Source organism: Plectrocnemia conspersa, unplaced genomic scaffold, assembly GCF_051122295.1.
Source record: "Plectrocnemia conspersa isolate PC_06_02 unplaced genomic scaffold, ASM5112229v1 ptg000013l, whole genome shotgun sequence".
NCBI classification, from domain to species: domain Eukaryota; kingdom Metazoa; phylum Arthropoda; class Insecta; order Trichoptera; family Polycentropodidae; genus Plectrocnemia; species Plectrocnemia conspersa.
Genome location: NW_028277177.1, coordinates 3,363,430 through 3,586,155, shown reverse-complemented (window position 1 = coordinate 3,586,155; position 222,726 = coordinate 3,363,430). Strand labels below are relative to the sequence as shown.

General features: G+C 29.2%; 10 protein-coding genes, 2 long non-coding RNA genes and 1 pseudogene across 17 annotated transcripts; 8 read left to right on the top strand and 5 right to left on the bottom strand.

The window, feature by feature from the left end:
* The first annotated feature begins 269 nt into the window (after window positions 1–269).
* Window positions 270–6,482, top strand: LOC148227051 (transient receptor potential cation channel protein painless-like; annotated as a pseudogene). The gene is made up of 4 exons (XR_015812009.1): window positions 270–368; window positions 790–1,007; window positions 2,259–2,478; window positions 4,394–6,482. The product of XR_015812009.1 is annotated as a transient receptor potential cation channel protein painless-like (transcript).
* Window positions 6,483–15,260: 8,778 nt separating this feature from the next.
* On the top strand, window positions 15,261–25,735 carry Sce (E3 ubiquitin-protein ligase Sce). Its single transcript, XM_088202348.1, has 5 exons — window positions 15,261–15,400; window positions 20,486–23,484; window positions 24,290–24,468; window positions 25,079–25,251; window positions 25,319–25,735. Exons 2-5 carry the CDS (start codon window positions 22,766–22,768, stop codon window positions 25,361–25,363), a joined length of 1,116 nt encoding a protein of 371 aa, XP_088058474.1. The 5' UTR covers window positions 15,261–15,400; window positions 20,486–22,765; the 3' UTR covers window positions 25,364–25,735.
* Window positions 25,736–27,584: 1,849 nt separating this feature from the next.
* Atox1 (Antioxidant 1 copper chaperone) lies at window positions 27,585–28,408 on the top strand. Its single transcript, XM_088202286.1, has 2 exons — window positions 27,585–27,689; window positions 28,050–28,408. The coding sequence occupies exons 1-2, from the start codon at window positions 27,681–27,683 to the stop codon at window positions 28,260–28,262; spliced, it is 222 nt and encodes a 73-aa protein (XP_088058412.1). The 5' UTR covers window positions 27,585–27,680; the 3' UTR covers window positions 28,263–28,408.
* A 1,534-nt stretch (window positions 28,409–29,942) lies between these two features.
* Window positions 29,943–31,495, top strand: mdlc (RING finger protein mdlc). Its single transcript, XM_088201610.1, has 7 exons — window positions 29,943–30,052; window positions 30,168–30,313; window positions 30,385–30,546; window positions 30,616–30,743; window positions 30,812–30,873; window positions 31,026–31,206; window positions 31,273–31,495. The coding sequence occupies exons 1-7, from the start codon at window positions 29,956–29,958 to the stop codon at window positions 31,439–31,441; spliced, it is 945 nt and encodes a 314-aa protein (XP_088057736.1). The 5' UTR covers window positions 29,943–29,955; the 3' UTR covers window positions 31,442–31,495.
* Window positions 31,496–33,146: 1,651 nt separating this feature from the next.
* LOC148227047 (uncharacterized) lies at window positions 33,147–49,045 on the bottom strand. 3 transcript variants are annotated; one of them, XR_015812042.1, is made up of 4 exons: window positions 48,918–49,045; window positions 48,599–48,700; window positions 34,427–34,716; window positions 33,147–34,341 (listed from the first exon to the last, which is right to left on the bottom strand). It is a non-coding gene; the product is annotated as an uncharacterized LOC148227047 (long non-coding RNA). The 3 variants fall into 3 exon arrangements; XR_015812041.1 differs by having other exon boundaries at window positions 48,770–48,918; XR_015812043.1 differs by lacking the exons at window positions 33,147–34,341; window positions 34,427–34,716 and adding an exon at window positions 47,019–47,347.
* LOC148227046 (uncharacterized) lies at window positions 49,046–115,969 on the top strand. Its single transcript, XM_088202593.1, has 2 exons — window positions 49,046–49,377; window positions 114,634–115,969. The coding sequence occupies exons 1-2, from the start codon at window positions 49,352–49,354 to the stop codon at window positions 115,328–115,330; spliced, it is 723 nt and encodes a 240-aa protein (XP_088058719.1). The 5' UTR covers window positions 49,046–49,351; the 3' UTR covers window positions 115,331–115,969.
* Window positions 115,970–130,160: 14,191 nt separating this feature from the next.
* Window positions 130,161–158,419, top strand: Agps (alkyldihydroxyacetonephosphate synthase). 2 transcript variants are annotated; one of them, XM_088202752.1, is made up of 6 exons: window positions 130,161–130,384; window positions 133,622–133,723; window positions 151,722–152,913; window positions 156,211–156,493; window positions 157,443–157,598; window positions 158,246–158,419. In XM_088202752.1, the coding sequence occupies exons 1-6, from the start codon at window positions 130,302–130,304 to the stop codon at window positions 158,269–158,271; spliced, it is 1,842 nt and encodes a 613-aa protein (XP_088058878.1). In that variant the 5' UTR covers window positions 130,161–130,301; the 3' UTR covers window positions 158,272–158,419. The 2 variants fall into 2 exon arrangements, with proteins under 2 accessions (XP_088058878.1, XP_088058879.1); XM_088202753.1 differs by lacking the exon at window positions 158,246–158,419 and having other exon boundaries at window positions 157,443–157,741.
* An 828-nt stretch (window positions 158,420–159,247) lies between these two features.
* On the bottom strand, window positions 159,248–167,949 carry LOC148227044 (alkylglycerone-phosphate synthase-like). The gene is made up of 5 exons (XM_088202751.1): window positions 167,680–167,949; window positions 167,517–167,603; window positions 162,101–163,301; window positions 161,563–161,845; window positions 159,248–159,560 (listed from the first exon to the last, which is right to left on the bottom strand). The coding sequence occupies exons 1-5, from the start codon at window positions 167,847–167,849 to the stop codon at window positions 159,385–159,387; spliced, it is 1,917 nt and encodes a 638-aa protein (XP_088058877.1). The 5' UTR covers window positions 167,850–167,949; the 3' UTR covers window positions 159,248–159,384.
* LOC148227043 (uncharacterized) lies at window positions 164,246–177,263 on the top strand. Its single transcript, XR_015812083.1, has 2 exons — window positions 164,246–164,381; window positions 177,051–177,263. It is a non-coding gene; the product is annotated as an uncharacterized LOC148227043 (long non-coding RNA).
* A 1,069-nt stretch (window positions 177,264–178,332) lies between these two features.
* LOC148227042 (uncharacterized) lies at window positions 178,333–189,925 on the top strand. Its single transcript, XM_088201910.1, has 20 exons — window positions 178,333–178,387; window positions 178,467–178,646; window positions 178,727–178,948; window positions 180,537–180,700; window positions 180,764–180,907; window positions 180,972–181,177; window positions 181,542–181,731; window positions 181,790–182,008; window positions 182,071–182,171; window positions 182,234–182,402; window positions 182,696–182,860; window positions 186,916–187,144; window positions 187,351–187,514; window positions 187,585–187,728; window positions 187,793–187,998; window positions 188,346–188,535; window positions 188,596–188,814; window positions 188,877–188,977; window positions 189,239–189,407; window positions 189,699–189,925. Exons 3-20 carry the CDS (start codon window positions 178,734–178,736, stop codon window positions 189,863–189,865), a joined length of 3,162 nt encoding a protein of 1,053 aa, XP_088058036.1. The 5' UTR covers window positions 178,333–178,387; window positions 178,467–178,646; window positions 178,727–178,733; the 3' UTR covers window positions 189,866–189,925.
* pyd3 (beta-ureidopropionase pyd3) lies at window positions 189,913–193,734 on the bottom strand. Its single transcript, XM_088202788.1, has 6 exons — window positions 193,530–193,734; window positions 193,197–193,459; window positions 191,118–191,212; window positions 190,741–191,058; window positions 190,433–190,639; window positions 189,913–190,200 (listed from the first exon to the last, which is right to left on the bottom strand). Exons 1-6 carry the CDS (start codon window positions 193,634–193,636, stop codon window positions 190,021–190,023), a joined length of 1,170 nt encoding a protein of 389 aa, XP_088058914.1. The 5' UTR covers window positions 193,637–193,734; the 3' UTR covers window positions 189,913–190,020.
* A 3,384-nt stretch (window positions 193,735–197,118) lies between these two features.
* LOC148227040 (cytochrome P450 9e2-like) lies at window positions 197,119–200,581 on the bottom strand. Of its 2 annotated transcripts, XM_088202764.1 has the most exons (11): window positions 200,510–200,581; window positions 199,953–200,057; window positions 199,665–199,888; window positions 199,443–199,606; window positions 199,250–199,384; window positions 198,983–199,188; window positions 198,678–198,909; window positions 198,091–198,312; window positions 197,925–198,025; window positions 197,697–197,865; window positions 197,119–197,624 (listed from the first exon to the last, which is right to left on the bottom strand). In XM_088202764.1, the coding sequence occupies exons 3-11, from the start codon at window positions 199,883–199,885 to the stop codon at window positions 197,455–197,457; spliced, it is 1,620 nt and encodes a 539-aa protein (XP_088058890.1). In that variant the 5' UTR covers window positions 199,886–199,888; window positions 199,953–200,057; window positions 200,510–200,581; the 3' UTR covers window positions 197,119–197,454. The 2 variants fall into 2 exon arrangements, with proteins under 2 accessions (XP_088058890.1, XP_088058891.1); XM_088202765.1 differs by lacking the exon at window positions 200,510–200,581 and having other exon boundaries at window positions 199,953–200,060.
* A 3,103-nt stretch (window positions 200,582–203,684) lies between these two features.
* LOC148227039 (uncharacterized) lies at window positions 203,685–220,224 on the bottom strand. Its single transcript, XM_088201908.1, has 30 exons — window positions 220,150–220,224; window positions 219,958–220,067; window positions 218,937–219,160; window positions 218,706–218,869; window positions 218,398–218,532; window positions 217,607–217,812; window positions 217,292–217,523; window positions 217,003–217,224; window positions 216,835–216,935; window positions 216,603–216,771; window positions 216,361–216,526; window positions 213,310–213,316; window positions 211,469–211,686; window positions 211,241–211,407; window positions 211,049–211,183; window positions 210,784–210,989; window positions 210,488–210,719; window positions 210,111–210,332; window positions 209,940–210,040; window positions 209,702–209,870; window positions 209,463–209,628; window positions 205,747–205,980; window positions 205,525–205,688; window positions 205,327–205,461; window positions 205,060–205,265; window positions 204,760–204,991; window positions 204,472–204,693; window positions 204,306–204,406; window positions 204,078–204,246; window positions 203,685–204,005 (listed from the first exon to the last, which is right to left on the bottom strand). Exons 3-30 carry the CDS (start codon window positions 219,155–219,157, stop codon window positions 203,836–203,838), a joined length of 4,872 nt encoding a protein of 1,623 aa, XP_088058034.1. The 5' UTR covers window positions 219,158–219,160; window positions 219,958–220,067; window positions 220,150–220,224; the 3' UTR covers window positions 203,685–203,835.
* Between the last annotated feature and the right edge of the window lie 2,502 nt (window positions 220,225–222,726).

Sequence of the window (222,726 nt, the reverse complement as noted above, 5' to 3'; positions counted from 1 at the left end):
AATGATAAAAAAGCACTTAAAGATTTTCATATTATGTGTATAAGAAAATTGTCTCTATTTGTCATTTCTTTTAATCACATACGTATATCTCATTATTAATGTTGAAGATGTTTCAACGAAAGCATAAATTAAAAAATATTGTAATAATTATTAATTCAAAACATATATGAGAAATTCAATAGCAATACAAGTAACAAAAATACATTATTGTTACTTCTTATCGAATTATTTATATATTAGTCGATGGGAAATTGCGGTATTTGTGGTTTCTGATAAGGCGTTAAAACTTATATATTATTTTTTTTCTTTTGCATTAACTCTCATAACTTTGATACAGCTGGAGCTCAAGGGAGATCACACCAGTACAGGTTAGCAAACGCCAATCGTTTCTTTGACTATTAGCAAAAAAAAAAAATATCATACTGTAAAAATAGTAATATATTTCATATTTTTTAACCGAAAATTTCACTTTATGCACATTAAAATCTTTATTTATATTTATTGACTATATTTTAGTGCCAATAACTTATATCTGCTATATAATACAAATAAAACTTGAATATTTGTATGTATTATATTAAACTACAAATTACCAAAAGTAATACCTTGAAGCAAAGAAGAAGCGTATTTTTTTAATATAATTTATTACAATCGTTTGCATTTGCCCTTAATTTTTATTTTGTCATGCAACTTTGTTGTTCTAGCTTTCTAGAAGGCCATTGTTGTTTGAATGCTCACGGTTTCGTTGTTTTATGTATTTATTTTATTAAGACATTATTTTTTTCCCAGGATTTTTAGGATTTGACAAAGCTTTACAACAGCGGAAAGTAAGCAAAATCAGAGTGAGTTGTTGAATACAGAATCGGTTCTCGTCAATAACCGTACCGAAGATATTAAGCTACCTTTCCATCGACCAGTTACCAATTTGGGAAGGCCAAAAATCCTTCAATGGACAACGAGAGCGAACAGGATGAAGAGATCAAACTAAACATTGATGTAGAGGGAGGGTAAATATATTATTTTTTAATGTACGATATACATACATTCATTTTAGTAAAAATATATGTATGTATATCGTACGTATGGGGATGGGGAGCCATACTGGAGTATGTACGTAATAATTAATAAATAATAATGTTTTCATTGAGTAATCATTTTAATCGTCATTACGCTCTGGCACATAAAATACTAATTTTACCGCCTATATCTCGTGAATTTTAATTCTTTGTAAATTACTCACAATTTACTTATATTTTATATATCTAATTCCTAAAATATTCATTACTTGATATTCTCCAAGTATTTTTGCGCTCTTATGACGTGCGCTCTTTTTTAAGCGCTTATAATGCAGCGCTCATTTGACGCACACTCTTTTGACCGGCTGCCGCACAGAATATATATTAACCCTTTTTTACATTTTATTCAGTCTATTTTTTTACATTTTAAACGTAAAAAATATTATTGTATTTTTTACTTGTATTGTTATCGAATTTCTTATATATTTATTGAATTAATAATTACTACAATATTTTTTAATTTATGCTTTCGTTGAATCGTTTTCAACATTAATAATGAGATATATGTATTATGTGATTATAAGAAATTACACATAGAGACAATTTTTTTTATAAACGTAATATGAAAATTTTTTTATCATTCGAAAAAGAGGTTATCTAAAATTAACCTTCGCCTAGTGATATCATTAAGTTGATGTATATTAATGCGGTATTTATGGTTTCTGATAAGAGGCGCTAAAACTTATTTATTAAATTTTTTTCCTACTTTTGCATTAACTCCCATAACTTCGATACAGCAGGAGCTCAAAGGAGATCACACCAGTACAGGCTAGCAAACACCAACCGTTTCTTTGACTATTAGCAAAAATAAAAAATATCATACTGTAAATATAGTAATATATTATATTTCATATTTTTGAACCGAAAATTTCACTTTATGCACATTAAAATCCTTATTTATATTTATTGACTAGATTTTAGTACCAATAACTTACATCTGCTACATGTTTCAAATAAAACTTGTATATTTGGATGTATAATATTTAGCTACAAATTACCAAAAGCAAAAAAAAGTATATTTTTTGTAATATAATTTATTACAATCGTTTGCATTTGCCTTTACTTTTTATTTTGCCATGCAACTTTGTTGTTCTAGCTTTCTAGAAGGCCAATGTTGTTTGAATTCTCACGGTTTCATTGTTTTATGTATTTATTTTATTAGGACATTCTTTTTTTTTCCAGGATTTTTAGGATTTGACAAAGCTTTACAACAGCGGAAAGTGAGCAAAATCAGAGTGAGTTGTTGAAGACAGAGTCGGTTCTCGTCAATAACCGCACCAAAGATATTATAAGCTACCTTTCCATCGACCAGTTACCAATTTGGGAAGGCCAAAAATCCTTCAATGGACAACGACAGCGAACAGGATGAAGAGATCAAACTAAACATTGATGTAGAGGGAGGGTAAATATATTATTTTTTAATGTATGCTACTGTCTGCGCATGTATAAATGCGTTCGTCTAAACAGATGTTTTTTAATGAGATGGAAAAACTAGAGGGAGATTTTCTAATATTATTTTTTTGTAGAATTTATTTTTAAATAATAAATGCGGTATTTAAATAAATTTTAATTAAATCAAATTTGCGGAACACGTAAAATACGTTTTTTGTTGACTGGTGGTGGACGTCGGGTAACGTATTTGTACGGGTTATTTTTACGACGGACTTCGCTGCTCTTCATTATATCACAGTTCACACTACACAAGACACTTCTATATTTTTTTATATATGATTAATTCTAATAAAAATCAATATAGTTTCAGTTATACAGTTTTTAGTCAAATAGTGAATTATTATTTTATTTCACATAGTCAAAACCTTGAAACAGATCGTGTTTATGCTAGATTTTCAATGGGCTGTTTTTGTATTGCATCTTTGTTCAAAACTTTTTTATATCTGGTAGGGATGGTTCATTGACATGGGGTTGGCGGAAGGGATTTTTTTTGTCTTACTTGTCGCATTGTGATTTATTTATTATATTATCAATGGTTCTTCAATGGACCTTAGTTTTAAAACTTAGTATATGGTGAGTTTAGAATTAAAATTTTTATTGAATTATGTTAGATACTTTATAAGTTATCACGATTTTTTTGCGGGCAAATAATTCTGCGCGAGACCTCGAGTTTCGCCTACGCTAGGCGAGATATGGCATGGAATTATACCGGCAAACAATGTGTTGATTAATTAATTTTTAGATTTTATTTTAAATTTCTTTACAAAATCACTCATCAATATGCGCACGAAATTGATATATTTTGCAAGTTTGAATACGCGGATGACAACCTCGAGTGCGTTAAGATAAAACGAAGAAAAATAAGTTTCCAGAATTTTATTTTATTACATATCTTAGTGTAAGAATTAATTAAAATCCAAGGTAGATTAATCACTTAAAAATTATTTTAATAAAATATAAATCACAATAACACGAGTTATAAAAAAAGACATACATAGTATATTATTAATACAAAAATTGCAGACAAAATAATCTATCCATCAAAAGAATCTTCTGAACTAGAGTCCGAATCTGCGTTAACACTAAATTTATATTATCCATATTATCATCCGTGGCAACATCGTTAATTTCATATTTTTTTCACTTTTTATTGCATTTCGGCAGACATTACTCCATTCGTTGGCAGTCATGCTATTTATTTCTTCCTTAACTAGTTTTTTGACTGAATTTATTCTCATCTCGACGTTTCTAGAGCCCACATAGCCTTTAATAGAAGACCAAATTTTTTATATGCGGTTCAGATCGGGGTGATATGGTGGCAGCCTTAATACATCGTGGCTAAATTCGTGAAAAATGGCATCTATTGCAATTTTTTTAAATTTGCACCTATGAATAGTTACCAATTGACCCTCAACATATTTTGTGAAAAGGGCATACCTTTTCTGAAAAACCACTCCGTCATTTCAGCCTTTTTTGAGTTTGATATCGAAGACGGATTTATCTGCTTATTGTGATATGACACAATATCAATTATCACCACCGATCTGGACTCTTGCACATTTTTGTGGAGCTGAAACTATTTATGTGTAATGTCGCACATCTTTACACTGCTAATTCATTTAAAATTCGATTTAAATCAATAAAGTAATGAAAATTTATCATATTACTTAGATTATATCTATAGGAAGTAAATTCTAATGCGGTGCACAATTTTTAATAGTTTATGCTGTAGTTATTTTATTTACTTTTAATCACCCTTTAGTGATGTAAACTGTCTTCGGTGATGTTATAATTTACGTGACTTTATTGCTGCATAAAATAAAATATATGTACAATTAATTACCTTTTTTTAATTTTTGTTCCAGATTAAAAACAACACAAAAGATAATAAATAATCAGAAAAAACTTAAAGATGCCTTAAATAGTAAAAAAATGACAGAGTTTAAAAAACTGTTAACATCGTCTTCTAAAGACGATATAAACAATGACTACAGTGGTTCGGGTAACAAAACATGTCTCGACATTGCCTGCTCTATGCCCGGAATGTTTGAATATGTTAAGCTATTATTGGATAAAGAAGCTGATATCAACAAGTTCAACTCAAAGCATTTCAAAGCTCCGATACACTTTGCCGCCGAGACTGGTGATGTAGAAACAGTCAAAGTGATGGTTGGCAATGAAAATTTAAAAATAAATGTTTTAAGCGAAGACAACACCGCTTTACTTCTAGCGATCAAAAAAATAAAACAAAATGATACAAATAAAAATTACGAAGATGTTGTTAAATTATTAGTAGAGGCTGGAACGAATGTAAACTTACCTGATAATTCAGGTATGACGCCCATATGTATAGCAGTTAAGCGTGACTTAATAAAAGTCATAAATACTATACTATCGGTGAAAAATGTAGATTTAGACTCCTTCCCATTTTATAAGCACAAGACGGCAAGAACGATGCTTAAAGAAAAGTTCCCTGATTTAATTCCGGCTCGATTGGCAAAAGTTAATTGTAATCCTGATATGGATCTATACACTAAGCTACGAATGCGTATATCAGCCGGTAGAGAAGATGATATTGTTAGCGATTTGAAAGATATAAAAAAAAATGAATTACGCGAAGTAATGGCCGAAAATAATACTTCGATAACGCTTTTTCAGCGGGCTTGCAAGGCTGGTTTAGATAAAGCTGTTGATGCGTTTTTAGAAAAAGGCGTACTACCACATATAACATCTTCTGTTGACAAAATGAAGCCTGTTGAATACGCGTGTCGCGGGGGATATTATAAGATTTTAGAAAGTTTCAAAAATAAAGGTGTACTCGATAGCGATTACGCCAGTGGCATGTCACTATTGCAGTTCGCGATCATTGGTGAAATGAAGGTCGGAGACAACTCAAACGTCGACTATAAAAAGTGCATTAAGACTATCTTAGAATATGGTAAATCTAAGATAAATTACCAAGATTATAGGGGCAATACAGCTATAAATTATGCAATTAAAAACAGCGATCAAGACGTCGTAATGGATTTGCTGAAGAATGGAGCTTATCTTGGAGTAAAAAATACATACGGAGTGCTACCTTTGGCGAACATATCACCTAAAACGCTTAATTCGTATCTGAATTCGTGTGTTAATACTAATGGTGCCAGTCCAAACAGTGACGACTACAAAATACATTTGGACTACAGTTTTTTCAAACTGCCCACCAATGGAGTCGACGAAGAGTCAACGACTGTGTCTGGCACTTGGATGTCAGAAATTCAAGTTCTTTTATACATGTCGGAGCACCCTGAATTAAAAGGTTTATTAAAACATCCAATCATAACCAGCTTTCTTTACATTAAATGGACAGAAATCAGTTGGATATTTCTTATCAATCTTTTATGCTACGTTTTGTTTTGCATATCCTTAATTTTTTTCATATTGTTTTACCCCAAAGAATATGAAATAACTATAGTTTTAACGGGAATTGGGGTAGTATTATTGACCATAAGAGAAATTATTCAGATTATAATAATGGGAAAAAAATACTGGGTAAGCGTAGAGAATTGGTTAGAATTGATATTGATATTCACTTGTTGCATTTTATTATTTACCAATTACTGCTTGAAGCAATTTTCCGCAATAGCAATATTGCTATCTTTGACAGAATTGCTTTTACTCATCGGTAAACATCCATCATTTTCTACAAATATAATCATGCTAAAAACAGTATCGTGGACCTTTTTCAAATTCTTAATATGGTATTGCATGTTGATAATTGCTTTTGCACTGAGTTTCCACACATTGTTCAAAACAGATGAATTAGACCCCATGAAAACGTCTGATACGAAAGATGAAAAAAACCTATTTTTATATCCAGGAATGTCGTTATTCAAAACAATGATAATGACGACTGGCGAATTAGAAGCTTCGGAAATTGATTTCAATCAGTCGACATTAAACTATTTAATATTTATAATATTTGTCTTTATGATTCCGATTGTGTTAATTAATCTCCTGAATGGCTTAGCAGTCAGCGACACGCAAACCATCAGAAACAACGCAGAATTACACAACATTATATCTCAGATAAATTTTATATTAAACTTCAAATATGTTTCGCAAAGTCTGTCAGTTCTGTGTAAGATATGCAATAGGCTACTGCAGCATTCACCTTTAAAACAGTTAACCGATTGGATAGTTTCGCCAATTTGGTTAGTTTTGTGTACAATATGCTATTGGCTATTGCATCATTTACGATTACAACTGTTAATCAATATGATTGTCCCTTCCCCGAAGCTAGAACCGTATTTTAAATTGAGCATTAAAGTTAATCAACAGTCGAAAGTTTATGTACCCAACAGCAAGACTATTCAAACGGATTCAAACAGAGTTTCAAAAGAAGCAAAATGCTTCCCAAAGAGTTATTTTCACTTTAAAATGGATCATCAAATCATAAATTCAGCTGAAGATGTAATCAGATACAAAGCCAATGATAATGAAAATAATATTGACGGTTTGCACATTAAGTTGGAGTTACTCACGAAAGAGGTCCGTAATTTGACTGAAAAAATAAATAATGATTAAAAAAAATACACACACAAATTTGAGGATATCTTCGATTAGTTTTATTAATCAAACGTTTGATATATTTTAATAATTATTAAAAATAATTTTAATTAAATGGCCGCCTCTGGACTTTTTGTAGGAGCCGATCCTTTTGACGACTTTATCGTACATTTTGGGTTGTATTTATATATTATTAAATATTTATTTCTACTCATGTTAAAAGAAATAATAATTAAATTTGAGATATAAATGTTGATGTAAATATTATAGAATAAAAAATATGTAAATACTGAATGATCTTTTTTTTGCCTAACATATGCGAGAACTAATCAATACTATCCGACAGATTCTCCCTCGTATTCATAAAAAGAATGCCAATGCACTATTGCAGTAGGATTTTTTCATCAATCAGTTAACAGCAAACTGTCTTTGGATTCGGTAAACTCACAATTTTTCAAAGTGACTTTTTAAAAATTGAAAATAAACTACTAATCTTATCCTTTTACATCATTAAAAAGTGATTGTATTGTTGGAGCGAAACCAAAGAAAACTGCCCAAAGGAGGTTTGTTTGACATTATGTAATTATAGTTTATTTGGATTATTTTCTTCGTATTAGCTAAAACTTGTTTTTTTATTTATTTTAAAATATAATTCCGCTTTTATAAAATATGAATTTACCAATATCATACGTGATGGAATATTCATGCCCAAATACGTCATTTGTCATCGAATGTTCGCAAATAATTAGACGAAACATTCATTATTTAAAAAACACCTGTTAGCAGTTCATCCTGGATTGGCAAACGAAGACGCCGATTTTTTTAAGCAACATGAATCTATTTCAATTAGGAATAATTTAAATATTAGTGAATCCGGTATGATTAAACTAGCATATATCTTTCGAACAGAATTACTAAATGCCAGGTATCATACCGAAATGGATTAGATTTAGTAAAACCCTCAATTTTAGACGCTGTCGATGTAAAATTTTCTTGTCTTGCCCTTTCCGCTTCTACAGTTTCACGGCGCGTTAAAACTCTTTCATTTGCCATTGAAAGTCAATTAATCGATAGATTAAAAGCAAGTTGATTATTTTCCGTCCAAATTATGCATTAGTTATTAACGATAAAATAATGCATCTGACAATGTGAAAAAGATATTGATTGCTTCTGTACAAAATAAAATTAATTGTGTAGCGACTCCTATACACCAGACACGAATCTGAGGTCCCGCTTTGGTCATTGATTCTGATGATTTTTGGTGTTCCTAATTTTTTTTGCTGTTTGATTTTTGACGATTGTTAAATTAAAGTTGTGGTTGGAGTGGATTGGAGGTAATGGGTGTAATAATTCATCAACTAACGCAATCGAAAACATCGAAGCTACTACCCTCGACCAGAACGCTTCAATTGTATGTTCAATATTTTTTGTATAATTAAAAAAACAGTAATTTTTACTTCCAACTTAACCGTAATTTTATTTTGAATTTTTTAAATGTAATTAATTGTATTTTAAAATATGTATATTTATCACCACCTACACCGTGCTCTTGTCACGAAGTAAATACAGCCTTAGTCAATTAAAAAATACATCTTTGAAATAAAGCGCTGGCGCGAAATCTCAAATTTACTAATTTTGCAGTTCCGTGGGATTTCAAGTATTAAATCAGCGATTGTGCAGTCAAAACTTTAAATTATGTAAAGTTCGGGACAAACAAGAAGGTGAAACGTGTTAGTGTTAGTGAATCTGTGAGCATATCCGTACTAGTCCTTCTTGATTGGTTTGTATACATGTATTTGCAACGAAAATAATGATTTATTGTCGTAAAATGCATTGTATTGGTTGACGGGTTGTCCTTTGGGCGAAGACAGTTGAAACTTGACTTAGGGCCCATACGCACTGTCGGCTAGCCGCCGGCGACTAGGGACCGCCGGCTCAAAAACGCAGGTAGCTAGGCTAGGCGGCTAAGCCGAGCGACTCGAGGTCGGGCAGTACATTCGCGAAGAAATTGCAATATTAATTTTAAAGAGAAAAAAATATTATTTTATTTTCAATATAATATTGAATTTCCCTGTATGAAACGCTTTTTGTTTCCCAAATGCAATTATAAATGTATCTGTATTATGTTAATAAAATTAATTTAAATTGAGAAGCACGAAATAATATAAAATAATTTTACATATTATTTCACAATATTTTTTTTTCGTTATCAATATTCATATAAAATTATTGTAAACGATTCGGGATTCAATTTCTACGATGAGCGTTTCTGTGTCGAAGCAATTTTTTGTGAATGATGTATAAGTCGCCTCGAAAGTCGCTCCTCGTGCGAATGCACTCATCTAAACCCATGCTTTTATAGGTTGCCGCGACAGGCAAGTCGCCTGTGCATCACCTCTGCGCAGGATCGCGCCTGACGCTCCGGCGACTCGGCGCCTGCGTGCGTATGCACCCATTTAAAACCATATAAAGTACAGTCGCCGGGCGGCTAGCCGACAGTGCGTATGGGCCCTTATACATCATTCACACAAAATGGCTTCGACACAGAAAAGCTCATCGTAGAAATTGAATCTCGAATCGTTTACAATAATTTTATATGAATATTGATAACGAAAAAAAAATATTGTGAAATAATATGTATAATTATATTATATTATTTCTTGCTTCTCGATTTAAATTAATTTTATTAACATAATACATATACATTTATAATTGCATTTGGGAAACAAAAAGCGTTTCATACGTGGAAATTGAATATTATATTGAAATTAAAATTATATTTTTTTCTCTTTAAAATTAATATTGCAATTTCTTCGCGAATGTACTACCCGACCTCGAGTCGCTCGGCTTAGCCGCCTAGCCTAGCTACCTGCGTTTTTGAACCGACGGTCCCTAGTCGCCGGCGGCTAGCCGACAGTGCGTATGGGCCCTTAGGACGAGGCGGTCAATTGTTTTGTAAAGAAAATACAGAGTGTTTATAAAGTATGTAGATATGTCGGAATACAATAAGATGCATATTTTTAGGTAGTGCCTAAAATACGCATAACAGTTATGCAGCAGGTAGTCGCAGTGACAAAACTAGGTATCAACGCAGCTTACAAAATTGTTCAGAATTACAAAACTAACGAAAAACAAATATATTTAATAAATCAGTGATAAGAAGATGTATTCACAATTAATAAAAGAATTTAAATTAAAAAATAACATAAATAAAAATTAACATAAATATTTAAATTTTCAATGAAAAGCGAAATATCTTTTTTTATATTCTAATTTTTAAGTTTATTTTACGATTTTGTAAAAACAAAAATAGTCTAAAATTATTTATTAGACGTTTTTCTCTAAATATTAGTAGGTAAAAAATAATATAAAATAAATTAATAAAAAACTCGATATACACCCTGTGACTAATACAGACGCATTTCACCTTCTTGTTTGTCCCGGACTATACCTATCTCACTCATTCAAGATATAGATATAATTTAATATGCTTTTTTTTTATTAAAATTCTATGAGCATCTGACCCCAACTAACCCCAACTAGGTACTTTTTTGAAAGAGAATTATTGAGTAGTCTTTTCATACGCACTTCGCATCAGAATATCAAATAAAATTAAGTTTTTTATTTTTGTCATCGTAAATTGATAATTCGACCTTATGTAGGGTGGAAGGATAATTTTAGTAGTCTGTGCTTATTCCTAACGAATTATTATGTGAATATGTTATAGTATATGTAAAGAAACGCATTCTGTTTCAGATGTTCCCCTGTTTAGTGAACGAACAATTTTGTGCCTAAAAGTAAGCAAGTTCGAATTATTAATGAAGAAGTACTAGGTAAACTACATGGACAATTGTATACCTATAATTCGATAGATAGCAAGTTAATGAAAATGGTGATTTAGATTTTGACGAACGAGTGAATTATCCAGTAAAAGATTTAAATAGTAATAGTAGCTGTGAAGCCAGCGAGTGTGCGAATACCGGACCCCCAACTTTTTGGGTTTTAAATAATATTTTTACTTCGTTCTGATTTTTTTTGATCTATTTTTAAATTTAATGGTTGAAATTTAATATTAAAATCATTGTTTAGCTGTGAGATTTACAATATAAATGGGAAAAGATCTGATGAGAATATTTAAGATTTTGTAACTATTGGTCAAAATGATTCAATCTATAAAAAACTACTTAACATTTTCAATTCATTTGAAAATAGGTTTACAACTTGGCTGAATATTTCCAGAAGAAAACATTTTATAATATTTTAAGTTAGATTTGAAACTTAGATATTTAATGATAAAACTAAATATTGTACATATATCATTTAAGATTAGGTTTAAAACTTATCTAGATAGTAATAAAGCTAAACATTGTATTACGTTTAAAATATTAAATTTTAAAATATTATTAAAACAAATAAGAAAAAAAAAAAGATTTGCAAAATTAAAAATAATAATAAAACGTAAGTTCTATGTGTTGAAGCGTTGCTACGTCCACGGCTGCGTCCAAGGGTCGGTCGGATGAGAGGTGGTCGCCGACATGGTGAGTTCACTTAACGGATTTTTATATTTTCAATTGGTTTTCTTTTTACTTTACTACTGTTTTTAAATTTGCAAATCTTAAAATATATTGTGCGGTATCTGTGCGTGATAATATATAGTTCATAAAAGAATATAAGTTAACAGTTAAAAACGCCCATACAATTTGTGCAATAATGAATGCTATAAAACAGATACGTACTATATTGTTTGTAAACTTTAAGTCGTCTCGAATATAGGGTTGAACTCTTAAATATTTAAAGTGATTGCTTGGCTGGATCAGATCGAACGATCGAAGCAAAAGCTGCTGCTTTTGTCTGACTTCGAAGGTTGTCGTTTGTATCTATTCGGAGATGCTTCGTTTGCGATCAGTAGAGGCTGAACAGATGCAGAACAGATGCCCGCCAATATTGCCCAAAAAAGGGGCGTTTTATTTATTTGGTATTTATGAAAACTGATTCGACTATTATAAACAAAAAACAAAAACACAAAAGGGCGAAATGGTGCAGCAATGCACTTCTACTACGAATCTTTTCGTTTAAATAATTTGTTTATGAAAATATCAAAAATGTTATATTAAAAATATGAACGAATACTTCTTAGGAACCGTTTCCGTTAGGCCGTTAGGGCACGGACAACGTACAGACGGCGGACAGACAAATCTGTGTTTTCTCACCACACACGATCGGATTGGTCCCCCAGGCACCCGCCACGGACAGAGCGTGTATGGGCAGCTCAAATCAGAATCAGATCATGAACCTTGGTGAAGACAGCAAAAAAACACTCCACCGTTTTCGTATTGAGATCCATTACGTTCTAATAATAAGTTAGTAAATGGTCTCGTTTCCTTGCTCCTTTATGTAGAGGGCGCAATAAACACAATTGATCACAAGAAGCCAATAAAAATCTGAAAATATAAAGATTTTTTATTATATTAAAATAAATATTATGCTTTACGTGATTGTTAATAACTGTTGCCTTAGTGCGTAATTTATTCACAAAATAATATTTTTGAAAATGCGTCAAAGATTATATTTATGTATGTAGTATGTACATTGCATAAACAAGAAAAAAAATACTATCTAAACAAAAGTATTAGTGATGATATCCAGATAACATCTGCTATAAACAAATGATTCATGACGATAACGTGTGCACGCCAAACCGCTTGTCGAAACCAGATAAATATTAACCGAAAATATATAAATTATATATATATATATATATATATATATATATATATATATATATATATATATATATATATATATATATATATATATCATATATATATATAGTTAATATTTCTAGGAGTCGGATTACTCCGCGTACTTTTTTGATTCCGTTTGGAATCATGGTCCCTACGTTTCGGCCGGATCTGAACAACCACATGCTGGGCTTTGCCCACACCGGATGTTCATATTCTCAATTTTCCCCTGAGGATGGCCGGGCGAATCTGGCCGAAACGTAGGGACCATGATTCCACACGGAATCAAAAAAGTATGCGGAGTAATCCGACTCCTAGAAATATTAACCAAATATTTCTCCGCGAAAACGCATTCAACCACATATATATATATATATATATATATATATATATATATATATATATATATATATATATATATATATATATATATATATATATATATATATATATATATATATATATATATATATATATATATATATATATATATATATATATATATATATATATATATATATATATGTGCTATTCGCTGGCATCCAGTGACTGGCAACTTCGACTGGCACCGTGTAAATTAGCCTTAAGAACGCGACACAGCACAGCCAAACCGATTAGAACGAGTTAAAGCAATGAAGTCATGTCGTCACTGTCGCAGTGGAAACGCCCGGTTATCTAGTGTTCACATTTAAAGACTTTTTATAACAGTATTATATACATTAAAAATTAAAAACATCTAAACCGAATTTTGACTAATAGGAGAGCGAAAAAACAATTATCACTTCTCAGAAGTCAAAAAATCACGTCAAAAGCAATAAAATCGTGCTGTCGCCGTTGCAGTGGGAACGCTCATTACCGAGCATTCCCACTGCAAGGGCAGACAGTTAACAGAAGCCCATCTTCATAGTGAGTACTTTGTAGAGAGAACGAACATATTGCGCAAAACTGTCAGCAATATTTTGTGAATCGTCCAATGTTTTAATCGTCGAATTTCATCACTTTCAGCGTCGACTGAGTAGCACGTTTAGTGTTAATAAATTTTCAGAACGCTTTAGGCTCATTAATTATTTGTTTTTGGCAACTTTTGTAATAATTGCGATGACAGGAAATTATCAAATACTTGACTCGCGCTCTTAATGAACGAAATTCCTCGAGAGCAGACGGATGTCCGATCTCTTCCAGACGGATTTCCCGATCTATTCCACTAGGTTCCAATATCCTGGTCTAATTAGAGTTATGGGAAGCGTAAATGCAGAAAGAGTGATTCAGATTATAAAAGAAAGGCTCAGCGAGTATGATATTTCATTGGATAATGATGTGGTAGCTTCAACCACTGATGGTGCAAGTATAATGTTCAAGTATGGCCGTTATACTAGCCCATTCCATATTGTTTGCATTGCACATGCTATTTATTTGGTAGCTTGTGATGTTCCGTATAAAAGTTCAGACATTAGATCAGAAGACAGACAGACTGACCAAGAAAATGAGCAGAATGAAGAATGTGACTCTGACTATGAATATAAAAATGAGGATTCTGTTGATGAACCCACCGAGTACAATAACAACCAAAGAATATTTATTCCTGAGCTTCAGAAGATTGTTGTAAATGTCAAGAAATGATCAAAATGTTCCGAAAGCACAATGTTGGTAATGATACAAATCTGCAACCACTGACTTTGGTAGAAAGAAGAATCATTTGCTGGACTGTAAAACCCGATGGAATATGTGATGCGCTTACTCCCCTTGAAGTCGCAGTGCAATATTTATGTAAGGAAGATGCCGATCTTACTCTCTCTGAAAAAGTATTATAATTTACAGTGAATAAGAGAAGAAATTGAGTTGTTTCGTGCAACAAAATGCCGACCTGAAATGCTAGATAGACTTTTCAGGTCATTAACAACGATTCGACCAACTTCAGTGGAAGCAGAACGAGAATTTTTTGTAATGGGTCTCTATGCTAATTAACTCAAAAGCCGGCTTAATGATGATACGTTAAGTGCAATGATGGTTGTAAGGCAGTTTTATAAAAAATGAGATATTTGTACCACTTTAATTTATGTTATACATATACATATGTATATGTTAATTAACAATAAAATTTATTTACTGTTATTTTTTATATTTGAAATTCTGAAATAAATTAAATGCTTCTAATAAACTATTTATTATTTTAGTTCTTTGCTATTGATCCCCTGGAACCAACCAAGTAAACCCGGGAAAACCCGGGTTTAAAATTAAAAACCCGAAACCCGGGTTTTAAAAAAAAAAAATTTAGCTGCTGCTTGGATTTTAAGCAGGCCTTTTAGTGATTGCTGTTCCGCAATCATTTTTGCTTGTGCACAATATTTTTTGTGATAATTTTAGTCGACATCCGACAATGACGAGCGATTAAAGCAAAAACGGATATCCCAGATGATATCTGTTTCCGATCCCTTTCTATCGTTCCTCCACTCGGCTCTGGGTTACTAACAATCACGTAAATAAGCTGGGTTCGTTGTATATATTCTGACGCCTTCCAGATACGTTCTCATTATTAATCGCAGTCTTGCACACATACACCTAGCTCGAGATTATTTAAAAGTGAGTTTGAAATACTATACAACGTTTGAGCACGGTATTGTTTTTTTATTACACTTTTCTGATAAATTTTATGATATAAAAATACTGGGATTGGATAAATCGCTAAATATAATATAAATCGCTTTTCTTAGTTTCCATGTCTTATTTAAAGCAAAACATGTCAATAGGGAAAAATAATGATTCCAGGTCTCTAGATCTATTTCTTAACATCTTAATATAATTTCTTCAGCTATGGTCAATTGAAAGTTAACATATATACAGTTGACGGGTCGAAACGGGTTAAACGTCCAACTACTAAACCAGTATAATATTAAAGAACGCTAAAACCCTATAATACCACGTTTTAATAATATAATTATGGCTGTTTCTATAGCTTAACAATATACGGAAGTTTTTTTCAAAATAACATTTTTATATTTGAAGCAAAAATTAAATTTTAATTTCCTATAGACATACTATGTGCTAAAATAGATGTTGTATATCAATATTTCATTTTATATTACTAATTATAAAAGTACAGCTTATTTAAAAGTTTTATTATCTATATTAACATACTTCGTTAATTCAACAATTAATAATAATACATTAATGTTTATTGATTCTGATCCAATTTAAAGTTGCATTTTTTCATAACATTTTTTTTACTTCAAAGATTAAATTTCACATTTTCGATATTAGACATAATATAGTTGTATTTCCTTTCCTTCCACATAAACATTTCTTCATATTAGTTATACAATATTTTTTTGGATAATTTGTTAGTTTTGCAAACGATAGTTGACCATCAGACAATTTAATTAAACAATTGTATTGAGTATATATATATATATATATATATATATATATATATATATATATATATATATATATATATATATATATATATATATATATATATATATATATATATATATATATATATATATATATATATATATATATATATATATATATATATATATATATATATATATATATATATATATATATATATATATATATATATATATATATATATATATATATATATATATATATATATATATATATATATATATATATATATATATATATATATATATATATATATATATATATATATATATATATATATATATATATATATATATATATATATATATATATATATATATATATATATATATATATATATATATATATATATATATATATATATATATATATATATATATATATATATATATATATATATATATATATATATATATATATATATATATATATATATATATATATATATATATATATATATATATATATATATATATATATATATATATATATATATATATATATATATATATATATATATATATATATATATATATATATATATATATATATATATATATATATATATATATATATATATATATATATATATATATATATATATATTTAAGTTATTCATAATACAGTGTAGCGTGAACTTTATTATTATTCATATTATTATATAAAATTACCACTATTATTTAATCGTTAATTATTAATACTAGTGATTATTATAATGCAAATAGGCATTGATTTTAAACTTTTTTATAACAAGCTCTTTAGTTTAGCAAAATACATTTAATTAGGTTAACATTGAAAAAATTATATTTTTAATATTTTAATTCGAATATTTATTTTTATTTCAATTATACTTTTTATAAATTTTAATTTTTATAATGCGAATTATTTTTCTATATAGTAACGATCGATGCGAATATTTATTTACTGCGAAAATCGTAATATTCGTAATAATAAACATTCTCTCTGCTGTTTTGAGAGATATGTAAGCTTCTTCTTTTGCTTTAAATAAAATAGATGTTTTTATTTTTGCTATTTCGAGACATATGTATATAAGCATTTATTTTTTTGCTTTTAAATAGAATAGATCAAAAATTATTTAACTGTACTGTTTCTCAGAATCTGACAGCAAATTTAATTTGTGATTGGTTTCCCTCCAGTAGTGGCGCACGTACTGCTGATTCCTCTCCCTGAGTCGTGAGCATCACGGTCATACTTATTTTTTATGACGAAATGGTAGCGAACTTCATATGTCCGTCCCTTAATATTGGTGACGACCTGTACGGATCGTCCCTTAATATATTCATTGCTACATCGAATCGCATGGTTCCATGAGCGATCTATTCTTTCGTTGTTCTTTTTTTATATTAATATCATCATTATAGTTATATTTTATTACGAATATCGATTCTTTACGATATTTTTGAAAATTAAATGATTCCGTTAAATAAAACCAAATCTTGCTCAAAATTGTTAATTATATATTATTTTTATAAATATTTTATTATTATTTTCCATTATTTTTCAAAAACTATATCGTTACGTAAATGCTCATATTTTTTTCAAAAAAATATTACTTGAAATTTATCAACAAGTTATGAATAGAAATATATAATCTATTATTTTATTTAATATTTATTTATACTATTTTTAAGATTACGTAATTATTACTTGAATTAATATTTTAATACGTTACTTTTTAATTATTATTTTGATGTAGAGATTTTTATCATGGATTCTAACGTAATATTTTTAGATAATTATTTTGAGTTTAAGAACAATTACATATAATCATATTTTTAGATCAAATAATTATTTAATGAAAATATTTTTTTATATCAATTTGTAAGATGTTAAGAATTTATACTTTGTAAAATGAATTTCACGTAAGAAATATTCATATATAAATATTTTTAAAGAGCATTAGTTGTTTAAGTGTTGTCTGATAATCAAAATGAATCGTTTGTACTCAATGTACTCACGGTATTTATCTGTCAGACAACTGATAGTATGGGTTAAGTTATTTGTCGGAAAGCTGACGAACAAAGGAGATTCCTCATATTTATATAATTATGCTAATTAGCAGTTACAGCATCCAAAAATAGGTATGCTTGATCAAAACTCGTACGAAGGGCGTTGATCTTACAAACAAAGAATATAATATATAAAATTTGGATTTACGATTGAACAGGGCACTAGCGCACGATTGCGCACGTACGAATGCGCCGAAGATTGCCAGTCGAGAGAAAATCCGTCACGCCAGTGTTACCAGAGTTTCGCCAAGCTTTGGCCATAATGAAGTATAAATAAAAATATATAAATACAAATAGGCCCCCTGCATCGCCATATACTGGTTTTAACATGTCATGAGTTTCATTGGCACTTTTTCACAACTTAAAACAAAACTTAATGTTAATGCGTTGTTCGCAACCCATGACACATGCCGGCTGACAAGTCACAACTTGTTCAAACTTGCCACTGACTATCTCAACGGATCAGGCTATTGGACTTATTACTTCAAATGAATGTAACGTCAGCAGTTAATAAATATATATATATATATATATATATATATATATATATATATATATATATATATATATATATATATATATATATATATATATATATATCAGTGGCGTACGGTGGGTGTTAATATTGGGTGTGCTATAAAAAATAAAAAAAAGTACATTTTTTCATTTTTATTAGCCGAGGTTTTGACATGCCTAAGCTGCCTTACAGCTTTTTCCCATATATAAATAAATAAATAAACATCAAACCTAATCTAAAATATTATTATATAAAAATATCAAATTTCCAATAAACATAAACTTATAATTATTTATATATAAAATCTAATCTTCTTTCTTTAATCATAAATTTTTCTATCACGCTGTCATAAAAAGTGCTCTTCTTTTTAATATCCATAAGGATCCCTTTTTCTATTGAAATCAAGCTAAGGCCACATAGCCTTTCTTGGCCTTGGGTACTTCGATAACAATTATTAATTCGTTTCAGAGCAGAAAATTAACGTTCTGCTGAAGCAGTACTGCATGGAAGAGTTAATATTAGTTTGCTAATATTAACTTAGTTCTATTTCCTGAGTACCTGACTTAAGATTATTTGTGTTCATAAATTGTACAAGCTCATGAACAGATTTCTCTGCAAATTTAGGTAAATGATAAAGAACAGCAAGCTCATTTTTTAAACTTATATAATCAAATAATGCTCCATAGAATTGTTGCAGTTTGGTAAGTAATTCATTTGGAAATTTTTCTTTATATTGCTCATATTTTTCTTTCTCCAGAAGGTGAAAATATTCCAATTTGGACATTGAAGAAAAACGGTTTTTAATTTGCTTACATATATTATCAACTATTGTATTAAATAGTTGGCTAAACGCGTGCTTTTCTTCAACAAGCAAATCATTACTCAGTCTTGGATAATTTTCTTCCGTTACATAAGAATCCCATAATGTTTCATAATTATTTTCCTGTTCATGTCTGAGTTGTTGCAAAATTTCGGTAACTTTCTTACAGCAATATAATATGTCAAAAGATTTGGATTGTAAAATGTTGTATAACACATCAGTTTTTCCAAAAAGGTTTGAAAATATGTGGAGAAGTTTTCTTGTTTCAAAATCTTCCAAAAAGCTAAGAAAACCTCGTGCTTTTATTACAGTGTCGGGGTCCCATAGTTCACAATTTTTCACGACGTCTCGAAAAAAGTCCGTAAATTCATTTCTGTATTTTTGCACTATATATATATATATATATATATATATATATATATATATATATATATATATATATATATATATATATATATATATATATATATATATACATATACATATACATATACATATACATATACATATACATATACATATACATATACATATACATATACATATACATATACATATACATATACATATACATATACATATACATATACATATACATATACATATACATATACATATACATATACATATACATATACATATACATATACATATACATATAATTAACAAAAATATTTTGTTAATTTTTGAAATGTTTTTAATTGCATTTTTTAAATAATATTTCATACGTGTAAAAATGTTTTCGATCTTTTTTAAACTCTCCAAATTATGCCAATACGCTGCAGTTTCCCGTTAATCAATCTCAACGCGTGTACCAATTGTTGATGTTAGATTTGTATTTTCTTTTTTAATGTGTTATTAAAGTATTGTTTTATATTTTCTAGTTCACAAGATGTCCGATTCTTCATCAAGCGGTAAGGCTTTGAAGACCTTTGACGAAATTTTAAACTATGAAAAAGGTCAATACATTTACCTAGAGTTTTTGTATATAAAAAGAGACGACATGTTGAAATTAGATAATTACATTAAGTCCTGCGATATGCTTGCTGAAATCGAGACGCAAACTGATGACCAATTAGAAAAAAAATCTGAAACAGTTAAGGAATTAGTAGACTATGCCGAACTCGACATTGGATCAGTTAATTTAGAAGAAATAACAAATCGTGCGGAACAAAATAATGCTTTGGAATTAGTGAAGAATAAATTGTTGTGTGATTTAAGAGTACGTGAAAAGGAGTTTATGATATTTTATGATAAGTTTCAAAAAAAAAAATAAAAAAAAAAAATCACAATCAATGTCACATTGAATAATAATATTTTGAAGTATAAATTGTTGCCTATATAAGAACAATGTCAAGAAGATTTCACGCAATACCTTTATAAATTTCGTTGTTTTATAATTTGTAATCTCACCTTGAACAAAATTTCTTCTGATTAATATTTTTTGTGTTTTTTTTTTCTTATAAATTGTCATCTTCCTGTTTCTTATTCCGTACTCATTACATATATAAATCCACAGCATATATCTCAGTTTATAAACATAAAGTATGTGTTTTGCAACATGCAACTTTTATGACTAGAGATACGGTGACCACACGTCCTCCTCTAAGAAGGATTGGTTTTAAAAAAATTGTCCTCGTTTATCTTCCTCGACCAAAAAAAATAAGTTTTAGGGTTATGCAAGTAATTCAACGTTGAAGCTACCAACAACATAATATTTCACAATGCATGGTATCTAATTTTTTAAACGTAAACATCAAAGCAGCAACAGATGTCATTAAGTTTATAGAATCAATCAATATTCTCTTCATACATCAAATTCATTATTTTGTCATTAATAACTAGTTCGTCAATCCTAGGCATATAAATGCTGCAATTCGAAGAGGTGTCTCTGATTGAATTCGATTTCTATGTTTAGTTTTTATTGGCACCATTTACGAGAATGTTTGCTCACAAAGACAGTTTGCTTGGAATGGGAGCAATCTTTTAACTGTCCCTCAACTTAATCCTGAATATTTCTCACTATCACCTATTTTGATCAAAAAAAATCCAATAATTCATTCTCAAATATTTTTAAATCGCACAATAATTCAATCAATGCATTTTCCTGAGATAACATGAGTGAGTAAATAAACGGATCTACCACTAACAAATATTCTATACGCGGATCATTTTCAGAAGGAAAGTGTTTAATAAAATAATTAAAATGTATGTTTAAATGCTTTACAATTATTTGAATACGATTAAATATTTTATTATTTAAATTATTCGTGGTTGCAAATAAAAAAATACAGAAAACACTCATTTTTCTATTTTTCTCTTCCAGAACATATTTTTGTAAATGCCTCAATATTTTCTGCTACACTATAATAATTTAGTAATGGACCTTGAAGCTGTAATTTCAATTTATTTACCTCGTTAAATATGTCAACGATATATGCCAACTTCAAAGTCCATTTCTCGTTGTTAAATTATTTAGATAATTCCACACGTTTATCTTTAAGAAAAGAATGAATTTCTTCCTTTAATTCAAAAACACGTGATAATATTTCCCCCCAAGATAGCCATCTTATTTTAGTGTAATACAAAATATTGCTGTGTTTGGAGCCCATAATATTACATTTATGCTAAAATAACCTACAATAGTAGTTTTTTCTAGGAGTTTGGGAAGCATTACTTTCGACGCCGGCACTTGGCGATGATACACAGTGATTGGTTACTAAATCAACATTCGCAACTGCCCAAATCTTTAAGGTTACTTCAGAATGTACTACTGTCATTGCTGGGAGACCTTATAGCCCACGTTCAATCTAAACTGTGTTTTATAAAATATTCGTTTATGATTCGAAATATTTCTAAGCTGGTTACACTTTTTGGTGAATTCCAAGCATTTAAAATTTACCATCATATATATAGTTGACAAACCCTATTACACAGCACTATTAGATATATTAAGTGACTCGTCGATATAAAAAAGAAAACTAACTATTAAGGAAATTATTATTGAAATGCTGTCACTGCTTTTGATTTTATTCAACGTAAATATAAAAGGAAAAATTGAATTAATTAAAGTAATGTGTACGTTGTTCGGTATTACCCCTTTGTCGGGTATGTAATGTGTTTAATGATTGGCAACACCGCACTGACAGTTGACAAGCTTCGCCATGGCGGGGAGCGATCAAGTGCCGAGTAAGTCATGGGAGTTATCTCTGTACGAGCTCCACCGTACGCCGCAAGAAGCAGTAACCGACGGCACGGAGATCGTCGTTTCGCCGCGGAGCCTCCACAACGAACTCATGTGCCCCATTTGCCTGGATATGCTGAAAAAGACCATGACGACCAAAGAGTGTTTACACCGATTCTGTTCCGACTGCATCATCACCGCGCTGCGCTCCGGGAACAAGGAGTGTCCCACCTGCCGCAAGAAGCTCGTCTCGAAGCGGTCGCTGCGGCCCGACCCCAACTTCGATTTGCTCATCTCCAAGATATATCCCAGCAGGGACGAATTCGAGGCGCACCAGGAGAGGGTCTTGGCCAAGCTGAACAAGTCGCACTCGCAAGCGGCTCTAGTGAATTCTATCACCGAAGGCATCAAACTCCAGTCGCAGAACAGGTTGCAAAGGTCGAGGAAGACGCAGGAGGAGAACCCGGCGCAACCGGCGGAAGCTAACCAGCCCGACCGCTCGGGGACGACCGCTCCGCCCAAGGAGCCCACCTCCGGGAATCAGTCGGCGTCGAATCCGCCGTCGGTCAGGAGTACGCCTTCTCCGGTGCCGTCCAACGTCAGTTCGGCTTCCAAGACGACGGCTACTTCCAAGAGGGCCAAGTCTGTTCTCACGTCGGAAAGGAGCGAAGAGAGCGAATCTAGCGAAGCCGACGGAAGGTTGTACAATGTTCGTTTACTCGCTCCACTTAACCCTTGGCGATCGTTATGTAAACAAACGGTTACTTTTTTCATTTTGGTTCAATTTTTCTTTGTATCACTGTAACACTGACACTTACGCCTGTAAACCTGCGTTACAACGGGGTAAATCTGTACCAACTGAGTAAGTCAATCAGATATAATGAATACCTACAAGTGAGTATTACAAGTCTGGGAATCGGTGACATCTATATTAATACAGTAATACCACCAAGTTACGCACAAATTTGCTTATACATACGAGTTTTGTTTAATTGGGACCAGAGACTAACAAAAACAGTGGTTTTTATAGGAAAATATTTAATAAAATTGCAGTTATATGAAAAAGTTATTTCAATGCTTTCATAAAATTTAACAAATTCATCTTTTCTCGCAGCATGCTAATATTTTTTCATTCCTTGCTTTGTGCTTGTAATTCACTCTTCGCTAGGGTCTATGCTTTCTAAGATTTTTAAACCATTTTCAATAGAGAAACATCAAAAAAAAGAAAAAATATAAGAAAAAAAACACTGTCTGAGTATTCAAATACCCAAAAAGCTCTATGGAACTTGCTATTGTTTTTACTGTTGTCTTATAAGCAATAAAGATTAGTATAGTTTATTCATTTAATTTTACTATCTTGTTTTTACTTTTACTTAAAATATTATTTTTATTTTTCTTCTCTTCTAACCTTCCAGTAAACTGAACTCGACACCAATATCTACCAAATAAGTTGATAACAAAAATAATAAAATGTCATATTAACATAAATTATTACTTATTTTAGAACCGAGGGCGGCGATTCGATGGACACAGACGCCGAAGCTGGCTCCGATACTCTCACATCCAACGAAATCGAACTGGTGTTTAAACCTCATCCTACTGAGATGACAGCAGATAATCAACTCATCAAAGCGCTGAAAGAAAACTCCGTTCGATATATTAAAACTACAGCTAATGCGACCGGTGAATATTTTTTCTTAATCAAGATGTATTCAGTAAAACTGCAACGATAATACACTTAGATGAAAATCACTCGATTTAAATTTAAAATTACATGCTATCATTATTTTCTCGTTATATAAGATATCGTTATCAATCGTAACGTTTTAAAATGTAATTTTACGTCTCAGTTGAGTTGGCCATTTTTAGAACGTTGCAAGTGCAATGCTCATTTTAAACTGCACAACCTTTTGTATACTCTTTAAACTGTTGCTTATTTGCAGTATATTAAAGCAAAGTTTTAAATATTTATCGCACTTCTAGTTTACATTTACAATAAAAAATGACAAATTTAAGCGATGATTAAAAAATTTTAATATTGAAATTTAAAAATTAATTATACAAAAAATACAATAATTTTGCTTTACCAATGAAAAAGTTGAGTGGCACTAAAGTTGATAATGATAATATTAACTAAGTTTACTAACTTGATAATAATTTCAAGGCATTGCTATAAATTATAAAATAAAATTAATACACATGCTACTTTTAAAACAGTTTATTTTGAGAAATAATATTACAGGGAAAAACTAATGATAGCTTAATAAAGATATCTTTTCTATTCCAATTACAGTTGATCACCTCAGCAAGTATTTGGCGATGAGGTTGACTTTGGATTTGGACACTGATCTTCCAGACACGGATAAGCTTTTAAATTTTTGCATTTACGTAGCTCCACAGCCTTGCCAGTTGATTGCTCTATCGGGAAATCAAACTTTGCGGCAAATCAACGATAAATTTTGGAAGGTTATATTTTTTTTATTTATATCTTCTGCTAATATGGAACATTTTAATTAAATTTGCCATTTTTTAGGTCAACAAACCATTGGAAATATATTATTCTTGGAAGAAAACTTAATTTTGTTTCCATCTCCGTGAGTTTTAGTGCAAAATTGAACTAAAAATGAGTAAATACATAAACAATAAATCAGTTTTGTGATAAAACACCAGTGGTCTATATAAATTATTATAGAAATAATATGTGAATATTTTTAGTTTGAATTATAGCGAATAATATGTGAATATTTTAGTTTTAATTATATAAACGAAAGCTTTGAAATTATTGTGAACATTATGTTAATTCGACATAATATGTTTTTTTGTATTATAATGGGTGAGTTTATACTATATACATTAGAATTTAATAATTTTAATGATTTTTATAAAATATATTAATTAACGATTTAATATAAAATTTAAATTGTGTGTAATAAAGAAAGTATTTTAGATTTTTTGCTCTGTTTTATTTGATCGACCTATGAGTGTATTGTAAGGGGAGGGCAGATACAGTTGGCAACTCTGGAGCTATTCGAGAAATACCGAGGCGGAGCGGCAGCAAAGGAAATTATTTGCTTTGCAATGCAGCGGTAGAGCGTCTTTTGGTTGCTCCGTAATCAACTTTCACCAAGTAACTACGATTAATCACAAACAACTCACATGTGTTTCATTTCCAGCCTGTCACCACACATTCGCTAAAGTATTATATTGAAAACATATTTTTTTATAAAACTAAATGATTTATTAAAAACAGACATGTAAAAATATATATATTCTTACAAACAATCTAAGAATAAATTTTAATCACAAGGGAAAATTACTTTATTTCTAAATCAATTGAAGGATTAAAATAAAATCAGTTCCATTATTTATTCTTTTCAAAATATATAGCACGTTGGTGTAAATTAATGTTTATTAATTACTGAAGAAGATTTAAATAAGCAATATATAATATACTTGTTCCATAAAACGAATTGTTTGTGCATTACTGTTGGACAGATTAAATACGAGCGAGTATTGGTCATTATGCAACAAATTTTTTTCCGAAGATTTACCTTACAATATTGCACAAACAATTCGTTTTATAGAACAAAGTATTTATTTAAATGCACATATCTTTTAAAATAATTCCCTGTTAAATAGCACCCTTAATAAATTTCTATTGAATTTGGAAATGCTTTTTATTATTCTTATTTCAGTTGATCATCAGATTTTCCTAACTCTTAGTTTTGGGACGTGATCGTAGCGAGATAGCCGCAAGAACTTGCAAAAATCAATTGCTTTGGACTTTCTCAGTTTCTCTCTCCACTGCTCAAATAAATAACACAGGCCATAAAATGTGTATTTTTTATTCATCGTACGCAGATAGTCTAACTATATATTTATTGGAAAACAAATAATCTGGTTATACCCTAAATCATTACATTAGCCAGATGAACGAGAAACGAAAGGGGTGTGAATTGCTATTAATTCGCAATTACGCTGTGAGGAATATTGGCTTTCATTGTACTATTTATAAGGTTTTAAGGTCTGAGAACCCTAGGGGTGTGGCTCCGTAGCCAGTAAGACTCATCTCGGCTAAGTTCGTTGGTCAGCTTGGTCCATTATATTTAATTAAAATGACGGCCGTCACCAAAAGTAAAAAATATATAATTAAATGATTTTTTTATTTTAAAAAATCGAGAATCTCAATTACGTTATGTTATAGTAAGGGCTTATGTATTTATTTTATTATGGCCAAAATTTACCGGCACTATGGTAGCACTGATGTAAAGGCGGCATATTTTTTTGGTGGACTTCAACGGATATACAAAGACGGTAGTGCCTCGTCCACCATTCACATTCATAAATAACATGTAAATTAAACTATATCCTAATAAAATACTACTGTAGCAGCTCAATCTGTCTTATTGTCACCCGTCAAACAAATTATGAAATATATTTAGCAATTGTAATATATATAAACCCACTTGAATATTGCTGATTTTCTCTTTTTGAATAATAGTGTAATCATATGAGATGAATAATTAAATATTTAATTATGTAAAGAGTAGAGAAAAGGGGGGAGGGGGTAAAACAAAATTGTGTTTTTAGCAAATAACTACAAGGTTATGAAAAATATATTTTGGAAAAATCCAATTGGGTTTAAATTATTAATTTGACACGCAAAGCGTTTTGCACACTTTAACTGTATTATATTTTTAAATAATATTAATTTTTTTGTATAAAATCTATTTATGGCATTTATAATGCAATTGCATTAAGCGATCATAATGTTAATATTAATGTTTAGAACATTTTATATTTTGTTCACTGGCAGCACTAGTATCAATTCATTGAAGCTGTCAAATTCTAAAGCATTTCTTGCTTGATTTTCTTTGGATAAAAATCCGCAAACAATGTCTCAGGTTTGTATTTTTTCATTTTAAATGTATAAAATAAAAAATATAATATAATATAAGTTCAAAAATGGAATTTAATACCATTTGTAGATTACTTCTTAATGCTTTATTTAGTTATGCTAGTACATTATAAAAATTCATTTGTTATAACCAAAGATCAATTATATTATAAATAAGTTGTATACCTTGCAATTATATAAATAGTAAAATAATATGTTTAAAAGGCTTGAGACTTAAAATACTAGTGTATTTGTGACCTTTGAATTGGTACTGATAATTTGTCATATCAAATTGTGTTAGAATGACAAACTGCTGTGTGATTTATTAACGATAACGATTATTAGTGAAGTTTTTTATACTGTTTAGGTACATATTTTCACCGTTGCGATGACATGCGAAGGATGCTCGAACGCCGTCAACAGGGTATTGACTAAACTATCAACTTCTGGTGGAGTAGACTCATTTGATATTAATCTTCAGGAGAAAAAGGTCACAATTACATCTTCCCTCGGTTCAGAGAAGTTGCATGAAACTTTAAAGAAGACCGGAAAGGACGTTACCTATGTTGGGACATTGTGAATATTTTTAATATACCTTATGAAAATTGCAGCTCAATTTTATTAATTAAATAAATTTTATGTAATATGTAATTGTTTAAATACTTTTATACCTACTGGATTTTATTTGTTTTAAATATTATAAATAAATAATATGTGATACAAAAACGTTCAATTTTATTAATCATTAATGATGTATGAGTGGTAAGTAAGTTAAGTCCTGCGACAGCCTTCTGGCTTATCGAAGAAACAAATTTCCTGTCTAACATCTTCTCTGCTTCTTCGACCAATCATGGATTGTTTGCTGAGTCTCCATTCTTATCTTATAATATTGTTATAATTCTTGGTGGTATTCTTTATTGTTTCTTTTTGCGCAACAGTAAAAGCAAGTGTAAAGTAGTAAATACTCGCTCTAAAAGCATCAATTGCGCCATATAAGAAATGTTAGTGTCATAACAAAAAAAAATGTGCATAAGGGGTCCATTCACTTATGACTATTAACGTCTAATTCTGCTGTCGAATATTGTATAATCTAATTGTGTAAATCTATCATAATTATAACGCCATGATTCAAGGTAAATGCTACATAAAAAAATCACCAACGTTTCTTGGATTATTTAGCAAACTTTTATCTCATAAAGATGTATTTAAACAATAACGCTTTCTATATATTTTTTATCAGAAATAAGCAATAGGATTTGGCAAAAATTTATACAATAATCTCGCAAACTGTAATAGTTCACCATCTTCACCGAGACTTGTAAGAGTTTTCCTATGATTTCACATTATATTGCAAGTTATGGTATTTATGTAAAACTAAGCGTCACATGCTTTAAATCGACTTCAAAATATTAGTTTCATGGATATATTTACTTTTTAGTGTAGTTAAGCCCGCAAGCACGATTGTAAAATATGCAAACAAAATCTTTAAGAATATCAGCAATTTATAAGTATAATGTTCAAATACTTCCGAATGCAAATTCTGCACTATTTTTAAAAGAAAATAACATTTTTAGCTTTATATTGTTGTATTTAATACACGGCTAACGGCCGGGATGAAGTAGCAGCGCCTCGTGCATCAAAGTTGTCATCCGATAGATCGTAGAGCTGCAATTCCGCTCGATGGAATATATTGGAAACTATCCACGTGTGTGAATAAACGCGTTAAAATGTATACGCTGATTTTCACTGGTATATCAAAGCCCTTCCCAAAAGAATTAAGGTTGCAAGTGAAAATTAAGAACGATAACTTTCCGCGAGGAGAGAAGTTAAAAGAGTGCCTCATAATATAAAATTTAGTCATTTTCGTTTCGTTATTGGAGATGTGATAAGGTTTGTCGTTTATGATATCTGACGACTGGCAAATATATACACACATATAATTTTTTTGCAAGTCTTTCGTTGTAAGTGTTAATCCAATTACAGCTGTAACAGATGTATAGAAGACACCAAACTGAAATCACTTTTCATGACCTAGCTCGATTTTATTTTAATTATTCATCAAGCTTCGTGAAATTAGAAAAATCTCATCTAATATTGGAGTTCTAATTAAATAATAATTATTAGGGGTTTTGTGTTTTATTCTGTGTAAGGCCGTAAGTAAATTTGTCGGAGCCGGCCCTGTTTTATCAGAGTATTAAAATTATTATTTATATTGATACGATAAAAAGTCATGGCCGCAAAATCGATTTCTAAGACTACTGTCATCGAAAAAGATGGCGGACGACGCTGGCTGTGGCACAACTTTTAAGAAAAGAACATTCAAAGGACGCGGACAAGGCCGCAAGCGAAAGAATTCTAGCTCCAGTGAAGGTTTTACAAATATTTATATATCTTTAACACATGATTAATAATCGAAACTATCAAAATCAACACGAACATTAAATTTTAAGGTTATGTTTCATTGGAGGAAATTTCTTTTATATAGAGAGCGACAGTAGCGATGAAGCGAAAGGCGCAGTTAATTTTCCGCAACGCAAGCAAAAAAAACAAAATCCAAACATACAGTCGACGAGCAAGAGTGCCGTCAAAAATAAAATTGGACAGAATTCCAGTGACGATGAAGACCATGGAGTAAATTTTTTTTTTTATTTCTTTTATCCAACTGTAGTTTTTATATTTATACTACTTGATGTGTGTTTTAGGTTGGCGTGAGCTATAAATCTAAAGGCACGGAACTTTCACGAGGAGATCAAAATGCTACAGCAACGTATGAACTCGACACTGAACGCGATAAGGACGCTCAAGCTATATTTGAAAGAGCTATGGCTGTAAATAAAGAACTGGAAGGACAAGCTGACGATAAAGTAATTACATGCGTTTTAAAGTTATACATATAATCGATAGCAATAATAATATATATTTTTACATTTTAGATTTACAGAGGTATCAATAATTACGCTATGTATTATAAGAAGAAAGATACGGCTGCCGGAAATGCGAGTTCGGGACTTGTGAGGAAAGGTCCGATAAGAGCGCCGGCTAATTTGAGAGCTACTGTCAGGTTTGTATTTAAAAATATGTATAAATGTTATTTATTGTATGTTTAAAATATGTTTTTAAATGTTTTAGATGGGATTATCAACCAGATATATGTAAAGATTATAAAGAAACTGGATATTGCGGATTTGGAGGTAATTATAATTTTCTATCTATTATTAGATCATCCTATTGTATTCAGTAGCAAAAGTATAAGCTACGAAGAGAACATCCTCGGTTCATACAGTGTTAATTAAAAAAATGACTTAAATTGCTTATTTTATTTGCAATTATATTTATATTTCAGACAGTTGTAAGTTTTTGCACGACAGAGGAGATTACAAACACGGTTGGCAGTTGGAACGACAAGAACAAGAAAGTGGACACAATTCAGACGACGGTCGCTATGAAATACACAGTGATGAAGAGCACCTGCCCTTTAAATGCTTTATTTGCAGACAGAGTTTCAAAGACCCCGTTGTTACCAAGTTGGTATAAAACATAATATTTCGATTCATAAAAAAAAAATATAATAAAATAATAATTCATTTTAGATGCAAGCATTACTTTTGCGAACAATGTGCTTTAAAGAACTATAAGAAAACTACGAGATGCTACATTTGCAACGCTCAAACTAACGGAATGTTCAATCCTGCTAAAGAATTGATGGATCGATTAGGAGAAGAAGAAAAGGATAGTTCTAGCGATAATGATGATGATTGATTTTTATTTTATTATGTAAATTTAATTTGATCAATAAACAAAGCATTATAATTATTTGGAAATATCTTTCATTTTTAATAATAATATACAAAATATTTCAATGTCATGTGAATGTATTGAGTATGATTAAATTTAATGTAGAATCATTTTCGTAAATGATGCGCCATTAACAGAAAAATGATTCTTTCTAAAATTTGTTTAAAAGCTGTGACAAATTGAGAGAGAATTAAGCAGACGTCCTAATCGTCCTTAATTATGTAAATTGTTCTGAACATGGAGTGATTCATTATTTTGTTTGTGAATTAGAGATCATTTTAGGTCTTATTAAAGTGTACGAAGTACATACATGAGAGAGGTATTGAGAATTAAAGACCTTAGATCAGCGGCTTCCAATCTTTATGCTACGCCTCCCCGAAAAAAAAATTTATTTTGCGCCTCCGTACCTTTTATTTTTTAAATAGATATAATAACATAGAAACGTTTTAAACAATAAAAACTACAATTAACAGAGTAATAACATATACGTACAATCCGTCCAAGATGTGGGCGCTCATCGACACAGTATTGGGGAGAAATATAGGGTGACAATGTGAAATCACACGTTCAATTAATTTTTCCTTTTTTTAATTAAATTTTTGAGAAAAATGTAAAATGTCATTTTCTTACTAATTTTGTTTATTTATATACATATTTAACGCAAAAACATTATGGTAGTTTTGGAATCACTCTCCAGGTTAAATATCTGTTTTATATAATATTCAATAAAAATACCAATATAATATTACAGGAATTGCTTTATTGATTACAAAGTTACACAACATGACAATAATTTATAGTAAAAATATAACACATTATAATTTTAAATTCAATTTTTAAAGTATGGTCACCCTTTTAAAACAGCCCTGATTTAGTATTTGTAATGTTCTCATATCGGTGTAAGCAAATCGCGGAAAACTGTATATGTATGCATGCATGCATACATGCACCCTTATTTCCAACACAACGATGATGAGCATTAACATCTTGGATGGACTATGCATGTACATTTATTTTTATATTAAATTCTTATTAATTATCTATTAGTAGTTACATACAAATTTCGCTGCACGGCTAGGTTTAAATCAGGCGGTCTTGTATATATATATATATATATATTTTTTAAATTGTATATAAATAGTAAATTCCGAATCCTATATTAACCCTATTGTTTTTCAATTTCTATAGTAGTTCTGAAGTAGTGATTATTTATATAATTATAATTCCAATCGATCATCACAGATTAGGTTTTCCTAGAGTTTCCTTATCATACGGAGGAATATTGTGATGAATGATTAAAATAAAATCGAGCTAGGTCGTACTTAGTACTGAAATAATAGTTTATAATTAATAAAATATATATTACTGATTTTTGTCTGGTGTTACACTACTGACTAACATAGTCGTTGATTGTGTTTAAGCCGCTGTAATGCATTGGACTAACACCTGTCTTGTTGCAATGTAAGAAAATTTGATAAACATTTATTTTTGTATTGAATTTTTTGCACATCGCGACTTGCATACAAAGTGTTTGTAGTTTCTTCAGTAAAGTTAATATACAGCTGGCAACTCATGAGGCGCAGCGTCACCTAGCTCTCTCGACAGCCAGCGCTGCAACCACACGCCCATCTTCGCGCATTAACAAGAAGCTATTTTCCATTATGTTGCCGAAACATGTTTTAAATATAGTTCGATATGTATCAGTAAAATGCGAGTATCAAACAATTTTTGAAATAAAAAATGAGCATCTGTATACATATATACTATATTTTAACGATTTACCGAAGTTGTCCTAGGGGAAGCTGATATAATATGGATTAAAAATAATTTCAGATCTGTTTGAAAGATGCTTGATTTTATTCTCTTTTTTAGGACAGTGGGATTTTATCAATTATAACCCGTTCTCATTTAGGATAGAAGCAAACGATGTTAATTCATCATGTGCGCCATCCAGATGGCTCTGATAACCTCCGGATAGCTTCCCAGGCTGACCGGCTTATCATCGGAACGGCAGATTTCCTTATTCGGAGGTACAGTTAGTTATAAAGAGCCGCCGGTAGTAGTGCTTCCTTATTTATGGCAACGAAGGCGAATGTTGAATGCTCGATGGGAATTTACACCAATCGGTCAATGATTAAAATATGAAGAAAAATGTAACAAACATATATAGTACAAATTGCATATCAAATTAGATGAACTAAAATTTATTTAGAGTGGGATGATTTCGTTGAACTATCGAATAAGCACATTTTGCTCCGACATTTTTTGACCTGGATCCTACTAATTTATCTAAATAGTTTTAGTCCACATATAGTTAAATATATAGCAGGCTACGTTGTAAAATCAATAGTTAAAATAATATAATGTGAAACTTGTTGTGATTTTTTATTTTGCAAAAACAATAGTTTTCTTAGTTGCTTATTAATCGACTTGAAACACAAGTTAGGATTAATCCTTTGTGCTCGTAAGTCGACAATGTGTGGACATTGTATTCCAAGCGTTGCACTCGTACGTCGACAACACTTTGAATGCATGTATTGGCTTTGTGTACAAGGAAATTTTGCCAATTTAAATTTATTAATGTTAAAAAAACTTCTGTTAAATACATTTCAGTAGTATTGAATATTTAATTCATGCAAATAACTCAATAATCTTAAATTTACGAGTGTAAGTTTATTGTAAATTTTTTCATCGGAATATCGGATAAGAAACATATATGTGTGATGATACGAGTACGGTCCTGTTGGGTAACAGTTCAGGCTTTCGACGCTTAATTCAAATTGGCGCTGCAAACGGGCTTAATTTTTATATGCGTATTTGTAAGGAACGGCCGTTTTAGATAATTCTCTGTTCTGTGGGAAAATCTGTCATGATAAGCAAAATTTTAATAAAAAATTAAATAATTGTTTAGTAGTGTATATGTATATCATCTTATTACTATCTACCTACATAATTATTACGATGCTAAGTGTTTTCAAATTGTCTCGAATTTCTTATTTAAGTTTATTTGATCTATTTTATCCATACACATACATTATACCTAAGTCGTTTTATTTCCATCGACCTTCAACGCGGAAGTGTTATATTTTCTCGGTAATTTGATCAAACCGTTGACCGTTGCCTATTTGGTGCAATAACTGCCTGACCATTCCTTGCGCCAGATTTCGCTCAAAAGGCAACGACGGGTTCAGGAATTATCGAGTCGTCACGTGTATCGCGGTCATAGATGGACGTGGTTACTGTAAAGTGAGATTTATATATTAATATTGATTGGTAGTAACTGTCTTGAAGCTACCTACTGGTTTTTAAACTACGTGCCGATTGCCAATGATACACCTAAGCAATTTGTAAAAATAAAAAAAAACTAGCAAGCATTCGGAATTTCCAGTAAATCTTTTACGCACTTCGATCGGGTAATCCCATATTCCTGATTTCTCGGAGAAAACACTGAGATAATTCTACGAATTTTTGTAGGTCTGCAGTAGAATTTGTTGCAGAAGAGATTATAGCGCACTTAAAAAATATTTGCAATTATGTATATATATATTAGCTCTCATTATCTTAATTATCTACGTAAAAAAGACGATTATTTTTAAAACCAAAAAAGCATATTAACCACAATTTTACATTACACTCTTGAATTTGACTAGAAAAAGTATTATTTATTAAATACTATTAATCTAAATAAAATATAAAGCAGAAACGACGTTTTTGATTCTAAATCAAAAATTTTCAGGTTATCCCTTAAAGAAAATCTAAAAAACAGTCTCGAATTAGGGTATTCAATTACTCGTAGATTTTAACTATTCGAAGATTGAATAAAAAATGGATGAAGTAATCGAACATTAAAATATATTCGTTTTTTATTTTTTGGTTTTTACAGATATTAATTTATTCAACCAATTAAATGCCTATAAATATTATTTAATTAAAAATAATTATTGGTTAGTAATAATTAGAGATCAGAGAGAGAGAGAGAGCGTCAAAAAGAAAATGTTTAAATTATTATTTTGCATACTTTTTGATCAGGGTCGTCACTTCAGCTTTTTCAAATCATCAGATTTAAGATCAGCTGCGATTGAATTAATTAAAAAAAAATGATAGAACATTTTAAATTTATAATTTTATCGAATTTTATATATCGAATTTACATAAAGATCGGATCCATATTGACGTTTTTTGTGCAGATTTGCATATAAATTAAATAACTAGAAATAAATCAACCGCGATCAAATTGTTATACTGATTGAACTATAATCTTTACGTCTTAAACAACGAATACAAAAACTTAAAATGAACTTCACAAAAAAATTGCGACGCACACATGTTTATGACGTTGATAAATGTTTCGTTAAAATGAACGAATTCTGCGAATTTCGGTCATAATATATACAAGCAATACACATTCTATTCACAAATTTTTTTCGAAAGCTTAAAGCATTTTTTGTGTATCATTGTCTCGTATTTCGAAACAAAATAACGGTGCATCCGCGCATCAATACCATAGATTTTGGAGCGGCACTAGTCACTCGGATATATTGAGAGAAAAAACATGTGTTGCACAAGTATAGAAAAAGATATTTTTTTTATTTCATTTGAGATAGTACAAACGAATATTTTATGAATCAATTATTCGAATATTTATTTAGTTGAAAATCGGGAAAATATTTCGAATAATCAAATACTCGATTGAGAACCATATTACAAATCTATCCCAAAAATATTTTTTGATATATCATTTCAGTGAAGTCATATCGGAATACATTTTCAGTGGAAGATATACATTTTTATAATATTTATTTACATGCGATGTATATATATCGCAGTGAATATATGATAGCTATATGGATATTATAATATAATATATTAATAATATATACCGATATTACTATGGACTTCTGATATAAGAGGGTTGATTAAAATGAATTCAAACCAAATTTTGTCAATAGAAGGGCGCAAAAACAATTATCATTCTCGGGAACAAGCGTTCCCACTACGACGGCAACGTCCATTTTACGGTCGACATAAACGTCTATCCGAGCAGGTAATTTGAATAACCATAGACGCATACTCTAATTGATAATACGCATCCGCAGAGACGTCGTACAATGCGCACCGAATAAGTTGTTTCTGCTGTGGAGCGCAGTATTGAGGAGGACTCGAATGAGTCGATTCCCAATCGTGCAAAGCAATTTAAGCTGTGTTCATCCACTTTATGGAAGATTCTGCGGAAACATCTTGGTTTACGAGCTTACAAGATCCAGCTCGTGCAAGAATTTAAGCCGCTTGACCATTGTGTGCGTCTAACTTTCTGCAAATGGGCCGAAAACGAGATTGGTCTTGATTCTAATTTTCACCACTGAATTTCGTTCGGTGATAAGGCTTATTTCTGGTTGAATGGCTACGTCAACAAGTAATCTTGCCGCATTTGGAGTGAAGAAAATTTACAAGCCATTATAACTAGTAAATCTCAATTAAACTTTACTTTGTAATTCCTACAATGCACAAGTATAGCAATATTCAGAAGATAATAAAAGCGATATAATATCTTATAGTATCAAAAGGCGAGACGGACGAGTTTGGACGTTTTCTAATTAACGACATTAGCTGGCGTTTTGCATGATCATCGATGATTAATCATAGTGGCAAACTGGTTACCACTGTTCGTGCTGTGGATGAACATCGCGAGACTTCTACGGACATGGGTGGAGTTTATGTACTACGGCGGAGGGATTGGCTCCAAATTTATTATAGCCGATAACAATTTCGGAACGGCGTCCAAATCGACGCTAATTTAACGCTGGACCAGCAGCAGATTCTTCAATGTAGTGGATCTATCGATGAGCAGTGGTTCTAAAGATATGCATCAAATTTATTTTTCAATACGATTATTTCAATAATATTAAGAGTTTTACAGACATACTAATTTTATAAAATATACATGTTACTGGTTTATAACCATTATCATGTCAACAATTAGTTACTAGCTTAAATTTTTTGGTTATAATTTAAGGGAAAATATTAAAAAAAAACTCTTACAACTTAAGCGAAAAAATTCCAATAAATTTAGTGATAATTTGAGTACATTTCATTGGAAAACTGGAATTATTGATATGTTGTTTTTATCCTCTAAGGTCTTGCCATTTTAAAAAGTCATGAGTCAGTTTGTTTATTAAAGTTTTTATTTGCGGAGATTTTTTTTGCTACTACTTTCTCATTTTATTTTTAATTTTATTTAATTTAAGATTAATGATATTTTAGCTTGTTCGATTACGGCTGTTAAATAATTAATATCATCGTCGATAATTTTAGGATACGTTGGGGAATAGTTCTGTCGCTCACTATACGCGGCTCGACAATACTCTTGAAACCCTTCCAACCAGCATTGTAATAATCGAAGACAAAAAACAACAATGATTTTTGTTTTTATATTGCTTTTATTCAATCACAGTAGAGAAGCAGTTTTTTTAACTGATCCATAAAAATACGATAAAACTATAAATAAAGCAGCTATGACTTAAATGATTAAATTTGATGAAATCAAATAATTCAATTTTTAAAATTAATCTAAATAGTATACACTTAAATTTTCTGTCTTAATTTTTTCTGAAACTTTGAATATGACTAGATGCAATAAAACTATCAAGTATATTGCTCTTGTATTAAATTTTCATTGTGGAGAGTATGTTGACAGAATTATAGTATGTGTTTTTTATACTTAAAATCTTAAATTATATATTATTTTTTATATATTCAGGCAAAACGTTAGCTATCAAGTCTTTTCGCCACATAGTGGTTATGGCATTAAACATCCTCATCTGCAATTCGACAGAATTGGCTCGAACGTGGTGAGAAACGGAATCACAGCAGCGGAGAAAAGCCACGACACTGCATAGACTCATCACAGAAACATGCCACAACTGCTCCATAAAATCACAGCCGGCAATAATACAACTTGACACGCCAGTTATCGACTTCCAAGACGTGCCATTTTAACTTCACCGCTTGATAGTGGTATCTAAATTTCTTTATATATGAGGTGATTTATGTATGTTTTTAAAATAAATTATTTACAACTTTTTCGGGGTCTATTTTGGTTGCAAAAAACCGGAAATCGAATCTGTCTTAGGCACTCAGTTCTTGTTTAGTAGTCGTATAAGGATCAGAAGTTTTAGCCCATTATCAGCTACAAGCATTACCTAGTTGGGATTTTGCTTTATAGCATATTGTGCGGATTGATGCTGGGATCAAGCTTTTATCTGGGCTATCGCGAGTGACAGCCGCAGTCTTACAGCTATGATTTAAGTATTTTTTAATCAATGTTTTATTAAACTGCACCAAGTTCAATTACCATTTGCTTATTCCTAAAATAATAGTAGTGTCCGGTATTTTTGTAAGATTAAAAAAATACCGCTTAAATTACTGATTTTTAAGGTTAAGATTAAAATAATAATAAATAGTCAATAACTATGTAATAAGCTTTATGCCAAGGAACTGGTATGTAAATAATAGAAACCGTAAATTATTTAAAAATAAATATAACAACAAACGTCACGAACAATTACCATAAGATTAGAAAACATTTAGGAATGATAAGTTAAACCGACTACAACAATTTTTTTTTTTTTTTTTTTTTTATTTATTTATTAACGTAATTCCGCATGAGTATAAAATTACTCATTCTACGGTTACATTTTATTACAGTTTTATGTTAAATATGAAAAATAAAAACTTATACATTAGAAAGTATAATAAACATATTTAAACTCTTATCAAAATAATAAGTATAACAAATTATAAGAATGTACATACACATATACATACATTCATACATATGCATATATACATATAAATATACAAACATAAACATATACACACATTTTTTTTTTTTTTTTAAAGTTCGATGAATTTTTTTAAAAAATATTTTCTTATTTCTTTAAAGTTATTTCTGGTTGATATTGGTAAATCATTATATGTTTTAAAAGCTATATATTTTAAAGAATTTGTTCCAAACTTTACTGAAAATGGTTGAGGGATGTGTAGATCATATGCAGATCTAATTTCATATTTGTGTTGTTCTTTTCTAATTTTAAATTTAGTATTTATAGTTGATTTTCCCTCTAACGTTTTTTTTGTTATCATTATTAATTCATACTTTGGAAGGATAGTTATAGGTAAAATTTTTGTTTTCATATATATGTCTTTTGTGTGAGTATCAAACGGTAAATTCAATAAATTTTTTATGGCACTATTTTGAATCACCTGAAGTGATTTTATTTTAAATTTACTTGTAAACCCCCAGACGCAAGACATATATGTTAGATGACTATGAATGTGTGAAAAATAAATGCTTAATCTAGTTTTATATGATAAAATATTTTGAAACCTGTATAAAATTTTTGACATTGGTAAAATTTTTTTTATTATATAATCAATATGATTATAAAAATTTAAATCTTTATCCAACAGCAGACCTAAGAATCTTATATTATCACTTTTTGTAATTAGAGAGTTATTTACATTAAGAGAAATATTAATATCATCATTAAATATCATATAATTTGTTTTTTTTTCATTAATTGTTAATTTGTTTAATCTCATCCATTCAATAATATGGATCAAATCATTCTGCATGTTGTTTTGCATGTCTTTATATGTTTTAGAGTTATATATTAACACTGTATCATCAGCATACAGTTGAATCCTTCCTGTAAGTTTACATAGAGTTAAATCATTTATGTACAAATTAAATAGTAATGGACCTAAAATAGAACCCTGTGGAATTCCACACTTGACCACCTCATATTCACTTTGTATACCATTTATTACTACTACTTGTTGTCTATTATTTAAATAGCTTCTTAATAAATTTAGTGTTGGTCCAACTATTCCAATATGGTTTAATTTCTTTAATAATATGTTATGATCTACTGTATCAAAAGCTTTTTTTAAATCTATAAATATTGCTGAAGTTTTATTTTTATCATTAAGGTGTTGTTGTATTTCATTAATTAAATCAAAAGCAGCGTATTTTGTATTGGATTTGCTTCTAAATCCATATTGTAAATGAGATAAAAAATGTATACTTTTTAAAAATTCATTAATTCTATTAGCTATAATTGATTCAAATATTTTTGATATGATTGGTAGAATAGATATAATTTGAGTTTGGTTGAGAACCACAGAGTGCCCAAGGCTTAAGATTGTTAAAATACATAATAAAATTACATATGCGATCGTAAATATGTAGTGATTTTCGATGAGGCGCCTCAAAGGTAGATCATAAATGTTTACTTTTAAAATACGGACAGTAAAAAAATTAATTTTCTAATATACATTTTTTTTATTTTTTGCTGTAATTACAGACATGTAAAATTTTATTAAAATATATATTTACATACAAATAAAGTAAGCTATTTGACTGCCATAACCACATTGACGCGAAAAGACTTATGATAGCTCACTTTTTGCCTGAATAAATAAAAGATAAAATATAATTTAAAATTTTTGGTAGAAATAATACATATAATTATAATGACAACATACTCCCCACCATGAAAATTTAATGCAAAAACAATAATAAGATATACAGGAAAGATAAATCCTATTGCCAATGCTATTTATAATAACGAAAAATACCCTTTATTATTGAAAAAAGTTCAGTTTTGACTTTTAAAAGTTTTTTTAAATTTCATTATATAAGGAATTTAAATCGGAAACCGTTTTTTATATTACATTATATCCCTACGATACCAAGTTGTATGTTGCTTAGCTTTTCTTCAAACTAATAAAGGACACTGTTGACAAAAAGCTAATATCAAAAAATTGCAGTTTTGAGTTCCGGAAAGTCTTTGAGAATCATAATCGCATCCTCTTTTGCTACACATTAGAACCAGGACGATCGCTATTTAGCTCCTTAATACATTGGCATTGCACATTGATCTAATTAATGTCAGCTACGAGGAGCTGGTCTTGTTCGTATATTTTATTTTTATTATTTTATGTTTTTTTTCTATTTTTTTGTATGCTGATAATATGTACTATGTATTGTTTTTACGACCAACGTGACACACTGGTCGTGATGGTCTTTATTCAATTTTAAAAAATAAATAAATAAAATCTGAATGCCACCGAAAGAAAATCACTTTAAATTCATTAAACTTTAGCCTGAAGCTCGCGTCAAATTGACACCATCAAAGTCAAAAGAAAAGTTTGCGAATCTTTCGACTTCAATTGTCAGATTTGGTCCAGTCAAGTCACTTTTAGTCACAGTGGGCTTATTTGAGCTTCGCAACGAAACGGAATATGTGTATATATTATATATAAGATTTATTGTTTCTGTTAAAGTGTAATTTTCGGCCAAGAAAGCAACTGTAAAAATATGTATTTTATTTTTGTAATTTACACTAAAATAAACAATTATACTAAACATTGATAATTTTTAAAATTTATAAATGTATAATACTTTTGCGTCCACAGATTAGAGACTTTCAACTTTTATTAAAAACATTATAAAGGTTTTTAGAAAAAAAATCTGTATAATAATTTTGAAATGTTTTTTGACAATATATTTTTTTCTATAATTAACATCATTCATGCTTTTAAAAATATTTTATTACAATAATCGATTTTTGAGATTGTTGTTTTGAAAAAAAAATTTAATCCAGAGATAAGTAACCTTTCCACTTCGACCGTCAGATTTTGTCTAATCACGTCATTATGTTGAGTCACAATGTAATTAAAAATATTATAAACGTATTGGCAGATGTACTTAAAAAATAACATACCGTTATCTTTTGGAAGTTCAGCATGAAAATAATATCTTCGAAAACAAATCTGTATAATAATTCAGTATAACTATTTTTTTCCGCAAAGATAAGATAATTTAAAAAAAAAAATTTATTACAATAATCGTTTTTCGACATACTTATTTTAGCAAAATACCTTAATCCAGCCAGGCAGTTATCTTGAGATACCATTAGTCACTTTTACAGCTTTTAACTTTTACTTAAAATTAAAAGCACATAGTGCGTTTTGATATTAATATTTCTATTTTGAGTATTGATAAATTTGAAAGTTCTAGTTTATGAGATCATAAAATTAGTGCATAGTTTTGCTTCACTTGATTCCAGCTGTTCATAAATTCATGTAATATTTTTCAACGATCCTATACGCCATAAAACTACCTAAAAAATCAATCAACCAAAATCGCCATCAAGTTAATCACATTCGAATGGGGCAATTTCAAAAACAAATCTTCATAAACAAACATTACGGCCTGCTATGGTTATTAAATTACTAACTTTAGTATTTATCGTCGACAAGAAGTAAACCCCACAACTACTATGATGCGGGTAGAATATTTTACCCTTGGGCAGACGAATACGTTTATTCCAACCGAAGGGAATCTGTTCTACTTTTTTTTTCCATCTCCATCCCAAAGATCAATTGTGTTCTTTTTAATATAATTCAACGTCAATCGAATGCCAAAGATGCCCAAGAACCAGTTCCAGATACATTCTTTTGAATCCCAAAAATTAAAAGTCCTGTCGCGTAGCAGAATCAATTGGACCAATAACATTGCAATGTCAGTTTCTTCTCGAAGCGATTCGCATGCTAATTGGAAGTTTTCACGCCACTGCATTTATAATAAATATATATATATACATGTATAGCTTAGATATTTAAAAAAAATATATATAAAAACGATTGATATAACTAGTGTTTTTAAATCACGCCACACAAGATGGCGTGTTTATAGAAAAATGCTTTGTGGATAATGAACGTATAAACGAATGAAAAAAACTGTATCTGTCTTATTGTCGTGTTTTAACATAAATTGATTTGCTTCACGTCTTTTATCAAATAAAAGTTATGCGGATTAACCTCAGGTATATGAGCATGTGGGATAAATGTTCATCATTGTTTAATACTAATAAACAATATTATGCGTATAGAATGTGCTAATCGGACTATATCACATTAGAATAAATTATAGTAAAATCCTCAAGCTTTTGATGCGATAAATCGCTCTTTAACCATGTGAAAATGTAATAAAGTAACCATAAGTACTCATATTTTATAAAATAAATGTTAGCTGAAGAACATAAATCGATTATTTATATTTAATTAGTTATAGTTAGTGTATCGCTACCCTACACATTAAACTAAATTAATTATACCTTAAAATTTAGTTTAACTTCCATTAAATATATTGTTTTTGAGCATATTATTTAATTGGTAAAATCATTACATATATAAAAATACTGCAAATAAATTAATAATAAATTATGTTTGTATTCCTACAATTTTTTTGTTGGTTTCATTTGATTGATTTTTTAACTACTAACAAAACCATACAGTTTGTTGTTAAAGCCTTAAGTGAAATCTCAGTATAGCGAAGCTCACGAGATCGAAAATAAATCGTTATATTGAATGTAAGGAATATGAAATATTTTTATTTTATTTTTAATTAACAGATTATGACAGCATCAAAATAACCTCTTACAAAATAGATCGTTTTTTGTACATTTTTTTTTAGGATAATGTAATGAACACAATAAAATTTGTTAAAAAAATGTTTTATAAATAAAGTTTGAGGGTTAGCGAAACACCTTCAATGTCGCTTGTGAACACATCCGGCACACACCAAGTCAAGGACGAACTGAATTCAGAGAAATATTGTTTCAAGTTGTAACATTATTCTTAAATTTGGATCAAAATATTTCGTTATACTGAGATCGGTCTTCGTTACAATGAAAGTTTTTCGGGGATAAATTCAAGATTTGTTATACTTGGAATTTCATTATTTCGGTATTCGTTACAAAGAGATATTTCGCTGTATATATAATAAATATATACTTTTATGTCAACTATGCTCAAGCCTTTGATAAGATGACTTAAATTATTTAGTGTTAAAAAATCAGTATCATAATCATCAGGCCCATACACGTGATGGTCGGAGATTTGGGTGGATTTTGACTATTTGAAAATGCACACAAATAAAAGAACAAGGACTGACAATTTAGTATTGCTTCCTCTGTTTTTGTATAATATACAAAAAACGGAGGAAGCAATACGAATGCTAAAGCAACAATTTTGCTGACAAAACGAGACCACTACATAGGAGCCAATAATACATGGAAGTGGAAGCTTTTACATTAAATTTATAACCGCTGCTGGCTTATAACATATTATTAAACATCTATTTGTTTTCAATTAAACAGTAGTTATTTAACTACTGTTCAATTATATTAATAAAAAATGTATTTTACTTGGTTTGAAACACGTTTTCTCAGTATCCTGAAACCTAAAGGCAGATACGATTTAATTACTCTATCTTTACAATTATATTTCAACACGTTTCAAGCTGTGGGGGTGGGAATAAAAAAGCAAAATATGATAAATAGCACGACATCTTCATTCGCAGCTTCTCTGGCAATTTGCACACGTGTCTAGCGCATCTCCAGATATTAATTGGAGACCTTGAAACGTTCTAGAACATATACATTTCGCAATTACCCAGCCAGCCTAGAGGTATGCTAGTATCCCGTCGATTTGTTGCATTACATTATACAACTTAATTCAACGATAATAACTCGGTCATTGTGAGCAATCTTTCAAAACTAAAACCACCCGCTAATTCGACATGATTAAAACGAATTATGGATAATGACGTGATATTATTATGGTGATGCGCTTTTTTATGGTGATACTGATACATTACGATATATGTAGATGGCAAATGATTATAATTTAATCGGAAAATTGATCAAGGTGCTTTGATTAAAATAGGAAATTTATATCGATTATGAAGTATCATCTTCTAGGAATTGTGACTAGAATAACTTTTTCAATTATCATTCGATTTGATGTGTTTCATAATTACGGCGTACAATACTTACTTACGCTGTACCTAGAGCAAAAATAAGATAATTTGATTTACATTTAAATTACACGCAGTCTTAAAATTTCATTACGTAAATGAATCTAAGTTTTTAAGTTATCTGGAGACCAAAATGTGATTATAGTGGAAAGCCTGCTTGGCTAAAGTACCTTCTGGTTCTCTGTGGTGACTTTGTAAGCTCCACTGGTAGTGAGATCAAGATTTTAACTGAAATTTTAAAGGTCAGATGTGAGAATGCAAGTGCCTGATCTGTGGCGGTGATCCATATTTTTATTTTTTATTACAAATAATGATGTTCCATATGATATGACTTATCATATCATATGTCAATGTCAAATTTTACGAAACGAAATTTTTAGAACCACATTTCTCACTTTATAAATTTAATGGCATCCCTGCCCATTGCGTTACAGATTTTTTAATTTCTATTGTCGCATTATGAGTTAAAAATCATAAAGCACTACACTCTGCATGCCTGCACTACACTCTCTGGAAGTTGGGCAAGGTTGGCCAAGGACGGAGAATATAGTGGGTTACTTCCGTAGAGTTCGGTTCTGCCCGCTCTAAAATCTCTCGGAAGTTGTCCGAGGTTACCGAGAACGGAAGGTAAAGTGGAGGTAATTTAGTCGACTTCGCCAGCTTCGGACGCTTCCGAACATTGTCGGCAAACGGACCGAAGTCGGAGCTGCTCTTTTGAGCGCGAGCGGTGAGATACTTTCCCATTCGCTCTCTTGCGTGTTAAGTGACGAGAGTAAGAGAGATAACAATATGTTTTTTCGCAAACTGAGATAGAACGAGTAACTCGGTTCAATTTCAATATGCGCGTAGGCGTCCTATGTCAATACGCACGACGAGCGCTGCATCGTGGTCACGTGGTTAATTTATAATACCAGATGCTTATCGGGGACTTCAACAGACACTTACTGACATCTTTGAATATTTTAGGGCACCAAAAGGGATTAATATGTTTGATAGTATATTCTTCTAACAGAAATCGTTATTATATATTTTTTTTCATATAAAATTAAATAATTAAAAAATAATTAGTGGTACTTGATTTTGTTAAAAAAAATCGTTTCAACCATCCTTATGTATTTTCCTAGATCGGTTTAAATAAATGGCACACCAGAACGAATTCTTATTTAGAATCGATGGCGACAAATTCAAGGATAGTCACAGATGTGGTGTTCGTATTCTGAAGTATAATTTTTATGCCTTATGGCATTTTGCAAAAGCCGATAAAGATTTTGCGTAAATTGAATATTTACGACCGAAAACTTTTCACTGATATTATATTGGTGAGTGCCCACACAAACTTTTATAATTACCAGTAGCGTAATTTTAATAATATGACAATTTAAAAATTGCGATTATTTGGCACATTTTTCGATCACGCGCAAATATGCCAGCTGTACGTGACAGCAGCCGCCGTGCGGACGTCGTTCACGGCCGCCGTCCGGACGGCATATGAAATTTGTGGCAGTGTGGCCACTACTCGGAAGTCGACGACCTCGGCCGACTTCAGTTGAACTTCGGTTCGGACAACTTCCAGAGAGTGTAGTGCAAGCATATGAGATTATTTTATTTTCGCTGATATTGTTGATTTAGGGTTAAAAAAATATCGAAACAAAAACATCCCGTTACTATATAGTATCATTTATACGACTACTGTTAACAAAACCAAAATTATAGTTAATTTATAAAAAGTTACATATTTTTCCATATGTAAAAAAATCGCAAAACCCTAATATATTTATTGCTTTTGTGATGTTTTTATAATTTATAATATTGTTAAACAATCTATTAGATAATATAATATATTATTCAACTCACTATAATGAGTTATAAAATTTAACTGTATGAGTATTCACCAGTGCGTCGTAACATTAACAATCAGAGCATTTGCATAGAGCGTGAGAAATTAATCAATCAACGCATCTTGATTTGTCAACTTATTTACGCTTCTGTAACAATACAAAAATATTAAATTGCATTCGTTAGTTTTTATTAATTTATAATAATAGTGAAAGCAATTGGTATATGAGGGTACTTTTTCGAGATGATAAATCACGTGAAAGTTATTCTCCAGAGGATGCCGAAAAACATTTATGTCGAAACGTCGTGAGAATTGGACTTATGAAATATCGAAAAACGATTATTGTACAATTAATTTAGTATTGTTACTACGTTAAAACAAATTTAGTATATTACTTTTAAAACTATATTTATTAATATTGTTATCAGTCTTGCAAAAGCATTTTTTGAAAATATAAAAACAGCATCAAATTTTGTTACCGTGTTTCTGTTTAATACAAAAAAAATTTATAGATCATATAGAAGTAGTTTTCTTTTTGCATAATGTGAAATGTTTATTTACAAAAGTTTAGTTTGTAAATTTGCTTCTTTATTGTTATGATGCATGTTATGTTGCCACATGTGAGAAAATGGCCATTCCCCTGCGTATAAATAACATAATAAATTCATATACTATATCGCATTCGCTAGTCAACGTGTCCAAAATGCATATGCATATTTTCTAACTGCGCGTTCCAGACGAACTGTTTGAGTGGGTGGCGCTCAACCATTGGAGGGTTTATAATGATTTTAGAAAATATAAAATAAAATGTTAATCCTCACAGTAAAACTATTAAAAACTTTCATATAAGTATACATAAAGTAATACATTGTGATAAAGCATAGAAAACTATTTTCTTAGAAAGAAAATGCATGGGCAAAAAAGTTGAAATATCTATTAAAATAAATTATAAAATAAACTTTTTGGTTTTGTTGAAAAATCTAAAAGAAATCAACATAACAGTAATACATATATTGCTGCCTTAGGGGATTTTACATATTAAATTGTGTTAAGTCTCTATGTAATATAATTAGTTAATAAAAAAATTGATGGAATTTTATATTGTGCATTCTTCCCAAAAGCATTATGAACATTCATGTTTATGGTACGTTGAGGAAGCCATCCCCAGCTACAGCCTAGGACGACGTTTCAAATTGTGTTTTTTATAACTTATATCCATGAGCTTCATCTAATAAACATTTTGTTAAAAAATATGAATACACTACAAAAATACATCAATGTTAATGTGAGATATTGAACCATGTGGAGTAACTTCGTAGCCAGTTAGACACAGATGGAATCTAGTTAGAGTTTTATTAGATTATATTTAAATATGTTGCGACAGACGATAAATGGTTACCTTAAAATCAGGGATGATTTTATGTGAAAATCAATTGGTCATTCAAGAGCAAGCGAAACGAGATTAGTCCATGGATTTTAGCATCTTTCTTGAATCATTAGCCTATATATAAGATGAGGTATATTAGAACCATATTTTAAAATATAAAAATACTACGTTTCAAAATATAACCGTATTTTTTTTCTATCGACTTTCCGAACTATTTTAATAAATTTTTGCTTCTACCGTGATTTTTCCAGTACATTTAACGATAAGCACGCGGAATACAGTACAATAAACAACATTGTATCGATAACTAACCGCTCATTGTCTAACACACCTTATTAACACGCGTGACGATAATGCGCTCTGATAATTCAGGGTTGCCAGGTTGTCGATCCCCGACTTGCGGGCGAAATGCACGAGATTACGTGCAGCGGCGGGTACGTGTGTCATGTTAGTTATAACGTGGTCGATGTTAACCGCTACGCACCGACCGCTTCAGTCGCATTCTCATCTCGAACTCTATTCGCGGCGGACGCTGCACTGGCCGTCTAGCGCGCGCTTCGGACCGAACGTCAAACGTCACATTTCAATTTTTTGGCCGTAACGCGACAAAATTCGCGCGATCGCGGGGAAATATCGAACTGTTCATTTTTTTGTTTCGTTAAATATAGTAATAATTAATCATTTGAAAAATATTATAAACAATACAGTGCTGGAAGAGTAACTTCTCACGCATTTCCGCCTCCAGCGTCACACAGACGGAACGAAATGATGGTCTGCAACAATTTTCTCAGGTATTGTTGGAAAAATATTAATTGATAAATTAATTTGATGCAATAGGAGGGATTGAGAAATAAATAAAGGCGTTCCTTAAATCGGTTCGTTTGTGCGGAAAAATCTAAACAATCGAATGAATAATGAAATTGTGTAAAAAAATACATTATTATTATTTAGGGTTGTCTTATAAAAAGATTTTACGATATCTTTGACGATGTAATACATATATTCAAAAGGAAAATCAAAACCTTTCGTTGCTTTTAAGTTGAAGAGAATTCTGAAATTCTGAAAGAATTCAAATAATTTCATATTTGATATTTTTACTATAGTATTATTTATTTCTATGATATAGTCGTTTAGAGTCAAAATATCGAATTAAAAAAAAAACAATCACAGCAATTCCAACCAAATTTTACGTTAACATAAGTCAATCGTACATATTATGATTCTTAATTTCTAACTGTATTCAATGTAAAAATATATATGTATACATTAGATTATAATTGATTAAAACTACAATAAATAGAATATTTCTTGATAATATTTTTTTTGATTTAACAATAATATACATATATATTTTTTTGGTAATACCCATAAAATTCTCAACTACAGTGATAGATATATTAAACTTATAATTTTAAAACAATTTCTTGAATTTTTATCTTTCATACTCTATTTAATTATACTATAAAGTAATACATGCATAAGATGTTCTATTAAAAGTATTTAAATAATAGCTATATATATCCATCTTGTTTTAAAATGGCTTCTATAAAATATTGTAAAAAAATCCTAGAAAAAAAATTAGCGTAGGCGAAATATTTTATAATATTATAGAAATAAAAATTATATTTTTTTGTCATGATGATTTACTCTATATAAAAACTTTTCTAAAAAACTGATCTTATAAATATTTTAGTTATACTTGCTATTCAAATTGATCTACCACCTTGTTATAAAATGGAAGCTATTAAAAATATATTAAAAAAATCATAGCACTATTAGTAAAATTCTTAGAAAAAAAAGAAAGAAGAGAATAAATGTTTTAAAATTTAGTTAAAACAAAATAAAAATATCGATTTTTTATTGTATATAATACATGTATGGAATGTTACAATTTTCCACAATCAGATTTCTCTAAAACATTTCTCAAAAATTAACCTCGTAAATATTTTAGTTATATTTGTTAGCCAAATTGATTTGCCATCTTGTTGTGAAATAGCAACTATTAAAAAAAAATGAAAAACCATAACTCCGTTAGTGGAATAAATATTTTAAAATTGAAATCAAAACAAAATAAAATTAAAAATATTGATTTCTATTTTTTTATTGTATAAAGTACTTGTATATACGATAACATTTAGTTTTAATCAGATTTCTTTCAAAGTTTTCTGAAAAACTGATTCTATTAATCTCAGATTGATCTGCAATCTTGTTTTAAAATGGCAACTATTAAAAAAATAAAACAATCATAACTTGAAACAAGATAAAAATATCGGTATGAATTTTTTTATTGTATATAATTTATATGTACATACAAACATATAGGATGTTGCAATATTTGTGACAACGATAAAACTTTTAATTTTATTCTGATTTTTCTAAAACTTTTTTAAGAAATTGACCTCATAAATATATTTTTTGTCTGACTAATGTGACATTTTATTAAAAAATGCAGGTAATAAAAGAAACAAAGTCATAGCTATAAAATATAGTCATAATATACATAAATTTTGTTAATTAAAATTTGACATAAAAAAAAAAAAATTGCATTCACTTAGCAAAATATTTTTTTAGTATAATTTTATAAATTCAATGTAGCGAAAGTTATAAAATATTAGAATATATTTTATCGTGAGATTTAAAATTCAAGTATGATCTCCGTGCATATTGGGTAATAAGGGAAACATCTCAAACAATAAAAGTTAAGTCAGAAACACACATTTAAAATTTAAAGGTGCATTGTTGTAGCTTTCTAAATATTTATATCCATCGACGCATTGTTCGATAACCGGTTTACCGGTATATTGCATTGTGTCAATGACCAAAAATCATAACTCACGCCGCGGTTGAAAGATGAAAGTGCAGCGATGCAACTAAGATGACTTATACCACAAGATTCTGGATGATTGTCCGTTTACCAGTTATAATTTCGAGAAATTTTCCTCTTTCGCACCAAGTTCGTCGAACTTGGTGCGAAATAGTAAATTTTATAAAACTGGTTCGTTGACTCATATTATATGTCTAATTGACTATATAATGACAATGACTAAAATATGACAGATATAGGTAAATGGGACGTGGGAACTTGCGACACAAATCTGTCAAAAATTATTGTGTTTGACAAGAAAATTCCATGGAAATTCCACGAGTCTGCTTTGATTGTTAAAAAAACAGTTTAATTGTGTAAGCCTCGTTTTTAATACATAAAAATAAATTATATTTCTCTACAGTCTATATTTTATTCATTGTATATCTACAGTTGATTAATTCACGATATCAAAATACTTAATACAACGTAGCAGTTTATTGTAAATTAAATAAACTTGCGATTTTATTTCCTTTTAAGTCGTACTGAAAACATATATGATAGGAACTTTAAAACATGTGTAAAGTACGATACTTTACGATAGTTCTAAGGTTGCTGATTTTATAACCAGTTTTTAATATGAATCAATAAACATTTTTAATGTAACATAAATATTTATATTAATGAATTATTATTTTAACGTATAACATTTTTTTTTTCTCAGTGGTATCGAATTTCAAGTTTGTATATATTTTTAACCATAATATTTGCACACTGCACTATTTATTATAATCAAAATCACTTAAGCCTGAGTTTTCATTGATTTTTCAATGGATTTATTAATAGTACTGAATTATTCAGAACGAAACGGATGTGTGTATAATACAATATCTTAATAAGATTAGCTCAATTACCCTTCCTGACAGTTCAAACGGAGAGGATCCTATTATTTTATTATTGCATAATCGTAAGCATGTATAATATGCTTATGAGACATACTATCTATACAGAAACGAATATAGGTACATATATACACACAGAATCTTTCGCAAACGATCAGATGATTCGCAATTTTTTATGTAGTACAATGAAAATTAATCTAAAATACTCGTCTATATAATATTCTGAAAAATATAAAAAAAATAACACAGGGCTACTTTTTAAAATTAAAAATGCCTCACCATTAAGATAGCTACACAAAAATCTAATTAGTATTTAAAATAGCATAACATTTTTTATTTATATTATAAATATTTGATTTTTAAAGCCTTTTATGTGAATTAAAAATTTTTAGGATGCAGTCTATACAGTCCTCATAAAACATTCTAGAGTACCGCAGGACATACATGCGACAATCGCTAGCTCATAATATTTATTAAACACAGTTGACTTAAAAATGTTTTTGAGTATTCGCATAAGTGCGGATTCGCCTTGTTTACAAAAAGACGTGGAGTTGCTATGGAAGTGGTGTTTGACAATCGGTTGTCACTTTATTAGATTTAGAACAGATTTCTCAGATTTTGACGATAAAAAATTGATAACTTTAAAGTTGTGTTATGCATACACTTCATATTTTTTCATCACAATATTTTTATTTTTTTAAATTAAAATTATTTAGGTGTAGCTAAATAATTAGCTACAGTTTTTTATGAATAAACATATATAAATATATATCTTACAGCTAATAATTTTCGTGCAAAAAATTGACTATAAATTAAAATTAGATGAAAAATTTACAAGACCTTACTATTATTATAAATGAATCTTTTCGAGTTTTTTCGATAGGCATAAAATTCTCAGAAACTCGTAAAAACTAAAACTGCATTTCCTGTACAATCCATACAATCATAAATTACATAAAAGAATAAAACATATGGTAGAGACTTTCAGGAAAGACGCTGCAGTGCGTTTAATAACCACTATATACTATTTCTACGATTTATTTTAAATAAAATATAAATATAATGGTGAAAATTGTAATTACTCGGAAAACGATAGATATATTAATAAAATACAATGTACGGTGTTTATTATTATAAACACTTTATATATTTTAATATAGAAACATTATTTGGAATCTTTTTATTACTTTATCAATATTATATAAAATTTCTGTATAAATATATAATACAGAAGAACACGTATATAAAAACCATATCTATGTTTTATTTATTTTGAAGAGTCACAATAATGCGTGATTATCACGTGCTCTTAAATGGCTGCCCTGTGATCGGTCGTTCGCCATGTGGGCATGTTTAGATTTGTTGTTTTCGAGTTATTAGCTCAGTTGTCAAAATTATTATTAAATTTTTTCTTTCATATTTTTTTAAAAATATGATAAGTTTTGTCCAGATTCACCGTGGGGTTTTGAATCTAAATTTAAAATTGGTTTTTAATGATGATACCATTGATAATTTTATGCTTATAATGTTTAATATATTAAAATCTTTGTACATATCTCAGTTTGATCTGCCATATTGATTCTAAATGGCCGCTAATGAAAATTTAAAATAATAAAATTAAGATATTAAAATATTAAGATTGTTAAAAAAATTTTTGAAAAAAAAATAATAAAAGGAAAATTGTTAAGAAAAATTCAAAAAATATTTATTTTTTAATAAAATATTAAGTAAAAAATAAAAATTTATAACTTTGTTTATAAAAGTCCCAGAGAAAATTGGTCAAAAATGTTCTTATTTAGTACGTATATTTAGACGCTTTTATTTATAATTTTTTGTGTTTCTTTATTCAATTGAGTAAATTCGCGGATTGACCTAGAAATATTTTTTTAAAAATTCACACCTCCGTACAATATTCCCCTGGGCGTACTAATTTTCTTATACCCGACTTTCCTTAAATTATCTTTATTTCTAGTATTAAATCTATGTATAATATATCATTATTTATGATTATAAAAATTGATTGTACAGTTGAAATCATCGCGTAATTTAATATATTAAATATATATATTTCAGAAAAAAAAATATTATTATTATTATTTTAAAATTAATAAAAATTTGGGTTGTGACATTTTTTGACATTGTCGAACGCTTCGTCAATATCCGCGAACGGCATCCGCCGCAGTTAGCGAAAATTCCCAACCACAGTAAGCGCAGCGGGTTGTGCGGCGCTAATTGACTAGTTGAATGTTGAATGTTGTGTTATCGAGCCATCTGGACCTCAATGGCCGGTACAGTTACCGCGAAGGGGGTTTTAGATATTACACTACGGCGCAGACGTGTTTATTGAAGATGATGCTCGTCTCTCGGCTAGAACCAAAGTATTATGAATTTGTAATGAATGACATTCCCCGAGAGTCGAGTAACTGTTTTATAATGTAACATTAGCGAGTATCGACCATTAGAATAATGACGAGGTATAATTCGGCGCGAAATTAAAACGTTGTTATATTATATTATGTACTATAACTATGTTTTATAATAGTATAATAGACTCGCATCGTAATAATACGAGGCAAATGTACTTAAACGAATGTTGCTATTTTTAAATCAAACTTTCATGTCATCTACAAATTTTTGATCTATTATATATTTCTTTAGTTGAAAGAATGACTCGAATAAAATTCATCAGGTTATAGTATGTCACATTTTTATTATAAGAAAGTTTTGTATTGAATATTTTCCAATAGGTACTAAATCAATTTAAAAAAATATTTAATATTTGCAATAAAACATACTCCACGAATATGTTTTAAAAAATAAATAAAGTGTCAGTAAATATTTATTAGGTATTTAAAGACAGTTTATGAGCGATTTTATCGGACCGGAAAGGGTTAACGTATCAAGTGCAGAAATATCCAGTGTCAACGAACTCGATTTTGGTTTTCCTACATAACCGGCACAAATCCGGTTATTAGGATGGCCTTTACACCATTTTATGACACGGCTTTAAATTTAAATAAATTATTTATGTGCACTATAGAGAAGCAAACGGAAACGAGTGGACATAATAATAATATCATCGATCGATTTGAGGTGTTGCGATCGAGCTTTTTTATTACCACTCAAATTATTAACGACTGGCATTACGATAAGTAAATGTTTTTCGGGAGATGTACGATTGTGATGTTTCGATTAAAACACTACCCTTCAACCTTTCAATCTAGTATTGATTATTTTCATTTGAAAGTTGTGATCAATTCCCTAGTACGTTTAATTTAACGTCACTCCGATGAGTATTTCACTCATTCTGGAGTACCACAGGGATACGATCTGGGTCCTCTGCTCTTTTTGCATTTTAATGACGACATACGTGCGGTAATTAATAGCTCTGAATAATTTACTCAATTTATAAAATTTATAATTAATTGCTTTAGCAAAAATTATATTATAATTTGGTGGCGAGTTTGAGCAATAAAAAAACATTGTCGTTAATTAAAAATATACTTTTTTTTTTAAATCAAAATTTGATTTATTATTCATTATGGAACTTTTTTATTTTTTTCGAAGATATTTTAAAAAGCTTAGATATTTATTTTGAAATATTTTTAAATGCGGTTAAGTTTCAATGATATTTTTCTATATAATATTTACGATTTGTTTTTGCGTTATGAAGAGATTTTTCTTAACGTTTCGGCAAAAACATTTTTCACTATCCTCAGAAAATAAGAACTAAAAGTACGAATTTTTTTATTGTAGAATATTTTTGATCTATTATTTTTTTCCTTAGGATGTTTATAACGGAGTAACAACTTTTTTGAATAGCCCCCATTTTAATTCATTCTCAGGAAGTTACAACTAAAAATACAATTAAGTTTTTTTCAGCAAACTCAGAGAGATACAAATAAGTAAAGAAATTACAATTAAAGGTATAACTTCTATATAAATAAAAGTTATACTTAACGTGCCATTTTATTTGCATTTATAATAATTGTTCTAGCAAAATTTTTATTTAGTGATAATTGACTCAAAGCAATAAAAAAAACGTTTTTCTTTATGGTATTTTTAACAAACTTACGATATTTTTAAATAGCTAACATACGGTTGATTAACTTAAGAAAAATATTAATTTAAACTATTTTTAATGCATGTAAGTTTCTATAAAAAGATTTTTTATTTTCGGATTTTTTCACTGCGGTACAAGAAACTACCTATATAATTATTCTAGCAGAAAACCAAATTTATTCTAATTAGTCAAGAAACATTGATTATTATTAAATATAATAATATAAATACTAATTTTTTTTTTTTTTTTATTATAGAACACTTTACTTTACTTTTTTCTCAATTTTATAATTTTAATTTTAGCCGCAACTTTAAAACAAAATAACAAATAGGCCAGCCTATGAACTAGGCTGAGTTATTTACTCTAAAATATTTTTTAATGCAGGTAGTTTTCAATAAAAAAGTTTTTTTTTATTTTCAGATTTTTTCACTGCGTTAAGAAGTTTTTTTCTCAACGTTTCACTTAAAAGTTTTTCGGCATCCTCAGAAAGTTACAACTAAAAGTACAAATCAAATCATTTTTTTTTATAGAACTTTTTTTATTCTTTTTTTTTCACCCTAGGACTTTTATGACAGTGTTACGATTTTTTTTAATTAGAAGCAATTTTTTTTCTTACTTAGAAAGTTACAACTATGTTTTTTTGGCATCATTAACAAGATAGGACTAAAACTTGAAATTTGCACTAAAAATACAATTTTAATCTGCCTATATAATTGTTTTAGCAGAAATTTTAATTCACAGACAGAATTGACTCTAATTAGTGAAGAAACATTGATCGGAGTTATTATTAAATATAAATCTGTTTTATTTTTTATTTTTTATTTACAACATTTTTCTCAGATTTATAATTTTATGAATAGCCGCAATTTTAAAACAAAATGACGAATACGACCAGTCTATAAACTAAGCTGAGTTATTTATATAAAAATATTAAATATTTTTTAATACCGGTAGTTTATAATGAAAAAGTTTTTTATATTTATGGATTTTTCATCGCGTTTTTTCCGACGTTTCGCCGAAAATGTCTTTCGGCATTCGCAGGAAGTTGCTTAATTGCATTTGATTTATTTCCGCACAGCTCTTAAATTCATAATATTTGCAGTAAAAATGAAGATTTAATCTGTATATATTATATTTGTTCTAGCAAAAATTGACTCAAATCAGTGAAAACATGTGATATATAAAACAGAAAAGTTCAAAGCGATCTCAGTTATCGTGTCTTTAAAAAGCGATATATTATATCTTATCGAAATATCAATTAAAAAAATATTTTTTTAGATTAAAATGAAATTAAAGCTTTTTTACCGAAGTTACAAATTTTTAATTTAATTTATTTTATTTTATGTAGAATTATAAACTAAGATGTGATATTGTCTCTAAAATATTTTTTAATGTAGGTAGATTTAAATAAAACTACATCTAAGTCAGGAAATTACAATGAAAAGTAAGACTAATTTATTAATGAAATTTGCACTGAGCAGCAAATGTTTAACTGCTTATATACAATTGCTCTAGCAGAAATTGAAGTAGTAAATATAATTAAAAAAAAAGCGTGAAAAATATCTAAAATAACTCAATTTTTTATCATGCCAAATGTAAATATATAATATATTTTTAGTTGTGAAAAACATTTCATATTTCATATTTAAATTACCGTTTTTTATTTCAAATAAATTAAAGTGATACGAGAATTTAATAGCAATCGCGTTTGTCTTAAATTTATATATGTTTTATAGTTACCTCCTTACGAGCGAATAGTACTTAAAATGTGAATTATGATTAATATATAATTTGCGCTTTTATTTAAAAAGCTTGCTTAGAATAAAAATGAATTGAATATAAAAAAGAAATAGCTCAACTAGTTCAGTTAAGTATTAAACCAATATTTTTTTTTGAATAAATCTTCGACAGTTACACATCGCAGAGGTAAAAAGTCGATGACATGATTTACATACGCCTATTAATTATTCGGCGTTCGAACGGGACCTCATAAAAAGGTCAGGGTCGCCATGAAATATTTTCATATGCAAAAAATGATTATATAACCTCCTCAAAAGTATCATAACATGTCTTAGATAATAATCGATACAATTATTCTAACCGGTTTAGTATAACAAAACGCGCAATGTTTATGCAAATGTTTTGATTTTGGCGACCGGACGTTTAGATTAACGTTTCTTCATCAAAGAGTCCAAAAACCGAAAAGACCTCCGGTGTTTGAAATTCGAAACGACTGGAAGATGCTTAAAGATAGCGGTTGAGTTGTTGAGATGTGTCGAGAATAAAAAAAAACTAATATCTGATTTTTATCTCATGGTGTAAAGTTGCTTGAACCGAAGAAAATATGGTCATAAATATTTGCTTATATAATAGAAACATTAAAATTTTATTTAAGAATATAATGTGATCCTTAACGGTTTATTGTATATTTATGATAAACATTATTTATTTATTTTAATTAAATTAAGACTAGCTATTATAAGAAAATATTTTCGGTTACCGAATTTCTAATTCAAATGCATTTTTCATTGTTAATAATTAAAATTATTAAAAGAAATAAGCACAATTAGATTTAACTTATTGATTCAGAATTGATTTGTTTATATCTATAAGGCAATATAAATTAATTAAGTAGACGTAGCAAATTATAAAATAAAATTGGAGTCGATGCTATCGTGTCTGGGATATCGAAATTGGTGATTAAAATATAATTATAATTTCAATCAATCATCACATATTAGGTTTTCCTAGATTTTTCTAATCTCACAGATGAATATTATGATGATTTATTAAATTTAGTCTAGATCGTATATATTAGGAATAGAAAATTCTCGAATAATTAGCTCATAGAAAATATCGCATCAATTTAACTAGAATTTCAGCTTCATCATCATGCTAAAATTTTGTTTTTAGGGGCAGTTTTATATTTCAAAGTTGTTCTTATTATATTCTACAGCTTTCTAATTCAGTGGTTTTGTTGGCAAGTCTTGGGTTAAAACAAGTAAAAATACAATTTAATATACACTACGGAAATATACATTTGTGGAGATAAAAATATATAGTTAAATGACCAGATTCTTCAGTATAATTTACCACACACAGATTAACAATAATTAACATCCTCGTGTCTTGAAAGACATGACCGGTAATTTATGCAAATCCGAATCGCAAACAAGCGATTGTTAGCCCCGTGAATGAATGAGCAATTCGCGTCCGGTCAAATCGGATTCCACCATCGGCCAGAGGCCAAGATCAGTGAACTTGGACTTGAGGAGCCAATCAAAGTCATTGTCAGAGAAAGGTCTTCAATCACGAGCTGGATGAACATTGTCGGCTTCCGATCACACCGCGCTGAATTAAAACCGACTTAGAGTCAGCTCCTTTGATTTTTCCACCATGGCAAGACTTCGCTCTTGGCGCTATTGTTGTAAAAGTCAAAAATGATTGATTTCGCATCCTTCGAGAGGTGTTAATCTGGCAAAAAATAACAATCTGACTTTGATATATATATTGTTAATTACTTGAATATTTATTTATTATTTAGCTACAAGATAATTCATTTTAATTTTCAATAACAAAGCACTGATTCTATCTCGCCTTTATCGCATCACGATATCCGCGAAATCAATTTAGCGGCTTTCATTGTTTGTTTGTTATTGCGGTATTAAATTACGTTGATGTTGTATACATTTAAATTACATCCGCCGTTACACCAACGAGCGATCCCTCTGATCTTAACCCTTTGGCGGATGAAAAACGGACCTAATGGCCGCTTTGATTATCCGCTCTTGACTGTACACTTCTTCAGATTGATTAATTGACTAAAAAAGGGAAACTAGAAAGCGCCATGGAAACGTATCGCGTTACGGTTCAGATACATCCGATTCGAGGGTCTGCTTTGTTGCATATTACAAACAGGACGCTGCTTATCTGATGATTGAAGGGCATGTGGCGCCACTGAAATCTGGCTGCTTTATAAAAGATCCGATTACAGACCACCGTGTTTACGAATCGTACGTTAGCCAAAGATTCGGCTTTTGACATATTTTACTGTAAAATTAACTTGCATCGAGTGCTACAAATATTTCTGCTGTAGAAAAACTTTAATACCAGTAATGTATTTTATATGGTGTCGAATCTTTTTATATAAAATCATTTGAAATTTTGTAAGGCATCTACACAATTATTAAAATTATAATATTTGTTATAAGACTATGTATTTAAATAAAAGTAATTCATATACATATGTAAGTCTTAATTATAGAAAGAATTTTAATTTATAATTTTGGCACATATGTTTGCTTTATTCCAAGCAATCTATTTTAAAGCATGTCCAATATTTCTGTTTTTTTCATATACTAAATTCATTTAAGTATTAACACAATTTATAAAATTATATTTTTGTTGTAAAGTTATTATCTTATAATAAATATTTTAGTATATTAATTTATTTATGTTTATTAGTAGGGAGGCTGGAAAATTTATCGCTAGCAATTCACCGCCAGCAATTAATCGCTAGCATTTTACCGCAAAAATAATTGCTCGCTAGCATATTTTTATATATATTGCTTGGCAATATATATACTGCGAGTAACTAAATACTGCATTTAAATCGAATAAATTCAGAAAAAGTTCTGGAGAATCATGCATTGCATCTTAGACATGTTAAATATGTAGCTATTATACACTATTAGACTCCAAATTAATTATTCAATCCCTAGTGATAATTAGCAAAGCCGGCACATTGAGATCTTCTGGGTGACACGCGTCACGCTAGGAATACTCCGAGCCTGATCTAATTGCCAGTAGACTGGCACCAGTCTCTGTCATGCGTGTATAAAAAAAAGCCATCATTAATCATCTCCTAGTTCTTTGATCAACCGCTTACGGCAACCTGTTACGCTTAGAGCCCTTAGAACATTGTTTGGAATCACTGGTATCACGTCTCAATTACATCCCTTCAAGATATTAGAACCCTCGTTCCGATTGTTCCTACATAATCCATGCTCAAATAAACACCCCATGATTGGGGTTAGATTCGCGACGACAAAAATATCCGACGGTCTACCCCTAGATTGGTAGACGAAACCCTTAAATGTTTGATGAACGCCGTGCCGTTTATATTGGGGGAAATCGATAAGCGATACATATATATTTCGAAAGCTATGCGAAACTTTGGTTATATTACATAGATATTTTTGCTTGCTTTAAGTATGTATTATTAATGGAATACATTTAAATAACACGCTTAAAAGGTTTTCCACCCCTTATAAGCAATAACGGTGTCAAAACTAGTTCATGTAGAGAAAAAGTCAATTAAAACCTAATCAAAGTGACACATTTAAAATGTATTACAGAGTATGCATAAAATATACGATGGTTATCTGACGCGGATGTGGAACTGGTAAAAGAAATAATTAAAACTAGTCCATTGGTTTAGTAAAATAATACGGTTACTTAGTTATATAATAAAAATATGTATTTCTTGTTCAAGTAATATAAATATAATTTAAAAAAATATTTTCCTAATGTAACTAATTACTAAATTATACAGTCAAAATTATATAATTATCTAACGCAGTTTTACAGATAAAAAAATATTATATAATAATAAATAATAGCAGCTTCTATGCAAATAATTATATAATAACAGATATAATTATTAATATAATGAATACGTAGCGCATGATGAGAGAAACTAAAAACCTCTGATGCATAATTAAAATAATGCTTCTAAAACGCCTTTTATATATTATTAACTGCATTTTAAACATTTTTGATCTTATCCGTAGGTATTTTACACGCATTATGCAGAGAGCTATATTCAGAAGAGGAAGTTTTCGAAGCTATTTGTGAATGTACATAATATTTATGATATATACGCGACAACCAGAATAGCATGGGGTCGTAAAGCAAGTCTGACAATTTTCTGAGTTGTCGCTGAATGTTTCATTAGAATGCAGAATAACTACACTGTCAAGGGTAGTCAATTACTATTTTTCATTGTAGACATTTAAAGATAGATAAAACATAATTTTATGCATATTAATAGTGAAATTATTCAATCACAAAGGTAGTTTTTAAAAAGACATGAGATAAGAGAAAATTATTTGTACTTTACATATATTATATTAATAATTAGTAAAGGTATTTTATATTTGGGAATGTTGTATTTATTGTAATAAAATCACTTTAAATATAAAAAACTTAATAATAATAAAACATAAAAAAAATTTTTAAGCATTTTTATATACAAAAAATACTTTTATTATCTTAAACATCCATAATTATTTAGAATTTTGCTTTTTTTCAGATACAATATTTTTTTACATAAATATACTTAAATTCCTAACATTATTTAAATAATTATGTGATTTCAGTGAATAAATATTTTATAGTTATTTTTTTATTATAGAATTTCGTAATGCATAATTTAATGATTTTAAAACTGACTACAATAAAAATATATTCCTAACTCAATAAAAACGACTAATTTTAGATTTGGCGATTTTATTTTTTTTGATCTGCCAGAAACATTGACAAAAATAAATTTGAATGCTATTTTTAAAATAAATAATGCTTCTTTCATATAATATTAACATTTCAATAGCAAAACGTATAATTATAAAAAAAATACTAAGCATTTTTAATAGCCATTTTTATATACAAAAAATACTTTTATTATCTTAAGCATACATAATTATAATCTATAATAAAAAATTAAATAAAAATGTTTTTTATATATAATAATAATTTTCTACCTATATATATATAAAAAATATTGTATCAGAAAAAGAGCAATTCACAATATATAATTATTAAGTAACCATAAATGTTTATTTTTTTGCTAAAAAATACGCAAAAATATCTTTAATCGCATATTTAAGATTTATTATAATATATAATTTCTCTATAGCAAAATAAGGTTGTGAGCTTTATCAAAAAGTTACTCACTATTAATGGCATAATTTGAATTTTAAAATATTAATTTTATTACTAACCATTTAATTTGTTTTCTAAAAATACACATACAAATATTTTAAATGGCATTTTTAAGATTAACTGTAATACATAATTGATTTATAGATAAATTAGATAATAAGCTTTGATGAAAAGTTACTGACCATTCATAATAAATTTACAGACTATTTTTAATTATTAACTAATATATATATAAATAATTTTATTAATTGTTTAATTTGTTGCTAAGAAGTGTAAAATATTTTACAGCTGAATTAGAGAAAAGCTCTATCAAAAAAATAGTTACTAAACATTTAATTTGTTGGCTAAAAATGCACAAAAACATATTTTACATAATAAATTTACAGCTGAATTTGATTATAAGATTTATAAAAAAGTTACTGAGCATTTAATAATTCATAACTGACGATATATAAATAATGTTACTGACCACTTAATTTCCTATCAAAAAAATATACATAACAATATTTTTAACTGCGATAAAAAATGCAGAAAAAAATATTTTTAATTGCATTTTTAGATATATTTTGCTACATAATTAATTTACAGTTTCTTAATTTCTTTAAAAAATAATTGTAATCAACATATACACTGCAGAACTCGTTTTATAATCAATTAAACGTGTTAAATGTGACCTAATCAAGCGTAAAGTTATTTTCAAAATCGCATGTTATAATATTTTTGAAGCTTGTTTAAAATATTGGTATAACACGAAAACTCCTTATGATAACGCCGAAGTTATTAAAGTGGTAAAATTAAAATTTCTCTATCAAAAAGTTACTTTTTTCTTAAAAAAACTGACCATTTAATTTTTTTTCTGAATAGGATTGTGGAATAGGATTGACTTATATAAGTAGTAATGTTAATTTATAAATTTAAGTTTTAAAATAATTTTAAAATCATTACAAAATACCATTTATTTTAATTTAGGATTTAATAAAAATCCCTGTTTATTTTATCACAAATTTTCCTCAATATTATTACTTTGTCATGATTTTGAGAATTAAAGAAAAATAACCAAAAGTCATATATCGATGTAATATTGTTACAAATTAGCTTTAAAAAAATATTAAAATACTCTTTTTTTAAAGCTAATTTGTATAATAAATAAATCTAACTCCAGTGTTATATTTCATATTACCTTTCTTGAATATTAAAATCATTTTTTATGGTTTTATTATATTGGTTATCCTTATAATAAAAGCCTTTAACTTGAACTAAATACCCTCTTACACATCTGACGATTGTTTATTGGTATTACATTACAAACTGGCCCTTAACCAATTATCTGCGTGCGCTCGTAAAGTCAGTGTGTAATGTTGTGTTCGGGGCCGCTTATCAATCACCATAAAAAGTTAAAGTAATAAATTGATTCCGAGGCGATGGTACGATTTATTAAATAGTGCCAACAATAATGGTGTAATTTGTCTTGGAGCAATCACAACCGTGCCAGTGTTGCATTACGGGCAATTAATCATTCCGTCTGTCGCACCATTATATGGGCAAAAGGTGATACTTTGCTAGTATTTAACTCGCAATTGGACATGTGATATCGATGTGTGTATATGTGTGTGAAATAAGCCCACCTGTTCGTGAGATATAGAAATTTTTTGACCGCCGAAAGCCAACCCGGAAAATAATGATTTCGGACCCCATGACAAAAAAGGCATTTTTTATTTTTAAATATGGTAATATAATTTCTTGGATTTATCGTAATGAAATTTTGTATTTTATTTCAATTTACTTTACGGAAGAAAAGCAGATATACAGCATGAGGATAATGATAATTGAGTTTAAAGTGCGATTGAAAATAGCTAATGGAATTTCGTATTTTCTTACATGAAGAATTAAGAAAAGTTGTAATATTTTTAGCTCTTGATTAACAGCCAGATTCTAAGGCAAGGTAGTATATTGTCAAATTTTATCCTACTTGATGTATTTGAATGTTCAATGCAAAGTTCCGTTTGGCTATGTATCGTGAAATTTTTGTATTCTTTGAATAAAAAATGTTTTTAATTAAATTGTGATTTCATGTTGCAACTTGCAGACGTATTCCTTTGAGGAGGATTGTCCTCTTTTTGTCATTTCAAATTTTTCCAGGCAAAAGTTGGCCAGTCAATGTTCCATTTTATTAACACTTGAATCATTGAATGACATGCATTTTCCCGACCAAATTCAAGGTGAAATCCACGTCAAAAGCAATAAAATCGTGCCGTCGCTCGGTTATCTAGCATTTATATTAAGACTTTTTTAAAACAATATTACGATTTACAATAAGTGATAATCAATGAAACATTAAATTATATTTTCACTTGTAAAAATATATATCTATCGATGAAAATGTGTATCTATATAATTTTATTGAAATAATATATATTAAAAAATATTTTTGGGATTTGGGTACTTTAGAATCAGCGCTTTAAGATTTTTCTAGAAGCGACGGTGTAAGGGGGGGGGGGTCAAAAGTTTAAATCACATAATTTTACGAGCACCTGCCAGAAAAATTATATTTTTCCTTGTAAAAATATATATCTACCGGGGAAAATGTATTCCGATATAATTTCACTGAAATAATATATTTAAAAAAATAATTTTGGTATAGATTGTTTTTTATATTTTCTTTTAGGGATGACTGGAAAATTTCTGGTTTGGTCATTTCAGGAAAGAGGGGGGGGGGCAAAAGTTGCCTTGTCAGTGGGTGCTTTTTTAATATTATGATTTCATTAAAAATCGTAATAGTATGAAAGTTTGAGCGTTTTCGCCGTACATGTACGGTGGTCGATATTTCACTATTTTGAGGTACCCCAGATGGTTACATATTCACATAAATAACTGAAAAAATAATAAATAAAATACATATTTTTTTAAAATTTAATTTAATATAAATAATTTTTGTAGAAAAAATACCAATAAATTATCATAACAAAAAATATTTTACATTAATTTTATAAAAAATATTAAGAGTTTCTGAATTGATATATTTATGGTTTATAATCAGAGATGTGATTTCGAATTTTTTTCAGGAAAGAAGGGGGGGGGGAAAGTTGGCCAGTTAGTGGTTGTTTTTTTTAATATCTCAATTTTAATAAAATTCATAGTATTTCATTTGAACGCTATCGCCGTACATGTACGGTGGTAGATCTTTCACTGTTTTGAGGTACCCCAGATGGTTATATATTTACATATATAACTAAAAAAATAATACATAAAAACAATATATTTATATATTATTTTTTTAAATTTAATTTAATGTAAATAAAAATAATAAAAATTATCATAACAAAAAAACATTTCATATGAATTTAAAAAAATAATAAGAGTTACTGAATTAATTTGCTTCTGGTTTAGAATCAAAGATATAATTTCGGATTTTTTCAAGGAAAAAGGGGGAAGGGTAGAAAAATTTCACATTTTGAGCGATATCGCCGTATAGACCATCCAAGATGTTAGCGCTAATCATCGTTGTGTTGGAAATAAGGGTGCGTGTACGCATGCATGCATACATTCATAGTTTTCCGCGAATATGTTTACACCGTTAGAAGAACGTTACAAATACTAAATCAGGGCTGTTTTAAGGGTAGCGTGACCATACGTTGGAAATTGAATTAAAAATTATAATGTGTTACATTTTTATTATAAATTATTGTCATGTTGTGGTATTTTGTAATCAAAAAAACAATTCCTGTAATATTCTATTGGTATTTTTAAAAATATTATATTGAACAGATATTCAACCTGGAGAGTGCTACCAAAACTGCTCTCATATTTTTTAGTTAAATATTTATATAAATAAACAAAAAAGTTGGAAAGTGATATTTTACACTTTCCTCAACAAATTAAATTAAAAAAGTAAAAATTAATTGCACTTGTAATTTCACATGGGCACCCTATTATATTCTCTCACCAATAATATGACGATGAGCGTTCATATCTTGGACGGACTATACATGTACGGTGGTCGATTTTTCACTGTTTTGAGTTACCATATACGTACATATGTATATATATATATAACTAAAGAAATAATAAATCAAAAACATTAAATTTATATTTTACTTTTTTAAATTTGATTTATTGTATTACCAATAAATTTAGGATTACGAAATAAATTATCATAACAAAAAATATGTTATATTAATTTTATAAAAATATACTGAGAGTTAATAAATTGATATACAAAAAATCACAAAAAGCAAATAATATATAAAATAAATTAATAAAATTTTATAATAGAAAAATGTTAAAATAAATTAATAAAAAATAATACAAAAAATTGGTTAAATACATTAAAGCAATAATAAAATAATAATATATAAAAAAAATCGTAAAATAACTCACTCCTAGGTGTGAACTAACAAATTAAAAATGATGTATAAATTAGCTCACTACTCAAAGGGTTAAATGACATGCATTTTTTGTCTGAATTCAACTACCTGCGCCCCCAAATGACATCCCTGAAAAAATACACTCAATCCATTTGAATAATAATGCTTATTGTGAAAGTGCTTTTGAAGGTAGTGTTCTTTTTATTTATTGTATGTATAAAAAAAGGCAAAAGTAACTTATACTTGAAATACATACATCGTACACAACTTAGCTTTTTTATGAATATATTCTTGCTATGAATTTATTCAGAATCGGGAATCGGGTTAAGGAGAACTGGCCCCTGGATTTTGTTCTCTTTCCCTCCATCTCGGCAGGTCTGATTATAGTTTCCTCATTTCTGAGAAACAGGATACGTTATTCACGAAAAATTCACTCGTACACTTTTTTATTATTTATTAACTGCTTTCTTTTTAAAATAAATTTCATCCATCAATGAAGATGCCATAAGTTTATAATACTTATCTTCAGTGTGCTTTTGAAGTAAATTTTGTGCACGTTGTGCTATCTAAAGATCTCTCTTCAAGTTTACGATCCACACTCACAGCCTGCATGTTTGACACATACAATAAAATCATCCGCGGTTAAAAACCAACCTCTTCGCTGCCGGAGGCCTCAACACCTGTCCCACCGCCGACAACATTGTGTATTACAAGAGTAACGCTCGCGCATAAGTTATGGCCGATGATTGTGCGATGTTTCGTAATCCGGGCACACGATTTATTTTAAAAACTAGTTTTGAGGCGAACGCCGAGTAAAAAAAAACGTCTTGTCGCATCGGCTCTGTTAACAGGTTAACACTCCGCAATATGATTTATGCCCTATATAAATTACCCCGTTTCGCAATTATTAACAAGCAATATATTCGATGTAAATGGATATGAATTCTCACGGTAAAGATGGAGGAAGAGAAAAAAAATAATAGATAGGAGACCATGCCATGCATCAAGGTCGTAATGAGTGGTGATGACCGGAGGGCGAGCCAAACCCATGATTTTACGCTCGTACACAATCTTCACCCATAAAATTGTTCAGTAATGTGTTTGAGCGTCACACGTGAATAAGTTTTTTGTGATCGGCGCTTAGGCGTGTGGAAGAATTCCGAGAAAATGCGGTCGTTTGGACACAATTATCTCATTAGAATGCTCTTAATTGCATTTAAAAAGTGTTGGATAGACCGTTTATGGGAAATTGTAACGCGTGGATTGTTTTAAAAGCGAAAAAGAGAAACATATAGAAGGATTTTCCGCATTTAATTATTTACAGGAGATATGATGATTCAAAATAAAGCCATAGTAGGTAAACAGATGTCAATTCATTTTTTCGCAACAATTGAGATCATCACGTACAGTTTGTAAATGTTAGTTATACGTTAAATTTTCCGTGATTGCGTCCGTAGTTGATTCCGGACGTCAAGTTGGACTAAATTGCTTATGCGATCTTCGATGGTATAAAGTTAAGCCGGCCTCTTCTTAAATATACTTTTTTATTAATGTTTGTATAATGGTCATCAAGGCGCACTAAGAAAACATGATAAGTCATAATGGTCAGATTTAAAATAAAAAAATAAACAGATTGCTAACGGCAGCTAGAGCTAATCACGAACGACCATTTCGATAGCAGATTCGAATGCATTTTTTTATTGCCTTTAATATTTTTGATTATGGCGGATACTTTTACTTATTCTGCATAAAAGTGTTCTTACATAAATGTTCTATTTTAATTAAGAAGCCTTTTCTTAAACATTAAAAACCAGTCATTTTATATCACATACCGAAGCCGAATTTGTCACAAGGGATTATGATCAAAATCATATTTAGATTCTCATTAAAAATGTGGCTATAAGCTTTTTGACCGCTTATAAACATGCCGATTTAATAAAAATTACTGATTCAATTGATCTAATAGAGCTTTGATTGTTTTTATAATACAGCGAAGCTCGCGGGACAGAAGAAAAAAATCGTTATACTGAAAATTCAAAAATTAAATTTCGTTATATTGAGATCAATCTTCGTTACAATAAAAACATTTTGTATGAAAGTTTTTCTGAGACAAATTGAAGATTTGTTATACTGGGAATTTCGATATTTCGGTGTTCGTTACAAGGAGATTTCATATTGTTATAATATATTATAATATATAAAATCTCAGCTTTAGCCTATGATATATAATTATGATTTTTAAAAAAAGGTGTACAAATTGCTTCATAAAAAATACTAAAGATTTTTGAATTCTGAGAAGAGATTGCGCTCTCCTATTGGTCAAAATTCGGTTTAGATGTACTTTATTCGATGTTCACTCGTAATATTGTTATAATAAATGTTAAAATGAACGCACGATTTTATTGCTTTTAACCTGAAATTTACTATATGGCAACACTGAGTAACAAAGAACACGACTAATTATAAGGTAGATATTATGAGTAGATATTTTTAATAATTTATAATGTCTAACTAAAATATTTCGCATAAAATATAATTTCAGATTTTTATATTTATTTATAGCATAGAAAGGGTTAACTCGTACCTATTATTATTTTATCAATAAATTATATTACGATGTTAAAAAACTTGTTAAGTACCATTTTTGTTATCAGGGCCGAAATCATTGCTTTTTCAGGGCTCGGGTTCGCTCTCGGTGGCCCTGAATAAACAGTACAAGTTTTATTTTATAATAATTTATCATATATTGAGATATGTTAACCACATACACATACATATATTAGTTAGAGTAAATCTGTAGTTAAGAATTACCATTAATAGTAACAAATGTGTTTTTGAAACTATTAGGTAATCTTGAAACGAATGACGTTTTTCAATGAAAACAAAAGAGTATTTATATTTTTGTTTTTATGATTCAAAATATATTTTCCTTTAAACTATAACGATGAATTAAAGTATAAATTTGGGTGAAAATGGCTTGAAAATGTCTTGTACCTTTAATCGAAATACACATGCTTAAAAAATCTCCAAGATCTTCAATTAAATACTACAAACTTGAGATATTGTTTTATTTTAAAGTTGTTTGTTTAGTTTTTTGTTTCTCCTGTGAAGTTGTCAAATATGTTAACGTTTAATTGATATCTAAAACAAAGATCTGATACATAATTAAACTCTACGTATTTAAAACTTTGTATAGTTTCATTGATTTATTTATAATGATTAAAGTAACAAGTATTATATTTTTTCGTACAAATGCATTGATATTTAGAAACTTAAGTCACGCTTATTTTTTTACTAATACTAACGACAACATATTTTTCTTAAATTTTATAAAGATAAGTACATAACACTATTTTTTACTTGCATTCATATGTGTGATTTCAATATTTAATATAAAAAATAATCTTTTTTAATGATTCATTAAAAAATTGACACGCGACGACCTTGTGCAAAAAATAATAAAAAAAATCAGACACATAAAAAACTAGTCTAAAACCGCAGTCGGACGTTTCTTCCTTGCGTGTTTGTTCAGGTCGGATTTAATCTGATTTCGTTTCGCAAATGTGTTTATAATGCAGCGCCACCATGACCGTTATTAATAACGCTTTTTCAACATAATTAATTGTGTAACGTTACACGTGCTCGGAAAACCGTAGTTAATGATTTGCATTTAGCAAAATATTTAGTGATTTTTACAAGCAAAAAAAAATGGGAATGAAAATCGATCGCGATCACGCATTTACTGCAACGCTTGTCATTATCGCCTAAATGTAAGCATCGAATATTTAAGCAATTTTACAAATATTGTTTGTTTGTATGGTACTGTAAATTAAAAAGGGTAAAAACTATTTTTGGAGCAAAAAATCTTTTAATTCATTATATATTATTCAGTCAATATAGCTACTTATGCTCTTTTTATAATTTATTTAACTTAAAAATAACGTGTATTTTTATTTAAAATGTTAAGCAATCTTAAAAACGTGAATTTAGATCATTTGAAAGGCAAAAACTTTCATCTATATGTTTGATATAATGGCAATAGAAATATTTTTTTTTAATACAAACTTCATGTCTTAGATTTCTTACTGTTATTCAAAAGTTATATTTCTCTGTTCAAATATATAGTAACTCAATATTGTGCTAATACAAATTTTATACAAATATAAATAATATGGCTCTGCGTTGTATAATTTCTAAATCTTAATTCCTGGCGGCTCAAAAGTCACAGCTAGGCTTAAACAAAATCGAATGATTGAAGTGGAAAAATAAACACTATTGTAATGCTTTTCGGGCAATAAACACAATGGAACTTGTGAAAAACTCTTATCATTTTTAAACAAACACATTATCTTCTTATGAATATATTCCATATGTTAGATATTTAAAAATATCTATTCAAATTAAGTTTAACTGCAATATATTTTAATTTATGTTGCATTTTATAACTGAAAACCGCTACAGTACATATCGTACAACAGTTTTACAATAAAAATATCTTTAGTACCTCAATAAAAAAACGATACTTAACATACATAGCTTGGAATTTGCGTGAATATCGTCATGCCAGTTAATCATATAATTTATAACTGATTCTTAACAAAAATGATTTTTTAGAGATACTTATAAAAAATCCATTATTCAAGACAGGATTATCTCACGAGTAACGTTATGTAATATGTTATGATTATATTAAAATTTATTTTATATTTTTAACAAGCAAGCGAGCTTGAACTAAAACATGTCTAGGAAGCCAATTTAGTTCTTCCAGCAGTGTTGACAGCTTGCCAATCACAATTAGACTACTAGAGCAAAGCTCGCTTAAATTTCTCGGAATTCTGTGGAGAAATTTAGTTTTCCAGGACGTCCTTGTTGGCACCTAACATTTGTTGTTATGTTGAGTGCATTCAACACCATAACACACAACGAGTGTTTTATGGTTTGCTTCGACTGGCCACACCTAGCGTAGGCAAATGATGCCAAAGGTTCATCCTCGGTCATGGCGGGCAACAAATGTTTACCCTTTGGTTCAACGACTTGAACTATTTACACACTTTGCAATGATATATGATTCTCTTTCTTTCTATCTTTCTATTGTAATACAGCTTCCCAGAAATTAGTTTATAAACATCCCTTAGCCTTAGAGTTAAAACCAACTGTTTGAATGAAGAAAAATACTTTGCTCCGTTATAGTATAATAAGAATCATTGCAAATTTTCACAATCGCCTATAATTATATGTTTAAAAGGGCATCGAACTAAAGATGCTTTCTAACTTTGAGAAGAACCTCACTAGAGATGTTCAAACACAATTATGCAAATATTATCAGTGAAACGTAAACAAAAATCATATTTGCACGCAATGCTCTTAGTGGATTCCTTGAAGACATTTTTGCTAAACATACATATTGTGTATGATTCCTATAGATCAACCTTTTACTTAGCAATTTTAATAAGCATTAAAAAATCATTACTTTTGGTTTTGATAGAATCCATAGTAAGTATGATTTTTATTGTTTAGAAGTACTTTACTAATTATTTCCTTAAAAAATAGATCATCTATGATGAACTGAAGGTTTAAAAATTAGCTTAAGTCAGGTCCGCGGAGTTATCTAAATATACTTGAAATTAGTTTATTAAAATGTGTTATTATATTCTGATTCGACTTTCTTTTAATTTTGAATTTTTGATCTCATTAGACTGTGTGGTAATTACTGGCTCAGAAATATCCAGTATAAGTAATGCAACTATCAATTAAAATTGCCAGATCTTACACGTATTCAGATAATAGGTTGCAACTTATTCTAAAAGTCCACTAAAAAAACATGCTAATCCGATTATATTCCTAGATTGTGTAACTGTGCAATAATAAGTGGGCGAGCACTAAGTATCCCTCATGGAAAAACAGATTCGATTTCATATTTAGAATGTTACTTTTATGAAAAAATCATGGTTGTGGTCCGCGGGATTTAGTTTAGTGAGGACTGAAATCTTAATAATTTGGGGTGAGACTGTATTTTCTGTTTTTTTTTTTAATGTTATTAAAAAGTCTAGCAGCAAAATATTTTTCAAGTTGCTATACCTAATGCTAATTTGTATTTATGTATTTTTTCGCAATTAATTTTCTGATTATATGTCAGATGGTGTAATTTTTTTCGTTATCTGTGCCGTCACAACATATCTTGTTTTGAGTTAATGCCTTTCCTTAATATAACATTCCTTTTACCAGGTAGCTAAAACGCCGTTTCTTTGCAACAAAATTATTAGTTTTTTGTACAAAGTAATTGCAACGCGATGATTATGACTTTTACACAAAAGTAACATGTAAAATATTATTAATAATATTAATTCATTAAAAATTACATGCATAAGAAGTCAAAACTTTAAAACAAAATCACTTTGATTGTCTAAAATATCTCTGTTTTAGTTATCAATGCTGTATTTATTTTTTTTAATGTTTTTTAGACAAAATACTCTTTTTAAAAATATTACAAAAAATTATTATGCTACATACCTTTCTTTAAAATTAGGTTATGATCTACAAATAAGTATTATGGATTAAAAAAAAAATACTAGATACAAATCTATACATTTGTGCTAATTTATATTAAGTAAATAATAGAAGAAAAACAAACAGTTTTAATCACTTAAATGATAAATAATAATACGTGGCACTTATTAAATTAATTTAAATCTGATTTATATCTTTAGATTATTATTATTATTAATTAAGTAAAGAAAATTTTACTGCTCAGTATTTTTCATTATGGAAATAAAGATCTAACTGATGCAAAAATATTAAAAATAAACAACTATATAAGCTTTAAAAAAATAATAACTGCTTTAAAATTAGATTATCAACTGAAATAATAATGCTATAGAATGTTTTTTATAGAATTATGTTATTATTATTACACACACAATAGTTTAAAACATTTATAAAATATTTTCAGTTTTTTTAGGTTCTTTTTAAAGATTTTTTTATTAATATTGTGTAAAAATTTTTAGATCTAAGCTTTTAAGTTTATTAAAATATTGTCTTTTAAACAATGAATCGCTTTTGGATTGTGAATTAATAAGTTACATATACTTATATTTTCATAATAATTCATCTGAACAATGATTATAAAATAGGAAAGATGTAAAAAAATATAGATAGTTTGACTAAAAAATCTAAGAAAATCTTACTAATTTTTTTTTTATATTTTTTTCAAATAGAGAGAACTTAATTTTTTATGAAATTATTAACAAACTATTAAAAAATTATCACTGTTTTTATATAGGAATTTATTTACTTTAAAATGTTTATTATAAAATTCATTTATAAAAATGTTCCTAGAACTAGTTCAAGGAAGTATTTTATAATTCATTATCCTCAATTAATATATTATATATATATATACTATAATAAGGATTCTTAGAAAATAGTAAAATACGTAAGGATAAGGATAATTTTGACTGTTATTGCTATTGTTAATCCAATTTAATTCTTTCAGGTTGCTGGAAAAATTAATTTGATCTTAACTAATATTTTTTTATTTGATAATATTAATTTAAAAGTGATTTTTCTGTGTGTATCATATTTTAGTAACATCAAATTTGGTTTTATAATTATCTTTGCTTTAACCCTTTGAGTAGCGAGTTAATTTATACACATACGTTGTTATTTTAGTGAGTGATTTTACGTATTTTTCTATAATTATTTACTAATATTTTATATTATATTTATGGTAGTAATTCTCAAAGTTTTATTGCTTTTAATTATTTTTATTATTGTTTTAATAATTAACTTTAACACTTTTTTATTATTAAATTTTGGTAATTTCTTTTACATATTATTTGGCTATTGTAGAATTGTTTTGAATAAATATATAGAATACCTCGAAACAGCGAAAGATTGCCAACCGTACATGTACGGCGAAACTCCTGTGTTAAGTTAGGCTATTAAATAAAATATGATGAATAAACAAGTATGAGAAAAATTATTCATAAAGCAGTAAAAACTGCTTATAAATTAGACAATTTATCAAAAACAAAAAATAAAAGATTATGGACATCCTTCAGTTGATAACGAGGAACTGAAGTCGTATATTTTTTATTTTATAATGTGCCACGAAAAGTGGATTTTTTATGGCAACAGAAAGTGGTCTGTATAATGGTATGACAAAAATCAAGACTTTAAGCATCTTACAAAACATAAATTACACTAAAAGGCAATTATGGTGACTCAGTAATCTACGCTTGGTACAATTTACAAGTTATTGTCAAAATGCGCCAAGATCTGCAAAGTCTGGTTTCCGCATTAGTCAATCTAAAAAATAAAATTCTCTCGCAAATTGAATGAACTAGGTTATGAAATGGTGCATATTTCAGCTTAAGAAAGTATTTTTAATTTGAAGATCATAAATCGCAAATATCTTCTTCTCAACGTCTTCATTTAATTGAGGGAAATTACTTGATTAACTGCATTTTAATGTGATTTTTTCCACATCAAGGCACACCTATTAACACCTATCATCGTTTCGTCAAAATGCTTTAACCGGTACTCAAAATGCTACATAATAACAACCGGACAAATCCGATAATCACCGTCCGTTTAAATGCCTAATGTGCAACGTTATAAGAGCATTTCTCAACTTAGTCTCCTCGGGCGTTCCAGGTGTCTTATACCAAAGAAACCACACACGAGAGATCCTAACGGACCATTAATTGATAATTAAAACTCCCACAATGCTGGCTTCACTGTGACATCCCATATTTCGTGTGATGCAAACGCTTCGTGGCTTTGGAGAGACCCACACTTCCTCTCTAGTGCCTGTGCCTTGGCCTTTGGGCACCTTAGGGCGTGTTGCATCATCGATCTTTGCCTAAGAAGCATAGCTTATCTACCCACCGACGATGATGAATGTTGCAGCTAATGCAAAGTCTGATAAAGACCGAACAGATGGGATAATCTGGGGATCGCACGAGTTAATTGACGCGAGTGTAAATCACGCGTTATGCGAATTAATGGGATAATCAATAATTTCAGATAACAGTTACACGACACTTTATAAATGAACCGATTTGTTCTGATATATTCGTAGCGGTAAAAGTTTAACTATGATAAACATCTTTGATATTTTTATTCATTTTCACATATAGATATACAGGTGGCCCTTGACTTTTGCACATAATTGGTTCCTGAAAATGTGTGCGAATGTTGAATGTTCGAAAGTAGAGAGACCTCAAAAAATATATTTAAAAAAAAATATTTATCATTAATATATTCAACATATTTATTTATTAAAAAAAACAATGAAAATGAAAAGTGAACCATTTTTTAAATATTAACGCAGAATCCCAAGCTTTTTTGTTTGATTTCAAACGACTTTAAGCGATTTTTTATCTTTCCCTTTCAATTCTCTGGGATCCTCTGCTTGATATACTAACATTGGATTCAATTTTAAATAACCAGCTAAGTTTCCACCAAGAAGAAATGTTAGTCAGTTTTTAGAAGGTTTTTGTCCAGGGGCAACTGATTCTTCCTTCGATAAGAATGTATGATTAGGCATTTTTTTCCAAAATAAAACCGTCTTATCTACATTGAATATTTGGCTAGGAGAATATTATATTTTTATTTATTGTAGGTATAAAATTAAATTAAAGGATTATTCTATTTACTTTACATCGTATTACAGTAGTAGGACTATTTTTGTAACTTGAACGCTTCCTTCTAAATTCCTAGTATTTATTGAGTTCAGTTGGCGCACACAGCTTGTCGACTGTGTATTATTTCCTACGCCAAAGAATGCACCCATCGGCTTCCACGTTAACGGCAAACAGCAAACAGAAAATGAAGAAGCTTTCCGATATCGATTTATCGTTTCAATTACACATATCCGTGATCCTACATAGATTTATGTCCAAGCTCCGCAGCTTTACTGTTATCGCGCCTATTTGCCTAACCTTTGCCACGCGAAATATTCCGCGAACATATTATCCGCAATTTAGAAATTGCGCCATAAAATCTCACCTCGTCAGATTTTATATCAGACTAAATAGCGTTCAAGACCGATACGATAATTACATTGGCGAAATTCTCCGGTCGATTTGAGATACGTGGGTATTTTTCTTCAGGCCATTGAAGAAATTATCTATCTTCGCGGTCGGCTCGATTCGAAGCAAAGGAGATATTTTTTTGTTATTCGACTCCTGCTTGAATGGAGCGAGGTATAAAATGAATTAAGCTTCGACGAAAGTACATAGTGCAATTTGAACGGAATCTCAACTCGCTGCATTCCGTTTGTCCGATGTATTGTTTTTTTATATCGAAGAGTAATTTATAAATAAGATATTGAACGCTGTGAAGAATGGTTCAAGTTTATTTTTCTGTCAAAGAAAAATTGACATGTCACACCAGTCTCGCCAGTGTCGATAATATCTGAGGGTTACTTCCTGTTAGACGACTGAGAGGAAATAGGAATGAGTTGTCAAGTCTGTCGAGGCGTGTGAAAATTGAAATTGCTAGTAAATATACTATGTAATTTATAAACATGGTTCAATACTTTTCTATATAATATTTCATAGCATTTGTAGTTGATGGAAAGTAAAATATGTGCTGAAAGTGCTGGATCTTTTTGATCATTGAAAAAAGAATCGAAATTTTGTTTAATGACCTATGGGGTATTTTATTCAGAGACAAATAGCACCTTATCATATAATTAATCTCAGAAAAAAATACATACTTATAAATATAAAACTATCTATTTTATATAAATAAATATAATAGTATATGTTTGCGTTGGATTTATTATATTTTAAATACATATCTATGTACTTGTTATATCATATTATATTTTTATCTTGTTACTTTTTCATATGAAATAAATAAAATAAAATAGCACTATATAAAATTAATATAACATGTTTTCTTCTGGAAATATTAATAACTAAATTGTAAACCTATTTTTAAATGAATTAAATAATTATTATTAAAATGTTAATTTATTTTTTATAGATTGAATCACTGAAAATCATAAATATTCATCTATATAGTGCGCAAATTTACGCAGTAACATTAAACTGCATTTCTCTCAGACGATCTCTTCCCATTTATATTGTAAATTGTACGGCTATGCATTGGTTTTAATGTCTGATTTCAACCATTAAATTCAAAAATAGGTTAAAAAAATAGGAATGAGGCAAAAATAATATTTAAAAGCCAATAAGCTAAGGGTCCGGTATTCGCACACTCGCTAGCTTTGGTACCTCACGACAGTGAGATACCGACAGCTAGTATTATATTATATAAATAAATATAATATTAGACGTTTGAGTTGGATTTAATAAATTTTAAACACATATTCATGTGTTTGTTATTATATATAATATTTAGTTAATTTTCTACCACAAACAAAAGATGATTCAATTTAAATCTAGCATTAAATGCTGATTAAATCGTTTTATATTTATTGTGCCAGTAGCTTTTATAAATTATTATTTGTAAAACGAATTATTTATAGTAAATGATGTTTTAAATTTTAATAATAAGGTATTTTTTTTACTAAATGCTAAAAATAAATATATAAAATATTTTAAATCAAATTATTAGTATTAAAAATATAATTATTTTTGCTATTATTGTCACGATTATTAGTCATAATGGAAGATTTATAAAAATATATTAAAAAACATGTTTAAACTTAATCTTAGGATCAATTAACTGACAACATACAAATAGTGTTACTGAACATTTAATTCAAATCCAAAAATATTTTTATTCTTATTTTTCAAGTTGATTATGATTGATTTATTGTAAGCATTATTAAAAAGTTACTACCATTTATTAATTATCTATATGTAGTAGCCAATATGTTTATAATATTACTGACCAAAAACACTAAAAAATATTTTTAACTGCATTTTTATGTTCATTTATAATCTTACGGTTTAAATAAATTTTATGCCCTAATAAAAAGTTACTTACATTTTATGCCATATGTACTAAATAACTGACGATATATACATATTACTACTGACCATTTAATTTGCTGCCAGAAAATATTTTAATCGAATTTTTAAGATTGATTATGTTACAAATTTAATTTTTAGCTAAAATATATTGTGAGCTTTAAAAAAACATTGACTTTTTATTACAAATTAACTAAGAACAAATAAATAATATTACTAATATTTTTTTCGCAAAATATATTTTAAACAATTTTTACCATTTATTTTTTTGTTAAATAAATTACAGCTAAATTAGATTGTAAACTATATTAAAAACATATAGACAATTTAATACTAACGAACAGACTATTTTTAATAAACTATTGACAACAAATAAATTATAAATATTACTAACCATTTAATTTGTAATCAGAAAATATTTTCAGATTGAAAATATTTGTAAGATTGATTATGATTAATTTACACCTTAATTATACGGTAAACAGCTTTATCAAAAAGTTATGAAAAATATTTACTAACCATTTATAATAAGAAACTAAGAATAAAATATAATATTATAAAAAAAATATACAAAAATATTTTTAATTGCATTTTTAATATTGATTAAGTTACATAATTGATTTAGAGTCTTTATGACAAATAAACAATAAAATTATTAAAAAATAATATAAAATTCAGTTGAAATCAACGAGTCATTTTATCTTGTTAAAGTTTGTCTACAATATTTTTTAACGCTGTAATTCTTTAGGATAACGCCAGTTATAAAATAATAAATATTTCTATTACATACATATTTTTTCACAAAAAAATTGTGTACCGCCCAGTAATATTATATTATTGATCAAATAAAAATCTCTACGGTAAATTAAAGTTAATTTAATAACGGTGATTATTTTGTCAAAAATATGAAGGACCACCCATAATCGTGCTCCAGTTTAAACTCACGACCGAGACAATTCATGCATCATCAAGTTAAGTCCTTTGGAAAACATCATAATTTAAATAATAACATGATTCAAGACCTCAAGAGGCGGAAACGTTACCATTTGCTCAAAATAACGGATACTTTAAGCAACAAAAAAAATATTAAAACCTATATGGGTGGCAGAATCTCGTTCTTGTCAAGTCCCAAGAGTAAAATGTTTAAAATTCTGCAAACGAAAGAAAAATATTTAACTCGGAATCTGCTATAAAAAATTGCATAAGCAATGTGACGAATTTGGTCCTAAGAGTCAAGCATAATTTATAATCTGACAAGCTGGCTTTTTATTCATTGGTTGCAATAGAAGCCTGGAAGTGTCTCAGAACTATGTATAGCAACTTGAATGAGCAGTTAGCACTTTATTGCCAATGTGTGGTGTTTTTGGTCCTATGGGAAGAGTCGGTAGCTCCGCATTTGGTAGACGTTTGTCAGATATATTTTTTTTTCTGCTATGATCTTCGTGGATGTCTTTCCAGCAATATGGGTGTTCGAATGCGTGAAACCAGTCCTTTGATTTATTCATAAGCTCTCCCGTTGTTTGACGAGCACGAGTCGCTGGAACACGCAGACGAATGTTGTGCTTGCAGTAAATTCTGAATATATGTGTTTGAGATGGAACGCTATATTTTTATAGATATTATTAATAATATAGTTTTGGTAAAATTATAAAAAAAATATTTTGACTTTGTAATAGAATAGTGTAAGAGTAGCAGGCTTAACTTAAAGATTGCTATCTATCTATCTGCATATGTAATTCTAAGCATGGTGAACACTGTTTTTGTTTAAGAATTTAATTTGAGGTATAAAAAACTTATTTATAATTTTTTCCATTAGAGTACTTAAAAAGTAGTTTGTTTTATTACATAAATAAAGTTGATGGATAGTTGTGATCTGTTTACCAGTTATAAATGTTTATTTAGTTATTTTGAAATTTATTCCTCGCATGAAACATAAAAAACCAAGATGTCAGTCAAAATTTCTCAACATGATTCGTACTAAATACCAATTTCTTATGTCATTTTATAATATTTGATTGACTGATGTGTTATACCACATATCTCTCTTTGTCTTTGTTACCTTCTCGAAAACGATTGTACTATTCAAAAGCTTTCGCTGAGGACCTTATTTAACATTTGAATTAATTTATTGCATTTAAAAATAAATGATTGGCTTTGAAACACAAACTACGCATTGACAGTGGTACCAACGTGAGATGAGTTCAATCGTATTTAACATAAAAAAACACTGTAAAAATAACATTGCCATATGATCGAACTTGATGTATTTTTTTTGTTTTTTCTCCTTTAGAGCGCTTTAATTGAAAATATTGAACATTTGATTCGACGTCATAATAATACATTTTTAAGACTTTGTAGAAGTCATAAAGTAGATTTCTGCTATAAATATTTGATATTAACAACGACTGTTCATGAGTGTGGATGAACAAAATATCAACATCGCACTACAAAAAAAGTTCCGTCCTTATCTCCCGCTTTTAGCCGATAAATGTCGCGGAACGCATACAGTGTTAATGTTACTTTTGTATGGAATAATACGCAAGAATAGTTTTTTAATAAAATTAGAACATGTGTAGTAGTACGATTATAACAACCATATATTTTTATTTTTAATATTATACCACTGAGATGTTCTCTGGTATAATTTGCTATATTCGATTTAAAAACAATTGGAAACATCTTCTTGCATTCACATACATATAGCAGTCGATAATTGATAAAGTGCTTAATTAATTCTCGTTTCCCTTGAATTATTCCCGTAGCTTGCAGTCGTTGGTATCTCCTTATTAGTCAGATAAAAGTATCTGTCGACTCCAGGGGTGGTCAGATTCCAGCCTTACATCCTCCTTCCGTCCAACATTAATCCAACAAGCTTTTCACCCGCTATCGCCATTGCACAATCGTGACCCGTTAATTGTGCAACAGATAACAAGAAGAGGAACTCACTTTTTAGAATAAGTTCCCACGTGTTCTACGGAGACATGTTTCGTTCCTCTTGGGACGCGTGGGCGTTGCTCGCCTTACTATTGCCATGTACAATATAATACAGGGTGAGAAATAAAAACAGAACCATTATAAAATAGATTTCATTTTATTGCTGCAGAATATGCTTCAAATTTTTGTACGAGTCCATAATGGTAAACAAGCAATGCTTTTAATGTGGATAAAGAAGGTAGTAAGCTTCATTCTGCAGTTCATAACGATCAACTGAAAGCGTTTGTTGAATCAAAATCATGCAGTTTGCATAAAAGTTAGGTGTTCCAGGAATCCAACAGTTCTGGACCTTTTAAAACAGCTAAATAAATACCTTACACAAATAAAAATTTCAAAGCATTCCTTAAAGGCGATTAAACCATTGTATAAATATGGTCTGCAATTAAAATAATTCAGTACTAATGTTGAATGTATGATAAATACAAAGAATAATTTTAATTATGCATAAAGTTGATGGTTTAATGATTTTTTGTGGTAATTAGTGGCTATTGAAAGTAGTTGCTGGCTTTATATAGTTTGCGTGGCTATTATGCAATTCTGACTGTTGTTCGCATTGCCTACTTCGCTGCTATAAATTGTGTGGCACATACTCGATTATAAAAATGAGCATGCAATATATATTAACAATATAAGTTTAATGATACCGGAATACGGAATTTAATGATACCGTATAAAAAGTTTGTTATACGTTTTTAATGTTTTAGGATAAAATATTTCTTGTGAATCTTACTTGTGATTAAAATAAATTAGTTATGGCATTACGTGTGTTTTTTATTGCTACACGCATACCTGCCGAGAGGGCAAGGGAGCGAGGATAAATTCCTGGAGCCCGTTCTCCTTGAGAGGCCCGATTCTGGAAAAATTCGTAGCAAGAATATATTTATAAAAAAACTAAGCAAGTTGTTTGCGATTTATGTATTTCAGGTATAAGTTACTTTGCCTTTTTTATACATACAAACAATATAGGGAATGGAAAATCACTTTCACGTATTATTATTCAAAGGAATTGAGTGTATTTTTTCAGGGACGTTATTTAGGGGGTGCAGGTAGGAGCATTTGCCCCCACTTAAATTTAGCCAAAAAATGCATACCACTTAACCCTTTGAGTAGTAAGCTAACACATTTGTTAATTTATTAGTACACACCTAGGAGTGAGTTAATTTTACGAATTTTTTCATAATTTTGCTGTTTTTTTATTTATTATTATTTATATTGCATTTATATTAAAATATTGCTATAATTTATATTGTATGTTTAATTAATTTATTTTAACACTTTTTATTATTAAATTTCGTTAATTAATTTAATATATTATTCGGCTTCTGTGGTATTTTTTATATCAATTTAGAAAATATTTTTTATAAAATTTATATCTCTGATTCTAAACCAGAAATATATTCAGAAACTCTTAATATTTTTTATAAAATATTTTTTGGTTATGATAATGTATTGTTATTATTTTCTATAAAATTCATATATAAATATAATGTATTTCATTTATTATTTCTTCAGTTATGTATAAGCATTTGAAGTATACTAAAACAGTGAAAGATCGACCACCGTACATGTACGGCGATAACGCTCAAATGAAATACTATGAATATTATTGAAATCGAAATAGAAAAAAAAAACAACACTGACTAGCAAACTTTTGCCCCTCTCTCTAGAAAGTCATTACAACTTTCTTAGTTATTAGAAGTATTGTTATTATACAAATAGATTGACTAAAACATTTCAAAGACGTAAAGTCATAAAATATATACATGTATAATGTATATACTATATATATATATAGTTGTTTTTATGGTTAACCCTGCACTTTTTCTCGGGCTACCTTGACCACATCCAGCAGGCACAATGTGAAAGGAGGCTGGCATTAACATTTTACGACCATTTTCCATCAGCGGTGTTAATTGCCGACATTCAAATGAGCATGTCACATTTCTGCGTCTTTTCCCAGAAGCGTCGTTAAACAACGAGACGCACTCTACAATATTCTAGGTACGATGAACTGAGTACCTACATCCTAGTCTTTCACAAGTGTTTTTGTATTTAGTGCTTGTCAATCATAACGACCCACAAACGTGCTACGTTTGGTTATAAAAATATGAAGTGACAAAAAATATTTTTTTAAATAATTTATTTATTGTCCAATTTCATGGATTAAACCCGTTCAATGTTACTCAAAGAAAAATATATTTTTTTTAATTTAAATTTTTGAGAATTCATTTGCATTTAATCGAATCAAAGTTTTACGTTACAGATTATGATTAGGAATTTTTTGTAGATAATTTATAAAATATGTGGTTTGTTTTTTTTAAATATATTTTATTTATGTTCCAGCAGCAAATTACTGTTATATTATTATACATATTTTTCTCATATTCATTGACCCTATTTAAATCACGAGTCTTAATGATATGAGAGACGTTACTCTGTGCAGCAATTAATACATCCTTAAAACAACTAGAGGATAGTTTTCTATTAAAGTATTTTTTATAGTTTTATAGTTTTATCACTATGTGAGATAATAATATATAATATATAATTATCTATATTACCATAATAAATTTAAAATTATTATTTCATATTTTAAATTAGGAAATAGTTTTAGTAATCAGATTTTTTATGTAGCATAGCATATTTTTATTTGCATACCAACCGTACCAAGTAAAAAACAAGAAGAATACATATTTATCTATAAATTAGAAGTTGATTATAGATCAAAACCAGGGCTGTGGAGTCGTTAAAAAAAACACGACTCCGACTCCGACTCCGATTCCGATATTTACCAACAACACGACTCCACTCCGACTCCGACTCCGACTTCAACTCCGACTCAAAAAAGTTTAATTTCATCAGGTATTTTTGGTGGTTTTCTACACGTTTAATATTCATACGCCATACACATTTATTATTACGCAATTAAAAATTCATAAATTTCATAATTTAAAAAAATGCTCGGAGTCGCTCATTTTTCACGACTCCGACTCCAACTCCGGCCAAAACACCACGACTCCACGACTCCAACTCCGACTCCGACTCCGACTCCACAGCCCTGATCAAAACACATGAAATATGTCAATATTTTCAGATTCAAACTTTGCCAATATAGAATGACAATGCGTATATTTTATTATTCATTACATTATACGAGTAATATCATAATGCTACTCGTCTAAAGCGTATTTGCAATTTTCAGAATAAGTTTATTCGTCACGTCGATGGTATATGTGTACACGTGACGATCGGAAAATTAGATGGATTAGGGTCACTTGCAAATGCACTTAAACAAAAGACAGTTAGTGTCTATAAAAATACCGGCAAAGCAATAAAATGTAAACTACAAATGTTCAATGACAGCGTTGCTAATTCTTGTTTAAATTATGACCGTTGCGGATTAGGCGCGACTAAGAAAAGTAAATAGCAATTTAGACTGTTTCCGCTCTAAATCGTCGCATTGATCTAAGGGTCAAAAATTGGAAAGCATTTTATTTGGAAATTTCAAAGGTCCAGAACTTTGCTTTCAATTTGCGTTACAAGAAAATACGTATAGTAAAATTTAAAATTAACAATCTATATATAAATAAACCGAATGGCAATATCATTTGTAGATCATGTCCTTTTAAAGAAAGATTTTTCTTTGATTGTAAAGAACAGCTTTCTATAAGACGTTACAACGGTAAATGATATATTTTTTAATTCACTCGATAAACGAATAATCACTTATTTCTCTAATAGATTTTAATATTTATTAAGTATCCATATATTAGAAACAATTGTTGTATTAATGTTTAAGCAACAGTTAACCAATATTTGTTCCTTTCTGTACTTATTTGAGCACAAATAATCATAAAGTATTTTTATAGAATTGCATATAAATAATGTGCTGATATTTCACGCATATACAAGTAACGTTAATAAAATTTAATTTGATTTTCACACTCTCATACTAGTGTTGCCAGCGTTGAAAATCGAAATTTCTGCGAAAGTGATGGAAGTTTTACGGCTCAATTATCTCACGCAATTTAAGCTTTAATCCACCGCATAACCGGTTATCCGTATTCGCGAAGGCCGAACGGAAAAACTTAACCTCACCTCTTTTTTTTAATAAATACATTTATTCTTTTTTGCCGCACAGCCGGTTAAAATAATTAATGGCCACTCATATTTGGCTACCCATTACGTCCGCTTCGGTAAATCGATCATCCGCGGCTATTAGAAAAAGCGCGGATTTGCGCCGCAAAGCCGTTAATTATTTTATCCGACAGTATAAACGGAGCGCTCTGACTATTTAGTTTTAATGGCTGTGTTTAGGCTCGTTGTGGCCAAATACGGGTGCGCGTCGAATTGGTCATAACAGCATAAAGGCTGTGTATGCCGTGCCAATGACGGACGATTTTCAGCGCGACAAACAAAACTATTCAGCACAAAACGTTGAGAAATGTTTGAAATTAGTATGTTGGTAAATGCATCGTTTAGTAAATTTAAATATTCTCCCCTTTTATTTTATTTTTTAAAACATAAAGCGACACGACCTTGCAAGAACAATGATACTTCCAAGACGAGGAAGTAAAATAATGACGGCATTTGCCACAGTTTGTTCATCCAATCGTTAGCACATCTAGATCTTAATCTAAATTGTATAATTACGTGTACTACTACACTATTATTAAACGTGAATTCCTTCAATTTCGATAGGGTTGCAAGAAATTAAAAATATTGAGATTAAAAAATCTCCTAAGATCTTTAAATAAAGCAAATTAATTCTTATTAGGTATCAAAAATGTTCGTTAAAAATAAAAAAAATACGATTCGTTACAAAAAAATACATAATCTGGCAACCCTATTCTTCAAGAGTTGTGGCTATACTTGGGTGTTAAATACAAATTAAATATCTTCGGCACACTGCAATAATATCCATGTCATCGGCGTATCAAACGCTAATTATGATTTTTACGCCGATGTATACTCATTCTGCTAAAGCAGCGGTCTCGAAAGTGAATAGGGATAAGAATTATTCTAAAGGTTAAAATTATATGACACGCTACTGAAATATTTTTTATATGATCATATCATAAGCATTGACAACTTTTTTGTACTCAAATGTAATCAATGTATTTTAACTTCAAATTCACGATTTTTTAGGTTTCACATCAAAAAAATTTTCAAATATTTTTTTAAAGTGTTTTTTTGAACGAAATATATAGTATTGAAAGAAAATATAAATATAAATCGCTCTAGTTCATTGTCTACGTGACTATTGTGTAGTTCTGTGTGTTTTTTAATATTCCAATTTCAGTGGTGGTTTTTATTATGTCTAACCTTTGTTGTTTGCAGCATTATTTAAGCCTGTACAGTATATTTTCACTAAGCACAAATATTTCTGGATATTTTACAAAATGTTTACTACATAACGATAGCGAACGAATGGCAAGTAGACACAAATTTTGCCGTTGCAGTAGTATATTATTGAAAGTTTACAATTTAGTTACATGTTATTGATGAATGTTATATGATAAGAGAGATCGGCAGGCGAAGTCCGTCAAAGAATATGTTACTCTACGCCAGGCATGGCGAATCTAGGGCACGCGTGCCCGAGGTGGCACGTTTGAGAATTTGGATTGCACGCGAACGGCTTCCAAGTTCAAAATTTTTTTTTTAATTGAAATTTAAAAAAATTAAATCTTGATTAAATAACCTGTGAAATATTAATTTATTTTATTTTATTAATTATCAAATGTTTTCTAAGATAAATGACAATCGTTTAAAAGAAAAATAATTATTTATTTTTTTTATCTTGGTAATTTTTTTACTCCTTGGGCACGCCACACAATTGAGGAATAATATTTGAAGATTTTTGGCACGCGAACCCAAAAAGGTTCGCCATGCCTGCTCTACGCCACTGTCACGTCAGTGTTACGAGAGTGTCGCCTAGTTTTGGCCATAAAGAATAAGTATTTCCCCCACAAAATATTACGTGGCTTAGTGAACTTATATTTTTATATTTCATCAATTTTTACATGTAAAATTATGACAGAAAAAATCAGCTATTGGCAATTAAAGATTATTTAAGACGAACAAAAGAAAAAACTGATTTTTTTTAGACTTTTATGATCTGAATCGTCTGTGTCGAGTTCTCGTGAACTTCACTGATAGCGAAGTCTATAATTTTTTTGTCCCTCGTTGTGGCTTACATATTGTCGGAGAAATTGGGGGAGATCAATAATTCGCATCTTTCCTGTTTCCTTGAGTGGTACAGGAAATCCGTTCATATCTTAAAGATTAGCACGATAAACCAGTGATAAGATATGATCTGATATGAATAATATGAGATCGGAATTAGCGATTATTGCATATTCTAAATTTTGATCGATCATCATAGATTAAGTTTAATATTTTTTTTATAAATTTACGGATGAATATCATGATAGTGTCTCACTATTCTGTTGTTGCGCATTGGGCTAGCGTTTGTCACGCTGCAACAACAATTACAATAAATTACTAAAATAAAATAAAATATAATAAGACTGAGGATGCTTCGTGATTGCATTTTTGAAATAAGCAACAAGTCATTTTAAAAGTTTCGTTACCTGTTCGGAAAATTAAAGTAAAAGTACACATTCATTAGTTATTTAATTCATACTAGGCTACAATATATTTAGATTTGATACCGTTTAAAAATATATAAATTTAATAAAAAATTGAAAATGTTTTTTTGCATAGTATTGTAACTATTATGAAATTGTTAATAGTTGGTTTTGCTTTTAAGGTATAGCACTTAAAAATATTTTATGCATGTTAAAAATGCCTTTGGTTGTTCCTATTTAAAGTCATATAATTATTTATAAAATATTTGAGAAATACTGGTAAATAATTTTCAATTATAATAAAATTTATTTTACTATATTTTTTTTAATAAAAAATTGAATTTTGTATTAGAAATAAAATCCCGTTCTTAAACTCAAACAGAAATAGTTAAAATAAAGATTAACCCGTATCTAACGTGTTTTTAATTTTTTAGTACCTTTACGCTAAATTTTAATACAGATGCGTTTTTTATTGCAAAATAGTATAAACCGAAATGGAAACTAAAAATGATATTTAAAATCTATACCGAAACAATTTAAAAAATTTGTTACGCGTCTTCGCTTACTTTGTGTTTATTTTCATAGCCGATTTTTCACGCGTTATGGCCAAACGCGCGCGTCTGATTCGACAATTGGCCTTAAGACCGTATATAACGCGTTATTAATATCATTACAGAGTTTTTCATTGAATTGTTATAAATAACATTAAAAATATTTTCGGTTTATATATATATATATTATGCAACAATGTAAAAAGTTTTCTATTCTATATATTCAGTATAAGGGAGAGTGTTACAACTAGGGGCATGTGAAAATGTCAATACATGACAAATAAATTTTGAATATGGCAATACAGTTGCACTATTATGTTACAGTTAAGACCATCAACAAACACAAACTTGAGCAAGGTCCTCTAATCTTTTTTATATTAAACAATATTTATATATAAATTTTGGTTGATGGTTTTGTATTGTCAACCTTTTTCTTAATGCTTTAATTTTATTGTTATTTAATTTGTTATTTATTCCTTGAAGATTTACTATACAGTATTTACCATTAAATCTTAAAAATAAATATATAGAAATAAATATGTAGTAGTAGTAGTTTTGAAATATTTTAATTTCCTTGTAAATAAAATGAAAATACATACATATAATCTTTACGAAAAGCTTTGAATATTATTGTTATAAATTTTAAAATACAAGTTAATTTAAACCGATATATTACAATATAATAAATTTTAGTAATTCTTAATCCAAACTTTTTGGCCCTCAAAATGTATCATGACGTTTTTTATGTTCATTTATTTTTTATGATCATTTCTATTTATATAAAATAATATAATATAAAACATTGCGTCATATAACTGTAAGAACATTTTACTACGTACTTTATATTTTTTGCAAAATTAGCGATCGTTTAGTTTGACATTGAAAACTATCATTAAGGTGTATACAAAAGAATTGTTCGCTCACCTTTTTATGTATACACTTTTGTACATTTAGTTATTTTAATTTGCAAATTTGTCCATTTTGACACACATTTCATGCGCCATTTTGATTTAACGGTGCGCTTTCTATCATCGCTTATCTTATACTGGTGTCGCTTATCAACCGATTCGTTAGTTTTAAATATTCTACGAAGTCGGTGACTAATCACTGAAAGACCTGGGTAGGATCTAATATGGACTCTCGTGCTTCGATAGAATCGTTCAGCACAGATTAAGTATTCATAAAATGTCATAATTGTATTGGCTTGAATTTGTATAGTGACATTTATTGAATGTAAGCTGTAATAATAATGTATTAAAATAAAAATAAATATAATCGATCTACAGACTTTGATTTTAGTCTGGTGTCCCACTACTTATTCAGTAGTTGTTGATTGCGTTAACATGGTTGTAACTCATCTCATGTAACAAAGGCATATTTATATGATAAAGAAATAAATATATCGAATAATATATTTAAAAATCACGTAATTTTCGAGTTAAAGAAAAATAATTTATTTAATTAAAAATATGTTTGTTCAGAGTAACATAATTTTTTTGTAAAATTTTGCCCTAATCATTTCGATGATAAGTGTTACAGGATTAATAATTAATTATTTTATTTTTATTAACTAGTTTTATAGATAGTAGTTTTACTTCTTCAGAAAGCTTTTAATGCCCTTCTTTGTCATTTCACAATATCTGATTTCATAATCACGTGTATGATTCTGACCAAAAATGGCTAATGAGACAATTTTTCCTTTTAAGCCGAACGTTGTCTTTCTCAGGCATTGCCGTTTATTTTATTATTCACCCGATGTTCCGTATATGAAGTCCGTTTGATAGGATGGGAATTTTATTTTACTTCTTTCCAGGTATTAAGGTTGAATAATTGAATAGTTGTCAAGAATGATCGCTTCCACTATGAATTATGATTGAATATAAAATAACATTTAATTTTAATATAACGCATAAAAGTTGGATAAAGTTATGACTTTATATGTATGATAAATATGGAATTCATTTAGTAATTACGATAGATTAGGAAACGCTAACGAATGGAAATTGCTTTCATATTTATTATTAAAAGCCAAGTAACTGTACATGGTAGACATAAAATACAGTATCAGTGTCAAATAATCTTCTTATTCTTAATATTTTATCATATAAAATTTGTAATATTAGCGAGTATCATTACTTTTATTAAAAAAATCAAATAACATTCATAAAAAAGTCATCCATAAATCTGATACGCATCGATTTTTGTTGCAAGCATCATTTAGAAAAAATGCTGAAAAAATTCAGCTTATGCCCGAGCGCATGCTTCTTAAATTTTTCAACACTTACTCTAGAAGTACGTATTTTTGTTGATCGTACTCGTAAATTAATAGCATGTCTTGTTGATGTAATATCACTTGTTATGTATTAAAAAAGTTACATAAAAAACATCAAGAGTAAGCAGAAAGGAAACGTTAAAGATAGAGACTTCAATCTAAATATTCGAATATATTCATTCATTCTTCATTGTTCTAATGATTATCCAACAATTCGTAAAATATTTGTAGTGATTTTTTAAATTAAAATTTCTGCATAATTTAAGCTTTTTTATTTTTGTGGCAAAAATATAAAACAATACATTACAATAAATAATGACGTTAGCTGGCAATTTTTCCTTCATTCAGACATCATAGTCAATACAGCACTACCTCTTTCATCAATATTCATAAGTAAGAAATAAATGTTAATATTTGGGTTATGCAAGTCAACATGCATATGTATGTACATATGCATTATACAAATGTTGTCATTACATATTTCTCTATTTTCAATAATTTAATAAAATATAATAATAATATTTTAAAATGTACGAAACACGACGGCCGACATTGATTTAAATCTATTTATCATAATTTTAGTCTGATTACCTAAAAAATCTCAAGGTCGCTATTTGAATGGTTAAATAAATAAAAATAGTCTAGTTTAATAATGAGTTGTGAGTTACGCTTACACAATATACGAGATTACGAGCCAAAAGCGCGAGCTTATGAACGTGAAATGTGATTTTTGTAGTCGTTTTAAAGCTCAAATTAATTAAGCTGATGTCGTCTTTGTCATTTTTGTGTGAACTTCACTGGTAGCTAGCTCAGGATCTAAACTCTAATGTATTTTAAATTTCAGTGTCAGTGGGTGATTCAGAAATTTATTAAAAAAATAATATTTCAAGCGGAAAGTGAATATTTATCATCACCGTAACCTAACAGGTTACCCCAATGCGTCACGATGGTCGAAAACAGTATTATGCATATATAAGGACGTAGTACAAATTGTGCGTAGTGTGTTATTATTCCCGCATAAAATTATTAAGTAACCAGATGATAGGTGCACGCAAACATCCTCATATGAGATTCGCCATAGCTGTCCCGAACCAACATTGTACAATATGTGAATTTTAGTCGCAGAATGGAAAGACGTGGCTGAGACATGGTGAGAGAAGCAACAGGAAAAAAAGCATGGAATCACAGCAGCAGAGACAAGCCAGGACACTGCAATACAAAAACATCAGCAGATTGTCCAGCATCTTTACAAGAATACATCACTACGAATCCCAGCTGCTCCACAGACATGACAGCCGACAATAATTCAACTCGACGCGCCAGCTTAGGCGTGTCGAATTGTCACAACTGACGACTTTAAAACCCGGAAGCTTAAAACTTATTAAAAGTATGATCTAAATAATGAAAAACAACAGCGTTGAACCTAAGTTTACAGAAAATAAACGCAGATTTTCAATTGTGCATAAATTTAGCAAAATAAACTTGAACAGTTAAATTCACATTTTTCAGAATTGATTATAGAATATTAGATGAAATTTGTTTCCTTGTGTATAAAAATGTCAAGAAATCAAAAACATTATGTGCAGTAGTTTTCCATCAACAGTTTTTATCGTATCTACTACTCCTACTAATACCATAAATTTTGTCAGAATGGGAGAATTTCTGGTAGCACCCACTTTGTCTTAAATAACACGTTTACCTCCTTAAATGTTTGAGCACACTTTTGCTTAAAAAGTGTCTCGAAAGAGTCTTCGTGTCAAATTGAATTAATACGTGGTCGGCCGTCGGCTCATAAGCTGCTTCGTGGTCATCCATTGGCCACGGCTGTCTTCGAAGATGAAAAAAGGGCAACTGTTTCACGGTCTTGGCCTAAACTGACACGTACACGTTGGCGTGACCTATTGTAATTGTACGGCAGATTCAATTAACACCGGACCAGATTTAAATAGGATACGTGACGAGACAATGGCGTTGTGTGGTTAGAATGACCAGTCTGTGCATTCTAGAATGGTTTGGTTTGGCGAGGTGGAGAAAAAATATAACAATGCTGTATGTATAGAGAGGTAATTTAAAAAGATTATTCAACACTCCATCGAACAATGACAATCGAGATTCCTCGCGCAGATGCATTGCAATCTTCTTGAGTTCTGATTTTTTTTGTTGTGCCAAAACTTTAGATAACGGCGAATTGTGTTTTCGACGGTTAATTAAAGATAAGATTTGCTCTCAAACGTTGACTGTCATCATTCCATTGTTTCCATTTCAAGAACAATTTAGACACGTTCTTCGTGTGTCGGAACATGAGTTTACAACCGATGGATCCGTAGAAAGAATCTCGAAAAATATTTACACACATCACATTACTTCTACCTATCTTGAATAGCAACTAACTAAAAATTGATTTAAAAATTATTCATCACAATCTTAGACAATAATAAATTAATTATCTCACATTGCAAACTTAAATATTACATACCCCCCACCATGAAAAAAGCTACCATTTAATATTTCTAATGTCTCATACATAAACAAAAACTCTTTTATTTTACATTTATCTCTTTTAGTTTAAAATAGATAGCTGCAAAATATGCGATTTTTGTTAATTCTGAAAATTGGTTCTCACAGTAATAAAGGCTCAAAGCATAAAAAATACGAAAAGGGCAAAATCCACGATAAGCATTTATCACTAGTGATATGTATCTATATTTAAATTACCGCCTTAAGCCGAAATGTTTTACAGTTAGCATTAGCTTTCTTAATGACCTTAATATTTCTCTATTTAAGTAGCAAAATGGATGCATTTAAAAGGAAGCTGGCTCTTTGGAATTGTCGAATACAATAAGAAAACACAGATATGTTTCCACTTTTGGAAAAAAAAATATTTGGTGCTAACGTAAGGCAGAAAAATAAGTTTAGACATTATTAGTCAACATGTAAAGGCGTTAATTAAAAATTAATCACTGCTACACCGATAATGAGAATTCTCATATAGCCAATCATTAGTTAAAATCCCTTCATGTAAGACATCACTTGCGTACTCTTTTGAAAAAAAACTGACATAAAATACAAACATTCACTCAATTTTTGATATCGATGGAAGAAGGGAATCTTAGTTATAAAGCAATTAAATCATTGTACGTATTTTCAACTACCTATTTACATAAAAAGAATTTTCCGATATTTTAATAATAAAAACATAGCAGTGTTACCGATTGGATGTCATTGCAGCACTTCGTCTCTCCGAAACAACACATAAGCCACAGTTTTACTATTCTAGCAAAGATGCAACAGAAATTTTCGCACTATTTTTTTAAATTTTAAATTTCTTTCTTAAACTACTAAACTATTCTTTTATTAACATTAAATTTAATGAACGGTTTCTAATTATTTCGATAAACAAAAAAATCATGTTGTATTTATCGAAATAAGACCGTTATTTGTTTGTTACGTCTACTTATTATATTATAGAAGAGATGAAAAGCTAATAAAAAATACTAATAGTTCCTTTTCCTGCGTTACCTGTCCGCCAAATTTCATCTAATTTTCACCGGACCGCAGGTAGGATTTTCAACGGTGTACGGTGCATATAATTTAATTTTAATATTTCACGATTTTTTTATTGATTCTTTCTTCCTATGTATTATTTTTTTTTTGTACATATATTGAAATAATAATTGAGTTTCATCATCGTGACGCATTGGGTTAACCTTCTAAGCCACGTCCTAATTTAATTTGAATGAATATTAAATATATTTGAAGCTAATAGTCGCTGAAAATAATCGTTAAATTTATCTATGTATTATTTTTATAAATTTTTTTTGTATACTGAAAAATTATTGATTGCCCATCGTGACGCATTGAAGAAACCTGCTAAGTCATGATAGTGCTATATTAATTTGAATGAATATTAAATTTATTTGATGCTAAGGGTCGCTAAAAATAATCGTAAAATTTATATGTGTATTATTTTTATTATTTTTTTTGTACATATATTGAAATAATAATTGAGTTTCGATTATCGCGATGCATTGGAGTAACCTTTTAAGTCACGATTGTATTAATTTAGCTTGAATAAATAATAAAATTATTTGAAGCTAAGGGTCGCTTAAAATAATCGTAAAATTTATCTATGTATTATTAATATTATTTTTTATTTTTGGTATTCAAAAATGATTGATTTTTGACCATCGTGACGCATTGGGGTAACCTGCTAGGTCACAATACTCCTAATTTAATTTGAATAAATATTAAATTTATTTGAAGCTAAGAGTCGCTAAAACAAATCGTAAAAAAATATCTATGTATTATTTTTATTATATTTTTGTGTATTGAAATAATCATTGATTTTATAACATCGTGACGCATTGGGATAACCTGTTAGGTCACGATAGTCCGAATTTAATTTGAATAATTATTCAATTTATTTGAAGCTAATGGTCGCTAAAAATAATCGTAAAAAATTATCTATATATTATTTTTTTTGTAAATATATTGAAATAATAATTGATTTTTGACCATCTTGACGCATTGGGGTAACCTGTTAGTTAACGATGGCTTTAATTTAATTTAAATAAATTCTAAATATATTTCAAGCTAAGAGTCGTCAAAAATATTCGTAATTTACGGTTATTAACCCCAAGGGGTTTGACTTTGCAGCTAGTAAGATGACGCAAACACAGTTTGTTCTTTCAACGAACGAGTTATGCGAATTAGTAATACTTTTAAGAAATACAAATTTGCTCGTATCGGCGTTTGTTTTGTGCATATTTGCATATAAATTAAATAACCATAAATAAATTAACCACGATAGAATTATCGAACTGATTGAAGTAAAATATTTGTGTCTTGAAACAACAAATACAAATCATTTATAACATCACAAAAAATTGCGACGCACACCTGTTTTTGAGATAAGCCTTAAACGATAATAAATGGTGGGCCTTTCCAACATTTTTTTTTCAACGCTCAAACACTATTCACAAATATTTTTGGAAAGCATATTTTTGTTTAGAAGAAGCGTCCCATTATCTCGCATTTCGAAATACAATAAAAGCGCATATAGGATCATTCATTTTAGAGCGGCACTAGTCACACAGGTATATTGATAGAAAAGATAACTATCTGTGTTGCTCAAGTATTGTTCTAAAATTTTTTCAATTATAATTTGAGATAATATAAGCAAATATATTTTATGAATATTCGATCAATTATTCGAATAATTAAATATATTATTGATAATATACTTAAACAGCTTCTCCTGTAATTTTGTGATCTTTAAAGCTTGCAATAACTGATCTTACTTATTTAAATGTGGGATAATATTTTATTGACCATCGTTAAGCATTGGGGTTACCTGTTAAGTCACGATGGTCTTAATTTAATTTAAATAAATACATATTTGAGTAGCAGTTGATGATAACTCATTTCTGAGGCGATTCTCAACTTTAATGTTTTTTTTGTAATTTAAATAAGTCCATTAGCCCTGATTTTGTTACGTAGCATTTTATTTAATCATTAACGCATGCTTAACCTGTTTTATATTGCGCTTCTTCTACAAAGTGTATTATAATCGATAATTAAACACCTTTATAGGCAAATATGATGCCTGGCGACCGGTAATGGTTATTGCATAGAATTAATGCTTTATTTTTTTCTGCATATCCTCAAAATAAACCCAAAAATAGGATATCATGAATTGTTAGATTAATTATTCGTTTCATTGTTTGCAGTCAGTCGAGCGTCCTAATTTAATGGTATACCTTTGCTTCGCTTACAAATCAGCGATGTATATCCAGATTAAACCATTGTGTTGGTTCATGTTCATGGTCTTATACAAATATTATAGTAAAGTAGAACCTGCATTATCCGATTTTTTTTAAACAAAAAAATGACACAAATCGCTATGTTACGCATGGTTAAAATAACTGATGTGTTAGTTTGGAATGCAGGATACTGGTAGATGCTAAAGAAAGGAGTGTTTATAAAATATATGCTTAAAATACTTTATTAAAAATAAAAAAAAAACATATTAAAAATTCATAGAAAGTAATAGTCTCAATACAAAAATGAGTGTATAATTAGAATAATAATATCAAATCGAACTATCAATATGAAGATGAATAATTAAGTATATATAAATAATTGCGGATAATTTAAATGAGCAATATATAAAATAATTGTTCCATACAACGAATATTTTGTGCATTACCGTGAATAAGTAAATATAATTTGTTAATTTATTTTTTAGCTTTTTAATGTGATTTTAAATGACTATATAGTTGCTCTAATTTTATGTACAACAATACGTACTAGTCTGAACTTTTACTAATGCCTCTACAAAAAAATAATTAAACGGTCTGATCTTATTAATTAAAAGTCATCCAGCTCTAATCAATTCAAAGGAAATCGATCTAATTATAACGGTAGCACAAAAAGATCACAGGTCAGAGGTCCGTGAGGATGTTGGGGGTTCCAATCAAAGATACGACGGCACAGGCAGGGGGCTTGTCCAGCTGCGTCGGTCATAAAAACGGGTCTGATTCAATGGTGGTTTAAATTAAAAATGTAATGTGTATCGGACGGTACGTGTCAGTCAAGAGGTTGGCGATGACAACGCAGAATGGAAAGACACGAACGAGTGAGAGAATATGATTAATCATTCCGGTCGCCCTAAGGTTCAAAATAAAATTGGACTCTCAGTGTGTGTCTATTAAGACTCCTTTAGAAAGGTCGCGCTTACAAAAGGGTACAAATTACGAGTCAAAGTATATAATTAGCCTATTTACTGACTGGGTGCTACTATTAGAGAAACGGTCAAGTGATATGAAGTGATTAAAATTATGTATGTAGAGGTAAATATTATTAAACACGCGCTTTAAGCTCTGATAATAAGTTTTGCTATTCATAGTGATAATTTTATTTTAAACGAAATGACTGATGATATAATATCGGTGAAGGTTTTTGATTTCCATTTTAGTGCAGAATTCATATCGTTCAATTTTTATATTACGGTCGGTTAAAAAATTAGTTTTAAAAGCCATTGCCTTGAAGAGCTTTCTCTCTTGAAACATATGCTCAAACACCTTATATCGTGGTGAATCAGAAATTTTTTTCATAATATTAAATTTTGTAATTTTGTAATATTTTAATCTCCGAGTACACGCTCCCACTTAACACGCTCCCTATTATATAACGTGTTATCGGGGAATGAACATGTAGTTTATCACTGGAACACGTACTCTGGATTATCAATGTCCAAGATGTTCCAAGAAGTCCATTATTCAATATTGCTCTTCCTACTACAATATTTTTTTGCGACCATACTAAATTTTTTGAAAGCTCAAAAAAATCTGATTTAATAAGCCTAACAAAATAAATACCTTCAAACTCAAACCAATTGATTTTTTTATGAAAAATTACCATCAGATAATAATATAGTGGAATACATTAAAATGGATAGTGAAGGTGTCTTAATAATATTTTAAAATAATATTTTTTATAGTATTTTTGCATGCATGTCTCTACTCAAGCGGGAAATAATATAAGCAAATTTTAAATAAATATACTAAAAAAATAAAATTTCATCGAAAAAATAGGCAATGCAAAAAAATGTCCAAGTTGGTTTTTATTTTTATTTAAAACGTATTATATAAAATATTTCCTTGTAATCAATAATTTACTTTATACTTTTGATTGACCGGTTGGGATCGATAATTGACTTTAGAGATAATTGCCAGTTATGTTACAAAAATACGAATGAAGCTTTGAAAATACATAATTCAAGTAAGTTGTTCAAGGATACGATATATGTTCTAGTTTATTGAACTTTACATTTAATAAATTAAATTAAAATACATACTATGTTACGTATATTTATTAAATATTAATTTTGCGTTACTACTACAGTTATACCGTTCAGTAATACTAATACCAAATTACTTTACCCGGCTACAAAGTAAAGCAACTATAACAACATGTATCATTAATGATGTTTTTATGATTCATTAGCCTGCGTATATAAATTCATACAAGTTATTACATTTCCACAAGGCAAAACTATTGATTTAAAGCTTTTAAATTCCCATGCATCATTACACCCAAGAAAGACTACACAGGAAAATTGTAGCCCATCGCTCGCTTCCTGACTACGTGAGAACTTTACGAGAGTTTTTACTTGAGCGGTACATCTCCTTGCCTCGAAGTAGAAACGAATCGTCGACATTAAATTTCCGTTGCTATTTCTTGCAATGCCATTATGCGCCAGTAGTGTAGGGCTTCACAGTTCACTCAATAATATTATACTTAAATTTAAACCCTTGCGGCACTGATCGCTCTCACTTTATATAGAGATACTCAATCGAAAGTTATTTATATACATTTTTATGGTAGATTATGATATACTATTATACATAGTATATTTTAAATTACATTTTCGGCTTCAAATTTGATATAATAATAATGAAAATACGTGATGCCCCTTAGTGTTTTGCATAAAAATTTCTACGAAAATGTTCCTAAGATAAACATTAAAAATAATAATATTCCTTTAAATACAAATATCTACAAGACTAAGATTTAATATTATATGTATTGCTATTATAATATAATAGGCATTAATGTGACATAAAAAATTGTATTGTAAGTACATTATACTAAGTGTCTAGAGCTCTAGATAGATTGTAAAGTTTTTTTTCTAAATCGTAGAGAAATCACGCATAAAATTTCAACATGACATTTATTAATGTTTTATTGTAGATGATTTACCGAAACTTTGATCCATAATGAATCTAAATCATCTTGTAAAGATGTTGAAGCAATAATTGCTCCAATGGACTTACATATTTGTGGATATATTTATTTTTTTATATAGATTTTAAATACACAGCTTTCAATAATACTTCTTATTTAATTGCACTATAAATATAACTAGTTTCCACTATAAATATTTTAACGTGCTAACTTTACATCTGTCTACAGTTGCGAAACGTCCATTGGCTGTTCAAACCAAAACCTAACTTTAAAGAATTAATCAAACTCAAAAAAATAGCGGTCTATTTTTATGGTGTAAAATATTACATTTATAATGCAATTATATATTTCAAATAACTATTCAATCTTAAGCTAGAAGTGTATTATATGATGTCATATAGAAATTGTTCTGCAACTTTATTGTATATAATTAACTCAAAATAGTGAACAATGCTATAGGGCAGGGGTCAGAAAACTGTGGAATGCTGCTTATTTTAATTTGGCCTACGAGCTAAGAATAGATTTTACATATTTAAACTCTTTAAAATTTTAAAGTACGCGTTACGAAACGGGCAACTATTGAGTTAAGGAGTTACGAGATATGACCGTATGTGGTGCTCCTATTGCTTGAAAACGAGAGCGTCCTCAGTGTCTCGTGTAATGCTTTTTGTGATATTTTGTTCTTTATTTTTTTGTATTGCCAAAGCAAAAAAAGAGACTAATAGATTTTATAAAAAGCAATTATAAAATAGAATTATGCTTATTGTGCGATGATATTTTGTCTGTATTAAAAGAATAATATATTCATCGTTATCATAATACGACATTTACAACATATTATTTTGCAAAAATAAAATAATAAAAATGATGCTGTAACTAGAGTATGTTTACAAGTAATTAAAAAGCCATTTAAAGATGGTGGATTAATAAAGTTATGTATGATTGTTACATCCTTATAAAATCTATGAGGCTTTCGGTGAGAATAGTTGATAGAAATGTTGGGCACATTGTGGGTAGCATCAATAGGCAATTTAATAAAAAAGTAAATGATCTCAAAATATTTTTTTGGTTTCACCTAGTGTTTCCCAAACTTTTCGACTTTCTGGCCCGCTAAGCCTAAAATATTATTTAAATATAAACCCAAAAATAGCATAGAAATACGCAATTTATTTATATATGTATATATCTTGTTTTTCAGGTAACTCTTACATCTGATCATCCAAGGCAAAGAAAGAAAAAACATCTTGGCAGAGGAATCTAAGGCAATGGTTTGAAAAAAAATATATTTATGAGAGTAATAATATAATTGTGGCACTCGATAAGTTAAAGTTCAATTTAATAAGAAATATTATTATATCTGCTTACAAGAGTTAAGCCATTGAACTGTTGTGTGATTTAGGATAAGTTAAGATATTTAGTTGTAATTTTTATACATAAAAAACGGAACAAATGATGGTAAGTTCACGAGAGCAAATTGTTCACAAATATAGCTGAAAGAACTGGTTCAAGAACCCACGATAGATTAAAATATTTTCTACAAATGCTAATGAATAACCTGGGGCTTAAAGCACTGTGTATTTTCACAAGCCATGTCTTTTTTGCCTATTGTAGCTCAACACTGACTATTCATTCTTGCTACATATTTCTTCATTTAGTTCAATCTTAGCATAGACTCCTCTAAAAAAAACACAGTATCATGCTGACAACTAATCAATCTTTTCTAGACAGATTTTTACGGTTGCTACAATTAAACATTATTTATAATATATATATTTCATACATATAGATATAAGTCAAGGCAAAAGTATTGCAAAGCTGACAGGTTATATTCGATAATATTCAAGATAAAGATCTCTGCTAAGATTGACGAAACATGTAAAGAAGATAGTGGGTCACGATTCTTATCAATAAAAAGGTAATGAGGAAGAGAAGGAGAGTCCACGTGTTTCAGAATTCTGAACCGTGTAGGAATTGTTATTATATTACCATTGGTATTTCTTGGTTAGCCATGACGTGCCTGAAGAACGTCACAGTTTGTTAGGCGAACGCCGCAATAATATTTCACTTAACCCTTTGCGGCCGCCTTCGTTCGCCCTTGACTCTCAGTGGTAATTGTCGCATCGGTCGAGTGGCGAAAGCTCACGAGTCAGGGATGTGGGTGTGACTTTGGATTTATTGCAATGGTGCATTTTGCACGCCGAGGGCTAGGGCCGTTTGTCGAGCGAATGTATGACTCGAAACGTGCAGCCAAGAATATTCGGTACAGGGCCGGATTTACCGTATTGGGTAAATTTTTTTAATAAAAATTTAAATATATTTTCATCTCAACATTTTTGCCCCCCGCCATACATTGTTTGCAGGGTCATAAAATCAGCATTTCTTAAAATAATAAATTTATTATTGTTAAGCGTTCGTACATTTACATAAATTTTAGTTTATTCAGGGTTAAGAACCACACTAGACGATTCCATCGCGAATACGCCGCCCCCAAGCAAGTGCCGCCCGGGGCGGCCCACCCCCTCCACCCCCCCATATCTAGTATGTACAAATTTACCCCATTGCAACGCATTGGGCTTAAGTCTGTCAGGTTACAAAGGATATAATATATGTAGTCCGCTTAAAATTGAATATATTGCTATCTATTTATAGGTTATAGAATTAAAGTATTTTACAATTTAGAAATACTTTAAAGTAAGCGAGAAGTGATAATTTGGAATCATTTATAACTTCATCAATATTATTAATAAGCAAAAGTAACATAAATGAGTTAAGATTATATTATATTATTTATACATTAATATACAATTAAAAGGTTATTCAATCATACAGTTTTAATGATGTGTACTACTGAATTAATAATCAATTCCATGACTTAATATATCATTAAAAAAACACAAGACAAGCAATTATTTTTAATCAGAAAAAATGTTTTCAAACGTTTCTCCCATGGATAAATTTAAATAATTCTTCCATAAATTGAATATGGTTATGTGTCTAAGAAATTTTACCCAATAAAGAATAAATCAACATACAAACAGTTATAACTATAAAATTATTTATATTCATGTATTATGCAAATAAATCATAATCGTTATCGTGAAATTAATGAGCGTCGAATGTTGTTGTATTATGTTATAAAATAGATAGGAAACGAGAAGAACGTTGATGATTGCCCATAACGATACAAACATGACGGTGTTGCTTGCACGATATGAGTTAATACTAGTAGAGCTTTCAACATAGAACCAATTCCCATACGCGTTCATGCACTAAGTGTGTCACCGATTAACAGTCCCGTTTGATGTTCGAGCACAAAAAGGAGATGGATTCTATTCAAAAGGGATATTTTTATAATGATGCTTAAGGGGTGGCGCATCAAAGCGAATGGCAATTTAGATAGTATCTATAGAGGATCATGCTTGTGCTCATTCGATACCTATACAATTATAAATACAAAAAAACGAAAGCTTTCTTAATGCAAAATAATATAGCATACAGTTTCTTCAAATAAAAAAATCATTAGAAAAACTATTTTCGTCTACCGGCATAATTTGTTATATTCTATTTTGTATGAGAAATCTCGTAATCAAACAATTAAGGTTATATTTAAAAAAATCACGGACCGACGTTAATCACCCATAAGTACCGCATAATAAAATACTATTTGTTTGGAAATGATGCCCGTTAGACAATTAATATATTTTACCCTGCGCCTAATACTATTGTTATTATACCGTTCGGTTAAGGATCGCCGGAGTTGCCGTCTGTACTGTTTATTTTTATTTCTTAACACATTTTCAAGATGCGTTGTTGAAGCGATACAATATGCCTTTAAGCTCCTTTATTTTCGTTTAATTTATTAATAAAATAAAAAAAATCACATTTCTCATCTAAATTATTAAAAAAAAAACACTTTTTCAAGAAGGTGTCAACAATATTTTTAAAATAGTATTGATTTTCACTAATATATTTTATTATCATTCATTCAGATAAAAATGTTTATGTACTGTGTTAATTTTATTTTTAAACTTTATAATGTAACTTATGATCAATCGATCTAAGTAGAACATATAGATAGAAATCATGATTCATTAACGGAATTAATGAATAAAAAATCATCTATAAAAAGTAACTTCTGTCTAGGTGATATCCATCTTGACCATATAAGAGGATATTCAATTACACAGTGCTAATCTTACACTATCCATTAAGTCAGTTACAGCGCGTTTCGCCGCTATAAGACAAAAAACGACAAGTAAAAACAAGACAAGAAAAAGTTGCCACATTAGTACCAACGGCGGTCAAAACAAGTATAATTGGTTAAGTTTTATTAGACAGTTCAATAATGGATTGATGCTATTGTGGAGAAAAAATGTTCATTGACATTCACTGATGTGTCTTCATTAGTTAATGAAAAAGTATATGCGAAACAACGGTACGCGAAAATTTTGACGCCAGGGGCAAAGTCCTGTTGTTTCGCATTCTTGTGACTAAATAGCTAAATGTTTAGCAGGTATTTCTAAATTATATTGTTTTATTTAATTAAACTTGTTTAGTATATAGTAAAACCTTTTTATATTATTCGTAAAGCAATAATTCGCTAAAAATCATTAAAATAATTAAAATATATAGTTTCAAAAGTAATGGTTAATTTTCAGTTAAAGTTATTACCTTTTTCATTATATTATATATAAAGTTAACTGTATGACTTAATCTCGTAAATCAATATACTTTAGTAATAGTCATTGCTTATTTATTGGCACTATGATATAGATATTGTTTGATACTATTTTTTTTATTGATTTTAGTTTGTTGCCTTTGCTTCTTTTAGTTGCCATAATTTCTCCACTTGTTGGCACAGCTCTCGTGACTACAGTATGGTAATTACTTGGATTATGTATCCAATGTTAAACGCCTCCGGGTAATAGTATCCTCTTTGAGTTAGCAGGTCTTCAGACTAAGTTGATGAGTAGTGACTTCTCCATTTAGCCTCCGGTTCGTATGGTTATTTTTAGCCAACGTCACATTTTGTGTTCGACTCGGTTATTAAAAAGCGCTTTTCGCTTCTCGATAATGCTCATCGGAATGGACAAAGCTTTATACTTTATAACCCTGGTAAGGCTTTATGAGCACGACATTAATTTGTCGGTAATTTGCGGCGATTGTAAGTGAAATTATAGAGTTGGTGGCATGTCGCAAATTACGAGAGAGAGAGAGAGAGAAAAGAAGATGCAAAAAAGACACCCATCGAACCGTATTCGACTGTGCAAAAGATTGAGATCTTAATTGGTACCACCAGATACAAATTATGCGTTGTTAAATCTGTAATTATCGTTATGTTAAACAATTAAAGTGACAGATTTTATGAATCGTAATTAGAGTTTTAATTGAATGAATGTTTGACATATCTAATAGATACTATTCCAACACTAGAAGTAAAAATCGGTGACTAATACCTGAAAGACGAGGGCTCGAATTTCATATGAAACATTGTAATTTTCAATTTATAACATTGTAGGAGATTGGAATTAAATATTATTTAATAATTATAATATTTATTTTTTTAATATAGTAATAAATAATTAAAATAAAATCCTAGTAGTTAATAAAATAATAATTAATAAATAAATTTAAAAAAATAAATGATACTGATTTACAGACATTGAATACAGTATAGTGTCTTACAACATATTTGTTGCCTATGTTTATCCTGTTGTGAAATATGTCCATGTTTGTTTCTAAGATCTTAAAATTTTGGATGTGTTAAATTGGATTATACAATCCCCTAAAATACATATTTTTTTATCAATAACTGATCATTTATTTGAAAACTACTTTTTTTGCTATATTATTCAAATTCTTTCAATATGGTCGTATACATAACTACGTAAAAAGATAATGAATGTGCTTTAAAGATATTCTCCAGAAGATGCCGAAAGACATTTTTGGCGAAACATCGAAAATATTTTTTTTACGAAAACACACATTTTAAAAATGGTGATTAGAAATATATTTTTATTAAAAAGCGTCGAAAGAGGTTAGTGACAATGGCACGACGTGGACGAAATCCGCGTTGTTGATATGCTAGTGCTTGCCGAATAAAATAAAAGGTGTAAAAAACATTTTATTTAATAATGAAATTTAATCGTTTTGTAAACGATTAAATTTCATAAGAGCCGATAATAAATTATCAGTTCTTGATACAAAAATATGTATTTTAGGGGATTGTAAAATCCAATTTAGCACATCCAAAATTTTAATATCTTAGAAACAAATATGATTCCATCAATAATTTTGCAATATATAAATGACAAATTTTTAAAGCATATATTGAAAGACAATATGTTTTTACCATCTAACGAAACTATTATTATCAATTAAATTGTATAAAAAATAAAAAATAATAGCTTTTATTATAACAATTGGTATAACATATGTCTCGTGTCTTTTTTGACATAAAAATTACGCACTTGCCAAGAATATGAATTTTAAAGTGCATATTTTTCTGTCCAAATACCTTATTATTACCAGGCATTCAAGTTACTCAAGTTTCTTGACAAGAGAAAAATAAATTGTCGGCACCAAAGTTTACCCTAATGTTCGGCCTAAACGCTGTAATTTAAATTTTTTAACGTTGCACCCACGGGCGTAAATTTGAGGGCCATTCGATAAGTTGTTCGACTTGAAAAATTAATAAAATTTATTTTAATTCAATGTTATTTTAGATATAAATATGTAAAACTATTGCGAAATGACAGACCATAACTTAATGTGTTAAAATGGGTACTACTAAGTATGCAGTGACACACCAGACTGAAATCAGTGATATTTATTGTAATAATTATAAATTATTTTTACAGCTTACAATTAATATAAATTCTTCTTTATTATTAAGAACATCTTAAATGTGACAATCAATTGGAATAATAATCATTATTAATTTCGAACTCACACGACATAAGTCTAAAAACATGAGTCACCACTAAATATTTAACGACTTCCTACTGATCTGGAATATAAATAAAATAAAAAAATAATAATGCTAGCGATACTTAACATAAATGCGTCAAATATTCCAATCTTTTTTTTAAATACCATGTATGTATTTTACTTCTGCTTGCTATATTAATAGTGTCTGTATCCTTTAATTAATTGCTTTGCTTTCATTAACGACACGGATTGATTACTCGTCATAATTTCTCGATTCTCATCGGATATCGTAATAGCAATTAATGCGATTGATAAAAGTGGTAAATTACATAGAGCACTAGCAATTAGTTGAGCGTTCATGTCAAAAATGGTTAACTCAACTAATGCGTAAAATTGCCTTTTAAAAAACGCTGTAAATCATAGATACTATGTCGGTATTTTTACTATTTAATTAAGTCACATAGGCACTGATTTTACAATGTATTATCGTCTAGAATTATAACTATGTATGTATATTAAATTTGTAGAAAAAATGTATTACAATGTATGAAGAAAATGCAATCGCACCGAGAGACGGTAGTCATTATCGAGTTATGCGCGAGGCTCATACGATTGGTTTTATATTATTATAAAAAAAGTATAAACTATGAACTGTATAAACGAGAGCCAGTCAAAATCAAGCGAATTAAAAACTAGGCATTTAACACTAAGACAAAATAGTAGCATGAAATAAGCGCCGCACTTAAAAATGCACTAAAAGCCCTGTTAATATTTTTTTTTGTAAAAAAGAAATGATATTTATTCAATTTATCTATAAATAAAAAAATAGTATGGTGATGCACGTCTGTCACTTCAGCAAAATGTACTAATGGACCAAAAAGTTTTGTAAAGAAACATCTTAAATTAACAATGAACGAAATCTTTTTTTTTATTTGATTCACCTATGTATGCAGATTGATCATACAACCAATTGGTTAGATAAAATATGTTTTTTAAAAACACAACATTTTAAATATTGAGGGTAAGATTAATACTACATTAAATTTTTATATTGCTAATTAATGTAGAAAGTTTTAATCAGTCGAAATGATACTATTAGTAAATAATTATAAATTAATTATTTATGACTTGATTTATACATTCTGTCGTTGAACCAAAATGAGAACAATTTCTTTTAAAGATTGAACATTCTGAACACAACTCTGGCAATAGCTCTCTGGCCACAATCCAACGGCACAACTGTGTGACCCCAAGTTTAGGGTCAGATCCAAGCAATTGATTGAACTTCCATCGCGATGCACTAAAATGCATCGTGAATTACACACACATACATTTATTCCATCGCTGTCTGTTACGCGCCGCTGATAATTTTGCAATATTTAATCTTTTCAATAAAAAATATCGGTTGTATTTTCAATAAAAAATATTCGATAGAATAAGATCTAAGATCTCATTCCATCGGCCCTTTTACTCAACTACTCATCTGATTGAATACTTTGCATTCCTCTCTAAGATAAGTAGAAGGGTCATTTTTTTTGTCATATCAGATATGAAAGATGATGGTTTATCTGTGAAATGACATTGTGCCGCTTGGCCGATCGGCCGTTTAGATAAATGCATTTTCAATGCAAATTATTCGATCGCACGTTCCGATCATACGGCCAACAAAGGGGGCATTAGAATGGTTGCCTCTTTATTTTTCCTCTTCTTCTCTTCCCATGGCTGAGGTTCATCGATCAACTTCTTGACCCCTGAGCCTCGCCGAGCAACATTAAGAATATGATATAAGAGACGTCCTCCGGTACCACAAACACTACAATTCCAAACGTAGCGCAAACCCATTCAAAAGCTAATGGGTTGCAAAAAATAATATCAATATAAGGATCGGTTTATTTGATACAATCCAGTCGTTTCCATAATTCAAATAACCGTAATGTATACTATATTACTATTTAAAAAGATAGGGGAGATAATCCTGCTCTTTCCTATTCTCCACCCTTTGGCCAATGCAAAAATTTAGGGCGGAAGCAGAATATATTGTTGTTTGCCACTTTTCTTATAATAATAACCTATTGCTTATCAGTTGAAGTCACTGAGAATTAACAATATATTTGAAAAGTGTATTTTTAAGTTTAACTGATCCCTCAAAATTCTCAAAAGTCACGTTCAATAGTACAGCGCATTTTACCGACTTATAGGTATTTGTATAGAAACCGGGTGTTTTAATACATTTAAAACATATACTGAGTATGTGGAATTGTGAAAAGTGGTCCTAATCTGCCTTGATCTCCGATAGTCACGTGCGCTCGTGACAAATAAACTTATACGCAAATATTTTTAATAGTAAGTTTTATTACGCTTTTAGCGAGTAATTGCGAAAAAAATTAGTATAATTCTTTTACTTTTTCTAAAAACATATCTCGTAAAAAATTCAGCTTGGTACCCCATATTGTTTAATAATGGTGACTAAAATTTGAGAGAAAAATGTTTTAAAATAAAAACTAAAATATTTTTTTTTATTCATTTTTTGTTATTCATTAATAACGAAAAATGTAAAAAAAATATATAGTAAATATAAAAATTAAAATTAAAATTAAAAAAAAATTAAACATTTTTGATATTCTCACTTTTTCTTTGATTTTTCAACCGAGCTACGATTTTTTTAATATTTTGGATAGCCGTCATTAAAAAAAAGATAGTGGATTATATCCACATAAAATGACAAAAATAATTACTTATTTTAAAAAAAAATTTGTGACATTTTTGACCTCTTTACTTCTTTTTCCAGATTTTTTTACCGAAGATTTGAATATTTTTTTTTAAGTCGTTATATGCTATAAGTCAATTTACATATATATTATAGTTATTGTGTCATCAAATTTCGGTAACTCTTTTTTTTCGCTAGTTAATTTTAACTAACTAGTCTGATCCACCATATATTTTTAGATTGGCAGCTATTTAAAACCTGAAAATAAACCGTTAAAAATCATAAGAAAGAAGTAAGAAGAGAAAAGTTTTGTAATATAAATTTAAATTAAAATAAAACAATATAACTGCTGCAGTTTGAATTATATTGCCATAAAACTTATTTTAAAAATAGATCGCAAATATATTTGGGCTAAGGTTGTTAGCTTAATCCGTTATCTTATTGCAAAACTAATAAAAAAAAATAAAAAAATCGTAGCTCCCATAAAAATCATTTAAAAAAAGTAAATAGATTAAAAATGCTTAATAAAAAAAAATAAAAAAAAGTTTTGTTATAGAAATTTGAAAACTATTTTTTTATTTATATTGCCATTCAACTTATTCTAAAAATATATATGTATTGTAAATATTTTAGCTGAGTAAGTCATTTGAAAAGCGAATTTTTATTATTTACGTTCAATTAGATGTATTGTGGCGGCGTTAAACAGTTCCCAGTGTTGCCACACCACCGCTCAACTTGTGAAGCGGGTGGTTTTTAACAACTGGCGATATATACATTCTTACCCTCTCTCTCGCCTTGACTACGGTCTAACACCCCGCGTCCCCGCCACCTCTCCAAAAAAGGTCGTTTAATTAAATAGCCCTCAAAAACCACATGCGCTACAGTATATTATTGAAATTGCATGTCTGCAATTATTCAGAAAAATCGACAAAAAATTAACGGTAATTTTCAAACTTTTTTTATTTCATTAAATTCTAAAAAGCTAAATATTTCATCATTTACCTTTGATTAGATGTAACTCTTTTCATTTCATTTAATTCTAATAGGCATTTGAACAACGAATCATTTTATTATTCACCGTTGATTAGATGTATATGATCGTAATTGCATATATTCGATTATTTAAAAAATCAACACAAATTTAACGGTGATTCGCAAACTATTTTTATTTTATTAAATTATAAAAAGCATTTGAAAAGCGTATTTGATTAAAGTTTCAAAGTCGGTTGATTAGCAATTCATTTCATTATTTGACTATAACTTATATAATTAATATTTAAGATTATTTTTAAAATCTCACTCACCAGAAACAAGCGCCTCTTATTTTTGCATATGGTAGACAAATAACAATTTTTTCACTTTTTATATATATATAAATATATTAGCTCATAACGATAAATATATTTATAAACACTAATTTGAATTATACACTGCTTAATTCTAACACATACACTAAATTATATTATAAACACTAATTTTAATTATACACCGCTTAATTATCACACATTAAAATCACTTTATAATACACAATAATTTAATATATAGAAATGAATGAATTATTTTTAAATTATAAATGAAAACACTAGAATAATAACACAAAAGTAAGCACTATTTTGTTTTAAAATCTATTGAAATGGTTAAATATTCATTATAGTCACTTTATAATTAAAAACATTAATAGGGATATTATTATAAATAATATGAACGAAAACACTTATTCGAGAAAAATATAACGAAACAATTTACACGCCCGTTTACGACCACTGACGGAAATCTACTGGTGTTTTTTAAATATTTCTAAATATTCTTCATGGATAATAAACCATAAGGATTAAAATGTCGTGCATCTCAGACAACAAAAAAAATATTTTTTATCAAAGGTTGACAATTTGTCTCGTTTTAAAATATTTATCTCTAATTCGAATTATTTTAATGCAAGTTCGTTTGTTTATTTTTAGAATATTCGATTTATTTTAACGAGAGTGACGCAAAGGTCACCTTTGTAATAATGTTGACCTAAATATATTGTTGCCGGGTGGTAAATATTGAGATGCGCATGCGCGGGGCCTCGCTTCTTCGGTGCGACTCCTGCACATATCGGTGGAGGGGGTGATTGTCGCTTTCGGGTGCAGCGCTATCGCTCCTCAGTAATGTCGCAGTGTATATTGCCATATCTTGAAACTTGGAAAAAAACATAACATAATACATATTTTTGATAATGAAATCCCATACGTCAGAGGACGCCACTTGTAACGTGTAAATGTTGAATAATAAAAAATATGGATATTACTATTCATGAACAGGTATAACTACACCACTGTCTACGCGTTGACGTTAGGGAGATAAATAGAGAGGTTCTGCGGTTTCTGCAGAGGCGTTTAATCGCCTTTCTGTTATCACAATCTGGAGCCAATCGTTGAAATGGCACTTGCGGACGTTCTCCAGAAATCGATTCCCTTCGCGTCACTTTATGACCAGACCACTCCTTTATGCATAATGCATCTGATGTGCATATGCCCACAAGTTTTGCGTATCTCGTGACACCTAAGGCCTTCCAGACACGCATTAACTAGTCCGTTTATCTCGAATCGACATATCGTTAAATTAAAGTGGTCGATGATAAGAAGTTGTAATGGATCAACGCGAGAACATGATATGAACCTAAAACAGGGAATATTAAATACTACTTAAGCTATGTACCATGTGTCCAATAAGATAATTTATAGTAGTTACTATTTTAAAAAAATGCGACCACCTTTAAGAAGTAAACGAGAGGCAAGATTAAAAGAGAAACTCTTGATAGTGCGTTGGCGAACCCCTAACGACTATATAATTCAATTTGACTAATGATATATCCGGCCTGGAAAAGGATGTTGAATTGCATTCATCACGCCTTCGTTCTCAAATGACGATCATTTAATTTACGACCAGTCCGTTCAACAATTGTTTTTTTTGTGTACGAGTGACATGCGTTAGAATGATATTAAAATGAAAATTTAATTAAAAAATATTATATCAAATGTAATTTGGCCAACTATACTTTTAGGTGAAAATTACTTAATTGAAATACTTGAATTATCTGATACAAAAAAATACAGTTAAATCTAGAAGTTACCAAACAGTTCTTTCTTTTGCTCTTCATAAAAATATTAAAATGGTTACATAAAAAAAATGTGTTATCTAAACTTCAGGGAGAAATGTTATACGGTAACTGCATCGCAAGTAGTAAAGCATGATTGGTTGATATAATTCAAAAGAGCTGTTAAAACTTTAGATAGATAGTCAATGGAATGCTGGAATACCGTAAACCATAAAGCGCTGGACTCAGACTCTAATAACTCAAAGGTTACGGGTTCGGGTCCCTGCAGCAAATTCGATTTTTATTTATAAAAAACGCGCTAATAATAAAAACCGGAAATAACGGTTCCTTATTGTTTCTGAGAATTAATAAGGAACAAATTTCAAAACGTGCTATTTTTTTCTTTTGCTCAGTTCGTGCGGTACCCATTTGTGCATTTTTTTTCACGTCTTCTATTGTATCCAGATGTTGTAAAACAACATCTGAAACATCTAATTCTGTTGCGACGAATAAGCTTTAATAATATGTTTCAATCTTTATTCATCAACAGCAGACGCAGGCTTTTTACTGAACTTATTTTCAAGATTATTATCGCTAGTGTGAATTTTTCCAAACCATCGCCTCAATTCTCTGACTAACAGTACTCTAGCAAAATTCAAATTTGATATTTTTGTGGTCCGCACCTTATTTTGTTACAATTTGAACTCATACAAAATAGAAAAAAAGCTTTGCTTAACCTTAAAATAATACCTTGCCTACAAATAACATATAAAAATAAAAAAATAATGGTTGTGTAGGTGTGGGATTTATTTACTATGGGCAAAAACTTATTGACACTTAACAACTAGGTAACACTGACGTGACGGCAGCTTAGGACCTCGACAGAAAGACGACGACTAGCGGCGCCTCGTCCGCCGATCATTTTTTTAACAACATGTAACTAATTGTAATAGTACACTACAGTTTAAAGTTCTTATTCAAGATTGACAGCAGCTATTCATAAAGACATATATGAAAAAAATATTGCTACAACTATATACAGTAATAAAAGGTTTAGAAACTTTACTCTAGGGTCTTAGAATTGCAAAGATTAGCTATTCATTTTTTTTTAAATAAGAGTTATAATCCAATGTTATTTTATTTATTTGTTTCAGATTTGTCTTCTTCGCTTGCTGCCTTCTAGCTTGGCTGGTGCAGGGCGATGGAGCCACAATCAAAAAGTCAGTTCCTTCGACGGAATCAAAATCTAGCAAAATTTCAAAGATGTTCAAGAACGCATTGAGCAATCACGAAGTCTTAACTAGATTGGGTTTGAAAAAGTTACACATACCGGCCAGTCACAGCAGAAAACGTCTAGCAGTCGAGTCTAGACATCACAACGAAGACGATTCTAAGATGTACTTCGTCAAGCTGCCACCAAACCCTTACTACTATTCTCACACCAAACCAGACAAGAACGCATTAGCCAACATGAGCAAGAAACTGGCCGTGGGATTCAAATCGAATGGTAAACCTGGCAGAATCTACCATTGGAACATTCCAGTTCTAAAGAAGATCGCTGGACTTCAGAAGCACCACTCCAGATCTCAACTGTCAAGACACGACGACAGCGACATTTTCGACATCCAGAAAACGCCCACTTGGAACACGTTCACATACCAGAACGACGCAGGAGAAAAACCATATCTGAAGCCCCTGAAGCACGTCAAAAAGACGCCCACTTATTATGTGCCAGTCAAACCAAAAAAGGGCTCGTTTCACAAGTACTTCACCGGCAACGGAAAGCCAAAGTCGTTCTACGTGATGGATAACAGCAAAAAGCCAGTACACTATCAAAGACTACTTCCGTGAGAGTAGATCTATAGTTATATGTTAAAATTATACTTATTAATATTCGAGATTGGGCTGTTTCATCTTAATACTATATAACACTTTTGTATAGTAATGTAGAAATATATGTATATATTATAACGACTTATGATCAGAATTTAGAACTTGATGAGATTTTAAGGACTTGGATACAAGAGCAACTCTTGCGTCTCATTCGGCTTCTCTCGACTCCTAATTCAAAACTATGTGAAATGAATTCTTTAAAACCAAATTATAGGTTGCTCTAGATATACAAATATAGGTGACTAGATTTGATATCAAATGTATTTGTAACAGTTAACTTGACATAAAACTCGAGAGTAGCCGAGCGTATTATATGATAAAAGCCAGAACGCTCGTGATCCTTTTTATTATTATAGTTTTTAGATTATCTGCTGAGCTCTGCATATAAACATTTAAAGCTGTTAAAGTAACAGCTTATGGTGTAATTACGTGCGTATTTATTAAAACATGAAAGCAATGACGTATCGATGTTAAATCTTTGATGCGTCGTTGTTATTTTTTTTATTATGTAAGTAATTAAATATAACGAAATTGTTTTGTACTTAAGGTAAACATGTTATCATATCAATTTTTTATATAATAAATTTTATATATAAATTTCGTTTTATTATTTTTTCAACATACGCCTTAAATATATAGATTTTATGTTGGGTCATTTGAAAAGCGATAAGTGTTTGGCATCGTTCCAAGATGTCTGGCGATTCTACAACTAGACAGTAAAAAAAGGCAAGTACATACATATCATATACTACAATATAAAAGAGAAGCAATAAAAATTAACTAAATGGTTATACACTCAGCTTGTAGTTTGTAATTAAATTAAACTAAATATCGTATGATGTAAATATTACTCATATAAATTATTATTCACATAATTCATATACATATGTAATTTTTAATAATATTGCTTGATGATATTATTATTGTTATTTATAGAATAATTCAGTTAATTATTGTATATAGCTCTACTATAATTAGTATGTACTAAGTCAATCAAAATTATTTTTGTATTCTTACATACATATAAAGAATTATTTTATTCTGTTCTTATCTATTTTTTTCTCGACGTTTCGACAAAACTGTTTTTCGGCAGTCTCTGGAGAATAACTTGTGAATACATACATAATTTTCTCAGCATAAAATGAATGTTAAATTAGTTTGATATAGAAAAAATGAGTTATTCTACAGAGAATGACCAAGAACATTTTCAGCAAAATGTTGAGAGGAACATTCTAAATGAACGCAGAGAGAAAAATTCGTAAATATAAAAATACTCATTTAAATTTGAATGAAAAATATTGAAATGAATGATTTATTATCCATTACTCATCAGGAGCGAACAAAGACTACTCATTTTAATACTTTTTGTGACCACGACACATGCTGAAGCTTTAATTGGATTAGCCTAAAACTGCATTAGCCTAAAAACCATATAAATATATCGATTTGGTTCGTTAGCCAGCTTGATTCCCCGCGTTGTTACACGATGGTAGACATTAAAAAATTAGAAAATACATAAAAAATGTATTTTTTTCAATAGGGGCCGAAGAAAAATAAAAATTTAAATAATTTAACAATTTTCGACCAAAAAGTTAATAAAAAATAAAGAAGACAATAATGTTTCGACCAAAAAGTTAATAAAAAAAAGAAGATAAAAATGTTTTATACTTGTATTTGAATTTAAAAAAAAAAAAAAATATATTTTATTTTAATTATTATCTTATATATAATTGTTCTAAGCCGCCGTCGTCGCTTCCGGACGCGCATAACTTTCAATGAAACATTCTCCGTTCAATTCTATACTCTATAAATCGTATCGCTTTGTATGAACGGTGTGTAACAATACACGTAAACAAAGGAATTATAATAATAAATAATAAAAAAAATAAAAATTGAATTTGCTCCGATTGATTTTCGAGCCGCCGGCAATGCGTTCTGTTGTTTCGACCAATCAAAAATAAGCATTCAAATATTCAAATAGCTTCGACCAATGAAAAATAAGCATTCAAATTCAAATAGACAGTACCGTGACAACACTTTTATTTAATAATAAAATTTTGCTACGCGACAATAATTTTCATTAATTCGTCATTTGACTGAATATAAATAATCGGATTGCAAATTAACTAGGTGTGTTATAACTATGTTAACTTAAATATATACATAATGTGTTGAGGATTAGAAGAATACATTGATTAAACTAGATAAACAATCTTCGTAATGAAATCTTCAAATTTTGAATTCCCGGCGACGGGCTCCGAGGCCGAAAAGTGAGTTTTTCCTTTTATAAATAATCGGATTGCAACTTAACTAGGTGTGTTATGACTATGAAAATGAAATATATACATAATGTGTTGAGGATTAGAATAATACATTGATTAAATTAGATAAACAATCATAAAACAATCTTCGTAATGAAATATTCAAATTTTGAATTCCCGTCGCCGGGCTCCGGGGCCCAAAAGTGAATTTCTCCTTTTATATTACATAAACATTATCATTGCTTCCGATTTAATGCACAATTTTAAACGTGAACGTGTAATATATCCTTAGTATGTATGAGGATTGAAAGTTAATGTCGATCAAATCGGCGCTGTCGACTGTATATATCAACCAACGGACAGCTTATAAATGTGTAGTTCCTTGGATGTTATCTAATAAACGACAATTTACAATGATTATATATATGTGATCGCAAACCTGGAATAATCGACAGCCAAAATATCTAAGAGTGGGTTATTTCTAATTCCGATGTGTCAAAATATGTTCAATTTTTGTTCTGTGCCTTCATTTCTCTTTCGGAATAGTCAAATTCAAGATATTCAGTTACATCAAACTTATGTAGTATGTTCTTTATTAAAGATAATACTTGCTGACAGTGACTTCAATATGAGAAGATTCACTCTTTGTTTATATATACCAATTCTACGTTGTGGTCATATAAGTCATCAAATTGCTCCCTCATTACTTCTGAAAAATAATTAAAAACACCTTTATCAAGAGTTAAGCATTGAACACATTATTACTACTAATATAATCCATAAATTAAATTTAAACAACCGAAGAACAAAATTGACGAAAGTTACTGTATAGGATTAAACACGTAAATTGACATATCTTCATCTTCTTCAAAATAGTCGCAATATGTCATATATTAATTGTTTGCGATACGTAAATGTTATTAGATCTATCATTGTTTCTGAAAATTAACTGTAAACGATACTATATAGTGGGTAAAATGTTACTTTGTTTAATTAACTTTGGTATGTATACCTTTAATTGCCCAATCACCGCTGTTTGTCTTTTAATATTAGATCCTGGAAAGTCAATGGTAATTTTGTTAGAATAACCGTAACATATTATTCATATAACCTAACACTTACTGGCACACTCATAATTTATAGTTTTAATTATGTTATACACTTTAAATCATCTTCAATTGACACTTTGTAAGAAGAATGCTTTGTTTAATTAACATATTTTACTGTTTATTGAATGGCACTAAGCTGTATCTCTGCGCGCGCTTGACTGATGACAGAACTGTCAAATGTAAGCAACTGAGGGGATATCCCGATACATGATCGGGATATCACCGCGCGCTTAAGAACGAACTACGAAATTGATTTTAACGATTTAAATTGTAAAACACTTATCAATATATGTTTAAAAATCATCAAATTCTAAAAAAAATATTTTTTTAAATATTTTTAGTTTATACGGTATTTAAAATATAATATAAATAATGTGGATTTTTATTAGCTTCTCTTAACAAAAAAAAAATGTACTTGAATTTTGGCGAACGTTGGCAATTTAAATTAATAGTTTTTAGAGAATTTTTAAAATTTCGCTTGAAAAAACATTTTAAAAAAAAGGGGGAAAATTTCAAAATAAGTACTATTCATTACCAACCAACTACTAAACACATAGTGTTGCAAGAATCTCTCTTACTGACCCCTTTGAAAGGAAACTACACAAAATTGTAAAATATTTTATAACTAATTTAATTTTTTTAACTTATTTAAATATTTTTTAAATTATAAAGTTTTAGAATAAATTTTCAAGATTTATTCAAAATATTTTCTTCAACCTTAAAAATATTTTTTATTTTATTATGGATTTTAAATATTCTTAATTTATTATAGATTTTAAATATGTTTAGTTTATTTAAATTTTAAATAATGTGAAAATTTTTTGCACTTATTAATTATTAAAATATATAATGCTGCGCAGATAAATCATTTACTTTAAAAAATATATAAATATAAATATTTTTTAATAAAAATTGACAAAGATCTCAAAATTATTATTATTTTTAAAGCGCACTTTTGGTCTAAAGTAACAGATTAAGTGCTTGATATTTTCAGTTTATTATTTCTTTCTAATTGGCTTTTATATTTACACATAAAACATACAAACAACTTTTTTAAATTATAAATCAACTTATGGTGTAACTAAAAAAAGTTCTTATTACTAAGATTTAAATTTATGATAAAATTGTGTTATATGCAATTTATTCATTGGTTCCGTAAGCTTCGCTGTATTGAGATTTCACTGTACAATTTTTAATTTATTATTATCAAGCTAAGTTCTAAACCTATTTATAAATGATATGCAATATTTAGATTTATCATTAAATATCTAAGTTTCAAATATAACGATAAAATTTAACGTTTCAAATCTAATAAATAATATAAAATGTTTTCTTCTGGAAATATTTAGTCAAGTTGTAAACCTATTTTCAAATGAATTGAAAATGTTAGTAGTTTTTTATAGATTAAACCATTTTGTCTATTATTGAAAATCCTAAATAATAATGTCCAATTTGGACCATTAATTTTTTTTTAAATATTTAAAAAAATCAGAACGAAGCAAAAATTATATTTAAAACCCAAAAAGTTGAGGGTCCGGTATACGCACACTCGCTAGCTTTCGGTACCTCACGATAGTGAGGTACCGACAGCTAGTTCTGCTAAATTGAAATATCTATTTTCACATATTATTTAAGGTGGTATTCAATAAATATTTTTGATTTTTTTGTAAATGATAATTATTCAATATATTAAAGAAAATTAGTGTTAAAATATACATTAAAATATTTTTAAGGGCTTAAAATATAACAGCGACATCTGTGCATTTAACGTATAATTAAAATGATAAAGAAATTAAGTTGAATATCTTATAAAGGTTTGAGTCTTGACTAAAATATTTAAAATATATTTTGTTAAAATAAATATATTTTTCATTTTCATAAGCTAAAATTATTAAAAATAAATATAATCTTATCATTGGAATTATATTTACAATAAACTTGAAAAAATATGAGAATAAAAATATAAATGGATGTATTATCTTATATATAATTGTTCTAAGCCGTCGCTTCCGGACGCGCATAACTTTAAACGAAACATTCTCCGTTCAATTATCTACTCTGTAAATCGTATCGCTTTGTATTAACGGTGTGTAACAATACACGTAAACAAAGGAAATATATTTAATTATAATAATAAATAATATTAAAAATTAAAATTGAATTTGTTCCGATTGATTTTCGAGCCGCCGGTAATGCGTTCTGTTGTTTCGACCAATCAAAAATAAGCATTCAAATATTCAAATAGCGTCGACCAATGAAAAATAAGCATTCAAATTCAAATAGATAGTACCGTGACAACACTTTTAAATAATTATTATTTAATAATAAAATTTTGCTACGCGACAATAATTTTCATTAATTCGTCATTTGACTGAATAAAAACGAAATATATACATAATGTGTTGAGGATTAGAAGAATACATTGATTAAACTAGATAAACAATCATAAAATAATCTTCGTAATGAAATTTTCAAATTTTGAATTCCCGGCGACGGGCTCCGAGGCCTAAAAGTGAGTTTTTGCTTTTATAAATAATCGGATTGCAAATTAACTAGGTGTGTTATATAACTATGAAAATTAAATATATACATAATGTGTTTAGGATAAGAAGAATACATTGATTAAATTAGATAAACAATCATAAAACAATCTTTGTAATGAAATCTTCAAATTTTGAAATCCCGTCGCCGGGCTCCGAGGCCGGAAAGTGAGTTTTTCTTTTATATTACATAAACATTATCATTGCTTTCCGATTTAATACACATATACGTTAGATTTTAAGAATTTTAAATTAACCAGTTATGTTTTAAACATGAACGTGTAATATATCCTTAGTATGTGAGGATTGAAAGTTAATGTCGATCAAATCGGCGCTGTCGGACAGCTTATAAATGTGTAGTTTCTTTGATGTTATCTAATAAACGACATTTTACAATGATTATAAATATGTGATTGCATACCTGGAATAATCGATAGCCAAAATATCTAAGAGTGGGTTATTTTTAATTCCGATGTGGCAAAATAGGTACAATTTTTGTTCTGTGCCATCATTCCTCTTTCTGAATAGCCAAATTTAAGATATTCAGTTACATCAAACTTATGTAGTATGTTCTTTATAAAAAGATAATACTTGCTGACAGTGACTTCAACATTAGAAGATTAACTCTTTGTTTATATATACCAATTCTACGTTGTAGCCATATAGGTCATCAAATTGTTCCATCATTGCTTCTGAAAAATAATTAAAAAACAATAAGACTCCTATCAAGAGTAAACATTGAACACATTATTACTACTAATATAATCCATAAATTAAATTTAAACGACAACCAAAGAACACAATTGATGGATGTACTGTAGAGGATTAAACACGTAGATTGACATCTCTTCATCTTCTACAAAATTGTCACAATATGTCATATATTTTTTATTATTACTAGCATTGTAATATGTTTAATTAACTTCGGTATGTATACCTTTAATTGCCAAATCACCGCTGTTTGTCTTTTAATATTAGATCCTGGAAAGTCAATAGTAATTTTGTTAGAATAACCGTGTTATATTATTCATTTATAACTAAACGCTTACTGGCACACCCGCAATTTATAGTTTTGTCTATAATTTCAAATGCTGCATCACTTGAATCATCTTCAATTGTCACTTTGTAACAAAAATGCCGGGATTATAACATATTTCTTGCCAGAGTGACAGAAGAACTGTCAAAGCAAATTTGGGAAGTCCCGCGCTTGAGAACGAACTAAATTGATTTTAACGAGCGAAATTGATTTTAACGATTTAAATTGTATAAAATTTATTAAAATATGTATAAAAATCATCAAATACAAAAAAAAATGTTTTTTAAAATATTTTTTTAGTTTATAGATTTAAAATATAATATAAATAATGTGGATATGTATTAGCTTCTCTATACAGAAAAAATATGTACCTAAATTTTGGCGAACGTTGGCAATTTAAAGTTTTAGTTTTTAGAGAATTTTTAAAACTTTGCTTTAAAAATATTTTAAACAAAAAGGGGCAAAGTTTCAAAATAAGTACTATTCATTACCAACCAACTACTAAGCGCACGGTATTGCAAAAATCCCTTTTACTGACGCCTTTGAAAGTAAACTACACAAAAATGTATAACACTAATTTAAATATTTTTTAAATTAAAAGTTTCAGAATAAAATTTCAAGATTTATTCAAAATATTTTTTTCAACAATAAAAATATTTTTTATTTTATTATGGATTTTAAATATTAATAATTTATTATAGATTTTAAATATCATTAGTTTATTATTAATTTTAAATATAGTGAAAACTTTTTACACTCATTAATTATTAAAATATATAATGCTGCGCAGAAAAACATTTACTTTAAAAAAGATGTAAATCAAAATATTTTTTAATCAAAAAAGACAAAGGTTTCAAAATTATTAATATTTTTAAAACGCACTTTTGATCTAAAGTAACAGATTAGGTGCTTGATATCTTTAGTTTATTGTTTCTTTCTCATTAGTAAATGTAATTAAAAACTGACTTTTATATTTACACATAAAACATAGAAATATTTTTTTTAAATTATAAAGTAACTTATGGTGTCACCAAAAAACTTTTTTATTACGAAAATTTAAATTTATGATATAATTGTGTTATGCAGCGTTAAAACTGGCACTCAAACACATAAAATACGCTAAAACACAATCAATGACTTATAATCACTCACATTGCACTAACTATATATGATCGATTGTGTTGTAGCGTTAGTAAGGTGTAACAAAATATTTTATCATATCAGTAATATTTTTGAGCGGATGTGTAACCGATGCTATTTATTATTATTATTATTTATTAAACTGTAAATATACTTTTAAATGATACAAAATGTTACGTTTTAATATTATTTTTTATGTTGAAAACATTTTGATATTTTTTGTTTTAATAATATTTAGTAAAGTTACAAACCTATTTTAAAAAATATTACAACGAAATCTCTTTGTAACGAATACCGAAATACAAAATTCCCAGTATAACGAATCTTTAATTTGTCCCCGAAAAACTTGCATACAAAATGTTTTCATTATAACGAAGACTGATCTCTGTATAACGAAATATTTTGATCCGAATTTAAGAATGACGTTGCAACTTTACACAATATTTCTCCAAATTCAGTTCGTTCTTGACGTGGTGTGTGACAGATGTGTTCAAAAGCGACATTACATGTGTTTTGCTGACCCTCAAACTTTTTTTATAAAACATTTTTTTCACAAATTTTATTGTTTCATACAGTATCCTTAAAAATGGGCAAAAAACTATCTGTCAACCTTATAAGAGGTTATTTTGATGTTGTAGTAATGTGATAATTAAAAATAAAATATATCATCTTCCTTACGTTCAACATAACGAATTTTCAGTATACCAAAATTTATTCATTGGTTCCGTGAGCTTCGCTGTATTGAAATTTCATAGTACAATTTTTAATTTATTATTATCTAGCCAAGTTTTAAACCTATTCATAAATGATATACAATATTTAGATTTATCATTAAATATCTAAGTTTCAATATAACGATAAAATCTAACGTTGTAAATCTAATAAATAATATTAAATGTTTTCTTCTGGAAATATTTAGTCAAGTTGTAAACCTGTTTTCAAATGAATTGAAAATGTTAAGTAGTTTTTTATAGATTGAACTATTTTGTCTATCATTGAAAATTCTAAATAGTAATGTCCAATTTGAACCATTTAATTCTAAAAAATATTTTTAAAAATCAGAACGAAGCAAAAATTATATTTAAAACCCAAAAAGTTGAGGGTCCGGTATTCGCACACTCGCTAGCTATCGGTACCTCACGATAGTGAGAAAAACTAGCTGTCGGTACCTCACTATCGTGAGGTACCGACAGCTAGTTTTTTATAAATATTTTAACTTTTATTCTTTGAACATTTTTTTAATTATCATAATAAATTAATAACGATATCAATATTATAGACATGAATGACATAATAATAAGTTGCTGTCATATTGAATTATTCCAAGAATTTATAAAATAAAACATTTTCTCCATTTAAACACTCTTCATAAGTAAGACATATTTCTGTTTAATTGCGACGTTGACATTAATAAGAAAAGCTTCAAAGGATCCATCCTTCAAATACTTTTATTTTCAGAATAGCCACCTACCTGATGGTATATCAAAAATATTAACCAGCAGGATTGCAATTCTATGACCAGTCGCTACGACTTTTGGACGACAATTCTGGCAAGATGCCAGGCAATGCTTTACAACGGGGTAAATCAACACCTACAAATAAGTAGGGAGACAGGACTGTTCGTTATTGTAACTATTTTTTACAGCTTACAATTAATAGATTATACTATGCATGACTTAGCTTGATTTTATTTTAATTATTCATCCATGAGATTAGATAAAATGCAAGAAAACTTAATTCGTAATGATCGATCGAAACTACAATTATATAAAAGTCACTAACTTCAATCTCTCAGACGCGATATAAATTGAATTACATTAGAGTTAATATATGATTCGAACCCATGTCTTCGGGTATTAGCCACCATCGGTTTACCGTACAAGTATTACATATATTGGCCATGTGTATGGCTAGAATATGTTGAATTATACTTTTAGCTTCATGTTCTTTATAATCAATCATTTTTGGGCAAAGAGCTTACAAAACTTAGTTTAAAGGATATTATTACTTATTCCCTACAAAAATGGCACTTTATACTTCTAACATTGCATTATTCATAATAATCAAACAAATAAGTTTAATTTCAAGGTTGACTCAATAAAAAGCAACACAATTTAGGTAACGTGAAACATGTTTGATATTATAAAAAAATATTCTCCATTTACTTCATACACTTATTTACTACTTTTTAAAAATCATTTAGTAAAAGATCAGAAAAAACTGTTTATAAGTCGACGATTACAGTTACATCAAAGGTCTTCACGCTTGCAACACTTCTTGTTTCAAAACAAAATAAATATGAAAACTTTACACAAATAAAATATTATTTAGTAAAGCATTTTGAGATAAGCGTTACACAATAGTAAATTACAAACTATTTCGTCCTTTCAAAAATATTTTGAGGTTGTAAAAGTTAATAAGTGGTTTGTTCTATTATCAACGTTTGCAGCATTAAACGAATACTTTAATGATCACAAAATCAAACATTTTTAGACAGTATTTTAAACAGTCTGTTGCTGATTTTGGTTAAGAGAACACGCCGTTGTTAATATTATTTTGAAGCTCTGATTCTAATGATGATTTTTGTATGTAAACTATCTGTTAAAGCCAATTATCGAAGAAACACATTCATGAAATTTTAAATATAGAGTGAAACTAAAAATTACTAGTAAGACATCACGAATCTTTACAGATGCTGAATAATAGTACTAAGCATCCAATAGTTGTATCAATGATGCTTTAATTCACTGGTAGAGAAAGATTATGATAAAACTGTCTAGGAGTTATCAGTAGAACGTAGCTACCCATAAGGAATAGTTTAAAATCATTCGAATTTGGGTTTCACAAAAACTTTCATCATCAGCCCTTCAACAATTAATAATCACGTGTTCATTGTTCATAGATACTGTCTAAACACAAAAACGATCCATTTTTGTGTAGGTTCATTACTAATAATGATTAGTATTTTGGCGACGGGATGATGACGGGTGGCAATTAAACACAGATTGAGCCGGTGTAGTAGTGTTTTATTGAAGATTTATGAAGTTACATATTAATTTACAATTGAACGGGGCGCAGGCCCGCAACGGCGCGCCGAAGGTTGTCAGTCGAGAGAATCCGTCCGCCAGTGTTATTAGAGTGCCGCCAAGTTTTGCCCATAATAAACCCGAATAAATACATATAAATAGGCCCCCTACAGTATATTTTGTATAGCTATCCGAAAATATTCTTTTTCCAAAGCAAGTACCTGTTTCGAAACGTTGACTAAAAAATAGATTTTTGTGGTAATTTTAGTAGTAAAACGTTATAAATTGGTATATACCGTCACAATATAATTATGTTGTGTCATAAATTTAATATAAGGAAGATAAGTCATATTCATATAATAAATAAATGTTAATCATCTAAAAATTACTGTAGAAGCTGATGTTGTTTGAAAGCCTGGAGCTCTGCATGCGACACCGAGGCGAAGCGGCAGTAGGAGACACATTCTATTGACGATGTTTCAGAAGGTCGTCTTCCGCCGGTCGGTGTCCCTCGTCGATTTATGTATTTTGCATCAGTGCTATATAAATATTTTTTTATATTTAAAACATAAATACAATCAATGTTGTATTCTACTATTCATAATATTTCTTAAAAACGTAGAACAAATAATACCCATAAGTAATGGCACGTCACAACAATAAAAAATCGACAACTAGTAAGCTATTTAATAGTATATAAAAACGACGTTCGAGTAACCATAGTATTAAGATGGCACGTCGCGCCAAGAGTGATCTGAGATAAACTATTAAGTCTATTTCCGCCCAATTTCCGGAACTAGATGTAACGTCCTTATCGCCTCTTTCTCATTGTTTGATCATGTAATTCTCGGTGTTGCTATCAACAAATAAATACACCTGCATACAACGAAACTAATAGAATTTCAATCACTACCGTTATTGAAATTCTGTTATTTTTTCGTGTGTATCACCTATTTGCTACCACAATTAAAAAGAGCCAGAATGGCTGTTTTTTAGACTAAAGATTTAATCACTTACATTTTTTTTGGTTGATATTAAAGTGTTTAAGTATATGCAGTTCTAAGATGAAGGTATAATATATGTGAAAAAAGTGTCATCGACAAAATGAACACGAAGCTTGAGTAAATATTTATTTAGATTGTTGAAGCAATAAAATATTTTTGCAGAAGTAATTATAGTATAGTATGAAAATGAGTATCAATAAAAAATATTAATATTTAATTATGAAAATTGTCAAAATTTAAATTTTTGATTTTTTAAAAACATGTATGTTTTTTAATGCAGTTTTTAATTATTGCGATTTTATAAGGTATGCGTAATATAAGCAGCTATATTTTAGATAATGTATATTGTTTGTATATAAATACATAATCACTTTAGTCAAATATTATTGTGCTCTAATTTCACAAAAAATAATAATTACTTTCGTGACCAATCAAATTTATTGAGATTTGCTTCAACAGTTTTTGTTGATTTATTGAGAAACTACTTTTAAAACTACGATCCATTAAGTTGATAATTAGAATAAGATCATGCAAAGTACTCGTACATATTTTCTTAAGATGTTCAAATACTTTGATATATTAAAATTTCTAAACAATACAAAAAAATAGATGGTGACTCATTAATTAAATATCAAGGTTAAATATTTAAAATTGTCGACAAGTTATTACACGAAAATTGCATTTACAGGTGTAGGTCACTAGATTGTAAATTTGCAAAACTTAAAAATAATAATCAATTTGATTGACGTTACCGTATTTAATTTAACAATTATTACTTTCAGATAAAAGCTAATTTTAATATTATTTAAGAAGTATTTACTAGTTTATCCTTAGTTGTAGAATAATTATTATCAATTACTAGGAAAACTATGATTTTATAAAGGAAAGATTATTTTAAATTTTATAAATAATTTGTATCTAAATAAAAGTATTAAAAATCAGTTAAAAAAATACTTTTTTTTTTCTAGTACTTGGGTGCATTTGGTTTAGTATTGAGATTTATTTTTTGTACTTATAAACCGAATTATATTGACATCATTAATCTATGACAAAAATATGATGCCTTAACTAATATTTTTTAATCATTCGTTTATTAATCGCAGGACATTTTTCACTACAATTTTAAGTTGTTATATATAACAACCAACAAATACATAAATGTTTTGTATTTTTAAATAGAAATAAGCATTTTCTGAAAAAAAAATCACTTTTGTAAATTTATTTTATACCATAAAAATCTATGTAGCTTTATCTCAAATTTGCAAAAATATAACGTATTTTTGTATAAAGTTAATTATATGTATATAAAGTTAATTCTGTAAATTAGTAATCAAACTATATTTTGCTTATTACAAATACAATAATTAAACATAAAATAACATATTTAGTGAGCTCAAATATTATTCACATATTAAAATATTAGTTTGAAAGTTTTAGTGTCACATCTTTACTTAAACAGCTCTCTAGTAATTTTGTCTACTCTTGGTGCTTTATGACATTTAAAGCTTTTCATAGCTGGTCTTACTTCTTCGATTATGGGGTCATCAATGATAATCTTTGCTGAGAACTAGACTGTTTCAAGGATAAAATTTTGCTTCTCTGTGAGTCTTAATAGATTTTCAAAAAACTCGAACTATCTCCCTTTGATTTCGTCTTTCTCTATCAGGATTTTTCCTTTCTTATTTTTGCAAGCATTGAGCCGTGGCTGAAAGGATTTTATTTGCTAGTAATTTATCTCAACAGTAGTTTAACGAATATCTCATACCCAATAATATTATTTTATGATCATGCTATAGTTTCTGTCATTTTATTTTAGTAAAAGTGGCTTCTATTATAAAAGTACTTGACTGTGCGCCTTGCTCATTAGGTATTTTAATTTGTTTGTATTAATTAAATAAAAATACAGGTTTACAAAAATATTTCGTGGAATTGTATGATTTTTGTGTTGTCGTTTTTCCCATATAAAATATAAGGAAAATTATTTTTATGAATACTAAGTTTTTACCCTAAAATATTGTACGTGCAAATAAAAAATATCAGAGTCAAACATTGTATCACTGGGTTAGTTATTTTAGGGTTTATGTGGATCCATTATTTTTTTGTTATGAACAGTGTTTTGAATAGAAACGAATACCTGTTAACGAAAAATATATTTTCGTTGTGTATAATATTATTTACATCATGTGGTATGCAATCTTTAATATAAATGTATTATAATGAAAAGGGAAAAATATTTAATATAAATGTATTATAATGAAAAGGGAAAAAGATATAAAATTATACATCAAATAATAATATTATATTTAATATAAAAAACATATTACATACTATTTTAAAACACACAAAAAATATGACATATAATAAAATGTCATATTGTTTTAATTTTGTAAAAGATTTATTTTATGCTCAATAATCTACTCATAAAGATTTTTCTATTTCTTAAAACATAATTTATTCTTCTCTTCGAGGAGAGAAATTGATCTAATTCTCGTATGACCTTTGACGCATTGGGGCAATTTGTTAGTCTTATTTTAATAAAGAAAGAATTCAACACTAATTTTATATTTGAGTAAATGTGGCAAATGATTAAGTCTATATAATTACTCTATATTGGTAAAAGCAGCGGTAAATCCACCCCATGTATAGTATCAGTAGTTCCTTCGGCGGCCGGCAGGAGGGCCCTCGCGACTCTCGTATATAGAGTGATAAAGAGCGCAATCGCGGTCAGTTGCGCGCGCCCCTTTGCACAGTGTGCGTCTCGCGTCACTCCGTGTGCGTGCGCCGCTTGGAAAAGCGTGTGAAAAGCTCTTGCCATGGCCGACCCAGACGACTACCCCCGGAAGCAGTCCAAAGGACTCACCGCCATCAAAGTGGAGAGTGCCATACCCAAACGAAGGTATTTTCATTCAATGTCTAATATTAACGAGAATTATTGAGACCGGCGACGCCGACGCTTCCCGTTTAGCGTCCGGGAGCATTTTGACGTTTGGCCATAGACAATTTTTTTCCGACCATTGCGCAAATTTTTTTTCGAATCCTTCGGTTTGGCCATAAAAGAACGACCATATATTTTAATAAAGCATCAGCTTCACTCAGGATCTTGACTTTTTTCCTGCTGCTGAAACAAATATGTTTTCTGAGCAGAAAATAGGATTGTTCAAATAAATATATATTAAAAATGTCGAAAAAGGTATGAATACAAAAAATATTTTCTTATTTGAATATTTTTTTTAAGCATTTATTGCTTTCACGATAAAATTGTTAAAATTACAAATAATATTTTTAATACGCGATTTCGTAGTTTGAGATTTTTATTTGACAAGTGTGCGGCAGCAAATACGCAACCCTTACCGCTCTCGACTTGTAATGTTACATATAGTATGTTTAACAATATTTTAATAGAAAGCGAGACAAAATAGACTACCATAAGTAAAATATATAACTATCGCGTTCAAAGGAATCTGAGGAAAAATTATTAAAGCACAGTTATTTTGCAAAAATTACTCGACATCATCTTATTTTTTTAAATTTCTTCGTTTAAATATGATATTTTAGAAACGAATGAAATTGTATTAACAGTAACAATGTTAGATATATGCTTATATAAATTAATATAAATCTAAATAGGAACATACATACAACGGAACATACATATGTATAAGCTAATGTTAATCAGGCCCGGCTGCACAAACGATCTGCGCCAAAAAAATTTTTTTTTGAAATATTTTTAATTTTTTTTAACAATGTTTCTAAAATATCTAAAGTTGCTTGGGGAGTGTAAAATCAACAGCGTGCAATATATTAGAGAACACTCAAAATATTTCGTAGAGCTAGCGGATGATATTTGAAAATAGCCTTTATTTATTTAAACTTATAAATGCTATATCAAACCTACTTTTTATTGTTGAACTCACTTTGCGACGTAATTTCGGCATTTTACAGAAGTGGGGAGGGGGGAAAGTTTGATTTAATTAAGATTTATAAAAATCTTTCGTTGTAACCTGACAGGCATAAGCCCAATGCGTTACAATGGGCAAAATATGTACCAACCGAGCAAGTCAACCATATAAAATTAAGCGTATATAAATTGTTGAATTTTATAAAAACAAACAGTATCTACATATATAGATCTACCAAATTTTAACATATACACAAAAAATATCTATGAACGAAATATAATAAAATATTTAGTAAATAAATTTACATAACTTGCAAAGTGCTCTATATTTTGGTTAATGTAAGAATGTATCACTTAAAAAGAAAATAATTAAAATAACCCGAAATCTCATGCAATGGTGACTTAACGCCATTGGTTATGATTACACATTCAGTTAATATTTCATGTATTTTTTTGCCTGACAGGCGTAAGCCCAATGTATTACAGCGGGGTAAATCAGTACGAACTCACAATATACAATAATGAATACATACAAGTAAATAGCGCATTTTTTATAAATAAAAATTCGAGTGCTGCTGCCGATTTTATTGCTTTTGACGTGAATTTTTGCCTTCTAAGAAGTGATAATTGTTTTTGCGCCCTCCCATTGACCAAAATTCGGCTTATATTATTTTTTACCAATACTTTCATATCAGAAGAGCGTATCCAATAACCATAATATTCTTAGCAATATTCTTCTTCCGAGTTTGTATTTTGGACTAGACCTAATGAAAGTTATACTAAACTATAATTCGTTTTGGAACTTTTATTCGGTTAGGTTTTGGTTTGAACAGTAAATGGACGTTTCGCAACTATCAAATTGAGTTTCATTGTTATTTTAGAGCAGCATATAATTTCACTAGCGCCTATAATTAAAATTATATTTTCGATATTATAACTGAAACAATATGTATTTAGACTTCACTAATGAAAAAATTTAAATCTTATAATTTTACTAGCAACTGCCAGATAAATTATATGTAAACTAGTAAAAACATATATGTCTACCGGTGAAAATATATTCTGATATGATTTTAAAAATATTTTTGGTATAGATACGAGACTTTTTTTTATATTTTTGCAACGGATAATACGAGAAATTCTAGTTTAGAATCAGAGACATCATTTGTCAGTAATCAGAGACAGTGGAGGGGGAGGGGAAAGATTTTTTCTTAATATTTCGATTTCATTAAAATTCATAGTATTTCATTAAATGACATGCATTTTTCTGAACAAATTCAAGTGGGAGGCAAATATTTTTACTACCCCCTCCCCCAAATGAATTTATGTTGAGAGAATGTATAATATTGTTGACCGTCTATTTATATTGTGGGGTCTTATTCTTTGAACTTACGTTAATTTACTGTGACCAAAATTCTGCAATAAGACAATTGCGTCAAGGATTGGGATCACACAATAGCCCTCGTTACGACCAGAAAAAATCATAAATAACAAGGATTCTCGAGTGCATTGTTGCGAAATGGTCACGGATATAATAAATCACCGGATACACAAGATTCCCGTTGCATTATACGACAAAATATAAAAGTAACTCCCATTTCTAAATAAATATAATATGGTACCTTAAAAAAAATCGCTCCTGGTCATAATCGGGAGATTCGTTTTTTCTGTGTTTTAGTTTAAATGTCACATACAAGTTGCATTGACTTATAAATTCACAGTAGAAGTTACGATTCAAACTGAAAAACTAAGTTTAAGAATTATATTGTAATATAACTTTTCCTAATGTACCGATGTTTCACATTACAATTAAAATTTTGCTTGTTAACTTTTACAATGTTATTGAAAACACTAAAATTAATAATTTAATTTTATATGATATTTTTATATTTAAACATATTATACATATTTGCTGTGTATAGTTACAGTAACGAATAATTTAAGCATGCAAAAAATATTTGAACTTCTGGGTCATGCATAATTTAAGTATTTTTAAGAAGGAGTTGTACGTTATTTGTTCTGTAAATATTTATCAATCGAGACGACAGTTGATACAAGACCGCAACTATGAATATTTGCTATTTTTATTTATATAGTAAACTTACCATTGTAACAAGTCTGGAAATCAAAACTGTTAGCTGTTCATAATATGACTTCAAGAAACTTGTACCGTTATTTGTATTAATAATAATTTAATTAAAACGCACAAAATCTGATCATCAATTTACTTTTCAGACAAGAACTGCTGAAATGGAACGGCTGGGGATATCAGGACTCAAAATTCCTCGTTCATGAAAATTCGTCACACGAAAAAATGATAAGATTCACCGGCAAAAGGTAAGACTCACACGCTCGTCATATATTATATAAGATAAGGTTCACAGCTATTTACAAACGGTGCGCAAACTTTGATAAGCAACGATAAGGGGTGCAGTGACTCCAGAAAAGTTTAATTTATAAATATTTTTAAAAATTTATATTCGTACTTCAACGGCTAGTGCTAAGTGACAAATTGTTCAAGGGCAATGTCATATGATATGATGTAACTCTCGAAGAATAGGCTTGCTCGTCATCAGAGTTGTGTGTTCATGTTATCATAACTTTTAAAACATGTTGTTAGACATATACACACACAAACACCAATAAACTTCCCAATCATGCGTCTCAGAGTGGGTAAATTGAGATGTCGCGGTGAGAGTCTGAAAATAGCACTTGAACTCTGTAAAGTTCAAGCTGCAATTCAAGTACATACTAACAATATGTATTACAGAAAGCATGAGATTGCTTACAAAAAGCATACAATATTTTTTATTGATAAATATTTGCAAACCGTTTGATAAATTCAATATATTTTCTTGAGGCAATTATCATAGATTTTAAAATAAAGCACAATTAAAAATCGAATGATGTTTATATATAATGTTTTTCAAATATAAAATAGTAAAATATTGTTGTTATGTTAGTAAGACAGTGCTTCCATCATTTTTTAACTTAAGGCACAATAAACCTCTTTTTATAATTCAAAAACACAAAATATTTTTCAAACATGAGTAACATATAAAAAAATGACTATGCACATAACTAAAAATTTAATATTCTCACAGTAATTATGCTTCTTATGAACAGGAATAGATAATTCTACCCCATAGGAAAATAGAAAAACGTAAATTTAAAAAATTGTATTAATTATAAATATTGTCGAAAGAGATAGATCTCACTGACTGTGATTTCTGAATTGAGTATAGTCTAAAATATTTTTTTCTTTCAAAATAAAATTTATTTTAACTAGTTATATTGCTATATTGTATGTTGTATGTATGTTTTATTGTCAAATCGCCCTTCCTACTAGTAACATATGCAGCGTATAATTAAGTTTAAATTATATACCTTAGTAAAACATCGATTTTACTCAATATCCGTCATGACACATATCAAATTAACGCCAACTATTACAATATTGATTTTCACTAACCCCTCTCGGGCACAAATATCACACGCAAACATAGGACAGTGGTTTAAATAATTCAAGGGTTCTTCTACTTACTTCTGTCACTAATAACTGCCCCAGTTTCCTCTCTCCCTTTCTACGATACAAAGTGTAAGTACTTCATAAAGAGGGGTGGGTGACTAGTGCACACGCACCGATCATCGATCGTCGCGATCATATCTCGTAAATGAATTTAATATTTGCATAACTCTGTATTTATAAGTGTTGTTTGCACATGTTAAAATATTCTATCTACTTGATGCTATTTATTGTGAGAGAAAAAATCCAAGTATTTACTTTTTAAATAAGTAAAAAACGAAGAACGCGGCACTCGCATGTCAAATGCGTTGTATATACATGTAATAGTGTTTTAGTTATCTAAGATCTTTTTTTCGCTGCAAACTCTACAAATTTTATTAGCGAGACTGTCGCAATAATGTGTTAATTTTGTATATAAATCACTTGGTAAATTTTTTTGGATCATCATCAGCATCACATAAAAATATAATTTGTTTATAAAAATGTTGGTTTTGTTGTTCATTTAGTTTTTTTTTATTTTAAATTTAGGAAACTAAAAAGTTGCAAAAAAAAACAATAATTTAATATGCGTAATATGTAAACAATAAATTGGATTTTTTATCTAAAAACTGAATTTTTTTGATTGTTATTTTTATTTAGTCAAAAAATTTTCGACTAAAAAATAACGATCAAAACTTTTATTTCTTACTCTAAATTTTTTGACCGACAAAAATAACAGACAAAAATATTTTTCTACTTTTTAAAAAAATATATTTTTAAAATTTAAACACAATACTTTAATTTTCACTAAATGACCGTCAAAATTTAATAAAAATATTATTTTTTACTTAAAGCTGAAGTATCAAAAAAGTAAGGTTAGTTTTCTGGATATATATTTTTAAATAACTCAATTTATAAAAAAAATACCAATAAAGTATTAAGTTACTGAGGTAATTAATAACTTTTTAATGAAAAAGATTCAACATTTTTTGATCGTTATTTTTTAGTCAAAATTTTTTTGATTGACTAAAAATAACGATCATATAATTTCAATGCGGACAAGGCTACTTAAACGCTTTAAATAATTTAAAGTTTCTATTTGTGATGTAGTTTTGAAATATTGTAATGTATAATCAACTAGTTTAAAAAGTGTTTTTTAAAACACTTTGCTAGAAAAATATAAATAAAATACAGTTTTTAATTTAGCAATTTTTGAGAATAGTTTTTTATATCAATAATTTAATCACAATGTAAAATTGAGTTTGATATAATCATTAAAATATATACTGTTACATCAAAGTTGATATATGTAGCTGTTAAATATTTCACATTGTTAACTGCAGAAGTCCTTACTTTTTTGAGTTATTATAAAATAGGCAAAAATTGATAATGATTTCTTATAAACTCAAATCTAGAAAGATCCTATTTTTAAAATACATCTAAAAGTGTACGATATCAATATGTAGTACATATACTCATTTATATTATTTTTTATTTTATATATTAGCTTAATTTAACTCCATGTGGCTGTCTAGAACTCAAATCTGACGATTGAAGTGAAATAGCTTGTTAACCGTTTAAATGCTACATAACATTTTCTAAAAGTCACGCAATAAGGCATATATATTAAAAAATAAAAGTCTACTCAATAAGTCGCACATAAAATCAGCGATTTTTTTATAGTATGTGTGATAAATTGTAACACTTGAAAGCTTACATTAATAATTTATCCGCACCTCGCATATAAAGGGGCTAATGTAAGTCTGCGCAATCGTCAGACATGGTAAGCTCCACTGGTTGTGAGCAAGGCCTGAACTGAAGCGTAGTTAAAAGGAGGTTTACTTTTTAGCCTGTTTCGTTGCAATTATTTATGTTTACATAAAAATATGCTCGAATACTTACGGCGATACAAGTATAAACTTATATTTTTTTAAAACGTAGAAAAGTTTTTGTCTGTTGTTTTTAGTCGATCAAAATATTTAAACTAAAAAATAAAAGTTTTGATTTTGTTGTCAAAAATATTTTGCCAAATAATTTTTAACAACACACCTAAAATATTAGGAGAATGATAAATTTTTTAACACTAAAGTTTTTTTAATTTTTATTATTATTATCGGTAAAATATAAATTTGTGTAAAATATGAGCTAATACATATTAGTTTTCTAGGAACATAACATAATAAGGAACATAATTTATGAAAAAAATATTAAAAAGTTATTTTATAGTCGAAAATTTTTAGGTCAAAAAAATGTAGTTTTTAATAATTTTTGAAAATAATCAAAAAATTTATAAGAACCAATTTAAACGAAAAAAAAATATTTTGCCTGCGCGGTAGTTTTTTTAGTTAAAAATTTAAACTTAAATTTTTTTACTTAGTCTGAAATTAAAATTTTAATTTTTTAATTTTTTTGCTGGTAAAATTCAGGTTTGTATAAAAAGGAAGCTATTATTTGTTTTCTATGAATATATTATAAAGAAACTTAATTCATGAAAATTTGCGATAAGTATTAAGTTACTAAGTTAATTAATAATGTGAAAATAAAAGTATTATAATTTTTCTAGATACATTTTTTTTATATAGCAAAGAAATTATGCTACGACTTTTCCCAATTTTATTTAGCCAATAAATAATTTATTACTGATTAAATATTCACACAATTTCATAGAAAAAAATTATCGAAGGAAAGAATTTTTGATGTCATAAATATATATCACATGTACACTGAATATGGATCGATTACATAATATTATATATTAACAGAATATATTTGCGGAAATAGATCCTATGTTTTCTATGCTAGTCTTTTCCATCTATGTTATCTTTTATTACTACTTGACGATTTGGCATATTATTCGAATTAACCTTTAGATATTTATTTTGATTATTCTTAAAAGAGGAAAAATATATTTGCTGTGTATTTTCAATTTCTAGTTAATTCTTCTGCCGATCAGTCAATGTTTGCCTTATAAACATTCCGAAAAATATTTGTTTAATAAATATATTAACGCGCGCAAGATCGGGTTTGATATCCAAATGACGCAGCTTAGTGAGAAAATTAGCACTGCTACTATACTTTTACAATACATCTTTTAAAAGTGTTTAAAATAAACAATCTATAGTGCCTGTAAAGATTAATCGAGGTGAAGGTCCAATGACTCAATACTTAAGTGTCATCCTATACCAAAAAAGTGATAATTAAATATTGAAAAAATGATCTATGGTTTATTTATGTGACCTCGACATTGAAACTGTTCACCTGTTGACTATGAAAAAAATTGCGCAAAAGTATTGCGAAATGATCTTACAATGTTACAATCGTGATAGATTAGTAATGATGATGTTGCGCAACGAAGACTTACTCAGTCAAAACTTATTATTATAGCAATTGTAATAACTTTCTAACCTAGCGCGAGATATGCACATGGAACCGCCCGAATCTCGCACGACAGAACCAAAAAAACCTTACGCAATGGCATGGCACATAGTACTTGAGATAACTTTCATTGTCGAAGAGGAGAAATGGCCTAGGTAAATTGACGTTGCAAAATCGGCAGGTCCAGAATGGTCACTGAGATGGCGCCCGAGGTGCCACTCGTTTTGATTGTCAATCGTCAAATGATTATAGTTATTGAGTTGTAGGAGATGGATTGTGAATAATTTACTATGCCATTATCTTTCATATTTTTTTTATTTACATACAATACAATAAACTATAAAATATCAAGAAATACTATTGTCACAATTGTGCTAATTGACCATCTGGAACATCATAACGCAATACCTCCGTTCATTCGCTTCATTCTTCTTGTATTTGGTTTTTAGTATTGACCACCATTCGGGAAGAAACTAGTATATATGTAATGGTAAATTTGAGATCGTTCCATTCTATGAAATATGTAATCCGGAGATGCTTGGTAGCTGTTTGTGTTCGGCAGAGATATCGTTTGCTTTTTTCGAAATTTGTTTTATTGTCGAAATGGATAGTCCTGGGCTTTCTCTACAAGCTTCTTTCGGGATTTTAACCCTGAGAGGTGTGATTTTGCAGCTAGTAAGACGCAGGTGGAAACTAGTGAGAATTTGATAAATTGCGACAGACTATGATGGGCGAGATCGTTATTCTCCGAGCGGTGGTGGAGAAGCTGGCGCAGGGATTAAGTCCGTGGTATATCCTTAGAGTTCTGGTTGCTGTAGCAGGTTGATTCCTCGCTGCTGCGGTGCTCGTATGATGGAGTCTCTCTCAGGATGTGAGCGTCCATGACCGTATGTTTTCCCCGGGTGGATGGACGTCTGCTAGCCTCTTCTCCTCAATATTCAGGGATGCAAAACTTGCTAAAAAATCATAATCATGCAGCGATCATCCAGCTAATCGTTGCACTAGCTTCTTAAAACAACGAAATATGTATACGCCTTTAAAAATTGACATTTTCTTTATGGACATCTTCTACGGTGCTTTTTGTCTTCCGGTGATATATTGTTTTTCCGTGACCGTTTCGCAACAAAGAAATATTCTGTCAATGCACCGGAGAATCCTTGTGTGTTATTTATTTGACACTTTTTTCTAGTCGTATCGAGGGCCTTTGTGTGGTCCCATCCTTTACACTATATTGTCTTGTTTATCTTAATTGTTAATAAATGATAATTTTTGGTCACAGTCAAAAATAAGATCCCCCACAACTTTTATTTAGTTTATTTGGAAAACATATTTCTACTTAAAAATTAAATTCAAAAACATTTTATACTACTAGTTTTTTGAAATAAAATCCTTCTTTTATATAAAATTTAGTTGCTCTGATAAAAACAATTGTTCAATTAAAAACTAAAAACTAAACCAAACAAATGTTTCAGTACTTCTATTGCAGTTAACAATGTTAAATAATTTTTGCGTTATTTTTATTGTTTTCGTCATTGACAGAAGCAGACTTATTTGAATTGCTGTCAATAACTGTATAATTTAATTTTACGAAAACATACATATTTATTATTTTATAAAGTATGTTTTATTTATTTTTTATTTTTTTATTAGAAGCTTGGTACGAATTTTACTATTATTGTTTTTAAACATCCGAACAGAAGTTTCTTTCGACAGTTATTTTAACTGACTTTGAAGGTAAAATTAATCGAAAACTCTCTTTTCTTTAGCAAACGTAGAATTATTTGAACTGCTGTCAAAGATTCAGGTTAAAATTTCTTTTGCTGTTTCGTTTATTTCATAATACGAAAGCATAAAGTAATGGATATTTATTATTATACTATGATGAGCGAGATCGTTATTCTCCGGAGCGGTGGTGGAGAAGCTGGCGCAGGGATGATGTCCGTGGTAGATCCTTAGAGTTCTGGTTGCTGTAGCAAGTTGATTCCTCGCTGCTGCGGTACTCATATGATGGAGTCTCTCTCAGGATGTGAGCGTCCATGACCGTATGTTTTCCACGGGTGGACGGACGTCTGCTAGCCTGTTCTCCTCAATATTCAGGGATGCAAAGCTTGCTAAAAATCAAAATCATGCAGCGATCATCCAGCTAATCGTTGCACTAGTTTCTTAGAACAACGAAATATGTATATGCCTTTAAAAATTGATGCACATCTACGGTGCTTTTTGTCTTCCGATGATATATTGCTTCCCGTGATCGTTTCGCAAATAAGAAATATTTCGCTTATGTATATTTATTAATCTATATTTATTATTATTTAATAAAATATTTATTAGTCCATAAAGTCAATCTTATGTTTTTAATTTCATATTTTAATGATAAGTTTAGTGCTAATTTCACTATTATCATTTTTTAAACTTTCAAACAAAAGTTTCACTAGTTCTTTCTCAGTTTATATTCTTGAATATTGTTTAACCCAAAAATTCGACTTTATTTCAATAATTATTTATTTATTTATGAGTCCATATTTTATTTTTAATTTTAGTACAAATTTCATTTATATAGTATGTTTTTCAATTTCACTACTTTCACAGTTTTGCTTCATCTTTTTTGTCTAAACATTTGACTTTTATTTTGGCAATAATATTTTAGAATGATTCGTCATTCTTTATTGCAGAATTCATATCAATCTTTTTATGGTCACAAAAATCAATTACATTACATTACTATTTTTTATAAAATTGCACAATCATCTAAATACCGAATTATTAAAAATTCTGGTATCTCTGTGGTTATATTTTTATTCACACCATCTTAATTGTAAATATTAATGTATTTTATTAACTAATTTTTCGAAACAAATTATATATTTTTTTCTCTATAAGCAAAATTATTGCTAAATCCAGACATTAGTTATTAACTACCAACTCACAAAGAAGAGAAATGGATTCCAATAATCCAAATTATGCGCATTAACTTTTGGTATTTCAATTATGAGATCTATTATTACGCTGCGGCACCTTAATTGCTATAATCATACTATAAATAATATTTATTGCACGAAGGAGATTGAAACATATCTTAGTGAATTAAAAATCTTAAAAATAATAATTTTTCTATAAAGTAAGATAAATTTTTATGATTTGAAATAGTTCTCTTATTTTATAAATCTTTGTGTGGTTACAAAGATATTATTAATATACCGCATTCACTTTTTATTCCATCTGACAGTAATAATAACATTCTTTGTCATATTTTGCGACGAATGAAATAAGTGTTGTTTTGTGGTTTAATTTATTATATAATAAAACAGCTGATTGCAAACAGAAGGTTGTAGTGATTCAAAAAATATATTATATTATACATACACGAGTATTTAACTTCTGAATGGAAAAAACGTTTTTTACAACGTATTGTATTATTTACTATAATAATATTTTCCATTAAATTAAACAAGAATGTATATATGTATGTATGTGTATGCATATAAATAAAATATAGTTACGTTTGAATGCAAATAACGAACCCTAATGATTGCGGTCATAGGTTTATTGTTTTAGTGCATTACAGTTCAGTTTGATCTTATGATTTCACGATTGCATATTTATATACACACTGTTTTTAAGTAATTTGTCAATATATTATTAGTAAGATATAATTACACAATAATGATTTAACTAAAGCTCATATATGACACGATGTTCAAGGGTAGTTAATCATAACAATAAATATAAAATATGACGGTCATTTATATTTGCACATGTCATCATGTATCATATATTTCATTTATGTATTAATTTTATTTTCAACAATCAATATGTAAATGTTTTATTGATGCATTACTACAGGCAATACATTTTCTGAATTTTATTGCATGCAATAATGCATAATGTATATTTTATTATTTTATATATGTATGTGTTTCATATACTAATTGCTATTATAATATTTATATAACCATGCTTTATTTGGATATATTCTCAATTGTGTTGTATATCATCTCAAGGTATATATAGATGCTTAGTAATCCTTTGGATGAGCCATGAATCGGCATGTGTGCATTATTTAAATTTGAGAACATGATTATTAATGTTGCATCTTTATTGGCGGTACTATTCTGAAACATTACGATTTTCTCTAATTCATTGTGAACCTCAATTATATTTAACAATCATATTATTGCAGATTCGCCATTGTTATATAATTAAATTATTATCGTAGTGCTATACCCAACAATAGCATTTATATGGTTGTATCGCACAAATTGCATAACCGTAAAACCTAACGCGATTCTTCATGAGATTATGAAAATTTTAGAAAACATAATCTGAAACTATAGATGAATATACAACTATGTATAATTAAAATATTAATTATATGTTATTAACTATTACAAATAGTACACATTAAATATAATTAAAGCTGATTTTTCTATTTTTTGTATAAGTATTTTTCTTGCGCTTATCATTTTTTTATAGAGAATCGAATAAAGTAGATCTAAACAGAATTTTGCCCAATAGGAGAGCGCAAAAAACAATTATCACTTCTCAGAAGTCAAAAATCCACGTCAAAAGCAATAAAATCGTGTCAGCACCGTCGCAGTGAGAACGCTCGTTACCGAGCGTTCCCACTGCGACGGCGCCGACACGATTTTATTGCTTTTGACGTGAATTTTTGCCTTCTGAGAAGTGATAATTGTTTTTCGTACTCTCCTATTGACCAAAATTCGGTTTAAAAATACTTTTATCAGCCTTCTTATATAGTAATATGCGATAGTAAGATAGCTATTATATGCTTAAAACATAGTTTAATATCGAAATGCAGACAGTGGAGCAATATGTGAGATGCGACGTCTATCTGTACTTATTCTTCTGCTTATTTTCTCCATGAAAAATGATTGTATTTTGGACTTGACCTAATGAAAGTTCTAAAACTATAATTAGTTTTAAAATTTAAAGTTTGAGAACCCTAGAGGTGTGACTTCGTAGCCAGTGAGACGCTTAGTGGAATCTAGTTAGAGTTTTATTAGATTATATTATAATTGCGACAGAGGAATAATGGCGAGATGTTTTTTTCCGAGTGGTGGTGGAGAAGCTGGCGCAGGGATGATGACCGTGGGAGGTCCTCAAATGTCTAGTTGGTGGCGTGACAGCAAGTGTACAGCGGAAGTTAATACCTCTCAGTTCCTCTCGGGATGTGAGCGTCATGGGCGTGGCTGCTGATGACTTCCTTCTCCTCATCGGAGTCTTAGCTTAAATATCCAAGGCTGCAAAGTTTTCGGATCGTGCATCGATTTACTCGTTTCTCAGAAATTTACGCCTTTAGAAAGCGACATAGTGTCTTAAGATTAAGACCCCGCAAATTTATTAATAATATATTTTCACACTTTCTGTTTCTTGTATTTTTCTTAATATTTATAAAGCCACAAAAAAACCTAATAAAAATCATAAAATTTATATAATCTATCGCTTCATTAACTTATTTCTTATTTATTAAAATCCCAATAAGAAATTGTGTTATAAGTCTTTCCAAAGAGTAAAATTGCTATAGCATAGTTGGCTTTCAATGTTATATATATATATAGAATAGGCTTTCAAACTATACAAATATAAAGCTTCCACACTAAATACGTTTATAACTAAAAGATAGATGAACACTTGATTTAATTTTAGCTGTAATTCTTTAGAAGTATTTTCTTGGGTCGTATCTCTTGGACCCAAACACATAGACTATTTTTTTTGGCTTATTTGGTTTTGAACTGTGTTATGGCACTTCTTCGTTATCCATTGTGCTAAGCCCTTTATTTTATATCACACGTAACAATATGATATAAAAATGGTTTACTTTTATACCGTGACAGCTAAGAAAACCAAGCTTTTAGACAAGTTTTCTTTTGACTTAATATATATAGCTTCTTTACATTGATATTTAATTACAAATGGTTAAGTATCAGTAAAATACTATTATACAATCAAACTTTGATTCACACATTGTTTGAGATCTTTTTCCAACGCAGCTTTCAGCTCATAACTATCCATGAGCAAAAAAAACTATACAACGTTGACATATCGAGCTGTCTTATTTGCCTTGCTACGATTTTTTTTACGTATACATAGCTTCACAAAAAAAATATATAAAGGGCAAATAACAAAACTGGGTGAAGAATCATAATATTTCTTATGAAAAATAACAAACTAAAAATTCTAAAAAATATATATCAGCGCTTAAAACTGAAAATAATAAAGCCAATATCAACATGGTAAAAGCTGAAACTTGTTTTATATTTTTAATTTAATTTTCCTGCATTCCTAATTTTGTATTGAACGCTAATAAAAAATAGTGATAGTCTGTCAAAAACTAGAAAAGTCAGAAATGTCGACTTTTAAACTCAATACAAATATTAGGCCTATTATTGGTATAATTCTTGTGGTATAATTAAAACAGCTGATAAATTTTCAATGAAAAATAGGTTAAAATCTAGGAAATAATCTGTCATTATTCCTCAAAGAGCACGTACACATAATTATTTACATAGCGAACATGTACACGAATGTTGAAAATCACTCATTAGCCAACTTAAGCGTAAATTTACAAAGAGTGACTGCTATTCAATCCGATGTATGTTTGTTATATGCAATGCTAGGATTTCAACGAGCAATAACTAGGTATATTCGATTCCAAGTTCTTGGAAAATCGTCGTCGATTGTTCAATATTATCTTTAACGTCATCTGCACAGTCACGATTTCTTTCGTTCAGCTTATCCACAGTTTGGAATATATATTAGGTCCATTTGGAAGTGAAATTTAGTTTTGATTTTCGTTTATTGTTCACACATGTGTACTTATTTTTTTGCAATCACTTTCTAAATGCTCGCGCTTGTATACCATTTGAATGGATTCCATTAAATTTGCCGAATCAAATGACCATTTAATGTTGACCGATGGTGTTAATTTAAACACAAATATCGTGCGATAAAGGATGATGACAATAGAAAGTGTTTAGAGTTTTTTATCGGTACTGACGTCCAAGGGCGTTTTCGATCTTGGGTCACTCGTTTTAGAAGTACTCTGTGTAAACACAGGTGCGGCTGAGAAGAAAATGGTTGTTGGTGTGTAAGTGAAGACTTGTTACACAAACGTGAGCACCAAAATTGAGGAAAAAACATCATTTTAGTCGGCAGACAAGCTGGAAGAAGTGCTAATAAAATTTAAAAAAAAAATGTCACGATCAAAACTATAACTATAATAAACAATAAATGTTACGTGGTTATACAAATTCTCAAGTTAAAAATAGTGTATTACATAAAAAATACCTCAAGGCACAAACATATTAACTTACATGAAAGTGTTTCGAGATATTTTTACATTTGCAAATTGACCTGTTTTTTTTATAATTCATAAAAAAAAATTTTGGTGAAGATAATGATTGAAACGTTAAAAAATAGAAGAGAGTAGATATATATATATATATATATATATATATATATATATATATATATATATATATATATATATATATATATATATATATATATATATATATATATATATATATATATATATGTATGTATGTATTTTTTTAGTATTAAAATTATATTATATTTTTTTAATTATAAACTATTATCAGAGTTAATTCAATACATGTTGATATACATGCATGTTCAATAATTCACCCGTGAGATTAAGAAAATCTAGGAAAACCTAATCTGATCTATGATATATCAGAATAAAATTATATAATAATCACTAATTCCGATCTCCCAGACCCGATACGAATTGTAAAACAAATTTAACCAACATTACTTGACAGGTTTCCCCAATGTGTCTTGATGGTCAATATACAATTAAACAATCAAAAAACAGAATCTTACATATTATTTTCCAACTACACATCGACAAAAACATCCTTGTGTTTGATAAGCTTGTGTAAGAATGCGTTCTCAAGCGTGGCGGTTAAGAATAAGGGGCGCGATCGCGACGTGCATTTATCAATGATCGAACCCGGCAAGTATCAGCTTTAAAATGTGCTTCATTGAATAGATGAATGAGTTTTATTCCAATGTTCCCAGCAAAAAGGCACTAGAATACATACACGGATACGATCCAAATTATTATTTTTCTTTAAATTCTCTCTAGTACTTTGCTTCACTTGTATTCCAGACAATGGAGCTACATTCGAGGACGCTACGAACTAACATATCGTACAGAACGCGAATCGCCAATAAATTATTAAATTGACACGCGCTTTTTTCAATTTATCTTATTTAATATAAACGTTTATTATAATATAAAAATACTTACATTGAAATAAGTATAAGTTGCTGTTTTAAAATTTAAAAAAGACCGTTACTAATACAAAAAATTAAATTAAATTAAAAGTATTAAGCTTAATATTATTTATATACATATTTAGGGCTTGTTGCACCCTAGGGGGTGATGACTTCGTATCCAGTGAGACTCAGGATGGAATCTAGTTAGAGTTTTATTACATTATTTACATATTGTTTCCTTGTTTATGGATAATCATTTTGGTTACAGTAAATTAACGCAATTTTAAGACAAAGACCCTTTCAAACGTGGTCACCTGTGTGTGGTCACTACAAATATATTAATCTAACTAGAGATTTAAGGCAACTAAGAAAATAAATTTATTTCTCTAAGGAAATACATGTATGTGTTTATGCATTTTATGTTTATATTTAAATTTAAGTTTAGTCTATCGATTCTATAAAATATGGTCTTTTAAAATATTTGTATGGTATATTTTTGTACGATTATAGCAATGTTTATGGTATTACATTTTTTAACGTTAGTAAAAAAACCGTGTTATATGAGTTCAGAAAAAAATGTTACTCCACACCAAGCAAGCGTATTATAACCGGTCTAATTAAGTGTCAATATAATACTATTATTTTTAAATTTCGGTTTTGTGACCTCAATTGGAATCCATATGTATACATAAGTATCTGACGCAGTTTCTTTGTTTACTAAGAAGCGTTTTCTGCGTGTTGAATAAAAAAATGCAAAAAAAAATATTGCTTCGTTTTTTCTTGATTTTTTAAATTTTCCATTTAATAAAATAATTGTTCAAGCTGTGTAAAGACGTTTGTAATTGGTATAAAAACTAGTTGTGATGGCTGTGTCATCAGCATACATCGCTAGGTCTATATTTTTTTCATAGGAATGTCATTAGTATATGTATAATATAGAAAAGTGGTCCAAGCAAATTATTCTGTGGGAATTTTAATTTAGTAAAATAATATTGCTTTGCCATTTTAGGTATGAATGTATATTCAAGAATAATGATCCAATATTGGTAATAATATGAGGATGTGCAAATTATAATCAGAGGTTTTATAGGTTAAGCTATGTCGAACGCTTTGTATATATCTAGCATTAATAACCCTGTACTACTTTTTTCATGTTGAAACTAGCAAAAATGTGTTTATTTAACCAAAGTTGGCGAGTCGTTGAATGCATTTTGCAAAATCAAAATTGTTTGTTCATAATTTTACATAATTTTAAAATAAGTTTTTTAAATGTTTGACTGAGCAACGAATGGGAAGGTAATCTTCTTTCATGAGTTTTTTGATTGGATGAATTTTGACTGTTTCAAGACAGTGGGAAAATACACAAATGATATTTTAGAAAAGCATTTTTTTATTAGGATACTATTTAATTTATCAAGCCCATTATTTTTTATATAGCACAGAATTTTAAGCATGTTTAATTGCCTGATTATCTATCACTGATTTGTCAATTTTAAAAATCTTACGTGTGACTTTCTTATTTGTTTGCACATGTGTGTAATTTTGTGTCAGCGTATAGGACTTTGAAAAAACATTGGCAATAAAATATGATCAAAATTAAGTAATAATAAAATGTTAATATATTTATTTGTCCTCTTACAAAAGATTTTTTAATTATTATTAAATTTTACTATTTTGTAACACATCTATTTATAAATAGTCATAAACTTAATTGGTTCATGGTTCACAATAGACTGTAGTGTATACATATTATATATACAATTTACATACGTCACCAGACAATTCGCATACAATTGAGTAACCAGATTATATAAGGATAAAATATCATAAAAGTGTCATACTAAGAATATAAATCTTAAATTACAAGTAAACTGTGACGCGTTTTTTTTTAAATTTAAAGCTTGCGTGATTAATTGTTAATGTTTTTGCCATTTATTTTAGAAAAAGTAACTATGAGACATAGCACGAGGTATACACATGTACGTGTGCCTTTGAAAAGCATCTCAAAGATGGACATTGATCCTTTTTGCAGCCATGCATAATTTTGCAGGAAAAACCTTTGACCCGTAATAGGCTGTAAAACTTTGTCCCCGCGAAACCTTCATCCATTCATTCTGTCAACCGTTTATAAGCGCTTTATGGTGTTTGAATAGAGTAGTTCAAGTTTGTCTTGGATATCCAAATATGACGAGACCGTCGCTTTCTTTCGTACTCGTCTCGAGAGCACTCAATAGACATCTTCTTATTATACCAAATATTTCGTAAACAACATTTTTCCTTTATTCTTCAAAAAATTGTACTCCTCCAAGAACCTTGATTGTATATAAATGAAAAAATTAAAAACTTTCCTGTTGTGTTACCTTTCTTGTGATATTAGAGTTGTAAATTGCGTTTCTAAAGGTGATAATGAAGCATAAACTCATTCATCGTATATCCTTAAATGAAATATTACACAGACAACAGGAAAAAAGCTTCAATACCAAATTTGATTTATAATATCGTCCTTGACACGTTTCGCGGCGACCTAGGTTACAGTTTTTAGTATATAAATAAAAATATAAATTGAAACCACTTTTTTATTGTAGTTATTCTTAATATTTTTTCCTTAAAACATATGTACATTGCTATATTATGTTAATAAGAGTGAAGTATTTATTCTTTAATAAAATAAACATTAATTGGTATTTTTAATTATTTTATAAGAACATAAGTATAATAATTTTCAGGAGTGTCATTTATCTTTAATCTTACGAAACTTTTAGGTTTTCTTATTTTTGTATTTTAGTCGGTATTTTAAGAATATTGCTCAAGCTAAAAACTTACTTCTTTAGATGGTTTCAATTATTTGTTTACAATGTTATATAATTTAACTCTTACAATATTCTAATAATCGATCATCAAAGATTCATTGGTCATTTCTTTCCCAATACAAATTACAAATTGCATTTTAAAAATCATTATATCTGAACGGAAAGCAACATGATTCAACTTCCAGTTATACCTCAAATCATCAGTCATATTTTTTTACCAAGGTTGGAAAACACTGCTTCAAACAATGATGCAACAATGCAGCCTCCAAGAGCGTGCAGCCATTACACTTGTTTATTAATGAATCACGAGTTTCTAATACTCGTATGTAGTGTTTTTGATTTTTTAATATTTTTCATTACACAAAAAAAAATTCACATTGCATTCCTTTAGAAATTTATATATTTTTTAAATAATAATTAAAATAAAATACATACTATTATTTTGCCTTGTATTATAAAAATACTTGAAAGGCAATCAAAGGGTTAATGTCGAAACTTCTCTGCTCAGTCATTGAAATAATTTATTTAATTTAATTAATTCATCATAAGATAATATCGTGAATATCAAATTCGTCATTAGAAAAAATCACATTGTAAAATAGTTAACACTTTAGTTGCCGAAATCCGTTCCATCGACTTTTGCTCTATTGGCAAAAATTGCAGAAATCTGCAAAAATTTTAATCGAAAAAAATAATCAATTACATTTTTAATAGACTATCGACTGTATTTTTAATATTGTATTCTTTCAAGAGTAAATAAGATCTTTTAATATGTAATACGCCCGAAAGGTTCGGTAATTAAAGGGTTAATGTCGAAACATCTTTGCTTATTCAAGCAATTCAGTGATTTTTATGAATTCGTGATTTTACCATTACGTAAATATTGCATAAATATTATTGATATTTTAATCAATTAGCACGTTTTATTTGATATTGTAATGCTTAGATCTTGTTTAATCTTTGTCTCCATAAATTTTCATTTTGTCTTGCAATAAAAATCAACGATTGTTAATTTAGCTTTTGTACTTATTTGCGACCTTGAGGTAAAAATATGCCAACTAGAAGATGTAGAAGAGTAGAAACCAAATACTCGAATATCACTTACGACAAAAATATTCTGCTCCATGAATCTGTAAATTATAAACACATCCTTAATTTAAATATAATTTATGCATTGAAATCAAAACATATTACAACAAAATTAATTTTATAAAAGAAGCTGGATAAAATAAAAGTAAGGACTTACAAACATCTGGAATCTCTTTATAGCAACCACAATAATATTATATAAGTAAGAAGTTTTTCTTAAAAAATCGCAGATTTTTGTGTATTTTTAACTTATGTTTATCATAATTTACTATTATTATTATATTTTATTTTTGTAAAAATTATTTTGACAGACTGCAGACAGATCCGTCCGAGGTTTTTACCAGCACACACGGTCGGATTTGTCCGTCAGACATCCATCTCGGACAAATCCGGCGGGCAGATCCGTGCGTGTGTGGCCAGCTAATATGCGAATATAATAAGAATATGTTCGCTATGTTAGCCTTTTTTATATGTTGATATATTAAATATTAAAAAAAAAATTAAAACGACAAATAAAGGTCGAATTGAGCAATTAAAAACGACAAATTTCTTTATATAGTACTCAGAATTACCGTTAAAACTACCTGCTAAAATATTTCGATGCACTTGTAAAGTGTTACACGCCATTTTAAAGGATGCCACATTATTATGGCCTTATGTTCCACATATGTAACAAAAACTGTCAACCGCGGTCTTGCAGTGTCTTGAGCTGCCCTTGAACATTTACTGATTTTACGTATTATTTTAAGTGAACTTTCTCCCTATAACTGACAATCGACAATGAGGTATATGTTAGTTAACAGCAGTGCTGCCAATGTAAAAAACACACAATTGTAAATAAAATATTGCATGATTGGTGCAAAAATGAAAAATTATAATCTACATATATATTTGTAAAATATATAGTAAATTGCGGGCATGATATTTGGATGTCCGTTACTTTATATGTGAACGAGCAAAAAAAAGGATATCTCAACACACGCGCCTGATTCGTACGTACATATTGAAAAAATATGTATGAGTATTTTGTAGTCCCCCAAATACACGCAATTGACCGTGTTATTGGGGGTTCTACTGTACTGTTATGCAAGTTACAAAAAAAAATTAAAATGTTATTCAGAGTAATTAATAATTCAAAGCAAGTTAATTTACTATTTTATTTATTAATAGTACCTTTAAAAGCTTTTATTTTAGCTCTGTTTTTTTTATAATCCAGCTAGCTTGTAAAGCATTGTATAATTATATCGTTTCATATTTATTTAGTTTAACAATTGATATCTTTTTTTTTCAGATACCCCATCGGAGAACTAGACCTTCCTTATCTTACCGAATGGGCATTAAGAAAGTTTGACATGGACATGTCCAACGACCCCAAAAATGCGTCTATGCCGCTAGAGTCATCCTACCCGAAATCCACAATCAGCCAGGAAGTAAAAAACGAGATTGAGTCTCTAAAAATATCTCACTCAATTGAGAACATGGACAGAGTGGTGCATAGCCACGGACAAACCCTTCACGACGTTGACATGATCAGGTGTCATAAATTCAACCGCATACCTGATATCGTGGTCTGGCCTAGCTGTCACGAAGAAGTAGTGAAGATCGTGGAACTGGCCGAGAAGTGGAATCTTGTCATAATACCTTTCGGTGGAGGCACTTCTGTCTCTGGTGCTGTGGAGTGTCCGCAGGAGGAGAAGAGAGCCATCATATCATTAGACACCACTCAAATGAACAGTATATTGTGGATCGACTATGAAAATTTAGTGGTGTGCTGCGAGAGCGGAATCTTGGGTCAAGATCTAGAGAGGGAGCTTAAGAAACTGGGGTACACCGTAGGACACGAGCCAGATTCTTACGAGTTTTCTTCTCTAGGCGGATGGGTAGCTACTAGAGCCAGCGGGATGAAGAAAAACACTTATGGAAACATTGAAGATTTATTAGTCCATGTAAGAATGGTTACTCCTAAGGGCGTTTTGGAGAAGAACTGCAGAGTGCCTAGAATGTCGTGCGGTCCGGATTTTGAACAAGTTATCCTGGGATCTGAAGGTTCTTTGGGGGTTGTCACGGAAGTGATGATCAAAATCAGACCAGTTCCTAAGCACACGCGGTATGGTTCGATAGTGTTTCCAGATTTTGAGAGCGGAGTGCATTGTCTGCGGGAAGTGGCCCGTCAGCGTCTCCAGCCGTCTAGTATCAGATTGATGGATAACGAGCAGTTTCAATTTGGACAGGCACTGAGACCGACAGCTTCGTATTTGGGATCATTTGTGGAGGGATTGAAGCATATTTACATTTCTAAGATCAAAGGGTTCGATTTCGATCAGATTTGCGTCACAACTCTGCTGTTTGAAGGGAATGAAGATGACGTGATCGCACACGAAAAGAAAATCAACGCTATAGCTATCCAGTATGGTGGAATTCCAGCTGGTGCTAGAAATGGAGAGAGAGGCTATTTGTTGACCTTTGTTATAGCATATATCAGGGTAAGTGTCGTTTTAAAAAATATAATAAAAATATTTAATTCTAGCGAGTGAAAGGCCTGGATGTTTAGAGAAACAGCTATGGGCCGAATTGCATAACTAGGGCTTTTTTTTATCATGTAACTATTTTTATGGTATTTTTAATGTTTCAAAAGCAATTTTTACTGAATAGACAATTTGCAAACATTTTATTTCTTTACTTTTACAAAAGTGTGACGTCATTTTTTTAAGCCAATACAGAGATGTCGATTCAGGAGCTAACAGATAAGACAGAATATTCATGGTCTAGAATTCAAAGCAGTTAAAAAAATATTGGCAAGACGTGGAAACAGAGCGTGTGCATTCCACACGCACTAAGCGACGAGAACAAGGCGACGCGCCTGCCTCATATTGCGAACCATGCGAGAAAAAATTAATGCTCTTAGATGGAAAACTGTTGCACCATCAGATTACCATTTATTTAAGTCTTTACAACATAATTTAGATCTTAAAAAAATAATAGTGTTAGTGTAGTTAAATTTTTACTGCCGTGAAAATTTATGTCAACATTTAGGAATTTTCCACATAATCAACGTATTCAAAAATTGTGAGAAAAAATTAAAATAAGGGTGAGGCAAATAGCATATTTTTGCCCCCAGGCGCAAAATACTCGAGCTACGGCATTGAAAGTTAAAAAAGCTGAAATTCTTGGTAAAAAAAATCTAAAAAAACAGTATAATATTTATATTATATCAACTTTTTCATATGTCACATGTATTATATATTTACATGCGATGTATATATGTTACAGTGAATGTGTATTTTTCAGTAAAGGTAAAGGCCAAATAAATTTTGAACTTAATATATATATTTCTACTAGCGAAAATATAATTTAACTCACGAAATTATATGCTGCTCTAAAATTAACATGACTTAATTTTACAGTTGCGAAACGTCTATTTCCTGTTCAAACCCAAACCTAACCTAATGAAAGTTCTAAAACTAATTATAATCCAGCCGTCGCATCTCTCATATTGCTCCATAGTTAGTGCATATCTATTGCTTTTGACGTGAATTTTTGACTTCTGAGAAGTGATAATTGTTTTTGCGCCCTCCTATTAGTCAAAATTCGGTTTAGATATGATTAATTCGATTCTCACTCATTGTAAGTCGGAATATTGTTATAAAAAACGATAGATAAACAAGCGTTACTACTGCGATGGCACGATTTTATTGCTTTTGACGTGAATTATAAAAGGACAATCTTGAATTTGCCCAGAAAAATGCATGTTATTTAATGAAATTGAAATATTAAGAAAATGACTAGCCAACTTTTGCCCCCCCCCCCCGGAAAAGTTGTAATTACGTCCCTGGTTAAGAAAATGGCAATTTAATAGTAAAAAACAGTTTTAGTACTTCTTGATGTTAATATAAATATTGATAAATTATCACAAAATTTAATTACTGAAAATGTCAGTTTTAAATAAAATAAAAAATATTATTCTAATAGTAGTTTTTAAATTAAGAAAAATATAAATATTGTTGCAAATTATTTTTATAAAAACAGTATGTAAATATTTTATTAATACAGATCTACTTTAATTTTTTTATATATATGTCGACATCTATGAACAATAAATAATATTTACACGATTATAAATTAATTTAGCGAAGTTTGAAACCATTATTAAAATATTTATGATTTGTCTACAAACCTAATAATCGTGCAACAAGGATCTGGGGGTTTATTATATTATAATATAATAATGTAGTAAAAATTAGTTTATTTATTTTTCTTTCTGATGATTATGAATTATATGTATTTAATAACCAAACATTCTAACTACCTGTCGTTTTGATGTTTAATGTTGACTAAATTTATTTGTTAATTTTTTTATATATTTTTACAAAAATATTTTTTGGTTATAAACATTTAGATATGCACAAGATCTGGTTGTGTTAAGAATGTATTACTACTTACGCACGTTAACATTGTGAGTGGCGTACTTGGTAGTCGTTATTATAATACAACAAGAATGGCTAATAAATTAACCTTAGGGTAGTTGTAGGTTATGGACTAAAATGCTGTAGTCCTACAATACTTTATTGTTATATTTTATTCTTTTTATTTTCAAAATAATAATAATAACTTATATATCCGAATATGCTCTAGTTGATTTAAGAATGTATTACTATCTTACGCTTATCATAACGACTCTTGATTTGTTAATGGTATTTTTCAGTGATGACGTAATCGGTAGGCGTTTTTATGCGCACCAAATATTTTTGTCAACAGCGACACATTATTAAATATATTAACTAAATTAGCTAAATTTATTTTATGATTATTTAAATTTTTTTATGTATATGTAAAAATATTGTTGTTTTATAGGTTTTTCATATTAATAAGTAAAAATTTAATAGATATACTTACTTTCTGATTTTTATAAAATACAACAATATTTTCGAGTACTTAGTATATAACATATAACAATAACCACTTGAATTTTAGAAATCATTTTATTTAGATTGAATTTAAAATACATTTTGTATGTACAAGAAAGGTTAATTAAAACAATTAATGTGAAAGGCTTAAAGTTGTAGTTTATGGATAAGAAACGCTTCAATTCTAAATATAAACGTGGACAGTTTATTGTCAATATTTTTTATTTTCATTCCCTACAAAATATTATTCAATATATATAATAAAACGGAGATCCGTATATGTCCTGGTTTATTTATGAATTCTTTACCTGCAGACTTACTTAAAGACTTGTGAGCGGTATTCTCTAGTGATTACCTAATCTGCATGCAGAATTATGCGCAAATCGAAATAATTCCTTTAAAAAACTACTAACTAAACTACTCTCTGCAAGTAAGCTAAATTGATATGTTTCGCTCATATGTATTTATAAAAATATAGTAGATCTATATTAAATTATATTTTTCATGGGTATTAAACACATTTTTAGTTAATTTATTAGTAATAATACAATATTTTTAATTTGGTGTCACCGATTGATATTAAGATATATAAAAATCTGGATTAGTTGAAGAGATGATATGTGAATTTTATTCTCGTCTTTTTGCAAACATGTGTAGATAATTTATTATTGAAACAACAGTAGCTTCTGCCCATATATATGTATAAATTTATATTCAAAGGTAAACATTGCCCAAAGAGGCCAAACAATTCTATAAAAATATGTATGTTTCTTTGTACCAGGTCGTCCTTGAACTTACTAAAATGTTCCTCTGATAATAATCTATTCAAGTAATATTTGTAGCATATTAATAATTATGTATGAAATTTAATTTCAGGACCTGGCCTACGACTACAACATAATAGCCGAATCGTTTGAAACGTCTGTGCCATGGGACCGAGCCATTTCGCTGTGTAAAAACGTGAAGCACTGCCTCAAGAAAGAATGCGACGCACACAACATCAAATATCAGCTGATATCTTGTCGAGTAACACAGACATATGACGCTGGATGCTGTATTTACTTCTATTTTGGATTCAAAGGCGACGGAATCAGAGATGCCTTGAAAGTTTACGAGCACATAGAAGAGAAAGCCAGAGATGAAATAATAGCTTCTGGAGGTAATTTAAAAATATATTGATTGACTAAACATTATGCTTAAGAAATACACAATTAATAATTTAAATACAGATATTTACATGAAAATGTTACATAAATATCGAAACTTAGATGTGTGCGATTGAAAACTGTAGAATGCCTTTGTATTAGTTTTGTATTTTTTTTTTAATACTTACTTGTAAGTATTCATTATGTCTGATTGACGTACCTCGTTGTAACACATTGGGCTTATGTCAGGCAAAAAAATACATGAAATATAAACTGAATGTGTTATACCACCATTGTTTTAGATTTCAGGTGATTTTAATTATTTTCTTCTAAGTGATACATTCTTATATTAACCGAAATATGAAGCAATTTGCAAGTTATGTAAATCAATTTTTTAAATATTTTATTATCTTTCGTTCATAGATATTTTTATGTGTATATCTTAAAATTTGGTAGATCTATTTATACATACTGTATGTTTTTATAAAATACAACAATATTTTTTTCATAGACTGGGCATTTTTACTTGAGCCTGAAGTGTCCGAGTTCGGATACTCAGACCCGAAAAACCCTACCTAAAAGACGATTCAATATATGATACCAGTTGCAGCATGTTTATTTTACTCAATTGATAAAATAATAATAAGGAATGAATAATGAATGTAAGCGTAGATGAATTTAGGTTCACGGTTGGTTGAGAAAGCAAATGACACATGCGTGATTGATCCTGATTGGTATGTTAATCCGTTTATTCCTAGATTAATGCTTCTTCAAAGATTAATTACATGAAACAGTGTTTAGATCAGAGCATCCAAAGTATATGGGTCGATATTTGATATTTAGTGTTTCCAATAGCGCAATGGTTATGGTTAATATATGATGTTTTTAAGCCAGATGAACACCAATACAATTTATTATGATTTCAGCACAATAATTTGTTATATTATATTTTAAACATTTCAGGTTCGATATCGCATCATCACGGCATCGGTAAACTGAGACGCAAGTGGTACAGAGACACCGTCTCGGACGTCGGCGTAGATATATACAAAGCCACTAAGAAAGAGCTGGATCCTAACAACGTCTTCGCCAATTCAAACCTCATAGAAAACCCCAAATGTAAGCTCTAAACATGAGAAACGCTTCGCAGGACTACACATTTACTTTGCAATCTAACTCTTATCACTTTCATTTTCACCGAATGTATAACGATACCACTACTTTATAATATTATGTAACATGAAGATAAAACCGTGGTGACTTTGTGCTTATATGTATCACTAAAAGGGTTAATCAGGCGTAGTTTTTCATTACATTATTGAACGTTGTGCCTTTTCCTTGAAATAATACGACTCTGCGTGTAGGTACTTGCTCTATTAATTTCTTAGTGAATTGTTTACGTTTGTAGTTTATTATTGTCTATATGTAAAAACGTTGTGTTACGTGTATTATATTATTGCTCTATATGCCAAATTTTAAATTGACATTATAAACAGTGGCGGCTCAAGACGAGGTGCTTCTTTTGTATATCCTATTATTTCCATATTTTTCATACTATATATAGATCATATCTAAACCTTCTCCGAATAGTTGCACAGTACTTTCTCGAGCTACCACTTACTAATTACACAAGTTTTATTGTATGTTTATTGATGTGATGCATATTCATTTTAAAAAGGCAATTCTAATCTAGTCATTATTAAGGAAAGGTTAGTTATTTGACATTTTTTTTATACACTGTATTTATTTTTTACATTTTTTTTCAGTACTGACATCAACGAATGAAAATTAAAATACTTTAGTAATAATCTCATTATATTTGTATGCCAAATTAGAGATATATTTTGCAATTTTTATCTAATAAGTATTGACGACAAATAAAAAAACCATTACCATGTGATTATATAAGTTGTATTTTTTTTATATATGTATATCTATTTATATATTTAATATTATAAACATAGTGAATTAAAGTAAGTTTAATTTTTTTATTTGAGTGGTGGTGATTTTTGATCATATTTTACAATAAAAATGATAAATATACATATAATATCAAGGTTTGGAATGAACTGCAGTAAACCGGCATGCAGCTATATTAGCGAAATATTAATACAAACACTTATTTATATTCTTTAATATAATACGATAATAGAACATCTTTAATTGTTATTATATCCGCGTTAGGCGTGAATAACTTGATAACTCGAGATACATTAAATTTGAATTTTTTGTTTTCTATGCTGTGAATAAAAACAGATTTAACGGAACAGTATCGTACAATATAATTTTGTTACATTAACCGTATTTTTCATAAAATGATGATATTTTTGACTTGTCAAGTTATTCACGCCCATCATTAATATAACCATCCTCTATTATAAAATATGTTACTGTATGTTTCTGTGTAAGTTAATCACTTAATTATATAATACTACGCATACTATTTTATATACGTATACTTTTTAAAAATGACATAATTAGATTTATATATACAATAATATTATTTATAAAAATCTTTTTTTTTTGTATCAATATATGCCAGAATGATTGACAACTAACATTAAATTCCATATGTCTGTTTATGTTTTCAACCTATACACATGTTCGATTTAGGGTTGATGGCGTTTTTTATATATATATAAAATAAATTTATCAAAAATAAAAAATATGTTTTAATTATAAAGTATATTAAAAAAAATATGTATAAGAGAGCATTTTTACTTAGTATGTATGTTATAAGAATTAAAACAAAATTTTAACTAGCTTGATTACATGAAGGTACAGATTTGCAATGATTATGTTACATTCCACATTTGTTACAACAACATAGCAAAAAAGTGTTTTGTTTCATATTGTTAGTAATATATAAGTATAAGTACAATATAATAGAAATAAGTTTTACACTTTATAGCTTACAGGGTCTTATAGTTAAGCTATTGGTGAAATTTACTGTTGCAAATATGTTATTCGGATCCAAATATGCCTTACAAGCTCTGAAGAGATCCAGGCCGGTCGGTGAAACTGTTTTCTCGTACCATTTTCTTCGAACTTTACCCACTCCGTGGTGATGTGAAATTGAACCTGAAAAATATATGATGTACGTTAAAATGTCGTTAGATATGCAAATAATACTCATTTAAATATGTTTATATTCAAACAGTTACTACGTATAAAGCATAAAACAGTAAACTATATACATATCAATTAAAAAGCTAGTTTATTGTTTGTTGATTACATTAATAAAGGACAGTCAGTATCTATACAAATACAAAATAATGCACTATACCGAAAATAATCAAAACAAGTATTAAGTTCAAAGTTGTGCCTATCCAAATTTTAATTGTCCAAGAGTGTTGCCAAATCTCCAGCTGTTTAAATAAAATTTGTGGTGCAAAAAAGCTAGTCAAAATGTAACTCTATTTCTGCCCCTAAGTATAATTTTGGCTGAAATTTAAAAATAAGAAAGAGTGAAGCACCTTACCTATCTCTTAAATAGTATATAAGCACAAATAAAACGTACTTCAGATACTTCCAACTCTTAGTTATAATTCCAACTTGGAATACACGACAGCTTAGCTGATCTCGGTTCAAACAAAACAACGCTGAGTATAGACTAAGACGACTCTGAGAAGAACAAGAAAGCAGCCGCTTCCCTCTTTACATAAAACCTGATCTACTAGTCCTAAATCAATTAATTTAACCTAGCTTTTAGAGACAACTTGGGAACTGCTGTGAGAAAAATAGTATTGCACAAATCGTACGTGATTACAAAATTGTTGATAAAATAAATAAAAAACAATATAAATCTATAACTTTATGATGTATGGTAATTCATATTTAACCCTTTTGTCGACACGTATTGGACATCTGTTTTTTTACTAGCAGATCCTATGTTCATAACTTCTGGATATATTTTCTTTTGTTATTTAAAATTATATCTTAAAATGAATAATATTATAAATAAATACAACGTATTTTAAATATTACATTATTTAAATAATATCTCTATAAGTTATTAAAATATTTTTTTATAATCTAATAAGAATAATATTAGTACATTTATTAAATTAATATGAAATAAATATTATTCAATTATAAAAAATAAATTTTAATAAAGAAATGTTTAATCATAAATAATTTGAAATCTAGTGTTAAATAAATAAATGAATATAATTTAAAAAAAATATATGTTTTTAATTACTATAATAATATTTATATTATAAATACATAATTTAACTGCTGAAGTTAATTCTGCTAAAATATAATTTATTAACAACATTTATTAACTTGTGCCTTGAAGCAACTTTGGACTACAAAGGGTTAATAAATACACCATTTAGTACAAGTTTTTCGAATGCAAAAGTTTGAGAAATAATTAATAATTAATACGTATATTTAATTTTTTACATGTCGGGACCACACATAATCGGTGCGGCAAAATAACTTCTAAAAGACTATAAATAATAGATTTGTGTCCTTCAAATTCAGAATACTAATAATCTGAATTTGAGGGATACAAATCTAGCTTCCCTGATTTATCACTTCCAACCGAAACTTTACAATAGAACTACTCAATTTCTGACTTTAAATAAACTTTTAAACATTTAAAAAATATAATTTTAGTGGTTAAGTAGAGATCTAATATTATTTTTGTCTTTGATTGTATCTATGTTGTACTATCTAAGCACACACATTAACTTAAATTTTAATTGATATCTCTGGAATAAATTAAATAGTTTTAAAAACGCATGAAATGGTTTAGGATTTTGCACTTTTGATAACCTCTCATAATATTTTCTTGAACGAAGGTTGGGAATGTGCCACACAACTCATAGCAGTGAATTTTCTCGAAATGCCTGATCAATATCGTCTTAATGTTAAGTTGCACTGCTTTGGTTTGAGGCAGGCCATTAAAAAATCATACCATAAAACCTCGCATTTGACATATGTACAAAAAGGTTATGTGTCTATATATCAATCAATATAATTAAATGACAGCTGTCAACTGACAGATTTTTCCATTGAAAGTTCCATACTAGAACAAAGTTTCAAACCCAAAGATCAAACATAAAGTAGTTCTTACCTCCTAAAGCCACAATGTCATCTCTGACACGCTCTTCAATATATTCGCGCACTTTAAATGGATCTTTGCAGTTTTTTCCGCTGATGGCAAAATAAAAGTATAAACAACATCCAGCGTCGTACGTCTGGGCCACTCTGCACATCGTAATGAATCTTGGTATGTCCAACTTTATGCATTCTTTAGCAATCCTCGTTTTAACTGCATCTGCAACCTGCAAGGCTCTGTCCCATGGCACTGAAGTCTCTAATGACTCTGCCATTATGTTCAATTCCAACGCCACATCCTGAAATATAGCCGATAAATAAAACCCACTCATATAACCGTAGGCTTTTATAGTTTTTATATTAAAGGTCGTTAACATCATAGTGTTACGCCTGACACATATTATGTATTTATATATTTTACGCGTGAAAACTTGCTAGCAAAAAGTGCAAATTGAAAAGTCAATATATGTTCGTTTTATATCTTAGTGGTATTAAATTAATATATAAATGTTGCCTTCGTTTCTCTATTAAAAAAATTAATTAAATATAATTACACGTATATAAGCAATGACGAAAGTCATGTGATATCCTCTCTTTCCATTCTGTTCTCCAGCTGGAATGCCTCTATACTGCGAAGCAATGGCATTTATCTTCCTCTCGTGTGCCAACACTTCCGCCATCGATCCCTCATATAAAATGGTGACCACGGTCATCTTATCCCAGTTAAAACCCTTGATTTGTGTTACATATAAACTCTTGAGACCATCCAAAATGAGACCAGCATAACTAGATTCCTGCCGAAAAGTCCTTCCAAACTTGAACTGCTCGTTATCCATTAGTCTAATACTAGCCGGTTGGCATTGCTGTCGAGCAATCTCTCGCATAAAATGAACTCCAGAATCAAAATCAGGAAAGATTAGAGAACCGTACCTAACAAATGGCGGTAGAGGTCTAATCTTGATTGTCACTTCCGTGATGACTCCAAAACAACCCTCAGATCCGATGATTATATGATTGAAATCAGGCCCGCAAGATAATCTAGGTCCCCTATTGCCTTTCTCTAAAACGCCTCTTGGAGTTACCATTCTAGCGTGAACTACAATATCCTCTATATTACCATAAGCGTTTTTCTTCATTCCACTAGCTCTAGTAGCTACCCAGCCACCCAGAGTCGAAAACTCTATAGAATCAGGCTCGTGTCCGGAAGTGTATCCAACTTTTCTTAACTCCCTCTCTAGATCCTGGCCTATGATTCCACTCTCGCAACAAGCCACCAAGCTCTCTTTATCTATCCATAATATCTCATTCATCATGCAAGAGTCCAAAGATAATATAGCTCTTGCTTCATCTACAGGGCAAGAAACGGATTCAGATACACTCGTGCCTCCTCCATATGGTATTATGACTATGTTGTGTTTATCGCATATCCTGACAATCTCTACAACGTCTTCATGGCACTCTGGCCAAATCACTGCATCTGGTATCCGTTCAAAGGATAAGTCTCTTGCATGAATTATGTCTTCGTTGGCTTGGCCGTGAGATCTGAACAGTCTGTCTGCTCCTATTATTGATATCTTGATATCAAGATCTTTTAATGCTTGCAGTTGCTCGCTCGATATTTTTGGATCAGGATATTCAGACTCATCCGTAGGCATGAACTGATCTTCTGGCGATACATCATCGCTCAAATGCACGTCGAATTTTTCTCTTAGCCAGTCACGAAAATATGGCAAATCGGTGTTGCAAATTGGATATCTGAAATTAATAAAAAAAACATATTCTTAATTCAATGATACACGGATGTTTTTTTATCAAGTAAATTCTTTAAGCTAACTATTTATTATTTATTTAAAAAAACTTGCTTTCTTTGTTAAAATGGGACACCACCATGAAAACTTTTTACTAGCTCAAGTCGAAAAGTATGCGCCATAACATAGAAAAAATTAAAAATATTCGTCTCCTTCAGAAAACAATAGTACATATAGATTTGCCCTCAAAATAAAGGGTTTTAATCTTTTTCATCCAAAATTTTGTCCTTCTCAAAAAAAAATTTCCGTGATGGTATTTTTATTTTTAATATCCTCATTTGATGACGTTAGGCTTAAAAAATATAATGTTTCTAAAAAAACATTTTTTTTTTTAAACAAATATTTTTAGGATGATAAGCGGCCGCAAGAATTATATAGATTTCTGCGAGTAGAATATACATAAAAACAAATAATACGGCATATTTGTAAAAAAAATAATATTCTAATTTTAATTACAATCGACCACTAACAACTAAATAATATAATTAATTTATATTTATTAGAGTTTCTACTTTGTACGGCTTAATACCTTACTGCTATAATGGGTACCACAAGAAATGACGGATGGTCAGAAGCTAAGATGCTTGCTTGAGTGTGTGTTTTTCTATAGTAAGAAACGATAAAATTTAATAAATATTTAAAAAATAAAAATATTACTAATAGTTTAATGCAAATAAAACTCTAGGACACGTATCTATTAATAATATTACGGTAATTGTATCATAGACAAATAATTCATCTCTGTTAAAACTAATGATATAAACAGGAAATACATACGATATAGACATTGTTATGGTATATTTGAGACATGCACAGCAAAATTACTGTTATGGCCAAGATGTTCGGGCTAGATTGAGTGCGCGTTAGCTCTCGGTCTTATACCGTTGGCGTGCTTGACGTATGGACGCAAACTTAGACAAGTTATTACTATACATAGCAATCAAAGTGTTTCGTTGGTCCTTCGAGCCCGATAACACAACTCTTCCGCGAGTGCCAAGAGCGCTGTTACTTATATTGCTACTGACGAGTAAGTTTTTTGAGCAAATGTTGAGATATAGCAGCTTTTCTTGAAATGTCAATCCAAGATTTACTTAGACAATAGTATTATTCACTTTGACTTGAGATATGGTCATAAATTATATACAGGTGGCAACCCTAGATCACAATCATAACTCCTATTCATATTTTACCGTATATGCACAATTTTAAATGCACATATTTACGAGTATTTAGCCCATCAATTCACACTACCGTGCTAGTTATTGAGTTTTCAGGTGGCGCGCACGTGACGACTATTCACGAAAAGGGTCACTAATTAACGATCGACCTTCGATTTTGCGAAACTTTTTCGCCGCCTAAGTGATGTGTTTCTATGGGTAAATGTTTATCGACGCCATCGGTAAACATTTGCGATGGAAACAAAGAAGCGTTTGTCTTAATGCGCATAACTAACTTGAGAGAAATTATCAATTTCGCAACTCGGTTTGCGAAATATTGTGATGATCCGAGATGTGACTGAAAGATTTGTAAATTATATAACTCAGGAAGATTTGAAAAACCTTTTTTATCAATATATTATATATACTAGAATCTAGGAATTCTTTCAAGAATAGGGATTGATATTATTTATAAATTTATTAAAAAATAAAAGCCCTTTCTAAGAATATTAATAAATGTACAAATATACAATAAATGTATGACTATATAATGATTTTAAAGTTAAATTGAATTTGCGATTTATTTTTAGGATACTTAATATCATATTAAACTGCCTTGTATGGTATTTTTAAGTATCAAAACATATGTTTCACATGCGTCAACAAATTTTATTTTATATTGACAATAATAATTCCAATTACCGTATGAATTCCAAATTCACTAGATTACATCAGCTTTGATTTCAATATATCGGCTTTGAAATCGATACATTGACAATAAAATCAATACTTTCTAGTCCAATTCTGTTTTATTTTAGATGTAATTAGAATATGCCGACTGTATTAATAGATATTAAAGTATATTTTTAATGCTGCTATAAGCTCCTAATAATATAACTTTATATATATTCTTATTATGAATTAAAATTATGCTCTTTTACTTTATTAGATTTTCAATACTGTAATGCTGCTCGGGAAGGAGTCAGGTAGTGCGCAATTCATAATATCAAAATAAATACTACTTTTTTGATGTGTTTTTAAATCACAGGGCAGAATATATACCCATATTTCTATTTAAATAACTAAAATATTTGTAGCTCTGTTAAAAAAATTATAAAGAAACAATAATGAGATCAAAAATGTTCAAAAAAAATTCTTTGGGATACGGTTTTGGAGGATACGATAACTTTTTCTATTTTTTCATTTATTATACAAAAATGATATTTCATATAAGCTGATGTAACTGATTATTAGAGATTTTTGTACGACCTAGCACCATTTTAAAAAAAAGTATGTACGACCTAGCTAGATATCAGTTTATCATCACGATATTTATCCTGAGATTGGGAAAATCTAGGAAAACCTAATTTGTCATGATTTATGAAAATATAATTATATAATAATCATTAATTTCGATTATCCAGGCCAGATAGAAATTTTAAAACATAATGGTTCATGTGAGCATCGAACCAAAGTGTTTTCAATAACTTTTTTTTGTAAATACATACGAAAAGTTCGTTAAAACGTTTAAAAAAGTGGCTAATCAAAAGAATAGAAAATTCTCAACTCCGTTGAAAAAAAGTTCAGAGAAAAAATAAATATTTTTAATTTTTTTTATATCAGATATATATAATATGTATGCTACAACCCATATGGAATATAACGGTTTTTCAGCAAACGAAGAACAGATTTAAAAAATGTTTTTAATATTTTTTTTATTAGTAATGGGATATAACTTTTTTTCTTAAAAACGATAATAAGATTTAATTAAAAATATAAATATAAATATTACCATCTTGTTTCAAAATAATAGCTATTAAATAAATAAAAAATCGTTCCACTATTAAAAAATCGAGATAAGAAATTAAATAAATAATAATACAAATCCAACTCAATAAAATGTTTTTTTAATATTAGTTATATGAAATATAACGTTTTTTTAAAAAACAATAATGAACTAAAAAAATTGATGAATATCTTGGATAAGAAACTGTTACTCAATTAAAAAATATCTAGGGAAAAAAATTAAAAAATCAGAAATGATTTTTAATCAAAACAAGAATATATTATTGTCGTTTTTACTACCGATTAATTAGGTTTGTCCTGATTGTTTAAATTCCTCATACATATCTAATTTTGTTTTAAAATATCGGTGATCAAAAAATAAAAAAAATACGTAAGCTTGGTAAATAATGCTAGAGAAAAAAGGTGAAAGTCATAACAAATTAATATATTTTACACATTTTCATACATAGAAATCGACCTAATTCTTGCGGACATTATCTGACAAAATTTCGATATTCCAAAAAATCAAAAGATATATTATTTATAAAAATATAATAATAAATTTGACAAAATATATTTTTGACTATAACTACGATTCCTATATACTTATAATAGCTAATGTATTAATAACTTATTTATAAAATTTTATGCTAAAATCATATTTTTTTTATAAAAAAATTATTGAATCAAATATTAGGAAAAAATAAGTTTTTTGCCACAAAAATCATTAATACCCTTCTAAATCAGTTTAATAACAAAAATACACTTAAGAAAACTAGGTAATATTTTTGTTATTAGTAATATAAAATACTCACCTAAAAGTTTAAATAATTTATTGTTATTATGGTTAAAAATTTAATTCAAAACCAGATTTTTTCAGAAGACATTAATGAAAATTTGTGATATCATCGTGGGATCAAAAACTGTAAAATTGTCAGTTTGAATCTATTGTATTATTGAAGCATTACTTTAAAATAATACTACTAAAAGATTGGATATAAAGAGGAGCACCGAAAAACTAACCAGTTAGGTATAAGAAATATTCACTACAAATTATACCAGAAAAATTATAAAATATAATATTACTAATGATAAATATAAATTAAACATTGAGTAATTTTCTAATCATAAATAAACATAAAGCAATAAAAATAATCATATGTACATGGACGTATGATTTATTTTTAATTAAAAATATATAAAAGATGTAAAAAATTTACCTGTTACCAGCAAATCTGACCGCACCCTTTTTAAAGTAAAAATACGAATCCATATAACCCCATCCGTTCCATTTAGTCACATCTTCTCTGAAATCACAACAGTTCTTAATAAGCACATTTCTTTAAAATATCATCGTAAATCACAATTTCTTCTTATTTGAACCTTTTATAAGACACTGTTCCCTTGACTTTTATCGCATTGGCGCCCCTAGACTGCTTCTTGGGATACTTTCCTTTCGAGATATTTTCAGGAACATCATTCTTGACGATCCTCCACGTAGACCCATTTTGGTCTACTGAAGACTTTCTGTCTATTTCTACCACATTTGCCATAATTCAGGCCGCGGTAGAGACACTAAACGAACTGACTCACGCACGCACTCATCTTAACGTCTTTATATAATTTCTCCGACACGAGTGACCTTGTATTTTCAAGGATATGGCATTTAAAAATTATATTTTTAATTAATAAGGGACTTGCTGGATTTTATCCTATATGTAAATACTCTTATCTATATATTTTAACTTAATTATTTGCGTCTTTAAAAAATAATCTAATTTAATATTAAATAATCTGTATATTGTAGAATATGTGACATTGCATAATAGTTTTTTGTTACAAAGACAGTTAATAAATTTATATAAAAACTGCATTATTTATAATGACATTGGATTTTTTTTGATGCAAAAATCAGTTTGAAATGTTGCCGTAGAATTAGTGAAATAGTGAATATATATTTACGTGTCTATTTTCGCCGTGGCTGAATTCTCGTGAAATTCTGGTTGAAGAAAGCAACGGCTTTCTCGGTTTTTCAAGGGTCATCTCGGTCGATTCGGCGTAGCTCCGATTTGTGCAAGTTCGGCTGAACCCTCGTTCATTTCAAGTCGGAAGCAAAGTGATAGTTCTTGATGAAGTATCGGAAGTAAGTGATTCAGTACGACAGTATTTTGGATAAAATACATTAAAAATGATGTTAGACTAATATCGATAATTCGGGGAAGAACCAGTTTTTTTTTTTATTTTCTAATATTTATATTATTAAATTAGTTGCATATCGGTAGATTCAGAATAAGCACATTTGGGAATGTTGTCATTCAATCCCAAAACGCTGCGTTTAATAGTGAATTTTGTTTAAATTTATACTTAATTTGGAATTGCTAATCGGTAATGGACGTCCGCTCGGATACGCAAAAACAGTTTCTTTTGTGGGTCTTTTAGAAACACAACAGTGTGAATGATATTAACAATTTTACTTCGCCTGTATGTTAAAAAACACCTACAGTTTGATTAATTATTACCGTAGTACACATTTTTTTATTTATTATAATATTATAAAAAAACGTATTTTTTCGAGTAAATGTTATTAATGAGAAAGAAAAAATTGTTGAATATTTATTTTTACATAAAAAAAAGGATTTTTGAACAACTTTAGAAAAATATTTCGGCTGTGAATTGGTTATAAAAAACTTATCAAATTTATTGTATTTTGAGTTTTACGCTTAAAATTATAATCATGAAGTTTAAAAGTAGTAAAAGTTAAATGTAAACCAAATAAAAATTTTAAATGTGAACTAAATAAAAAGTTAAGGTTAATCTTTACAAAATTATCGCATTCCTAACTATGTAATACATATAATCCATAATCTTTCACTGTAATAAGTTAACCATTATTATTTACATTTTATAGTTAAATGCAATTTTGTGATTTTTTACAGCTGCTTGTGACGTGAAGCTATTTATATTTTGAAGTTAAAATACTTAATGTTATAAATGAGATGCAAATTTTAATTTTATATTAATTAACATACAACTTCTTTGTATAAAAATCAAAGAATCTTTGTAGTAAAAAACATATTCTAGTTCAATTTCAGCATAGGCTTTCAGAAAACTACTAATAGAAGTAAATTATATGCTTTTAAAAAGCTACATTCAACAGTAGCACAAGAAAAATTGCAGCGATTTACAATAAAAATATATTTCCAAAACTCAGCTTTAATTGGATTAAATATATACTATGTATCACAGTTTATTTTATACAATAAAAAAAAATGATATTTTTTTTTAGTATTTTGTCATAACAAAAATATCGAGAAACCATAAATTTTGCAAAAAATTTTTAGAATAAATATGTTTTACAACATATTTTTTGGAATTGTTTTATTTCATATTTTTTTAAATTGAAGTAATATTTTTTGGCAACATTCTCAAACATTTTTTCGTTGTAAAAATGTTAAAAAATCATCTAAAATAAACTACCTTGCCGAAACAAACATTTTATTTTATATGTTTTTTTTTAAATGTTTCTTTCCTCTGTGACAAAATTTAAAGTTATGTATGTATTTTTTTTAACAAAGAAATATTAAATAACAATAAATATTGTGACAAAATATCTAAGAATATAAATCTTATTAAAAAACATTTTTAAATATTTTGTCGTTGCAAGCATGTTGAAAAATAAATTGCCGCACTAAAATTAATATTTATTTTATAAATTTAAATTTTTAGTTTTTTAAGTAATTTAAAAAAAAAAGATATATAATAATATATATTAGCAAACATCTAATATATATATTATAAAAATCTTGACTTTATTAAAAAAGAGCATTTTCTTACGTAAATATTTTGCCAAACCAAAAATTAAATATTTTTTCATAACAAAAACTAGACCTTATTAGGAAAACATTTTTTTAGATTTTTTCAATTTTTGTAGCAACATTTTTGCGATTTTTGTCTTAAAATTTTTTTTATCTACAAATAGAAATTATATTAGATTTGTCTTATTTCAGTGGCGAAATTCTAAATTAAATCTTGAATAATAAATAATCTTACAAAATATTATCTATGATATCTATAAATCTAAATCACATTAAAGAAAAAACATTTTTTTATCTTTATTGCAACGTTTTGCTAAGAAAAACAAATAATAAAATGTAGTAGTGTTTTTAAAAATAAGTAAATTTCCGAAAATAAAATCTATGATATAACTAGCTCTAATTAGAAAAATATAATATTTTTTTAGATTTATTTTATACTTGTAGCAACTATTTTTAGTATTCTGCCAAAGCAAAATAATGTAATAGGAAAATGGGGAATTTTTCTGTTTTTTTGCAAAGAATATCTATGAAAATCTAAAGAATTCTTACACCTTTTAAGATTTATCTTTATTTTTTGGCAACATTTTAAAATATTTTGTCAATGCAAAAATATCGCTATTTTCAACTATTCGGATATCGAATAGTTAACGTTAAAATATTCGAATACATAAAGAAGCAAAAATACAGATTTATACACACATTTATATATTTTTTTAAATAGTTATTGTTAAAATAATTTTTAAAGTAGTACGAACCTGCATTTTAATTATTCCTGCTGCCGAAAAGACACAATTGTTAGTGTATATTTTATTGTCGAAAATATGTCACTATAAAAAAAATATTACTATAACAAATTATCATAGACAGATTTAATAAGTATTCATTAAAAAAAAATTTAATACAAATTATTGTGAAAGTCCATAGCTGCAAAATATTAACTTGGAAATATGGGTAATTTCTGGAATTTTGGCAACTATATTTTTTCCCATTTTTGTTTTTTTTTGTCATGGTTGTGATATATAAATAACATTAAGATAGGAAGATAAGTTTTGCAAAACAAAAAACATAATTAGCTGTAGTTACTGCAGCATTACAATGTGGATAAAAATGAACTACCTGCGTTGTTAACACAAAACTGTTTTAAGAGTTGGTTGTTTATTTAAAATTTAAAAATATTATACCACAAATATAATATAAATCAATCTAATTTTAACTTAATAGCATTAGGTTATAGTAACATTTCTATTCTGATTACTTAAGTGATATAATATTGTATTATTAATCTTAAATTCAATAAAATGCAATGAAAAATATTTTAATTTATACGGAAAAGAAGGAATATTAACTAAGACATATCATACATTGTTACTGCAACAAAAAAATATAAAAGAAATTTTAGTTATATTATGTAATTTTATATCAAAGATACAGTTTTATTAATTAAAAGACTTATTCAATATTATAAGTAAATATAAATACTGTTTTTCAATATTAAAATATTCTAGAAAATAATCTGTTTTTTTAATAAATATTTTGAATATGATTAATAATAATTTATATAAAATTAAATTATTTAGATAAGTATCGATTTAAAGTACATACATTAACGTGACCTCGATACGATGTTTGCGATGTTTATTAAATCTATTTAACCCTTTTCCATATATAAGAAAGTCTAACAAGTATTTGCTACTTTAGTTCCAATAGATACGTCAGATATTGTTTTAATATAATTACTGAGAATCAAGTTATTCAGTAAATTAACACACAATGTAACATTGAACTTTACATGTTTTTATCCACGTATTTTCCTCAACATTTAAGCACTTCAGAAAGAACTTAGTGTAATGCCTTTAAAAAGTGAAAAATGGTACAATGCATTCCAATGAATTGAAAATGTTATAATGTAATTTAATCAAATATAATGTCAAAAAATTCGAATATTTTTAAACTGTTTTTTCCTTTTAGAAAATTAATATTTGTGAAAAATGTTTTTGCTCTTTTAACCTCTTAAGAATTTTACAGGAAAAATGTTATTTTAAATTATTAATACAAAAGTGTAGGCTAGGTCTTTTACGGCATTGGAAATTTTTTGACAATGTCAAAACCTCACTTAATCGTCGCGTTGTAACGACTTTGTACACATTTGGTTAAAAGAGACATAATAACTAATGATTTTTCGTTTCTTTTATTTGCAAAGAAGGCATTTTAGCGGCTATAAGACAATAAAACACAAGTCACAAAAGCAATTTATTTTATGATGAAAGCACTTTATCAGGTAAAAACATAGTTCCAGTTCTTCTCCAATTCATCCAAATTGGTTAAGGTATAAATAAAATTTAAGAGCAGGTCTTTAATCATAACTTCGTAAGATTCACTTAAACATCACTTTCATTTGGACTACCACTTCGCTTTCGATTTGGAATATACAAAAGTTCATCCCGAACTGGTAGCATGCAAAGATCATGCAAAGATCAAAACTAGAGATAGCTTTCATAGTCCGAAAAAAGCAAAAATAAATTATAAAAACATGCGGTCTGGTCCAGTAAAGTTGTCATCTCGAGTCTCCTTGATCTACAAGAGTTAGAGACGACTTAGGTACAGCAGCATGTCATTGATAACACAGCACGTATCTGTATCATATTTTTTTCACAAATTGAACTGTCGTATTTCGACTGCTGAACAAATTAAAAAATATAAATATAAAAAATATAGCTACAAGTAACGATCATTTTTTTATTAATTTTATATTAAAATTAAGATATATTTGGTAATGGAAATTTTTTGTCATGTAACGCGGTGGAGTGGCGTTCCGGCATATTTTTTTACGGTACTTTTGATGTTTAAAAATCGATTGATTTTATTTTTACGTAATATGACGTCATAAGCTATAATTTAAATTACAATATTTTTTCCAATATTACGATTTTCAATGATTGAGAATCAAATGAAGCACATCTAAACCGAATTTTGCCCAATAGGAGGGCGCAAAAACAATTATCACTTCTCAGAAGTCAAAAATTCACGTCAAAAGCAATAAAATCGTGTCGGCGCCGTCGAAGTGGGAACGCTCGTTGCCGAGCGTTCCCACTTCGACGGCGCCGACACGATTTTATTGCTTTTGACGTGAATTTTTGACTTCTGAGAAGTGATAATTGTTTTTGCGCCCTTTTATTAACCAAAATTCGGTTTGAATACATTTTGACTAATATTCTCAATACTGTCAAATTAAGTTTTATATAAATTAAAGAACAGCATATAATTTCACCAGTGCCTATTAGTTAAATTATATTTTTACTAGTTGACATATATATATCTACTGGTAAAAATGTAACTTGCCAGATAAATATGTGTATGTTCACTGGTAAAACTACTATATATTTATATATCCACCGGTGAAAATGTAATTTGATTTGAATTTACTGAAATTACGTATTTTAAGAAATAGTTTTGGGATACTGTATTTTTAGATTTTCTTTAACGTCCTTCCTGCTTTTTTCAGGAGGGGTGAGCAATTCAAAAAATTAAAAAAACACAACCACATTCCTTGTTTTTTTTAATATTTGGATTTTATTAAAATTCATAGCATCTTATTAAATGACATGCAAGCAAACTTAAAAATATATTTAATTAGCTAATAACATGCGATTGCTCGGTGTGGAGTACCAATTTTTTTCTAGATTCTAGACTACCTTATTTATTATCTTTCACATGTGTATACGTATGTTCTAGACTCTAGAACATACCTATAAACATCTGAAAGAATAAGGACTCTGTGCTTGCTAATTTCCGAATCACTTTTCTATTACAAATTAGCATTGTAAAAAATTGAGAACAATTATCTAATTGGCAAATCACTGACAACTCATAGTTGTCAATGAGAATGCGTTAAAAAACGAATCTCAGATATTTGGTTAATACATCAAAACAAAATAGCAATCGTTTTAATTGAAGCACCTCGAAAAACCAAGTACAAGCAAATGTCAAACTTTGTTCTTTTTACTGTTTTCTTGGATTTAAGCGGCATATTCCAACACAAGTTCTTACCAATAAAGTGTAAAGTCAATAAAGAAATATATCTAACAGTTTTAGGCTGTTTATGTAAATCAATCCTTAAAAAAATACTTGAATTGTAAGCAAATAACTGTAAGATTTTGCACCACGATAACGGACACTTCATTATTGATTTCAATTTTTAGCCAAAAACGACATCGACGTAATGCTGCGGCAACCGTATTATTTTTTTATGCTCCCGTAGATAAAGATTTTGCGATTATAGAAGAGATAGAATGGACATTGTTGAGTGAGCTGTATTCTTTAGAAAATAAGCGCTGACATGAGTGTATTGCATCTAATAAAGAATAAAGAATAAATTAATACTTTTGATAAGAAACAATAATGACGACTATTGAAAATACCGAGTGAAAAAAACAGCGATAGTAAGCAAAAAGGGCTGTTGTTCTCAAACACTCGTGGTGAAACAAGTTGAAAACAAATATTAATATAGCCAAAAATATTAATATTTGGTTTTATTATTAACTAGCTTTTCCTGTTGTGCAGGCAAATATACAATATTTTAATTTATTAATACTATAAATAACTAATTATCTATGCTTACTGACGTCTATTACAATATCGCTATTTTATGTTTATTGCTGTTTCTGAACCAAATATTAAACACAGCAATTTATTCAATGTATAAAATAGAGAAAGAAGAAAACATAAATCATTATAAAGTTACAAGCTTAGTACAATACGTTTCTAAAAATATAAATCAATACTTTATACACTATATTATAGATGTTACTGTGAATGTATATTTTTAAGTGAAATTATATTTTCACTAGAAGAAATATGTATCTATCGGATATGATTTTACTGATGTGCAATGTAAATATATTTTTACTGTTAAAAAACGTTCACTGTGAAATAGTTACAAATTGTGTATGAATTAAATTTATACATAAATATCTTCTCACTTATAGTGCTATTTATTTTTTCAATTATGTATGATAAAATAATATATTCTAACACTATTTATTTAACGATAATGAATGATTGATGTATCAGCATGACGTAGTTCTCCAAGTTTGTTTTAATTTTTAACACATATCCTTTGATGAAGTGCGGAAAAATATAAGAAAAACGGCAAAAAACTTTAATTCATATTTTTGATTAACTCAATAAAATTGGGAAGTTATTGATTTTTATTATTAAAACCACACCGCATATTATTATTCTAGAGGCTTATTTATTTAATACTGTCACTATTTGTACAACATAAATAGCCCTGGTGTGCATTGATGTTATTTAGTACATATTGTACTACACATATATTATATATCGACACATCAATATATACAGATAGATGATATAAAAAATAAAATAAAAAAATAAATAAAAAATACTTAAAGAAACGACATAATAAATATTGTGATTGATAGAAATATATATAAAGACTCTCTGAACGAATTGGCGTAAGCTTCGCTGGTTGCGAGTTCAAGACTAAACTCTTGTATCTAAATCAAAAACGAAATAGTGGGACAATGAATATCTATTTAGGTAAGTGTCACTTACATATTAAACATATAATTTGTTAGAAGTATTTATAATCATAAGTGATTTGAGGCGAGACTAGAATATTTATTTTCACCTGATCCTGGGTCACGTAGATCTGGCACCAATGGATATTTTTTCAATAGAAGTAACAGTAATTTATTTTAAAAATAAGATAACATTTTAGCGTTAATTGCGCTGGAAAGGAGATACGTCTTTGGATCATTGCTTTAAATATTTATTCTAGCCAGGCTGTTAAAACGTCAGATTTTTCACTTGCACAAAACAAAAATCAGTTAGTTTTTATAATTGTTATGGATAGTTCTTATAGGTTAAAAGAAAATATATTAAATAGTGTAAGTCATTAAAAAAATATTTGAAAAATTATGAACTGTACCAGTATGGATTTTTTTTTTAATAAATTGCTATATTTGTTATACAACGACAAAGATAGACAGTACGTACGCACGTATATCGTTCACCAGGAAGCCCAGAAGCTACGTCGATTATCATAAATTATGTTAAATGCCAAAAATACAAAATAACACTTCTTATAATAAAAACTAAGGCCTTTCATTCACGTTTATTCAATTTATCAAATCCTCAATTAATAAATTACGTGAAATATGTCATTTTATTGTTACTCTAAATATATTTTTTATTATATATTTGTGAAACTATGACATAAACATTTGTTCTATGAAAGTCTAAATAATATGTGAAAAAATATATAATAAAAAATTGCCTTAATAAGATAATTGCTAAAAACACTTAGATATGTGCTAATTCATTGTCGGGACTACTCGTTGAGCGTGATAATAAAATTTACTGCAATTACTTCTTAAAAACGTAATAAAACAAATTGTATTTGCGACTTGTTTATAAGCATTGCTGATGCTGGCATAATGCAAACGTACGTTGCGATAGATTATGGCCATTTATAAAAACACCATTTAAATAGGAATGTGAGCATTAGAGTGCACTAGAGAGTCGCGATCGCGTCCTTTATTCTTGCCCTACGCGGCAGGATGCTTGAAAATGTTACTCTTGCACGAGCCATCTAACTTCTCAACGAGCTTTGCTGTTTTCAGTGATAGCTATGAAGAGCTTTTTAAATAATGAATAATTATTTATTTTAAAATAGCTACCATGAAGAATGGGGAAACCAGTCAAGTCATGATAGTAAGATTTGTAATAAAATATAAAATAAGCAAAGGACAGTTAAATCGTTACGAAAGCATTTTAATTTTAATAAAAAAAAAATAGCAGACAACAACGTGGTTTATATTTTTTGTTTCTGTCCCAAATTGTCGCAAAGCAGAGCCTAGCACCTCACGTATTATATTTCACAAATACGATATATGCGCATATATGTACTTCTAGCAATATCTTACATCTGGAGCTTACACAAGTCAGAACTTGACTTTGCTACTACTTCGTTTCTGACTTGGGACACACGAGAGTTTAGCTGAACTGATGCCATGCAGAGCTATGCCGAGTATCGACCGAGACTTACCGAGAAAATCGAGGAAGCAGCCGCTCTCCACTTCACTTGAAACAGTAGTCAGCAAGTCCGAAATCAACCCGATCTCTGGAGAAGACAATGTGATGCAGACCAGGTTATGAAAGCAAGGCGTATCTATATTTTTACGCAATTATACATTATTTTAAAACTGTTAAAAACATTTTTTTTCTCTAAACTATTATTTTCTGTGGTCGAGATACATTTTATACAATTTCAGGCAAAAAAATTATAAAATGTATCTGTATGGGTATTTTTTTTAATAAATTGCTATATTTGTTAAAAGACGTATGTTGTTGTTGAAAAATAATAATATTAATAAAAATAAGTGCACAACAAATGAATAGTAATTAATTCCAGATGATTAATTAAAACGTAATATTATCTCATTTTTAGAATAAAATCTTAAATAAAATTTAAATAGCCAATATTTCATTCTTAGAAAAAAAATACGTCATTTGACTAAAACACTAGGTGCAGTACCACTTACAAGAAATGGAATTCGATTATTTGTGTTAACGAGTCAATTCGCTCAGAAACTAATAATTATATCTGGGATTCTAAAAACTTCCTTCTGATTTCTAGACAAAAGCATTATCGCTAGCCCATGATATTAATTATGTTTGCAGATTTAGATTTAAGCATTCGAACAGAGACTTACCAGCTCAGAGTTTAACTGAAGTCTACCTTAGTCACTTGAGACGACAGACAATTAATCAATACACACAGTTAGAAAATTTAATGTAAATGTCTTGAAAATATTGCGTCCTGGCTCCTATGGTAAGAAAATGTCACATTACAGTAACATATATTTTGGATCGCTAAAAAATATTATCTTTTAAATTAAGTAGTTATTGTGTTATCTACTCGATTGATAGATTACTGCTTAATAAAACGTTTTAGCGATAAGGATGATTACATTATGTTCTCAATCGCGATAGAAAACCAAATGTACAGACAACAAATCTGTGAATATTTATAGACACAATACGAAGTTTCAGATTTAAATCAATCTTTAGTAAAAATTAACCTTGTAAATATCTTAGCTAAATTTTCTGGCTAGCTTTATTTATTATTTTAAATAAATTGTAACTCTGTTGATAAAAAGTCACTTAACTAATGTTTTGTTATAAAAAACATCATTTCACTGAACACACAGATGGAATATACTAACATATTGCCACAAATACTGCAAATGGTATGTTCAATGTATCACTATACAATATTATTTTATGTATCTTATTATTAATAAAAAATAATTTGCAAATTATCTGTAGGAACTCTAGGAATTTTCAGTTGTCATGCAGTTTTAGATATACTGTGTAATAAAAAAGATTACATTCAATTGTAATTTGATGCTAAAAATAGCGTACAGATTAGTCAGTCAGTCGTCAGTGTACACATATTTGATAAACAAGTCTATGGACGTGTGCTTCATTATTTTATAACTTGATCAAGTTAGAATTTCTCTATTAATAATAATAAATAGTAAATATTAAACATCTCTTAATCAATCATATTCTATTCAAAATTCTAGACTCACAATGGAATTATCCTACTGGGACTACAGTTTGATACTAACATTTATCTTGTTACTTCTTTATTATTATGGAATGAAAGGATTCGACCACTTTAAGAAGAGCAACGTTAAACATCCAAAGGTATTACCATTCTTGGGAAACGCATATAAAAGTTTAAATATGAGGACACATATTTATAAAATACTTGACGAAGTATATGATGGTTATCCGGACGAAAGGTAAGATATATGTTAATAATTAATGCATGTAGTATACGTATAGCTTTTTTGCTATAGTCAGTTTTATCAATTTATTTATGTTGTTAACAACAACAAAAATGTGTTCTAGAAAAGACTAATAATGCATTATTTTATATAAAAATCAGGTTTGTAGCAAAAACTGTAATTGTTGTTAACAGCAACAAAAATATATATACATTACTAGGATATCACCTTTTTTTGAGAATTTGCCAAAGCTCAATGTTAAAATGAAGTTTTTGTTATCCCTTAAACAATGTGTCTTAAAAATGAAATCAAATCAAACATGTATGCAGCAGTAACTGTGTATTCATATAAGATGTAAAGGACAGCTTCTCCTTTTTCATTTATGCAACTCGTAGACGCTCGGTTTGAAATTTATTGAAATCGTCCTACCCAAGTTTTGCATTACAAGCCCTATTATGTCTCCATCCATTTTGAGCCTGACAAGATTATTGAAGGTTTCTATATGTTTGAATATCGTGTTATGAGCTCAAACTCAAACACTATCATGTGCTCATCCATGTATATCTTAGGGAGTCTCCTTGGGTCTACTTGCTTGCCATTTGCGTCTAGTGCAAGGCAAAGGAAAGTTTAGCAGATTAACAAATGTCATTTCTGTGATGGTTAAATAATAAACGTTGCCCGTGCTTCTGGCTTTAAATATAGTGTGGGAACATACGTCGTCGAACTGGATGTTACAGAGCATCAGTTCAAAGACGGCACCTGAAAACATCTTCTCTGAAGAGTCTTCCATACCAGGCTTCTCTAAAAATTAATTTCAGGGTACTTTGCATCTTAAGATTCTCAACAATCCCTGGACACCACATGTGATTGGAGGCTCCCGTACGTTATAAAATAACTGTATGGTTTGCATAGTCCCAATCTATTCGACGTTGACTTGATCACCCTAGAAGACGTTCATGACAGCGTATCAGATTGTATTGTTTCAATCTCTTCGATATTGGCTTATTCAAAGTGAATGGGTCATAACAGCTTTCCGATGACTGGAATAAGAGCCCGTATCAGGCTTCCAGTAGCTCGGGAGGATCTCAAAGATGTGAGTTTACCAAGACTCCCGGAAGAGGTTGCTTGTCATGCAGCTTAACATGAGACTTAATTGTAAAACAATTAAAGCCTGAGCGACAACGTAAAACATGTGTGTATGGTAACAACACACTTATTATTTTATATTGTGTGAGTTTAATGAACGGAGACGTTCATGGAGCAAAATGTGAACTGTAAAAAGAGAGTGCTGGTACATAGGGACAGATTAAAATTACCCTTCATTATTTTAGTTATGCTGTTATGCTTAACTAGTTACTAGGAGATAGAGACAGAGTAGTATATAAATAATCACATATCTAGTTACAAGTTATATCGTCAACAGACCTAGATACTGAGTTTTATCAAATATTTGTCATACTGCTTTAATTGTACATATTGTTTTATGGTCGAATTATTAAAATATTTTATAATAGTATTAATAATCAAAATCGATGCTTTGTTTTTGGTTAATTTATAATATTTCAATCTACTTTTTATTTATTATCATAATTTGTATTTTTAGATACATTGGAATGTATGAATTCAAACGACCAATGGTGTGGATAAAGGATCCAGAAATAATAAAACAAATCGTCGTTAAAGATTTCGATCACTTTGTTGATCACAGACACATGTTTAGCGAAAACATGGATTCATTATTCTCTAACAATTTATTTGCATTGCAAGGTATTATTAAGTTTTTTAACATATTTTATTTTGCTCATGATAAAACTAGAGTTTTAAAATAAGGGTTAAAATGGAAGGACATGAGAGCAACTTTGAGTCCGGCTTTCACTAGTTCCAAAATGAAGGCTATGTTTCCGTTGATTGTCGAGTGCAGTAAGCAGATTATTAACTATATGCATAAAGAAGTTAAAACTGAAGTGGCAAAAGGTTGTATTCATTGTACTTATTAATTGTTTATACTTTTATGTTATATCGAATTTTGATTTTTAAGGACGCGAGCATTATGAAGTTGAAATTAAAGATGTATTCACTCGTTATGCCAATGATGTAATCGCTTCGAGTGCCTTTGGTTTGAATGTCGACTCTATGAACGACAAAACAAATGAGTTCTACCTCATGGGCAAGAAAATAACTAAATATTCATCGTGGGCCATGATTAAAATGCTGCTTTTCATGATTTTCCCGAAGCTAATGCAGGTATATAAAATAGTCAGTATGAATATGTAGAAAAGCTAGCGTTCCTAAATGTGCTCAGTTGTACTCTAGGACCCACAAAAACATATAGTCACTTTCCATTCTATCACTCAAAAATCTCACCCTCTTCCTGCCTGCATAAAGTTTTGAATGTATCAGAGAGAAATCATAATTTTTTTATTGCTAGATAAGGTTATTCTTGTCAATTTTTTAAACTTATGTATGTAAACATAACATGAAGGCTGTCTTTAACAAATCACAGCTTTATTTACAATAAATCCTAATCTATTACAATGCTGAGTGTGTCATATAAAAATTCAGATAATATTTTCTATAACAATATAACCTATATTTTTTTATCCCACAGTTCTTTAAAGCAGAGTTTATACAGCAAGATATAGCTAATTTTTTTAAAAGCTTAGTACACCAAACAATGAAAAGAAGAACTGAGAGAAAAATTGTACGTCACGATTTGATCCATCTGCTTTTGCAAGCCAAGAACAACGGCCACATTACCAATGAAGAAAATGAAGAAACAACAATCACGCATAAAAGAGGTAATATAAAATAGGTATAAAATTGAATTTATATAGTTTAAAATATTACTACTTTCAGTGTGGAGTGACGATGAATTGGTTGCTCAGGCGTTCCTGTTTTTCCTCGCAGGCTTTGAAACAGTATCGACATGCATGACATTCGCTGCTTATGAAATAGCTCGGCGTCCGGATATTCAAGAAAAGCTTAAAGAAGAAATAGACCAAACATTAGAAAATAACGACGCACTAACGTATGAGGTCATCTCGAAGATGCCCTATTTAGACATGTTCATATCAGGTACTGAAAATCAATTGCAAATATATGTATAGTTATAATTTGGACATTATTTTAAAATTTAGAAACTATGAGAATGTGGCCACCAGTCATCGGTGTTGATAGATGTTGTGTTAAACCATATACTTTACCTCCTCCGAATAAAGACGTAGATACAACATATCAAGTAAGTATAAATAATGTTCGTATACAAAATTACTCTTCAGATACTAAATGGTCGATTTTCAGATGAATGTTGGTGATTGTTTGTTCATACCAACACGTTGTCTACATCGAGATCCCCGGTACTTTCCAGAGCCAGAGAAGTTCATACCAGAGAGATTTTCTGAAGAAAATAAGTCCAATATCAAACCGTATACATATATGCCTTTTGGAGAAGGTCCACGTGCTTGTATAGGTATTTGATGTTTTATATTTATTATTATTATATGAACTTATTTGAGACCTGTTCCCATCTTGGAACATAAACAACTCTCTTGAGACTAGAGATTGCTCTGCAATCGGAAAATGTAATTCTTATGTCGTTCCTACGATAGGAACGCATTCTGGTGATAGAAAAATGTATAGGAACGGCGTTGCGGTGCATTTTGGCCCAATTACATCAATGGCTATTATACTACTATTTTAAATAAATACTACACTTAAAACTAAATCACATTACAAATTTATTATATAATTTTTCTTTTTTAGGTAATCGATTTGCTTTGATGGAAGTAAAGACAATACTCATTCAATTACTATCAAAGTTTACTTTTGAGACATGCTCAAAAACAGAGGACTTGGCAAAAGCAAATATGAAGTGGTACGCCGTTTTGCCTCAGAATGGTGTATGGATTGGTGTAAAGCTAAGAGAATAAATATTTTTTTCTATATTATTATAACAAATGTAATTTAATAAAAATATGTAAATTTTTCACATACATTTTATTTTTGTTAATTTGTTCCTTTTATGTTATAGTAATTACTTTTTATTTATCTTCATATAATAAGTTTGTTCATTTTTAATAATTTGTGGTTTATAATCATGTTTGACTGCCTTTGTTAAACTTTTGGCATACAAATCCAACCGATAATCTTTAACTTGATGACAAAGATTTAGATTCATCCTCGTTGTCAAAAGCCCATCATGAACACGAGACAGTCCCTAACAATATATGAAATTTATAATATACAATATGTGAAATATCCCTAGATATCAAACTAACTTCTACATACATACAAATAACGAGAATACTTAAAAATGAATCAATATCTTATAGAGAAGATTGTTTTTATATTAATTAAACTAGAGGCTACATATAAATTGTTAAATATTCTAGTGAGATTGATATCTATAAACACAAATTTAGATATAAATCAGAGATAAAGCACAGATGTTCTGGAGCCGTCTGGAGCCGCTTTATAAGTTGAACCATAAAAGTGATCGAATACTTTATGAACCGGCTTCTTATCCATATGCAAACTTATATGGGAAATACTCTTCTGGCCAGAAGTAAACTCATATGGAAATTCTTTAAGCCCGACACAGTTTATAACGCACATGAAGTAGCTGTTTGGTATGGCTGCGTTTCTGACCTCGATGTCCTAAATGATATAAAATATATTTTAATTAGCAAGAAAATTCTTAATCATAACCGGCATATTTTAAGTGACTAAAAAATTAGCTTCTATGAATAGTGTACATGGAACTACTATAGACAAAAATATTCTTAATGAGATAATAAAATATGCTCTAAAGTGAAATTCACTACAACGTGTCACATACGATGGTGGTAAAAATACACACAGAACAAAATATGAGGCTTGTGAAAGCGCACAGTGTTTAAAGCCTCTGATTAATTATTATATTATTAGCTGTCAATAGCTAGTGAATCTACAAATACTGGGTTCTACAACTTTCTGGATTGTAAATAGTTTATTGCTTCGTTCTAATATTTTTAAATTTAGTTGTCAACGCAGATCTATCAGCACATATCGACAGGGTCGATCTGTCAGCGTAGCGTTTTCGGACACATCGTATGAAAAACATAATCATTACTTTGGTAAGCCATTTGTGATAAGTTTAAATGCATTCCGATAACTTATGACTGTTTAATTAGTGTTTTGTATATATATTACCAAATAACCTAAACTCTAATATGATCACAGACATCAGAATTGCATTAATATTGAAAGAAAGAAACAAAACTACATATAAGGATATCGTTTTATAAAAATATACAAACATGACCTTCACAAAACTACTATGATTATTGTTGTAGGTCCAAATATTAGAGGAGAAACATTGGTACATGCAAGTTCATACTGAAACATGTTTTATTAGCTCAGAGATTTATATAATAAGTGCAATTACAGATGTTATATGTATATACATACATTAACACTTTAATCTCAAATGAAAGAGTGCTTCTGGGCAATTTGTTAGTTGCTACTCTATTTTTGTTCCTTTGGTTGCCAATAGTTAATTTAAGTAAGTTTTCTTAATATCTACTTGATATTTACTATACACTTCATTTTTCATATTACCTGCAAATATTTTGTTTTATAAAGAACATACACAGTTTTATATTACTAAACATTGTGAATTTAGTTGTTCTATAAAAAAATGAGAAAAATTAAGTTAATTATACTAATTTAGTTTTCTCAATGGACGATTCAAGAATATAAGTTTTGCTCTTCGCCGTAATCCAAATATTTATTTCATGCCAATATACGATATCTACTATCTACATTATTTCTCATATTACCAGTAAGTATTTTGTTTTATAATGCGCATACTAATTTTTCCCTAAATGAATAATTCGAATTCGACAATTCTTTAACAAAAATTATCGCAAAAAATAGAAGTTTATAAAACTCATTAACGTAGGTATGATATTTTGCCACAATCAGAATGAAACGACTAAAATGATTTTTACATGATATTGGGATTTATTAATTTAAATTATGTATGCAATTGTATACTATTTTCTTATGTCATATACACTTATATGTTATTTGCTTAAGACGCTTTATCATTATAGGCACATATGACGTTAGTATGAGAAAGTCATGTCTTCACGTCCAACGCCTTGGGACAATTATATGTAAGAGTATAATGTTATTAACTATTATATAAAGCTCTTACTATTTTTAATTATTTTTCAGAAGCAATGATAATGTTGATGTATTGCAAATCAAATACTCACTTTTTGGTCTCGGAGTCCACCGACGGAACTCAAAATTTGAAGATTTCATTACGAAGATTATTTTACGATTGTTTATATAGTTTAATTAGTGTATACGTGTAATCCTTACACGCATTATGTATATACTTTATTTTCAGTTAGTATACAATTCTAATATTTATATTCAGTCAAATCGATCAACGCACATGAAAAATTAATGAAAATTATTTTTATAAACAACGGTTACGTTGCTACCGGCTATCGTGTTTTATATTTAAATGGTGATTTTTCATTGGTCGACAGTCAGAGCTTCTAATTAAAAACAAAAGAATTCAACACATCAGGGCTCCGAAATCAATCGATTATAATTGAATACATATCTTTTGTTTTCGTGTATTATTATGAATATATTATATTATTATTCATAAAGAGTGATACGATTTACAGAGTTACAAATTCAACGTAGAGCAAATCAATTTTGAAGTTTTTACATATTTATATAGTCGGACTCACAACCGGCCGTTGCGAGTTCCACCAGGGCTACCACTCGAGGGAGAAACTGTGTAGCTGCACGGACATGCCCTTTATTCTCGCGCCCCTTGGAGCCCTACGCGCCGCCCGGTCTACAGTTGTTCCACGCAGCTTGGAGCGAAGTACACCGCGCGTCACTAAAGGCCATGCCCCCACGCCTCATGGAGCCCTACACGCGCTCCCAGAAGCGGCGCCCCTGAAGCTCTACAACACCATACGTCACGACTTTGTTGCCTTTGTGCCGCCAGCATTTAATTAATAGCAGTGCCGAGACCCCCGTTCTCTCTCCCTGGTTGAATTTCGCAATTGTAAATTGCTAGGGCGGGAACCATATTTATATATAGATTTTTATTATGGCCAAAACTTGGTGGCACTCTAGTAACACGGGCGTGACGGATTTTTTCTCGAGTGGCAACCCTGGTTGTGGATCCGGCCTACTGATCCGCGTATCGTCTATATAAACATGTAAACAACTTCATATCGCAATAAACCATTACTGCAGCGGCTCAATTTGTGTCTAATTGTCACCCGTCAACATCCCGTTGCCAAAATTCTTTCCCTTAACACAGCGATTGCCAAACCGTGGCCCACTTGAAGTTTTGAAATTTCTATGTTTTACATTTTCATACTAATCGACACCAAAAAATTATCATGTAATAAAAAATAGATCTTAAAACGATTTTAAAAAAATAATAAAATATTATATCTTAATTGTAAGCTGTTTATTTATTTTAAATATAAAAACTATCATTATTATTAAGTTGTAAAATATTTATTTGCGGCCCTTCGAGGACATGCATTTTTTTATTAGACCCACCGAGTGATTTCAGTTGGCTATCACTGCTTTAAAAAAAGAATTACACTTACGATAAATACTGCATTTAATACTTTGTTTAATTTATGTCATAATGTTTTATTTTGCGTATCATATTATTGCATTTTGACACAGAACTTCTACAAAAATAATTTAATTATTTTCAGTTGTCATGCAGTTTTAGATACACTGTGTAATAAAAACGATTACATCAAATTGTAATTTGATGCTAAAAATAGCACACGGTTAGTCAGCCAGTCGTTATTGTACACATATTTGATAAACAAGTCTAGGTATGTGTGCTTCAATTTTTCTAACTTGACAGTTTAGAATTTTTCTATTAATTATATTAAATGGTTAATATTTAACATCTCTTAATTAATCATATTATATTCCAGATTCTAGACTCACAATGGGGTTATCCTATTGGGACTATGGTTTGATACTAACATTTATTTTGTTACTTCTTTATTATTATGGAATGAAAGGATTGGACCACTTTAAAAAGAACAATGTTAAACACCCAAAGGTATTACCGTTCTTGGGGAACATGTATAAAAGTATAACTATGAGGACACATGTTTATAAAATACTTGACGAAATATATGATGCTTATCCGGACGAAAAGTAAGATAACTATTAATGATTAATCTATATTTTATAACATGTATACGTATAGAATTTATCTGTTCGTTTTTGTAAAATACAGAAACAATTAAGCAGTTTACAAAGTAAATTGAAATCAATTTCCTTATTAATAAATTATATAAACTTTTGGTTAATTTATACTATTTCAGTTCACATTTTGTTGATTATTGTAATTTGTATTTTAGATATATTGGAATGTATGAATTCAAAAATCCAATGATTTGGGTCATGGATCCGGAACTGATAAAGCAAATCGTCGTTAAGGATTTCGAGCACTTTGTTGATCACAAACATATGTTTAGCGAAGACTTGGATTCAATATTCTTTAACAATTTATTTCTTTTGCAAGGTGTTATTCTTTTTTTTTTATTTCACATATTTTATCTAAATCATGTTATAACTAAATGTTGTAAAATAAGGATTAAAATGGAAAGATATGAGAGCAACTTTAAGTCCGGCTTTCACTAGTTCCAAAATGAAGGGTATGTTTCCATTGATTGTCGAGTGCAGTAAGCAGGTGATTAACTATATGCATAAAGAAGTTCAAACAGAAGTGGCTAAAGGTTGTGTTTATTGTACTTATCAATTGTTTATACTTTTATGCTATGTTGAATTTTGATATTTTAGGACGCGAGCATTACGAAGTTGAAATTAAAGATGTATTCACTCGTTATGCCAATGACGTAATCGCTTCGAGTGCTTTTGGTTTGAATGTCGACTCTTTGAACGACAAAACAAACAAGTTTTACCTCATGGGCAAGAGAGCAACTGATTTTACACCGTGGGTCTTGATTAAAATTATGCTTTTCATGATTTTCCCGAAGCTAATGAAGGTATATAAAATAATTGGTATGAATATATTGAAAAGCATCCGTTCCTAAATTCACTCAGTTGTACTCTAGGCAACATATAGTCACTTCCTATCCCATCACTCAAAAATCTTACCCTTTTCCTACCTGCATGAAATTTTGCATATATCGGAGAGAAAACATAAAAAAAAGTTTAAAGTTAAATAAGGGTATATTTGTCTAATTTTTCGATTATAGAAGATAAATATAACAAGAAGGCTGTCTTCAATAAATCACAGCTTTATTTATAATATATCCTAATCTAATACAACGCTGAGTTGGTCATATAAAAATTCAGTTAATATTATAAACTACATTTTTTTATCCCACAGTTCTTAAAAGTAGATTTAATGAAGCAAGACATAGCTGACTTCTATAGAAGCTTAGTACACCAAACAATGAAGAATAGAACAGAGAATAAAATCGTTCGTCACGATTTGATCCAACTTCTTTTGCAAGCTAAGAACAACGGACACATCACTAACGATGAAACTGAAGATGTAACAATTACACATAAAAGAGGTATAAAAATTAGTTCAAAAACTGAAATTATATAGCTAAGAAAAATATAACTACTTTCAGTGTGGAGTGATGATGAATTGGTTGCTCAGGCGTTCCTATTTTTCGTCGCAGGCTTTGAAACAATATCGACATGCATGACATTCGCTGCTTATGAAATAGCCAGGCATCCCGATATTCAAGAAAAGCTTAAAGAAGAAATAGACGAGACATTGAAAAATAACGGCGCATTAACGTATGAGGTCATATCGAAGATGACCTATTTAGACATGTTCGTGTCAGGTAGCAAAAATCAATTTAAAATATAGGTTTCGTCATAATTTAAGTATTGTTTTAACATTTAGAAACTTTACGATTATGGCCACCTGCCTTTGGTATTGATAGATGTTGTGTTAAGCAATATAGTTTTCCTCCTCCAAACAAAGACGTGGATACAAAATATCAAGTAAGTATATATAGTAGACCCCCCAATAACACGGTAAATTGGGTGCCCGTTACTTTATATGTGAGCGAGCCAAAGGGAGGATGTCTCACCACATGTGCCTGATTCGTATGTAAGTATTGCAAAAAATGTGTAAGTATTTTCTAGTCCTTCAATTACACAAAGCCAAATAGCACATTCCCATTTTACCGTGTTATTGGAGGGTCTACTGAATAATGTTGAGATACTAAATCAATCTTCGGATACCAAATGGTTGATTTTCAGATGAATGTTGGTGATAGTTTGTTCATACCGATACGTTGTCTGCATCGAGATCCTCGGTACTTTCCAGAGCCGGAGGAATTCATACCAGAGAGATTTTCTGAAGAAAATAAGTCCAATATCAAACCTTATACGTATATGCCTTTTGGAGAAGGTCCGCGTGCTTGTATAGGTATTTGATGTTTTATATTTATTATTATTATTATATGAACTTATTTGAGACCTGTTCCCATCTTGGGACATAAACAACTCTATTAAGACTAGAGATTGCTCAGCAATCGGAAAATATAATTCTTATGTCGTTCCTACGATAGGAACGTGTTCCGGTGCTAGTAAATTGTAAAGGAACGGCGTTCCGGTGCATTTTGGCCTAACTAAATCAATGGCTATACTATTCTAAATAAATACTAGACTTAAAACTAAAACGCATTACAAATTTATTATATAATTTTGTTTTTATTAGGTAATCGATTTGCTTTGATGGAAGTAAAGACAATAATCATTCAATTACTATCAAAGTTTACTTTTGAGACATGCTCAAAAACAGAAGACTTGGCAACAGCAAAATTGAAGGTGCAGGCTGTTTTGCCGCAGAATGGTGTATGGATTGGTGTAAAGCTAAGAGAATAAATATTTTTTTGTATATTATTGTAACAAATGTATTTAATAAACAGATATAAATTATTCAAATATATTTTATTTTTATTAATTTGTTTCTTCGTTGTTATAGTAACTACTTTTTATTTAACTTTGTATAATAAATTATTTAAAGTGTAGTATATCATTTAGTTTTGTTCAGTTTTAATAATTTGTGGTTTATAATCTTGTTTGACTGCCTTCGTTAAGCTTTCGGCATACAAGTCCAGCCGTTGAGTCATTCTGAATCCCCATTTGTCTTTAACTTGACGACAAAGATTCAGATCCATCTCTGCAATCAAGAGCCCATCACGAACACGAGACAATCCCTAAAAAGGTATGTAATTTATAATACTTATAATATACAACATGTGAAAGTATTGTTAGATATTAAACTCACTCCTACAAACATACAAATAAACGAGTATACTTTTGAATGAGTCAATATCTAATAGAGAAGATTGTTTTATAATATTTAAACTAGAGTCTACATATAAATTGTTAAATACTCTAGTGAGATTGATATCTATTAATACAAATATAAGATAAGAGATAACGCACTGGTGTTCTGGAGCCGTCCGGAGCTGCTATATAAGTTGAACCATAAAAGTGACCGAATACTTTATGGGCCGGTTTCTTATCGCCAGATGTAAACTCATATGGGAATTCTTCAGAACCGACACGGTTTATAGCACACGTGAAATAGCTGTTTGCTATGGCTGCGTTTCTGGCCTCGATGCCCCACAAAGGCTCACTTAATTCGCCAACCTTTAATTGATTTAAATTATATTTTAAATAGCAAGGTAACAATCAAACACCAAACTGTCTTTTCAGTGTCAGATTAGCTCTTAATTATATATTGTACTCACAGTCGCTGATGGATTAAAGACAATTTCCGCTCCGTTGACACCGAACATCATCCAATTTTGCGGATGGTGTCTTCCATAACAAATGTTGATGGCTATGTTACCATATTTAGTTTGGAAGACTGGATGACCGGTGTTTCCTTCCATGTAATAAGTTGACTCATTAAAGTCTCCGACTCTAGGGATATGATTCTTGCGATGTTTGCCTATAACCTTTCCGTTATTGTCAATAACAACGGCTGTGTTCCATATTGTCTCACCGTGGACTTCATCCCTTTCCAATATCGGCGATATAATGACCATATCATATTTTTTGCAATACTGAAATATTGTATTAGAAACTATTGTGTTACAATAAGCTTATTTTTATGTATATTTACGTTGCTCAATAGCTTAGTAGTTGGTCCGTCTTCAGCAGATTCAGCAAATTCACACCACGGCGTTCTTTCACGGGTACAAAAGGCAAATGGCATATCTGTAATAATAATTTAAAAAAATAAATAAAACATTAAGAACAACGTGTAGCCATTTATTAAATTTACAGCACGATTTTATTGCTTTTGACGTGGATTTTTCATTGCTATGAAGGGATAATTGTTTTTTATGCTCTCTTATTGGCCAAAAATTGGTTTAGATGTGCTTTATTCGCTCTTACTTATTGTAAGTCGTATTATTGTTATAATTTTTTTTAACCTTTTGAGTTGTGAGTTATTTATACACATATGCTAATTTATTAGTGAGCCAGTTAATTTTACGTAACTTTCTATAATTATCTTTGTTGTAATATATTTATTATTATTTATAGTGAATTATATAGTTTTATTGCTTTGATTTATTTTACTACTTTTTTATAGTAGTATGTTTTAATAATTATTTTTAACACTTTTCTATTATTTAATTTTGTAAATTTATTTTACATATTTATTATATATTATTCGGTTTTTGTGGATTTTTTTGTGTCAATACAGTGACTTTCTATGTTTTTAATAAAATGAATATAAAATATTTTTTTTATATTATTTTTTCAGTTATATATGTAAATATATAAAAATCTGGGGTACCACCGTACATGTACGGCGATAGTCCTCAAAGGGTTAATAATTTTGAACGCTAGATAATCGATAGTTTCCACTGTGACAGTGACGGCACAATTTTATTGCTTTTGACGTGAATTCTGAACAGGTACGTTTAATTAGAGAGGGGCAGGTGAGAGAATTTGCGCATCTTTGAATTTGGCCAAAAAATGCATGTCATTGAATGAAATACCATGAATCTAAAAATATTAAAAAAAAAATTATCACTGACTGGCCAAATTTTCCCCTCCCCCCTGGAAAAAGTTGAAATGACATTCCTGGATGTAGTAAAAAGCTTGGCGACGAGATGGTGTCGGGTGGCAATTAGACACAGGTTGAGCCGCTGCAGTAGTAATTTATTGACGATTTGAAGTTGTTTACATGGTTTATAAAGTACGGGGCGGGCGCGAGACGGCGCGCATCCGAACGCCCGAAGATTGCCAGTAGAGAGGGAAAAAACAGTCACACCAGTGTTACCAGAGTGCTGCTAAGTTTTGGCCGTAATGAAAAATCTTTATTTAAATATAAATAAGCCCCAACAAAAGCATTAACTTTGCAAAATTAAACATAGGACTATGTAAAAATATAATTTTAAGTAAAGATATGAGTAGTGTATATACTTATGTACATATTTGCTCCATCTTATTAAATTGCATGGCATATTAATTTCATGTTATATTGTTTGACTTTGAAGAAAAACATTAACATTGAAAATTTTCATTGTTTGTAAAGTTAATTGTAATTGCAGTTGAAACTTTTAAGACAATCTTTAAATAATCGACTAATTTTACCATATGACTTATGATTCCAATCATAATTTATAAAATTCAGGGACAATATTTTAAAGTTGCTGGGGTATTATGAAAGCATCTGCTTTTTCTGTGGTCAACTATGAGTGGCCTGTTCTATATTTTTTACCGCAGACAACAAAGCAAAATATGTTGTTTATGATTTAACATTACAACAGTATTTTTTGGAATTAACCAATATTAACATTAATTTAAATCTGTGAAGTTTTTTCACATCAGAATTTTCAATTATAAAGAATTCTTGCCCAAATTAAATATTGGTATGTTTTATATGCTATTCAGTATATTAAAAAGTAATTGACTTATACAATGTATTTATTTTATGTTATGTTTATTTTATATAAAGATAGTACTGAAGTTACACAAAAGTGTAAAATAAATATAAAACATCTATATAAAAATAGCAAAGCTTTAAGACCACACTCTGTATAATAGTATGCAAATGATAAGATAACGACGATACTTAAAATACGATTAATAAAAACGTTGCTAAGCCCTGTTACCATCCAACAACAATTTCACGCGCAATTTGATATAAATACCATAATATTTTTAGATCGTATTTTATAATACTCACTCCACGCTTCTTGCAAACACAAAACATTAACAGCTTCCCTGCCAGCCGCGTCAATCAATTCTCCTATTTTTTCATACAGAGCATTTCTCTGCTGAATAACTCCTGCAGTCGTCGGTAGGACTATAGAGTTTTGTATAGCTCCAATCTTGACCATCTTGGCCACACGCGAGTCTTCCTTTTCGGCAGCAAAAATATATCCTTGAATATCGAAATTCTTCTCTTGGCATAATTTTTCAGTGGCTTTGCTCAAAGGTAGTCGATCTCTGAAACGATAGCGTTTTACTACGTGACTTACGCTTTATCTGTATATAGATGGGAATAAATTTAGCTCACTCTTTAGATTTTCCGTACAGTATCCGCTTCAGCTCCAATTTATCGAACTCGTCTGGAATCTTCTCTATCAGTGCTTCAACGGATTCCAATGGTTTATTTTGACCCATTTTGAGCGCTAGACACGACCTACCTTTGCCACTACTTAAACTCAACTGAGTCTTGAAAATCGTTGGAACAATTACAGTGAGGTCAAACGGACAGAATGTTACTGATTAACGATACTGAACTATTTACGATTATAAACATTCAACAACTTTCGATTATGCTTTAAAAACTGGATATTTCTAGCATTTTTGAATTGTTTGATTACAAATGCATTCATGGCCTCATTCTGGGCAAGCAACAACATTAAAATGCATCATTATGCTATACAAACTATAAAGATATAATCTAAAATTTATTTTTAATATTAATAAAAATTAGTAATAATAATTAGTTTTATTTTAATATAGTAAGAAATAAATATTTAGTATAATTATTTATTAAATTATTATTTAAATATTAGCTATTGCCATCTATTGGTTCAACAGATAAATAATTTATTTTATTTTTAATTTTATATAATATAGAGTAGAACTATTTTACATATTATATATACATATACATATACAGGAAGAAAAATCATATTTTTTAAATTAAATTTTTTTATTTAATATATTTATAAGAAAAATACAATTATAAATATAAAAATTATATAAAATAAATTTATATTCTCATTATGAAACAAAAGGTTTTTGTTGAATACAGTTCATTTAAGATTTGGGGGAAATTATATTGTTTAATATTTGATATAAAACATCAAAATTGTGGCATTTTGATGTCAGAGCAATTTGAATGCAGTCTTCGGAGTCCAATCGATTTTTCTGCTTTGTTTTTATATTCATTAAATAGGAAAATCCTTAACTGCCAATGTAGGTTGTTGCAAAAGGGAGCAACTTCTCCTCATATGCAATTTTGACATTAAAATGTTTATTTCGAGTTCAATACATACTTCATTATTGGATCGAAGTCCAAGAAATGCCTCTGCCAAACCTTGTGGCTCGTCTGGTACATCAGTAATCTCACATTTAAAGAGATCTACGTCCCAACTAACAGTATGTGAATCTAGATATACAAAATAATTAGATAACCACTCTTTGAGTTTAGTAAGATGACTTATAACTGTACCCTTGATGTCGTCAAATGTAGTATTTTCACAATCTTCCAAGAAACAAACTTAATTTTGAAAAGGCAGCTATTTCATTTTGTTCTGCTTTCTGTCTCTGATATAAAAACTTTGATCCGTACGCTGAAATCTTAGTTTTGCTTGAAATTATATTGATATTTTCCCCCTACCGTTCTTTGTTCAATGCATTCTCATACTTAAAATATCAGCTAAATATGCAATATGTGAAACCTACAAGGAGTGTGATAACTAATTTGCAAGAACGTGTTTGTGATCAACCATAACTAGTTCACTTTTGAGAGCATTTCCACATGAGTGCAACCTCACTTCTGTACGATAAATTAGATCTGTATATTCCGTTTCACCATCTTTACACAATTTACGAAATAGTCTCGTGCTTAGTGCATGTCCATGCATAACGACTTTCAGTGCAGATTCCAAATGTTTCACAAACAGTGCTGGCGATGGGTCATGCAGTCGTTAACTTAAATTTTAATTTCTCTCTCGCCGAGGCCGAAAATCAATAACAGATCCAACATAGCTGGAGCTCCATCAACTGACACAGTAATTCAATTTTCCCATTTCAATTAAGGTTATTAAAGTAGTCATGAACTTTATTGAAGACATCAATTCCACGTGAACGCAATTCGAGGGGAGAACAAAACTAACAATTCCTTCTTCTATTACATGTAAACCTTTGTAGTGAAAATACACTATTACTGTTAACATAGTATCATCAAACTAAATAGCAAAACCCTCTTTTATTAAAGAAATAACTTCACATTTTTTAAATAGTAACTCTTTCGTTTACAACTGACTCTGCCATTTTCAAAACTTGTTTAACCAATTCCTCGCCGATAGTATATGGTTTCTTGTTTGGAGCAATCAATCAGGCCACTTCAAATCTAGCCTTCGATGCTGAACTAAGTTGCTGTCCAGTCTTTGTCTTTTGACAGATATTTCCAAATTTACTAAGTATTAAGATGTGGATCCAAATTATCTAACTGTTTCTACAATTGAATCTTTTTTACAGATTCACCAGCCATACTTTCAAACAGACAACACGCTGTGGTTTTATTATTTCATTGTCTTCTATTTGTGTCAACTCATAATTGGATAACTCATCATGGTATATTATTTTTCTATTTAATGACTAAAGGGTAAAAAATAAATTGATTGCAAAAGTTTTAACTTTTCACACCGCCATTTTCTGATTGCAAGGCAGATTATTTATATTAACACGCAGGTACATTTATCTATATACTTGTTTAGTGATAACGTCACGCAGCTATGATGCACTCTAAATATTTTTTTTCCTTTTTATGTAATTTTATTTATGTCCATTGAATCCTCATTAACCCCAAGATTTTTTTTTTTTTTTTTTTAATTACATAGATAGTGATGATGTAAACAATAATATTTTCACAATTACTTGTTAAAAGTTTAATAAAACTAATTGCTATAAGGGGTTGTGACTTGCAGTACAAGTTTATTCGTCACACACTAAAAAATGAACCTAAAAAAAGCACAGCTAGTGTCTATACACATAAAAATAGATCAATAAAAGTTGGTAGAATGTCACTAGCAATTACCCAAATCGCAAATGTACAATGATAACATTGCCAAATTTATGTACATACGTTTAAATTCACCTTTATGCAATTTTTATAAAAAAAGTGACAAATAACAACATAGTCTGTTTCCGCCCCAAATCGCAGCATTGGCCTAATTGTTGAAAGTATGAAAGAGCGATAGCTTATATACTCTTTTCTACAAAAGAGTATATAAGTGCAATAATAACGTATTTCTATCTGTTGCGATTTTACAATTGTTTTCTTTCCATCGCAGCCGTCTTCAGTTAATATTATATGCTTTTTTTACTCTTTATCAACGACATACATATGGCAATTAAAAATTCTATTTATTATATGCTGAAGACCTGATAGTCTTTCAGAGTAATTGCATAAAATCGGATTCGCTCAACATCGCTAATTATCACGTTGTTGAATATCACTATGTCTGTAGCATTTTCTTACAGTTTAGGCAGAGATGCTTAAAGTTTTAATGTTGGAAGTGACGTTCATACAGAAATGGATATTATGTATGCACAACGCTAAGGCGTCAAGGATGCTCGACTTCGTTATGCGGAGCCCCTCACTTTACCAATTCATTGCCGATTCGCTTTCTTCAGCGGTCTCGAATACAGCTCTATTGTGAGGATATACAGTATAATAAATTTCAATTAAAAAAATCATTTAATTATAAAAAATAATTTATATGCATTTGAAACTGAGCTTTCATAATGACCTAAGTAAAGCTCTAATAATTAGACTATTTACTTTAAAAAGTTATATAAACTAACAGTTTTTTTAAGCTGTATGCAATAACGATTTCAGGTTATATAATATATTATGAAGTAAAATGTTTTATAACAAAAAAATATATTTTTAATAACATATTACAATGAAATACAGTTAGACATATTTTATTTCAATAATAAAATATAATATTAACCATATGCTTTACAATAATTGATTGTATCGATGCATTAAAAAATCAATTACCCAAATGCTTATTATAATAAGTACATATAAAAATATAATTTACTCATACTTAAGCTTTGTTATGTTTTAAAATTTATAACATAAATATTAACAAAAAAGTTAAGAATAGATAAAAATAGTTGTATATAACACTTGAAATTAACTTCAGGCTTTGTGTACTTTTTATTTTAATGCTAAATATAAAAGTACAAGTGGGTTATGCACTTCTCTTCTTCAAACCAACCCAAATACCATTTTGGCTTTTCAAATTAAATGGAGAGTGTGCTAATTGTACTGGAATTTCGGATTTCTCTGTCACTACGACTTCCAAGTTTGATAGAATGTGATATATTATCGCTTTCATAACCATCAGTGCATATCGAGATGCTAAAATAAAATAATAACACAATAATAAAATAAGCATTTTTCAGGTCAATTGATTTATAAAAAAATGCAAACCTATGCAATTTCTTGGGCCGATTCCAAACGGTATGTAAGAACCTTGTTCGATATTATGTTTATTTTCATCAGAGAACCTTTCAGGATCGAATCGTTCAGGGTCTGAATAGTATCTTGGATCACGATGTATAGCATAAATAGGCAACCAGATTAAATCGTTCTCTTTTATCTAAAAAAATATAACAAAATTATTTTTACTGAATTGTCTGTATTGAAAGTAGTTCTTACTTCGTATGAAATATTAGGATCATCAGATGGAGATGGTAGAGTGTATGTTTTAGCACATTGTCTATCAACAGCTGGAGCTGGAGGCCATAATCTTAATGTTTCTAAAGCATAAATATATTGTTATAATCTTGCACTGGAGTGCATTAAAAAATGTTACACAACTCACCTGAAACGCACATATCAAGATATGTTAACTTTTGGATATCGTAATATACGAATTTGTTATCGGATTTTTTTTTATGTTCATCAATTTCTTCGTGTAGCTTTTTCTGTATATCAGGATTCTTAGATATTTCATAGAAGAAAAATGACAGTACCGCTGAAGTTGTGTCAAATCCTCCGATGAAGAATAAAAACGCTTGAGCGACTAAGTAATCGTCTGTCCATTCTAGAATATATATTAATAAATATTTAACACAGCATGTTCTTGATATTACATAAGACGGAATAGCGTAGTCTGTAACGTCTCAGACTAGTAACTCTGAGGTTATGGGTTCGAGCCCCGGTAGCGGAACTCGAATTTTTATTTAAAAAATGCGCTATTTTAAAAAAAACTGGCTTCAGCTGCAGTGATTGATTATAAATTGTAAAGCACATAATAATTTCACCGTTTTCTAGTCTGGTGGTTAATATTCATTATGTCTGATTGACTTACTCATTTGCTACAGATTTTCCCGTTGTAACGCATTGGGCTCACGCCTCTCTGGTTACGACGAAAGATTAAATAAAAATAAATATTATGCGAAAAATTACTCATGTTTGATGTCTTTTTTCCGACTGCCGATTCCTCTACAGTAGAAAAACCAGTATCTGCAGTATCCTCTGCTGCTTTTTCGTGTACTAAAGATCCTTTTTTAACTTCCATTAATAAATTAATCATATCGTGTCGGACGATATTATTTTTTTCCCTGTTTTTCATAGAGTTTGTAACCAATGACGTAAAAAAGGAAGATGCATCTGCACGTGCCAAACTTATGTTGAAAAACTGAAAAATATATTTTATTATGTCAGAATATTAAGATTTTCATGATATTATAATTATATAGATAAATAAAAACTTTTGCTAGCTTGGGAAACGTAATAAAAAACAGCATCTTTAAAGATTGAATTCTGCTAAAGTTAGAAAGAAGTTTGCCCATCTTATAGAATTCATTACTTTCATCTGTTAATGAATCTATCTCAATTCCAAATGCTGAAGTAGCTATTGTGTCTATTGCGTATTTTGAAAACGTATCCTTAGCTTCGATATCAATGACATCCTTTCCTGTAATTTAAAATTATTAATATGAACAAGATTTAATATAAAAAGTAAGTAAGTCAACTACCTTGTCTTTCTAATTCCTTAAGATAAAATTCACTCATATATTTGGCGTACTGTTCTATGTAAATAAACATATTCTTCATTTTCGAAGATGAAAAAGCTGGACTTAGAGCTGCTCGCATTTCTCTCCATTTATTACCTAAACTTTATTTATTCAAGTAAAAGTTTAAAGACATAAACAATATTAATATATTCACCTCTAAGATTAAACAAAATCTTTCCGAAGAGATCACCAGTATCTTCGCTTATTAAAGGTCTGTGATTATGGAATGAATCAAAATCTTTTACTCCAATCGATTTGATAAGATCGGCATCTCTTAATACAATCAACGGTTTGATACCCTCAAATATGCCAATATATCTGTAATGGTATTAGACCTCAACATTTAAAAAAAAAATATAAAATAAAGTTATACTACTTTTGATCTGGATATGCGTTGTACATTCTTGAGGTAAAAGCCGTCAATTTCTCCATACCCACAAACATTTTAACGTTGTTTCCAAATATAGGTAATGGAGGTGTAAGGTATTTGACTCCAGTGCCTTTGTAATGCATATGCTTCCATTTTCCATATATACAATAAATTAAAAGTAGGCCAAGAGGAATAAATAAAATGTTCATACAACAACAGCACTCCATGATCTACAAATATTTTAACTCGTATATAATATGGTTATAATTTAAAAGAGATTAACTTGCTACGTACCAAGTAAAGATGTTCATCGGGTTAAATTAGAGTTGCGACTGATATGGCCTCGTATGATTATTAAATAGTGATTATAGTAGCGTTTCCAAAACTATGGCTCGCAGCCTAATATAATTTATTTTATTGAAATACAGCTTCTTATAAAATATAAAAATCAATTTAATACAAAAACTAGAATCAACAGCCATTGAACTCATGTTTTCATTTTTGCCCAAACTTAAACTGCTTTTTTATTATTATTTAATGTAGTGTATTTAATCATTTATAAAATGTTGAGTGACGAGAACTGTACTTGTCTCTCGATAATATTTTTACAAGCTTATCATATCACAGTGAGTCGCAATTTTTTTATAGCTATTATGTAATACTGATAGGTTTAATCACTCAATGTGTATTTTTCTGTAATTTGTAGAAACATAATAGAATTTTATTTATAAACATTAAATAAGTTCAGTTATATTTAAAAATCAAACTTATAGTATATCTTGAAAATGTGCTTAATCGGCTTGGTTTAAATATCATATTTATTTTTTTGTTTTAATTTTTACTAAACATACCTATATAAACACGCCGCTTCTCTCTTCTCATCCCCTGGCTTAGGTCAACGTTCGGAATCCACAGTTGAACCCGTTCTGTATGTATTTTTAAATTGTAATGCCTGCACTATACTCTCTGGAAGTTGTCCGAACCGAAGTTAAAACTGAAGTCGGCCGAGACACTGTCGCAAATTTCATATGCCGTCCGGACGGCGGCTTCTGTCATGTACAGCCCACATATTTGCGCGTGATCGAAAAATGTGCCAAATAATCGCAATTATTAAAATTACGCTACTGATAATTATAAAAGTTTGTGTGGGAACTCACCAATACAAAATCAGTGAAAACTTTTCGGTCGTAAATATTCAATTTACGCAAAATCTTTGTCGGCTTTTGCAAAATGATATAAGGCATAAAAATGATAATTCAGAATACGAACATCACATATGTGACTATCCTAGAATTTGTCGCCATCGATTCTAAATAAGAATTCGTTATGGTGTGACATTTATATAAACCGATCTAGGAAGACACACAAGGATATTCGAAACGATTTTTTTTAACAAAATCAAGTACCACTAATTATTTAATTTTATATGAAAAAAAATATAATAACGATATCTGTTAGAAAAATATATTATCAAAAATATAATTAATCCCTTTTGGTGCCCTAAAATATTCAAGGATGTCAGTAAGAGTCTGTTGAAGTCCCCGATAAGCATGTGTTATTATAACTTGACCACGTGACCACGATGCAGCGCTCGACATGCGTATTAACCATAGGACGCTTACGCGCATACTGAAATTGAACCGAGTTACTCGTTCTATTTCAGTTTCCGAAACACCATATCATTATCTCTCTCACTCTCGTCACTTAACACGCGAGAGAGCGAAAGGGGAAGTATCTCAGCAGCTCCGACTTCGGCCCCTTTGACTTCGGTCCTTTTGCCAACAATGTTCGGAAGCGCTCGAAGCTGGCCGAGTCGACTGAATTACCCCCACTTTACCTCCCGTTCTCGGTAACCTCTCACAACTTCCGAGAGATTTTAGAACGGGCAGAACCGAACTCAACCGAAGTAACCCACTATATTCTCCGTCCTTAGCCAACCTTGGCCAACTTCCAGAGAGTGTAGTGCAGGCATAATATATTTTATACGTTTGGCAATCGTGACCCATTAGGTTAACCTGTCAGGTCACGATGGTCGTAATTTTAATAAATAAATTATTTTTTGACGGCTTAGGTCGAAAAAGGAGGTAGAGCATTTCGTTGGCGTACAGCCCACAGGATGTTGAGCTAATGGACCGGTAGTTAAGAGCTCTAATGCCTTAAACTCCAAAATAAATGTGAATATTTCATATTTATTTGTAATGCCTATAAATTTGCGAAAAATATTTTCGATTGGAGAGTACAATTGTGAGTTGAAGAGAGTCAATTAATAAATCCGGCACATTAATATAGGTTATATGGTTATTTATTTATATATAGTATATATATATATATATATACATTTGCAAGTCCGAGTGGTGAGATAATTTTCTCTTTCACTCGCTCGCGTGTTAAGTGATTTATATTGTTAGGCATTTTGTCTGCGAGTTAGTTATTTTTTTTATAATTTAAAATGGTCGTTTGAATGACCTCATAGTTAACGGTACAGCTGATGGAACCAATTAAACATAAAAAACAGTTATAGTACACATCTAAAATAGATGAGCACTAATCTACATATTTTTTCCCAGCTACTCATAACTATCACCAAAAAAATATTTGTGTTTGGCAAGCTCATTGAGAAGCTGGATGGTTTGTGCAAGCTGAACGTTCTGAAGGACGTAATCGCGACTCTAAAACTTACAGTCGAAAGTCGCTGAGCGTTACTGGGTTGTCGACGCCACCCCTTAAAAACTTTAAAAAGTGATTTATTGAGTAGACACTACGCCCATAATACAATGACTTTCAAAGCATTCTCAGCAAAACGGTACTAGGATTCATATTTTTTTTTTAAAAAAGTCAAAGAATAGTAGCATAAAAAACATGTTTTCAAATTAGACTGCTGTGCCTATTGCAATAGTTGTTTAATTGTTAAATATATAGTAAGCATATTTTATTTAAAAATGTCACTTTCTACAATATTTATAAACAAAAATCACAGTAAGTCATTAATAATTTTTAACAACTTTTAGCTACATGGATTTAAAAAGTATATTATATTTAATTTTAATAAAAAAATATGTAGATATTTTTAGAAACACATTTATTTTATTAAAAAATATGGGTAATAACACAAACTATTGTCAGAATTACCAGTTAAGCGTGACACTAAAATGTGTTGCAATTACTCGTTAAAGCGTATTAAATGTAATTGCTATAATTATTAGTGACTTGCAGAACAAGTTTATTCATCGTGCCAACGAAATAATGTGTTCGATTAAAATCAATTATTAACTGAAAAGTTATACATTCATTATATGTTTTTATTTAATAAAATATAGATTAAAAAACAATTCAGTTTAAGAAGGCATATATTTTTTATTTGCTTATATTATTGACAATATATATTGTTGTATTTTATAAAATAAGCCAGTAGATCTATAACCATTTTTTTACTTTTTAAAACTAAAAAAAATAGTTTTAACTTTATTTCTTATGTACTTCTTTTCTTCAATCCAACCCAAATACCATTTTTCCTTTTTAAATTAAAAGATGTAGTAGCTAATTGTACTGGAATTTCGGATCTCTTCATGACAACAACCTCCAACCAACTTTGATAATATGTTATATATTATCGCTTTGATAACCATCAGTGCATATCTTGATGCTAAAATATAATAATAACACAAAAATAGAATACGCTTTAACCAGATTAAATAATTGATAAATAAAATGATTTTAACCTATGCAATTTCTTGGACCTATTCTAAAAGGTATATAAGAACCTGGTACGATATTGTGTTTAACAAAAATATATATATATATATATATATATATATATATATATATATATATATATATATATATTATTTTTTTAACCACATATTACAATGAAATATGGTTAGACATATTTTATTTCAATAATGCAATATAATATTAACCACGTGCTTCACAATAATTGATTGTATCGATTTTTTAAAAAATCAATTACCCAAATGCTTATTATAATAAGTATATATAAAAATATAATTTACTCATACTTAAGCTTTGTTATGTTTTAAAATTTATAACATAAATATGAACAAAAAAAAACATGTAAAAAGTTTGAGACTAGATAAAAATAGTTGTATATAACACTTGAAATTAACTTCAGGTTTTGTGTACTTTTTATTTTAATGCTAAATATAAAAGTACAAATGGGTTATGCACTTCTCTTCTTCAAACCAACCCAAATACCATTTTGGCTTTTCAAATTAAATGGAGAGTGTGCTAATTGTACTGGAATTTCGGATTTCTCTGTCACTACGACTTCCAAGTTTGATAGAATGTGATATATTATCGCTTTCATAACCATCAGTGCATATCGAGATGCTAAAATAAAATAATAACACAATAATAAATAGGAATTTTTCAGGTCAATTGATTTATAAAAAAAATGCAAACCTATGCAATTTCTTGGGCCAATTCCAAACGGTATGTAAGAACCTTGTACGATATTATGTTTATTTTCATCAGAGAACCTTTCAGGATCGAATCGTTCAGGGTCTGAATAGTATCTTGGATCGTGATGTATAGCATAAATAGGCAACCAGATTAAATCGTTCTCTTTTATCTAAAAAAATATAACAAAATTAATTTTACTGAATTGTCTGTAATGAAAGTAGTTCTTACTTCGTATGAAATATTAGGATCATCAGATGGAGATGGTAGAGTGTATGTTTTAGCACATTGTCTATCAACAGCTGGAGCTGGAGGCCATACTCTCAATGTTTCTAAAGCATAAATATATTGTTATAAACTTGCATTGGAGTGCATTAAAAAATGTTACCCAACTCACCTGAAACGCACATATCAAGATATTTTAACTTCTGGATATCATAGTATACGAATTTGTTATCCGATTTTTGTTTATGCTCGCTAACTTCTTCGTGTAGCTTTTTCTGTATATCAGGATTCTTAGATATTTCATAGAAGAAAAACGAGAGTACTCCTGAAGTTGTGTCAAATCCTCCGAGGAAGAATAAAAACGCTTGAGCCACCAAGTAATCGTCTGTCCATTCTGAAACATTTGTTAATAACATCATAACATCTTCTAAATATTACAGTATATTATGTAAATAGCTACTTGTGTTTGATGTCTTCTTTCCGACTGCCGATTCTTCTACAGTAGCAAAACCAGTATCTGCTGTAACCTCTGTCGCTTTTTCGTGTACTAAAGATCCTTTTTTAGCTTCCATTAATATATTAATCATATCGTGTCTGATGATTTTATTCTCTTCCCTATTTTTCATCGAACTAGTAATTAATGAATTGAAGAAAGCTGATGAATCTGAACGTGCTAATTGTATATCCAGCATCTAAAAATATTTTATTTACATATCTCTAATAAATACTAGCGTATAAATATATTTTGTATAAATATCACTTTGGCCAGCTTTGGAAACGTCACAAAAAGAAGGAGCTTCAAAGATTGTAGTTTACTGAAGTTAGACAAGAGTTTTCCCATTCTATAGAATTCATTACTTTCATCTGATAATGAATTTATCTCAATTCCAAATGCTGAAGTAGCTATTGTGTCTATTGTGTATTTTGAAAACGTATCCTTAGCTTCGATCTCAATGACATCCTTTCCTGTAATATAAAATTTTCAATATGAACAAAGTTTAATATAAAAACTATGTAAGTCAATTACCTTGTTTTTCTAATTCCTTTAGATAAAATTCGCTCATGTTTTTAGCGCACTGTTCTATGTATATAAACATATTCTTCATTTTAGATGATGAGAAAGCTGGGCTTAAAGTTGCTCGCATTTCTCTCCATCTGTTACCTAGATGTTTATATGTAAAATATATAATGATGCATAATATATTATTAGTATTATTATCTTTACCCCTAAGACTGAATAAACCCTTTCCGAAAAGATCGCCAGATTCTTCGTTTAATATAGCTCTGTGATCATGGAAAGAATCAAAGTCTTTCACTCCTATCGATTTGATCAGATCAGCGTCTCTCAATACAATCAACGGTTGCATACCATCAAATATGCCAATATATCTATAATTGAAGCAAAGCCTCATATTTTATACAAAAATTATAAGTGAAAAAAGATTACTTTTGATCTGGATAAGCGTTGTAAATTCTCAAAACAAACGTCGTAAATTTCTCCAGCCCCACAAACATATTTGCACTGTTTCCAAATACTGGCAATGGAGGTGTTATGTATTTGACTCCAGTGCCTTTATAATGCATATGCTTCCATTTTCCATATAAGCAATAAGCTAAAAAGAGGCTAATAGAGAAATAGAAAATGTTGATAAAACTAAGCCACTCCATGGTCTGAAAGAATTGAATTTGAAGTCAATACTTTAATGCTTCCAAAAATACTTAACACGCTCGTTACCAAAATAAGGTGCTCGACGTATTAAATTACAGACACGACTGATTTGGCCTTGTATGATTGTTAAAAAATAAGTTGAATCCAGTGCCAGTGCTTTGTAAACAACAAATCGCAACCAGATGTCTTCTCAAACGCTCCTTATAAAATACGAGAATAACTTTGGTACAAATATAACATGTTACATTATCAATAACGAATATTGAACTTGTAGTCCTGATAGTGATATCATATCAGACTGATTATTTTTTTTTATTTTACACAAATCGCAAAAGTTTTTTTTTGTAAATTATTCATCTATTTTAACGTTTTGTATACGTCTTCAAATATCAGCACAAGTGCTTTAAAATATTATTGTTGTATTTTATGAATCAGATGTATGATTATATTAAGTCGGCTCGCGTTGAATATTATATTTTAATTGTTTCTTTTGCATAAATTCATTCAAGTTTCCCCCAACAATTTTTTTTTAATATTTTTTTTTCTTTTTTAATGTAAAAAGAAAGTAATTTTTTTTTATTTGATTTTAATTTAATTAGAAAAACTTTAAACTTCTATTTTTTATAAAGGTAAAATACGATTTTGCTCGCTACAGTTTTTTGCGGGTTTTTATGCAGCCCGCAGACTCTTCAAATGAATTTAACGGTCCATCTTTATGTATGAGTTTGACACCACTGATCTAGACAAATATATTTTCAGTGCTTAATATGCACATAAGTGCTACTGTATAGTTGTACCTATTTAATTATATTGAAAGTACAGAGACGTCATTTTAGATTTTTTCAGGGGTAACAAGAGTTGGCCAGTCAGTAATCGTTATTTTATATTTCGATTTCATTAGTGTACATAGCATTTCATTTATTATTTACATGAATTTTTCTGGAAAAAGAGGGAGACAAATTCTACCACCTGCTCCTCCTTTCAAATGACGTCCCTGTTTAGAATTCACTTTGCAGTGCAACGGCGCGGACACGATTTTATTGCTTTTGACGTGGATTTTTGACTTCTGAGAAGGGATAACTGTTTTGTGCGCTCTCCTATTGGTCGAAATTTGGTTTAGATATGCTTAATTTGATTTCCACCTATTGTAAATTGTAATATTGTTATAAAAAGTTGCAGTTTCCACTGCGACGGCACGATTTTATTGCTTTTGACGTGAATTATAAAAAGACCCTCTTGAATTTGGCAAGTTTATGTAAATATTATAGAAATAAAAAATATGTAAATATTGCATAACCTTTTTAATCCCAAACAATTTGGCTTATCGTATGCAATTTATTTTTCTAAATTGATTTGCATTTTTTTAAATATTTAAATGATCTTATATGTTTTTTAAAATTAAAAAAAATATGTCTACTCTCAATGTTGTAAGGTTATAAAAAGCAATAAATAATATTTAGTTATTACAACAATAAAAATATTTTTCATATTAATTTACTTAATATGAAAAATATGAATAAAATTTTCTGTAAAAAAAAAACAACACATTTTAATTATTACTTATTTACAATGTATAGTCTGGTACTAGTCTTAAAAAAAATTAAATACGTTTTTATTTAAATATAATTATTGAGACTTACTTACTAATATTAAACACCTATGTTTAGTGAAGCATATTCTGTGGACTATTTAGGTAAAAATATGTCTGAATGAAACTAAAATGTACAAACAATAGGAAAAATTTCATGTATGCTATACCTGCTCGTGTTTCGTTTCTACTTCGCCAGCCAACCCTATCGTAAGAAAGGGGCCGGCAGGCCGTTCTTCTGTTACATAACATAATTACTGGGAACTGATAGGTACCGTTAGACTTGCCTGAGATAAAGCAAATGAATTACTTTTATGATAACACCTAAATATCAAATATGTTCAATTATATTTTTTAATTTGTGCTAAAATATTCACAGATGAAATTTTTTGCATTAGTAGAATATACCGATATTTCGCCCCTCTATGACTAAAATGGACAATATATTTCTACTTTGATATCCTACACCGATAAGACTATTTAGGTTAATTCCCTAATCTCTGCTTGGGATCGTTGCTTTCGTAGTTGTATGACATGGAGATATAATTTTTAATAAATAAGATTTAAAAAAATATATTTTCGGTACTACTGATATTTTATTTTGTAATACCGGTAGTACCGAATGTAAATTTTTGTCCTAATACCGGTATTACCGGTATTGCAATCCCTACAATTAATAGATATTATCAAGATTTTAAACATTTACTGACGCGTTAATTATATGCGCGAACGGACTAAAATGTTTTGTGCTATTCTGGTTTTCTTTGTATTCCAAAATATACTCATAAATGACTTAATACACTTTTCAACACATATAAATACTTGTATTTTAATAAATTATCACCTGTGGCTAGAATAAACTAACAACCATAGCAACATACGCGCGACCTTTGTTTTAGAATTACACATATGTATTAAATGATATTAATAATCAAAAATTCATGACATGAACCATAGAATATGGGGTCTTTTATGTCCCCCTCTTCGCCCAGACTGAATATTTTTAATGTGACTTCAGATCGTTTTAACAAATATAGATTAATGAATATTTTTCTGATGATTTATTGACATTAAAAGGAAGTATCAAGCTCAAAATCTTTTAAGAGATCCTGTTTTTTTATTAATATTATTGTTCTGATCATCAAACAGGTTTCCACAGCGCCTTATAATGGTGTATAATATAAAATATAGGTATTATTTGATACAATAATATTTTATTCAAATACAAATATTATATATATATATATATATATATATATATATATATATATATATATATATATATATATATATATATATATATATATATATATATATATATATATATATATATATATATATATATATATATATATATATATATATATATATATATATATATATATATATATATATATATATATATATATATATATATATATATATATATATATATATATATATATATATATATATATATATATATATATATATATATATATATATATATATATATATATATATATATATATATATATATATATATATATATATATATATATATATATATATATATATATATATATATATATATATATATATATATATATATATATATATATATATATATATATATATATATATATATATATATATATATATATATATATATATATATATATATATATATATATATATATATATATATATATATATATATATATATATATATATATATATATATATATATATATATATATATATATATATATATATATATATATATATATATATATATATATATATATATATATATATATATATATATATATATATATATATATATATATATATATATATATATATATATATATATATATATATATATATATATATATATATATATAAATATAAATGCTGAAATCACGTAGTTCTTTTCTTCAAACCCACCCAAATACCATTCTTGCCTGTCATGATGAATGGATGGTTAGACAAAGTCAATGGAATTTCAGATTTTTCCGTCACTACGATTTCCAAATTTGATAAAATGTGGAATATTATCGCTTTGATAACCATCAACGCATACCGAGAAGCTAAAATATAACATAACGACAATAAAATATAAGTTAATTAGATGAATTAAATAATAAGTAAAATCATTAAAACCTATGCAATTTCTAGGACCGATTCCGAATGGAATGTAAGTGCCTGGAATGATATTGTGTTTGTTCTCTTCAGAGAACCTTTCAGGATCAAATCGCTCAGGATCTGTATAGTATCTTGTATCATGGTGTAAAGCATACACAGGCAGCAAAACTAATACATTCTCTTTCAACTAAAAAATGATAGTATGTGTAGATAAATATAATTTTGTTGTAAATTATTTCTTAGAAGTATTTCTAACTTGGAATGGAATTTTAGAATCGTCAGATGGAGGAGGAAGGTTGTATGCTTTAATACAATTTCTATCTACAGCCGGAATTGGGGGCCACATTCTCAATGTTTCTATAACAATATATATGGCATTTTAATTTTATATTAATTAGATATTGTATCAAATATGATCACAACTTACCCGAAACGCACATATCAAGATATTTCAACTTCTGGATATCGTAATACACGAAATCATTCTCATTATTTCTTTTATACTCATCAATTTCTTCGTGTAACTTCATTTGTATATCAGGATTTTTAGAAATTTCATAGAAGAAAAATGATATAGCCGAAGAAGTTGTGTCAAATCCTCCGACGAAGAAAATTAATGCTTGTGCTGATAAATAATCGTCGGTCCATTCTAAAGTAACAATACTATTTTTAGTATGACATATTAAATTATTTAGATAATTGTAAAATAAAATACATGAACATATAATTTGGTATAAAATAACACATTTTAATTATTGCTATTTCTAGTATAACATACTTATAAAAAATTATGAAAATAATAACTTATGTTTGATGTCTCCTTTCCGACTGCCGATTCTTCTACTGTAGAAAAACCTGTATCTGCAGTATCATCTGTCGCTTTATCGTGAACTAGAGATCCTTTTTTAGCTTGCATCAATAAATTAATCATATCGTGTCTTATGATATTATTTTCTTCCCTGTTCTTAATAGAATTTGTAATCAAAGGCCTAAAAAAATCAGATAACTCCGGACGTGTCAATCTGACTTTCAACATCTGAAAAAATATTACATCATATTATCACTACAATTTAGTTAAATAAAATATATTTAATAATCACCTTAGCTATCTTAGAAAACGTAAAAACAAACAACAACTTTAAAGACTGAAGTTTACTAAAACTAAACATGAGTTTGCTCATTCTGTAAAAGTCGTTGTTTTCATTTTTTAATGAATTATTTTCAACTCCATATGCTGAAGTGGCTATTGTGTCTATTGTGTATTTTGAAAATGTATCCTTAGCTTCAATCTCAATGACGTCCTTTCCTGTAATTCACAACTTAGAATATGGACAAGATATTATATCAATTAAATAAATCAATAACCTTGTCTCTCTAATTCCTTCAAATAAAATTCACTCATGTTCTTAGCACATTGTTCTATGTATATAAACATGCTCTTCATTTTAGAAGATGAAAAAGCTGGGCTTAATGTAGCTCGCATTTCTCTCCATTTATTACCTAAATTTTGCATGGCTTAGTAAAATTTTAAAACACAATTATTACAAACATATTTACCTTTAAGACTGAACAAAGTTTTTCCAAATAGATCACCACTTGCTTCTTCGTCTAATATAGTTTTGCGACCATGGAATGAATCAAAATCTTTGGCTCCGATAGATTTAACAAGATCAGGATCTCTTAACATAATCATAGGTTGCAAGCCATCAAACATGCCTATGTATCTTTTATAAAACAGAAGTAAATATGAACATAATAATACAATATATTAAATAAATATAGTACTTTTGATCAGGATAACTGCTGTATATTCTCTTGATGAACGAAAGCCTATTTTCGAGCCCAAGCAGGATTTTAAAGTTGTTTCCAAAAATTGGTAGCGGTGGACTCACGTATTTTACTCCAGTGCCTTTATAATACATATGCTTCCATTTTCCATAACAGCAATAAACTATAAAAAGGCCCAGGGATATGAAGAATGTATATATTAAATAGTGGCAGTTCTGCAAAAAGTAAAGAAACATTTATTTTAATTATTCACAAAAAAAAAATATAAACGTACTTTATTTTTAAGAACAATGTGTTTACTGTGCCAAGTTACAAACGCGACTGATGCAATGCCTCGCATAAAGGTATTAAGTAGATTTTTCAATATACCTGCGGTCCCTAAATTAAGTAACAATGGTTCTTAAGCTGCGTATATAATATACATATAATATAAAACACGTTTGGCTACTTTGTGGCCATGAAGCTCAGTTATATTATATGTTACAGTAAATATGTATTTTTCAGTGAAGGTATATTTTCAATCATATCAATATATTTTCTCTAACTGTTTCAGTAAAAATATATCTAAATACATTTACACTCGTAGACATATGATATATTATTACTAGCGAAAATTTAATTTAATTTAATAGGCGCTCATGAAATTATTTACTGCTCTAAAATGTCTATGAAACTCAATTAGACACTTGCGAAATGTATATTTGCTGTTCAAACCCTAACCTAACCTAATTAAAGGCTTGGTTAATTCGCTTAGATTACAGTTACAATGAATGTGTATTTTTCATTGAACTAAAAATCATCAGATTAAACTTAAAATGCAATTTAAAATCTTCTTGATTCATAAAAGGATCTTTGAACATTGATTCAAAATAAAGTGTTTCACATATTTATAATGGTCCATCGAGGAAGCTTGCATTAATGTAAGCCAATCGCTTTAGTTTTTATCTCAACCTCCAAATAATCACCTTCAGTGAAAGCTGGTTTCAAGATAGGATAATTACAGATGATTATTCGAAGTAGTGCTCACGGATTGTTTTACAGATAAACAAAACATTTTTGCAAATTGATGACTTTTAAATGTCTTCGGGGCTATTGTGCAACTTCGGGTGTTCTGCTGATTTTTTGTAAGCGAAACCAATGTCGTTTTTAGATTAAAGATTGATTAAAAATCAATTTGTTTCAAGTTTTTAAATGTTTTAAGATTGATTAAAAATCATATCATTACCTAAATTGAGATTTATAAAAAAGTAAATTATTTAGGTAGTATATGTTTGAAGATCCATGAAAGTAATAGTTTTATTTCCCTAAAATGTATGTAGAATTGGAGCGGTTTTCGGTTTTCAATGAGAACAATAGTTCTGACGCGAATAAACGTGCAGCAGAAACCGTTGGACTGTACCCCAAGAATAAAAAACGGACAGCCCCGGATATTGCCACGGAGCAGGTAGCGATCATATTTATTGATTTGCAACAAAGAATTTTTAAAAATCCACTAGTCACAACGAACCAACGAATATAATAAAATATACATTAGGCAAAAATATAAATTATAATTCCTACTCTTATTATCTTAATTGTGCATTAGATCAAAACATAGTGAAGCTTATTCCTTATGATTTATTAATTACAACGCTGCCATATTTTATAACTTTCAAACTTCTTCTTGAATTACCACTTTATTATCGACTGAGCAAAACTACGCCGAATCAAACCATTAAAGTGAACTCTAGTTTAATTCATATCGGAACCAAAATGTTAGATAAAACGCCGGAAGAATGTTTCTGACTGAAGTATCTAAAGGAAGTTCTGCCTTATCACCCTTTAGTAAATGGGTAAACTTCAGTCCTAGATTATTTAACCAATATCAATGATTTAGGTGGACTTTTTGTTATTGTCTAATACAGATCTTATTAAACTGCGTAACGATAGATTAATAATTATTAAAAGTAGCAACGTCGTCATTCTAATGAATGTGTAATCCATTGATTCTGCAATTGGTATATTTTAGTTGATATATGCATTAACCATTGTTCAAGTATGGTTTATAATTATTCAAAACTGTTAATGGAAGTCCTCTCGGATACGAAATATCGTTTGTTAACGTCGATGAGAAAAAAACGTTAAATATCACATGTCAATAATTCTTTTTAACCCTTTTAATTTCAATAATTTTTAATTTCAATAATTAAAAAAAATTAATTAATTCCCAATTTGCTCAATTAATATAAAGTAAAATAATGCAATTTAATAAAACTTAATTTTCTAAACATAACTCAAATTAAAATGATTTATTTTTACGTATTGTGTTGTTGTATTTTATAAAAACAGACAGATTAAATTTCGCGTAATTAAATATGACACATACCAATAGTATTATAGTATCTGATAAAAAATTATATTAATCTTGTTTTTTATGTATGCTGTTTTAAAAACAAGATTGTTTTTATCATATTACGGTACATATGTACTATAAATATATATGATTTCATTAAAATATATTTTTAGCTATTTTCACGCGTATGGACAAAAATAGAATACATGTTTCTTGGTCTAATCAACTATTTTTATTTTATATATTTAATAAATAAAACAAGTCGTCTATATTTTCCATGACTTTCAAAAATGTTTTACACGCGAATCAAAATGACTTGCAATTTAATTTGTATGTGCTCCTTAATCTTTTATAATGATATTGAACAACAAGTTTTTCGTTCATTATCAAGAAAATATAATTATTATTTATTAAAAATTTAATTTAATTGTACAATCAACATATTTTATAATAAATTTATTTACGTTTATGAAGTTTGCTTATAGAAAAATAGTTAATAAAATCCTCTTCGAAAATATACTGCATTTATTTTTTTCAAACACTATTGGCAATAATATTTCTATACAGTGGTATTTTGGCTAAGAACCGATTTTCGAGATACGAACTTTCTCATTTTGCTCTCTACATACGAACCGCAACGCACTGCACTTGTACACGCGCTGAAACTATTTATCCCAGCGATGTTTTTTGCGACGCCCGTTGCAGGTACATATTTGTTTTTTTGTATATATGTTCCAGTGTTTATGTATTATTAATATATTATGGGAAATTGGGTTTCGAGATACGAACCACAGGCGCAAACGAGGTAACACTGTATAAGTAAAAACATATTGTGAACAGGCCACATGGCAAATGGTCACAGGAATATTGCTCACAAATCGATCACTCGTAAGGCGACTGCTCATATAAATATTTCTTACACGGAACATCACTCACACATATTAAAAAAAGAAAAGTTATTTCCTTTTTTTAACCTATGTAAATAATCGTTAATTTAATAAATACAATCTATTCGCAAAAATGATTTTATCAACTATTTTGCAAAAAGTTCTTATCTCGAAAATCGGTTCGTAAGTCGAGGTACCACTGTATAAAAATACTATTGGCAATGAAGTTCGAAAAACATCTTAAATTTAATAAATACAATCTATTAGCGAAATATAAATTTAAAAAAAATACTGTTTTAATAAGCAAAATTGAAGTGAATATAAAATATGTTGGTTGTATAAATAAATTTAAAAATAATTTTCAATATTTTAATAAATAATATAAATATTTTCATTGACAATGAACGAAAAAAATTTTGTACAATATCATTACAAAAGATTAAGGAACGCATACTAATTAAATTGCAAGTCATCTTGATTCACATGAAAAACATTTTTAAAAGTTATGGAAAATTTAGACAACAACTTATATATATGATATATAAAATAAGAAAGTTGTTAGAATCTTTAGTAAAAACCTAAATTGCTTAGATTAAGAAACAAGTAGAAATTTACTATTTTAATACATCAATAAGTATACGGCAATTTAAATGTTTATATAATATATAACAATAAAAATAATTAAATACATTGCATTATTATTTAGCACGGTGATTTTTTTGTAAAACCGGATAAATTTATTAATAAAATAGTGTATGAATAGTTATTAATATCTTATTTCAATCAATTGCTTTTTATCACTTTGTGTCCCGTCATTAAATAACCTTTCATAAAAAACTAACTTTTCTTAAGCCGTGTGAGCAATATGCTTGTAAGGGTTCGATTTGTAACCAATTTTCGTGTAAACAAGTTGCTTTGTTACCAATAGTTGCTCGTTTGAACAATAATTCATATGAGCAATCTTCCTATGAACTAGTAATAATTTATTATATAATATTATATATATTGAAACAAACTATGGTGGGCGAGTATAGTTTTTCTCCGAGCAGTGGTAGAAAAGCTGCCGGAGAGATGATGTCGAGTGGATGGTCATTGTGACAGCGACGGTGTAGTGAAGTTCGTTCCTCTCTGTTACGGCAATCGTAGTCCCTCTCAGGCCTCCGAAATATGCATACGCCTCTAGAAAGTGACATTTACTTAATGGACATCCTTCCGAGGTTGAATGGTGTAAAGGGAATATTGTAGTTTTACTGTGCTTTTTGTCGTCTGGTGAAATATTTGTTTCGCAACAAATAAATATTTTTTTTGCATCGGAGAGTAATTACATGTTATTTATGTAAAAACCATTTTTTCTAAGCGTAACGAGAGTTTTTGTGTGGTCTCTTCCTTTTATACTCTATTGTCAAGTTCATCCTTATTATTACGGATGATCATTCATGGTTACGGTAATTATTGCGTGAATTTCAAGAGTAAGAACCCCCACAATACCTACAACAGTTTTAATAATAAAGCATATATTTTATATTAAAACCTCTTATTTATTATTCATTACATAAAAATCTACATGATTTATTTTATAATATTGCACACTATATTTTATAACCATGCATAACGAAATAGTTTTAAATACAATTACTAATTTAAATAAAAATATTATCTTGTTTGTTCACGTGCTTCTTTTCTTCAATCCAACCCAAATACCATTTTTAGTCTTCATATTTAAAGGAGAATTTGCCAGTTGTAGTGGAATTTGAGACTTCGCAGTCACAACAACTTCTAAATTGGATAAAATATGATATATCACTGCCTTGACTACCATCAAAGCATAGCGGGATGCTAAAATATAATAATATTACATAATTAACTTACATATAAATTAAAATAATAGCTTCATAAATATAATGAATAAAACCTATGCAATTCCTAGGACCGATTCCAAACGGAATATATGATCCTGGTTGGATATTGTGTTTGTTCTCATCGGAGAACCTTTCAGGATCGAATTTATCAGGGTCTGAAAAAAACTTTGGATCACGATGTATAGCGTAAATTGGTAGCCAGACCAATTCGTTTTCTTTTAACTGAAAGCATCATGACACATTAGATATCGTAGAGTAGTTTAAAATATAAAATAAGGTTCTTACTTCAAACGAAACATCAGAATCATCTGATGGAGGAGGAAGGTTGTATGTTTTATCGCAAACTCTATCTACGGCAGGTGCCGGAGGCCATAGTCTTAAAGCTTCTAAAAATGTATAAATATAATTATAACATTAGCCTAGATTATAATGAGCATATGTTTAACAACTTACCTGAAACGCACATATCAAGATATGTTAACTTTTGAATGTCGTAATAAACAAATTTGTTATCTGAATTTCTTTTGTGCTCGTCAATTTCCTCATGTAGCTTCTTCTGTATTTCTGGATCACGAGAAACTTCATAGAAAAAGAACGCAATTGTCGATGAAGTTGTGTCAAATCCTCCTAAGAAGAATAACAAGGCTTGAGCTACTAAGTATTCGTCTGTCCATTCTGAAATAACAACATATTTAGCACAATATTTGTATGATAATATATAACACATCATTTGAATAATAACTTATGTTGGATGTTCTTTTTCCCAAAGCCGATTCTTCTACAGTTGAAAAACCAGTGTCTGGTTTCTCTTCTACGCCTTTCTCGTGAATTAAAGATCCTTTCTTGGCTTGCATCAGCAAATGAATCATATCATGTCTGACGATATTATTATCTTCTCTGTTCTTCATGGAGCCTTGAACCAAATTCGTGAAAAAATCCGACATCTCAGGACGTGATAATCTTAATTTCAACATCTATAATATAGATAAACAGAATTTTTAATTTCGCCCTTTTAAAAATATCTTAAAAACTGTATTTGATATAGTGATAAAGTTACCCTAGACACCCTAGGAAAGGATACTATAATTAATAGTTTAATTAGTTGAAATTTGTTGAAGTTTGATAATAGTTTGCTCATTCTGTAAAATTTATTGTTGTTATCCGTTAACGAATCAGTTTCGATTCCAAAAGCTGATGTAGCAATCGTGTCGATTGTATACTTTGAAAATGTATCTTTAGCTTCAATATCAATCACATCTTTTCCTGATATAAAAAAAACAAATAAGAATATAAAATAAAATGTATAGCTATTTTGCAATTTAGATGAAAGAAAAATTAGCAACGTATTAAGTGCTAATATTAGTATATTTAACTTAAGATCAGGAACCATATTATTGTGTTCTTTAAACTCTAAACCAATATGTGAAATCATTGTTTCCGATACATGAAATTTGCTAGTTAATGTAGTTCCGCAAAATATTTTTGTAGTATTTTCTGGTATGAAAATGATTATATTCTTTGTTTGATGGTATTTGTTGGCTATTCTAATAATATTCTTTAATTAAAAAATGTGTATTATATATTTTAGTTAAAGCTTTCAATCTAGAAAGAATTATTGGTGTTATTCCACTACTATTTGTTTGGAAAGGATGCGTGTTAGACAATACTTTTTACCCTGCATATATTACTATTGACTTCTACCCTTAGGTTAATGATCGATAACGATAAACACATTTCATAGCGATGCAATTGACCCGCAAACATGTATATGAATACACTAAATTAATATTTACTACCTATTTCTATATAGATATCAAATATATTAAACTTTGAACCACTTTTGTGTACCTTGTCTCTCCAACTCTTTTAGGTAAAATTCACTCGTATTTTTTGCACACTGTTCTATGTAAATAAACATGTTCTTCATTTTTGAAGAGGAAAAGGCTGGACTTAACGCTGCTCGCATATCTCTCCATTTGTTACCTGTAAATTAAAAAACAGTATTTAATGTGCATTTATAAATAACATTAATTAATTGCATATGAACTTTTAATAGTGTAGCAAAATAATATATATGTACACTTCTATAGATAAGCCTATACGATACTTGAGATAATATATTAATAAATAGTTATTGATAAGTAACAAAGTTTCACCTTTAAGATTGAACAAAGCCTTTCCAAATAAATCGTCTCCCTGTTCGTCGACAAATGCCATGTGATCATGGAATGTATCAAAGTCTTTTACTCCAATAGTCTTGATGAGCTCCACATCTCGCAAAACGATCAACGGACTTAATCCTTGAAATATTCCAATGTATCTACAACACAATCGTATATTAATTTATATTTTTCAACAATTATTAATCATAAGTATTATATTATTACTTTTGATCTGGATAGGCGTTATACATACTGGTGATGAACGTCGTCATATGCTCAAAACCAGTTAACATTTTGATGTTATTTCCAAATATTGGCAATGGAGGTGTCACGTATTTGATCCCTGTGTTTCTATAGCGCATCTGCTTCCATTTTCCATAGATGCAAAACGTTATAAAGAGACAAAGGCAGAAGAAAAATATGTCTAATAGACTAATCCAACCCATGATCTGAAAAAGGTTAATTTTATAATAGGACACATACTTGATGTATACTTAATTAGTTATATAAATAAATAAATGTATCTGTCTTTTAATTGAGAAATGCAAACTGTCGTTAAAATTGTATAAGACGGATTCTCAGTTTTTTTATTTAATTTTTTGGCCACATTACTATGACTAACAAATTAGTGAAGAATACACAAAAAAAGTTTAAATTCCAGAAAGTTTTCTATATATTCATAAAAAATATAATTTAGTAATAATATATATTTTTATTAACATTTACTCTTTAATAAATATGTACCTATATATGCATTTAATTTGTTTTAATATCCGTTCTATACAATAGTGACATAATAATAGCAAAAGCAATGTATGTAAATATTACACCTATATGATTTAATAACACAATCAATTTGTTGACAGGTAACAAAATATAGTCCAATATTATCAAAGTTTTAGTGTATTACTCATTATCTATATGTCATAGTAAAACAAATAGCTTTATCAATCATCTGATATTAAATCACAACTCAATTTTAATTTACCACATACAAACAAAGAAACAAATAGCAACTATTAGCTAGTTTAATTAGAATGCTTCAATTCTAACCACATGAGTCAATTTGTTAGACTATACTTCCAAATACTGTTGTTTATTTTATATTATTAATACCCATTATAAGTGTCTCAACTTTAAAGTATACTAATTTAGAACATATGTCAAAAGAAGTATTATTATATTAAAACATTTATTTTATTTTAGCTAATATATTACTGTATTATATGAATTGAATCAAGCTTACGATTATATTGTTATCACAGCGTATTACGTTGCTGTTCGAGCCGAGTTCAACTCGGTACTAATTTGCCATCACGCAAGTGATGAACATCTGTCTGGCAGTTAGCTCAACTGCTATTCTCAAATATTTTTATTAAAAAAAAGCACCTTACTAGTTTTTAGAATTGTTTACTTAGAAAACTGGAATGTATCTTACGCAGAATATATCAGGTAGAAAAAAGCAGCAGCGTAGAATTATTCTGACCGCTGTTACATCCAAGTGATGACCTTCCTACGTCATCAATGTCCAAAAAGCAAAATAATGGAATAGCTTGCAGCAAGGTCGAAACAATATAAAGCAGCGGAAACCAACCGTTATTAGTAGACCTCACGGACCACTAATTGTGATTTTTTTACTAAATTGTCCTGGCCTTCGAGTTAGGGGACTTATTTTATTTTGATAAAAACTGCTCATTGTTTGTGTCTGTGTCCGAACGATCCAGTTGTCTCCGAACATCTGGCAGAGGCAGGTGGGGACATCCCCTCATCCCTTTTAGTCAGAAAAATACATGTAGTAATTTATTTAAATGCTATGAAATATTAAAAAATCTGAATGACGTCTCTGATTGTAAACCAGAAATTCTCGGGTAATTCCTTTAAAAAAATATAAAAATAACAGTCTCTCTTTTTTTAGTGAAATCATGTCGGAATACTTTTTCACCGGTAAATATATATTTTACCAGTGAAAATGTAATTTAACTTTTTCTATATTATGCGTTTACATACTTGTATGTATGCTGTATGAACATTTCAGTGAATATGTATTTTTCAATAAAGTTATATTCTCACTAGAGAAGTCCAAATACATTTTCACAAGAAGATATATACTTCTAGTAGCAAAAATATAATTTAACTGATAGGCGCTAGGAAAATTATCAGGCGCGTACGGTGAGATACATTCCCTTTCGCTCGCTCTCGTATTAAGTAACGAGAGTAAGTGAGAGATAAAGGCGTGCGTTGCATGCGTTCCGCACGCATTTATCTTTCACTCACTCTCGTCACTATAAACGCGAGCGAGCGAAATGGAATGTATTTCACCGTACGCGTCTGAAAAATATATGCTGCTCTAAAATGTCTATGAAAAGCAATTTCACAGTTGTGAAACATCCATTTACTGTTCAAACCCAAACCTAACCTTAAAAAAGTTCTAAAACTAAATATATTTTTAGAAATTTTATTAGGTCAAATCCAAAATACAAAGTAAACCAACTCATATCTTAGGGTAAAATTAGCGAAAAAATATAGACAGACGTCTCATCTCGCATATTCCTCCACATTTAGTCTGCACTGAATATTACACTGTGTTTTATGAATATGATAGCTATCTTTACCGTTATTACCTTGGACTTCTGATATGATAGTATTGGTCAAAGTATATTTAAATCAAACTTTGCTGAATAGGAGGGCGCGAAAACAATTATCACTTCTCAGAAGCCAAAATTTCACGTCAAAAGCAATAAAATCCGTCGCAGTGGGAACGTTCTCTAATTATAACGGGTATATGAGCTAAATTAAATCACTAATTAATTCCTTAATCCTTTGAGTAGTTACTTAATTTAATACTATTAAACTTCGTTAATTTATTTTACATATATTCAATATATTATTTGGTTTTGTAGAATTTTTATGTCAAGTTTTTATGCAGAAAATTAATATAAAATATTTTTGTTATGTTATGTGACTGCCTTCTCATCGGAGTCCAGGCTTAAGTATGCAGGGCTGCAAAGCTTGCTGACCAATCGAAATTATGCAGTGATTATCCAGCCAATCGCTGCAGTCGCTTCTTAGAATGGCGAAATAGGTATATGCCTTTATGCCTGAACTACACTCTCTGGAAGTTGGCCAAGATTGGCCAAGGATGGAGAATATGATCGAGTTCGGCTCTGCCCGCTCTAAAATCTCTCGGAAGTTGTCCGAGGTTACCGAGAACGGGAGGTAAAGTGGGGGTAATTCAATCGATTTGGCCAGCTTCGAGCGCTTCCGAAGATTGTCGGCAAAAGAACCGGAGTCAAAGAGACCGAAGTCGGAGCTGCTCTTGAGATACTTCCCCTTTCGCTCTCTCGCGTGTTAAGTGACGAGAGTGAGAGAGATAATGATATGGTGTTTCGGAAACTGAAATAGAACAAGTAACTCGGTTCAATTTCAATATGCGCGTAGGCGTCCTATGGTTAATACGCATGTCGAGCGCTGCATCGTGGTCACGTGGTCAAGTTATAATAACACATGCTTATCGGGGACTTCAACAGACTCTTACTGACATCTTTGAAAATTTTAGGGCGCCAAAAGGGATTAATTATATTTTTGATAATATATTCTTCTAACAGATATCGTTATTAAATTTTTTGTCATATAAAATTAAATAATTAGTGGTACTTGATTTTGTTAAAAAAAATCGTTTCGAATATCCTTGTGTGTCTTCCTAGATCGGTTTATATAAATGTCACACCATAACGAATTCTTATTTAGAATCGATGGCGACAAATTCTAGGATAGTCACATATGTGATGTTCGTATTCTGAATTATCATTTTTATGCCTTATATCATTTTGCAAAAGCCGACAAAGATTTTGCGTAATTTGAATATTTACGACCGAAAAGTTTTCACTAATACTGTATTAGTGAGTGCTCACACAAACTTTTATAATTATCAGTAGCGTAATTTTAACAATATGACAATTTAAAAATTGCGATTATTTGGCACATTTTTCGATCGCGCGCAAATATGCCAGCTGTA

What these genes read in the sequence shown, in the direction of transcription:
- LOC148227042 (XM_088201910.1), top strand. Translation starts at nt 178,734, where the DNA reads ATGGAATTATCCTACTGGGACTACAGTTTGATACTAACATTTATCTTG. An exon ending in TGGTGTAAAGCTAAGAGAAT is followed by an intron (nt 182,861 to 186,915) that starts AAATATTTTTTT and finishes ATTATATTCCAG; the next exon opens with ATTCTAGACTCACAATGGGG. An exon ending in CAATTTATTTCTTTTGCAAG is followed by an intron (nt 187,515 to 187,584) that starts GTGTTATTCTTT and finishes TTGTAAAATAAG; the next exon opens with GATTAAAATGGAAAGATATG.
- Agps (XM_088202752.1), top strand. Translation starts at nt 130,302, where the DNA reads ATGGCCGACCCAGACGACTACCCCCGGAAGCAGTCCAAAGGACTCACC. An exon ending in AGTGCCATACCCAAACGAAG is followed by an intron (nt 130,385 to 133,621) that starts GTATTTTCATTC and finishes TTTACTTTTCAG; the next exon opens with ACAAGAACTGCTGAAATGGA. An exon ending in CCTCATAGAAAACCCCAAAT is followed by an intron (nt 157,599 to 158,245) that starts GTAAGCTCTAAA and finishes ATTTTTTTTCAG; the next exon opens with TACTGACATCAACGAATGAA.
- LOC148227039 (XM_088201908.1), bottom strand. Translation starts at nt 219,157, where the DNA reads ATGGGTTGGATTAGTCTATTAGACATATTTTTCTTCTGCCTTTGTCTC. An exon ending in AACGCTTATCCAGATCAAAA is followed by an intron (nt 205,689 to 205,746) that starts GTAATCTTTTTT and finishes CTTCAATTATAG; the next exon opens with ATATATTGGCATATTTGATG. An exon ending in TCTTGATATGTGCGTTTCAG is followed by an intron (nt 204,407 to 204,471) that starts GTGAGTTGGGTA and finishes TTTATGCTTTAG; the next exon opens with AAACATTGAGAGTATGGCCT.
- LOC148227044 (XM_088202751.1), bottom strand. Translation starts at nt 167,849, where the DNA reads ATGGCAAATGTGGTAGAAATAGACAGAAAGTCTTCAGTAGACCAAAAT. An exon ending in GTCAGATTTGCTGGTAACAG is followed by an intron (nt 163,302 to 167,516) that starts GTAAATTTTTTA and finishes TATTAATTTCAG; the next exon opens with ATATCCAATTTGCAACACCG. An exon ending in TCGTCATTGCTTATATACGT is followed by an intron (nt 161,846 to 162,100) that starts GTAATTATATTT and finishes GCTATATTTCAG; the next exon opens with GATGTGGCGTTGGAATTGAA.
- LOC148227046 (XM_088202593.1), top strand. Translation starts at nt 49,352, where the DNA reads ATGATGGTCTGCAACAATTTTCTCAG. An exon ending in GTCTGCAACAATTTTCTCAG is followed by an intron (nt 49,378 to 114,633) that starts GTATTGTTGGAA and finishes TATTTGTTTCAG; the next exon opens with ATTTGTCTTCTTCGCTTGCT.
- LOC148227040 (XM_088202764.1), bottom strand. Translation starts at nt 199,885, where the DNA reads ATGGAGTGCTGTTGTTGTATGAACATTTTATTTATTCCTCTTGGCCTA. An exon ending in AACGCATATCCAGATCAAAA is followed by an intron (nt 199,607 to 199,664) that starts GTAGTATAACTT and finishes ATACCATTACAG; the next exon opens with ATATATTGGCATATTTGAGG. An exon ending in ATCCTAATATTTCATACGAA is followed by an intron (nt 197,866 to 197,924) that starts GTAAGAACTACT and finishes ATATTTTTTTAG; the next exon opens with ATAAAAGAGAACGATTTAAT.
- pyd3 (XM_088202788.1), bottom strand. Translation starts at nt 193,636, where the DNA reads ATGGGTCAAAATAAACCATTGGAATCCGTTGAAGCACTGATAGAGAAG. An exon ending in CTGTACGGAAAATCTAAAGA is followed by an intron (nt 193,460 to 193,529) that starts GTGAGCTAAATT and finishes CTATCGTTTCAG; the next exon opens with AGATCGACTACCTTTGAGCA. An exon ending in GTGTTTGCAAGAAGCGTGGA is followed by an intron (nt 191,213 to 193,196) that starts GTGAGTATTATA and finishes TTATTATTACAG; the next exon opens with ATATGCCATTTGCCTTTTGT.
- mdlc (XM_088201610.1), top strand. Translation starts at nt 29,956, where the DNA reads ATGGCGGACGACGCTGGCTGTGGCACAACTTTTAAGAAAAGAACATTC. An exon ending in TGGATATTGCGGATTTGGAG is followed by an intron (nt 30,874 to 31,025) that starts GTAATTATAATT and finishes TTTATATTTCAG; the next exon opens with ACAGTTGTAAGTTTTTGCAC. An exon ending in AAAGACCCCGTTGTTACCAA is followed by an intron (nt 31,207 to 31,272) that starts GTTGGTATAAAA and finishes AATTCATTTTAG; the next exon opens with ATGCAAGCATTACTTTTGCG.
- Sce (XM_088202348.1), top strand. Translation starts at nt 22,766, where the DNA reads ATGGCGGGGAGCGATCAAGTGCCGAGTAAGTCATGGGAGTTATCTCTG. An exon ending in TCTAGCGAAGCCGACGGAAG is followed by an intron (nt 23,485 to 24,289) that starts GTTGTACAATGT and finishes TACTTATTTTAG; the next exon opens with AACCGAGGGCGGCGATTCGA. An exon ending in AACTACAGCTAATGCGACCG is followed by an intron (nt 24,469 to 25,078) that starts GTGAATATTTTT and finishes TTCCAATTACAG; the next exon opens with TTGATCACCTCAGCAAGTAT.